The sequence below is a fragment of the Canis lupus genome, chromosome 10, assembly GCF_011100685.1.
Source record: "Canis lupus familiaris isolate Mischka breed German Shepherd chromosome 10, alternate assembly UU_Cfam_GSD_1.0, whole genome shotgun sequence".
NCBI classification, from domain to species: Eukaryota; Metazoa; Chordata; class Mammalia; order Carnivora; family Canidae; genus Canis; species Canis lupus.
Genome location: NC_049231.1, coordinates 51,194,713 through 51,483,070, shown reverse-complemented (window position 1 = coordinate 51,483,070; position 288,358 = coordinate 51,194,713). Strand labels below are relative to the sequence as shown.

Sequence of the window (288,358 nt, the reverse complement as noted above, 5' to 3'; positions counted from 1 at the left end):
AATAACTTTTTTTTTTTAAAGATTTTTTATTTATTAGAGACACAGAGAGAGAAGGAGGGAAAGAGAGAGAAAAACAGGCAGAGGGAGAGGCAGGCCCCATGCAGGGAGCCCGACACGGGACTCCATCCAGGGTCTCCAGGATCACACCCTGAGCGGAAGGCGGCACTAAACCGCTGAGCCACCAGGGCTGCCCCAGAATAACTTTTTAAGGCAAGTCCTGTTATCACTGTTTTGTAGAGAAGGAAACTTAGCCTCAGATATGTTAAGGAACTTGCCTGAGGCTACTGCTATTGGTCTGAAAGTTTATGTCCCCCACAAAATTCATATGTTGAAATCCTGGCCACCAAGGTGATGGTATCTGGAGATGGAACCTTTGAGAGGTAACTGGGTCATGAAGGTGGAATTTTCTTGAATGGATTCAGTGCCTTAAAAATAAAGGCTCCCTCACCCCTCTTACCATGTGAGGACATAGTAAGAAGATAGCTGTCTGCACCCCATGGTTCACCAGAACCATGCTGGCCCCTTCACCTTGGACTGCTAATCTTCAGAATCGTGCGAAATTGACTTTTGTTGTTTATAAGTCACCTTGCCTACAGAACTTGGTTAAAGCAGCCCAAACACACTAAGATAGCCATGCAGCTAGTTAGTGGCAAAGCTTAAACTCAAACCCAGATCTGCCTGACTCCAAAGTCTATTTCTTCTCCATTATCACATAGGGCTGATGTGGGAACCAGATAAGTCCAAAAATGTTTGCTGATTTGTTTCCTTAAATGAATAGGCTTTGTTGGGAGGGTATGGGGAAGATATGCTTATATAGATCTTTCCTTAATATTTCCTTTAAATAGGCTCTGCTGATATCAAACAACATTCCCGGAGATGCTGCCAGCCACACATAAAGAATCAACCCTTCAGTAGAAATCTGTCTGCACTGTGAGAGACACAAATAAATCCACATGTCCAGGAGAGGAAGAATATCATCTCGATGACCAAAAAGAACAGGAACCTCTCCACAAAGCCTCTTCTTTCACATGAATGTGAGTTAGGATGCTGGTTGGTCAGCTATCAATGTTACTACTATTGAACATTGTACTAGAAGGTCTACCCAATGCAATAAGACAAGAAAAAGATCATAAGGAGTCATAAGAAATTGAAAGGAAAAGACAAATTTGTATTGTTTTGTGGTTGTCTACCTTGAAAACTCAAATATATCTATATGTAAGAGTCTTCTTAGAACTAATAAAAGAAGTCAGCTGGGATGCTAGATACAAGATCAAAATCCCAAAATAAGAAATGTTTCCATGGGCAAGCAAATGGCCAACTTGAAAATAAGAAAAAGGTATCATAAAAAAAAAAAAGAAAAGAAAAAGATATCATCTAAAATATCAACAAAACCCATTGAAAAAGTTGTGTAAGCCATTTATAGGGAAAAATTACCAGTCACCATCCACCTGAATAAAAGGAGATGGGAAGACCTAATATTGTAAAGGTATCAGTTCCTTGGGATATAATGTGAATGCAATTTCAATTAAAAAAAAAAAATCCCAACATGATTTTGTCTTTACGTGCAACTAGACAAACTAACATTTTTATGAACTAGGAAAATCCAAGGAAGCCAAGAAATTATGAAAAAAATATAAAAGCAATTGTAAGAGCTAGCAATTAACGGGTGCTTCCTTGTATGGCAGGCACTTTTCTAACATTTTGTATACATTATCTTTTCACAATTATCCTTGAAGTGGATATCATTATCTATTTTTTAGACAAGGAGACTGAGAGAAATCAGGTAACTTGCCCAAGGTTACTTGGTACCCTTAGGAATAGCAACAGATGCAAGACAATGGAGTAATATCTTCCAAGTACTCAGGGGAAATCATTGTAAGTCTAAAAAATTCTACACTCAAACTCTCCTTTGTAAGAGCAAAATAAAGACATTTTCAGGAATATCAATACTTTCAAGTTTACCAAAGCCCTTTTATGAAAGAACTAAATTCACATGAGAAAAATGAACTCGGAAGAAATGGGACATCAAAGTAGCAGTCTCCAAAATGCATTGAATAAATAAAACAAAACAGTGTACAGGCAAACCTGTTTTAATTGCACTTTGCAGATAACTGCATTCTTTACAAATTGAAGGCTTGCAGCAATCCTGCATAAAACAAGTCTATCGGCACCATTTTTGCAACAACATTTGCTTATATGTCCTTGTGTCACATTTTGGTAATTCTCACAATATTTCAAACTTTTTCATTATTATTTTTTTAAAGATTTATACATTTATTTGAGAGAGTGAGGGGAGGGGCAGAGGGAGAGAATTTTCAAGCAGACTCCCTGCTGAGCAGAGAGACAGATTTGGGGCTCAATCCCACAACCCATGAGATCATGACCTGACCCGAAACTAAGAGTTGGATGTTAAACTGACTGAGTCACCCAGGCACCCCTCAAATTTTTTCATAATTATTATATTTGTTATGGTGATCTGTGATTAGTGATTACTACTCACTGAAAGCTCAAATGATAGCATTTTTTAGCAATAAAGTATTTTCTTAATTTAAGGTATGTACATTTTTTTTAGACATAATCGTATTGCATACTTAATATAATGTAAACACAACTTTTTTATGCACTGGAAAGCCAAAAAATTCATCTGGATCCCTTTATTGTAATATTCACTTTTTTAAAAAATATTTTATTTATTTATTTTGAGAGAGAGAGAGGAGATTGACCATGGGGATTAGGGCAGAGAGAGAAGAGAATCTTAAGGAGATTCCACACTGAGCGTAGAGCCCAGAATCCCGAGATCAGAAACTGAGCCAAAGCCACATGTCAGACCCTTAACCAACTGAGCCAACCAGGCGCCCCTCCAATACTCCCTTTACTGCAAGTGGTCCAGAACCAAATCTACAATATCTCTGAGGGGTGCTATAAAGTAGTTAAGAAAAGTGGGACTGAAGGAAAAATATAGGCAGAAAATACAAGGTATCTAATAACACCTTATATACATGCTAAAGCATGTATATAAGCCACTAAGTTGGCTTTGTGCTTCCTGTGGGCCAAATAAGAAACAGGAAATGTCAATGAAAGTACTCACAGCATCCACAAAACAAAACAGCCAAATTGCTCACAAGAACCATTCCTGACCCTGAGACCTTAAAGACCTTTCCCACATAATTAAGTGGATACAAACAAGATCTAAGACATTGGTCCAAGTAAAATAATTTGAGAAAGAAGTCCCTGACTCTTACAATTGTTTTTTTCAACAACATGATTTAGAAGCATCAGCCTTCCAGAATCTCTTCCTTGAAGAATATAAGAGATAAAGTCTCCTACTTAAGGTGTATTATTTGAATGTGTTTAAAAAAAAAAAAAAAAAAAAAAAAAGGCCCAGGCTTCTGGGGATCTTTAGGTATTTTCCAGGAGGAGAATGGATAAGGTGACCTCTGGCTGCCCGTGAGGATACCTGGTGGTTTAGGATGTGGGCCTTTTTTCCCAGACTGCCCCAGCCAGAATCCCTCACACTAAATATTGCCACCTCCACTAAATCAATTCATTTTGCCAATGCATGGGATCACTCACATAGCCAGGCTTCCAAAAAATAATTTATGATTGTGTTTTCAAAGTAATAAGCATCAAGAGGGAATAAGCTGTTCTCTCCCTTTCCTGTTCCATGGTAAATCTCTGACCTACCCACCCTGAGATTCCATGTAATACAGAGGTCGATGGGAGCCTGGAAGATTTCCCTGGGTCTTCTTATGCCTCACACTTCCCAGACAATGCCAAGAGCAATGAAAGCCCATACTGGCAGGGCTCTGAAGACATAAATTGCTTTAACTACTTTAAAAATCCTGCCTTCTACCAGGACTGCCCTAGGATCCCATGGAGTTCCTGAACTCTAGGCTGCCTGGGAAGCTTCTGATGAATTCAGGAGACCTTTTGTGGGTACAGCGGGCTCCCAAGGGAAGATGAGCTACCTCTGGCTAAGTCTAGAGCAATTTCCAAGGACTTCCGAAGAGAAGTGACAATGAGAGACAGAAGAGATGGAAGACAGACATTTTATAATTAACTAAAATATCAGTTCTTAGTAAAAGTACAAAATACTTTGCCTTCCCTTTTCTATATATTTTTTCCTTATAATTAAAATAATATGAAGAATATATTGCTGGACGATGGTACACAGTAGTGATTAAGATGTACAGACTTTGGGCACTGACCTGAATCCAAGATCTGATTCTAGCACATCGTGGCTATGCAATGCTGACAAGTTACCCCTCTGATTTTAGTCACATGAGAATAATAGTTTCATGAGAATAATAACAGTACTTACCTCACAGAGTTTTGAAATGAAACACCATATGCAAGTGCTTTGTACTCAATAAATGTTTCCTATTACCACTGAAAAAAAAATTTTTTGACAAATACTGCCAAGCACAAAAAAACTCAAAAACACCTATAATCCCACCATCCACTTAGATGTATATAATCCCAATATTTTCTGGATATATTTTCAAAGAGTGAGAGTACAGTGCTTTCTATTCCATAACTTGCTTTTAAAACTTCACAACACACCCTAAGGATGTTCTGTGTAATTCTGTATTCTTATACGGTATGATTTTGAAAGGCCACATCGTTTGGGTTATTTTACTTCTTAACAATCCCTGCCCTCCTTCTGCTCTGCAGACCCCACACTTCATGTACTTCCAACCCATCCGACCCTCCAGCTGATAACTGGCTGCTTTCTATTGGCTAATTGGGGATGCAGTTTCTTCTTGCCATCCAGACTAACTGCTTCTTAGCCTCCACTGGACTGGCCTTCACTATGTCCCCATCATGCAGGACAGCCTGTCCGGCTGCACAGCCAACACTTGTGACAGATGACGAACCACCCAGTTCAGGATTGCATGAAGTGGCACGAAAGCTTAATAAGGCAGAAAGGCAATTTCTCTCCCAACAGCATAAGGCTGACTTCTAAAGCAGTAAACACACTATTAAAAATTCTCAGGAAGAGGAAGAAACAAAAGATTTTTATCTGAGTGCATTGTTTTTCTAACTAACAGGGACAAACAAGTTCAAGACTTACAGGCTTTCTACTTGAATGGGAGTTAACAACACTTCTTATCAGTGACATTTTGAGACCACAGTAAAACCTTACTGATTCAAACTAATGGGGAACTGTCAAGCTGAATTAGTGGAGAAAATGAATTACATCCTTTTTAAAGTAAATTCCTGTATTTCCAATGAATTCTTTTTTTTTTTTTTTTAAGAAATCTATTTCCAGAGCACATGGGTGACTCCCTTGGTTAAGCTGCTGACTGCAGTTCAGGTCAGGATCTTGGGTCCTGGGATGGATCATCCCCCCCCCCCCCCAAGTCAAGTCCGGCTACTCAGTGAGGAGTCTGTTTGTCCCTCTCAGTGGGGAGTCTCTTTGTCCCTCTCTTCTCTCTGTTCCTTCCGCACCTTCCAGGCCCGTGCTTGCATTCTCTCTCTCTTTCAAATAAATTAATAAAAATCTTAAAACAAACAAACAAACAAAAAAAACAACTCTATTTCCAAATGGTTCAATCCCTTGACCTGTTTTGACAGGTTGCTCAGCACCTGACCTTAATACATTTGTTACAACCATATGTAGTGTTCACACAGTAAAGGGGAATGCCTCCAGTTCTTGAAAAGAGCTTTCTCCCTGAAAACAATAAAAGTTCAACACCCCCTGTGGTTCTGCTCACACAGCTCACTCCTCAGGAAAGATTGTTCTTCCTCCAAGTCCTGTGGACACAAACCCCAGCCGGGCTCCCTCCCACCTCCCTCCAGTTCTGAGTGGGCAGAGGCTGGCCTTACCAACCCAGATCGGTCCCTAAAACCAAACCCAACCAAACCCCTCCAGATGCCAGGCTTGATGGGTCCAGACCCATCCGAGAATTAACGAGCTCCTCCCTCCTCAGCACCCAGAGGACGAAGCCTGCCACGGAAACACTGATTCAACCCGAAAGAGACCAGACCTAAAACCGCACAAATGAACTAAACATTCGCCACCCAGTCGGAGGCAAGCTAGAGCAGCAGCCTCCAAGCGAGGCTGTTTTCCCCTCTGTGGTCCTGCTCATTTCAGCTCTTGCGCAGCCTGGGGGGGGGGGGGGGGGGGGGGGGGGGGCTGGGGAGCCCGCGGGGGCGCCGGGAGGGCGGGTCACACCTGGGGCTGGGGGAGGCCCCGCGGCGGGGCGGGGGCAGCCTGACCGGGAGCCCTCGGACCCCCACCTCCCGACGACAGCTGAGCGGGGAACGAAGCACTTCTGCAGAGATCAGGTTCTGCTCCGGATTTTTCGCAAGCATCTTTTTTTTTACCTCCTTTCTTTTCTATTGTTTTTTCCCGGCTTTTAATTTTTTTCGGAATTAAAAAGACTAATTACATGAAGTCACATTATTCAGGAAGGAGAGTTGGAAAAGCAAAAAAAAAGGGGGGGGGGAGGGGAGGCAAACCTGTCCAACCAACCGAATAGTAAAATCCTAAGGAGGGAACGTACGTTCGTCTCCCCCGGGACCCCCAGGACGCGCGTGAGCCCGTGAGCCCGGGGCACCCAGCAGCACACCCGGGGACGGAGCGAGGCCCCTGCGGCCCCGCGACCCGGGTCCCGGCCGCCGGCGCTGGAGGGGGCCCCACAGCCCCGAGGGAGGGGCCTCTGGGGTCGGGGAGTGCTACGAGCCCCGGCCCCCGCCTCGGAAGGGCGCTGGGTTCTTTTCTCTGCTGTTGGAGTTTTGCGCGTCTTTAGGGCCGGCCCGGGTCCCGGCGCCCCCAGGGACCGGGCGCAGGGCGAAGGCCGGTGGGGCCCGCCCGGGGCACCCCGGGGCGGCGGGGGCGGGGGACGGCGGTGGGGACCCGCGCGGGGCGCCGGCGAGCCCGGAGATGCCCGCGAGCCGGGGGCGCCCGAGTTCCCCGCCGCAAACTTTCCCAGCCGAGGGGGTGGCCCGCCCCGGACAGGGGGATCCCCAAGCCTCCCCGACCGTCCCCTGGGGCCAGCCACTCACCGGCAGCGCTGCTGGGGCTCCGACTCCGGCCGCCGCCATCCACGCCGGAGGAGGAGCAGGGGGAGGGGAGGGGAGGGAGGGAGGGGGAGGGGAGGGCCCGGAGCCGCCGCAGCCGCGGGGCGGGGAGGGGGCGGCCACTCCGCGGAGACTCCGGGCCCCGCCCCGCCCCGCCCCCCGCCGGCCCCCCTTCTCTCCTCACTCCCTCTTTCCCCGCCCGGGATCCCCCCAAAGTCCTTCTGGTGTCCGATTCTCCATTCTCTTCCCTCCGGGGCATCTTCCTTCCCCTGAGTCTCTGGCCTCCAAGGGGGCAAGAGCATGCTCCCTCCAACAGAAGTTGGAGACGGAGTAGGTCAGCGGCAGCAGAGGAGTGTAGGACGCCCCCCTGAAGCAGAAGGCTGGGACCCTAGGCAGCCAACCTGCACTTTCTGGGCCTTTGTCACCATCTCTGAGTGGTGGGATGATGGAGGCAGGGTGTCTTTGTGGTCATGCTTTCCACGTTGCTTCATCAAGGCTTTGTTTGGTTTTTCTCTTGTGATTTGGAAACTAAAGAATCATTTTTGAACCCCCTATTGAGTGCCTCCTCTTTTCCCTTCAGGTGAGGACCAGCCCTTGTCAGGGTAAGTGAAAGGTCCTGAGACAGGACCTCGGCTTGCTGGGTGAGTCAGTACCTAGGAGGAGGACACTGCACGGCTTGTGAGGGGTCAAGCTGTGTGGATGGGGCAGGAGGTAAATATTTACAGATGCCTCCTAGGAGCTGCCTGCAGAGTACAGAAGAGAAGGGGAGCTGTCCTCCCAAGGCCGGTTTGAGGGTGGCTTCTAGTCCCTATTCCATCACCTGCTAAGAGTTGACTCCAAGCAAGTCATTTGGCATCTCAGCCTCTTACACAAGTGAGGCTGCTTCACTGGGAATCAGTCAGAATGAAAGGAGTGCCTGTGCCTTTTATCCTGGAGGGACATCCAACCCCAGGATGGGAGGCCTGGACTGGGTTTGAACAGACTCAGTACGGGGAGGAAGGAGGACATTCCAGACCGTGGGCCTGGTGCTTTGGAGGCTGGAAAGACTGGAAAGCTTAGAGGAGGTGGGAAATGTTTGGATGGAAAGGTGAAACTGGCAGAAAAGAGGAAACCCTGAACATTTTTAACCAAAGGACTATTTTGATCCAGGTGGTGTCCTGTTCACTTTTGTATTCCCAGAGCCTGGCATACAATAGGTACCAGTAAATTCTGTGAACTCAAAATGGCCACTGAAGAATATTGACTCAACAGTCTGAAAGACAAACTATCTGGAAAGAAAGAGCTGAAGTCCAAGGACAGGACTTAGAAGGCACTAATGAACATGTATGTCAACCTGAAATGCTATGCCTGGATGGTAGAAAGGAAATGAGGGAATTCCGTTGACACTTCCTTGCCTTTGCATAGCAATGTGATTCTCTTTTAAATGCTTTCAGGTGTAGGCTTGTTTCTGACCTTGGATGGAGTTCCTTGGTGAAACAGAAAAGATATTCAGTATATTATTCAACCACCAGCCTGAAACTACATTCAGAGAGGGCACAGGCATGCCTGAAGTCATCACCAGGATGTATTTAGGATACTTGTATTCTCAGATAAAATTTCTAGTTTGTTTATGCTTAAAACACCCTCAGGGAACAGAAAAAGGGCCTGGGTCCTCCTCTTTTATTTCCTCCAGCTTCCATCTCACTGACCGTCAAGGGTTGAAGAAGGGCAAGAGAGAGAACAGTAAGTCAACTGACAGGTAGCTTCTCAGAGACTATTATGTGGAACCAGACAGGTAATGGCCCCAAGTCAGCCTTCTGGTGAGGAGCCGAGAGAGGTGCAGAGTAAGCACTAACGAAGAAAGAAGCAGAGGAAGGGAGGAAAAAGGTGCCTTGACCCTGGGCATTCTGGCTGAAGCTCCAAACAACCTCCTCTGTACTGTGAGCGAGCCAGGAGGCCTTCTGGGGAGGCCGGCCCATCTCAGAAAATGCTCAGGTAACAACCTGAGAAAGGACTCCTACAGGAAACGATACCACACTTGACAAATGACAATCATCACTGCATTTAAATAGAATTATGAGGGCACCTTTTTAATTCTACCATCTTTGAGTAAGTAATACGGCTTTGAATAATAGTAGGTTGCCCACCTGGTGGAAAAAATCTCTTTGGAAACTTTGACACTCGATAGGACCTTCATTTTCTAAAGACCAAATATAGTTGGTAGAAAACCACTTATCTTCACAAGGGACTGTCCCTCCCTGTTCTGTGTGACTCAACGTTGCCCCAAAGATGGCCACTTTCACACATAGACTTCTTTCTTGTAACTCCACCACATCTTTCCAAAGACTCCCTTCTGGAAATGCCTCATTGTATCCAAATCTGGTGGTAAATAGCTCAGCCTGGCCTCAAGAGCTAAACTACCACAGCCTTCTATCACCAGCAGGGAGCCCATTTTACTCCACTTCCTGTTCTTTCCCTTGCTCTGCAGTAAGTAGACTCTCAGACTAACTCATTCTCCTTTTTATTAACAATTTTTCTTTTCCTGGCAGCCTTTTCACAGAAATCATTTAAAACTTCCATGCTGTTTAACAAAAGGTCCCCAAAGTGTCTGTAGATATGACCTGGTAGATTAAACTTGGAATTCTACAAAACTCAAATCAGCTGAAACAGTCAGGATCAATTAATATAAATTCAAACCGGTTTGCAGAAATGCCTGCAGGGGACATGGTTGGAAAAAGTGAGTACTTCAGATTTAGGACAAGCTTAGCCCTAAATGCTTGATAAAAACATTCCTCTCTAAAAACCATACAAATCTCTATTTATATTACAACATGCATTCAAGATAGAGGGAAGGCTTTTGGAAAACTATATTCAAAAAAATATTACCAAGTGGATGGCTTCAACAAAAGTGAAAATGAAACAGGGGAAAAAATATCACCATTCTACATACATGATGCATTCTGACCTGATGTCTGAACAACACACTATTTTTAAACAACTTTTTCCATGAGGAGACCTGAATACTCTTTGGATAATTTCTAGAGATAAATCTTCATTGTCAATCAAAATCAATGATAATCACAGGGTTGGTCACTTACTTCAGAATGGCCCAAGGTTGGCTCTCCTTTGTTCTGGATATGGGACACTCTTAGCTGCAACTTGAGCTACAGGTGGCCAGTGCCTGCTTCCTCAAATGTTTCCAATTATTATTTACTGGCTGCCTGCTACAAAACCTTCTGCTGGGCACAGTGGGAAAGCATGGATAAAAGCATGGTCAGGAGACAGCACACATCATGATGACTGCATGAGCTATGTTGATAGTTTAACAGAAAAGGTGTCCTGAAGAAATAAAAGAAAGCTGAAGAAGAGGGTGAATATTCCTTAGCATCTGAGCAAGCCATGAGTGACATTTTGTTCTTTGTTAGTTAACTGAACTGTGTGGTTTCTATTCTTGGACCTATGGTATGTCACTACTCAGCTATTCCACTGGTGTTTAGGGAGCAGGGAGGTTGAGTTCAGATTAAAGCTCCTGGTAAAACAAACAAAAAGGTTGGAAGTGGGGGAGGTGCCTTCGAGACCCTAGGCCCACAGACAAGACAGTAGCCCCCAGCCTGTTTCCACTCAGAGTCAAATCTTCTAATCCCCTCCTTATGAAAACAGTTATTTTGACGCTCAATAGCCTTTTCTTTCAAAGATTTGGAAGAGCTATAATGGGTTTTCCTGCCCTAATGCTCTGATTGCCAGTTAATTTCCTAATTTGGAGCTAATTACTAAACTGCTTAAAAATTTAAGGCACAGGCAACCATCTACTGACAAGCTTTCCATTTATCACCATGGTGTCTGAGGACATGGCCCTTAGCCGAGAACAGAAGCTTCCTCCTCTATCACAGAACAGACTCCTCCTTGTCAGGGTGGCTCTGCCAGATGGTTTCTTAGCCATCACCAACCAAGTTGCTCTCTTCATATGTTAAAGTTACAGAGGAGTCTGAAGCCTTTCAAGAGCTGGAAGCAGCTTCCAGGTTTAATGCTGCATAAAACAAAACTATAAACCGCACATTTTTCTGTCTGGGGATTTTTATTATAAAGAAGGCTTTAATTCATAGTCCTGTGGAAAGAGGGGTTTTTTTTTCCCTCTGTTTTGCTGGCTCTCTTAGCTAACTGGCTCCTCATTCTACTTATTTTTTTCCTCACATTTTTATTCAGAAATAGTGTAGCTGAGTTTTTGTTTTGACGGATAATGAATTTGGAAAGTGGTCATGTTATTAAAAGTATGTTAGTTTAGGGGCACCCGGGTGGCTCAGCAGTTGAGAGTCTGCCTTCAGCTCAGGGCTTGATCCTGGAGTCCTGGGATCGAGTCCTGCATCAGGCTTCTTGTGGGGAGCCTGCTTCTCCTTCTGCTTATGTCTCTGCCTCTCTCTGTGTGTCTCAAGAATAAATAAAAAAAATCTTAAAAAAAATAACAAAAAATAACAAAAGGGCAAAACAAGACACAGGCTATTCATCAGTTTCTCAAGCTGTGCCCGGAGGATCTTAACCTGGCCCAGGCTGCACATGAGAACAGTGCCCCCTCAAGTTGTGTAGCCGGCTAGCCAACCACTACCCTTTCCTATTAAAGAGCTTTTTTTTAATTTGGAATTTCATATAATCTCAATTTTAATGAAAACTATACATCTTTATGTATGCATGAAAAAAGAGCAAGAATAAATAATGTCAATAGCTGAATCTCTACTGAGAGATATACACTCCTCTTGATACTTTTCCTCATTTTCCAAATTCTCAACAAGCCTTTTTTCCTTTTTAGTTTCAATCCTACATGGACTTCAGGCAACCAAGTCTCGATTCTGTGCCTAGACTAGAATTGCCTCTCACTCTGCACTCCCCAGGTCCTGAGAGTCCTTGACAAGGAGAGGCACGTCTCTTGAGAGGTGGGCTATGGTGGTAAGGAGAGGGATAAGGCAGTCATGGGAAGGACTTCTCTGTCCCAAACCCTCCAAAAGAGGCCTAAAAACAGACCAGAAATGCCACGAGGACTGGCACTGTAACACTAAAGGCCTGGCAGGACCTGGAAAGCCTAGGTTTAGAAGGGAGCTCATCAGAATGGTTCTTCGGTCTTTTCCCACAGGGACTGGGGGCCTAGGCTCAGCTGCAGTGAAAAACAGCTGGTTCAGCTGTAAGAGAAGGGGAGATGACTAAATCACGAAAACAGAAAGGCTAAGGAGCCAAGCCTGGACAGGCTGAGCAGAATGGGACTGAGTTGATTCACTCAGAGGTCCCCAAACCAGGATCCCAACATTGTCCTCACTGTGAGGACCAGGCCTCTCTCTATAGCAGACAGCAGAGGCTATACAGGCTGAGGCCATAGAACTGGCCTTTGTGCTGAGCACAGAGGGAGCTGATGATGAGCTCTCAGGAAACCAGAATAAAGCACCTTGGAGGGGGACTAGCAACTGGCTAGATAGAGAGGAGGCTCAAAGCAGGTGGGGAGGTGGGGTTTTAGGAACACCTGAGCAAATCTGGGGACTTGCACATGGGGTGAAATGGGCTGGTACAAGCAGCTGAGAAGAGTGATATATTTAGGGAATGCTGGAGAAACAGCCCTGAGGTTTACACTGAAATGATACAATGTTGATGAACTAAACCAACAGGAGCCTGAGGTATGGTCCGCAGGTGCCTGTTGAGGCAAAACTCAAAAGCTGTAATAAAGGATTAACCAGACAATTGTGACAATCTAGGGAATTAGAAAGGTTATATCTAAGCCAACTGGGATTTTGTAAATTTTGTAAAACATAGTTTAATAGGTTTCAGTTTCCCTTATCAAATTTTCATAGCCTGAAAGTTTGATGTAAGTACGAATTTATTGACATCAATTTCCTTAAGCTATTATTCCAACACAGAGAAGGTACTGAAGAGCTGAAGACAATGATAAACCCACAAGATCTGAAGTTAAGTTTGCAAGACCCACCCCCTCTGGAGAGAGAGAGAGAGACAGACTATGAATAAGTCTTCAAAAAGAATCTGGAGACTGCTTTCAATTATAGCAAGAAGTCATGACAGTTGGACAATTTAAGCATTTTATCCAGAAACATAGATCTATTCCATAGATACCAAATCGATTACCATATAATTGAGTTTGAAAATATACAAAATATTTGTTGTTCTTACATACTGAAATTAAAACCTAATTTTAAAAAGTGCACAGTAAAAACAGCATTAAGGAAACCTACAATATCCATGGTACATGTATTGTTCTCCATTTTACTGTCAACATTAAATTCTGTATTTGCCTTACTGATTACAAATATATTTTAAATGTTTCAAGGCCATTTACAACACTGACTAGTTTACTAGGTCCAACAACACCCCAGCTTCCTGAAGGCGGCCAGCACTGGACACTGGACAAGGGGTCTGGGTCCTGTAGCTCCGTGCAACAGTAGCAGCTTTGGAAAGAAGTCGCCAACCATCTATGTGTAAACTATCGACTCTTGTTCTTTTTAGAATTTCCCTGTGCAAAGAAAAATATCAACAATAAGAACACAAACTTCTAGAAAAATAACTCCCTAGTTTATAGGCCAAGCTGTCTGGAAGGCCATACTTCACTTTGGAAAACTTTAGCTTCCAAGAGGGAGAACAGCTGATAACCTTGCATTGCTTTCATTCAGTAATCAAAAAGCAGTTACTTTTAACTCCCGGACTCTCTATTTCCTGGGACCCTATCCCACCCCCGTACCGCCCCCTCTACACCCCAGGGCTGAGGATCGGCAACAAAGGAAGAAAACAAAGCTATCCTGGATTTATTCAAGCCTCAAATATTCGTTTTGTTCCAAAGACAGGGAGTTTATTGATTTCAGACACTGAATAAAAACTTTTAGCCTGAACATGTTTCTTTGTTGCTTAATAGATACCTTCTAAAGGTCTTAATAGATACTAATTTTGAATATGTGCCAACTAACACAGGGGTAATGATCTGAAAAAGGAAGCTCAGACTGGCTGGAAATGAGCTAGGTGCAGACGTCATAACTCATCTCCAATCCCCCCACATATGGAGATCTGGACTTTCCAGTTTTAGGTAACTTCTTTCTGGAGAAGTTCACTTTTTAGAAAAACATAGTAACTAAATTCCTTACTTAGCTGTTAGGTACAAATACATTCCTGTCATGTGTATGGTTAATGCTTGCAGAACACAAGCATTAATAACAAGATGATAGCCAATGAATGGTTCCAAGATGTTTACTTGGCATCCAATGGAGATCATGTCAAGTTGGCCATAAGATGATGCTCTAGCAATCTATATTACTAACAAACCGGGTAGGGAAGAGCGCAAAATACAGGGATCATAGAATGATCATATCAAGGTTAACAAAATAAATGAGCTCTGTGTTTTATTAATAATAGATATTTTAGGAATTAGATTAAAAAGTTCTGAGAGGACTTGAAAGTTTCCTAACTGCTAAAGTAGCTACAATATAGCTTCCTTTGGGACAATGAACCTTGCTAAACTCAACATTAACCCTTCTCAATTCCGAACCAAATGCCTCCTGCAATTCTGGAGTCTGAAAAGACCCCTATATCCCCTGATACTTCTTTCCAAATGTTAGGTGCTAAAACAGGATTTCTCCTAATATTCACAGTAATGTCGTGCTGTCTACAAGGACTAGGAATATAACCTATGAACTAGCTGTTGTCCCGCTGGAACATCAAGAAAGAGGCCAAGGGAGTTGCAGGAGGCAAGATTCAAGAGGACTGACTCAACACCTCCAAGCTCGTTCCTGAAGCACAAGTAACTGGAGAATCATAATCAAAACCACACTGTCTGGCTACAATAACCACAAGATGCCCCAGGAAAGTATCAGACACTCTCTTGCTCTCTCCAAAGTAGCCAGAGGCCAATCAATATCAAAACAATATTACATAATGCAGATTCCAACACACTCACGTGACGTATCTCCAAGGAGACACCAACTGAGCAGAACACTGCCCTCACCACCCTAGCTAATGCTAAAATAAAGCTATAGTGTGTTCATCTCTATTTCTTCTGCAGTGCCAGCACATAGAAGGACCTCAATAGGTGGATACTAGGTCAATAAGAGGCAACAGTAGATTTCAAAGAGCACAGGTTAGAGACAATAAACCCCTGCTGGCAGTAGTACATACTGTCTGAGTTACAAAATGTGCTAAACATCTGAGATGATGCATGAAACCAAGTTCCTGACTTCCTGAAGCCTAACTTTCACGGTAAAAAAGCATATATGTTACAACAGATATAGGATATGTAGATATGCACTTCAACATACACGTACTACTAGTATCTATTGACCCCAGCCTTGACAAGCAGCGGCTTCATGGGAAATGAAATCTAAAGAATTTCTGGAAAGGGACAAGACATTCCTAGGTTATATGGATGTGTATGAAAATAAATCTGCTAAAGAAGGTTATTTACTCTTCAATAGCACCATTTTAGACTCATATAAAGAAAAAAAATAATAATCCCCATCATAGCCTCCCTAAAAGTCCCCCTAAATGATAAAATAGTAGCAGAAATGCCAAAAGTGCCCCCAAAAAAGGACATAGTATTAGGCCTTCTAGAGGTGAAACCTCCCCTTAACTTATAACTCAAAGAAACTCAATTTTACTTTTGGATAAGAGGACAAATGATATGAAGAAAAAGCATTTAAAACCCCTTTAAACTTCTTAAACTTTGCCCCTGAAATGCACAGCAATGAAATGCCTTATATTAAATATATTACATATTAAATATTATTTTGCAGACAGACTCCTTTCCTCTCCTCTCCTACCTTACTGGACATCTTCAGTGTGTCAATCTCTTCTCTCTGTTTAGATAATGTCTCATTCATGCTGCACAGGTGGTCACTCATCATACTTAATTGATCCTCATAACTCCTCTTGGTCGTTGTCAGCTCATCCTAAATGGCAAAAGAACAGAGGGGGCAAAAAGAAAAATCAAAACCCCACAGTCACACCACTCCAGAGTTTTTTTAATTTACAGAAGGAATCTGAGAAAAGCAACCCATCAAGATGGCCTATCTGATCAATTTACATGAAGGACAAGCCACAGACCTAACAAGAGAACAAAATTAAAACATATGGGGGGAGGGGGGAGTTTTTCTTCTATTCAGCCTTCAAAATATGTTCTGAATTTCTTTCCAAAAAGACTGTCCTTCTATGTCAGGTATAAAACTGTCACAGAAAAACAAGAGGGCTCCATTATCTTTCCTAATTCCTTCAGGTTTTTCAGAGCCTTTGGTAGGGTGGGCCAGTCTGTCTCCGGCACGTTCCCACCAGCCCTGCACCTGATGGCTCATGGCTCTCAGCAATCAGGCCAGGACTCCCTGAGGAGAAGCACCTTTGTCTATCTTCCCATCTCTCTGCTCTCTCCAGCCCCTTAAAATCTAATCCTGTGCTCCAAGCTAATCTGATAAACTAATCTGAAACTAGGAGGAAGCAGGTGTTACTGTGCTAATGTGTTTTTTTCTCTGCCTGTATCACATTTATATTTAATAGATGCTCTCTGGAGACAAAGCTTTAAAACAAAGCAGTGAGTAGGAGGAATATTTTGCAGCCCTACCTTTCACTTTAGGTCAGTTTTATGAAACAGTAAAAATAAGAAATAGAGTCATGTGTCCAGCCTGCTATGACAGGGATTAGCAGGGGGGACAGGGGGAGGGAGGACTGTGGGTACATAAGTATCATTACAGAAGTGCTGACTACAAAGCTATTTAAAATAAAATCAAGTCAGAGAAACAAGCAATATACAACTTTTTGCCTGACAGAAGTAAGATGTTACTTTAAAATGAGGTAGAAATAAAGTGGTTAGAAATATGTATGTCTAGAGGTCGAACACCACTACTTTAAAAAGGAAATGCTGACTTTGCTGCCCAAGAACTTCCAGTGAAAACCATATTAACACCATGTAGGTACCACTTCTGAACTCACCTGAAGTCTACTGATGTTCTGACCGGCTACTTTCATCTCTTCTGTCAGTGCCTCTTTAGACTTTTCAGCCAAGGCCAGTCTCTTAGAGAGTGCTCGGCACTGTTAAATCAGAAAACATTCCATTATCTCAGGAGTCATTTCCCCAAACCAAATTCACTTCAGGCCTATACCACACACTGAAGTACACATGAGATGTGGTCTCCCCTTTACCACTTTAATAAGGAAAAAAAAAAAATCTACCAACCCAAGGTCATCATGGTTTTTCATCAAATCACTCATGACCAGAGGTTATAAAAAAAACTTAATTTTTTTTAAAGATTTAATTTTTTTTAAAGATTTTATTTACTTATTCATGAGAGACACACAGAGAGGCAGAGACATAGACAGAGGGAGAAGCAGGCTCTCTGTGGGGAGCCTGATGTGGGACTCGATACCAGACCCCAGGATCACTACCTGAGCCAAAGGCAGATGCTCACTCAACCACTGAGAGCCACCCAGGCATCCCTAAAGATCTAATTTTTAAGTAAACTCTACATCCAACATGGGGCTCAAACTCACAACCCCAAGATCAAGAGTCACACATTCTACTGACTGAGCCAGCCAGGTGCCCCTTAAGAAGTTTTTTACATTTACCCAGGATTCATTTGTATTCACACTGGATGAATACAGAAGTGGTTATCTCAAAAGTTATCAATGGCATCTAACCATGCAATATGAATCCCAAGGCACTTTTCTTGTGCTTTTAAGTCCTCTATTAGAGACAACATTACAGGAACAATAAAAGCTTTATAGTCCCAGGCTACAGATTAGACTCGATCTATGGGGAAAATGAAGTGAATGCAGGAATGCAAAGATCCCAGCGGCTTCCCTTGGGGTTCTATCAAAGAGACAGAGCTGATCAGGAAGAAAAAAAGGAAAATTCTGTTTCTTGCTATTGTTTAAAGATGGTGTGCCATTAAGAGGGTCACTAAATTTTCTGATCCGGCCATGAGACTGACCAGGAGAATCTGTTGAGACACATCTCAATGCTGTGTCGACATCAGCCACCCAGACTAACCATTCCAGTAAAGTCTGGAGGGGTCACCACTTCCTGTTTATAAACAAGGAAAAACTAGGACACTGTAACAATTCTTGTAGCACATTGTGCTGAAGACATTTACCAAGATACCCAAATCTCTTGGAAGTAAAACAGCCTCAAATATTTCCCAGCTATTCATTTCATTCCTCACAAGAGAATTTTAGGAAAGTTCAGCCAGTCAAATCAACCACCATAAATTAACCAAACTTCTACTATGTACTCAGCACCAAACCTGGAAAAGAGAGAGAGTTTTGCAAGCTATGGGTCTTCATGAAGATGGCGATCAAGGCTCTGACACTAACTCAGAAGGAAGCTCAGGACCCCAAAAGCGATGGCTCAGAAGTTCAGCATCCCTAGCAGCTCCACTGTAGGTCAGCCAGTTTGCTGCATTCCCCATTTTCTACAGCCCAACAAGCTGTTATCCAACAAACAGGTACATAATGGTGGCTTATGGACAACATGGAGCTAGACACATTATTTATTTATTTCAGCAAGAAAAAAAGAAGCAAAGCCCCTCCCCACTTCCAGCACCTGGCCTCCTATCAACCATTCCCTGTCCACAGTACAGGAGAAAAATCACAAAGTCAATCCCAATAAAAGGTGTTGTCTTTTCTTTCTCAATTTCTTTAACAATTTAAAGCATTATAATTCCTCGTCTGCCATCTATAACTGACCTTTTAACATAAAGTTTTATTTCATTTATTTATTTATTTATTTTTAAAGATTTTATTTATTTATTCATGAGAGACAGAGAGAGAAAGAGAGAAAGAGAGAAGCAGAGACACAGACAGGGGGAGAAGCAGGCTCTATGCAGGGAGCTAAATGTGGGACTTGATCCCGAGACTCCAGGATCAACACCCTGGGCCAAAGGCAGGCACCAAACCACTGAGCCACCCAGGGATCCCCCAACGTAAAGTTTTAAATCAGATACCTTACAGGTATTTTTGTATGTTGAGTGACAGCCATTCTGTATCATTTGTCTCTTATTCTGATTTCTATACTCTCTTCCTTCATTTTCTCCCTTGCAATTAATGAACTGTATATTATTTTATGGAGTATCTTACATAGTGTTTTTCTAACTCTCCTAAGAAAATGAATTATTTGGTTAGGTAAGAAGAAAATGTAACAAAAAGTAAGATTATATATCAAAGGTTTAAAAAGGTTACAATTTTCATTTCCTCATTTAGAAGAACTCATTTCTACAACTTGTCACTTAGAAATTAAAGAGTATTAAAAAAAGAAGAAGAGGAACCAGGCATATTTTGCTTTTTAATTTCTTTGCATGAAAACTCCTTGACTTGTGAATGTCTACCTGCCTCTAATTCCCTAAAACAAGTAATCTCTAATAATAATACTACAAACATATGTGACCAGAGGAAGGGAGACCTAGAAGTCTCTCAATTATCCTTCAGTAACTTGGAAATGACAAATCAGTCCTGTATTTATGGAAATAAAGATTTTTGGTTGAATATGGACCAATCAATGTGAACTCCAACCAAATTCACATGGATACAAAGACACAGACATCTCCCTTCCAGAGAACAGCAGGAGACATGGACAGTGACCTAATTCGTGCCGGGATTGGGAAAAGCCACCAAATAGAATTAACTCTCCACTCACCTCTGCATAAAAGTGCACTGACTTACTGTCAGCCAGCTGCAGTTGAGATGTCAATTCCATGATCCTTGCCATGTAGTGATTTTTAATTAAGTCTTCACGAGATTCCACATCTGGAACCTAAACAGAGCACACATAACTAAGTAAATAAATGCCTGTGAAATGAAGCAGTTCTAGAATAGATGACCATTACCCTAGAAGAAGAAGAAGAAGAAAAGACATTTTGTACATTTTCATTTAAAATCTGATGGGGAATCAGTTTCCCAACCCCTTAAAGAAACTTGGAACAAACCAGGTAAATGTATATTCCAACTTTCTCTTATTCAGCATCCTGTCCATGTCAGAATTAGGTTGTGCCTTCAAAAGAAGAGAGCAGCAGCGAAGCACCGAGAGGCCCACTACCTCTGGGGCCATGTCCCTCTATCTGGCTTTGATAAGCCACAAACCCGGCTTTCAAAATCTCCATCCATCTGATGCCCCAGTCTTCCTCTAAGTGGAAAAAAGCAGGGGGCAAGGGAGCATTTACTGGAACCCCTAAAATCCAAGCATTCTTTTCCTCCCAAATTATCTTAAGACAGCTCTAATTCTCTTAAACACACTAACCAATTAAACTCTTTCTATAATAAACAGTTTATGGCCCTTGTCCCAAGCCAATGTTTCTTCTAGTCACTCTAGCAATGGTACACTACTGAATTTAGTTTAGAAATAGATACAGAAGTTTGAGATTACCTCAAGTAAAAGGCCAATAAGGAAATCAAGAGAATTTACCAACTTACTTGAACTATATTTACCAGCTTGCCACACTGAGTGGAAAGTTGAGTACCTTCAGTGTTCCTTCTATAGTTATTTATAAAGTTACATCTTATAATATTTCAAAATATTCAGGATTCACACACTTGAGGGCCAGAAAGAAGTAGCAAGCACAATGTCAGTCAAGGCCCGAGAAGTCCTGCTCCCCAGCCTGCCCACTGGGAGGGTTAACGCCTCCAGCCTCATGTGGAATGCCAGCAAGCTGATGGCCAAGCTCCCACCACACCTTGTCAAACTGCCAAGCCAAGCCAAGCCGTTCAACAAGGCAATTACAAAAACAGGCTATAATTTGTTGGTGACGGTTAAAATAGAACCAGAAAGAAAAGCAACATGGATCCATGGATGGAGAAGAAAAACACTGGCTGCACATTTGCAAGAAGTGTCAGAAAATAATTGGACAAAGCTGACTTTTGCAGGTCTTTGTGAACAAACACACAGCCAAATATTTACAAACAAATGTGACGCCAAATACACATTACATTACCTCATTGTCAGATGTCCTGGTTAAAATCCCAATCTAGAACAGAAGAGGAAAAAAAATCTTTGGAACAGACTGTTTTCACTTCAAATACAACAGCTGCAACCCTTGTAATGTTTTCTCTTTTCAGTTCACATCGTTTTTAAGTGCACTGGAAGAGCAGTTCTAGATCACCTGTATCATCTTTTTTTAAAAAATATTTTATTTATTTATTTATTCATGAGAGAGAGAGAGAGAGAGAGAGAAGCAGAGACACAGGCAGAGGGAGAAGCAGGCTCCATGCTGGGAGCCCGACGTGGACCTCGATCCCGGGACTCCAAGATTGCGCCCTGGGCCAAAGGCAGGCGCTAAACCGCTGAGCCACCCAGGGATCCTCTGTATCATCTTTTACTACAAGGAAGCAGTACCTACAGACAGCTAACTGTATTCACTATTTCCATCATGAGGCAGTAACGGATAATGATCACTATTTCCTCTATCAAAATGCTGTAGTCCTTTTCACTGAAACTCAACAAATTAATTGCCTGGGAGGGAGAGAACAGCTTTGACTCATCTTGTCATTTCTATGCCTATTTCCAAAGCAGTAGCCAAGGAGAGGTAAAGACAGTTTTATGGTGACCATAACAACTGAACATTACAAACAGAAAACACAAATAACACCCTGCCGAAAGTCTGAAAGGAGAAAGAAGAAATACACTTTTGATATAATGTTATGACCTTAGTAAGAATTAATTTCAGATTTAAATTAATGAAAAAGAAAATATAATTTCAGACACATTGAAGTACTGCCAAGTTTTTTAAAGCTTGCTTTTGTGGAGTAAGATTTCAAAACCAGATAGGCATGAATACTGATTTCAGGTTATTGTCCAAAGTGGAAAGGCACGTGCTTGGGCACCATAACTTCAGGACACTCAGAAACTCAGTTTCAGTGGATTTTGATACTCTCACAGATGACATCCAATAAACAGTTTTCACGGATCCTACATCATCTCAAGAGTTATTACTCTGAACAGTGCTCGGTGTATCAACTGAGTGAATGCTAATGAATGTCATGCCCACCTAACTGTAAAAGGATCGTTTATAAGACTTTTTTTTTTTAATAGAACCATAATTTTCTATTCACTGAAGCAGAAGTAGCAATTAGTCTTTCTCTTTTAGTTAAAAACTGTTTATGGTAACACACCAATCATTTAATTTTATATATTCAAATATGACTACATTTGGCAAAAGAAATTCCGAGTGTGCATCTACTCTCATCCCAGGTTATGGTTTAAGAATGTGTGACAGCACAAGACCCACAAAGGAATGGTATTATATAAATGGAAGGAAAACTTAACGTACATAATTTCAACATTTTCTTCATATGATGCTAATGGGAGTGTAAACTGATACGCCCTTTTAGAAAACTTAGCAATAAAAGGCCAAGAAACCCAAAAACATATATGCCTTTTGACCTAGTAAGTTCTAACCCTGAAAATACATCCCAAAGTCATCATCTGAGATGCAGAAAAAGCCTTATGCATAAAAGATGCTATTTAATATAGTAAAAATTACAACCAATGTCCACCTATAGGTAAACTAAGGCATATTTTATGTAGAATACTATGCAATCAACAGCTAAGTTTATACAGATTTCTAATAATAAGATAAATGTTTGTGTATCCACATTACTCTAAAAGATTTGAAATTTTATATAGCACAGTATCAACCACGCATGAAATTTTGCAGGAAAAATGTTAACGGTAGTTGCTTGGATATTCAAGGAGCATGTCAACTTTTCTCTTCCTTTACCCTTCTGTAGTTTTTAATTATCTACAAGGTACGTGTACTCCGTTTATACATAAAACATATATTTAAAATTCTATGAATGCTTTTTAATTCTAGCAAGAAGCAGAAATTTGAATTATTCTGTGGCTTTTTCTTTCTTGAGGTTACTGCCATCTTTTATTACAATAAATCAGCAGGTGGCTGAAAGCTCAAATTACACTATTAGGTACTTTAATGACAAATACTATGCATTCAATTACTGAAGTGCCATAGGGTTAGAAATAATCAGTTTCTATCTGATGTAACTTTTTCAGCCCCAAGGTGCTTGAATCAAACTAATCTTCTGGGGGATTGTAGGATGAGCTTCCTTAGCCAGTCAGTTAACTTTAAAATGGGCACAGATTTGGGGCACCTGGGTGGCTCAGTGGTTGAGAGTCTGCCTTCGGCTCAGCGCATGATCACATAGTCCTGGGGTCGAGTCCGGCATCGGGCTCCTGCAGGGAGCCTGCTTGTCACTCTACCAATGTCTCTGCCTCTCTCTCTCTGTCTCTCATGAATAAATAAAATCTTAAAAAAAAAAAAAAGGCACGGATTTGCTCCCAATACCCAAAGGAAGATGAGAGAAATGGAAGGTCACATAGCTGCATACTTAGTTCAGTGAAGTTCACTAGGGGTGGGGAAAAGGGGATAAAAGGCTAAAAAAGAGAAACATCAAGAAAGGCAGAAAACATCACTTTTTTTTTAAAGATTTTATTTATTTATTCATGAGAGACACAGAGAGAGAGAGAGAGAGGCAGAGACACAGGCAGAGGGAGAAGCAGGCTCCACAGAGGGAGCCGACGTGGGACTTTGATCCTTGGTCTCCAGGATCACGTCCTGGTCGGAAGGTGGCGCTAAATCGCTGAGCCACCCGGGCTGCCCCACCATCACTTTTTTATCCCAATGTTCTCTGAGGTTGTTTTTGCTAGGAATCCTCCATGTACAAGAGGGAAGGAGGGTTAACGTAGTTAAGATCCTTCTCCTGGCCTGAAATACTCTTCTCCTGCCTTGGACTCCTGTTCACTTTTGAAACCCATTCATTTTACCTCTCCTGTGTCATCCTCCCTGAGCCCTCCAGCAGCCTGCTCTGTGACCCCACAGCACGCCATATATGTCAACCCATGCTCGTGCTTCTTTAGATTGAAAGCAACAAAGACCAACTGTGAAAAATGAGGAGGCCAATCATGTCTTGGTTCTCTAATCCTGACCATGAGAGACAATGCCCAGGGGTTCACAGAGAATGTGGCACCTCAACTGTACCTGAAATCATAGGCAGAATTCTGAATTCAGCGAAGTCAAGGAGAAGGAAAAAGGAGCTGGAAGGCAAAAGCACATGAGTATATAGGTGATAGGGGTTATGGATGAACAGATAGGAAAAGAAACAGCTTAAACAAAGACAGGGAAGGATAAATCCAAAGAATGTTACCAGGGAAGAGCTCAGTGTGGCTTTGTACAAGGAAATGTGGAAGAGTGGGGACGGGGCGCGTGAGGTTTGTTTTTTTTTGTTGTTGTTGTTTTTAATTAAAAAAAAATTAAAAAAAAAAAAAAGGAAATGTGGAAGACAGGACTAGAAAGGTAATCTAGAAAAGGTATCCACATACCTTAAATGCCAAACAAATGAATGGATTATATTCTACAGATAACTAGAAACAAGGGAGTTCATAATCAGTTATATACTCTAGGAAAAGCACTTCGATAGCACCTTAGATGGTTGGTGGAGGGAAAGAGGCCCTTAAAAGATGCAAACAGATCAAGGCCATGTACACAGATGCAAACTGGACACACTGGACACACTGCTTAAAGTAACGGCAACTTCCAAACTGACCAAACACAAATATCATCATCATCACTCATGGCCCAACAGTGCTCAGCACTAACAGTTTCCCCTGTCCCTGGAAATCCCTCTCACTGACATACCTAAGAACCATGCTTGCCATTGAAGATGTTCAAAGACAGTTCTGAACTTTCAGCAATGGACATTACTGACTCAAATACACCAAGGCTGCCAACTCTCAGCACTTCAAGAAAGGCAAGCAGTAAACAAATGAGTTTATGTCAGCTGATCTGTTTTCTGACACTGATCAGAGCATGAGGCTTTGGTGGTTAAGGAGGGTATACCTTGGATTCCAGCCTAGTTCTGTCACTTACTAATAAGCATGTGACTTCAGCTGAGTTATCTCACCTCTCTGAACCCCAGTCTCATCTACAAAATAGAAATACGACAGTACCTACAAACTTAGAAGACTGCCTGAGTTAACATACTCGAGTCCTCAACATCAAGGCTGGCTCACGATCACTACAATCATTACTGTTGTAGGAGCACTCTTCCTGGTCTAGTCTGGTTCAACAGTTACTCCCTGGCCACCAGTGACTCTACTGCTAGCGCAAATGAAAGCCAAGGGAAGTAACAGATGTAGGGAAGCAGAGAGAGAGAGGGGAGAAAGAAATCAGACCAGACCAGAGCGAGAAAAGTCTGACCTGATCAATGAAACAGACTCTGAAGGGAAATCCAAAGATGGGTGGTGGCGGGCTTGTACTTTCCCCAATGGTACCTGAAGAGACGTCAAAATTCTGCTAGGTGTGTTGAATGTGCCTCTAGGCAGTTAGTCAGCTTCCCCTAGCCAGAGGCAATATACAGGACTGGGACTCAGACCTGTGATCAAGGGGTCACTATAGGATCATCCTGTGAGCATGGTGCCCACACAAGTCAAAACCCTGAGAAATTCTACTTTTTTTTTTTTTTGCTTTTCTAAAAATTTAACTCTTTTTTTCTCCCCATATTTTATTAAGAAAAGTTTCAAACACACAGAAAGCTGGGGAAATGGTATATCCACCATCTACACTTAATAATTAACAGTTTATTTATCTGTACATGTATATTTTTTCTGAACAACCTGAAAGTAAATTGCATATACTATGATACCATACCTAAGTACTTTGACATTTATCTCCCCAAATTAAGATACTCTCCTAAATAATCATAATACCAGTATCACATCTAGGAAAACTAATAATAAACTGAGTTCCTGACACTGTTAAGATGCAATAGGGTCTACATACATCTCGAAAATAAAAGCTGGTTTGTATGTTTCACTATCAGGGATGCCCTGAATGAGAAGGACCATGACTTGCTCTTCCACTGTATCAACAAGCTATGAGGAGGATAAAGTCAAGTGCCTTAGGACCTGTCCTAAGGTGCTTTCAATAAGCACCATGGCTCCCCTCAAGATCTTCAAGAAAGGCTTGTAAAATGTACCTAACAATGCATATTTCTGATTATAAGGGTTTTTTTTCCTTCTGATTTCTTCTTTCTTGGATTTTCTTTTCCTTTTTTTTATTTTTTTCACTGTGGGTAGAATATTATAATCAGGAAACTTTTCTTAAAGTAACTTTGAAGTTACTTGAAGTAATTAACAGCTCCAGTATTGATGTTTCTTCACCTTCTAAATCACTGCAGTTAGGGGCACCTGGGTAGCTCAGTTGGTTAAGCATCTGCCTTCGGCTTGGGTCATGATCCCAGGGTCCTGGGATCGAGCCCCACATTGGGCTCCCTGCTCTGTGGGGAGCCTGCTACTCCCTCTCTCTCTGTTGTTCCCCCTGCTTGTGTGCTCTCTCACACATACACTCTCTCCAATAAATAAATAAAAATCTTCTTTAAAAAATCGCTGCAGTTAGATATAAGGCAAGAAACAGAAGGTTCTAAGATAACCTACCAACATGACTATCTTATGGAATGTAACTAAACTGATAGGTTTCTGTATTATATATATGTTGTAAAGCTTTATACTGTCTAGGAACCATATTTAACTGTTTTTTTTTAAAGATTTTATTTATTTATTCATAGAGATGCAGAGAGAGAGAGGCAGAGACACAGGCAGAGGGAGAAGCAGGCTCCATGCAGAGAGCCTGACGTGGGACTCGATCCAGGGTCTCCAGGATCACGCCCCGGGCTGTAGGAGGCGCTAAACCGCTGCGCCACCGGGGCTGCCCTTTAACTGGTTTAAAATGGTATTTGTGGCCATTCTATGAAAAGGCAGACATTCAAGCCCTTGGTCAGAAATATAATCCCATATTACAAATGTTTCTATGGAAAAACAGGATCATCTTCATTTTAACTTCCTAGATCTTTTCCAGGGATACAGTCCTCACCATGGGAAAGTCTCATGCAAAATCAAAGGAAATATAATGGAATAGCTCTTTGAAGGAGGCATCCTACTTACCACTTGCTTTTTCTAGAACATGTGGATTATACCTGTTTTATTCTGACACTTACTTGTTTATTTATTTAAGGGTTGGATGGTGAAGGGCAAAGGGAGAGAGAGAGAATTGTAAGCAGGCTCCATGTTCAGCACAGAACCCGCCTGGGGCTTGATCTCATATCCCTGAGATCATGACCTGAGCAGAAATCAAAAGTTGGATGCTTAACTGATTGAGCCACCCAGGGACCCCCACTGACATGTAACTTAGATGGTAACACCAAACACTAGGTTAAGTCCTTACCAATTAGCATTTTAAAAAAAGAAGAAGAAAACACTTACCAGACTGGTGCTATGAGCAGGCTCCAGTGCAGCCCTAGCCGAGGTTTCTTCCTGGCCCGTCGCATTCGCCCCAGTGGGATTTTCCTGGGCCAGCCCGAGACCCTGCCCACTGCTCGTACTCCTCAGCTTATCTGCGAATCGCTGGTTTTCTTTCTCTAGCTTGATTTTGGCTAACTGTGCTTCCAACATCCAATGTTCTTTCTCTTGCTCCAGTTTAGAGATCTTTTCCAAACTCTGCTGAACCTTGAAAAGCAACAAGAGTTCTACACTTTAGATGATGATGCAGAAAAAAACCTAGTGGCTCAAGAAAGGCTTCACAGAACATCAACCCCAACTACTTCCCAGAGGTGAAAACAAAAAGCCTGATTGTTAAACAGGGCAAAGGAAATACTGAACAAAACACAAGAGGCACAACTGGAAACTGAGGAAGTGAAGAATAAAATTAAAAATCTCTATTCATCCAAAGATATCAAGAGAGTGGAAAGGAAAGCCACAAAATGGAAGGCATCTGCAAAGCATGTATCCAACAGAGGACTCATATCTCAAATATATCAAAAACTCCTACAAATTAGTAAGAAAAAGACAGCCCAAAAGAAAAATAGAGGGGGGAGGGGATCCCTGGGTGGCACAGCGGTTTACGCCTGCCTTTGGCCTAGGGCGCGATCCTGGAGACCCGGGATCGAATCCCACATCGGGCTCCCGGTGCATGGAGCCTGCTTCTCCCTCTGCCTGTGTCTCTGCCTCTCTCTCTCTCTCTCTCTGTGTGACTATCATAAATGAATGAATGAATGAATGAATGAATGAATGAATGAATGAAAAAGAAAGAAAGAAAGAAAGAAAGAAAGAAAGAAAGAAAGAAAGAAAGAAAGAAAGAAAGAAAGAAAGAAAGAAAGAAAAAAATAGAGGGGGGGAAAACACAAGGACACCGAACAAGACTAAAAACATAAAAAAGAAGGTATTCAAGGTCACTATCAAGAAAAGGCAATTTAAAACCACCCACATGACTAAAATTAAAAAGGCAGAAAATACAAAGGTGAGCATGCTTGTGGAGCAACTGGAACTACCATATAGTGCTAGGAGGACTGGAATTTGGGACAAACACTTCGAAAAACTATTAGGCTAGATTTTTAAAGCTGACAACATCATATCCTATGACCCAGCAATTCTGCTTCCAGGTGTACACTCAACAGAGGATGCACGTTTACCAGAAGACATGGGTAAGGACACTCACAGTAGCATTATGATAGCCAAACACCTGAAACCACTCAAATACAGTCAGTAAAAGAGAATAATGCATATTCACACAGTAGAATACTAAACAACAATGAAAATGGACAGACTACATTCACATATAACAGATGAATATCACAAATATGTTAAACGAAAGAAACCAGACCTGAATATATATATTATTATATATAATAATATATAACCAGGTTATATATTATTATAACCTCATTTAATGAAAATTCTGTTTACTGAACTTTTCACTAATCTACTATATTAGAACACAGGATGATAGCTCTCTTTGGGGGCAAGGAGAGTAATACCTGGAAAAAGGCATGAGGAAGGCTTCCAGTAATTTTTTTAAAGGTATACCTTACAAAAAGAAATGTTCTTTTTTAAAAATTTTATCTAGGTGCTCATTACATCAGTATGTTTATTTGTGAAAATTCATTGGGATATACAGTTGACCCTTGAACAACCCAGGTCTGAACTACATGGATCCACTTACACAAGGCTTTTTTTCAATAAACACAGTACACTACTACAAATGTATTTTCTCTTTCTGACGATTTTCTTAGTAACATCTTTTCTCTAGCTTACTTTATTGTAAGAATGCAGTATATAATACACATAATATACAAAATATGTGTTAATCAGCTGTTTATGTTATTAGTAAAGCTTCCAGTCAACAGAAGGCTATTAGTAGTTAAGTTTTGGAGGAGTCAAAAGTTAGGGGGGGTGGTCAATGCCCCTAACCCTCATGTTGTTCAAGAGTCAACCATACATTAATTATTTGTACACTTTTCTTAAGTACGTTACATTCCCTTCAGTAAGAAGTTTAAAAAACTAATTCTCAGGACAAATAAAAGCTTGAAATTACATGAAAATTAAAGTAATCTTATAGTAAATTCCAATGCTCTACCAACTATCATGGTTGAGCAATTACTATGCAGCAGATGCTGTTCATGGTACTTTCCTGCCATTATCCCACTGAAGCCTCACAATCCTTCAATTCTCATTTCTCAAAGAGCAGAACTAAAGCCCCCAGCAGCTGAACCACCTGCTAAGCTAGCAAATGGCAGAGCAAGGATTTGGGACCCCATCTGTCTGGCTCACAACTCTGATTCTTTTCACTGTATCACACTGCCTCCCATTGGCTCAATTAATCCCTACACGACCCTGAAAGGCAGATATTATTCTCACTTCAGAGAGGCAGGAAGTAACACCTAGAGTGCTTCTCAGACTAGCCTGCAGCTGGTCAATGGCAGAGTGGGAAAAGCAACAGCTCTGCAGCCACAGTTCTCCCACTTCCCAGCTACTCTGGGTAAAAGCTGCTTACTTTCTTTGAGTCTTACTTTCCTTACATAAAATAAGAAGATTGAAAATCAATTTTTAAAGTATTCTACATTTTATCGTTTATCGCAGGATTTTTGTTTCTCAGGAATTACTCTCTGAATTAAATTTTTAGTTCCAACTTCATAGCATATTAATGTTGAAAAGATAAGTGATATAGGCCAGCACAGACAAAATAAAAGTCTTGGGTGAACTTATTTGCACTCTCTTTGAAGATAAATACTTCAAAAACTTAAGAGCAAGCCTGCTGTTGAAGTAAGTCTCTGATAAAAGCTAAACCAGGTCCAGAGTGCACCAACTTCTGGAAAAGTTAATCCCCCTCACCTCCACCTAGCCCCCAAATTCAATTGACCAACTAAGTGAATATTGGAAATTTTTCATTATTGCTCATTTAAAAAATTAAGATAACTCATTGAGTCTCTAACTCCTATTTTTTTTTTTTTTGCCTTATTTCCATTTAAATCTAATGCGTAGCAAAAAAAAAAAGAACTACTGCATCTCAGGTGTGTTAATATCACTTTGGTGGCAATTACAATACCAACTGAATCAAAATGACTTATTTAGAGTATCAACAAATGTTCTTGAATGAATTATGCTCATGGTGCTTTTCACTACGTGTTAAACAATTAATTTTACATGTTTACTTATATTGCCTTTTAAATGGTTCTATCTGTGTTAAAAGGCTTCTCCAGGGGATTTAACATCTATGCTCAATTAACAAGTGGCATGATTTATCAGGTGCCATACCTGTTGTGCAAGGCCTTCTCGACTTTCAGTAGAGCTAAGAAGGACCCGGCGGTTTGCCAGTGCTTCTTCGTAAGGCACAGACTCCAAGAGCGGCTATGGAAAAAGCATCATAAGAGTTAAAGAGAGCATAGCATTCCCTGATCTTATCTACATGAATAAGAATGCTAAATGGGGTTCAATCATAAACTCAGATACACGCCAACATATACTGCTTCCTTTACTAATGTGACAAGGAACTTTTTTTTAAAGAAAAATAATAAAGAGGGACTTGTCATTCCACTTATAATCTACACTAACTAAAACCATATGCACTTGAACCGAATACCAGATGATTTCACTTCTACGTGAAATCTAAAACACAAAACAAATTTAAAAAAAAAATAGAAACAGACTCAGATACAGAGAACAATCAGATGGTTGTCAGGTGGGAGGGGAGTGGGAACATGGGCAAAACAGGGAAAGGGGATTAAAAGGTACAAACTTCCTGTTATAAAATAAATAAGACATGGGATACAAATGTACAGCATAAAGGATATAAGTAGTAACTTTGTTTTTTTTTTAATTTTTATTTTTATTTATTTATGATAGTCAGAGAGAGAGAGAGAGAGAGAGAGAGAGAGAGGCAGAAACATAGGCAGAGGGAGAAGCAGGCTCCATGCAACGGGAGCCCGACGTGGGATTCAATCCCGGGTCTCCAGGATCGCGCCCTGGGCCAAAGGCAGGCGCTAAACCGCTGCGCCACCCAGGGATCCCGAGTAACTTTGTATGGTAACAAATGGTTGCTAGACTTATCTTAGTGATCACTTTGTGATATATATAAATGTTGAGTCATTATGTGGTACACCTTAAACTATATGATACTGTATGTCACTTATATCTCAATTTAAAAAATAAAAAAGCAGATTACCAAGAGATGGGGCAGAGAAGCAGGAGTAAAGATTACTATGAGGCATTGTCTTGTCCATGATTTCAAAGGTGTAGACAATGTCAAAACCTATCAAATTGTAAGCTTCAAATATATGCAATTTTGGGGCACCTGGGTGACTCAGAGATGAGTGTCTGCCTTCGGCTCAGGGTATGATCCCGGGGTCCTGGGATGGAGTCCCGTATCAGGCTCCCCACAGGGAGCCTGCTTCTCTCTCTATGTCTCTGCCTCTCTCTGTGTGTCTCTCATGAATAAATAAATAAAATCTTTAAAAATACACATATATGCAGTTTTTGTATGCCAATTAAATCCCCAATAAAACTTTCCAAAACAAACAAAAATAGATAAAAGAGGAGGACAGAAAATCTAGAAACACACAAAAGCACAGACAAAAAGATGTTACGTGATAAATGGTGCATTTTTTTAATCAGTGGAGAAAGAACAGACTGGATAAACACTGTAAGGACAACCAGTTAATAATTTAGAAAAATATCTACTTAGATCCCCTTTTCACACCCATATCAGAATGAATCTAAGATGGATTAAAGACTTGAACTTAAAAATTTAGACCATGAAAATAATGGAAGAAAATGTAGGTGAGGGCAGCGCGGGTGGCTCAGTGGTTTGGCGCTGCCTTTGGCCCGGGGCATGACCCTGGGGTCTGGGATCGAGTCCCACATGGGGCTCCCTCCATGGAGCCTGCTTCTCCCTCTGCCTGTGTCTCTGCCTCTCTCTCTCTCTCTCTCAAGAATAAATAAATAAAATCTTAAAAAAAAAAAAAGAAAATGTAGGTGAACATTTCTAGAGTCTTGAAAAGTATCCCTGGCTGAGAATCACCACCATAAAGAAAAAGACTGTAATGATATAAGAATTAAAACTTAATATTTTGAAAAAATACTACAGCAAACTAGGGGAAATACTTGACATAGTACATAGTACACAGACACAGTACTGACATCTTTTACTATAAAAAATTAAAAATTAAATAAAATTCTTAGTATACTAGGGAGCTCTTTCAACCCTAATTAGGAACATTTTTCTAAAAATAGGTTAACAATGAACAGAGAACTGACAGAATGAATATAAACAATAACTTTACAAAAGGACATTCCACTTCAATAAGCAAAGAAATGCAAATTAAAATAACAATAAAAAACCTCTTGTCTCTGAGATAGATAATTATTAAGTTCATGGGTTAAATGTATACTTCTACTGCTGATAAACTACAAATAGGTAACCTTCTGAAGTGTAGTCTGGGAAAAATGTGCCAAAATTTGGAAGATTTACAGACTTTGAAGCAATTCCATTTTGGGAAATTAATCTTAAAGACATAATTAATTAGACAAATATAGGGATATGGGTAGCCCTATACATTGTTAAGAGTATAAAACTGTACAGCTACTCTTAAGGACAATTTACAATAAACATGAAAGTTTTAAATGTGCAAACCACACAATCCATAATATTCTACTGCTCAATATTCCATACAAGTGCCTGAGGTATTTATAAAGTTATTCACTGCAGTATTATCATAATAGTAAAAAACTGCAATGAACTAAATGCCCACCAATAGGGGATACCTAAATGAGCCACAGAACATCCATATTATAGAATAGCCACCATAGGTTAATGACACAGATCTCTAAAACATTTTTTCTGTTTTTAAAAAAATATATTTGACAATGTTACTTTAGTTTCAGGTGTACAACATAGTGATTCTGCAATTCTATACATCTAAAACATTTTAAGTTTTTTTAAGTTGTTTTTTTTTTTTTAGTTCTCTCTACACACAAAGTAGGGCTCAAACTCAGGACCCTGAGATCAAGAGTTAAATGTTCTCACTGAGCCAGCCAAGCATCCCTAAAACGTTTTAAATGAAAAAAATCAAGTTGCACAATGAAACGTAGATTTTAGGTTAAAAAAAGAAAGAAAGAAAACTCTATTTATTGTATATTGTCTGGAAGTTTAGATAAATGCTCCAAGAGTTTGGAGGATTATATGCCAAATTGAGTACTATAGTCACCTCTGAAGAGAAAGTGGAATTAGGGACTGAATTTTAGTTGTAATGCTCTAATGTAATGTAAGAAGGGGTTTGTGCATTATATATAACTAACTGTTTTAAAAAATTAGGGAAAAAGGTAATAACAAAGGCACAAAAAGTTGCATGTGCAAGAATATCTTCTGTAGTGCTGCATATAATAGTGAAAAACAGAAAACAACCTAAATATCCACAAGCAATGGATTGGTTAATTAAATTATCACACAATTTACAGAATGAAATACTGTAACAATTATTTATAGACCTATATTATTTGATACATAAAAATCACAATTTTTATATCCATGATTCACTAAGAGGAAAAAACCAGATTCTGAAATAGTATACATATTCAGATACACCGCTTTTCATGGCAAATACATGTGTGTATTTCCTTGTGTGTGCAAACATGCACCAAAAGGTTTTTGGATATAGATATACTCTAATAAAGTAGCTACCTCTGGATGGTGGGGATCTGGTGCAACTATAATTTTCGTCTTCACATACTGCTGTATCTTCTGACTTCTTTTTGCAATGACCTTGTATTCTGATATTTAGGAAAAAATTATAAATATATTTCTATTTTTTTGTTTCTACAAGTTTGAGATTTCTGAAGTTTGATACTTACTGGCTGCCTGGCTGCCTCATTCTAGACACTCCTACCGGGAACTTGGGGACATGAGTTCAACATGGCCTATGCATAGATCACACATTCATTAAGATGTAGGTCTCTGTCACCTCCTCCTTCCCAAAGACCTCCCCCAGTACCCACCGACCAGCTGTGCCCCCAGTTGTGTAAAATCTAAACAATATGAACTTGGAAAGACTCTTGCAATTCTCTGGAATGATTCCTGATTTTTCCTCTGATATGAATTCAACGGCAGCGCACAAACCTTTCTCAGAGCCTTCATGTAGGCAGCAGCTTTTTTCTTGTACTGCAGCATGCATTCAGCTGAAAGAGGACTAATGAAGCCACTCGCTGTCTTAGGCCCGTAGCTCAGAGAAGCAATGAAGTAGTCCACATTGTTACTGAAGAAAGATGCGATCTAAACCAAGTGTGACAAGAAGATAGATTTTGTTTTCCAGTAATATATCTAACATATATATCTAATAGTTTTTGGAGCAGTTAAAGTTGCTGAGAATGGAAATGAAATTTCAACACCTGCCCTAAAGCCCATACTTACTTATTTAAGGAGAATACCTAGGGCGATGATTTGTAATAAAAAGACAATACCAGTATAAAGGTTGAGTCCAGACTTCTGACAGGTCTTAATCTAGACAAATTTCTATTCTTCCTGAAAACCAAGACTAATTCTGGTTTATTCTGTAGATGATGTTCATGAGCTATCTGCCTCAGTGATTTCTGCCACTACTCTCAAAATATCCATGTTTGGATTTATACATTCTATTCGTATTTTAACTTTGAATGCTTCAAATTCCAACATGAGACATGACATGGCATCTTAAGTAATGTCCAGGAAGGTTAGTAGCCAGAAAAACTAAAGTGTTATTAGATACATTGAAGAATATCCTATTTTGATAAATAAGAACATGGAGAACAAAATATCCTACACCTTGGCAGAAATTGTTCAAAAAGGAAGCAACAAATCGCTAATGGTCTGAAAGTTTAAATTTCTTCATCAATTATTCTACTACGTCAAATGAAATTCTACATGAGGTAGTATTCGAAAAAATAAAGGATTCTAAGCCTTATATTCCTTCTAATGACATAGAGAATCACATACCGAGGGTTTGCATTTTAGGTCACAACAGTATACGGTGAGGTTTATCCCTTTTCCTCCTTTTAATATTTGTACACTTCCTAAATGTTCTTCAATGTGCATATATGACATTTTCTTACTGGGCTTTTAAAAATATACACTATAAAATTTTGCTTAATCAAATCATATTAGCTAAGAATTAAACTGCTACCGACTAATGTTAGTTCAGATACTTATTTCAGTTAAAAACCACTTATAAAAATTCAGAATGAAGATCATAGACCTATCCTTGAGACATTTTAAGGTTTCAGGTAAAACAATTCTAAAATTAGCTGTGAGGATCTAGGTATTTAATATTTCAGAGTTTTCATAAAAGGTGAAAAATGCAGAGATTCCTTTAAAATGTCAATGTTCCCTTTATCTAGAATTTTTCTTAATGGAATCTAAGTTAGAATTATCTTCAGAAAGCTTCAGCAGCCTATAGATGTAAGCGTTCAAGAGGGAGCAGCAGGGATGCTCTTCTGGCGGAGGAACCCTGTAGGCACAGATCTGTGAACTGACAGGACCTTTAATGATGGCCCCAAACTCTAGCAACATGTCACAAAGACCAGTCTGAGTCTGGGAAAGATGACACTGAATATATTATATGATCTGTGATCACTTCTGATTAACTTAATTACCCGAAAAAAAAAAAAAAAGTGCTTCTATTATAGACAACCTGTCAGAAAAATAATGGTATATAAATACGGATAGAGAAATTTCCTTGAGAAATTAGGTTGCATCTGCTGAAATAAATGAACTAAGATAGCTCTGAATACAGTCCTTCAGGTTACACACATAAGGGTTATTCTCAGAGAAATCTGAATCACTAAAGGCACATGAACACATACTGAGAACGGGACAAGTGCTGAAACCAGAATATCCAAGATAGAATTTTTAGAGAAAATGCATTTTGGTCAGTTTATAATAATTAAGTGCTTAATGATCCAAATGATCATATCTAGTATTAATGGCTCAATGAAAAGACACATGTTGAAATCACCTTAAAAGCACTTAAGAAATAAAATCACACTCTGTGTCTCTCATGAATAAATAAATAAAATCTTAAAAAAAAAAAAAAAAAAAAAGAGGGGGATCCCTGGGTGGCTCAGCAATCTGGTGCCTGCCTTTGGCCCAGGGTGCAATCCTGGAGTCCAGGGATCAAGTCCCGGGTCGGACTCCCGGCATGGAGCCTGCTTCTTCCTCCGCCTGTGTCTCTGCCTCTCTCTCTCTCTCTCTGTGTCTATCATAAATAAATAAATAAATCTTAAAAAAAAAAAAGAAAGAAAGAAAACCACAGACGTAGCACTGTAACAAATGTTACCAAAAACAACAAAAAATACTAAAAGGGAAAAAAACAAAATATTAATGAAGGTTTTATTGGTTCTTTTTTCTTTTTATATATGTTCCCAATTTCTATAAAGCAGACATTTGATATACACAAAGATGTGTACTGATCATCAAGTATCTTCCTAAAAAAGAAACTGTGAGTGATCTACTTACTCATCACATATGCTAATCAGTCACAGTCACTCCCATATTGCTTTATTTATTTATTTTTTTTAAGATTTTATTTATTTATTCATGATAGTCACACAGAGAGAGACAGAGAGGCAGAGACACAGGCAGAGGGAGAAGCAGGCTCCATGCAGGGAGCCCGACGTGGGATTTGATCCCGGGTCTCTAGGATCGCGCCCCAGGCCAAAGGCAGGCACCAAACCGCTGCGCCACCCAGGGATCCCCCCATATTGATTTAAATATTGGGTAGGGAGAAGGAAAAAGGAGACAACTTTATTTTACAAAAAAGTCGGATATTCCAAAGTCCTTTTACAGATTAGTTTCCCTGTGTCATTCAAGGGGAAAAAAGGAGCTTACTTAAAAATTAAATTTAATGTCAATATAAACCAGAGAAAACTTACCTTTCCTGCTCCATTTGTTAATGCCACTACTGATGACAGGATACAGTCATTCGTTGTAATGAGCTTCTGTGTTGCTGTTGGAAGTTCATGCTCTATTGCAGCTTTCTGACTGTAATGTTTAGAAATATCTATAAAAGCAATCAAATGGAAATTATTATTATCCATATACAAATTGCATATCTACTCTTAGAGACATACACAGTAATATTTGAACAGCAACAACAAAAATGGTCCCAACTCTAACAGGATCACCCTGAGTAGGTCACAAATCCATGTGGAAAGAATAGAGACAAATGAGGGTCTCTCTTTTTTTTTTTTAATTCATTCATTCATTCATTCATTCATTCATTCATTCATGATAGACATAGAGAGAGAGAGAGAGGCAGAGACACAGGCAGAGGGAGAAGCAGGCTCCATGCCGGGAGCCCGATGCAGGACTTGATCCTAGGACTCCAGGATCGCGCCCTGGGCCAAAGGCAGACGCTAAACCGCTGAGCCACCCAGGGATCCCCAAATAAGGGTCTCTTAACACCATCTCGGTGTCTCCATTACAGCCACCAGCTTGTGGATCTGATTATCCCTCATTTGAGTGTTTACCCTTATTCTAGTGCTGGGTAAATGACCCTGACCAGTATTTACCAGTTAAAAACGCTGTTTGGATAGTCTGGGCAGGCACAAATGAAAATTTATCTTGTACTCATATAAGCGAACCACGGGGCTGGAACAGAACAACTAACACAGGTACAATGTCCCGCAACCCTCACTGGACCTTAGCTAGTTTGCTAGCACACACCCTAACACTGGCAAGGGTCTGCAGAGCCAAACCGGGAGTTAACACTCCCCTGCCTGGCTTCACAGGCTACATCCTCCAATCCCCAAATATTCCAACAAAGCCTGTGGTTAGAAAAGCACAGGAGAGGGACACCTAGTGGTTCAGCAGTGGAGTCTCTGCCTTCGGCTCATAGCATGGTCCTGGTCCGGGGATCAAGGCCTGAATTGGCCTCCCTGTGGGGAGCCTGCTTCTCCCTCTGTGTCTCTGCCTCTCTCACAGATAAATAAAATCTTTAAAAAAATGTAAAAAGCACATGAGAGAGAGACTTAGATAAAAGTGTTAAGAGAAATTGCAGTGATGAAACTGGCCAAACAACTAAACTTGGGGGTTTTCTGGGTCTCTGAGAAAGAATGATTTTGTCCTGTAAATAAGGGATAGTGGGAGAATTCTTAAGACAACACTGATTTACAAGGAAGGGTAATTATATTTTTAAATAACAAAGTGTTCACAATTCATTCCCCTCTGAATGGTTTTAGAATATTTCATTCACAACAGCATTATCATTACCAGCAAGGTGAAAAATAAATCACAAAATATGAAAATTAATTTTTATAACAGATGTGTATGCAGAGAATTGCATTTACTCAGAATCAAGGAATCTAGTTGATTTTAGATTATGGAGAATTAAAAAGAAATAAGACTAGTTAGAAAGAAATGGTATTTGAGGTTTAACCTGATATGATCATGCTATTTTAACACAAAATCATTATTTTATGGATAGAATTATTTTTACTAAAATTTTAAAACTGGAGAATTGTTTTATTTATATATTTAGTATACATATATACGTATATATATAAACTATAATTTAAGATAGTTTTACATTCACAGAAAAGTTACAGAGATTTTCTGTATACTCTTTAGCCAGTTTCCCCTATTGTTAACATCTTACATTACTATGGTACAACTGTCACAGCAAAGGAACCAACTAATTGGTATATTACTCTTATGTTTATATTTTTACAAATAAGTGATTATCCTCTATATATTCATAAGATATCCAAGTGAATAAAAATTCAACTGGAATACTGAACATTTCTTTTTAAGATTTATTTATTTGAGAGAGAGCATGCATATGTGCACACACGAGCTGGGGAGATGGGCAAAGGGAGAGGGAGAGAAAGAATACTCAAGCAGACTCCCCACTGAGCAAGGAGCACAATGAGGGGCTTGATCCCAGGACCCTGACATTATAACCTGAGCCAAAATCAAGGGTCATTCGCTTAACTGAATGAGTCACCGAGGCAACCCACTGAACATTTTTATATACTGAACTTGCTAGTCCCTAACACAGACATTTTCTTTCTACACATCACAGAAAGTTGTAGTTGCTATTTTACTGCAAGTACACAAAGGTATAATACAACTTGGTTGGCAAGTAATCTTAAGTGATTGGTATATGACTGAGATACTTATGAAAGTTATACAATACTATGAATACTGACACGGTTTCAACTGAACAGTGCCACTGTAGTTTGACAGTAATAATCCTCTTGATTCAATTGTTTACTCTTTATTGAGTCCAAATATTTCAATTATTTAGGATGCTCCTTGACATTAAATTTTAAATCCAAAAAGAACAAAGAAACCATGTGACCTACGCCAGAGATTTATTTTTCTGTTTCCTATGAATCTACTTGCTTTAGACCTGAGCCTAAAAATCAACAATTCTCACTTAGAATTCCCTTGTTAAATGATTAATTAATTCCTATTTTGAATCCATGTAGGATAGATATGTTTATAAAACTCTAGCTCTCTTTTTACACTGACACCTGCCTGCCTGCCTGCTGACTTCGATCAAGCAATTACTCAGGGCAAAGCAGGAAAGGAAGAGGTTGAGAGTTCTCTGAAACGCAAAGCTTCTTCTGTTAATACCAGCTGATGTTTCATTCTGAGTCCCTGAGAGATAAACAGTAGTCTTCCATGCTCGGTAAAAAGACCAATTTGAATCGTATATCTAACAACAGGACCCCATAATCTTGCCAACTGCCCTTCCTGTTTCCCAATATTCTCTTTATATTATGTTTGCAAGGACAGAAACAAATGGAGGCACTAAGGGGGTTGGGGGGCTGGGGCTCTGATCCTCCCATAAGTTCCATCGACTTATGCCTCAACTGACAACAGTAACATTCTTCAATTTGGGCCACTTGGTGGATTCTTAATCTTATGTATGTATGAATAAAAGCATCTATATAGGGAGGGTCCAGCTGGCTCAGTTGGTGGAGCATGTGACTCTTGATCTAAGGATTGTAGGTATGAGCCCCACAGTGTAGATAGAGATTACTTTTTTAAAAATCTTTAAAAAAAAATCTGTAAAAATCATAGATTAATTAAAATAGAAATAAAACCAAGATTTTTTTTAATGTAAGTGAAGCTTTAAAACCCTTCTTATTGGACAGCTACCCTCCACTTTCTAGCCCCTTCTTTATAGGAATGCAAGAGAAACCACTAGCACAAACAAATCATAATATGGGCATAGCAAACTTTAGAAAATAGAACCCAAAAATGTAGCAACAGAACTACCTGTGGTTTCAATGGCCTATTTCTCAGTTAACTAAAGTTCTGGAAGAGAGGATCACAGCTAAGTCTGAATTCCTCAAACCCAAAGCTGCATAGGAAAAAGGCACCAACCAGGCTCTTAGTTTCTCTGCACACCAGACTACTTCTGCTGAGTTGGGGCTGATTATGGTCACTGGCCACCAAGAGTATCTATTTAAGCTGTGATTCCCACAGCCAGGGATAGCTCCACAAGTATAATGATTTTTAAAATTCCTCATAATTAGAGACAAGCCACAGAAAGGCTCATTCTCCATACTGAAGGGTAAGATGGGGCTAGCTAATACTGCTGGCACTAAGAAGGGTTCCCTGCCAATCTACATAGGGGCCTGAATATACCTGTCTTGTACATGCTTTCCAACACTTCTAGGCTTTTAAAATTATTTTCTGTGAAACTCGTAATGGGTTCCTAATTGTTACTTCAACACCACAAAGAATATCTAGCATATTATTAATCTGGGCTATTTCTGGCAACTGCTTCTGCCCTTTCCTCCATCTCCTGCCCCAACTGTCTTCAAAAGGAAAAGAAAGGAAGGAAAAACCCTAGAAGCCATGCAGACCTATAGATTAAAAAGTCGACTAAGAATCACAGTTGGCTAAGAATAATATGAAATGTCCTTCAGCCTACTATATTCTTAGTACATAGCAATTAAAAACTGACCAAAGCTTAAAACCAGACCTTCACTTCTTAAGGTTCCCCTGAACAAAACAGGACTTAAAATGGGCACTTTATTTTTATTTTTTATTTTTTTGAAGACTTATTTATTTATTCAGAGAGAGAGAGAGAGAGAGAGAGAGAGAGAGGCAGAGACACAGGCAGAGGGAGAAGCAGGCCCCCTGCAGGAAGCCCGACGTGGGATTCGATCCCGGGTCTCCAGGATCACACCCCGGGCTGCAGGCGGTGCCAAACTGCTGCGCCACCAGGGCTGCCCAAAATGGGCACTTTAGATGTAAAAATGCACAGGATGGTGGAAAGCTCTCTTGGAACCTTAAACCCTGGTTTCCTCAATTCCTAAACGCGTGGGCTCTAACGAGTTCGAAATGTTTTGCTAAATGCCTCTGAATGGCATGTCTAGCTTGATAAAATTCACACACCTGCCTTAAATCAGTGCAATGTATTTTTGGCTAAAGTACTGTGCACAAGGGTTTCTCTTCAGCACTTTGTTTACCTTCAGAAATGAAGCAGATGGAAAAAGCAGACGGCGGTGAGCTGTGCACTCCAACATAAGCCAAATGCTACTAAGCCTTTTTCTGGGGTCTATTAGCCTTGGCAGTATTTGTTTAAATCTCATTCAGGCAGATCTGAGAAAGTAAGATGAAGGTTTTCAGCTTATTTATGTTCTTTTCAAGCCTCACCTTTCATGACATCATGAAATCCATGCAGAGCAGCACCAACGTTTGTTAAGACAGAACTGTAGTTTGTCCGAAGGAGTCCATCTGGCTCTGTACCTAGGAAACCAAAATCACAAGTCTAAGCATTTTCCCAGGAGACTTCTGAAAAACTGACAGCCCACCCTCTTCCTCTACTTTTTAAAGATTGCTTGTGATGTTTTGAAAATAATGGCCCTTGAAATCTTTGTAGACACATTCAGATATAATGGTGATAGACACATACAACTGATTTGCATCATCCATATCCACAAATATTTTTAATGGTTAAGAATCAAAATTAAATTGTTACGTAGGATAACATATTTTATGATTCTTTTTGAAATGAAAGTTTGTGAGTTTTCACCTTGTTACTACAAAATGCATTTCTCAATTTTTTCTTTCCCTATACATTATTATTTGTTGAACATAACTAAAAACACCATTATTCAGAGTCCCACTTCTGGCATGACAGCATGAGTAGCTTCACAGATTCACTCCCCCAAAAAACTGGCAAAAATTATTTTATTTTTTAATATTTATTTATTAGGGAAAGAGAGAGCACGAGCACATGAGGCGAGGAGAGGAGGGGGGGAGAGAGGCGAAGGAGTAAGTGATTAGAGACAAGCACACTCCTCCTGAGTGCAGAGCCTGACGCTGCTCCTTCCTAGGACTCTGAGATCGTGACCTGAGCCAAAGTCAGATGCTTAACTGACTAAGCCACTGGGTGCCCCTGAAAATTGTTTTAAAATAAACAGACTTTGAAAATGGTCCTAAGTGCATACTTCAAATGAAGAAACATTTATTCAAGGAAATCTTTTTAAAATGGGGGGGGGGGGGAGAATAAAATCTTTAACAACTCAGTAAAAACAGCCAGAATCTGCAGTATTTGAACAAAGACCCATTTTCATCCTCCTCTCACCAGCTCAGTGAGCTAGAAATTGCACTCCAGACTGGTGAGGCCAAGAATACAACTCTCCCCTAACTTCCAGCTGGAGGGCTGCATCTTTCCCCTCGACCCAAAACTAAGTTCTGGGTGAGTATGACAGGGGTGGGAATTTTTCCGCCCAGCCCCAACTCTTGGGATGGAGGCTCTACCCTGAGCACAGTACTGCTGAGAATACTGGGGTTCTCTAGCCCCTTGCCCCAGCTCATTTTATCCACATTGAAAAAGGCAAGCCACGGAGACCATAGGCTGTGGCCTACCCCTTCCACCAGTGCTCAGCTACTAAAGCAAGACTGTTATTCTGAGGAAAGGGCATCATTGTCCCCACCTCCAGCACCAGAAACATGGCTCGGAGATTTGGCACAAGGGAGGTACAAGCCTTAAAACAGAAAACTCTGAATCTGTTCCCAAAGGAATTGATTTCATTCTCAACAGAGCATGGAGAAATTCAATTCTAAAGGTGCTCTCAGGAATAATAGAGCTTGTGATGAAAGCAGTTAACAGGAAGTTGGTAGATTCAGTAAAGATGTAAGTTAAACTAGATTCATTACCTAAATGGTAAGTTAAACGATAGATTCATTAAAGATGTAAATTACACTGGCTAGCTGGTTTACTAGAGAAAAAAACAGCTAAGAAGAGCCCTCTGGGGTCATAGCAAACCTTAAACCCTAATCTCAAAAACTATACCTATAAAGAAGCTTAAATTCAACTGGATCAGCTGTAGAGCACTTTATGCCCCCAAGGCATTGCTGAAACCGAGACAGCAGTCTGTCAGCCATGAGTAGAGCTTATCCTTAGTAAGATTAAGAAACAAAACAGGGAAAGGGACTGACAAAACCACTGTTACCCCAAGGCTAGTGTGTGCATGCCCAAGGCTGAACCTCCTGAGAACAACATCAGGTGCTTACTCTGAAAAACTACGAAATCAAATTAAAGATGGCCTACCTAGATGGAAAAATGCACCATGATCATGAACCAGAAAACTTATCATCAAGATGGCAATACTCTCATAGTGGTTTTCCAGGGCTGCTGTATCAAAAGTACCACAAAGGAGATGATTTAAAACAACAGAAAAGAGTTCTCTCACAGTTCTGGAAGCCACAAGTCTAAATCAAAGTGCTACCCAGACCACACTTCCTCCAAATCCTCCAGAGGAGAATAGTTCCTTGCCTCTCCCAGCTTCCGTCAGCCCTACAGGTGCCTTGGCTTGTGGCAGGATTAACTCCAATCCTTGCCTCTATCTTCCTATGGCCTCCCTGAGTCTCTCCTGTGTCTCTGTCTCCACATCTCTCCTTATAAGGATGGCAGTCATCAGACTGACAAGAGCTCTCTTTAAACTAGTAGAACCCCATCTTACTTTGATTACATCTGCAGAGATGCTATTTCCAAATAAAGTTACATACATAAGTACTAGGGTAGAATTTCACATATCTTTTAGGGAGACATAATTCAGCCAACAAGACTCCCCCAAACTAATCTACAGATTCAATGTAATCCCTATCAGAATCCCACCTAACTTCTTTGCAGAAACTAACCAGCTGATTCTAAAATTCACACAGAATTTCAAGGGAACAAGGATAGCCAAACAATCTTGAAAATGAAGAACAAAGTAGGAGAACTCTCACTTCGTCTCAAAACTAACTACAAAGCAACAGCCAGTATAGTATTGGCACAGGATAGATAAATAGATCAATAGAATAAATCTGAGAGTCTAGAAATAAACCCATATATCTATGATCAACTGATTCTTAACAAGTGAGCCAAGGTAATTAACTAGGGAAAGAACAAGTCTTTTTGATAAATAATGCTGAGACGGGCAGCCCGGGTGGCTCAGCAGTTTAGCGCCGCCTTCAGCCCAGGGAGTGATCCTGGAGACCTAGATAGAGTCCTACGTTGGGCTCCCTGCATGGAGCCTGCTTCTCCCTCTGCCTGTGTCTTTGCCTCTCTCTCTCTCTCTCTCTCTCTGTTTCTCTCATGAATAAATAAATAAAATCTTTAAAAATAATAATAATAATGCTGAGACACCTGGATAAACACATCCAAAAGAGGAAGTTGGACCTTCACCCCATCCCAGATACAAAAATTAACTCAGAATGGATCAAAGACCTAAACATAAGAGCTAAAGCTATTAAACCCTTAGAAGAAAACACAGGGGATAATTTTTATGACCTCATATTGACAACTGATTCTTAGATATGACAGCAAAAGCATGAGCAATAAAATAAAAATAGGGAGGCCTGGGTGGCTCAGCAGTTGAGTGTATGCCTTAGGCTCAGGGTGTGATCCTGGAGTCCTGGGATCGAGTCCCACATTGGGCTCCCTGCACGGAGCCTGCTTCACCCTCCGCCTGTGTTTCTGCCTCTCTCTGTCTCTCATAAATAAATAAAATCTTTAAAAATTAATTAATTAATTAAAATTAAATTGGATTTCATCAAAATAAAAAACTTTCATGCTTCAATGGACACCATCAAAAAAGTGAAAAGACAACCCACAAAATAGAAGAAAATATTGTCAATCATATAACCAAAAAGGGATTTGATCTAGAATGTATAAAGAACACTTAAAATTCAATAATAAAAAGACAACTCAATTAAAAAATAGAGAAAGGATCTGAGTAAACCTATTTCCCAAAGAGACATACAAATGGCCAATAAAACATGAAAAAATGCTTGACATCATTAGATGACAGGGAAATACAAATCAAAACTGCAATGAGATACCACTGCAGAAAGTTAGACAACAAAACTTAGATGGCTAAAATCAAAAAGTCAGATAATAACAAGTGCTGGTGAGGATGTGGAAAAATCAGAACCCTCATACTCTGCTGGTGGGAAGCCACCTTGGAAAACAGTATGGCAGTTCTGCTAATAGTTAAACATGGTTAACATATGACCCAGAAATTCGCCCTCCCACCACCATCCACCCCATCCCCCGGTATATACCCAAGAGAAATGAAGGCTATGCCTACTCAAACACTTCACAAATATCTAAAGCATCATTATTCATAATAGCCAAAAGGTAGAAACAATACAAACTGTCCATCAACTGATGGGTAAATAAAATGTGGTGGGATATATAATGGGTATTATTCTGCAATAAAACAGAATGGATGAATTTTTTTTTAGATTTTTTATTTATTTATTCACAAGAGACACACAGAGAGAGAAGCAGAGATACAGGCAGAGGGAGAAGCAGGCTCCATGCAGAGAGCCCGATGTGGGACTCGATCCCAGGTCTCCAGGATCAGGCCCTGGGCTGAAGGCAGAGCTAAACCACTGAGCCACCCAGGCTGCCCAGAATGGATGAATCTTGAGAACATTATGCTGAATGAAAAAAGCAGTCACAAAAGACTATGTTTCCTTTTTTTTTTTTTTATGTTTCCATTTTTATGGAATAATTAAATATCATTCCATTTATACAAAATGTTCAGAATAGGCAAATCTATAGACATAAAATACATTAGAAGTCACTTAGTGTCAGAGCGGTATGGAATGGGGGATAAGGTAATAGCTAAAGTATACAAGATTTCTTCTTGAGGTGATGAAAATATTTTTAAATTAACTTTGATATGTGATGATGCATATATCTGTAAATATACTAATAACCACTGAATATTATACTTTAAACGGGTAGATTATATGGTATATAAATTATCTCACATTAAAGCTATTACAAAAAAATAAATCAGAGTATGAAAAATTACGGCATTCTTAAAATATCATTTAAACTGAGATCCATTCAATTACCGAAAATACTCTCTTCAAACTAGAACAAAGGGAAACAAATGACATTTTTACTTCTAAACCTCTCTCCTATGCTACTTGTTGGAAAGTTGCTACCAATTCTTATGCTTTGCCCCTCTCGATTTAAAAAAAAGGATGGAGAGAAAAGGAATTAATATTTAATGCATGTCTTTAATGCCTAATATTGTACATCTTTAATTTAATAATCACTTTACCTCGATTTCATCAATGGAAAAACAGGTACAGAGTAGTAAAGTGATTTGGCCAAGGCCATAAATGTGTAAGGGGCTAGAAGATTTGAATTCAAGTTTTTCTGACTCCAGGTCCTATACTCTTCCTATTCAAACAAGCTAAACAGCTCCCTTCTCCAGGTTCTTGTACTCTAAGTTGAACTACGAGCAACCAACAAACTTACTTGGCAAAGCAAGAAGACCGATGTAAGTCTGCAGCTTCTCAAACACAGCTGTCATCTTTTTCATGTCCTGAGACAGCTCAAGATTCCTGGCTCTCAATGCAGACGTGCAAAGAGACGATTCACATTCTTCTTCTAAACTAGGAATGAGCAGATATTTCAAAAGTGAGCATCGTAACAATTTTCAAACAGCTATAATAAATCATCTGATTTTTCAAACTATGCCCAAAAGAGAAACTTTCCAAAAAAAAAAAAATTATCTCATGTATAGGTTCCATTTTTTTTAGACCTCAATACATACACCTATTTGCTGCAGATATTAGTGCTAACAGATGACCAGATGGAAGTAAAAGGCAAAGGCAGGTGCTCATTGGCTTTCCATCCTAGGAGCAACACAAAATTATTTCCTTTAAAAATATTTTGAGGAGCAGTGCTTTGCTAGCTCAGTCAGTAGAGCATATGATTCTTGATCTCAGAGTCATAAGTTCAAGCCCCACAGCGGGCATAGAGCTTACTTTAAAAAAAAAGAGAGAGAGAAGAAGAAGAAGAAAGAAGGAAGAAAGAAGAAAAGAAGAAGAAGAAAAGAAGAAGAAAAGAAGAAGAAGAAGAAGAAGAAGAAGAAGAAGAAGAAGAAGAAGAAGAAGAAGAAGAAGAAGAAGAAGAAAAAAAAAAAAAAAACAACACAAAAAACCTAATTTGGGCAGCCCAGGTGGCTCAGCGGTTTAGCGCCACCTTCGGCCCAGGGCCTGATCCTGGAGATCTGGGATGGAGTCCCACGTAGGGCTTCCCGCATGGAGCCTGCTTTTCCCTCTGCCTGTGTCTCTGCCTCTCTCTCTCTCTCTCTCTCTCTCTGTCTCAAATAAATAAATAAATAAATAAATAAATAAATAAATAAAATCTTTTTTAAAAGTTAAAAAATTTGTTTAAAAAACCTAATCCTGAGGAGAAAAATATTGCACATACTGAATTCCTAAAGAAAATTAAATAGGAACTAACGAACAAAATCATTTAGAAACCTTTTTAGTAAAAAGGTTAGTAAAAGCCAAAGAGATTGAAAAACCAATCTATACACCCAAATCTAAAATTAAATGACTAACAATCATATAATACATTGTATCATTTTCAATTTTAAGTGGTTACTTGGGAAAACAATTATAAGGTGAGAAAACAATTATGAGAAAAAAACACATGGACTCTTAACAGTGTTTCTTAAAAATGTGCAGGTAAAGCAAGGAAAGTTATTAACACAGGAATGATAATCATATCCCTTTCCTTCTCTTCCTCTACTTTATAACAGACAGCTTCATTCAATACAAAGCCCATATACTACCAAAAAAAAAAGTCATCTTGTCAATTAATGTGGTTTTTAAAACAATGATAAAAAGTTGTCTTAAAATATAAATATGGGGCACCCTGGTGACTCGTGTGGTTAATTAAGCATCTGCCTTCAGCTCAGGTCATGATCCCAGAGTCCTAGGATTGAGTCCACATTGGGCTTCCTGCTCTGCAGGGAACCTGCTTCTCCCTCTCCCTCTGCTTCTCTCTGTCTCTCATGACTAAATAAATAAAATCTTAAAAAAAAAAACATAAATATGGGATGAAGATAGGGGATAAAACATTCCAAGAATAGGAATCTAAGATCAAAAAAGGACTTATTCAGTATTTCTAAAAAATGTAACCGTGAAAAAATAAATTAAGGTAAAATAAAAATGCACAATTGTTTCAAGTAGTAAATACCACTTTTGCAATGGTTCTCAAATAGGTTCCTCTTAAACATAAGCCAAATCAATAAGGTATATTCAATTTAGTGTTGTTTAAACTTCTAGAGTCTTTTCAAAAAACTTTAACTTCATTGAAGCATAAGATTAAGAATCTGAATGAAACTATAATTCATAATTATTAGTTTAAGTCCTAATTCCGATTCCTAAAATTCTGTTATACCCGCAAACCGTAAAATTTGGTTACTGAAATGCCTGGTCAGGTTACAATCAGGTAATAAAATGGCTTTTAACACATATTAAATTTTTTAAGTAGTGGAAGTTTACATTTCTGAGAAAGTAAACCTACTATTTTAGTTTTATAAGGATTTATGAACCATAATTACTGTATATTTTCAATATCTCTAAGTTATTCATCTACATATTTTCTAACCCTTATTGTGCAATATATTATAATACATATATGTTCTTATTTTTCTTATGTTCCAGTTGTATTATTCTTTGACTTTTTTTTTTTTTAAGGTTAAATCTTTGGATGAAAAGACTTAGATGAATTAGGGGTCTTGGCAGTTTTAGAACAAAAGTATCAAAACATACAAGCAATATTATCAAATTTCCAGTTACATGGATTATTTTCCCTTTCCCTTCCAGAAATACTTAACGAGGAATATGTAAGGTTACTAAATGGTATCTTCCGTGAGGGCTGGAGGAGATAAAGTTTTTAGTTTATAACTTAAACAAATCACCAATAATAAAAACAAGAAGACACCACTTCAGAGAAACCTAATGATTACAGATCCAACCAATTGTGGAAGCTAATTATTATAACCCCCACCTAAACGTTTACAGCAAAAGGATAAAACTGAAATATTTCTTTCAAGAACTGTGTGATTCACAATCACTGAAAATACGGGTTCACAGCATTACACGGTTATAGCGGTAGCCACACTACAGAACTACTCAAAAACCCCTGACTGATGCACTACAATTCAATTTTCTTAAATATAGGTTTGTGCTGCTCAAGCCATTATTCTCCTTGTTCACAGACATGCCAACTGGCTGTGGTGCAGAGCGAGCCGGTAGTTGCCAAGGGGCACGCGTCACTATTTTAACTTGGGCACAGGTCAGGTGACCCCCCACGAGTCCCCAAGCTCCTTGGCCTCAAGGCTAAGTACCTTTTTAACTGATAAGGAAGAATCTTCCTAAGAAAACATATGTAAGAGGTCAAATGCTCTGAAAAAGTTTTCAATTTCACAGTTGTCTCCTGGAAAAGAAAAATAATTCCAAGGTTAATAGTGTCATTTGACATAAAGGAGCTTCCACTTGCAGAAGTAAAACACAGAAGGAAATTACCAGGACAGTCACAGTATCCTCAGTAATACTTTCAAATAAATGAAGCATTCCTTCCTCAAGAGGGCGGACGTAGGACGCATTTTCATGAAGGTATTGTGAGAACTACGGAAAAGGGGAAGAACCGTCAGTTACGTCACTAGAAAATAACAAATACCTAGAGATTTGTGAATGGACTCGCTGAGTTATAAACCTAAGTTCTTTTGGAAACTTTTTGAGAAAAAGTTTGGCTTTTACAAAAAAGGGATGCTCACCCTCTAACAGTCCCAAATACAGTCCCCAAGTCCCCATCTCATTCCAAATGGAGGAACCTGAAGAGAGGTGACATCATTTAACCAGGCATGGGAGGAAACACAGAGGGGACACTGCCTTACAACCCACCACAGGCATTCCCCAAGCACCTGCTTCTCTAAAGAGGGCTCAGGAAAGAAAAAGAAAGAAAAGAAAAGAAACCTGTATGAAAGATTTTTATGTTATGTTCCTCATTTTTTAAAAAACAAGCCTATTAAGGACAGCTCCTTATTTTTACTGTGTATGATGTTCAGGGTTAACAAATTCCAGGAATATATAATTATCACCAGAATGAGGATGTAAAAACTTTTATAACTGTCACTGATACCTTAGTATTTATAAAGAATTAATTCAGTATGAAGAATAAATTCAGAAAAAAAATCCTACAGGCATTTAGACAATTTAGTAGCAAAAAGTTAATTTTCACTTATGAAGTTTCTCAATTATCCAAATATTGTATAATGGCTCAAATTCTGATTTCTCAGTACAGAAATGTAAAATCTCATTATGCAGAAATGTGATTCAACTGGCCATACTGCAAACTATAGATATCTGGCCCTGGGCAACTCATTTGATCTCTCTGAGCTTCAATCATAAATGTCTACTTTATGATTTTATGGACAAGTCTAAACCACTCTGGTCATCTTTTAACAAGTGGTTTCTGAATCTCCTTCAATAATACAGATTTATTAGGGGTGCCTGGATGGCTCAGTCAGTTAAGCGTCTGCCTTTGGCTCAGGTCATGATCCTAGAGTCCTGGGATCGAGTCCCATGTAGGGCTCCCTGCTCAGTGGGGAACCTGCTTCTCCCTCTCTCACTTATTGCTTTTCCTGCCTGCATTCTCTCTCAAATAAATAAATAAAATAATACACACTTACTAGAAAAACCACATAGAACCTTTCATATGCCAAAGCACCAAAGATAAAATATTGAGAAATAAATGAATTCTTCAGAGTGATAAAGTGTTTCAGATAAGATTAACATATTTGATTCTCACTGTATAACCATTATGTAGCAACAAGCTAAAAAAAATTCCAAAAAAGGGACAAATATATTTTTTGATATTACAGGAAGTATAAAATAAAATATAACTTTTACATTAAAATGCTGCAATACTGTTTCCCAACCCAAATCATCTGAAAGCTTTTTCCCACAGTGAAATTAAAGGCCCAAAGTTTAACTGTTTATGAACGTCAATAGATTCATGAAGTCAGATCAAAACTGATGAAAATCAAGCCCCTCCCAAGGGCCTCCTATGTGTAAGGTATAACAATTATCGGAATTAACCTTTACTGAGTGCTTACTACGTGCCAGGCACTATTCTCAGTACTTCACATATATTATCTACTTAATCCTCAAACTTAAACATATATACCTGTGAAGTATGTACCCTATCCTCCATTTTAAATATTAGGACACTGAAGCACAGAGAGGCTAAATAAATTGCCCCAAGGGGACACAGAAAGTGCCTGGGACCCCCTTAGTTTGACTCCAGAGTCCAGCTTGGGCTATACTAATTGGTACTTACAGGATACATGGACATAAACACTATTCAAACCCTGGAAACAGGGCAGCCCCGGTGGCTCAGCGGTTTAGTGCCGCCTTCGGCCCAGGGTATGATCCTGGAAACCCAGGATTGAGTCCCACGTTGGGCTCCCTGCATGGAGTCTGCTTCTCCCTCTGCTTGTGTCTCTGCCTTTCTGTGTGTCTCTCACGAATAAATAAATAAAATCTTAAAAAAAAAAAACCCCTGGAAACACTGCATGATACACAGAAAGCAAGCTGGAAAGAAGAATCAGCTAAGTAGGAAGAGTGGCAGATTCATTTCAGAAAGCCACATTATGATGCACTTCGAGTACATATCTATAGCAAGATCCCTCAATTTCCTCCCTGTGGGGGCCAGCCTTTGAGATAGCCCCAATGATCCCTGTCTCAGCTTTTATGGCTTTCTGTAGTACTCTTGCATACTGTTTCAAGGCTGGTCTGTGTGACCAATACAATATGGTAGTAGTGATGGTACTCAGTACCCGGGATAAGTTATAACAGGCACTGCGGCTTCTACTCTGCCCTCTCTTGGACCACTCATTCTAGGGGAGGTTAATTGCTATGTCTTGAGGACACTCAAGCAGCCCTATGGAGAGGTGAGAAACCTCCATGAGAAACCAAGGCTTCCAGCCAACAACCAGCACTAACTCACCAGCCACGTGAATGCACCCCCTGGGAAGCAGATGCTCCACCCTAGTCAAGTCTTTAGATGAATTCGGCCTCAGCTGACTCTTGACTGAAACTTTATGAGAGATCATGAAGCAGAAGCCCCCCAGCTACTTTTCTCCTGAATTCTTGACCCACAGAAATGGTCTGAGATAATAAATGTTTGCTGTTTTAAACTACTAAATTTTGGTGTAATTTATTACACAGTAATACAGAATTAATACACTATTTATTTTTTCCTTTTCAGTTAAATGTGGTCTTGCAAGCTACTTTAAATCCTTTTTTAGAACTAGCTAGGGAGAAAAAAGGAAAGAAAGGAGAGAAATTTGCCAGGCCCCAAAAAAGCACATGGACTGAAGGGAATGACAGTCAACCCTCTCCTTATTCCTTATTTAAACGTCACACACCCTGAAAATGCTCCAAAGCTCAACCAGAGAAGCAGTTTCACTCCCACTCCATACCCCAGCAGGAAAGGTCAACTATACCCACATACACTTTTTTGCTTTTAAACATACCCAGTGATGAAAGTTACACAGTAAGTACAAATAGGGAGAGAGAAAAAGGCCGGCAAACTGATTTTTCCAAAAATAAAATGGCACTTTTCATTATATCACAGCCAAGTCAAAAAACTACAAAAGGCCCCAATCCTACATACAAAGCGTAAGTCTGGGCCTTAGCCTGACCCCAGGGACCTTCCAGAGTCTGGAGCCATGTTTTTGTCTTTGCAACCTGACCTCTCATTCCTCTACTTCGAGAAGACTTCACACTCTTGCCAAAACAGTTTGCATCCTGCTCCCTCCCCACCCCCCACACACATTCCCTTATGCTTTCCTACTCCGGGACTTTGCTCCTGTCTTGCTCTCTTCTGGAGGAAAACACACCTGTTCTATTTCTCTCCTCTTACTCAAATCTTGCTCGTGTTTTGAAGCCTGTTCAAATCCCTAGACAACCTTTCCCAGACACTTCCACCAATAGCAATCTTCCCTCCTTGATGACCTTACAACACTTACTGGCCTTATCACCCACACTTCCCCAATATTTAATTTCTTAAGAATCTCCATGTTTGCCACATTTTATCTTAAGGTTAAAGACTGTGAATTATAGTTTTCTTCCATTACTCCACAGCCCTTTGGCTGATGCGCAGTGGTCTGAAAAGAAATAACATGTCTTCCTACTTTTTCAGGGCAAAGAAAAGGTATCCTGAGTTAAATTTACCTTCTGATTCAACGGAGATATAGTGTCAATGGCAGAATCAATAGGAAAAATCTGAATCCTCTGTTCTGTATAGGTGTGAAAATTCAGAAGAGCAGTCACAAGATCTTGAACAAAAGCCAGGGCCTGCCCGGCAATGTCCCGCATCTTCAGCTTTTAAATGAAAAGTACATAAAGTTAACTATCTAATTACTATTCTCAAGCAACTTTATTTAGTATAAGTCTGCTTTTAGAGAAAACATTTAAATTCCAGTATAATTAATCTCGAATTTAAATTCATTTGCTTCCACTTGGATTTTAATATTCCCATCTAAGTAAATTAGAAAGCCACCAGTTTTGGCAACTAGACCTCCTCTATTCAATCTAGACTGTGTAAGTGCAAGGTCCACCAATCTAGCAGAAAAGGAATGGCTCATAAAATAAGTGCATCCTGTAATTCAGTTCCAATGTTATCAGATGAGAGCAAAAATCTATATTACTTTTAAATTCAGAAAGTAGCAACTTACACAATTTTTTTAAAATGTATGAGAAAGTAAAGCAAAAGTTAAACACAATGGGTTAGTGTACTAAACAGAGGCCCAAACAATAAATTCTTGTTTCTTAAAAGTTTGACATACATATCACTGAAAATCAAAACATTATCATTACCTGATGTCTCCTATTGTGAAGTGGAACGTTCAAAGCGTTATACTGACTATATTCTATAAAACAAAAATAGATGCACAATAAGTCATTTTACGTTTATGGAAAAACAGCATACCTAAAATACAATGAATTCTCTGTGGCAAAATCAGCTTTAACTAAGAATTTTAAATGATCAAAGCCACAATCACAGTATAATAATGGAATTTATATAGAATCAGTTGTTTCTCAGATAAAGTAATACTTTTTTTTCTTTTTTTAAGTAGGCTCCATGCCCAACGTGGGGCTTGAACTCACAGCCCAGAGAGCAAGAGTCGCTTGCTCTACCCACTGAGCCGGCCAGGAGCCCCTCACTTTTTTTAACTTTAGGATAAACAAACCCTGAGCTTCTGTTTCGAAGAAATCATTTCAAAAACCTGAGGCCTTTCAAGATAACCTAGAAAGGCCCATGACGTTTTGCTACGTTCAGTCATGCTCCATTCTAAAATACCCATGCACACAGCTGCCACACCAGTCATCCAGAAATACCACCGTGTTCACAACACTACACTACTTGACAGTCTACCACTGCCTGTTACTGCTGATCCCAACAACTCAATCCTAACTCTTCTGGGTTGGCTTCCTCATTTTCCCACCGTCCTTCTCTCTAACCTAGACTTTGTCCCCAACCTCGGATAGCTTCCCAACACCCAGGCTCAGGCTTCAGTCCCCTCCTTCATCTCTGCTCCTCTCTGCATACCACTCCAGCCACTCAAACTGTCCCTCCTCCACCTAGTCCTCAGTCAGAAAGACCTGGTGCCAAAATCTGACTCAGAAAGTCCCCATGCTTCTCTCAGCCAGTTCTCTCTTATAACCACATTTCTACCAAGGGCCTGGTCTCCCATCCACAGTTCATCTACTTTCCTCTCGGTCCTCTGTGGGCCTTGCTTGTTTGCCTTCCCAGCCTGGTCCATTGTTTCCAACAATGCTCTTGCTGCACAAAAAGAGATCAGGGTCCATGACAACCTAATTTACCAAACTTAAGGGGCCTTCACGGCTTCCACAATCCATAACTTCATTGCTATACCCCTTCCCAAGGCATCTGCTCCACACCTTTTCCATTTTAAGCCCCAGACACCTTTCTTCCTCTCCTCCCCTGCCCTGGGATGGGGTGGCCTCCCACTACAATGGCAGGAAGACAAAGGCCAAAGCCCAAGGGGTTCTTATGTTTCCTACCGTCCACCTCATAGTCCCTGGCTTCACATATCTGGTCCTTAGCTAATCTTCCCGCTGGGTCCCCAGCAGTAGCTCCTTCTGGCCGGTCAGGGCCTAATCCATCAACCACACCCTCCTCCCCACTACATCTTCACAGGTACCTTCAAAAAAAGCATTTATTGTAGCTTTTAAAAGTCTGTCTCCACAGTGACTTCCTCCCCTTTACTTTTATCATACTGAATCCTCTGCCCTCACCCATCTCCTGCACAACACCACCATTTTTTTTTTATTCTGCTAGAATGCTGAGCTCCTAACCTTCCCCATCTTCATTCCAGCTACTCAAAGAACAGCATGTCTATGACTGTTGCTCAGCACCCATTCACCTCTAACCCTCCTGCTAGCCATCTACCAACCACCTCCACCCCACATGGAAACACTCCTCTCAAAGTCACCAAAGCAGCTGCCTTTACTGTCACATCACCCTTTCTGAGCTCCCCATAGCAATGCTAGAACTGCCCAGCACCACCAGGCTGAACACTCCTGTCCCCCGCTTTCATGTCATCTCATTTCCCCAGCTCCTCACCACCTCCACCACCTCAGCCCTTCTTCTTCCTGACCACTGTGAGGGAAAACTCTCCAAGGACATTGTGTGGGCCTCTCTGCATTTAGTGTGGGACTCTCCCCACATTTCCACCACTCTCAATGCCCATTCATCCCAACAGAGTCAACTCCAGTCTCTCTCCAGGCTTTTACTTAGAAATGCATATACCAAGGGGTACCTGGGGGGCTCAGTCAATTGGGCATCTGCCTTAGCTCAGGTCATAATCTCAGGGTCCTGGGATCAGCTCCACATCAGGCTCCCTTCTCAAGGACAGTCTGCTTCTCCCTCTGCCCTTCCCCTCACTTGTGCACTTCTGTGCACAAATAAATAAAATCTTAAAATAAATAAAATCTTAAACACACACACACACACACACACACACACACACACCCCAATAGATAAATTTATACTGATCCATCAGTCAGAATATTAAACAACAAAGTTAACCTCATCATCTTTTCTATAAACCTGCCCGTTGTGTGCCTCTTTGATTTCTGTCAACGGCACCACATCTTTCCCCCACACTGCCTCCTCCAGTTCCCTTCCGGCCTGCATTCATCTCCCTGACAACTCAGGCTCCAGCCTCCAGAAGTACACACCACGACTAGCATCACAACAGTCTTGGCCCCCTTTCCCCATTCAGTCTACACCCTTGCCAGACTAGCTCTGTGAGTGCACAGATCTCATCGTGACATTACCTGGACCAAAGGCTTCAACATGCCTATCACCTTGTGAATTGAGTCCCAACTCCCTGGCCCACAACTCTAGGGTCTAGCCCCATCTACCCTTTCAGAACTTGCCTACCCCACCCACTCTAGCCTCCTGTCACACTTTAACTCATTACTGCTCATCAGACCATGACAGCACCTTTTGTCCCACGTACCACACTCCACTTAATTCCCTGGTTTGTTCTCCTGCATCTCTGCCCAATAAAACCAACTCACATATCCAAGCCCAGCTCAAAGCACGCTTCTTCCAAAAGACTTCCCCAAACAACCCTGCCAGCAGTAATCTGTCCTTCCTCTGAAACCCCAACAGTCTCTTTATTGAACAGGTTAGCTTATATTTTAGACATTTCTATACATTATCTCTCCCCTTCTGGAGAGGGCATTTCTATACATTCCCTCTCTGCTTCTTTTAAGGCAGAGATTTTTGTCTTAGAAATTTTTTTTTAAGATTTTATTTATTTATTAGAGACACACAGAGAGAAAGAGAAAGAGAGAGAGATTGAGAGAAAGAGAGAGGCAGAACACAGGCAGAGGAAGAAGCAGGCTCCATGCAGAGAGAGCCTGATGTGGGACTCGATCCTGGGTCTCCAGGATCACACCCTGGGCTGAAGACGGCGCTAAACTGCTGAGCCACCAGGGCTGCCCAAGTCTTAGAAATGTTTATGCCCCTTGTACTCCCTATCCATCTGAGCACTCAACAATGATCTCCTAAATATTGCGGAACTAAAAGTAACCTACATTGACATGATAAGGATCTAAAGCACGGTGACAACTAGTACTGGAAGAGGAGAGAGAAATCCAAAAGAGATCCAGAAGGAAATTATTAGGACCTGATGACTAATTGATACAAAGATTAAAGGGAAAATGAAATGCCAAGATTTCAAGTCTAGCAGATCAAAGTACGCTAGTGCTATTTACATTAATGTAGAAACTAGAAACAGGTGTTATTTTCAGAGGAACTTAGGCTTTGATATAATAATGACATATGCTGATTTCAGTGTTAGATCAAACTGTTTTTCTCTGGTGTCTTTTCTTTCCTCTTTTCTTAGGTCTTCGGGGAGAAAAATTTAGGGGAAGTAAAAAATTTTAATCATGTGACTATAAAAAAGGGAATCTGTACTTATTTGAATATAAGCTTCAAAATTTCAAGCAATTAAATAAAATATATTCTTTTTCAAGGTTATGATTTAATTTTTCCTTAAACATTACAAAATTGGCACCTATTACACATGTAAGTTGATTTCTTTTAAGTTTGTTTTCTTGCTCTTGGTTATATAAATTGCCAGACCATTCCTATTCAAGATGAATAGGAAGCAGGATTTACTCAAGTCAGCTCCGTAACTATCAGTGAGGATCACCAAAAGTGCTAGAGATACCAGAATGAGAAGATCCACTCCCACTACCCTTCCCTCACTCCTCCCACCATGAACAGCTTCTCTTACACAAATTTTCAAGTACTTTATGTTCAGGTTGGTTTTCACCCAGGGATATGCTAAATACATGCAATAAAAAAAATTAAAAAATTAAAAAAACATGGATTTGAACTTTTTTCAAGAAGGCTGAGTTAGGAGTCAGTCTCCCTATGAAATATGAAGACCACAGCTGATCAAAAAATAAAAAGAAAGCTACCCTCTGTTGAGCCAATGAAGTTTTTTGCCAAATATATTAAAAATTTTTAAAACTAGTTTGTGACCACAGAGAGAGGTTCAAAGGTGCAAATAATGGAAAAGTGTACGTAATACCTACTTGTATCATTAAAAGGTACTTTTTCCGTGATGATTGATAAGGATTCCTCTAATCTACCTGACAAATCTTCATGAAGATTCTTTAACTGTAATTGACTGAAAGGAAAAAAAAAACACAAAACCACATGATCATCAATCAGACAGCGGATCCTCACTTCCTTGCTACCATAACACCTGGTATCAAGCTTTCAGAGAATCATGCCTGACACCAGGATACTCGTGGTGGTAGATAATTATTCAATGATGAAGAAAAATACTAATCCTTGATTCCAAAGCCCCTGAGACTTCTATTGAATGATGTTAAGACTGTCAGAATTTATCACAGTCCCAGTATCTAATACAATCTTATCAGTTTATTTCCCCAAGTGCAAAGTAACCTTAGAGCAGTTTCAAAACCACAAATTTTCTCTTTCCGGCACATAAATGTTAGTTCAAGTATTACAATGAAGTTTTTTTTAAAGTACTGTATCAGATTTTTCCCCCCTTGAGCTCAAAATCTGATAGTTTTTCTATTTTTGATTCAATTATGAGCATGAGCATACATCTAAACCACACATGTAATTTGACCAATGCAACTAAACTGAAGAAATTCACGTGACTGATTCTATTGAAATCTAAAGTGTTATGTCATTTATCAAATAAATGCTGGAGTTACTACCCATCAATTCATCATATTTGAATTTTAAGATTTAGGTATCTCCAAATTAGATCCCACTGTCTCCATTTTATTCAAAATGTACCATTAAAACATTGGCACAGTGAAAAAGAGTCAGTTTTCCTGCCTGGAACTCTCAGAAAACTCTCTCTTCAGGGTAGCCTGAATCAGAAAGCGACCAGTTCTCAGTACAGGAGCCCCAGACCGCCAGCTGCCACAGCCACAAGCATCTGCAGGCTGATGACTAATGCATAAGCCACTTGACAAAGAGTGTTATCCTCAGAGATAACAGAACTGAGATGGCCTGCTCCTTGCTCACTTCAAATGTGAAAAGATTAAGAGATAGAAGTTGCTAAACCAAAACTCAGGTCTTCTGATTCTTACTTCAGGGCCCCTTGGAATTCACGTTTCCACATACCATTCTTCTGTTCGAAGCCGACATTCCTTGGCCTCCTTTTCTAGAGTCTGAGATTTTACCTGAATATTAGAAGGAAAAAAAAGCAGATGGCTCAAGCTATAATGAGGGCACACTTAGGAGATACTGCAGGCAACAGCCTCCCCTTGAATGACTAACTTTGCATTCCACAAAGTGCACAGAAGATTTACAAGAGCCTTGACCATCTCTCAACATGCTCTCGCCATCAGTGGGGCTTACTTCTAGTTTGGCCTTGTCATTCTGCAGTTTCTCGATAGTTTCCATGTACTTCCGCGTCAAGCCATCGACCACGGCTTGGTGCTGGGCCGCCTCCATCTCCAGGGTGGCCAGCCGACTCCTCAGCTCCGCTTCCACATGCTTGTGCTGCTCATCAGCTTCAAAAAACTGCAGAGAAAAGATTATTTTTCTCTCCTCACAATATCTAAATATATACAAATGGAAAGAAAAACAACAGCCGTGACTATTCATTGAGCAATTTCCACATGGTTCCATGTGCTCACTAGGCAAAATCTGCATGGGCATATCTCACCAAATCCTCCCAGTATGTCAGAGGTAGTGCTACTGCCATCCCTCCTTTACACATGGGGAAACCAAAGCTTCAACTTGCCAAATGCAGAAATGAGATATGAACACAGGAGATCAATGTCCAAGTCGATAACTCCTTCCTCTCCATCTCAAGGATTTCTTTAAAACAACTTCCGGCACACAGGGGATTCAACTGACCAGGGTATAACTTTTTTGCTACACTAACTTCCACAATTAAAAAAATCAAAATTCAAATAGAAGTTATCCCTAAAACAGGTAAAGCTCTTTTCCTTAGTAAGAATCCATTGCTAATTAAGAATTATGAATGCTTAATACAAAATGCACTGAGGTCAAAAGCTTATTTTTTTAACATTTGCAAAAAGACAGTATTAGTGCATATTTAGTTTCCATCATTTGGCTATGCTCACCATTTCACAAAAAATTCAGGAAGCACAGCTGGAGACATAACACTATGACTCTTAACTATGCTGAATGTTTGAAGGCAAACACGTATTATTCAACATTCCATAAATATTTGAGCTCCTGCCATGAGTGAGACTCTGCCCTGAGGGAAGGCATACAAACCGACATTGTGTATACCCAAACAGACCTTATAGACTAACTGGTGAACAAATACAAACCAACTAAACAGCAATAATTTAAAAAACAAACACTACTTAATGATAAGCCCCCAACTAAATGGTCCATCTAATCATTTTCTAGATAAAATGAACAGTGCCTAGTATATTTCTGTACTGTTTTCAAAGTTATACTGCCGTCCTCTAAATAAATGTAATACTTCAAAACACACATCCAAATTAAGATATGAATGAGATTTAAGTAATGAGCCAGTGACAGTGACATATATACCTAACAACCACAGAAGACATAAAAACACTCTATTCTGCATTGGTTTTTCCACATTCCAGATCATATGACCCATTTTTAATTCATTGGAAAAACAGAAAGTTTTCTCACTTGTATATGCAACCGTTCATTTTCTTCTATCTTCTTTTGCAGATCTTCATCAAAGACACTCTTCTGCTCTTGACTCAACTGAGAAGAAGATTCTCCACTTTTCTGATGGAAAGAATAAGTTATGTCCACATAACTTTCATCCTTTAGAGAAACATCCTAAGGTACACAGATTCTCTATCACCTTAGTAGCTTGTCTCTTCTAGTGTGCACCGTTCTCAATCCTGTAAGAAGTATATAATCCATCATTTACCTTTTCCTATTTGACATAAGTAGGAACTGCAAATATTGGAATGAGCAGGAAAGCTTAACAGGGAGAGAGAGTGAATAAACAACAGATAAGGCTCACTATTTTTTGCGGATAAATTTAGGAGTAGTACTACTGGAAAACACAGCAGGCACAGAACACGGGCCATGAAAATATGCTAAAAAATATCATTTCCATCAGAGAGGAAGACAAACCATAAGAGACTCACTCTTAATCATAGGAAACAAATTGAGGGTTACTAGAAGGGAGGAAGGTGGGGGGTTGGGGTAACTGGGTGATGGACATTAAGTAGGGCACATAATGTCATGAGCATTGCATATTACAGAAGACTCATGAATCACTGACCTCTACTTCTGAAACCAATAATACATTATATGTTAATTAATTGAATTTAAATTCTTTTTTTTTTTTTAAGATTTATTTATTTATTTATTAGAGACACAGCGAATGAGAGAGAGAAAGAGAGAGAGACAGAGATACAGGCAGAGGGAGAAGCAGGCTCCATGCACGGAGCCTGACGCCGGACTCGATCCCGGGTCTCCAGGATCACACCCCGGGCTGAAGGCGGCACTAAACCGCTAAGCCACCGGGGCTGCCCTGAATTTAAATTCTTAAAAAAAAAACTTTTTTTAATTTACATTGATCTTTTGGTTTGGGAAATGACAGTTTGACTCTGAGTTACTAAACTCCTTTAAGAATTTGTAATAACTAGCATTCACAACAATAAATTCTTACAAAAGTTTACATAAATCTCTAATGTTTAAAAACATATATAACCATTAAAATAAGGCTACTGTAAATAAACAGAAGGAAAAAGCTCACAATCATGAGAAATACTTTCCTTTTCTTTTTTTTTTTACCAATATTAACTTTTTCTGCATAGAAGAATAGCACAATTTAAGCAAGCAATAATGACCATTTGTTTTCGTGGACTACAACAGCTGAGACTATTCCAGAGAGGGCCTAACAATGAAACTGTGTACAGACATCACTCACCAGCCTTCTCTGCCTTTCCTGTGCCCTCACTCTTCACTTAAAATGAAATTACTTACTGATCCAATGTGAACCAATGAGTAGAAAGCCCTTTGAAAATGGAATAGCTACGTTAAAAACAAAACAAACAGAGGCACCTGAGGGTCTCAATCGGTTAAGCAGTCAACTCTTGATTTCAGTTCAGGTCATGATCTTTGTTCATGAGATCGAGCCCCAGGTCAGGCACCAGCATGGAGTCTGCTCAAAATTCTCTCTCTCCCCCTCTCTCTGCCCCTTCCCTGCTTGCATGTTCTCTCCCTCAAATAAACAAATCTTTAAAAATAATAAACAAACAAACAAATAAATAAAATTAAATATCCATCATGTTTGGGATACAACAGCTGCACAAGGAATACTACCGAATGACATATTCTGGGCATTCTGGGTCATTGGCGCTTCCAAATTTGGAAAACTTTAATTAACATTAACTCAGAAGTTTTATACCCAAGCCTCTGCAGAAACAGCATTGGGGGAGGATCTCATTAACCTGGGGAGTCTGTTTGAAGTACATATGGCTATTCGTTCCTCAAAGGTCTCTCAGAATTTCAAGAGCACATGTATTTTGACAAAATTTCTCAAGTGCTTCTAATACATACCTGTTTTTGCCCTCTCTGTTACCACTCTAGAGTACTCTTTCATGTAGGGAACATGTATATGGAAAGGTACTAACATACGATTATGTCAGCTGCCCAACATATGGCACATACAGTCCTAGCCACCTTTACAGGATCCCATTTAATACTCAACAAACTCAGAGAATCATCCCCATGTTGCTGATGAAGAAACTGATGTTGCAAAGCTAAAATGGCAAAGAATTCAAGCCTGGGCTTAACTCCAAAGCCTTCACTCTTCCCTCCACACCATGCTACTTCAGAGTTATTATATGCCTTCTTCCTCCTACCCTTCTACTTTGATTGCCTCAGTCCACACATTTGTTGGTTGCTGCTCTATATACATACAAGATATAAGGATTCAATCACTAGCCCCTACCCTTAAAAAAAAATGCAACTTCTTAATCACAGAATTTTCAAAAGTACCAGATCATCCATCTTAGGGAATGAGAATCATGTCTCACTACAAAAACTATGATGGAAAAAGTTTATTTTTACATGACCAGACAAGAATAGTAAATGGGGCTCATAAAAATAAAAACTAAGAAATACTTGCAGCAAACTTACAACAACTCTAAGGAATGAGTATTTCAATTGCTACTTCACATGAGCTGTTATGCTTCAACACTGTTTCTCATTTTATTTGCCCTACCTTGAGTTAATGGCAACTTAGGATAATTGAAAGATACCAGTAATTTCAACCAGTATGAGATATTCCTTTCACTTTTCTAAGACACTAAATCCAATATGTGCACATTTGCTCCTAACAAATTATTTAAAACTCATTTTCAGGGCACCTGGGTGGCTCAGTGGTTGAGGCCCTGCCTTGGGCTCAGGTTGTGATCCCAGGGTCCTGGGATTGAGTCCCACATCAGGCTCCCCACAGGGAGCCTGCTTTTCCCTCTGCCTATGTCTCTGCCCCTCTGTGTGTGTGTGTGTCTCTCATTAATAAATAAATAAAATCTTTTTTAAAAAAATAAAGCTCACTTTTGTATAAAAATGTCTCTACTTGGATCCCTGGGTGGCTCAGCAGTTTAGCACCTGCCTTTGGCCCAGAGCATGACCCTGGAGTCCTGGGATCAAGTCCCACATCAGGCTCCCTGCATGGAGCCTGCTTCTCCCTCTGCCTGTCTGTCTCTCATGAATAAATAAATAAAATCTTAAAAAAAAAGATGCCTCTATTACGGCCCCTGGGTGGCTCAGTTGGTTGGGCATCTGCCTTTGGCTCAGGTCATGAACACAAGGTCCTGGGATCGAGCCTGTGTCTGGGGCTCCCCACTCAGCTTCTCTCTCTCCTCCCTGCTTGCTATCTCTGTCTCTGTCTCTATCTCTCTCTCTCAAATAAATTTTTAAAAATCTTTTTTAAAAAAAAGTCTCTAATATCACTACATATATTAATAGTAAGTGTCTGCTTCCTTGACCCAATATCCAGGCATAATAACAGAACATTAGGGAATCTGGAGGGGAGGTGTTCTGTTAAAACCCAGATGGCCTGTAGATGTCTGTACCTAGCAGAGAAGGCCTCATTAACTTGCTTTTATTTTGACCTACCTTGTTTTTCTTGCCTCGGGGTTCACTTAGAGCCAATTCATCTTGAAGTAGTTCTACCCTCTTGGCAAGCTGCAGATTTCGAAATGTCAAACTGTCCATTTCCTGTTGGAGCTTTCTCAATGACTGATCCTTCATTTTCAGTTGTTCCTACATCAAAGTGGAAACAGATCATTCCTTATAATTTAGCCTTCAGGTTTCAAATAGTGAAAAGAAATTATTTCTGTTTCACTAAAATATTATCAAACTTCTTGCTTTAGGAAATTCACATTGTATGTTTATCATGCCAGTTCCCATGTTTTTAGCTCTGTTTTGTGACAAAATCATTTTGGGGGGCCAAACCAGTACATTTAAAAATAAAATTTAAAAAGGAAATATACTGAAGTAACAGTCAGTCATCAACTTAAAGTATCTACAACTCTATACATAATGTTGTTATGTATAGGGGTCTGGCAGTGAGGAGGCACAATGCCCGAGGCCACAATTTTATAAACCTGAACTGGGAAAGAGAACCTCCTACTCACTGCTGATGCTCTTCAGCAAGAATGGGAAGCAATTTATTTGCGCTCATTTTTTTTCAATAAATCCTCCCTGTATCTTAGTCAAAATGAAATCCTTCCTCTACACTTAATTTTACTTTAAACTATCCTGATTTGGGGAACCTGGGTGGCTCGTGGCGTCTGTCTGCCTTTGGCTCAGGTCATGATCTCCAGGGTGCTGGGATCGAGTCCCACATCAGGTTCCCTGCAGGGAACCTGCTTCTCTCTCTCTCTGCCTGTGTCTCTGCCTCTCTGTGTGTGTCTCCGATGAATAAATAAATAAAATCTTTAAAAAATAAATAAATAAAATAAACTATCCTGATTTGTCAAAGATAAAAAGCAATAGTATCCTAACACAGTGATGTCTACAATCTACTGACATTACCAGCATGTTGAGAGCAACCAGAAGGATAGAATAATGTTCCCATTAAGTAGAGAAACATTTTTCTTTTCTATTGTTTTTTAGTAATAATACTTGGGAGTCTGATGGTAAATACAGACCCAGCCCACATCCAAATTATCATGTATTTCAAATTAAAGAAATCCAAATCAACGAATGCTGTCTCCAACAACTCATTGAAGAGGCAAGACCAATATATGAAAGGTCTGTTCTACCAGAAGACATCCCAATCTTCCCATCAAGTAAACCAGCCAATTACCATTCTTACTAGAATTGTAATGACCACTGCAATGAATGGTAAAACAAAGAGTAATTTCTTTACATCCTTAGAATTAATCACCAGCTGACTAATGCTCCAACTCCATTAACCAATCATTAATTTCAGAAGACTGCTATCTCAATCTCTCTGTAAACTCTAGTTCCTGCTATGGAGAGGATGATAATGTTATCTGCTCTCACAGACTTGTGTGAAGACAACTGACAGAGTGGACGTAACGTGCTTGGCACAGTGTCTGACACACAGTAAGAGCTCAATAACTAGAACCTGCCGTCACCATCAACAATGTCCCCACCATCACCAAGGCCACCATCGTAGAGTTAGTCAAATGCAACCAGCCACAGAACACTGTAATATGCCAGAGTGGGCGACTAAGACACACTAGGAAATACCTTTTCCACTAATAGCTTTTAAATATCATTAAGAGAGATAATGATGATTTCTTCAATGATTTAGGCAAGATAATAACTTGACTAACAAATCCTGACTATAAGTAAGCTTATTTTTCATACTTGGGCGCAGAAAGCTTCGAACGTATGGGAACAGTGTTTTGAGCCACCTCAGCCCTGAGTCCATACTACAGCACCTGCTTTGGGGGCACTCTCAAGTCAGAGTTCTCTAGGTAAAGGTCCAACACTAGCTAAATGAAAGGACGTATTTCTGGGTTACCTGAGTGGAATCACCCTAGAAAGATCACTGGTTAGGGACTATTCCAGAAAGAGATAAGAGTAAAGGGAATCCTAATCCCTTTTGTCTAAACAGGGAGCAAGGGAAAGAGTGAGGAATGACAGATGGTATATTTAACGGAAACAGGCCAAGAAGAAATCTATATCCTAGAATTACTTTAGCCAAGTAAAAATATCACTAAGCAGTACTTATGACATGCCTACCAGAATGAGGTAGAAACAAATTTCTTCATCTCCTGTCGTATTTCTCCCTCTGTTAACAAAGATGCTGATGGTAAGATGCATCATTCAAATAGAGTAACCTGATTTACACAGGTTATTACTATTAAATAGCTCAACCCAAAAGTAATCTTAATGACTAAATGATTCACCCTTTCAAATCCATTCATTAGGGGACAACCATCTGCTGAATGCTGGACATATGAACATGACATAGACTCCCTCAGAGTGCTGTCTAGTGATGAAGACAGGGAAGTAGCTCCATTAATCCAGATGAATTTCGCTAAAGAGAGTCTGTGAGATCTAAGAGAAACAGGAGATAGAGTCAAATAATTCCTTTTTGTAATTTTTAGCTAAGGAAATCAAGGTGCATCACATTCATACCTAAGCAAGAAACAAAGTTAAACACAAAAGACTATACTACCTTCTCCTATCCCTAGTGATTCAGTGTCATAGTTGGGACTTTAAAACAGAAAGCCAGCTGAATTCCTTGCTTTGAGTATCACCAAACACTAACTTAATTATCACAATACAAATACATTGTTTCATACCTTTAAAGCAGCAGAATTCGCCTGTTCATCCACAACACCTTTTTTCAGGACCTGATTCTGGGCTCGAAGCTGAAAACAGAGGAAGCAATAATTAATTTTTAATATAAAGCAATCATTGTAGCAAGGAAATCACTTACCATTATTTCACAGGAATGATTACACTGAGGAACTACCTTCTCACATATATACGAGAATAAAAATATTAGCATGGAAAAGGATAGAGATATCATCATTCTGCCATTTTTCAGATTAGCACAGAGGCTGAGCTGCCCAATGACATAATAATAATCAGCAGCAAAACTGACACTATAGTCCAGGTCTCTTGACTTCCATATGGTACATGGTTCTTTCTATAAAACCAAGTCTCCCCTTTAAACAAAAACTAATACAATATACTAATACTAAATACAATAAAGTAATGTTAAAATGAATAGAAAACTAATATAATAAATAATAGGGTATCGTGTATGCCATTTTCCTTGAAACTCTGGCACACATCCATTTGTAAAGTACATATATAATTGGACTAATTATGAAAGAAGAACTCTACAAAGAATCAAAGTGTAGGGCATTGAACATACCCAGCAGGACACTGTCATCCCCCACAATAGCCTCAGGAATGATAGACTTGCAATAAGGCATCAGCTAAGGCAGTGTGCTCAAGTAACTAAGAAACAGACTAAATCCAGAAGCTGGCAATAGCAGCTAACATTTGAAGGCTCATCCTATACCAGGCACTGTCCTAGGTGCTTTCCTTGTACTGCCTCATTAATCTTCACAACCCTACGAAGTAGGTACTGAAATTGTGTCCATTTTACAGATGAGGAAACGGAGTGAGGTATAGGAAAGTTAAGTGGCAATCCTGAGATTCAGACCTCAACAGATTTGACGGAGTCATAATGCCATTAGACAACATTGGTTACTATTTTCTAAAGCTATGTATAAATGAGAAAAGACATAGGCTGGGGAGGTTGGGGAAGTCTTTGAAGAGGTAGGACACGGGCTTATTTCTTTTTAATTGAGATATAACCTTATTTTAAATAAGGCATACAAATCAAGAATTATACAGCTAAATGAATTTTACATATGTATATATATATTCATCTATCACTTGCAAGGGTTTCAAAAGATAAAATCCACTTCTGTAGGGAGAGGAAAGTTCTCAGCAAGGTTAACACAGACCATGTAAGTATAAACACACAAATCCTATGAAGCCAAAGTGAAAGATGTACAGACTCATATCCTGAAGATTTAGTACAAAGACCATGAAACACCAGGTTCTTCTCTTAGAAACTGAACAAATGGAATGTTTTTATCGGTGAGCTTAAAAGAATCTACTTCTAACTCTGCATAACTCCGATCTGTCTCCCAAGAACAGAAATGACCCTCCCTCTGTGCCAAAAGAATAGGAATACTTAAATACTAACCTTAAATTAAGTATGTGAAATTCAATAGAAAATTTAGCTAAAAATCTAAGAAGAAAAGCAGGAATACTGCAGGATATTCAACAGTCTGATCAAAAGACAGATTAAAAAGATGAGCTTTTTCTATTTTTAGAAAGTTAAAGATACAGCTCACTACCACAACAGAAGGAAGACCCAAATCTTGCTCTGCCATTTAGTAGACAATTTAAACTTGAAAAATTCACTTAACTGTTCTGAGCCTCAGTTATAAGGTCTATATGTATTCACCCATGTACCCTATCTTCCTTCTTCTGACATTGTTGTGAGAACCAGATAAGAAACCTATGTCAAAGCACTTTCTAAATCTTAAAATGCCTCAAGAATGGTAACAGTTCTCTTAGACTAGAATCAAAGGGATAACAGATAACATTATAGCTTGCCTGGTATAAGGCATTGTGCTAAATCATATAAAGGAGAAGGAGAAGTGAAGGAAGTGGTTTGACAAAGAGCTTACAATTTAAAAGGGACAATACAAGATAACTAGAAGTACTTACTACTATTTAAATTCCCTGCAGCAAGGGTTGCAAACTAAGGTCCATGGGCCATACTGGCCTGCTACCTAATTTTTAAAAAAATTGCTTAAAGATTTATTTACTTGAGGGAGTGTGTGCAAGGAGGGGAGGGGCAGAGGGAGAGGAATAGTCTCAAGCAGACACTATGCTGAGCATGGAGCCCTCATGGGGCTTGATCTCACAACCCTGGGATCACAACCTGACCTGAGCAAAAACCAAGTCAGTACCACCTAGGCACCCCCAGTAATTTAAAGTTGTACTAGAACAGAACCACACTCCTTTCCGCATTGTCTACGGTTGCTTTTGAGCTACAATTATAGAGACAAGTAGTTGCAAGAGAAAACGTACAGTCCTAAGCCTGAAATATTTACTCATAGTCTCTTTCCAGAAAAAGTTTGAACACCTCTGCTCTACAAGTTCAGAAAAAAGAAGTACCACTTTTTAATACTGATTTCCATCACGTGGTATTTTCTTTTGGAGCAGGATCAACATACTCATGGATAATGTGCTACATTAGGTAACAGAATTCAATAAATATTTTCAAACCCACATAGCCAGAAGACAGCAATATGACGTCGGGCTTTAGGTTTCATTTCATGCCCCTGCCCTAACTTTCACCTATGGTCTCTTACACATATTCTTTCTGGGATATTTAGAAGATCCTAATGACTGTTTCCAGACCTAGGGATGAAGCCTGAAATTTGCTGAACTGATGGTCTTCTATAGGACCAGAACCGTGACAATTTAAAAAAAAGAACCTCGACTTTCATTTCTAAGAAACATTTAAAAGCTACTTAAAGCAAACTGAACAGTATACTTTGTTAAAAAGCAAAACAGAGGCAGCCCGGGTGGCTCAGTCGTTTAGCACCACCTTCAGCCCAGGGTGTGATCCTGGGGACCTGGGATCGAGTACCATGTCGGGCTCCCTGCATGGAGCCTGCTTCTCCCTCTGCCTGTGTCTCTGCCTCTCTCTCTCATGAATAAATAATAAAAAATAAAATAAATTAAAAAAAAATAAATAAATAAAATAAAATAAAATAAATTAAAATTTAAAAAAGCAAAACAAAACTTTCTTAAAGATTTTATTTTTAAGTAATCTCTATACCCGACATGGGGCTCAAACTCACAACCCCAAGCCAAGATCAAGAGTTCCACGGTTCACTGACCGATCCAGCCAGGCAGCTCACAAGACAAAATTCTGAAATTACTGCGGAATAGATTTTAATCTGATTACAACAGAAAATGATTTGGATATTCCTTTGGAAAATATTGTTGTCTAAACAACAATATGGTTTCAATAAAACTGCTTGGCAGAAAATGATCTGGATATTCCTTTGGATAATACTGTTTTCTAAGCAAAAACATGGTTTCAATAAAACTGCTTGGCAGAAAATGCAGCCCCTTTAGAAAGACCTACCTAACTACCTACTATTTATTAAGGTAGAAAAGGATGACAGGGGATCCCTGGGTGGCTCAGCGGTTTGGCGCCTGCCTTTGGCCCAGGGCACAATCCTGGAGTCCCAGGATCGAGTCCCAGGATCGAGTCCTGCGTGGAGCTCCCGGCATGGAGCCTGCTTCTCCCTCTGCCTGTGTCTCTGCCTCTCTGCCTCTCTCTCTCTCTCTCTCTCTCTCTCTCTCTCTCTCTCATAAATAAATAAATAAATCTTTTTAAAAAAAGGATGACAATCATAAGCTCAGCACATACCACTGCCCTGTTAATTACACTTCACAGCATCTGGAGTTTTCCTGCATTTCAACATCACTACGGACACAGTTGTGCATTAGTGAACCAAAAGCTTGTCAAATGGTCAGTCTGGTCTTTTAGAATCCATCTTTCTCCTCACCAGCATTTCACCACAGTGGGGAAGCAAATGGGACACTGTCTTACTCTTTTAGAAATAGGTACAAGATCACCAGATGCTCACTAATGCCTCCAGGAGATACAAACAGAGGCTCCAATGAATGCATGTGGGCGTAACCAGGAAACACCTGCCCTGAAGTCTCCAATGGGTCAAACTCTCCCGAAAATGATAGCCTACTTTCAAGCAGCTGTCCACCAAGCTCTTCTGTTCCATCCAGCAGAGGAACAGCACCTCTGCATCCCAACTCCGAAACCCTTACCTTTTTAAACGTCCTTTTTCATAGTCTAGTAATCTTCTGATCGGCATTACCTTTCTTTCAAAAGCACAGGCCTTTCTCATTTTGACCAGCCAATCCCAGATGTTCTTCAAGGAACTTACTTCCTACACCTGGACCTATTTTGTCAATAAGTGTTTCCTAACCACCCAGTATGGTCCGCAGGGGGCTTGCCCCTCTGTTCTTAGCTGGTAAAAAGACATCTCTTATTAAACCATTCTGCTTTAACTTTACTTTTTAGAGTAGTAGATTTTACATTTACTAATTTAGGTTTGACTTCTGTACTCACCTCCCATCTGCCAATTAAACTGCAGCTCATGGTAAAGACTACAGCCTACTTCCCTGTATCTCCTGCCTATAGTGAAAGATCAAAGCCATGGATAGAGAAGGCACTCAATAAATTTTTAGTTAACCAAATTAAATACTGTATATAAGAGGCGTTTGAAGGTAATGTATTATACAACTATAAAGCTTCATCACTCTAACAGTTCCTCTCTGACCTCTTCCCGATGTTTCCTACCTCAGTAACAGAATAACTCCAGCCACCACCACCTGGCACTAGAGAGGGTACAGGTAATTTATCGCCTCCCAGGGGGAGGAACAAGCAAGTAGGTAGAGAGAAAGACCAAGTGGTTTTCCCAGGAAGGAATTTTAGAGATCATCCAGGCCAGAGATTCTGAAGCTGGGGTCTGAAGATGACTTCAGTATTTTAAAGCTTCAAATCAGGGTTTGGGTGAGGCTTAGGGATGGGCTTGGGGTTGTATGTTGCACACACTACTTTGTAATGAAGACAAGCTTATATGTTTAATAGTTTGTTTTTTGGGGTCGTAAAATTTATAAAATGCCAAAATGTCCATTATAGGAAATAGGTAAGAGTGGTTCTAACATAGAAAATCGTTGGGGATTAGGTGAGGAAATGTGTATATGTGATTCATCTCTCTTTCCTCACAGTTTGTGACTGAAGGTAGTAAATCCCTAATCTTGGGCCAGTTATCCTATCATGGATTGTCAAAGTGGCTGGAGAAATCATAGTTGACTTACCACCACTCTCTCTCTGTCCCTAGAGAAAGAGCTGTGTGATAAGCCTGACTATTTCAGAATCAGAGTTATGTAGAGCAGTCTGCAGAGTGGTCTTTATTTAGCAATTTAGGCTCAGGGCTTTGGGGATTCTTCGTGTCCAATAGGACCACATTGTTCAAACCATTTGGAGAAATACCTATAGGCTCTGCAGTACCAGGTAGTAGTGGCTGGAGTTACTCTGTCTCTGAGGCAGGAAAAAAACCTTCTTCTCTCAGACCTCAAATGGAAGCCCTTTCTCCTGCTCCAGCTCCTAAGCAGGGAAACTCATTAGGACAACACCCTACCTCCAACCCCTGCAATCTAGCTGCCTCACTAGTGACTGGATGAGTAGAGTAGCTGGATTAAAGAGGAAGAGTAGGACACCCTTGGCTTTTCTAAGGCCTAACTATTCAAAGTGTAGTCTGTGTACAGCTGCAACAGCATCACGTGGGAGCAGACTCTCAGGCCCCACCTCAGACCTACTGAACCAGAATCTATGTTCAATCAAGTTTCAGGGGAGTCAAAGGGACATTTTGTGTCTGTGATGCACTGGTCTAGGGACTAAGCTAGCACTTTCTAACAAGGTAGCCAAAAGCTATCATGTGCCTATTTAAATTTATATTAAATCTAACATTCTGTTCCCTAGTTGCCCTGGCCATATTGGAAGTGCTCAATAGTATCACACAGCTAGTGGTTACCCTACCGGACAGCATAGATACAGAACATTTTCATTCTCATGGAAAGTTTCATTGGATAACACTGAACACAATGCTGTTTTCCAATCAAACTTTAGTAACAAACCCTATGCATTTGAGGGAAAAAAAAAAGGCTGATACTAGATTTTAATCCAAATGATACTCATTTTTAATTCAGCTTCTAAGTCAATTTCTCATACAGGAAGGGGCAATTAACCAGGTTCCACCAAGCTCCACTATCTAAAAAGCAAACATAGCATATCTAAACTGCCCCTTCACCAATATGAATAGCTATCTCCTAAGAGCATAAATCTGAAAAGCTCCCAAAGGCAACCTCCTTCATAACTATAAGAAGCATCAATTGCAAAGTAACTGTTAAGAGAAACACTGGATGTCTGACTTTCCCACTAGCTTTTACTGCCTGAAAAAGAGCTTTAAAAAGATTACCTGAGCCAAAGTTAATATGCTGATACCAGACCTTGAGCAATGGTTCTCAAATTTTGGTGTGCATCTAAATCATTACAGAGGTGTGTTACACAACAGATCGCTGGGTCTGAACACCAGTTTCAGATTCAGTAAGTCCCAGGTGGACTAAGAATTTATATTTCTAACTCATTCCCAGATGCTGATGATGCTGACCCAGGGGCCACACTTTGAGAACCATTGACCCAGAGTAACACAAACATTGAGAAAACAGTTAGAACTTGAAACATGCTTACACACATAACATGATGCCAGGCAGGGGTGCAGTAACTCATGCAAAGAAACCAAGCTAGGAAACCAAATAGGGCCAGGACTCAGTGCCCTCAGCCTCTCCTCCCTATGAGATATACCAGACCATAAGAACCAGACCAGGCTGTTGAAGAGACACCATATAAGAAACAATCTTTTGATTCTTAATCTATGGTGCAGTAACTGAAGTCTCGACTGGTTTCCCTCACATCTCAAAGAAGTAGTATGCACCGCTTATCAATTAACTTCATAAACTTCTGAAAACCAACTGCATACACTTTTCTCCTCCCTGAGAACTTGATTAAACCTGAAGTTTCAAAAGCCTCCAATGATCTCCTAATTGCCCAAACTACTAAGGTCTTAACCTCTCCTTTTACTGGCCTTTCCAAAACATTTTACATTTTAGCAGTATGTATGCCTCAGAAATTGTCATCTGCTTTGACCTCTCATGGTCCATCTTTCATCTAACTAAACTTTCAGTCTCTTAAATTAAATGGGAGCTCCTCAGACCTTTTTTTTTTCCTTCTTGGGAAGAAAGAATATTATGACCACAGTTCTTAAGCAAAAAATGGGCTCCCTGGAAAACAGGCTGAGCTCTGCATTATATCAGAACAAGGAAATCCTGCAAATGTCTTTGGTTTAGAGATCATGCTTGTTGCTGTCTTTATATGCAGCCTCCTTCTACTGTTGATGAGGAAATCTTGGGTCTTTGTATGCTAAATAAGGAAAAACGCCTAGCTGGATTTCAACATTAGTCCATAATTTCTGCACCAGGGAAGGTAATGCAAAGGTACAGTGCCCCTTCCTCAAGGCTCAAGGCTAAAGGTAGCATAGATCTTATCTACAAATTGCTTGGCACTAGAATTGACAGAGAAGAAAAAGCACACGAAATCTTTTGACCAATCTCTGTTCTCTTATGTTCTGAAATTTCCATCCAATTGTAATTAAAAGGATGAAAAATGATCTAGCCCAATCTCAGAGATAAATAACCTCCAGTCTGGCAGACCGCCTACAATCTACTTAGCATCTCCTCCTTTCTTCATACCCTTCCCACAGGTGTTCCCCAAAGAGTCTACCTAAAGTGTTCCACCCTGATTAACTCTTGAAGTTCAACTACTTGTCTTTACAGGCATTCTTCCAAAAGCTCTAGCCTTTGTCCTGACTTTTAGCCAGTCCATCTCCACTAGAAATTTTTAGTAGTTACCCCAACAACACCTCAAGCTACTATGTGAACAAGATAATTTTAATGTGCCTCCCAACCTTAAAATTCTATAATTGCATCTAACCTTTACTATACCCCTTTGCTCTAAATTGGCTCACCTTCCTGACAGTGGGATCTATCAGTGGCAGTATGTCTCTTCATCTCAGAACTGCAGGGTCAACTCTTCAGTCTCCCCTCACTCACCTCATCCCACAGGATGAGTAAGACACAAGGATGAGTGCCTCATATACCATATATTTCATAAGTTTACTGCTACATACAAAGCGGGCACTCAAAAAAGAGGTAACCAGGGCCAGGGCGCCTGGGTGGCTCAGTTGGTTAAGTATCTGCCTTCAGTTCTGGTCATGATCCTGCGGTCCTGGGATCAAGCCCCACATTGGGCTCCCTTTCAGTAGGGAGTCTGCTTCTCCCTCTCCCTCTCCCTCCTCCCTGCCGCCCAGCTCTTGCTCTCTCACTCTCTCCCATAAATGAAATCTTTAAAAATAAATTGAAAAATAAGAGGTAAGTAAAAATGTACTTTAACCATAAGTCCTAAATCTAGGCCCTCCTCTCCATCTTAACAGTCACTAATCTGATTTAGCCCTGTATTACACTCCCCAAAACTATTCCAACAGCCCACAGTCTGGTCTTCTTTTCACCAGTCTTTCCCTATTTCAATCCATCCTCCACATAGTTACCAGTTCCCCTCCTAAAAGTAATGTCATTATCCTGCTTAAAAACCTTTGACATCTATTATTCAAAACAGAAAGTTGAGACTTATTTGACATCCACAACCCTTTGTGATGATCAGGTCCAAACCAGATTTCACCACTCTCACCTTAACGTGCTTTTCACGTCTGCAAACAAGACCTGTTCTCTTTGCCCGGGATGCTACCAACCCTCCCACTTCCCTATTTCCCAGACTGAGTAACTTCTCTACTCTTACCCTCCACCTCTTCCGGGCTCTCACTGACCTAACACTTGTCATACTGTATCATGATTATGTACAATGTCTGAACATTCTATTAAAAGATTCTCCTTAAAATGGAACTCCGCCTCACTCCATCGACCCTGGCACCGTTCACAGGAGGCACGTCATAAAGGTCTGTTGAAAGAAAAAGCATATATACCCCAAAAATAAAACCTTTCAAGGTTTTTAATACTTTTGGAAGGCAATATAATTATTTCAGCAATGCAGTCCACCGGTTAAAACATTTTTAGAGCTCTCTTTGGCCATCCAGATTGCCTTCTGAGATTGTTTACACTCTGAAGAAGAAAATCAGTCCCCTTACTTTATACCATACAACATTTTCACCGAAAATAGTAGAGCCGACTCTGGGTATTGCCATTCTCCACCAACCCTCCTCCATCATATGGATTTGTTCCAAACAAATTCTGACCCTTCAAGCCAGAAAATATTTGTTCAAAGGCTGAAAACTTGCCATCACTGACGGTTGTGCTACAGGCACAATTTGAAATGTAAATGCAAAAAGTTTTGCCAATAGCAGCACCGGGGGAGTAAGTATAGTATCTCAAAAGGCTCCCTTTTGATGGTGAAAGGACCTCTTAGGTGTGTATGTTTAGGCAAAGGTTTTATGTTTCAAACAACAGTTCATTTCACCTTGCTGAATGTGTGTTAAGTGAAACCCGGGGGCGGGGGGGATGTGCGTCTGTTTCTCCAAATTGTAAAAAGGGGGGAGGGGGGCTAAGTCTTCGCAAGGCCCCCGTGAGGATTGCTGAACCAATTCCTGAAGATGCGAGATTCTTTTAGAACTTCATTAGAATATTCTTAAGGCAGCAACCCCTCAGAAGCAGCACCGCCCTTTTCCAAGGGAAGGGTTCCATCATTTAAAGGCGGATGCCACAAATACGGCAAAGGGGCAGGTCCCTATTTTGCCTAATTCACCATGTACTGAACACCTGGGTGTTCTGCCCCAATCCAGGTGGCCGAGGAAGAAGAGCGAGAAAAGGACACAGCCCTAGCACTCAGCCTTCCAGGAGCATCTCCAGACGAGCCCCTGCCAGCGCACTGAGCGCACCCGAGACCACCCAGCCCCAGCGAAACCGTGCACACGAATGGCTCTCCCTGCCCTCCCAAATAGACTGGGGACACGTAAGCCTCTTTATCTCATCTCATCCAGGGAGAAGGAAGAAAGCTCGGTCTTTCTCATCACTGGGTTAGGAATACTGAGGAAGCAGCAGGGGAGGGGCTGGTCCTCACCCTTCCCTTCCCCTCCCGACCAGCACCAGAGGCAGGATCCAGGGCTCGGACACCCCCGTCCCGAGCCCGCTACTTGAGCGAGAGGGAGGAACCGAACTCCTGCTCCTTCCCGCAGAAACGCACAGGGACCCAGACGCGGCCCGGCCCCATCTCCTGGGAGCTGCAGGTGGAGGCACGGTAATGGTGGACGGAGAAGGCAGAGAGGAGCGGCACGCTCGCGGACCCCCATCGCCGTTCCCCTGCGTCCCGACGAGCAGCTTGCACGGCACCCCGAGGCCGCAGGGCCGGGGACCCCCTACTCCCCGCCCACGATGGGTACCTTCGAGTACTCCTGAGCCAGCTTCTGGTACTTCCCCTGCAACTCTGCCGAGGCCATGGCCTCCCCCGCCCCGTCCGGGCCCGGCTGCCCGGGCCGCCGAGCCCCGCCCCCCGCCCCCAGCCCCAGACACGCGCCCGGGTTGGGCTCCGCCAGCGCCTGCCCGCTCGGCCACCACCGCCGCGCCTCCTCCTCCTCCACTTCCGGGTTCGCCCGGCGGGAGGAAGGCGGAGTGGGGCCGGGGGCGGAGCCACCGCCGGGGGCGGGGCTGCGTCTGGACGTCACCGCCCCGCCCCCGGCGCCGGCGCCGCAGCACGTGCGTGCGCAGCCTCGCTGGAGCGCCGCGGCTCTGCCGCTGCCGCCGGGGGCGCCATCTTGACGCATGGCCCAAGATGGCGACGTAGGATGGGGAAGGAGGGAGTCAAGAAAGGGAGAGCGTGATGAGAGCCCACAGGAGGGGCGGGGGGTGGGGGAACCGAGGAGAGGGGCGGTGGTTGCGAAGAGCCGAGGACCGGAAGGAGAAACCTTCGGAGCGCAGCAGGAATTCTGGCGGCTCGTCTCTCCGCCTCCCCCTGCTGGTTCCCATGGCAACCGTGTGGCGTTGGATGGTTAGAGCTTCAGAACGTTCACGGGGAGAGAGACCATTATCTTCCTCTGTCTCGTTATCGCGATGTGGGAGCACCAGACAGGCCCTGCATTGTAAACTCGGACCTCCCCCAGGTTTATAACGCTCGCTGCTGCCACCGTCCCCTGCGCCAGACCCTGCAAACCGTTGCCTTAGGTTTTGACATTCAAGCTCCTTTGTGTCCATCTCCGCCCGCTCCATCCACACCCCCTGCCCCCAGACACACACCACAGCGGGGCCTTCTTCAGTGGATTGAGTCAAAAGCCGTTAGGAAAGGACTAAATAAATAAATAAATAAATTTAAAAATTTTTTTAAAATTTAAAAAAAAAGGAAATGACTCCTGCCACGCATGCAGATAGGGTGGATGAGAACAAATAACTGGAGGATTGAAGCAACACAATGGTCTGCCTGAGATATTCTATGGCATTTCTCTTGAATTAAAAGCTTGCCTCCATTCAACAAATATTTGTGGCCGATCTACTGTATATTCGATATTGTTCTAGGCATTGCCTTTATTGCAACATTAAAAATGTTCATTGATAGAGGAATGGAGACATGAAATTAGACTATGTTTGCCATAAATTACAACACAGCAGTTGAAACTAATAACCAGGATCTGTATTTGTCTGTGTGTGTCTGTATGTATCAACATGACAAAATACTATGTTAGCAAACTGCGGTACACTATAGGATGAAAAGATACACTTAAAAATAGGAAACAGGGAGGCTTGGGTGGCTCAGCGGTTTAGCGCCGCCTTCAGCCCAGGGTGTGATCCTGGAGACCCGGGATCGAGCCCCACGTCGGGCTCCCGGTGCATGGAGCCTGCTTCTCCCTCTGCCTGTGTCTCTGCGCCTCTCTCTCTCTCTCTCTGAATAAATAAATAAAAATGGGAAACAATATTTGCATTGTTCATGAACATGTGAACATGTCAGAAAAGTAGAAAAATGAAGACTGGACAGATACACATCAAATTCTGAATAGTGGTCACCTCCAGTGGGGAAAAAGAAAGGGAAATGAAACGGCAAAACGAAGGACCGTAAACTTTGGTTAATTAAAAAAAAAAAAAATACAACAGGATGTTAACATTATCTGTCTAGTAGGTACAGGAATCTTAGTTATATTGGCATTTGAGGATGCTCGAAACTTTCTATGATTAAAAAACTGTGCCATCCTAGTTTCCTGTTTGGCTATGAGTAAGCCTGGGATTTTATAGTGAAAAGCTGAGCCTATATGCATTCTTCAGCGATTGTAAATGTATAAGAGATTTATAAACTTTTAAAAAATGTTTATTTTTTTTAATTTTCTAATAGCCAAGTCCTACTGTCCAGCAAACATTCAGAACAATCCTTTTAAATTATTATTATTAGTTTTCCATAACACCACGAAGCGGCAGAATTAAATATTGTAAGTGCATTTTTCTGGTTTGTAACATAATGGAATTTTCAGTCATTTAAAAATAAAATGTCATCTCAGAAACAACATTCCAAAGGAAGAATGTGCAACTTTGGCTAGAGAGCCTTTGTGAGTTCATTTTACTGAGTTGAAAAATTTACTTTCCACTGCTTTATCTAGTTACTCTGTCAGATACACTGTTTTCAAATCCCCGTTGATAAGTCTGAATATATTAAAGATTCTCTCCCTCAAAAAAATACCATTAGGTGAGTGAAAAGGCAAGCCACAGAGTGGAAGAAGATGCTTACAACATATATATTCAATAAAGTCCTCTTAGTCTCTTATTCAATATATAAAGAGCTCTTACAAATCAATAAAGAGCGAGGCAATCAAAAAGAAAGATAGGCAAGAGACTTCGACAGGCATTTCACTAAAAAAGACATACAAACATCCATTAAATTTGAAAAGGGTGTTCAGTTTCATTAGCAATCAGGAGGAAGTGAAATTAAAACCACAGTGAGATACTATGCACACTCCCACAAACAGCTAAATTTAAAAGATTGAGAAGTGTTAGGATATGAAACAGGAGAAACTCTCATAAAATGCTAGTAGGGATATAAACTGGAAAAATCATTTAGGGTAAGATTTTGGTATTATTTATTCATCTGGAAAGATACATATTTATGATCTACCAATTTTACTCCTAGGTAGACTCTCAAAAAAAAAAAAAGTGCACATGTATTCACCAAGAATATTCACGCCAGTTATTATTCATAAGAGCCAAAAAATATCTATCAACAGAATAGATAAGTGATTGTACATTCATATCATATTATGGGGTACTAAGCAGCAATTTAAAAAAACTGAACTATAGCTATAGCTAACTACTGGTGAATATCAAAATATAATCCAGAACAAAAGCCAGATCCTCCCCCCCAAAAATTGCATTGTATGACTTCAATTATACAATGTTCAAAAAATGGCAGAATTGAATTATAAGGTTCAAGGATATACGCTTGGATAATATAACTAGAAAGAAAAATAAGGAAGTGATAACCACAAAAATGAGAAACCTGCTTGGAAAGGGACATGAGATGGACTTTGGGGGTATTGGCACTGTTGTTTCCGTTAACTTTGTGATAACTCCTCATACGGTATATTTTTGTATATTTTTGTTTTGTGTACTTTTTGCTATGAGTGTTACATTTCACAATAGCAAATGTTTTTGTTTTTTTTTTAATCTCAATTATCTCATGTGCTTGCCAGCAATAGTTCCCAATCTGTAAACAGTATACTTATGGGGAATCTTGTGAGTGAAGGTTACTTGCCTGGAATTATTGTAAATCTGCAAGTGCTATGATGATCATTAAATCATTTAAAAACTTAGTTGTTTTAGGACTTTCTTTTCAGTTGCAAGTATGACAAATCCAATTAAAACTAGCTTAGACCAGGGATTCCTGGGTGGCTCAGCGGTTTCTAGCCTGTCTTTGGCCCAGGGCGCGATCCTGGAGTCCCGGGATGGAGTCCCGGGTCGGACTCCCGGCATGGAGTCTGCTTCTCCCTCTGCCTGTGTCTCTGCCTCTCTCTCTCTCTCTCTCTCTCTCTCTCTGTGTGTGTGTGTGTGTGTGTGTGTGTGTGTGTGTGTGTCTATCATAAGTAAATAAAAATAAATCTTAAAAAAAAAAAAAAAAAAAAAAAACTAGCTTAGACCCCGGGGGTAGAGGGGGAGTGGATTTATTAGAAAGGTAAGTAAATTGCTCACAGAACAACAGGAAAAAAAGAGGAGCACAGGATCTCAAGTACAACTTAGACCAGGAATCTGTTTTTGCAACTCTTACACTCAATATGTGCTCCTTCCTGCAGAGCTTCCTTTACTTCTTCGAGGTAGCAAAACAAAACAGCCCACTGGTCGGAGCCTCCCAACTCACAACTCTGCCTCCCAAGAGAAACTAGGTTTGCTTAGTTCCAGTTTGAAAAATCCTAGGGAAGGTCTCTGACAGCTTGGGTGAGATGCCCATCCTTGGATCCATAAGCTCTGACCTGAATTCTCAGTCACACAGGACAGATAGGTCAGCTGGGAAACCCCCTAGGCCCTGACCAAGGCTGGAGACTAGAGCATTCTTTTCCCAAATGAAGACTTCTATGGCAGATGCCACCAGGGTAGGCAAGGGGCACACCACTACAGAGGACAGTAAGGGCCAGAAAGCAACACTGGGACCCTCTGATGCAGACCGAAGGCACCCTGCCCCACTCTCAAGGGCATAGTGTACTCTCCATACACCCAGAAGACATCCTGGGAGGTGAGAGAGAGGGGCCAAAACTCAGAATAAATGAGCTTTTCCTGAAAGAAGGGACTATCGTAAACCTAAATAAAGAAAATAACAAAGCAACAGTCTTGACTGAAGAGACTGGGAAATTACTGACAAATTAGGCTAATTAGGCTTTTACCCTCCAATGGAGAGAAGATTGTGAGAAGACCAGATCTGCCATAGAGAAAGAAAAGGCTCCATTTTCTCTGCACATCTAAGCATATCTTGAGTCAATTATGGTCACATAACATGGGCAAAAAAAAGTTTTGGTTTGTGCAATTCATACTCCATCCTGAACAATAAAAGATCTGGCATAAAGCAAGACTTGGGGACTTTCTTATACATCATGAAAGGATAATGATGAAGAACAGAGCTGTTGGCCCTTATTTCAATGTTGATGAATAAACAATCATATATTAAATAAGGTGTCTTTAAAGAAAAACACCTCAAATAAAGTTATTGATTCATTGATGAAAATGTTGTGACCAGAGGCTTGTAGGAAGCTAGCCCTTTATTTTCTAACCCCATTAATTGCTAATTCAGTGTTTGTGGCAATTTTAGAACCTAACTATTGCCAAGTAATGGGAATCAAATGTAATGTATATAGATTGGGATCAATGTGGAACTTCCCTTGATCATACAGTAACCAGTTATGCCATGGGGTTGCTTAGGAGATATTGTCGATCTCTAGGTGCACATTACTTCGTGGTACAATAGAGTCATATGTTTTCCATCTTAGCATACACCTGAAAATCAAGAACACCTTTCAAGCTTCAAAGCTCTATGTTTTGAAATCATACATTCTACTTCACAATAACCTGCTGTATGTAGCGGCTCCTATAGTGACATTGGAAGACCTGCTAGGCCCACCTGCACCTCCCCATACAGGCCTTAAGATAACTAAGCAACAATTTTCTCTGGTCTAGTTTTACAATCCCCATAGCTGGTGACCACACCTGACTACTGAGATAATGGACAACAGAGTCTGCATGAATGGATATAAGGAAAGCACTAAAGAAGTCAACCTTTGGGTCTTTTGTTATAGCATATTGTCCTTATGTGATTTATATTTTTAATCCAGTGGGAAAATTCATTATCACTCTACAGGTACAATTAAAGAAGGGTTTGGGGGACGGGGAAGGAAAAAAAAAGAATTTTCCTCCACTTGATTTTTCTCTTGAACAGTTAGCTCCAAAGTTCAGGTTTTGTAATGAATGCTCAGTGAGGCAAAATCTGAACAGAATCTGATGATTTGCAACTTTGAGGAGCTCAGCTCTACTAAAAATAGGAATTCTGGACTTTGAAGTTTTGCAACTCCTTCCTTTGGCTGTGCCCTAAAGCTTTGCCTCCCTCAGTCACAGAGCAAGAAAGAAAAATGACAGATTAAGCACAGAACCCTGACGCAGCGTGTCCAAAGTCACATGGCAGACACTAGCAGAATCATAACTAGAGCCCAGGTCCTTTGCTCCTGCTGCAGGTTGTATTTTCTGTAAGTATGTGCCCATATGCAAAAAACCTTTGCTATTTAGCTTGAAGATCAGAAGGTGAATGAGTCCTAGATTAGGGGTGAGGATGCCAAAGGGTGTGTTATACACCTTGGCATTTGTTTTAACTTGTATCTTCCTGAAATTAAAGGTACTGCATTGGAGCTATTTAAAGGGAAGGGGCGGGGTTGGTCTAAGATTTCAGGGGTTTCTCATATAATCCAAGGGCAAAGTCTGGGGGCAAGGAGGTACAGGTAGGAAGCAGAAACAGAAACATGTTACTGCTTATGCCTTACCTTAACCCTGCTCCCCTGGCTCTTCACTTTATTGTTTTTCCCCCCTTAAGACTGGTTTTCTCTGTCTCTCTGTTTTATGCGAGGAAATGGTCACGAACAGCACCCAGATTTCTATAAATTAACCTATCACATCTTTTTTAAGTGTGTAACTTGTTGTTGTGGACAGTTTTGAAAACACACACAAAGAGAGAATAATCTAATGAGCTCCCATGTACCATCTAGCTTTGACAATGATCGACTCTGCCCTACAACTCCATCCATGTTGTCCCACCCCAGTTGATTAAGTTGAAACAAATCCCATACATCATAATATTTTTTAAAGATTTATTATTTATTTATTTATTTATTTATTTATTTATTTATTTATTTATTTGAGAGAGAGAAAGAGAGAGCATGAGCAGGAGGGGCAGAGGGAAGGAGAGAGAGACTCTCACGCAGAGCTGAACACAGGGCTTGATCTCAAGATGCTGAGATCAGGAGCTGAGCCAAAATCAAGAGGGAGAGGAGGAGGCAGGGAGCCCAGCAGGGAGCTGGATCCCTCAATCCTGGGACCCTAAGATCTTGACCTGAGCTGAAGGCAGACGCTTAACAGACTGAGACAGCCAGGTGCCCCTCATATTATAACTTTGTATTTACTCTTCTAGCAAGAGAATTTTCAAATTCAAATACATATCTTTTTAAAATTGAAGTATAGTTGACACAATGTTACATTAGTTTCAGGTGTACAACATCAGGATGCAGCAAGCCTATCCACCATGCTGTGCTTCCCACAAGTGCAGCTACCATCTCCTGATGTCCCTTTTCTGGTCCTCTTGGCTGTAACAGTTTCTCAGACTTTCCTTGTTTTTGGTGACCCTTTTGAGGAGTACCAGTCAAGTATTTTGTAGAGTGTGCCTCAGTTGGGATTTGTCTAATGTTTTCTCATGTTTAGACTGGGGTTAGATTTTTGGAAAAAAGGGGATCCCTGGGTGGCGCAGCGGTTTGGCGCCTGCCTTTGGCTCAGGGCGCGATCCTGGAGACCCGGGATTGAATCCCACATCGGGCTCCCGGTGCATGGAGCCTGCTTCTCCCTCTGCCTATGTCTCTGCCTCTCTCTCTCTCTCTCTCTCTCTCTGTGACTATCATGAATAAATAAATAAAATCTTTAAAAAAAAAAAAAGATTTTTGGAGAAAAGATCAAAGAGGTAAAGTGCCATTCTTAACATGTCATGTATCATAACAAGAGCAATACAAGCAACATGTCAATCTTGATCATCTTGATAATCTACTAGATGTTAATCTTGATAATATTGGACTGTGGTTTTAAAGAGTTTCATTTGCTTAAGCATGGAGTCTTTTCTTTCTCCATTCTTCTGCCTTTAAATTCTAATTTTGCTCTTTCTCTGGAGTGTTGGCCTATACAATGGCTATAAAAACAAAGGATGTATATTGAGGGACAATGGGTAATAAGACCAGAAATGGGAGGACATGTTACAGTGGTTTGTTTCTTTATTTTAAGTAAAATCTATGCCCAACATGGAGCTTGAACTCTTGACCTGAGATCAAGAGTCTCATGCTCCACCAATTGAGCCAGCCAGGTGCTCCATGTACTAACTTTTAAGTTTGGCCTTTTGGCAAGGGATGAGGGGAGATAGAGAGGTGGAGAGTAAAGACTTAATTCACATTTAAAAAATTTTTTTTAAAAATTTTTTTACTTATTTATTTGACAAAGAGAGAGAGCACAAGCAGGGGGAGTGGTAGGCAGAGGCAGAGAGACACATAGGCTCCCCATGAAGCAGGGAGCCTGATGTGGGACTTGATCCTGGGACCCTGGGATCATGACCTGAGCCAAAGGCAGATGCTCAACCAACTGAAGTACCCCTACTCTCACATTTTTGAAAGTCCACTCCTCAATTCTGCAGTATGGGCATCCTCAGTGTGTGTGTGTGTGTGTGTGTGTGTGTGTAGTAGAACATGCATAACAAAAAAATTACCATTTTAACTATTTTTTAGGCATACATTCAGTGGCAATAAGTACACTCATATTTTTGTGCAACCCTCATCACCACCCATCTCCAGAACTTTTTCATCTTTCCAAACTGAAACTCCATATTGTTAAGCCTTAACTCCATATTCCCCTGTCCCCCCAACCCTTGACAGCCACCAGCCTATTTTCTTTTTCTATGAATTTGACTAATCTAGTATCTCATACAAATGGAATTCTACAATCTTTGTCCTTTTGTGTCTGGCTTATTTTACTTAGCATATGATCTTCACATTTCAACCATGTGGTAGCATGTGTCAGAATCACATTCCATTTCGAGGCTGAATAATACAACCACATCTTACTTATCCATTCATGCATAAATAAACATTTTTAAAATAATAGCCACCCTAATGGGTATGAAGTAGTATCTCGTGTGGTTCTGATTTGCATTTTCCTAATGCCTATGATGTTGAACATCCTTTCATGTACTTATTGATATCCTCAATTTTTCAAGATGCTTTACCCTTCCCCATTGTTTATTTGCATACTGTACTGCAAATTTCACCATCTTATTCCTTGCCAGTGTCACACAGAGGATCAGAGTAAAGACGCAAGCCCTTGGACTCTGTAAGTGGCTGGTTAGGGACAGGTTTGTATTGCCTTTCTCTGCAGCTCTACAAATGGTTCCTATCAGCAGGCCACAGCTGAGGCAACCAATCTACCTAAAAATGGCCTCCAAACTGTCCTCCCTGACTCTAGGCTACTCTCCTTGTTGCCACAGATTGCTAGTTTCATACATTAGGAACAGTTTCCTATTTCCATAGGAAAACACCTGAATCCTTGGGCTTCATCCATCTTTCCCACATTCTACTTCACTGCTTGTGATTTTCAATCACTATCCCCAACACCCTTCCACCTGTGAGGGCACCCCTTCTGTTACTCTAAATGGCTTCTCTGTTCCCCACCATCTGGACACGTGCTTTGCAACATTAACTCCTTCCCTCTTTCTCAGTTACCTTTTTAAATCCTTCAGCATTTTTAAAAGCTGGACCATTATTGGCACTTCTTTTCTTTTTTTTTTTTTTTTGAATAGGTATTTTATTTATTTGTACTTAAACCTATAAACCAACCAGACAAACTGGTACTATTATCATGATAAACTAAAATACAAAACATCTTCCTACAAATACCAGAATACCGAACAAATTAGGAGTTGTAGCAAAACAGCAGAGGGCAGAGGAAATCAATGAGGCACATTACAGTTTAACCCTTCACCATAACGAGGCTATTAACAAGTAAAGCCTGACAATCTCAGAAAATGAAAATAATCCTTCAGCACATCTTTGTATTTTTACTTCCTATTCTTGAGGGTTAGATTCTAGAGCCTAAAGATATCCAAATTAATATTATATCCAGTTATCTACAGCCAGAAACATCTTTCATCATGTTGCCCATAGCAGCCAATGTTACTAAAACCTCTTTGATTAGACTCCAATCACCCCCCCTCAATTGACCCAATAAGCATAATGAGATACAGAATGTCAAAATAGAGATACAGGACCCTAAAATACAAATCCTAGAAGAAGTAATACAGCCACTGCCCAAACTGAGATTGAATAATATACTCATGGTCACATATCTTCCAGGCTGTATGTTCACAGAGTAATTTGGGAATAAATCTATTATTTGCTGGGTACTGAAATACTTAGCGGTTTGCAGCCTTACACTATGGCTTTCCCCAGCAGTTTCTAAGATGAACTCCAAATAGCCAATAGAATTTTGCTGGAACTGGATCTGGAGCTACAGGAATTCCTCTTTACAATTGTGGAGCTGACTGCTCTAGGTGTGGAGGTCCCAGGTCTGATTGTTCCAGGAATGGTTCTCCAAGACTGGCTGTTCCAGATCTGGTTGCTCCATATTCGATGGTTTCCAGAAGTGTCCATCAGGTATCTCTGGTGATAGGAACAGAAGCCTGGCATTCTGTAGTTGCTGAGTTGTTTTGAGTCACACTATTGCTATTCTCTGGCCAGTTGTTGTTTGGCCACCTCTTACATTTCATTCCCTGGTTCTGGAACCAGGTCTTAACCTGCTCATAACTACGGTTCTGAATATTGGAATGTTCTTGCACCTATTGGAGACTGAGGTATTTCTGTCTCTGGAATCTATCATCGAGCGCATGTAGCTGGGTCTGAGAGAACACAGTTCTGATCTTCTGTTTCTTGCCCTGGGCTGCATCTTCCTTCTTCACTGCTTTCCTCTACAGAAGTGGGTAGTAGTTTTACTCTGGGACTGGTGGAAGAATTGGTGCTGTCCCGAATAAGCAGATCCATTGAGGAAGGAAGAGGAGGGATGGTCTCCATCACGTGGGGTGTCTCAGCAGATGACATTTGCAAGGATACATAATTTTCTTCAGGCCCATAAATCTCAGGCATTGGAGAAGAGTCCCTAGGACTGGATGCTTCAGGGCCAGGAGGGCATTGGGGGTGAGTGGGATCCATACTCATAATGCTAAGTTGAAAGTAGAGGGGGAAAAAAAGAGTGAGATTGTAAGAAAGGCCCAGGTTTATGTATCATGTATCTAAGTGGAAGAGCTTAGAGAACATGAAGATCTCCAGATGTAAGAGTATCAGAAAGATGAGGGGGGAAGGTGCCTGGGTAGTTCAGTCAGTTAAGTGTCTGACTGTTGATGTCAGTTCAGGTGTTGATCTTGAGGTTGTAGTTCAAGCTCCATGTTTGGCTCTGTGCTGAGTCTGGAGCTGGACTTAAAAAAAAAAAAAAAAAAAAAGAGTATCAGAAAGATAGGCTGAAGTGGGTCACCACTGCAATACCAAAAGCCAACCAGCCCAATCCAGCCATAGGTCAACATTTGTTTTCTTTATATTGTTACTACACCATGTATTAAGACATGTTCCCTCAAGTAAACTGCAAAACTCTAGGACGAGAACCAGATTTTATTTAACCTTTTACACTGAGTGATGCCTGGGAATACACACACATCCAGGTCAGCCCCAGATGGGCTTGCAGCACCTGGAATGGCCTGGGGGACAGTCCATCCCCAGAAGGAAAACAGTCTCATCACACTCCCACAAACACAGAGCATTTCTTTACTTTCTCCATTGCGTTTCTCGCAGTTAGACTTTGTCCCGGATGGGTTTCCAGTTTTGCCCTCCCTCTCTGGGATGTCTTCCTCTCTTCTCCTTCCTCCAGTGTCCCTCTTCTATGTTTCCACACTTTCTCCTCTGCACCGCACTTGGTTCCATTACAGAAGCCCATCCTCCCAGGGCAGCACTCCATTCCATGAGCTCAGTGGAGTCTTTTGGCCTGTCAGAGTCTTCAGAGCAGAGCACATGTAAGGCCCCCTATTTTTTATTTTATTTAAGAAAAAAATTGCTAATGTTGACTGCATCCCAAAACATAACTTCAGTGCTTGTCAGGCTACCAAGTCTCTGTCTCTTTACTTTTGCTTGCCAAGAACTCCCCCTCTCCACCGATGGCACAGAAAAAATCCTGACTTGCCACATACATAGTACATATATTTATATAGCCCTGCATTTCAGGAAAAAAAGATTCTTTCCAAGCCAATCCATTAGCAGGACCCAAACCTCTCCAATATTTCCCATCTCCATCGCTGTCATCTCTTGTCTGGATGCCTGAAAAAGCCTCCCAGCTGGTCTCCCTGCTTCCATTCTTGCCCAATTACAATCTTTCCTCCACATAGCATCCAGAGTGATCTTTTTTCATGGGGCTTGAACCCCCGCTCCTGAGATCACGACCCAAGTTGAGATCAAGAGTCAGACACTGGGCAGCCTGGGTGGCTCAGCGGGTTAGAGTCCCGTGTCGGGCTCCCTGCTTGGAGCCTGCTTCTCCCTCTGCCTGTGTCTCTGTCTCTCTGTCTCTCTCTCTCTCTCTCAAATAAATAAATAAAATCTTTAAAAAAAATTCACTTAACTAAGTCATCCAGGCGCCCCCAAGAGTGATCTTTTAAAACATACCACTCTTCTTAAAATCCTCACAATTCCCAAGAACACATAGAACAAAATTAAGATTCTTTACCATGCTAATAACCCTTTATGTGATCTTGTCCCTGTGATCTCCTCACTTCATGTAGCAGTTATCCATTGCTGCATAACAAGATACCTCAAAACTTGGTGACCTAAAATAGTAACACTTTATTATTTCTCATGATTCTGTGGGGTTTTCTGCTGGTCTCTCTTAAGACCACTCACACAGCTGCAGTCATCTTGATGGTGCAGCAGCAGACAGAGGGTCCAAATGCTTCATTTACCTATCAGGCAGTTGGTGTTGGCTCTTGGCTGGGCTCCTCAGTGCTTCTCCTTGTGGCCTCTTAGTAAGCTTAGTGAGCTTCTCTGCAGCACAGAGAGGTTCCGAGAAAGTGATGGCAAAATCTAAAGGTTCCTTAAGGTCTGGGCTCTGGAATGTGTGCATTACTTCTGCCATATTCTATCGATCAAAACAAATCAGGATAACTGGGGGGCTCAGTTGGTTGAGTGTTCGACTTGTGATTTCAGCCCAGGTCATGATCTAATGGGTTGTGGGATTGAGCACCACATCAAGCCCCAGGGAGTCTACTTGAGATTCTTGTCCTCTCCCTCTACCCCTCCCCACTGCATTCTCTCTCTCTCTCTCTCTCTCTCTCTCTCAAATAAACAAATATTAAAAAAAAAAAAAAAGCAAGTTACAAAACAAGAGCAAATTCATGGAGTGAAGAAAGACACATCACCTTTTGAGGGAAGGAGCAGGACCATTCATTACAAAAGGATGTGGACAAAGGGAAGCCTGATCCACTGGGGGCCAATATTAGAACAATCTCCTCATCTCCTATACTGCTCTCCTTTCTGTTTCTCAAACATACTAATCTTCAGAAACTTGGTACTTGTTTTTCTCTAGTGGCATGTCAGAATTTCTCTGTAGGAAGAATGTAAGAGGACAGATGTGGTTGAGAGCGGGAACTGGATAGGAGACTTACCTAAAGTTGAGTTTGGACAGGGAACCCACTGTACTTATTTAGGATGGTTTGAATGTCCTAGATCCCAACCACACCACCTCCTCCTTGGTGCCACCGCTCATTATACTTGGCCAGCCTCTCTCAGATCTGGGAATGGCAGCCTCCTTCTCATCATTCAGGTCTTAGCCCACACATCACCACTTCAGAGATCTCTCTGACCATCTATTAAAATACCTCCTCTCACCTCTCTCTGCTCTATTGTTGCATTTTCTTTGTAACACTTACTGCTACCTGAAATTACTAGAGGCAAATCAGCAGCTTTTATGAAATCCACCTTGCATCTCACCTTGTAGGACTCCAAATACCTTCTCCAGCAGGCCTCCAGGAATGCGGTCTGCGGAGAACTAGCTGCAAATATCTCTCCACATCCCTGCATGAGGCAGAATAACACCTCCCAGTGATGTCCACATTCTAGTCTGTGGCACTTATGTATACATCAGGTCACATGGCAAAGGAGAATTAAGGCTGCTAATCAGCTAGCCAAAGAGAGAACCAGAGAGGTGGCAGTGTGACAAGGCATCGGCCCAATGCTACTGGCTTTGCAGATGGAGGAGGGAGGCCACAAACCAGGGAAAGCTGGTGGCCCCTAGAAGCTGGAGAAAGGAAAAAAAGGATTCTTCCTGGGGCCTCCACAAGGAACACAGCCCTGCCAACACATTGATTTTAGTTCAGTGAGACCTCTTCCTGACTTCTGACCTCCAGAACTGTGACATAATAAATTTGTGTTATTTTAAACCACTAAGTTTGGAGTAATTTGTTACACCAGTAAAAGGAGATGACAACCTCCATTGCCGAGATAAGGACGTAACTCATAATGCTACTCCTAGCTCCTTTCTTCTACTGAGTCCTGAGGCCATTGACCATCCTAGGCTCAGAGCATCATCCCAGTCACATTTTTCCAAGTCCCCAGGCATATATTTTATACTACAATGGCTACACTGCAGTATTGCAATGGGTAAAACAGTGGTTGGCTGGAGCAAACTCACACTAACTTGTCAGGGCCAACTTAAATTTTTAGAAATTGTGCAAGCCAGTTATTCAATACAGCCATTATTAAAAATTAAATTATAGGTCAGCCTGGGTGGCTCAGCAGTTTAGCGTCACCGTTAGCCCAGGGTATGGTCCTGGAGACCCGGGATCCAGTCCCACATCAGGCTCCCTGCATGGAGCCTGCTTCTCTCTCTGCCTGTGTCTGTGCCTCATTCTCTCTCTCTGTGTGTGTCTCTCATGAATAAATAAAATCTTTAAAAAAATTAAATTATATAAACGTATAATTAAATAAGTTATATTATAAACATAAATACTTAAAACTCATCATTTTTTTATTTTGCTATATAAAAGTTAACCATTATCTGTGCTCTAAAGGCATTTACTTTTAGTGTATCTCTGTGATGCAGTTACTATATAATGGTGTGTTATGCATAGGTTTATAATTCTGCATTTAGTGGCATGATGTTGGTAGCTGTACCTGGCCATGATGAGAGTATTTACAGTTTATGATGGGGAAAAAAGCAAATACTACTTAATCTGGGCTTTCCCCCAGTGCTACGTTGGCCACCTGTGTATAGGGGCAGGTGACATCTGATTGTGGAGTGCTGCCTGTTACTGCAGTGTGTTCTTATGTGTCTCGTAACAAAGGCCATGAACACCTGTACAAGGCAAGTCCCAGGAACCGCTGATGCAAAATTCATCTGCGAGACCCCTTGAGGCCTCACAGGGTCTGAGTCTAATTCATCTTTGCTTTCCTGAAGGAGTGAGTGTTCAATAATTGTCAACTGAACAAAGAGATGAATCCGTGGTTTTTTTCAGAGTTAAAAAGTGATACATAGGGCACCTGGGTGCCTCATCTGGTTAAGCATCGGACTCTTGTTTTTGCCTCAGATCATGATCTCAGGGTCCTGCAGTCAGCCCTACATAGGGCTGGGTACTCCATGCTCTGCGGGAAGTCTGCTGGACATTCTCCCTCTCCCTCTGCCCCTCCCTTGCTCACACTCTTTCTCTCTCAAATAAATAAGTCTTAAAAAACAAAAAAGTGAAACCTAACCTGAATAGAGCCCGTGGGTTGCACAATGACTAGTACTCTTTACTCTGTAACTATTTAATTATTATGAAATTAATTAAATGTCATTATTAGTTCATTAACTTAATTCAATAGGAAATGTTCCATCAATGTTAGTAACTATTATCATTACAATTATTATTCTTTTTAAAGATTTATTTATTTTAGAGAGACAGAGTGTGTACGCACATGAGTGGGGGGAGGGACGGGGGAGGGAGGAGAGAGAGAATCCTTCAGCAGAGTGTGGCTCGATTCCAGAACCCTGAGATCATGACCTGAGCAGAAATTCAGAGTCCACAGCTTAAGTGACTGAGCTGCCCACAGGCCCCAACAATTGTTACTCTTTAGCTCACAGTCTCTCCAGGTCCATTGCCAGGTCAGTGTTCTTCTATCTCATGCACGGTTTTCTTCAAGCGAAGCAAGGGAATTCTTATGCTTTGAGGAACACTTGATTAGGAGAGCTTTTCTTGTCAGAACCTTTTTAAGTTTCTAACAATCAATAAGCCAAACTAAAAATTTTCACTAGCACATTATAGACAAATAGTGAAGTATTTTTCTTTCCTGTCCTACACAACAGTGAAGGAAAATTGTTAAGGAAAGTTACCTTTTTACAGAAGAATCCCATGTGATAAATGTGGAGGGTTGATAGAATTTTTAAACACATTAACATTTTGCAATCCCTAACAAAAATTCAAGGCAAAGATGATTCAAAACAATTAGATACGGGATTGATGGGGGACGTTTACACTGGGGGGGATCAGGCTGCCCCCCGCTGGATCTACTGATCAGTCTTAGTGTCTTAATTGGGAGTGACATAATCGTGTCACTTATGTACCTTCCAATGAGTTGTAGGATGGAGTACACGACATCACTTCTGAAGCATTCTTGCTGAAGGATTTAAACTGAATCCCATCCAGGTTTTTTTTTAAAGACTTTATTTATTTATTTATTCATTCATTCATTCATTCATTCGAGACACACAGAGAGAGGCAGAGACACAGGCAGAGGGAGAAGCAGGCTCCATGCAGGGAGCCCGACGTGGAACTCGATCCCAGGCCTCCAGGATCAGGCCCTGGGCTGATCAGGCAGCGCTAAACTGCTGAGCCACTGGGGCTGCCCTCATCCAGATTTTTAGATCAAACTTCTAGTTTATAGGCAACCCAGGGGTAGAGGGACAAGGTACGGAACACCTCAGGGAAGCTGCTGGACGTAGGCAGGATGCAGAACAGTCAGACGACCAGAAAGTGGTAAAGCAGGGTGTGCTCAGGAGAAGAGACTCGGGATTTCCTTACTAAGTGAAACATACACATTCACTGTGGCAAGTTATTCTACTCCGGGGTACTTCCCCAGGAGAAATGAAAACATATGCCCACAAAAAGATCAATACAAAAATATCCATAGCAAGGGCAGCCCGGGTGGCTCAGTGGTTTAGTGCTGCCTTCAGCCCAGGGCCTGATCCTGGAGACCTGAGATCGAGTCCCACGTCAGGCTCCCTGTGAGGAGCCTGCTTCTCCCTCTGCCTGGGTCTCTGCCTCTCTCTCTCTCTCTCTCTCTCTCTCTCTCTCTGTCTCTCATGAATAAATAAATAAAATCTTTAAAAAAAAATATCCATAGCAGCTTTTTTCACAGTAGCCCACACTGGAAAGTACTCCAATGTCCAGCGGCAGGACTGTGCACAAGCAAACTGTGGTACACGTGTAAGATAGAATGTAACTCACAATAACAGAGACCTTTAACAACAGGGACGAACGTTGAAAATATTATGCTGAGCGCAAGTAGCTACATAAAACAAGAAAGAGGCAAAACTCACCCATGCTGAGAGAGGTCAGAGCAGTGGTTGGGGGCGAAGGGAGAGTTGTCTGTGAAAGCATAGGGGGAAACTTTCTGGGGTGATGGAAACATTATCTATCTTGATAAGGATATGGGCTACCAGGTGTATGCATTTATCCAAACTCTCCGACCTATATGCTTAATACCAGTGCATTTCTCTCTGTGTAAAGATAAGTTAATTAAGACGGAAGGAGGGAGGGAGCTTGAGAGAAGGAGAGAAAGTAAGAGAGAGGGAGAACCAAACAACCAAATGTGGTGCGTGGACTTCTTGGATTCACAAACTGTTGCAAAAAGAGAGTTTTATATTCGAGGAGACTTAAATGTGGACTGTATGGGCGTGTAGATGACTCCAAGGGATTATGAATTTTTAGATGTGAAAATGGCATGTGTTTATGTAAGAAAATGCCCAGTTTTTAGAAATGCATCCTGAAATATTTAGGGTACAGTAACATGATGTCTAGGCTATAATATTTAAGGGGGGAAAGCAACTAAAAAACCTTAATGGGATATAAAAAGGGACCGTGCCAAAATCCTGATAGCTCTGGAACCTAGGCAGTGAGTATATGTGGATTCACTGTACTATTTTTGTACATATTTGAAATTTCTTGTAGTAAAAAAAAAAAGGTAAAAAAAAGAACTGTTCTAATTAAACAGAGAATATAATACCCACAGTGTGAAAGAGAGTATATGAAATCTCTCAAGTTATGTTCTCTTTTCTTATCAAACCAGAGATCAATTTTCCTTCTTTTCTGTCTTGGCAGATTTTTTGCTTTGATTAAAATTCACATTTTCCAAAGATCACAACTATAAAAGGATTATATTAATCACACTTATTTCATATTTGAACCAATCAATAGTTATTGAGAAATAATAGTAATATGACCTCCAGAGAACGTTCCAAAAGCAGCACCTACGCCCACTTAACTTTCCTACCCGGGGAAGGAAGGAGTCACTTGGCTCACGATTCTTCCTGCCTAGTATGATCGCATATCACCACCAGGAGGCGCGTCCTCACCGAATTTAGGAAAGATAAAATCAGTCCAACAGTCTGAGTAGCTGGTAACCAGTCCTCTGGCGCGCCCATAACCAGAGTTTCTAATTGTTTAGGCACGTCTCTGGTGACCTCATCCCACTACACTTGAGTCTTTTTGAGGAAACAATTAGCCTGTTTGAACAGAACAGGTAAGGCAAATTAGTAACTGGAAAATTACTAAGTCCTTCTACAGGACGTGTTGGGACATCCTGTGGTCCCTTGAGGCTTCCAGTTAGGGTGTGGACCTTTCTTCTTCACTTGATGTTTGGGAGAGGAGAGAATCATGCCTCTCAGCTCGGTGCAGCCCCTTTGTTGACCTGGGGAGACTAGGCAGCCAGAGCAGAAATGGAGCTGGCCTTCATGGACAAGGCTTCGCTGGCACAGACAAGCCTTCCTCCTCACCCCTCCCTGGTTCTCAGCACCCTGGGAGGCCACTGACAGGCAGCTTTCAGAAGCCTCTGTGTGGGGAAGATCCCAGGCTGGGACCTGCTTTAAACTGCCTTGTGCTCTACAAACCCAGGGAGCTGATTGTCCTGGGCCCTCAGCTCTGTCTGGCCATTTGCTGAAAGACCAGTGGGTTCTAGGCCACTTTGCTACAATTTGGAATCTAAAAAGTAAAAGAAAGCCCCAAACTCATAGAAAAAGAGATCAGACTTATGGTTAACTGGTGGGGGTGGGGAGACAGGTATTTGGAGAAGGTGGTTAAAAGGCACAAACTTATAGTTATAAGATAAATAAGTACCAAGGATATAATGTATGACACAATGATTATGGCTAACACTGTTACATATGTTTGGAAGTAGTTAAAAGAGTAAATCCTAAGAGTTCTCATCACAAGAAAAAACATACAAACATCTAAAACTTTTTTTTATCTATGAGATGATAAATTTTAACTAATTGGGTGATCATTTCATAAGATGTGTAAGTCAAGTCATTATGCTGTACATCTTAAACTTATTCACTGCTGTATGTCAAGTATATCTCAATAAAACGGAAAGAAAAAGAAGAAAAGGACCCAAGGAAAGTGGCACCAGAGTGAAGAATGTGTGTGGGGACAAGGAACTATCCTGAAGCCCCCGGATCACACCACTGAGGCAGCTGTCTTCTTTCCCTGTACTTAAAGCTGACCCTACTTAGCCTGGGATCAAAAATCAGAGGTTTGTTTATTTTTTATTTTTTATTTATGATAGGCACACAGTGAGAGAGAGAGAGAGAGGCAGAGACACAGGCAGAGGGAGAAGCAGGCTCCATGCACCGGGAGCCTGACATGGGATTCGATCCCAGGTCTCCAGGATCGCACCCTGGGCCAAAGGCAGGCGCTAAACCGCTGTGCCACCCAGGGATCCCAAAAATCAGAGGTTTGAAAGGTGAGAGAAACAGCCGGGGAGAGGGAGAGTGTGAAGAGCAGAATAGAAAGAAATCATAACCCCGTCTACTCAGAGCTCAGAGCACAGAAGACTCCCTTCTGACCCCGCACTCAGTGCTGCTCCATGATCGCTCCCCATCCATCCTTCCCTGCCTCAGGCCTTCCCAGCAGCACCATCACGGGGGAGGGGGGCCTCCAGATGAGAAGATGAATCTGTGTGAGGATCGTGTTCTGCCTACCATTCATGTGTACACGCATGTGCTCAGTTAACAGCTTGCAGTGGGGGTCGCGTGTAGGCAGAGGTGCTGGAGGTGCCATCCAGTGGGGGAGGCAGTCCTAAGAGAATCATCATGATATCGCAGAAGCACTTCAGAGCTGCAGGTATAATGTGGAGGAAAAGAATCAGGACAAATTATGGATGGAGAGAAGGAGAGCACAAAGCTTAGGGAAGGTTTATTAGAGAGGAGGTAGGCGTTTGGAGATTCGGTCAGTCAGTCAGCCAAGAGATGCTTACTGAGGGCCTTCTGGGAGCCGGGCACTGGATCACATCCATGGAGAAAAGAGTCCAATGCCTGCCCTCGTGGAGAGGGCATTCGGAGTGGGGAGGGGGGCCCAGACTATAAATAATAAACAGAAGCAATAAGTAAATTCTATAGTAGTTAGAATGCTGTGGGGGGAAGTAGAACAGCTAAGGTCGGGGTTGGCATTTATGGTGAAGAAGTCAGGTAAGCCTCATTGAGGAGGTGACATTTGAGCAAGGACTTCCAGGAAGAGAAGGAATACGCAGGCCCTGGGGTGCTGGCATGTGTGAGGAAGGGGAGGGAGGCCAGTGTGGCTGGAGCGAAGGAGTAGGAGACAAGGTCAGACCTCAGAGGCCTTGCAGGCCATCATGACAACTTTAGCTCTTACCCTGAGGAAAAGAAAAAAAAAAGAAGCAGCAGCAGCAGCAGCCCTGTTTTTTTGTTTGTTTTGTTTTGTTTTGCTTTTTTAGCATTTGCCAATTTCTGTGGTGTAAATACACCACGCCAATTCTAAGCTACTGACGTGACACCACCAAACACAGAGAGCATGCGCAGGAGTGCCTCTCAGCCCACTCTTGCTTTGGATGGTTTTGTGCAGGGTATGACATGATCTGACTTCCGTGTTAAGAAGGTCACTCTAGCTGCTGTGTTGAGAGCGGGCTATGAGTGGGTGGGAGGGCAAGGACAGGAGTCAGGGGGCCATTTAGGAAGTTAGCGTCATGATCGATGTGAGGGACAGTCTCAGAGATTAGCCATAGTGGAGACAGTAAGTCCTAGGCAGATTCTGGGAGTATTCTTTTTTTTGGGGGGGGGGGGGGCGGTGGTATTCTGAAGTAGATATACCAAAATTTACCTGGATTCCTTGGCAGACTGGATATGGGGTGTGAGAAAAAGAAAGCAATACATGATGCTCTGAGGTTTAGTGGAAGATTTGGGGGGCGATGCAAGGAAAGCCATTCCAGGCATAGGGAACAGCACCTGAAAGCCATGTATTTGAGAATAAGAAACAAGGTCATGTGGCAGTGAGCCAGTTATGAGTCAGTTATGACCTTCTGGCCAGGTGCATGGTGGAGAGGAGACAGGATCCAGGCTGTGGCAGTGGAGACCCACTAATGGGGCTTTAGCAGAGAAGTATGTGAGTAGGTTCATGGTATTAAAAAATAGCTGGAGAAGCTGGAGGCAGTGAGACCAGTTAGGAAGCTGTATCACTGGTCCAGGAGACACCGTGGGAGTCTCATCAGAACAGTGGTGGTGAAACTAAAGGGAAGACAAAGAGGTGAGTCTGAGGGTCATGACACCAGTTCCAAGGCTAACCTTGAACACACGTGAATCATGATTACAGTGGGCACTCCGTACATGTTCACTTAATAATAATCAGCTAATTGGTATGTCTTATCCATACAGAGCTTCTCCCATCCTCCCACTTATTTCCCAAGTTAATGTCTTTTCCAGAGGACAAATACATTTTATTATATAAAAATATGGTTTGGGCACCTAGATAGCCCAGTGGTTGAGCGTCTACCTCTGGCTCAGGTTGTGATCCTGGCATCCTGGGATCGAGTCCCACATCAGGCTCCCCGCTGGGAGCCTGCTTCTCCCTCAGCCTGTGTCTCTGCCTCTCTCTCTATATATATATCTCTCATGAATAAGTAAATAAAATCTTTAAAAAATATATGGTTCAAATGCTCATGTGCTTGTGAAGGATCTGAAAGTGTTCTCACTCTTAGTCTAGGGGGTGTTTGCACAGGTGTACTCATTGAAAGGTTCTTCAAGCTGTACAATGCACATTTGTGCACCTCACTGGATATATGTATATACCTATTGATTGGCCATCTTGACTCGCTTTACCATGTCAATGACAGAACACAGACCCCCTTCCTTAGACCGAGCCCTCATTTCCAGGTGGGAGAAGAAGCCATTAGTTTTGGGCTAGAACAGACAGAGGGAAGGGTAGTAGACAGAACATGAACAACCTGTCAACTTTACCCACTAGTTTGCTATTGAAAATTCACGTGGCTGGGGTTATCTGTAACATCCAAACCTTTCAACTTAAGTAACACCTTAAAGTGTATGTGATGTGAGGAACCCTGTGTTGGTGGCTGGCCTACAACACAAGATTCAGGGAACCCAAATTTATCTCTTATCAAAGTGATGCGGGACCATCCCAAGACACCATTTTTTATAACACCATAAGCCTCTGTCATCAGCCTCGTGGTCCACCTGTCCCAGAGAAAATGGACTTTTTTGGTCCTTCACATTGCCTCCCACCCCACCGGGTGGCTTCACTTCTCCTCCAAGGCAGAGCACATGTGCACCTCTTCCACAGAGATTTCAGCACAGCATTTGTAGCCACAGACCCATAAACTGCTCCAGATGGATCATGAAGTCCAAACCCCACCTACACCGCAAAATCCAGCTGTTACTTACTCAAGTGCAGTCTTGGATTGTTCCTTACACTTACTAGGTTTGTGTTCCCAGTTATCCTGGAAGTGTGAGTTCAGGAGCTGACCTAGCCAGGGCTGGATTCCTGGGGGCATGAAGGGATAGTTTCTCATCTTAGATACTGATCCCCACCCCAAAAAGCAAAGAATAGATGACTGCCTTTCATGCTCTCATTCTGAGGAGAGTATTCATTCATCTCCACCAGTTGGTCTGTCTGTAAAAGAACCAGAAGAGAGAATGTGTGTGCATGCACACGCACATATGTGCCTGTGTGTAGCTGTGTCGGTTTTGAGGCTATAAACATATTAATAACTATAATTTACTAGATGCCCATTGGGCACCAATAACTTGATACTCTCATTGAATCCTCACAACAGCTCAGTGAGGAAAATGTTGTTATGGATTTGCTGATTAAAAAATCTGTTACAGGCTAGTTGTGGGAATGACATATGAGACTTCATTTTCTCTTTGGAGATGTTTGACGATTTTTATAGCTAGGCCATATTTTTTTTACACTTAATTACTTTTTTAAAAGTTCTATTTATTTAACTAATCTCTATACCCAACATGGGGCTGGAACTCACAATCCCAAGATCAAGAGTCGCTCCTCTACTTTATCACTTTCATGAGATTACACTGGCTGTAATTCAGACTAAGTTATTTGTGATGATCAAGCTTAATAAGACAAATACTAATGCATTTCTGCATTTAAACATTTTTAATGAATGGTGATATTATTCGTGAATAACTCTACACCAAATGATTTTACTAAAATTTTATAATTTCATAAAATTATTTGGTCTCATGTGTAATTGCTAGATCATGAAAAAGAAGTTTTGAGCAAAAGACAAAATAATGAAAGTAATAATGTCTGTTACGAATGGGTATTCAGGGTGCTTTGGCAACTGGTCCTCAACTTTCCCTCAACAATAGAGATCATCAAATGCCTCAGTTGCTATCCCAGTACTCAGGGAAGTAGAGAATCACCCAGGGTCACAAGAGTTCAGTCTCTTGATTCTCTTTGTCTACCACTTGTGGGAATAAATGCAGCTGTCTCTGTCCTCAGTGTGGGCGTGAGCTGGGGCCTGGGCTCCTTGCTGTTCAGGTTGGAAATCCCCAGGAAACAGTCATCACAGAAGCAGCACTAAGCCAGGAGCAAAACGAGGATGAATCTTTCTAAAGAAATGCTATTCCAGAGTTCACACTGGGAGTATTGCTGACTGGCCCTCACTTGCTTTCTGGACCTGAGCACATTTCACAACAAAGGGTTTTCTGGGGATGAAGATTCCAAAAAGTAACTCGAAAAGAAGCCTGACAGTCACGGGATGGTCATCAGGTGAATGCCTCACTTAACCACATCCTCAGAAATAATGACACCTTCGCCCCTGTTTGGTTTCTGTCGTCCTGGCAACAGCCCTCTCTAACCAGTGCCTATCCCGGCACCTCTGAGAGAAGACCAGCCAAGGGCTGGCTCGGGAAGTTGGACCAAGGTATCTCCCAGTCTGAAGTGCCTTGAGATTTATCTGGGGAGAAGGTAAAGATTTAACCCCCTGCCCAACAAGGATTGTCCTTATTTGTTTCACACCCCTCTGGGCGGGGGCGGGGGGGTACTGGGGTGTCAAGGAAGTAGGCCATGCCCCTGCCACCCCCTGCCCAGGAAAGGAGTGACGGAATTTTAAGGGGGATTTGTAGTTCCTCAGTTGTTTCACAGATGAGGAAACACACACAGAGCGGTTAAGTTACCTGCCCAAAGTCACAGAGCTGCTGGCTGTCGTCTGCTCCAGCGACCTGCCCCGGAAGATCCGCCACCCGCCGGTTTGCACAGGGCCCCCCGTCCCCCTGATCTGCCCGCGCCAAGCTCATAGGAGACACTGCCGCTTTGTGTCGCCCTCCTTGGCACAAGATGAAATCAGGTGGTCCCCATTCTTCCTGTTCCACTCCGCCAAATCTCACTGCACACACTTCCTGTGCACAAAGCCAGCTCCCCAATTATCTGCTCCAATTAAGGAGTGTGAGATGTGGTTAATTCCGTCGCTCCGGAGGGGTGACCAAGGCGATCGGCGGGCTGGCCATGCTGGCTGCAGGTGCCCTCAGTGCCCTGGCACTCCTCCCCTACCCCCAGATGGCCACTGTGGTTTCCTCACCTCCCCGCTCTCTCCTTCCTCAGTCCCTGGAGTTCCAGAACTGTGCCTTGCTCTCCCTCCCCCTCTGTCAACACAGAGTTCTGGCCTAATTCTGTGTCCTCTGAAAAACTAATGTGTACGGAGTTGTCGGTGGCGGATCACGGATTAACACTCAACTCTCTCAGAGATAATTAGCTCTCAAATGGCAGTGCACATGATGCATCTTCTGCACTTATGCCTAAAGCCTGGCTTGCCACAGATAAATGTAAAAAAAAAAAAAAAAAAGGCCTCTTTTGCTTGACGCATAGACCCCAAACACTCAGCTCTCTACTGCCAGTCCTTTCTGCCTTTTCACACGAAGGCAAAGAAAGCAGATGGAGGCTGAGTGTGTATGAGTTAGGACGACAGACACTGGCAAGACCAATGTCCTCCTCCCCACTTCATGGAACACACTTTATGATCCTGACATGAAATACATAGATAATATGACCTACCTACCACACACCTTCTCAAAAATAAAATCAGCATAATGTCTTGACTGGAAAGATTCAAAGAAGAAATAAAAGGGTGGTAATTTGTAATAAAGCAATATGGATTTCAACATGGAAATGCTTAGGCTCAACTATAATAGAAGATAAAACAAAGGAGTCAGTGTTGTAATTATTGATACACTCACCACGGATGGGACTATAAACTTAGACCAATATAGTGTGTTACACTGCATACAACTAGCTGCCATTGGTGATATAATTTTGCAAATAGTGAACAAATCTTTGTAATGTTCCAAAAAACAGTATAAAAATTTTTTTTTAAAGATTTTACCTATCCAGGGGCACCTGGGTGGCTCAGTTGGTTGAGCGTCTGCCTTCAGCTCAGGTCATGATCCCAGGACCCTGGGATCAAGCCCCTCTAGGATCAAGCCCCACATCAGGCTCCCTGCTCAGCAGAGACCCTGCGTCTCCCTCTCCCTCTGCCTGCCGCTTCCCTTGTCTGTGCTCTCTCTCCCTCTCTCTCACCCTCTCTCTCTCAAATAAATAAATAAAAATCTTTTTAAAAGAAAGATTTTACCTATCCATTTGAGGAGAGATACTGAGCCACCCAGGTACCCTCCAAATTTTCGTTTTACAAGGCAGTCACATTCCTGGAAAAAGTAGGTATATCTGAAACCATGTAAAAAATACATTTATTTGTAAAATGCAATTATGTTTAAGACACAGGTAATCATAAACATTTTGTTGCTGTTGTTTTAAATCTCTATGAATATCTGGGACAAGACATCTCAGGCTCTTGGTAACTAAATACAAGTAGTGCCGTATATTGTGACAATAAAAACACATCTCCCCCCCAAAAAATTTACAAAGTGATCCTAGGGGTACTACTGTGTCCTTCACCCCATAGAAAGTCATTCCATTAGCAATTACCTTTAGCCTTTACTAAGAGAATCCTCAAGTGACAGTAGTTAAACAAATAGGGGTTTGCTTCTCTCTCAAGTAAAACAAAGCTTGGAAGCAGGTAGTGTTGGGCTGGTCTGTTCAAGTCTCCTATCCTTTCTGCTTTAATATCCCTAGTATTGATTTTTCGACCTCAAGTTTGTGGCTGCAGAATGGCTGCTGGAGCTCCAGCTATTGTGTCTGTGATCTGGGTACGAAGAAGAAAGAAGCAAGGAAGTCAGGAAGATGGATAAGGATCCTTTAGGAATGGTTCTGGAAGACCCACCCAGCAGCTCCCTTTCTATCTGTCCTCAAAGCAGGTCTGGAAATAAAATTTTTTAGTTAGAGGCTTTACTGTCTCTAATAATAATATTGGTTCTATAGTAAAGAAGCAGGAGTGAATAGACATTGGGTAGGCAGACAGCCATTCCTGCCATATTGTTTCTTTCACCCACTGACAATATCCGGGGAACCTGCCAAAGCCCCAAATGCAGATTCAGCCCACAGATCCGAAGAGAGGTATTCAACCTTTTGAGTTCTTTGGCTCAGGGTCTCAAGCTTCTAATGGCTTCAATTTTTGCCTGCTATTTCACCCAACGGAACACAGCGGCCTCATTACAATGATCAGTTCTTACTGGACCCTGGTACTGAATGAATCCGGGGACAGTAGATCTAAGCAGGGGCTCAATACCCAAAATCTGCCTGAACTTCTAGTGTGAGAGCATAAGATGACAGTGGTTGTTTCTCACTTTTGATTTTAGTCATTCGAGTATATGTATGTGTGTTTGCTTTACAGAGTTGGTGCCAACCCCTCTAGAATTTTCCTAGAAGAGTTTTGTTCAGTCTTACAAACATGTATTCCATCGACTGCCTTTCTCCTGCTGCGTGCCAGGGATGCAAGATGAAGCCAACAAAGCTCTCCCCTGGAGAGCTCTCAGCCTGGGCGCAGAGTGGGGGGGTGCGGTGTGGTGAGGAATGGCAGAGACAGGCCACTGCACTCCAAAGTGGTCAGTGCAGTGCACACTTAGTAGGTGCTCAATAAATAGTTGTATTTTGACCTATAATCTTCATTGAGATGCTTGGAGATAAATCCGTGCTCTTCGAGGCTGAGACTTCCTGGGACGAGGAGTTACTCACATTGCTTCTGTTGCCAAATGCTCTGTTTTTCCTTCCATTTCACTCAGTCAACTCTACCCTAGAATAAGTTCCTGAAATATGCTTTTATGATCAACCTTGCAGAAACCCTTCTTGTGTTGAAGCTGTGCCAAAACTCTTGGAACTGGGAAATATCCAGAGATATGCAAAGATAAAAAAAAATAATAATCTCGGGAAATTCCTAGTTCTTTCTTAGTCTCAAAATCCCTCCAGAGGGCAATTTGGCAAGAATTTTCAAAGTTTTAATGAAATGTTTATACCTTTTGACCTGCAGTTCCTCTTCTAAGAATTTATACCAAGAAAATAATTAAGGATCTACACAAAGATACAAAACTAAGGATATTTGTTAGAGACTGGTTTATAACCATGAAAGACTGAAAAGCACCTAGATGTGGTTGTTTGCAATGTTTTCTAACCAAAAATAGAAGATCAATGACTATAGTACAATCCATACAACAACACTGCATCTACTTGAAATAATTCATTGAACAATTTTATATTGATTACTTGCAATATGCCAGGCACTGTTATAAATAGAAGGATACATTACTAAATAAACAGATAATGTGGATCTCACATTCTGGCTATGGGCCATAATTGTATTTATTGGCATGAAAATATATATTTAGGATATATCATTAAATGAAAAAAGGCAAGTTACAAAATCATTAAGAATGATGATGATAATGATAATAGATAATACACTAGCGCATTTATTATGTGCCAAACATCAAGTTAGGAGCTTTACATACACTTGTCATTTTATCTATCTAGGAACCCAATATGATCCATTGCTTGTTTAAAAATAATTTTTATGGGGCACCTGGGGGGCTCAGGGCTTGAGGGTCTGCCTTCAGCTCGGGATGTGATCCCAGGGTCTGGGGATCAAGTCTCACATCAGGCTCTCCCAGGGAGCCTGATTCCCCTTCTGTCTATGTCTCTGCCTCTCTGTGTGTCTAGTGAATAAACAAATAAAATCTATAAATAATAAATAAATAAATAAATAAATAAAATAATTTTGATATTCATTCTGTTTTGTTGAATAAGACAGGCACAAGGGCAATACTAAAGCAGCTGTTTCCTTTCTCCCACATTTACTTTGGACCTGGTCTCTGGATTTGTCCTTTTGCAGCCCGTGGGTGGAATCTCAGGCAGGTCTCAAAGCATTTCTGGTCCCTTTCAGTCAGTTGGGCAGTCTTACTCTGAGAATTAAAACGTCCTGGGGGAGGGGGGGTGCGGCATCTTCAGCAGCAGGCACAGTCCTGGACCACGTTGGCTCCTGCGGGTGTCCCACGTGCACCTCTGCAGCCTCTTTCTCTGGCAGGTGCTTCTGCAGGCTGCTCCCAAGATTCCTCGTGGAGGACTGTGTCTCTCACAGCCGAAAGCTTCCTGTTCTCTTAGCCCATGCAGTCTCTGGCAGTCCCCCTTCCACTTTCTCCTTTGGGCCCTTTGCCCTACTGCTCAGGAGTTTTGTGGGGTGGTTCCCTTTTAAAACTACCCCGGCCAGCTCCCTCCTCAGGTTCCCAGGGTCCCAGTGAAGCTGATGCATCTCTGCCTGCCACCGAGGAAGGCCAATCCTTTCCCCTGCTGTTGTGCAGACTTAGGCACAGCTACAATCTCTCACCTGTGAGCATCTCTTGGCAAAAGGCAGACACCAGTCCCCAAGCTCTAGGAAGCACACATCTAGCTCTCTGGGTCTCCTCAATAGTCTCCCACTTGGCTTGGGATGAGAGGCTGCACTCTTCTCCCCCTTGGAGGTGGCAGGCTCTCAATAGAATTTTCTTTCACTGCTCTTCAGCCCTCACTGTTATAGGCTAGAAGGGTGATTGCTCAAAGCTGGCAGAGCTTGTTTCATGATCTCTCAGTTTACCTGTGTCAGTTGAACAGAAGTCATACCACCTTAATTAAGATATTTGGGATATAGGGTCCTTGGGTACCTATTGTATTGTTATCAACCTTCAGGGCTTCAACCTAAAGTAAGCACAAAGTCTCATTTTAAATCCTGTTACAAGGACGCCTGAGTGGCTCAGTGGTTGAAGGTCTGCCTTTGGCTCAGGTCGTAATCCCAGGATCCTGTGATCGAGTCCCACATCGGGCTCCCTGCATGGAGCCTTCCTCTCCCTGTGCCTGTGTCTCTGCCCCTCTCTCTGTGTCTCTCATGAATGAATAAATAAAAATCTTAAAAAAAAATAAATCCTGTTACATTCCTGCATTATGTGCATGTGTCTAAAGGTTTCACTGCAAAATGGTACCAGTTATCTTCAGATCATGGAGTTGTTTTCCTCTTTTGTGCTTATCGGCTCTTCACTTGTACCTGCATTGAATATACATTAAAAGAAAAACTATTCTTAAAAGGAAAATATTCTTCCATGTGCAAAACAACAAATCAAAACAAAAACCCTAGACACAGATATCATACCTTTCACAGAAATTATCACAGACCTAAATGTAAAATGCAAAATTGTAAAATTCCCAGAAGAAAACACAGGAGAAAACCTGGGTAACCTTAGGAACTGTGGTGACTTTTAGATACAACCCCAAAGGCACAATCCATGAAAAAAACCATCAACAAGCTGGACTTCATTAAAATGAACACCTTTCTCTCTGCAAAACCCAACATCAAGAGAATGAGAAGACAGGCCATAGAGAGGGAGAAAATATTAGCAAAAGACACCTCTGATAAAAGACAGGTATCCAAAATATACAGAAAATTCTTAAAACTCAATAAGAAAACAACTGATTAAAAGAATGGACCAAAGGCCTTAACAGACACCTCATCTAAGAAGATAGCAAATAAGCATATGAAAAGATATTCAACATCATATGTCATTAGGAAATGCAAATTAAATCAAGGTAATACTAGCAGCCTTGAACAGATTCCAGTGCTGCCACCCTTGTCCCTGGTAGAGGTAGTTGCTGTGGTAGCTGTGGCCACCCCGGCTGGCCTGACCCACATGGCCGTGTGGTGTCTGCTGGCTTATGTCAGGGTGCCACTCTTGTAAGCACCACTGCCTGATTTTTGGGCAGCCACTCCCACCAGCGCTGGCCTACAGATGTTATTCCTGGTGCCAACTTTTGAGGATGTTTCCATTCCTGAAAGGCCTATGCTTGGATTTGTTGAAAGGGCACCACTGTGCCAAAAGGAAGAAGAGAACCTCAAGACTTGAGTGACATATGAGGACCTTCTATTGAAGCTACTGAGTTCCCAGAAGGCAGTTTTGGAATCTTGGCACTGGGTGGTAGTTACCTCCATTGGGGACATTTTGAATGATGTGCCTGACAATCTACTGCTCTATGAACCCCAAGAACATGTTTGCCTCATAGAGAGTCAGCCCCTTTCAAGTCCATCACTTGCATGTGGTGGAGGAGGCAAAGGTGCCATTGATCATTATGTGACTCCCGTAGAGGAAGGCTGGTCGTCTCATAGTAGACATGGGTGTGGGTTGTGAATTCAAAGAGATACAGCGTTTCCTTGACCAGGTTGACCACAAGTTGCCCTTCCTAGCAAAGGCAGTGAACCATGAGACTCTAGGAAAGATGAAGAAAGATCAAGAAGAATGAAAACAGAATAACCAAACCCTCTGGACCTTTGAGCTCATAGCCACAGTCAGCATGCTGGGGATACAGAAAGTCCTGAGCCCGTATGACTTGACCTAGAAGAGGCAGTACTGGGGCAAGCTCCGTATGTCTAAACATGTGTAGTGAGAATATGAGAAATAAATCTAAAAAGGCTACTTGAGAAAGAATCTACATGGTTCTTCCCCTTGGCCTACCCTTAAAGTCTTTGGGTAGCTCTAAAAATCTAACAAAGGAGCAGCATATGAGTAAAAGATTTCTGAAAAATTGTGAATATTTGTTGGTTTTTTAAAAGTATGTTATATTTACATTAAAGGACGTTTGAGTATCACCTCAAAATAACCCAACCAACCAAACCAAAAAGAGTGAGATACCATTACATTCCTTTTAGAATGACCAAAATCTGGAATACTGACAATATCAAGTGCTGGTGAGGATATGGAGAAACAGGAACTTTCATAATTGCTGGTAGGAATGCAAAAATGGTACAGCAACTTTAGAAGACAGTCTTTTTTTTTTTTTTTTTTTTAGAAGACAGTCTTATGAAACTAAACATACTTGTACTATATGATCTAGCACTTGAGCCCCTTGGTATTTACTCATAGGAGACAGAAACTTTATCCACACAAAAAACCTGCGTATGGATGTTTATAGCAGCTTTATTCATAATTGCCAAAACTTGGAAGCAACCAGGATGTCCTTCAATAGGTGAATGGATAAGTAAACCTGGTACATCCTGGCAATGGAATATTATTCAATGCTAAAAATAAATAATCTGTCAACCCATGAAAAGACATGGAAGAAGCTTAAATATATATTACCAAAGGAAAGAAATCAACAGAAAAAGCTATATACTCTACCATTTCAACTAAAACACATTCTGGAAAAGGTAAAATTATGGAGACAATAAAAAGATCAAGGCGGGGGTGTGCCTGGGTGGCTCAGTCAGTCAAGTGTCTGACTCTTGATTTCAACTCACATATTGATCTCAGGGTCCTAGAATCAAGTCCTGCATCAGGTTCCACACTCAGCATATAGTCTGCTTGAGGATTCTCTCTCTCTCTCCCCCCCCCCCCCTCAAATAAATAAATCTTTAAAAAGATCAATGGTGGAAGAAAGGGATTAATAAGCAGAGCACAGAGGATTTGGGGGCAGTGAAGATACTCTGCATGATACCATAATGATAGATGCATGTCATTATAAATTGTCCAAACCTATAGAATGTACAACTCCAAGAGTAATGATGTAAACTATGGACTTTGGGAGATTATGACATGTTAATGTAAGTTCATCAGTTGTCACAAATGTCCCACTCTGGGGGACTATCGATAATGGGGGATACATGTGTGGGACAGAGGATATGTGGGAAATCTCTGGCGCTTCCTCTCAATTTTGCTGTGAATGTAAAACTTCTCTGAAAAAAAATTCTTCCAGAAAAAGTGCTTATATACACATATTTATTTTCTATTTTCTTCTTGAGTCAGTTTCAGTAATTCATTTCTTTCTAGGGAAGTTTCCATTTCATAAGTTAACTAATTTATTGGCAAACCATTGTTCATGATTTCATTAGAATTCTTTTCATTGCTGTAAAGTTGGTAACAATGTTCTTATTTCATTCCTGATATCTGTAATTTGTTTCTTTTATCTTTTTTCGCTCTTGGTCAGTCAAGCTAAAAGTTCGTCTATATTCTTTTCAAAGAGACATTTTTTCATTTTGTTACAGTTTTCCGTTGGGTTTCTACTTTATTTCCACACTTACCTTTATCATTCCATTTCTTCCACTTCCTTTGGGTTTAGTTCATTTTTCCTTTACTAGTCTCTAAAGCTGAAAGTTTAAGTAATTGATAGGAGATCTTCCATCTCTTCTAAAATAGCATTTAGCTATAAATTTCCCCTTTGGCAGTCCAACCGTACCATGATATTTTGGCTGTCTGGGCTCTCCTTGGTTTCAACAATGGGTGTTGTTTCACACCATACAAGTTAGACAATTATCAGCTATTTTCCAACAAACACTTTATTTTGGCTATACAAGGGTGAAAAGTTTCATTTAGACATTTCATAAGTAATCTCGGCATTATACAGCTATACAAAAAACATCACATTCAGACCCATTGGGTACACTGATTTACAAAAGTTAAATGCAAACAGTGGGGCATATGGACCAGAAAATGGGCTACTTTGTCAGTGTGATAGTGCCACGTCAGGATGCTAAGGGAGCACACGTAGGTAGAGGTCTGGGATCAGGGAGGAAATGACATCTACTGAGACCTAAATCTCAGTAAATCTAAATCTCAGATCTAAAAAAATCTAAATCTAAATCATTAGATCTCAGTAAATCTAAATTAAATGTTGCTTGGAAGTCAACCCTTGGAAGAGGCCAGGGGTGTGCAGCATCCTCCCATGTGCCACAAAACATGTCACTTGGAGACAGAGCTCAGTTCAGCAACTAGATTTGCCTAAGAAATATACAGGCCATTTGAGAAGCTCATATAGTTTGATACATTGAAATCCCTCATCTTGCAATACTTCTATCCTTACCCTAAAACCTCTGGAACTCCTACCTACAGGCTCCTCTTCACCACGCACTCCAGAGCCTACCATCCAAGGCCAAGACATGGAGAAACAGGAGCCCTGGGTCTGAGGCTGACTGATTCAGTATGGAGTAGGCCTAGAAGCTTTCTTTTCTTTCATTCTATACTCCATGTTTCCTCGTGACCCAGTCTTTGCCTGATAAATGCAGTACTGTATGGCTCTTCATCCTCAGCATGCAATAATCCCTTGCAAATCGAGTTCCTGATTCATGCTGTCGGGTTCTTCCTCATACTTTTAGTAGCCAGATCTTGGCTAATTGTTCACCTGTTGGTCCTCTAACAAACACCACTGATCCTGACTCAGCTAAGCCAGACTGTCGGTTCCCACCTGGACCCGCATCTTTGTGGGGGGATGAACATAGGAGGAGCCATGGCCCTCAGCAAAGGAAAGTCCTCAGAGGATAATTTGGATGATCCATTCACCTTATTAATTCTACCTATAAGTAAACTTATTATCAATCTCATTTGGGTGAATTGGCAGATACATTGCCATACGTCTGTCCATCTCTCAACTTACTATCCCTGTGTGTCTATCTAGATTCCAAGGCTTCCCCTTGCCTGATCTGACCTACTCTCCCAAACCCTCTCCCTGGTTCTGACATGTCCTGGGCCATCCCACAAACAACCCATTTCTCCACAGGTTAAAGTACTTAACTCAAGTATCAATAGTGTGGGTTTATGTTCCAGGACCCTGACAACAGACCTGGTTGCAGGGTTAGCCAAAGCAGGACACGTTTTAAAAATAGGCAAACTGTCATTGTATCTTTTTGGTCATCCTCTTAGCATCTATATCTCACCCCTAACTGCCTTGCCCCCAAAGCGCTGGGAACACAGGGCACCCCTATGCCATGTTCCCAGGCTTGCCCAAATCAAGTCATTCACCCTTGCTACCACCTCTCACACCTCCTCCTCCTCAGCAAAGCCCCCAATTCCTCCAGTGCACAGAATCCCTGCCCAGTTGCAGGAAGACACCCGTCTGTCTGCCTTGGAGCCTCTCAACCTTCCTAAGGTCTGCTATGTGCTTTTGTTGTTAGCCACAGGAGACACAGCAGCTAACTCGATGGTATCTGCCCAGCAGGAGCTTTTATGGTGGACAGTGAGTCGATTCCGCTCAGCAGAACTGCTTGGACTTCCAACAGACTGAATCTGACCACTTTTGCAGGAGGTCAAGGAGCCTCCCTCCACCTAGTGGCCTAGTGGCCAGTCCTCTCTGGAGATAGTTGGTTCAGCTGGCCATCTCTGCACAGCTCTCTTCTTTGCCTTCCAAAAGCACAGATTTTCTAAAAGCTCCAAGTTCTTTCCCTGCTGCTGAGTGACAGAGGGCCCAGGACCAAGAATGCCTTGCATATGATTAAGTTGTTCATTGGTTAATTGCTTGTAAAGACAAGCCTCCTCATGGAGCAAATTAAAGATGCCATTCAACTAATCTGGAGAATTGAACACCATTCTAGAGATGTCTTACTCGAGAAAAAAAAGAGAAAAAAAAAAAAAAAAAAAACCAACCTCTAAAAACAAAACCAAAGCTGGACTAGTCTTCAAACAATATCTCCTTTTCCTTACCAAGTGGCAACTACTCTCATGCAAGTGCCTGATAAACATGTGTGTTTTTGGATTATAACAAGGACAAGGTCTGGAAACAGCACTTCTCAAAAACTGGAAAAAGGCTTTTGTGAGGCAATTGGGACAGTTGAACACTGTCTAGACATTTGTCCTTATCTTTCAGATATACATAATGAAGTTATTTATGGATAGAATATGATGTATGCAATTTATTTTAAAATAATCCACTGTAGGGCAGCCTGGGTGGCTCAGTGGTTTAGTGCCACCTTCAGCCCAGGGCCTGGTCCTGGAGACCCAGGATCGAGTCCCACATCAGGCTCCCTGCATGGAGCCTGCTTCTCCCTCTGCCTGTGTCTCTGCCTCGCTCTCTCTCTCTCTCTCTCTCTCTCTGTGTCTCTCATGAATACATAAATATTTTAAAAAATAAACAAAATAAAATAAGCCAGTGTAGGAGAGGGTGGTATATCTGAGAATGAGGGGGCGTATATCTGAGACAAGACTGGCCATATGTTGAGGGGCACGTGGGTGGCTCAGTCAGTTAAACATCTGACTTTGGCTTAGGTCATGATCTTAGGGTCCTGGAATTGAGCCCCACATTATCAGGATCCCTGCTCAGCAGGGAGTCTTCTCCCTCTCCCTCTGTCCCTCCCCCTGCTTGTGCTCTATCTCTTTAAAAAAATAAATAAATAAAATCTTAAAGAAAAAAAAGATTGGCCGTATGCTAATAATTGTTGAAACTAGGTTACAAATACATGAAAATTCATTATCCTATTTTTTGTGCCTTTTGTGTTTGCTTGAAAACTTTCATTACAAAAAGAAAAGAAAACTTTCATTACGAAAAAGTGAAATAGAAACAGACCAGGGCTTCTTAAGCTTCCATTTATGTAACTCTGAATGCAAAGGAAAGCAAACGCACCCATGCCCCAATTGGGGGCTATAGTGTTAAGCAGCCCCAATACAATTAAGATATTTGATATTTTCCTGTTTTACTCCAAAAACTCAGATGGATTTTATATTCTGCTAAATTGACGTTTATCTTAAATGTAAAAAGCTTTAAATTACTTGAGTAGAGGGAGAAAACAATTGTTGCAGCAAACTGACAAAAGAATTACTTTCAGTAAGAAATCTGTCTTGTCTTAGGACCCCCCACCCCCTTGGTCCAGTTTTGTTAAAAAGACAAGGCTCCTGTAGGGTAGCTGGATGGACCAATGGGGACAGAGACATAGGTAAACTGTTCTCCCTAAGAAATGAGCAGTAGTTAATGATTTTGGGAGCTTTGAACTGAGGAGGAAAAAGAGGGGTGCCTGGGTGGTTCAGTTGGTTGAATGTCTGATTCTTGATTTCAGCTCATGCCGTGATCTAGGGGTCATGAGATCAAGCCCTGCATTAAATTCCATGCTGCTTAAGATTCTTTCTCTCCCTCAGCCCCACCTGCTCATGGTCTCTCTCTCTCTTTAAAATCTTTAAAAATAAATAAATCTTTAAAAATGAATAAAGAGGAAAAAGAGGATCAAGGAAGAAGAGAGGAAACCCAAAATTACAGCAGGAAGACAAGCAAAAGTGACAAGGTGCTCCCCAGTCTTGAAATGGCCAATGTGCATTTAAAGATAAGAAATTATATTATTCAGCATTAAGTGGTTGTCTGTGTTTTATTCAGTGCAAACCCTTCTTTGCTCCAAACTATTAATAAAGCCTGCTATGGTCATTGCCTTGAGTCACGATGGTATTTGGGAGAGTGAAGAGATTGGAAAGCAAAATATCTAGTTGGGTCATACAGCATATAAAATAGGGAACAGGTGTGGGAGGCAAAATGCAAAGTGGAGATCAAGAAAAGTCAGTAGAATTTGGAGATGGGATATTTCTGGCAAAAACAAAAGCATTCCTACACAACCTATTGTGGGCTCAGAATCTCCGGAAATCTTTACTAGGATGTTGACTTCCCATCAGATATTTCAGTAGGCCAATTCTACTTCAGTATTAACAATTTTATTTAAGTAAGATAATCTCAGAAAAACTGGAGGACTTAAGGGCATCTAGGCAGCCAGCATGGGGTTCTAATCACCACCTGCCAAGGCAGGATGGTCTGCAACCTACATCATTGATTAATGGGCAAGATGCTGATACATGAAGGTTATTAATTTTGAATATTAGGGAAACGTTGAAGACGTTCAGCATGCAATAATTTCTCTTGATGCCATAATATATTTTAAGGCCCAGACTCACAGAATAGATTATTACAGATGAGGATGCATTTAGTCTTCGCATTATTATTACTGCTAGAGAAATGCTTAGAGTATCACTAACGAAGTGATCCTGTCCCATACTTTCAGGCTATTCTTGATGTATAGCTCAGAAAATGCATTTTTTTACTGATAGATCACATAATCTATTGTTATTCATTTCCCTTGCTGTTACAACAAATTACCACAAACTTAATGACTTCACACTAATTTATTATCTGGAGATCATAAGTTTGAAAGAGGCTTCCCAGGGCTAAAATCAAAGTAGCCACACACAGGGCTGTGTACCTGCTAGAGGTTCTAGGGGAGTCGCTCACCTTATCCTTTCCAGCTTGGACAGGCTGCTGCATTCCTTGGCTCCCAGGTCCCCATCCTTCTGCAAAGCCAACAATGACCGGTAAGCCTTCCTCCCATCATGCCATTCCAACACTGATTCTTCCGCCTTCCTCTTCCACGTAAGGACCCACTAATTACATTGAGCCCACCTGGATAATCCAGGAGACCCCTAGTTTGAAGTCATCTGATTAGCAAACTTAATTCTATGTGCAACCTTCATTCTCCTTTCTCATCTAAAGGTAACATAGTCACACGTTTCAGGGATTAGGAAAGAAAAGTCTTTGGGGAGGCATTATTTTTGCCTCTCACACTTAGGTTTCATGAGTTTCTGAGTCCCTGGTTGGGCCCTTTCACTGTGTGTAGGAAAAACTAACTGATTAACAAACTTTCACAACAAGGAAAGAATGTTGGCATTATTTTGTAACTACCGTTTTCATCATTTCAATGAATACTCATACTCCTGGAATCTCATAACTCACAATCCCAACAAACAACCATTTTCATCCAGCTCTGAAACTTCATTTGTAGTTTAGCAAAGTTCATGTAAAGTAAGTCAGTTTTGTTTTCCAGCTATTGATTGTGATGATGCAACCTTAAATGTATCTGCCAGGTAAGTCCAATTTGTGAACCTTTATTTTTGTTGTGTGTGTTAATAGCTCTCAATGCTGTTCAGGGTTTTGTTGTAAGAAGTGGAATCTATTCTAACTGGCTGAAACAAAGAGAATGCCTTACCGGGTATTAAATGACTTTAAAATAATTGGAAACCTGAAGAAAGAGAAAGAAATTTCAGGAAGAACTTTGAGGATCACGTCTCATAAGTGGCCATCAAATGAACTATTTCTTTTTCCTCTGTCTCTAAGAAGAACTAACAAAAGGAAGAGAAAAAGCAAGCATATTGGTATAATGATGGTAGTGGAAATTAGTAGAGTCAAAAGTTACGTTTGATCTCATGGGGTAATAGCAAGAGAGATAGAAACACTTTTATTTATCTATTTATGTATTCATGTGTTTATTTTTTATCTACCTGCCTACCTACCTATCCATTTATCTATTTACATAAGTGCTAATCTTATGTTTACCTCTTTATACTCAGGGTAAAATTCAAACAACACAGAACTACATAAAGTAGCTTCCTATCACACCTAAGAAGAGATAACCTCTCGCACATATTTAGGAATCCTTTAGACTTCTCTGAAAGTATATGCAAACACATCTATAAACATAGTGGTTTAATTTATGTTAAATAAAGTGCAACACATTCTGTTCTATAATCTCTTTTTTGCACTTAACAATAGACCATGGATGTTTTTCCATGTCAATACATATATTCAATTCCTATTGAAAATTTTGTAGTATTTGTTGTAATCAATATAATTGATCTTTTTTTTTTAATTTATTTATGATAGTCACACAGAGAGAGAGAGGCAGAGACACAGGCAGAGGGAGAAGCAGGCTCCATGCACCGGGAGCCCGACGTGGCATTCGATCCCGGGTCTCCAGGATCGCGCCCTGGGCCAAAGGCAGGCGCCAAACTGCTGCGCCACCCAGGGATCCCCAATATAATTGATCTTAACATTCCCAGTTGATGGCCATTAGAGTTATTTCCAAATTTCCTCAATTGTAAACTATGCCATATGAGCTTTTAAAAACACGTATACATTTTTGCATGTTTATTCTATTATTTTCTTTGGATGAGTTCCTTAAAATTGAATTTCTAGGTTAAATGGGAACATTAAAAAGTTGTAATGAGAGCTTTCCCGTGAGATTATACCAATGTATATACCTATCAACACCAAGCCAACATTGAGTTACATTAGCCTTGAAAATCTTTACCAGTTTTACATTTTGTTGGAGATTGATAGCATTTTTGTGATATTTTTCTGGTTTTGGTATCAGGGATTTATAACTTTGTAAAATAAACTATGACACTTTCCTCCTTTCCCTATTGTTTGGAACAGTTGAAATAAGAGAGAAATTATCTGCTCCTTGATAAACTGGTAGAATTTATCTGTTAAATCATCAGACTGGTACTCCTTTGGGGAATGGATGTAGGATGTAGGGAAGTGTTTGAGAAACTTTTCCATTAATTTCTAGTAATTGGTCTTTTTGGATTTTCCATTTTTCTTTTACATTATTAATTTTATCTAAATGTTTAGTTTTTTGTTTCTGGAAGCAGAATTCCACGTCCAACATGGAGCTTGAACTCACAACCCTGAGATCAAGAGTCACATGCTCTACTGACTGAGCCAGCCTGGTGCCTCTCTAAATGTTCAGAGGAACTGTATAAAATTGCACGTATTCTTATAAAAATTTGTTGTGCCTTTTGTTGCCTCTCTTCTACACCTCGAATGTTGTGTATCTGTGGTTTTGCTTATTTCCATAATCAGACTCACAAGAAGTTTCTCTATTTCATTGACCTTCAAAGTAATAACTCTGGGTTTTATATAGTAAGCCTATATTTTTTCCCCAATAAATTAGATTCTGCTTTTATCTTTTTATTAATTCTTACTTTTGCCTTCATATTATTTTGTTGTTCTTTCTACCTTCTTTATTTCAACATTTCATGTTTATTAATAAAAGCATTTAATTTTATGTATTTCCCCTGAATACATCTTTTACTGTGTATTTTCGCATGTGAATGTCTAAATTATCTATAATTCCAGTTTTGATTTCCTCTTTGATTTTAATTTGTATGAATAATTTCTGAGTAATTTAATTTGATGGGAGGAAAGTTTTTTCTTATTAATTTCTTGTTTTATTTCACTATGGTCAGAAACTGACAGTGTAATTTTTACCTTTCAAATATCTACTTGACAAGGATAGACTTTTGTTGCATACGAAGTCCTACACGTATCTATTAATTCAAGCTTTCTAACTATATGTAATCCAAACTTTATCTCATTTTGTTCTTTGTGTTGTATAAATCCAGAGGAATATTTATTTATTTTAAATATTTTATGTATTTATTCATGAGTGACACACAGAGAGAGAGGCAGAGAAACAGGCAGAAGGAGAAGCAGGCTCCATGCAGGGAGCCTGACGTGGGACCTGATCCTGGGACTACAGGACCACGCCCTGGGCCGAAGGCAGGCACCAAACCGCTGAGCCATACAGGGATCCCCAGAGGAATATTTATTAAAATTTCCATTATCACTGTGATTTTACCAAATTATATATTTCTACGAATTTTTGCTTTATTTATTTTGTCCACAAATATTTACAACATATTATAACATCTTGGCGAACTATACATCTGTAAAAATAAAATATTCCTCTTTAGGGCAGCCCAGGGGGCTCAGCGGTTTAGCGCCGCCTTCAGCCCAGGGGCCTGATCCTGGAGTCCCGGGATGGAATCCCATGTCTGGCTCCCTGCATGGAGCCTGCTTCTCTCTCTCTCTCTCTGTCTCTTTCTCTCTCTCTCTCTCTATCTCTGTGTGTGTGTATCTCATGAATAAATAAAATCTTTTAAAAAATTCCTCTTTATCCTATCTCTTTGCCTCAAATTCTATCTTGTCTCATATTAATTTTACCACTTTTTTTTACTTATTTGATATGTTTGTCCAGCTCTTTATTTTTAGTGTGTGTGTTGTTTGTTTTTCTAGGATGGAGCCCAACCCAGAGCTTGAACTCAAAACCCTGAGATCAAGACCTGAGCTGAAATCAAGATTCGCTCACTCAACCAATTGAGCCACCCAGACATCCCAGTGTAAGAATGGTTTGTTGGGGCACCTGATTGACTCAGTGAGTAGAACAAACTCAGGGTTGTGAGTTCAAGCCCCACATTGGTCATGGAGCCTATTAAAAAAAATTGTTTTTAAATTAAGGATGTTTTGTCAACATACATAATTTTGTTTCTTAAAGAAATCATTTGAAAGTCTTCAGTAGGGAATTTAGGGAATAGGGAATTTAATATGTTCACATATACATTTTTGCATGTTTATTCTATTATTTTCTTTGGATAATTTTCTTTGAATCACCATGTGATTCACATATATGTGGTCACTGTTCCCACTATATTATATGGATCTCCCTGGACACAAGGATCTTCTGTCTAACTGGAGGGATTAATAAAGAATACAGATGATTTTAGCTCTTAGAATGTTGGCCTTCAGAGTTCATCTAATCCAACCTGCTGTAAGACAGATGAGGAAATAGACTGATGCAAAGTACAGTACCGTTTAGGAACAAAGTGCAAGCCAGTAGTAAATTTGAACATAAGACTGTAATATCTAATATAACTTCATGAAGAGTTTGTTAGAATTACATGAAATCATCTGTTGTCAGCATGGACTTTTCCTCTTTTAGACGATGTAATATTTTCCAAAGAGTGGTACTATTATCACTGAAGCCTTGATATAATTTTAGGTGGCACACAGACCAACATCTTTTTATTTTAATAGTTACATATCTATTTTAATGTAAATTAGAAAATAATATATATCTAGCATACTTTTTAATCTCCTGGGTATTACAATTTAGAATAATACTCAAATAAAAAAGTAGGGTTAGGATGCGTGGCTGGCTGTCAGAAGAGCATGTGACTCAATCTTCAGGTGGCAAGTTCAAGCCCCACACTGGATGTAGAGATTACTAAAACAAACAAAACAAAATGAAACAAACTTTTTTAAAAAGTGGGTGGGGGCAATTTGAAGAAAAATGTCAAAGAAATAATAGTACAGGTGACATTCAGATATGAAAAAATATGAATGACTAATGGCTGGAAAATAATGATTTTAGGATAAGGAAAGTTTTGGTAGTCAAATGTCTGTGGGTACATCCTGGATTCATCCTCTGTGAAGATTAAATAAGATTTATAAAACACTTGGCTTAGTAAATCTTTGGCCGTGTTATTTCTCTAATTTATCTTGTTTTAGTCCTGTCTCCTTATTGTAAAAAACTTCAATGATGAAAACAAAACAAAACCAAACACTTTGCAAAGTTAAAAAGCTGATACTAGATAAGGCATATAGCAAGGTCAATGAAAATGTTATCTGTCCTCTGCGTACTTATAACCTAAGTTCATCTCCACACTGACCTAATCATAGGGAAACCTGGTTATGCTTTTAACTAGGTATATTAATTGGTTAGTTATTTGGGTCTCAGTTTACTCAACTGCAAAATGAGTGTTATACTAGATAACATGAAAGGTGTCTGACAGGGGATCCCTGGGTGGCTCAGCGGCTTAGCATCTGCCTTTGGCCCAGGGCGAGATCCTGGAGTCCGGAGTCGGGCTCCCTGCATGGAGCCTGCTTCTCCCTCTGCCTGTGTCTCTGCCTTTCTCACTCTCTGTGTCTGTCATGGATAAATAAACAAAATATTAAAATAAAAATAAAAACATTTATAAAAAAAGGTGTCTGACAGTTTTAACATATATAACTCTCTCCTGTTGGATCCCCCATTAACTAATACCATTAACTAATTAATCAATTAAATAATTAACTTATTAATGAAAAGATATATGTGCACTTACTATGTGCCAGGTACTGTTAGAGAAAACATGGTAACCGCTATCCTCAAGAAGCTCACTTAAAAGTGTATGCTGGGGACGCCTGGGTGGCTTAGCGGTTGAGCGTCTGACTTTGACTCAGGGCGTGATCCCGGGGTCTGGGATCGAGTCCTACATCAGGCTCCCTGCAGAGGGTCTGCTTCTCCCTCTGCCTGTATCTCTGCCTCTCTCTCTCTCTCTCTCTGTCTCTCATGAATAAAGAATAAAATCTTAAAAAAAAAAAGTATAGCATGCACTTTTTTAAAAAAAATATTTTATTCGTTTATTCATGAGAGATACAGAGAGAGAGAGAGGCAGAGACAGAAGCAGGCTCTATACAGGGAGCCAGATGTGGGACTTGATCCCGGGTCTCCAGGATCAGGCCCTGGGCTGAAGGTGTTGCTAAACCTCTGAGCCACCCAGACTGCCTGTACGCTATATACCTTTTATTCTGGTGACTTCATTCCATAACTGAAAGCCTGTATATTCCACTTCCCTTCACCCATTTGGCCCATCCGTTCACCCCTGCTCCTATGGCACAGGAATAAAAGGCACAGCATAGGGAATATAGTCAATGGTATTATAACAGCATTGCATGGTGACAGATGGTAGCCATACTTGTGATGAGCAGAGCATAATGTATAGAGTTGGTGAATCACCATGTTGTACACCAGAAACTAATGTAACATTGTGCGTCAACTGTGTTCAAAGAAAACAAAAAACAAAACACAAAAAGTGAAATAATAAACTATATCCCCAACCTCCCTCCAGAAAACCAACCCTAAAACTGTCTGGTAATTGATTTATTTTTCTGGCTAAAGAAAAAAAAAAGATTTCTTGAGGAAATCATTACATCACGTAATTGTTGAGGTACAGAAAAAATGTTAAACTATTATATCTTTCAAATCCATAAAAAATTAGATTTATGAGAGAAAAAATCTAAATTTTTCTCAAAACAAGCCAAAACAATCATCTGAAGGAGATGATGATGGAAATCCAGTATGGAAACAATACCACCAGGCCACACCTGGGTCTGTCCAGACCGGTGCTAAGTTTTCTAACAGAGTCAAGTGAAAGAGGAGGGACAATCTTGAACTTTCTGATTAGTTGGAAAAAATAAGATGTACTTTTACCCCCCTGACCCCCTACACACACAAGAGCTCATATAACAATTTTGTGTAAATTGGGAAAAGCAACCCCTCCAGGCCGACAAATGAAAACTTGGTGCCTCATCAAGGCAATGAAATTGATAAAGGACCTTTCTGAAGAGGGGGGCATCTTGGCAAATGGAGCTCAGGCTGATTTCAGTGCCACTCACCCCCCTGTGGTGTGATTTTGTGCAGGGCACAGACTACACACCTGTATGTATGTTGTATGTGGGGAACAATCATCGACTAGCAGGTCCAAACATGCTGATAATCATGAGGCTTAAACTGTTAACCATTATGAAAAGGAGGTTGTAAAGATTTCTAACTTTACCAATCTTTTCAAACTGAATAATGTCCCAAGCCTAAACAGGAAGTGTCTTTGTGTTGCCTTTAGGAACACAGCTTGAGAAAAAAATCTGTAGTGTTCGTATTAGGCCTTTTGTCCACAGATTACTGCCACACCAGCAACAAACAGCCCTGACAGCGTGAGGGTTAAATGTTTTAAAATTCTCTTCCACTGAAGGCTGGATCTTGTTGCCTAGTGACTGCTGCGTTGCTTGCTGCTGTCACTCACCTTGTCTCCAGAGAGTAGCCCCCACTCTCATAAGGAAGGTTATGATTGGACAAAGGTGACATCATAGCACATAGAGGAACGGCATCTCTTTGTCAAGACAGCACCAATAAGATGACTCAAGAGTTGGTAGCAAAGTGTTGTGGTTCCTTTGTTTTGTTTCTTTAATATAGAGCTATTGCATTTAATCAAATGTTGTCTTCATTTCTTGCAGAGCCCATCTTGCAAGGGTTAGTAGCGGATTTTTGCCCAGAAAAATATTCCTTGATAATACGGATTATCTTCAAGCCCATTTAATCAATGCCAGCCCAGCCAAAGCCTTTTCCCTTCTAGCACTTGGTCAGCACTTGAGAAGCCGAATAGATTACGGGCAGAAAATGACTATCCCGCAGCTCATTATCACACCACTGGTTGCAGAGTGGAATTTCACAAAAGGCAGAATTTTCTCGGACTTACCTGAGAAGGACCTAAAGTGGTTCCAAAGCATTAGTTTCAAGGACAGCCCTATAATAAGACTTCAGGGCACATACATAAGGCGTCAAAAGAGTTTAAAAAAATGATTAAAGTTGAAAGCACTTCTACTTTTAAAATCAAGCAGTTGGAGAAATCTCACGCATTGTAGATAATAAACATAAGTTCTTTGATTACTTTTGAAATTCACATCACACATGTTTGCACTGTTTTGAAAATCAAGGCTGAGAGTCTATTTTATTTTTTGCACTGACTCGAGCTACTTGTATAGTCTTGACTATTTCAGCCACTGAAGACATTAGCTATGTGATTGAAGTGTCGGTTGCAGATTATTACGCCAGGCTGCTATATTAAATCATCTGTTAAATGCGTTCCTTTCTTGGTAAATATTCAGTATACAGCATAGTCACAGCTGGTATAATTGGATAATTGTTTTCAATTAATGCTCTATTTTGAGAGCTACAACTCCATATAAAGCTTATAGTTGAGCTGTAACAAAGGCAATCTCCCCTGGGAAACAGGAGAGCGCAGATTCCTTCCTGCAATCCTACTAGAAAGCAATTAGGAGAGAGAGAGTACTAATAAATTATATATGGCCCTGCTTTTACCTCCACTGATAAAGAACCTGTAGTATGTCAGTTGAAATGTGCAAGTACACCACCACCTCTCCCAAAGAGCTGGCTATAAGTATTTGCATATTGCAATTTCTCATTTGAATAATCAACACTGTTCTTAAAGTGAATTAAAGCTGACTGTACATTTCCTGGGAAAAATTCATCTAAAAGAAGGGAAAGATAGTATTTACACAGAATTAAGTTATAAGGAAACATTGATTCTCTGAATCATCGTCAAATACATTCAGGAAAAAACAATTTCATAAATAATTGCCTTTAAGAATTGAGATCGGAAAAAAAAAAAAAAGAATTGAGATCGGTGTGTAAATGAAGCAGAAAGTGGGTGTGAGTTCTTTTAAATGAAATCTTGATACGAAAAAAAAATCTTGATACGCACGAGGGGAAAGTTCTGCTGTTGGCGTGGTTTTTGCTCATTTGATAGGAAAGAGAGCAAATGTCTGTGTTCTTAAAGTGTCTGCTTGGTAGCTGTAAATTATGGTACTATAGAACTGATAGCACCAGGATTTGATCAAGATTCAGTTTTATATTTTCTTTTACTCTACCTATCATGAGATTTAATACTATAAACAAGATCTTAAGGGAATGCTTAAGTTACTTAATGAAACCTGTCAGAGGGCTAATTATAAAATTATTCTTCTCTATTCCCTGAATGCCCTAAAAAACTTGGATGGCTTAGGTCCAATTACACTTAAAAGAGTAATAAATATGTATTTTAATATGCTTTCCAATAATGTAGGCTGACCTTTACATTAGTAAGAAGTGGTAAGATTTTTATCCTAGAAAACACCTTGCTCATATATGTACCAGTTTAGAGAAACAACCTTTTCTTTCTTAACTTCCTGGATTATCTATTTCTTGGGTTTGAGAGATTTTGGCTTGAAGGATTACAGTGTGCAGGATGTAGTATTTTGTCAGAAGGTATTTGATTAAGAATGTATATTTAAGATCTGCAATGAACGATCTCCAGATCTCCAGTGTAATGGTGATCCTTTGAAAATGCACGTGTGGTTCCATTACCGCCCCCCGCCCCCGTCTTAGATACTCATTTCTTACCGTGGCACTTGCAGAGCTCTGCCTGGCATGGCCTCTGTACCTGAACACTCCTCAGGTCATCTCCTCCAGCCTTTCCTCTGCACACGATGCTCCAGGCACAATAGCCATTCCTCTTGGGGATGCTGTAAAAGCATCACAGGCTCCCTCTGCACTGTAGCCCTCTCTGTTCCCTACCTGGAAGGGCCTTCCTCTGGGTATTTGTAGGTCTCACTCTGGATCATCATTCTAATGCCTGCTCAAGGTCACCTAGGTGAGCAGTCCTCCCTGTCCAACCTTTCTAAAATAGCAACTGTCACCCCCGCCCTCCCCTTCCTTACCTTAGTTCTCTTCATGGCCCTTACCACTTCTGAAGTTTAATTTTGAATTTTTATTTTGTCAGTCTCCTCCCAGAAGAATGTAAGATCCACGAGGGTGGAGACTGTTGTCTGTTTTGTCCACCACCAAACCACCAGGGCCGAGCTTGGTGATGTGATGGGCATCTCACGAGCGCTCAGTGGAGATTTGTGGGATAAAGGAATAACAGGTGAAGAGTTTCAGTTTTTGTTTTTTTGGGGGGAGGGGGGATAAAGGAATAAAAGGTCAAGCATTCCTCTTGTGCCTGGATATTCCTATAAATTAGAGGCAGTAACATCCAGGAGTACCGGCACACATTTAGGAATCAGACTTGGTTTTTTCACCATTTACTAGCATGTGTAAACACGGGTGATCTAAGCTCCTTGAGTGTGGATTTCTTCATCTATAAATGATAACATTTACCTCATTAACCTCAGAGAGCTGATGTCAAGATTAAATGAGATAACAAGAAATATCCAAATATTTGGCTTGGTGCTCACTGAGTTGCTGAGTTAGGAAACATTCAACAAGTAGTTGTTAGAACATTCCAGATCAGACCCATCACAGATTACTAAATCAGCTTCAGGAAGCTCTTCATTTAATTTTTTAAAAAAGAGCCATTGAACTTCTAGCAACTGGTCCCCCACGCCCACCCAACCCTGGCCAGAAGCCGTTTAAGATTTCTCCCTCCCCAGTGCATCTCAGAGTCTATGTGGCAGGCATCTGTCTGATTCCAAGGTTTTTGTTTGTTTAAGATTTGTTTACTTTGAAAGAGAGTGAGAGAGAGAGAGAGAGAGAGAGAGAGAGAGAATGAGTAGGAGGGCCAGAGGGAGAATCCCAAGGAGAATACACCCTGAGAATGGAGCCCTCACATAACCTTAGATCATGACCTGTGCTGAAACCAAAGTTTTTTTATTCATCTCTCTCAGCTCTGAAAGTAACAGAGCTGTTGAACGCATTTCAACGACTCATCTGTTGCTTACTAACACATTTTTATTATCTTCTTTATTCTTCAGTTCAAACAGGACACATTATTATTTTTGTTTCATTAAAAAAAAAAAAAAGAGAATCCCAAGGAGCTTTCCTCTGCTGGGTTTTTAGCCCTTACCCTTCTACACACACACACACACACACACACACACACACACACACACACACATCCGCCCTGGGCAGTCAATTGATCCACTTTCTGTCCCTATAGATTTCATTTGTCTTTTCTAAAGTTCCATGTAAATGGAATCACATGGTGTGTATTCTTCTAAGACCAGTTTCATTTACATTATTACTAGCATCAGCAGTTTGTTTCTTTTTACTTCTGAGTAGTGCTCTCTTCCAGGAATCCATCCTAATGTTTTTATCCACCTGATGAGAGCAGTTATTTCCATTTTTTAGCCATTTAAAAAATATTTTATTTAAATTCAATTTGCCAACATATAGCATAACACCCAGTGCTCATCCCATGAAATGCCCTCCTCAGGGCCCATCACCCAGTCACCCCCTCCTACCCACCTCCCCTTCTGCCACCCTTTGTTTCCCAGAGTTAGGAGTCTCTCATGGTTTGTCTTCCTCCCTAGTTATTCCCCACTCAGTTCCCCCCCTTTTCCTTATGGTCCCTTTCACTATTTCTTATATTCCCATATGAGTGAAACCATACGATGATTGTCTTTCTATGACTGACTTATTTCACTCAACATAATACCCTCCAGTTCTATCCACATTGATGTAAATGGTAGGTGTTCATCCTTTCTGATGGTGGAGTAATATTCCATTGTATGTGTATATATATCCCACATCATCTTTATCATTTTGGAACCATCTTGAGTATGATGGCTATCAACATTCAGACACACACCTTTCATTTCTTCTGGGTAGATACCCGTGAGTGGAATTGCTGGGTGTTCTGAGCTGAGCCCCTCCCCCAAATTCGTATCTTGAAGGTGTAAGTCCCACAATCTCAAAGTGTGACTGTATTTGGAGATAGGGACTTTAAAGAGGAAATTAAGTTAAAATGAGGCCATTTAGAGTGGGTCCTAATCCAGTCTGACTGTTGTCCTCATTAGAAGAGAGAACATGGACAAAAAAGAGGCACAAAAGAGATGCCAGGGGTACATATACACAAAGGAAAGGCCCTGTGAGGGCGCAGCTGGACAGCCTTCTGCCAGCCAAGGTCAGAAGTCTCAGGAGAAACCAAAGCCTGCCGAGGACCTTGATCTTGGGCTTCTAGCCTCCAGAACTGTGAGAAAATAAATTTTTGGCTTTTAAGCCATCCATCCAGTGGCATTTTACCTTAGCAGCCCTAGCAAACTAATACACTGTGCTATAATGTCATCCTGTAAGTTCACGTTTCGCTTTATAAGAAACTGCCAAACTCTTTTCCAAAGTGGTTGTGCCATTTTCTATTCTCACCAGCAACATATGAGATTCTCAATTGCTCCACATTTTAAAAACACTTGGTATTGACTTTTAATTGTCTTAACACTTTTAAATTTCAGACTTTCTCTTGGATGTGTAGAAGCACCTCATTTGTACTTCCTTGATGACTAAAGATGTTGAACATATTTCCATGCTCTTATTAGCTATTTGTAGATCTTCTTTGGTTAATGGTCTGGTCTAATCTTTTACTGTTTCTTTCTTTTTTGTTTTTTTAAAGATTTTATTTATTTATTCATAGAGACACAGAGAGAGAATGAGAGGCAGAGACACAGGCAGAGGGAGAAGCAGGCTCCATGCAGAGAGCCTGACGTGGGACTCGATCCACGGTCCTCAGGCTCAGGCCCCAGGCTGCAGGCGGCACTAAACCGCTGCGCCACCAAGGCTGCCCTCTTTTACTGTTTCTTTACTGGCTTTGTGTCTCCTTGATATTGTGTTGTGGAAGCTCTTTTTATATTCTGAATACAAACATTTGTCAGACACATGTTGTGAAGATTTTTTCTCAATAGGTTGTTTGCCTTTTCATTTTCTGAAAGGCATCTTTTAGAGAGTAGGAGTTTTTAATTTTGATGAAGATCAGTTTATAATTTTTTTCTCTTATGGATTATGTTTTGTGTGTCCTAAGAAATCTTTGGCTGCTCTGAGGTCAAAAAGATTTTCTCCTATGTCTTTTTCTAAAAGTCTTCCAGTGTTAGTTTTAATATTTAAGTCTATAATTGATTTCCAACACATTTTTATGTATGCTGAAAGGTAAGAGTTGAGGCCCGTCATTTCCCACATGTATACCCAATGGTTCCAATAGCATTTGTTTAAAAAAAAAATCATCCTAATCCTTTAATTTAATTTGGGACCTTTGTCAAAAATCAATTGCTCAAGGGCACCTGTGTGGCTCAGCTGGTTACGTGTCTGCCTTCGGCTCAGGTCATGATCCCAGGGTCCTTGTGTTGGGCTCCCTGCTCAGCGGGGAGTCTGCTTCTCCCTCTCCTCCTCCTCCCCACTCATGCTCTCTCTCTCTCTTTCTCAAATAAATAAATAAAATCTTTTTAAAAATCAATTGCTCATATACACGTAGATTTTATTTCTGAACTATGCTATTCCATTGATCTCTACATTTAAATTTATATCAAATACCATACTGTTTAATGACTATAGCTGTACAATAAATTTTGAAATCAAGTAGTATAAGATATCAATTTCTTTCTTTTTTTTTCTTTCTTTCTTTTTTTTTTGGCAATATTCAGGCTATTCTAAACCATTTGCATTTCCATACAAATTTTAGAATCAGCTTGCCAATTTCCTGAAAGAAGTCTTTTACACTTTGGTTGGGATTGAATTGAATGTATGGATCAATCTGGAGAGAAGTGACATCTTAACAGCATTTAAGTCTTTGAATCCACAAACACAGTAAATATCTGTTCATTTATTTAGACCTTCTTATGCTCTGTTAGCAATGTTTTATAGTTTTCATTGCACAGGTCTTGCACATATTTTGCAACAATTGGATATTTAAATTTGCTCCTTTGTATTTCATTTTTTGTATACTACTGTAAATAGTATAATATTTCTTTTAAGATTTCATTTTCCAAGTTTGTTGGTAATATACTGAAGTACAATTGATTTTGAGAATATTGACCTAGTACCCCCATGGTCTTGATACATTTATTTATTAGTTCTAGTAGCCTTTTGTTGATTCCTTAGAATTTTTTACCTACACAATCATGTTGTCTGTAAATAAAGGTGGTTTCTTTTTTCCCAAGAAGTATGCCCTTTAGTTATTCCCCTTCTTTTCCTTGTCCTCCTTCTATTTTATTTTTTTGGCCTTACTGAACTGGGTAGGATGCCCACACTAATATTGAATAAAAGTGGTGAGAGAGGGGACAGCCCGGGTGGCTCAGCAGTTTAGTGCTGCCTTCAGCCCAGGGCCTGATCCTGGAGACCCGGGATCGAGTCCCATGTCGGGCTCCCTGCATGGAGCCTGCTTCTCCCTCTGCCTGTGTCTCTGCCTCTGTGTGTGTGTGTGTGATGAATAAATAAAGTCTTTAAAAAAAAAAAGAAGTGGTGAGAGGGGACACCATTAGCTTATTCATAATGGGGTGGGGGGAAGCAGTCAGCCCCTCACCATACAATATGATGTTAGCTGTAGGTTTTTTCATAGATGGCTTTTATCAGACAGAAGAATGTCAAGAACTGTGAAGGATGTGAGCTTTTATAGTACTTTCAGGCTAATAAGCTAGCTTGCTACAGCTTCATGGATGCTTGCAAAAAACAAGACTCTTGGGTCAGAGACAAAGGAATTTATTGCTTATAGCACAGCAAGCAATAAGAGCTTCTCGGTCGCATTGGTTCTTATTAAGCCCATGGCCTATGCTGAGCAGCACAGGTGAGATCCAAATATTTTATAAAGGGTGTAAGCAAATGTGTCTGACCTTTGCCCCAAGGTGAGCCATTTTCTTTATTGTATTGGACAGCCACCAAACCAGTTCTCTGCTCTGGAGGGAGATGCTATCAGTTTATCCATGGCTGTTCACTATACAAACATCCCTAAAAATATAATCTAGAAGAAAAGACCGTCAGTGTCTGTTTGCAAGACATGAAAATGTGAGACACCCTCTTCAACTGCATTAGGATTATTATTTTTAAAAAAAGGAAAGAAAAGAATAAGTGTTGGAGAGGATGTGGAAAAATTGGAACATTTGTGCATTGCTGGTGGGAATGTAAAATGTGTAGCCACTGTAGAAAACAGTATGTTGGTTCCTCAAAAAAATTAAATTAAAGCTGTAGTTACCATCTGATTGAGCAATTCTACTTCTACATATATACCCCAAAGAACTGATGGCAGGGATTTAAACAGATAATTGTACACCAATGTTCATAACAGTATTATTCACAAGAGCCAAAAGGTGGAAAAACCCAAAAACTCATCAACAGATGAACGAGTAAACAAAATATGGTATGTAAATCATTGCATGTATATATACATATATATACAATACATATTATTCAAACTTAAAAAAAACAAAAAAGAAATTCTGATACATGCTACCACATGGGAGAACCTTGAAAACATTTCTCTAGGGCAGCCCAGGTGGCTCAGCGGTTTAGTGCTGCCTTCAGCTCAGGGTGTGATCCTGGAGACCTGGGATTGAGTCCCATGTCGGGCTCCCTGCATGGAGCCTGCTTCTCCCTCTGCCTGTGTCTCTGCCTCTCTCTGTGTGTCTCTCATGAATAAATAAAATCTTTTTAAAAAGAAAAGAAAACATTTCTCTAAGTTAAAATAAGCCAGATACAAGAAGACAAGTATTGTATGATTCCACTTTTATGAGGCACCTAGAGGAAGCAAACTCTTGGAGACTGATTTATGACTGTCAATGTTGACCAAGGTCACTGGGCTAAAGCAGCATTTGTCAGTCTTCTCCACCTCCTTCCCCACCCCCAGTCCATACTCTGCTCTTTGGAAGGAAGTCATTATGTGCAGCCCCAGTTTAGGAAAAGGAAAGTTAAGCTCCTCTTCCTTTAGGGTTGGAGTATCTGCACCATTTATTGGGAATTTTTCTGTATGGGAGATTTGTCTCTTTTCCCTCACTTATTAATTTAGTCGGTCATAATTGGTAACAATGTGTACTCATGGATATTTATTTTATACTTTGGGTTACAAGCCAATACTCTTGTTTATTTTGTTGCTTAAATGGTTCCAGCTTTGGCCATTGGGAGCTCTTGCAGTTGGCAGTTGACAGGGGTTTTTTGGTTTTGTTTTTAATTCATAGACTTAACCTTTTAGAGCAGTTTTAAGTTACAGAGAAATCGAGCAGAAAGCAGAGTTCTGCTATACCTGCCTTCAGCCCTCTTTTCCCTACACTAAGTCTTTCTTTTATGAACCTCTAACATTAGTGTGGTATACTTGTGACAAATGTCAATTTTAATGTTGTTATTAACTAAAATCCATAATTCACATGGGGGCCACTTTTTTTTTTAATTATTTATTTATTTGACAGGGAGAGAGCACAAGCAGGGGGGACAGCAGAGGGAGAGGGAGAAGCAGGCTCCCTGTTGAGCAGGGCTCCATCCCAGGGCTTTGAGATTATGACTTGAGCTGAAGACAGACACTTAACCAACTGAGCCACCGAGGCGCCCCTAGGGGGTCACTCTTTATCTCGTACCTTCTATGGGTTTTGCCACATGTAAAATGACATGGATCCACCATTACAGTAACACGCAGAGTAGTTTCACTACCCTAAAAATCCTCTGTGCTACTCCTATTCCTCTCCCCCTCCCTCTGAAATCCCTGGCAACCACTGATCTTTTTCCTGTCTCCATAATTTTGCTTTTTACAGAATGTCGTATAGTTGGAATCACAGGATGTAGCTTTTTCAGATTGGTGTCTTTTACTCCGCAATATGCATTTACTATTCTTTCATGTCTTTTTGTGGCTCGGTAGCTCATTTTTTTTCTTTTTTGTTTCTAGTTAAGCACAACCAATTGTGCAACTCATCTCTAGAAGTCTTTTCATCTTGCAAAACTCAAGCTCCATGCTCATTAAAAAACAAGTCCCCGTTTCCCTCTTTCCACAGCAATCACCCTTTCACTTTGTATCAACTGAATGTCACCAGGTACCTGACCAGAGTGGAATCATACAATGTGTATCTTTTTTTGACTTGCTTATTTCATTTCACATAATACCCTCAAGGTTCTTCTGTGTTATGTGTCAAAATCTTCTTCCTTTTTAAGGCTGAATAATATTTCATCGTGTGTATAATACCACATTTTGGTTATCCATTCATCTGTCAGTGGACACCTGAGTTGCTTCCCTTTTTGCTTTTGTGAATAATGCTGTGATGGACACGTACAAATACTTCTTTGAGACCTTGCTTGTACTTCTTTTGGGTATATGCCCAGAAGTATGATTTCTGGATCATATGGTAATCATATTATTAATTTCTTTAGAAACTCCCATATACTTTCCATAGGAGCTGTACCCTTTCACATTTCCTCCACCAGGGTACAAGCGTTCTGATTCTTTCACATCCTTGCCCACACTTGTTACTCTGTTTTTACTGTTTTATTTATTTATTTTAAAGATTTTATTCATTTATTCATGAGAAACACAGAGACAGAGACAGAGACAGAGACAGAGACAGAGAGGCAGAGACACAGGCAGAGGGAGAAGCAGGCTCCATTCCATGCAGGGAGCCTGATGTGGGACTCGATCCCAGGTCTCCAGGACCACACCCGGGACTGAAGGTGACGGTAAGCCACTGAGCCACCCGGGCTGCCCTGTTTGTATTGTTTTAAATAGAACCAACCTAACGAGCCTGAGGTGGTATCTCGTGGCTTTGATTTGCATTTACCTAATAATTAGAGATGTTTAGAATCTTTTCCTGTGCTTATTGATCATTTGTATATCTTCCTTGGAGAGATGTTATCTCTTTGGAGAATGTCATTTCTTTTTACGGCTGAATAATATTTCCATTGTATTGGATATTACCATAGTTTATGTAGATATGTGGATATATACAACAGTTTGGGTATCCATTCACATATTGAAGGACATCTTGGTTGCTTCTAAGTTTTGATAACTATGAATAAAGCTTCTTTAAAAAAAAAAAAAAGATTTACTGGGAAACCTGGGTGGCTCAGTGGTTGAGCATATGCCTTCAGCCCAGGAAATGATTCTGGAGTCCCGGGATCAAGTCCCGCTCAGAAGCTGCTTTTCCCCCTGCCTATGTCTCTGCCTCTCTCTGTGTCTCTCATGAATAAATAAAGTCTTAAAAAATTTTTAAAAAGATTTACTTATTTTAGAGAGAGAGAACACATGTGAGTTGGGGGAGGGGCAGAAGGAGAAAGGGAGAGAAGCAAGACTCCCCACAGAGAATGGAGCCTGATGTGGGGCTCAATCTCATGACCCTGAGATCATGATCTGAGCAGAAATCAAGAGTTGGATGTTTATTTTTTTTTTAATTTTATTTATTTATGATAGTCACATAGAGAGAGAGAGAGAGAGAGAGAGAGAGGCAGAGACACAGGCAGAGGGAGAAGCAGGCTCCATGCACCGGGAGCCCGACGTGGGATTCGATCCCGGGTCTCCAGGATTGTGCCCTGGGCCAAAGGCAGGCGCCAAACCGCTGCGCCACCCAGGGATCCCAAGAGTTGGATGTTTAACCAACTAAGCCACTCAGGTGCCCCCAAAGCTTCTGTAAGAATGGCGTGCAGGTTTCTGCATGGACACGTTTTTCAATTCATTTGGGTAAATGCCAAAGAGCACGATTGCTGGATCATATAATATGTTTAATTTGTAGGAAACCATGACTTTTTCCAAAGTGGCAGTACCTTGCATTCCCAGAAGCAGTGAATAAGAGTTCCTGTTGCTCCACATTTTTGTCAGCATTTGGTGTTGTCAGTTTTACATTTTAGCTATTTAATCGGTGTGTAGTGATATCTTAATAGTTTTAATTTCATTTCCCTAATGACACAATGTTGAACCATCATTGAATGTGTTTGCCATTGTTTATCTTCTTTGATGAAGATATTTTGTTCATTTTTAAATTGTCCAAATATTTTGCTCATTTTTAAATTGTCTTTCTTATCATTGATTTTTAAGAGCTTTTTGTGGTTTTTTGATACCCGTTCTTTATTATATATGTTTTGCAGACATTTTCTCCCAGGCTGTGGCTTGTCTTTCCATTTTCTTAACAATAACTTTCACAGAGCTTAAGTTTTTAATTTTAGTGAAGTCCAAACTTACCATTTTTTCTTTCATGAGTTGTGTTTTGGGGTGTTGCATCTTGTAAGATCTTAATTACTAAGTATTAATTCAATTACAATAGGTACAAGATTATTCAGATTTCTATTTCTTCTTAAGTTTGGTAATTTACATCTTTTATGAAACTTGTTAATTTCCTCTAAGTTGTTGAATTTATTGGCATAAAGTTCCTAATCATGTTCCTTTGTGGTCCTTTTAATATCTATAGGATCTGTCCTTATGTCTCATTTCATTTCTGATTTTGTTATTTTGGGCCATCATTTTTTCCCATTAATCAATGTGGCTAGAGGGACATCACCCTTACTGATCTTGTCAAAAAATGTTTCATATGTTTTTTTTCATATATTGTCCAGTTTTCTCGTTGTTTAGAGAGAAGCTTAAGTCTGGTCCTGTCACTTAATCATGGCTGCAAGTCAAAGTATCAGGGTAATTTCCTAAACTGTCTATACCCTCAATGGCTTCTCTAAGGTATTTAAAAGCCCAAATTTTTGACTCACATGGCTTTGCAAAACCTGGAGCCAGCTCTTTTGCTTTGTACCCAAACTACTAGCCTTTTAGTTCACCAAAAATCTGTTTTCTCCTATCCCAGGATCTTAGTAATTGCTGTTGCCCCTGCCCAGAACAATATGTTATGCTTTCCGTTCCAATACCTGTTTCTTTCATCTCAGCTTAAATCACATTCTTCATGGTAGCCTCCCCTAAAACCCTAGATTTATATTTTCAGAGCTCCCTATTCTTTCTTTCAATGGCAATCATCACAATTCACAATTGTATTTACATTTTTTGGAGAGGGATTATCTATTTTTACTTCTTAGTGCATATTATATATCCAACACTTAAGCTCAATGCTTGGCATTAGGCACTGAAATACCTGATTGAAAAAATGCTCAGTTCACCAAGGGTGTGGCATTTTTTTCTCAATTCCTTTTCTGATATACAAGATTATCATATAAATTTAGTTACACTGGCTGTAGTCTCCACTTAAGAATTATCAATCATTGGGGCGCCTGGGGGGCTTAGTTGCTTAAGCGTTGGACTCTTGGTTTTGGCTCAGGTCATGATTTCAGGGTCCTGGGATGGAGCCTTGCAGTGGGTTCCATTCTCAGTGCGGAGTCTGCTTGAGATTCACTCCCTCTGCCTGTCTGCCCACCTCCAACCCTCATTTGCACTCTCTAATAAATAAAACCTTAAAAAAGAAAAAAGAAAAAAACCTTAAAAGAATTCTCAACCATTAGGAGCACCTGGGTGGCTCAATTGGTTGAGCCTACCGAGCCTTGTTTTTGGCCCAGGTCCATGGTCTTGGGGTCATGGGATCAAGCCCTGCCTGAGCTTCCTGCCCCTTCTCCTTTCTAAAATAAATAAAATCTTAAAAAAGAAAGAATTCTCAATGATTAGACAGCAATTTTGTTTCAGGTTCTAAAATCTCCCCTAAGTTAATATTCTGTACATTGTCTCCTTGTGGTCCAATTCCTAGTTTCCACTTCTATTAAATTTTCCCTACACTGACTTTTAAGTGTTTACTTGAACCAAAATCTCAAGGTTGAGGAAAATCTATAATGGAAGTAAATCCACCTATACAAAAATTTCGTGTAAGAATCACTTTTAGTTTAAACTTTATCTACTATATTATGAAGTAAATAAGGTTTCATAACTTGCCTGAAGTTCACCGAAAAATGCCTCCTCCAGGAACATATTTGTAAACAAACTTTTGGAACACAAACTATCAAACATATGCACGTTTGGTACCAGTACCAGTAGCACATGGCTATTTCAATTTTCAGTTGCCAGCTTCTAACAGTTCTCTATTTAAAATTTCATGAAACATAATAACAGTTACTAAGATTAATAATTGCTTTCTTAAAGATTTTCAAGTTTCACATCTAAGTTTCTGCACAATTTTTGCAAGCTTATTTCCAGTTTAAAAAATTATCAAATTAGTATGTTCTGAAATTCTAAGTGTTTTAACCCATATTTTAATGTTATTTTTCTAAAATGGTATATATTTCTTCCCCCTTCAGAACTAACATGAGCTAGATGAATGCAATAGTTAAGAATAAAACTCCTAAGGAACAAACACGACTCTCACAAATGGTTGTTTGGTAAATGACTTTGTATATCAAGAAGATGCTTTGGAAGGAAGGAGGGCTTAGAGACCATCGTAGTTTAAAATCAATATGGCTGTCTCACTTGACTCATTTTAAAGAACTCTACATAGCTACACATGGTATTATTGGGTAGTGCTGAAGTAACACTACTACATTTAGAAATAATCTTAATTTCATATTCTATTCAATTTTTCTTATATTTCAAAATATCTTATATATACCTATGCATGGGAAAAGAAGTTCAACTTCAGGAAGTGAATAATTTAGTTAACACTATTTCAGTTTTCAAAATTATTTAGGTTGGCCTGTAAAAACCAGGAAAAATAATACTTAAAAGACTTAAAATTCTGAAATTGAAACTTTTTCATTTGTATGACTTCAATTTTGTAACACCCAAGTGGAAAGGGTGTATGTAGAAGTATGAGCCACTCAAATCTACACTACCCAACCCAAAATAATAGAGAAAATACAACAATGTTATAAAACAAGGTTTATTCTGCAATACTTTATCATAATGAATTGCATCTCTTTGGTAAAAATAAACTTTATAAACATTTTAATAATCAGAGATTAGATACAAAAACTAAACATCTGTTAAGTTGCTTTTAATATGAGCAAAGACTGGCAACTGAGAAGTGGTTCACTTGTGACTGGTCATCTACTGGCAGTTATAACTCAAACTCAGGGCAATTTTTATGCTACATTAGAAAAGAGGATAAGGAAACCAGTTTAATAACTCAAATTTCTTGAATCAGAAAGCATTCTTATACTTTCATTTAAAAAATAAATAATAGTTACAGTGAATTGGCAATTATACATTTTATACACTATATGATGGCAACATAATACTTTAAAATTAAGCACTTAGTTTAATAAGAAATGTACAACAATTTTAAAAACAAGTTTTGACAATGGCACTGGCAGTTAGACGCAAAAAAAATGTGCTTTAAGAAAAAATGGCAGGTATAACATTAAAATACTCTACTTTGTCTTTCAATAAATATTTTGAGTACATCATTAACATAGTGAAGTAAACTTTGTTTCAATCAAAGCTTACACATTTCAAACTAACAACAACAAAAAACCTGTAAAGTACATGTAAACCAGAAGGCCTCAAAGTTTAATCAAATGCTACGGTCTTCACAAATGGTTGTTAAGTTACTGTAGTATTTAAGACAAAAGTCTTTACAGCTTTGTGAAGTATTCACATCTGTTGATTAAATTGCTAGAAAAGGCCTCCTGGTCTACGAAGACACACACATTCCCTCAACACTTTCTCTACCTTGAATTCGTGCTTAACATATATTTAACTGACCACCTAGTATGAACCCTTTACATAATGCCTCAGAAAAGTAGCAAAAGAAAAAATATATATTCTAAGCCTTACTATATACAAGGGAATCTAAGTTAAGAGAAGTCATGCTGGCTATAGGGAGGAAAGGAAAGGCTTGAAGGTGGAAAAAAGGAGGCAATCCACCAATAATTAGCCTTTCCATGAATACAAGTAATGTTTTTTTCTCTGAATTTGAAACGTAAAATTATTAATGAATTTAGTAATATATTGCACAAACAAATTTCAAAGATCTATATTCAAGAAACACTGATTCTTCTGGGATGTGAAAGATGAAGATTAACTGTGCTGACTCAAAACTTTTACTAGAAATCTATTATAAACTGGAATCAGTTATAACAATTTATATAGATGTAAGGCAAATTATGTTAGCTTAAATCACAGTCTTAAAATATGCTGAACATATAAACTCTCTGGGATTGCCAAACTGTTCCTATTACAGTATAATTTCTTATTACTATATTATTAGAAATACAATTTCCAGTCCATAGGACTTGAAATGACTTTCCTTAATTGGGTAGTTATTAGCCATGTTTTTATCTCAACACACCTGAGGAATGGGATTATAATACCTATGAAAGTAACGATGGGGGAATCATAATTAAAAAAGGTACTTCCTCTCAAAAATAACTGCCTTGGTAAATCAGCAAATGGAAAGTGATGCACTGAATTCTGTATAGGAATTAAGTGTAAAATATCCTGTGACTTTTTCTCGTTAATCTTTAGTATGAAAGTGTTCATTGTCCTTGCTAGTGAAGTATACAAATTTTTAAATTTGTGGGAAGAGTACATGAAGAGGGAGAGAATATCAAGTTAAAGAATTATTGTTATTTATATTAAGCTAAAATAATTTTGAAGATCCCTCTCAAAGGAGAACAACTCTCCCCCTCCGTACCCAAGATCATTTCCCTCTGCTTATGAAGAGCAATTATCTAATGGACAGGAACCAGAAAGAACATGTGTGGTACAGAATTTCAGTAGAACAAAATAACTGGAACCAGATCACTGAAACATTGTTACTAAGGTCTATCCACAGTGGGCCACAGTAAATAGCTTTAAGATACTGTTATTAAAATGATTTTTATCATCTGTGTACTATTTATACTGTGATAAAAGCATTTTTTTTTATTATAGTCACTGTCTTCAGTAAAATGTATTGACTTGGATTAGCCATTTTCTGTAGATGAGATGTATATGAAGGAAAAACCCCCAAATACCTCATCCTGCATAGTTAACTATTTTTCATTATCAACAAATTTAAAAATTACTGTATATCAACAGCACCGATTCTTTTGATGTGGCCGCCCAAGTTCAATCACAATTAACATGGAAATGGGACAGATAATATTGTTTTTATCCCTGGCTTAAAGTTTGGCCAATTGAAAACGATGTTTTCGTTATGCCTCTCAATTGACAGTTTTGCCCAAATAAGATTTACAAGTTAAAACAAAAATATTTGTCTCTTTAAGAGAAAAAAAAAGCCAAGAAAATGCTTTAGTCATAGGAATAGCTGAAAGTAACCAATCAAAATCATAAGCCTACGAGTGTATGTATGTATGTATATATGAAATTATCAGAAAAATGATAACAAGGTCATTGTTATAAAACAGAATGTACCATGAGATAAGACTGAACTTTAGGGAAGTTGCTTCCACCAACTGTAAAAAAATATACATAATGAGTAATTTTAGTATTATTAGTATCCTGTGTCCTTAATATAGTCAAACTATAAAAATGATATGGAAAAATGTCTCATTGAAGCAGATTTGTTCCAATACTTAAAATGCCTTAGTCAATGCATGTTTAGAACAGCAATATAAAATCTTTTAGCATGGAATAAATGGCACATATTATGTATTATACTGCCTCCCCTGAAGGGTGTACTGTAGAAGATTTAATTTTATATGAATTTTAAACCCTTGACAGGTACTTTGTCTCTACAGTTTTGTTAAATCCTTTTAAATTTAATTAGGAATACACACAAATTTAATTCATATAAACCTTAGAAGTTTTTTCCTAAATGATCTACCTAAATAATTATGAGGACATAATTATTAATTATTCAAAATGTTTATTTTAGATTACACTCCATTCCTACTACAAAATTCCCAGAATGCAGTCCACTTAACAAGCAAACGGAATTCTCTTATTGCAAAAAGTGTGTCAAAATGAGTGTTAACCCCATAACACACTCTATGGCTATATCCTCTCATTAGATTGTTTCTACTCAACAAAGACAACCAGTGGCTAAAATTCAAACAATGGCTGCAAAGCACTTTGGGAACAAACAAAAAGCCTCCGATAAATTTTATGTAACATCTGGGAAGTAAAAAACATTCAAAGATAAAATTGTAATAGGAATTGGGAGTGTTCTTAGATGAAACTATACCACAAAACTGCCTTTTCTAAATCTCAGAACTCTTTGCTGTACTTTCTGCCTATGCAACCAAAAGGAGCTTCCTAGACCACTAGGACCTTTTCCAATTTATATTCAACTTTGTCCATGGTTCAACAAAAAAATAATTAAAAACAAAAATTAAGACAAAATTAAAAACCCAAATCTCATTCTACTGGATTGTATGTGTCCAGAGAGAAGTATATGAGAAAGACATCAGCAAAGTTTTTAGCTGGATCACCAACTATAGTTAACACAGATTGGAAAAGAAAATGAAAAAAAAGCTATAGTTGCCAATCCTTACACTTTAACATAAACAAATTAAAAGATTTTTCCTACAAGTTTTAAGACAGAGGCTGTGAATTTTCTTATATAAAAATTTCCAAATCTGAGAGACATTTATCACAAAAATTATGTTTTTAGGACTTGGCATCATATCTATGGTTGGGCATGATCCTAACAGCAATTACTTAATAAAAATTAAAACAAATATTCTGTAATAAACAAGTAATTAGCACCCTCCCCCACCCAAAAACCAAAGAAGTCCATTATGGCTTTGATATCCCTTGTAAAGAATTAAGTAGAATAGTATTGCCACACTTTAAAATAATTTCACACAAATAAGTATTTCTATTTTTTCCGCTGCTTTTGATTTTGAGTCTTTGCAGTACTTATTAGGGAACCCAAACATGTACGGATTCCAGCAAGGTGGAGCAGAGATCCAGCTGCCTCTTTGAGCTCCTCATCAATTTCTTGACATAACTGTTTGCGCATCTTTTTGCCTGGCTGCCCTTTTTCAGAGGTATCTGCACAAGCCTGTGATGCATAGCCACTGTCTCCAAGAGGATCATCTTCGTAATCAACATCTGTGTCTTCTTCACTGTGAAATCCTTCACTGCCATCACTTCCCACATGGCTACTCTTTGGGATAAATTCATATGCCTCATCGACAGAGGACAGAGAAGACACACTAGACCTGGACGCGCAGCGCTGTGCTGCCATGCTACTTGCACTGTAATTATGGTCTTCTTTTGGATCAATGCTCGTGGCCAAAGAATCACTCTCTTGCAATCGCATAGTACTGGGATGATTAAACGCATTGCCATAACTCCTCTTTTTCTGCATTGCTGTTTTAAGAGGAAGAGGCTTCTCACCTGTAGAAAAGAAAACTTCCATCAATAGGTCAAAGGCATGTGATTGCAAGAACAGGCCACTGAAACTACTATATCAATACAGAGTAGTGCTTTCATTTAGTAATGTTCTATAGGTTTTTGTTCACTTTTTTTTTTTTTTACTTAGACCATATCCTGTAGGTATTAATTTGAAACATTTTAAAATCACTTAATCTTATGTCTTGATTTTTCCATGAAAAACATAATTATTTTGAGCGGCTTGTACAGAATGCCTCAGTAAAAATGTACCACTGTTTAGCCAACCATTTCCTTGTTGATATTTAGGTTTTCCCAATTTTTCACTACTAAGAATAATACTGTAATGAGGGACGCCTCAGCACATAAATATGAAAGCAAGAACAATAAAAGTTTGAGGAGATGATATAGGTAGTATGCCTTCATGAACTTAGGCAAGGGAAGATATCTTGTTTGTTTGTTGCCTTCTTGTTTTTAATCCTCTAACATGTCATTAGTGTTATTTTATGCAGTTAACGCTTGTTTATCTCTACCTGCATGTTTATTGCTTGCATTGGTTTTCATTCTTCTTGCATTTCATGCCCACTTCAGGCATCTCTATTTGGGGTCTCTCTCTCTACATGGAAGAAAGGATCTCTTTCCTTCCCTCTGAAATATGCCCCTTAGACTTTACTAAAAGACCCTTCTGATGATTTCACTTTTTAATAATTTCATCTGTCCTTTCTTTCACTGTTTGTCTGAAAATATTTCTATTTATTTCTTCATTATTCTTTTTTAATTTTTAAGATTTAAAAAAAAATTTTTTTAAGATTTTATTTATTTATTCATGAGAAACAGAGAGAGAGCGTGCAAGCGCACCACCCAGGCGTCCCATTATTTCTTCATTATTCTTAAACAGTATCTTTTCAGGGCCTAGAGTCCCTTGGGTGCAGCTATTTCCTTTCAGGAATGAAGATATCATTCCATTATCTTCTGGCTTTCGGGGACACGTGGCTCAGTGGTTGAGCGTCTGCCTTCGGCTCGGGGTGTGATTCTGGAGTTCTGGGATCAAGTCCCACATTAGGCTCCCTGCATGGAACCTGCTTCTTCCTCTGCCTAGGTCTCTGCCTCTCTCTATTGTGAATAAATACAATCTTAAAAAAAAAAAAAAATACTGCAATGAAAATCCTTCTAGATGCCTTTTCTTACACATATGTAAATATTTTTCTAGAATACCAAGAAATAGAATTATTAAGTAAAAGAATATACACATTTCAAATTATAATTGTTTTTTTTTTTTTAAACCTAAATAGAGTTGACATACAATCTTATGTTAGTTTTAGGAGTACAACATAGTGATTTGACAATTCTATACATTACAAAATGCTCACCCTAAGTTGTAGTCACCATATAAAGTTATTACAATATTATTGACTATATTCCTTATCTGTACTTTTCATCCCCCTGTGATTTATTTATTTTATAATTGGAAATTTGTAATCTCCTAATTGCCTTCACTTATTTCACCCATCTACCCATTCTCCTCCCCCCAGGCAACCATCAGTTTTTTCTCTATAGTTTGTTTCTGTTTTTTGTGGGGTTTTGTCTTTTTGAAGATTTTATTTATTTATTTATTTATTTATTTATTTATTTATTTATTTATTTATTTATTTGAGAGAGAGAATGAGTGAGGAGAGGGACAGAGTATGAGTAAGAGGGACAAGCAAACTCTACACTGAGCATGGAGCCCCATGCGGGGCCTAATCTCATGACCCTGAGATCATTACCTGACCCCAAACCAGGAGTCAGATGCTTAATGGACTGAGCCATCCAGGCGCCTGAGTTTGTTTTTTGTTTGTTCATTTGATTTTTAGATTCCACATAAAAGTGAAACCATATGGAATTTGTCTTTCTCTGGCTTATTTCACTTAGCATAAAACTCTCTAGGTCCATTTATATTGTCAAGAATGGCAAGATTTCATTCTTTTTTATGGTGGAGTAATATTCCATTGTGTGTGTGTGTGTGTGTGTGTGTGTGTGTATCTCCTCTTTATCCATTCATCTACTGATGGATACAGGCTGTTTGCTTCCATATGTTAGCTATGTAATAAACACAGGGGTACACATATCTTTTCAAATTAAGTGGTTTTTTTTTTCCCTTTGGGTAAATACCCAGAAGGGATATTTAGAAGACAGTATGGTTCTTCTATTTTTAATTTTTGAGGAACTCCAATACTGTTTTTCGTAGTGGCTGGACCAATTTGTATTTCTACCAATAAGAAGTTCCTTATTCTCTACATTCTCATCGACACTTGTTATTTCTTGTCTTTTTGATACTAGGCATTCTGACTAATATGGGATCTTACTGTGGTTTTGATTTGTATTTGTAGTTGGTATTTTCAAATTGTCCTCCAATTGAGCAAAATGGTTGTACTAATTTACATCCTACAGTGTATGACAACATCCAGTTCCCACAATTAACACCTAATATTATTATTCATTTTAATTCTTCATAATCTCATGGACAAAAAAAGCAGTATCTCAATATTATTTCATTTTGCATTTCCCTGTCTTCTGGAGAAGGTGCACATCTTTTCAAATGTGTATCAAACACTTTTATTTCCTTCTCTGAGACCAATCTAATATATATTCTCTTGGCTTCTCTGTTGAACATTTTCCTTCTTACTTGTAGAATCCTTTTATATACATATACTCAGTATTAACCATTTGTTATACACATAGTAAAAAAAAATGTTCTTTTAGGGTTTGTCTTGTGTGACTTTCCTTACAGATATCTTTTGTTGTCAGAACTCCAACATTCTGATGTTTAATTTAATTAAATTTACCCATGTTTTCTTTTATGGATTTTGCATTTTGTATCTGAAGGGTTTTCTTATTCCAAGGTTTTAATATACTTTCCTATATTTTCTTATTTATGGTTTTTATTTTATTTTTATTTTTTAATTTTTATTTATTTATGATAGTCACACAGAGAGAGGGAGAGAGAGGCAGAGACACAGGCAGAGGGAGAAGCAGGCTCCATGCACCGGGAGCCCGACGTGGGATTCGATCCTGGGTCTCCAGGATCGTGCCCTGGGCCAAAGGCAGGCGCCAAACCGCTGCGCCACCCAGGGATCCCATGGTTTTTATTTTTACTTTTAAATCTTTAACCTTAATTTATTTGTTTCTTGGTCTACATAAAAATATCTATCACAGTATTAACTTCAATTTCATAATTGCTCACATATATTAATGGAAATAGAATAAAATAGAAACTAAGTAATTCCAATGAAAACACAAATTTAGTTGGAAAAAAACAATTTTGCTTATAACATTTAAATATTTTGCATTCTAAATTACATTTAAAAAAGCACTCGCAAAAATCTGTTATAGGAAGAAAGGCATGATTGCTTACATTCTAAAATTCCTTGTTCTATAGAAGTATTTAAGAGCATCATTGCAGTGGCAGCATCAATATCAGATTCTGAAAAAGGAAAAGAATAACAGTATTAATTAATTATAAAAGAGGCTATTATAAGTATTTGCAAAGGTAACTAACATTAAGATTTGGTGTATATTCTTTTACTTAAAAACACAAAGGCACCCACACATTAAACAAAATGAGACACATATTATTCTGCAATCTATTTTTGTTCACTTAAAATTATGAACAGTTTTGTGAACAGTATTGAGTAAAGGGGAATTGAGTATTTCTGGAGATAATAAAATTTCTTACTATTTTCTTAATAACATTTTTTTTTTCTCTAGCTTACTTTACTGTAAGAAGACAGTATGTTATTCACAAAACATACAAAATATGTGTTCATCAACTTTATATCATCAGTAAGGCTCTAAGTAGATAAGTTTTTGGGGAATCAAGTTATACATGGATTTTCAACTGCATTGGGGAAGGGAGCACGGATCAGCATCTCTAATCCCTATATTATACAAGGGCCAACTGTAACTAAAAATGTATATTGAGGCATTCTTCTTTTTTTTTTTTTTTTAAGATTTATTTACTTTGGTGGAGGGAGAGGGGGAGAGTGTGAGCTGGGGGAGGGCCAGAGGGAAAGAATATCCAAGCATACTCCCACTGGTGCAGAGCCCAGTGCAGGGCTCAATCCTACCATCCATGAGATCAGGACCTGAGCCAAAATCAAGAGTCAGATGTCCAACTGACAGAGTCATCCAGGCGCCCCTACCTTTTTAGCATTTAAAAAATATCTTTACTTGGGCATATCTAGAGTTATGAAGTACTGCATTAATTACATACTAGTTACAGGAGTTACTAAAAACACTAAATGAATAACTACTGCTGGCATAAAAGTATTAGTAATGTTTTTAATCATAATTTTATATGAGGCTATAAGTACTATAAACTTCATAAGAGGTCAAATATAATTATGGATATTCCATAAGGAAAATGAGTTTCAAAAGGCCGGTAAAATCAGCAGGTTTTACTCCAGATAAAGTCATTATGTTCTCATATCTACTTTTCTGCCAAAAGTTCTCCATCTTGGCGATTCATTATCCTGAATAACTGTAATTACATAAAAATGAAATGGTATAATCTAACATGAAGGAAAAGCTAGAAAATATTTAGAAATTTTATTTTTTATTATTTTATTATTTTTAAAGAGTTTATTTATCTATTCATGAGAGAGAGAGAGAGAGAGGCAGAGACATTGGTAGAGGGAGAGGTAGGCTCCCTACCAGGAGCCCAATGCAGGATCCAATCCCAGGGCCCTGGGATCACGACTTGAGACAATGGCAGATGTTCAACCACTGGGCCACCCAGGCACCCCAATATTAAAAAATTTAAATTATAAAGGATGTTTAAAATAAGATTTGGATATGAAACTTCCCATTTATATCTCAATGCTAAAAATCTTTATTACCCCAAAGTTTTCCATTTTATTTGTAATCCCTAATTGTAAAGTTATTTTAGATAACAAAGCCATAAAGATATGGACTTATTTTTGTTATTGGCTTTACCAAACAGACTTAAGTAAATCAGAAGATGGTTGTTACAAAGGAGCACATAAAACTACAGCTCTTTCCCTTTCAATAAACTGTGACCTTGTGAAATAAGAGTCTCTATGAATGCCTCCCCAATTAAGGTAGGAACCTGTCTTATCCACTATTTCTACAATGCCTAGAACAGTAGTAGGTCCTTGATAAATGTTCAAATAATGAAGTATAGAACTTCTTTGCCTTCCTTTCCTTAGATTAAGCTGATCATCACCAAATTACTAACTAATGCTGCATATCAATGGGCTTGGCATGTTCTGAGTATTATTAACTCATCTAATCCTCACAACTTTATAATGTGGATACTAATAGTGTTTCCATCTTAAAAATGAAAAACAGGTCTCTAGAAATAATGAAGATTGAACCTTTCAACAGTCTACTTCCAGAACCTAGGCCTTCAATTTGTACTCTATCAATTATCACTCATTAATACCTACTAAGTATCCATGAATAGAGTAGGAAATTCTGCAGAAATTTACAGAGTATACCGGAAATTCTCTATTCTATTATTCACTTAACAAACTGAGTGTCCTCTTATGAGCCAGACATCTTTCCAGGCTATGGAAATATAGCAAAAAACAAAACAGGAAAATCCCTACCCTCTCATAACACAAAGGAATAATTAAAACATAGTATGTCAGAGGTTGACAAACACAAGGGAGAAAAGATAAATGGAAGGGGGATACAGAGTGTTGGGAAGGGTGGTTATACTTTAAACACAGAGGTTAGAGAAGCCTTCAAGAAGAGGCAATGAATGGTTGAGCAAAGATTCAGGGAGATGAGAAAAAGAAGCCATGTAGGTATCTGAAGGAAAAGAATTTCAAGGCAGAAAGAACAGTAAGTAAAAAGAATTTGAATCAGTGATTCCCATGATAGCCAAGGAAGATCTCTCCAATTCTGGTCTTTTAGAATGAGGCCAGACTACAATTTGATAGAGTTCAGTATTCTAACATGTCTTTGATGAAAAAAGGGTAGACTCCAGCCCATATTGTATCTCTGTGTGAACTGGGGAAAAAGCAAGACTGTCTCCAGGTGAATGCTTCGCTGTATGAAGGCACACAGCTTGAAGAGTGTGGGCTGAATTTCAAACCTCACTCATTGCCTCAGCCAAGTGTCCTTGTGCGGGGCACATCTTGCATGGCATTATGCAAAAGCCCTAACAGAGTTTTCTGCTCCATGAAACAATTTTTCTTTTAATATAAAAAAGGTCTATCTTGTTGTTTCCAATTTCATTTAAAAAAAGGGGGGGGGGGAGGCAGTTGTGAGGCAGAATCTAACAATGGAAAGTACTATAATGAGGAAACAATTTCAGAAAATTTATAGTCTTATAAATGAAGTACCCATAAAGTCTTATCAAAAAAATTAATATACCTCTAGCTTAACTTCCTATAGTAAACTTCTATGAGAATTCAAGGAGTCATATTTCTGAAATACCTAAAACTAAAGAACATTGGTGAGGCTTATCGTGACAACCTAAGAAAGCTGCATGAACACCACTTCTTTTCCTAGTTTCTACATACTCAAAATGATAACAAAATTAGGTGCTATTTCTGTAATAGTAGAAGGACAGGAAAAGTGTTCCTTAAACACATTTGTTTCTTATATAGATTTATTATAGCCAAGTTAATTGAACTCTCCCACATGAAAGTAACTTTATGAAACCAAAAACTTCCCTGAAAAAGGATTTTATCTATATGTGATTTGTTTGGTTGAACATTTATAAGTATGCTTCTCTTAATGTCTTGCCAGTTAACTCTAGAAAAATGACTAACAGCAAGATAAATGACCCCAACCTCTGAGCAATCAAGAATACCTGATTACCAATGATTTGTCCAAGGTACTATCTTGAACTTCTTAGAACAAATACAACAAAAACTCTGTGTAGACTTTACAAACAATTTTTATTTAGAATACCCAATCCTGTTTTGGTATTAAATTTAAACTGAAGATTTAATTGTTTACTGTCACAGTTGAAAATACTGGAGTTCAAAACATGCTATTGATTTAATAATTAAGTCAAATAAATTTCTGTCATAAGTGTTAATTTGTATGTCCTGGTTTATATTTTCTTAGCCTTGATGCTGGGAAATTACTAACAATAACTGAGAAAAAAATTCAAAGACACTTGGTTCAGCCATGTGAAAGTGAGGGCTATAACATAAAATTACACATTTCTGTTATCTGATTCTCAATCCATTAAGCTTAAGAAATGATATGAGAGCCATATAGGCAGAATTTAAATGGTTATAAGCTCAGTAATAACTGTAAGGACTTACTATTATCTATCAAAGCTAACATATACATTTACAGAGCATCCAAACAGTAAAGCGAGTATCTCTTGTGATACTTTAATAGAGGAGAACAATTTTGATAAATTGCCAATACTTTACGGTGCTTGGACCACTGATTTAGTTTCATTTCTATTAAGATACAAATTATGCTAATTTGGAACCTTAAATCTGAACTTAAATTTGCACTTAGCCCCTAACATCATCCTTAACTGTCTAAAGTTTGTATTTGGTTGTAGTATATTAGCACTTAAGTATAAATACTACAATTTATTAATTAGAATGTCAGTTCCATTTTTGTCATCTTTGTTCAATGATGTATCCTTGGTGCCTAACACAAAAGTGTGCTCAATAGATATTTCTTAAGTAGATCAATTTATTCTAAATCCACACCAAACCAAAATATAGACAGAAAAGGTTTTGTTTTGGTATCTCAGGGGGAGTGAGATTCCTGTGCCTCTTGCCCCCTGTTAAATAATACTATAACATATATATTGGAAAATAGAATTAGTCATTGTAAGGTAAGGTAAGAGAGACAACTATACTTTAAACAAACTGCTGCACCTACTCTGGGTGATAGTGACTATTTCTGGAGTTTCTATGCCTAAACAAGTTTTCCCATTGCTTGTGTGTGTGTGGTTTAAGATTTTATTTATTTGACAGAAGTGGGGGGGAGAGAGAAAACGAATAAGCAGGGGAACAGCTGAGGGAGAGGGGGAAGCAGACTCCCTGGTGAACAGGAAGCCTGATGTGGGGCTGGATCCCAGGACCCCACATAACCTGAGATCATAACCTGAGATGAAGGTAGATGTTTAACCAACTGAGCCACCCAGGTGGCCCTGCTCTTAGGTGTTTAAAGGTAGCTCTAATATAATGATTAGTAAAGATGATTCTATGAAGTGACAGATGAATCTAATGCTGGATTCTAATACTGGAACTTAATGACACATAAGTGACCTTCAGAAAACACAAAACTGACAGACAGTATGGCCTTATTCTTTAAAGCCCTTCAGCACCTCCCCCAATGCCTCATACCTGGTAGAGTGCAGGTTTTAAATCAAGAGTTTCTGAGTTTCTTGTATGCCATTTACTAGTGGTGTGGCCTTAAGAAAATTACTTAATCTCTCCACACTTAAGTTTCCTTATTTGTAAAAGGAGGTAACAATACCTCAAAGAGTAGTAAGAATGAAATGAGATGATGCACTCAGAGCACCATAGTAAGGAACTCAATGCAAAAAAAAAAGAAGAAGAACTCAGTGCTAACTAATGTTGTAATTATAGAAAGGTGTTAAAAATCATTACGCTAAGTAAGTTCTCTTTGAATGGGCTAATGCATGCTTAAACTCTTCATTTGCCTTGCCCCTGCTAAATGATCATATCTATAGCTACTGGACCAAGGCTACTGAATCCTCTTCTATATACTCCTAGGCTTCAGCCATACTCAGTGGCATGCAGTTCCCAGCAGATACCCTTCAACAAGGTCAAGTATTTCCCCAATTTTTGAGGTTCAGCTCAAGCACCACACTTTTTTTTTCTAAGAGGCCTTTCCTGATCTACCTACCTCTAAGCTTACTTTGCCACTTACTTCCTTTCACCCCATCATACTCTGTATAAACTTGTCAACTTTCTTCAATTAAACTGTACAGTTTTTGAGAGCAGGGCTTGGGTCTCTTTCATCTCTGCATATGCCAAAGCACCCATATATTACTTGGCACTATGTGGGAATTCAACAATTACTTGTAGAATAAACAGTTGAATGTTTAGTCCATTCAGTGTTGCGTTTTTTCAAACTTTTCCTGAAAATAATATTAGAGAGAAGCAAATTTCCTTATTAAGTCTATCAATACTCCCTAAAGCAACCAGATGTAAATATAAATTTTCTCAAGTTTTTATGTGGTCTTATGCTTTCCTCTTAGAACTCATGAGAACTGTATATCTATACCAAGACAGGCCTGCATTTGTTTTAACGTGGAATGCCAAGTACCCTCGCCACCTAGTTAATTACAACTAGGCCTAAGACCCACGAGTACAGAGATGGAGTGAAGCAGTTAGCAACACTGGAGGGACAATGCACCATATATGTAAGTCATTAGATGAAGGAAAAGTGCCTATGCTCTAGTTATGAAAAACTGTGGCTAAACTAGCAAGAGGAAATGGTGGAAGTGTTGGTTCCCCAAAGGAAGAAGAATTAGGATAGAATGGACTAAAAGAAGAGATTCTATATAAACTCAGAATTCACAAAGAAAATGTTCTCAAAATCTGTATACGAACTGAGTTTGAAAGACTAAAGGTCAGACTTACTGAGATAATAAAAATATGCAGTTTCCATAATGCCAAAATGTAAAAAGAAACCACATCTACCCATGCAGGAACGAGAAAATGTATACTTGTCTTATGTTAAGTCAGAACATTAGCTCAACATACTCTCAATCCACTTAACTTCTTTGCAGAATTCTCTTCAGCTTTTTCCTACCCTTTCCCTCCCTCATTTTTACAGATCATCATCATACTGTTTCCTAGGCTTTGCATAGTGTAGTTCCAAAGAGTCAGAATGTATCTGATACACAGAAAGATTTTTGGTCTGAGGATTTCTGTTTCTAAAGGTCACAGAAATGTGTCTAGGCTGAAAAGCAACAATTTTAGAAGACCTTATGTTAACACATCACCCATTTGTAATATTAACTATGAGTAGGGGGCAAACACTACTAATGAATTTTGAAATACTTTAGAAAAGTCATTTATAAAATTCTAAAAGTTAACTTGTTGCTTTCTTAAAGTTCTTTACACTTAATCTATAAAAGAAATGTTCTAAACTGTATTCTAATCTGGGGTTGACAAATTTCTGTAAAGGATAAGTATGTGTTTTAGGTTTTGCCAGCAGAGAGGCAAAAACAAGGACACAATACAGAGATCTCTGTTTTAACTACTTAACTCTGCTCTTGTAATGAATTTTCACATGCCTTGAAATATTATTTTCAAACTATTTACAAATATACACTCATAGGGCATACAAAAACAGGTGGTGAGCCAAATATGGCCTAACGCTATAGTTTACAAACTGCTATTCTAGTATCAGACCTGAAAAGAGAACTCTATACTGATAGTATTACTAAGAAATATTTTCCTACTTTCAAGGAAAAATACACAGAAAAGGAGAAGAAAAAAAGGGATATAAAAAAAAGAAAAAAAGGAGATATATAACAATATACATGGTATGAGCCTAGCATTTGAAGAAAAAGTGTGCGTGTGCATATGCATGTATGCAGACACATCTACTCATGTATAAGATATAAGAAGAACCAAAGTAATTAAAACAAAATGTTGGTGATAAAATAAAGGGTTTAGTGTCTTTCTCTTTTGTATGTATGTATGTATGTATGTATGTATGTATTTATTTATTTATTTATTTATGATTTATTTATTCATTCATTCAGAGAGAGCGAAGAGAGAGGCAGAGACACAGGCAGAGGGAGAAGCAGGCTCCATGCAGGGAGCCCGATGCGGAACTCGATCCTGGGTCTCCAGGATCACACCCCGGGCTGCAGGCAGCGCTAAACCACTGCGCCACCGGGGCTGCCCTCTTTTGGTTTTATTTAAATTCAAGTTAGTGAACATATAGTATATTATTAATTTCAAGGTAGAATTTAGTGATTCATCACTTACATAAAACACCAAGTGCTTATCACATCAAGTGCCCCCCTAATCACCCCATTACTCCATCCCCCAGCCTAACCTCCCCTCCAGCCAACCCTCAGTTTGTTCTCTATAGTTAAGAGTCTCCTTTAAAAATAGACCTGCTCTATGAGCCAGCAATTGCACTGTTGGGGATTTACCCCAAAGATACAGATGCAATGAAACACAGGAACACCTGCACCCCGATGTTTATAGCAGCAATGGCCACAATAGCCAAGCTGTGGAAGGAGCCTCGGTGTCCATCGAAAGATGAATGGATAAAGAAGATGTGGTTTATGTATACAATGGAATATTACTCAACTATTAGAAATGACAAATACCCACCATTTGCTTCAATGTGGATGGAACTGGAGGGTATTATGCTGAGTGAAGTAAGTCAATCGGAGAAGGACAAACATTATATGTTCTCATTCATTTGGGGAATATAAATAATAGTGAAAGGGAATATAAGGGAAGGGAGAAGAAATGTGTGGGAAATATCAGAAAGGGAGACAGAATGTAAAGACTGCTAACTCTGGGAAACGATCTAGGGGTGGTAGAAGGGGAGGAGGGCGGGGGGTGGGAGTGAATGGGTGACGGGCACTGGGGGTTATTCTGTATGTTGGTAAATTGAACACCAATAAAAAATAAGTTAAAAAAAGAGTCTCTTAAGGTTTGTCTCTCTGTTTTTATCCCATTTTATTTTTCCTTCCTTTCCCCTGTGTTCATCAGTTTTGTTTCTTAAAATTTAGTTTTTTTATAAATGTTTTTATTTTCCAAATCTTTTACAATGAACATGTAATCCTTTTATAATTAGAAAAAAATTAAATAAAAAAATCCTGATTTTTGACCTGAGTTGTTATGATTCAAAATAATGTTTTTACACATACCTTTGAGGGTTCGCACCTGGTTCTGCTTGAGTACAGAGCTTAAGAAATGAGGTGATAAAGAGCCACTGAAAAATAAAGATAAGGCAAATATGCTTATAAAAATCTTTTTTCACTTTTTATAGAACTTAGTCACAAATACAACTAATTTATACAATAAAAAAACACAAGCTATTTTTACCTTGTTTTCTTTGCTAATACTATTCAGTTTAGGAAGAGTCTGCCAAAGCAGAAAGAGTATTAGATCCAAGATTAAATCACAACTATTTGGACGTTCTTAGGCAAAATAATTAATTTCTTAGTTTCTTCATCTGTAAAATAGGAATAATTAAACCTCCCACATAGGGTTGCTGTGATGAATAATAATAATGCATTTAAAATGCCTGTAACAATAGACAATACATAATAGTTACTATTTGGTTTTGTATTGGATGCCAAGTTTGATATGATATTCATATAGGTGTTACCAAAGAAATGAAAGCATTTATCTACACAAATGTGTGAAGAGAAATGTATGGTAATGATGCAAAACAGATAGGTTCCTGGTTTTATTAATAAATATCAATAAATATCAATATTAATTAAATCTGCTATAGTCCTAAAGAGACCAGCAGTTTTGGATTTTTTTTTTTTTTTTTTAAGATTTTATTTTTAAGCAATCTCTACACCCAGCATGGGGCTTGAACTTACAACCCTGAGATCAAGAGTCACATGCTCTTCTCACTAAGCCAGCCAGGTGCCCCAGTTTTGGCTTTTTTTTTTTTTTTTTTTTAATTCCAAAAATAAAAACGTTTTTGGGACACACTACTTTTGTTCTTTGGAATTTGTGATAGTGTAAAAAATCTGTTTTGCTAACTAAATTATAAGTCTATTTCCTATTCATGGTTTTACATATATTATATTTCATTCTATTTATCGACATAATTATGACATAATAGGGCTACACAAAGGCCTATTAGATGGAACCATCATTTTGCCATACAATGAAAAAGAGAAAATGTTTCTAAAAATATTAAGATAATGTTTTAAAGTAAAAAATTAAAATCTTTATGCTGTCATTTATCTACCTGCTTTTAAACCACAAAATCATTTTTATTTAACATCTAAACATATGATAAAGCTAAAAGATATAAACATGAAAGGCACAGTGAAGTGCATATTTGATGATATACAAGTCAATTTTCTCATTTAAACTTTAATTTAAAAAAAGCATAGCCAAATAAAACACATAAGCAGAACTTACCATTAGTTTCTAAATTATTTTTTTAAGTAGGCTACCTTATAAGCACCAATATTAATAAAGAAGATACCAAGTTTCAAACAATGAAGATATAAATTCTAATAACTTCTCTAGTTTCTTTACATGAAGATCAACCACTCAATTGTTCTTGTGACAATAGTCTTTCCAATCTACTAGTAAAGAAGCTTAAAATCTCGATGAGTAGATATATATTACAAATTTCAACTTTAGCCTTACTAATTTTTTACTGTATTTCAGCTACAACCACTCCACTTGAAGTTATTTAAAGAAATTAAATGCTGTATGAAATACTGATAATTGTTGCAGCTGAAGAGTTCATTATAGCTTTCTTCCTCCTTTCGTGTATGTTTGAAATTCTCCATCTAGTATTTTATTAAAAACTTTAAAAATTTTCCAATAAACAACTATTATAAGGCCACCCTCAAAAGTATCTCAACAAAATCTGGGATTTTTGAATTCAAATGAATGTATATAATAGATTTAAAAAAAAAAAGATTCTGAAGACTTTTTTAGGAAAAGGAAACAAAATTGGATTTGAAGTATCATTTTCAGTTTTGACTTAAAATGGGAAAGCTGTAAGATCAATAGGAGTCACTGAGTTTGAAAACAAAAGCCAAAATAAAATGCATTAAAATTATATTCACCAGCAGAAACAAAACAAAAAGCCTCAAAGCATTATTTTACTTGTCAGACATTTTAAAATGAAACTGTGAACATAATTTTTAAGTATTAAGCGTGCTGTGAAAGAAAGCCAAACTCAAAATAGAAAAACACACATAAACATGTTACAATGACAAAATGTTAATCATCTTATTTTTAAAAGTTTAATTATACTTTTAATTTCCCATGTCTTTAGCCTGCATTAGTATTTTCAGGCAATCAAAATAATTTAAACCTTTTGTACCTGAAATCAGTATTATAACTTTCTTTTGGGTTTACTTATAATATACTCAGGACTGACTATATTTTCCAGAATTTATGTTCTCATCTATCAAATATCCTGTTTCCTAATAACACAAATTAGACTATAAGTGCCTTAGGCTAATGTCTTATCCATAAAGTATTCTCTACACAATAAAAAAAACCAAAAAACTTTACAACATTGTTAAGGTTCTCCATCTCATACAATGAAATCTTTTAAGTCATCACTGACACTTAAATGGAAGATCCTGTACCTTTGTGGAGATGCAGGAGGGGTGTAAAATGTTAATGTTGAGGAAAAAGGCTGCTTCTTCAGTGCCTGCATAAGGTTGGGTTTATATTCTGGATCAACACACCATAAGGAACCTTTTCCATTAACCTAAAATAAAATACACAAGAATTATTAAAATACAACTTTGAGACAAACGCAATCAGTACCTGAATGTTTTAACTAAATGTGTGTATGGGGAAAAAAACAACCCTAACAGCAACTTTTAAGGACAATGCAAAGGCTGATGTTAGCTTGCTATAAATGCACCATGCGGTCAAAAGCCTGGGAGGCAGACTGCCTGGGTTCTTATCTCCAGCTCTGTCACTTACCTACTGTGTGACCTTAGGAAAGTTAACCAACCTCTATCTATCTTTTCAGGCCATTAATTCCTTCATTTGGAATAGGTAGGGATGATGATGCTACCAATTTCCTAGGGCTGTTATGTGGATTAAATTATGCCTAAAGTACACTGCACGGTGCCTGGCACATAGGGCCACAGGACATGCCAATAGTTTGTGAGAACGGTACAACCCCAAGATATGCCGTGAACAGCATGAAGGCTGTATAATGTGGTCCTCCACATACTAAGATGTAATAAATATAAACCATTATTGTTATTGTTATAGAAAAACCAAAAAGAAAAGGAAAAATTAAGCTTTCTATGCAGCATTGCTTCTCCAAAAGTGATAAACAGTATGAGATCAGGTGATCCATAAAAAAAATAATTATTGTGTGACTATCATAAATAAATATTTAAAAAAATAATAATTATTATTTTTTAATGGCATTAACAGTAATGTTTAAGTTCTCATCTAAAGTAAGTTTACATTTAAAAAGCAAATTATTTCAGGGGCTCCTGAGTGGCTCAGTCGGTTAAGCAACCAATTTGATTTCAGCTTGGGTTATGATCTCAGGGTCGTGAGATCAAGTCCAACGTTGGGGATGCACTAGGCTCCAGTCTGCCTGAGAGTCTCTCTCTTTCCCTCTGCCCCTCCTCATGCTCATGTGCACACTCTCTCTAAATGAATAAAATCTTAAAAATAAAAAAAAAAGCAAATGATTTCATGAAAAGTATAGCAAAAGTCTCAAAGAGTGGTAAACTAATAACTGAGGTATAGAAAAGACTTCTGTAAAAGATAACAAACAGGAAGGATGCATCAGCCCTTCCCTCAAGATAATTAAGTTATAACATTTGAGGGATTTTTAGATAATATGGCAATAAGCACACAAACCCAGATTCCACTGAAATAACAGAATCTAAAAATTATGGAATTTTCATGATTAGTAGAAACTAACTAAAGTGCCTGCTGGACTTCAAATGGAAGGTGCCTGAAAGAAGAGCTTGTGTGATCCAGTTCCCCCAATATGAAGGAAAAGCTTACAGGAAGCTAAGTGGACAAGATACCTGTAAAACTTCACTAATATTATCTAACATGCAGGGAAAAGGCCAGGCTATGAGGTAATTCCTTCAAATAGGTTTGAAAAATGCTATGTCGGGCAGCCCAGGTGGCTCAGCGGTTTAGCGGCGCCTTCAGCCCGGGGCATGATCCTGGAGACCTGGGATCGAGTCCCACATCCGGCTCCCTGCATGGAGCCTGCTTCTCCCTCTGCCTGTGTCTCTGCCTCTCTCTCTCTCTCTGTATCTCTCATGAATAAAACAAAAACAAAAACAAAACAACAACAACAAAAAAACAATCCCCAAAACAAAATTCTCTGACCACTGGGAAATTTATAATAGATTAAAAAGATATCCAAACTATAATTACAGATTATCTAATAAATAAAGAGTATAAACATAGTTATATAAAAACTCAGAGTATATGGCCAAAAGCAAATTTATATCCACTTTCACTTTTGGGGGGAAGACTTATTTATTTATTTTGGGGGGAGAAGGCATGAGGAGGAAGGGCAGAGGGAGAGGGAGAGAGAATCTCAAGCGGACTCCATTGCTGGTTATGGAGCCCTACACGGGGCTGATTTTATGACTCTGAGACCATAATGTGAGCCAAAACCAAGAGACATTTAATCAACTGAGCCGCCCAGATGCCCCTATGCACTTTCATTTAAAATATATATATATGGTACTTTAAGATTTTATTTATTTATTCATGAGAGACACAGAAAGAACATAGGCAGAGGGAGAAGCAGGCTCCCTGCAAGGAGCCCGATGTGGGACTGGATTCCTAGGACCCTGGGATCATGACCTGAGCCAAAGGCAGACACTCAACCAACTGAGCCACCCAGGTATCCCATTCATTTTCATTCTTAAACAACAACTGAAATATTTGAAATAAGCTTTTATCTTATCTGGGGGATGGGGAGAAAAAATTATATAATGTTATATAATGTAAATGTATGAAAATTGATAAATTATTAAACTAGAAGTTAGGAAAAATAATGAGACTGATAAATCAAGAGAGTATTCTAAAAAACTGTCAATATGCTACACACCCTAGTTGAGTATTCTAAAAAACTGTCAATATGCTACACACCTAGTTTGACCCTTGTCAAAGGAAATAACAAGGACTTTAGGAATTGTGATCTCTATCATCTGTTAACTCTTCCTTCAGGATAAATCTTTCCTACTACCTTATCTGACCATCCCCAATTGCACATTCTGAACAGAAACTGGACCATAAGCACATCCTTATACATGTACCAGATCCAAGCATAGCCTACACACAGAACTCCACAGCCGTGCAAGAAGAAGATCCATGTTCAATCTCATCCCACTTCCCCAGGGCTGAACACTACTTGTACAGTGGTTAAGAGTGTTGAACCTTGGAGCCATTCTTCCTCCCTGGGAATCCTGGCTGTCATTTAAGAGCTGAGTAATCTTCAGAAAAATGTCTGTTTTCTGTGTATTAGTATACTCAAAATCAACTATATAAAAAATAATTATCTACTTCACTTTAAGAATTACTGTATTAAAAGAGTTAATTCGCATAAAGTGCTTAGAACTCTGCCAGACGGGATCCCTGGGTGGCGCAGCAGTTTAGTGTCTGCCTTTGGCCCAGGGCGCGATCCTGGAGACCCGGGATCGAATCCCACGTTGGGCTCCCGGTGCATGGAGCCTGCTTCTCCCTCTTCCTATGTCTCTGCCTCTCTCTCTCTATCATAAATTAAAAAAAAAAAAAAAAAAAAAAGATCTCTGCCAGACAGTAAGTACTCAGTAAACATTGGCTACTGCTATTGATGTATGTTCGTTTTCTTGGTAGTTTCAAAAATTGTTCCTGTTTCCTCCAGTCTAATAGTATGCAAATTTTTTTGTTTTTATTCCACCAAATATTGGCATTACATTTTAACAAATACTTTTGAAGTTTTTTTTTAAATTTTTCTCTACAAATGTTGAAAATCAACTGTAAGATATAACCTCCCCCCCACACCATGTGATATACAAAACTTCCTCAGAACTCTTAAGATTAGCAAGATTCAAATTGTTAATTTTTGTTTTTATATCACAACTTTTCTATTTCAAAAAGCCTTTCTTAAAATTTGAATTACACTTCACAAGTACATTAAGAATTACTTGAACAACAATAAAATTTATGTGTTGTTCTATTCCTCTGGTCCTTTGTTTATATAAAATCCTATATGATATAAGCAATTATGATTGCTGAAGATCTAACATGATGAATTCCAGAATGCTTCCATTTCCCAAACTCTTTTTCTTTTTTTTTTTTCCAAACTCTTTTTCAAGTTAACATTATTCTATTACTGAGGCTCTTTTATCTTCTGAACATCATGTCATAATTATTATAAGCAGAATGGCATAATATAAGAACACTTCTGCAGGTATAAAAACTAAAGACCTAATCATTGCTTACTGATTGGCTATGTGACACTGGACATTTTAATCTGTCAGTCAGTGTTATAATTCATCTTTTATTCCTAAAATATAAAAACAGTCCACTTCACTAAATTGTGATGAGATTCAAATAAGGTAATTTGTGTGGAAGTGACATAGAGCTGCAAAATAAATGAATACTTATTTCTGGGGGTTATTCTGAAATTGGCATAAAGTTAGAGTTCATATGGTATTTTTTTTTTTTAAGATTTATTAGAGAGACAGTGTGCGTGCAAGTTGGGATAGGGGGAAAGGGGGAGAGAGAGAGAGAATCCTGAAGCAGACTGCCTACTGAGTGTGGAGCCTCTTGGATGTGGGATTCAATCCCAGGACCCTGATATCATGACCTGGCCAAAATCAAGAGTTGGCTACTTAACTGACTAAGCCACCCAAGTGCCTTAACTTTATATGGTTAAATAGTATATTCCTACTCCTTTGTCTCTAAGAGGAAGTTGTGAAAAAATCAACAACAACAAAATCAATTAATTCTGAATAAAAGATAGTAAAGAACAAGGAATAAACTAAATTTAGAAGGAAAAATAGCACCTGTCTTAGAAAAAGTATACTATCAGTGTAAGGCAGTTTTTAACATCCTAGCAACCTAAATATATAGAAAGAGAAATATCATGGCTGTCATATCATACTGTCATATAGAAAGAAACATACCATACTATTAGGTGAAACTTTGTTCTGGCCTTCAGCAGCAAAATAGCACATGAACTCTAATTAAGTGTTTGAAATTTTGATTTGTTTTTCAAAGGAAGTCAAATTTTATAAATGTACTTTTGGATGAAATTACTTAAATTAGATATATTTTCAGTCAGTTGGCTCAAAGGATACATGTGTTTTTTAATGATAGGGAAATAAAACTTTAAAACATTAGCACTCACAACATCCTTTGCCCCAACCTACTTCAGTTTCATATAGAAGATACATATGAATTATTTTTCATATACTAAGACAATTATTTTAACTTTTCTAGCCATGTTCTATCTTCATATTCCTGAGATTACACTTCTAGAAACTATTTAGTTCAACAGTCTACTTTTCAAACGCTATTGTGAGAATTACAAATTGTTTTGACCATAGTAGAATTGCTATTTCCTTGAAAAAGTAAATTGGAAGAAGTGGTACTGAAAACCTGCTGTTCAGGGCAGTTAAGTATCTTGAGTAAGGTCTCCAAATAACAGTCTGGTTTATGTTACCATGGCAGCATTTCCTTTCACTGGGTCTGTTCACGAACTATCAGTAACAAGAGATAAAATTATCTATTTGCTAACATTATGTTTTACAGTCTTCAGCAAAGATGAGTTTATTTTAAACTAACTCACTTAAAAACCTTGCCCTTTTATTACTGTGCTTAGATGACAGAACACAAATAATAAAGAGTTTTTGACGTTAAGTACTATTTTAAACTAAATTTGCCTATAACAAAATAAATCCTCTGTGCAATGGAAACAGGAAATGTGCATTCTCTCATTTACTATTTTGCATTTTGGAACTATAAGGCTTCTGGACTTATTTGGTAGAGAACCACTGAAGGTTTTGAAGAAATAAGGAATATTCTAAGAAATAACTTTAAAAAGATCTTAATGTTAGTTGTAAAGAACTGTTTGGGAGAAAAAGCAAAGTTCACTATTCCTGAAAAGTTTTTATGTACTTGCCCTGTACATTTTAATAGTTTTCCCCTGACTACCTTTTCTGTGGTTTTTCGAATGACTGAATTAAAAATAATTAACTAGTTAAAAAGGGCATTCATAAGTCCTGCTTATAGCTTAAAGCATGAACTTTTATAGTGGTTGGCATGACTTCTTTTCCTGGGATTCAGCTATTGAAGCAAGTCATCACTATGCAAATGTACAGACTAAAACTGTACTAAACTGGGCAAAATTTCTAACTTTGTGTTTCCCAGCTAAAGTTTCACAGTTAAAGTATTTTAGTTTGGCTTTATACAAATTTAGAAAAGTAGAGATAAGACCTGGATGTTTAAATATTTAAAACATGAAACCCAAACCAAAACAAACAAAAAAAGACCAGATCTAACTTTTATAATTTTAAAATATTGAGGCAGATAAATATCATGCCAAGATTTTCAGACCTGTCTAATTGAGAGTTTTAACAATGGTATGGATGATAGGAAGGAAGATCTAATCAGTAGCTATCCAGCTAGTTGGGTACCATTATCACTTTGTAGTTTGACCCAGACCTTGCCATCTTGCCATTTTTTTTTTAGATTATCATGTATAGATAAGAGCTACTCATCAGAAAAGTCCTGGCAAGGTTGCCAAATTCAATTCCAACATTTATTGGAGGTTAAGTAGAACTTACTTGCCTTCTGCAGATTACAAGAGAAGTACTGTTATTTTGAAACATTGACTCTAGAAGTATTTCATAAATTTAAAAAAAAAAAAATCCACAAGCAACTTCCATCCTTCCTGAATGTATCACTTTCTGTCCAAGCTACAGACATTTAAGCAGAGTGGCTATTGATTTTTATGAAGACCATCGCCTGACAGTTCCTTTCCTCTCACCTGACCTGTTGTAATAGCTTACTAATTTTTATCCCAATATATTATAATTTCTATATTGATCCTCACATTTATTATCTCACAAGATGATTTCTTTCTCTTTATCTCACTCTCCCCATACTCTGGACTATATGCTTTCTTGTTCACTATCATTCCCTTAACTTTTTTCTTTCTCTGAGCATTCAAAAATTGCTCTGGTTAATTATGTAAATAACGCACGCTTTTAAATATTATGACAAGAAGAGTCCTTTTGATCACTACCATAAATCAAACCACATTGGACATATTATTCTGCAATTTTTATTACAAACAATACCACAGTGGATATATACCTCCTCAAATGCAAGTATGAATATTACTCTGGGGGAAAAATCAGAATCTAATCCACTAGATCAAAAGATGTGCACATTTCTAATTTTAATAATTGTAGCCAAGTTGCCCTCAAAAATGGTCATACTAATTTACACTCCTATCAGTAGTATGAAAATATTCATATTATTTCCCCATCCTCTTTTAATTTGATATTATCAAAATTTTAAAATTTTTGCATTCCAATGGCTAAAACTATTTTCTGGGGTTCTTTTAGTTTGTATATCCCTGATTACTAGTGAGGATGAACATCTCGGCCATTTGTATTTCCACCTCTGTTAACTGACTGTTCGTATTCTTATCAAATTTTCAATTAGTTTTCTTTTATTGAATTAGAGGAATTCTTTACATACAGTGGAGTACTGCTCATTGTAAACATCTCCTATCAACTTCATTTTTAATGACATGATGTTGGTAGCTTGAAACTGGCCATGATGGAAATATTTATACTGTGAAAATTTACAAAAGCTATATACCCCCACCCCTACTCAATCCTTCAACATATATCAGCACACCAAATTTGGAATCCTAACCTACTGACTGCTGGTTGTCTCAATCACTTCTTCTTAACCAATCATTTTCAAGATTTCTGCAACATTTGATACTGTTGCTCATTCACACTTGAACTTACCCTCCGTGGCTTCCATTTTAACATAGTTTTTCTAGATTTTTCTACTGAAAATCAATGCTGATGACTCCCAAACTTAGAGCTTTGATCCCAATTACCACTATTCCTGTACCATATGTCTAATTACCTAGTAGATAGTTCCCATCTTATGTCCCACCATAAATATAAACACAATAGGTCTAAAACTAGAAGATAATTAAGTGATAACAATTCAAAATAAAATCTAATAATACACATTGGAAAGAACATATCCAACATTCCTAAAATTTTTAGCCATCTGAAATGAAAGTTTGACTGAGGCTGGGTGAATCTGCTTCTAAGATGGCCCCTCACATGACTATTGGCAAAAGGCCTCATTTCCTTGACACATAGGCCTCTCCATAAGGCTGCTTAAATGTCCTTATGATACGGCAGCTGGCTTCCCCTAAAGCTAGTTATCCATGAGCCCAAGATGGAAGTTACATTGCCTTTTATGACCTAGCATCAAAAGGCATGATCCATCATTTCCCCAAATTCTCTGGGTTACATTGGTCAGCCCTATTCATTACTGGAGGGAACTCTATCTATAAGGGCAAGAGTACTAGAAGGGCTCATTTGGGGGCCTCTTCAAGGCTGTCTATGACAGAGATTGATTCTCTGAAATTATTGAGGCTTTTTTTTTTTTTAAAGATTTTATTTATTTATTCATGAGACACAGAGAGAGAGACAGAGACAGGCAGAGGGAGAAGCAGGCTCCATGCAGGGAGCCCGATGTGGGACTCGATCCCAGGATCCCGGGGTCACAACCTGAGCCAAAGGCAGACGCTCAACCACTGAGCCACCCAGGCATCCCGATGCTTCTTTTTTTAAAAAAAGATTTTATTTATTTATTCATGAGAGACACACAGAGAGAGAAGCAGAGACAAAGGCAGAGGGAGAAGCAGGCTCCATGCAGGGAGCCCAATGCGGGACTCAATCCCAGGACTGCAGGATCACATCCTGAGCCAAAGGAAGACGCTCAACCAGTCACCCAGGCATCCCTATTGAGGCTTTTTAAATGGCCTAACACATAGCTGGTCTTCATAAATATTCCATGTGTAGTAGACAATGTGTTAGATAGCAATGTATTACAAAAGATAACTACTATAATCTCCTTTAAGTTAGCTGTAAGATGATAATACATCTTAATGTCTTGTTACTCATGGACTAATGGCACAAGGATCAAAAGGGAGCCTGTCAGAAAAGAAAGCCTCAATCTTCACCCTAGATTTGCTTAATCAGAATCTGCATTTTAACCAGAACCCCAGATATCAGTGTATATATTTAAATTTGAGCAGCACTATCCTAGAAAAATCATTCACTTAACAACATAATTACTTGCTCTTAATTTTTATTCAAAACAAGAATAGGGGCAGCCCAGGTGACTCAGCGGTTTAGCGCCACCTTCAGCCCAGGGCATGAGCCTGGAGACCTGGGATGGAGTCCTGCGTTGGGCTTCCTGCATGGAGCCTGTTTCTCCCTCTGCCTGTGCCTCTGCCTCTCTGTTTCTCGAATAAATAAATAAATAATTTTTAAAAATCTTAAAAAAAAAAATAGAGGAGAGTTCTGTTACCACTTAGGGCTATAGGAAGCCATAAGAAAACATTGTTCCCAGCCTAACAAGAAAAAAAACAAAATAATCCGTGAAATCATACTTTCTTATGAGTCCATCCAAGAACAAAGGCCACAAGACAACTGAAAGAACTGAATTCTAAAGTGTGACAGGACCTTGTGAGGAGAAATGGAACATATGAACTGTTTTAGCTTTGGGAGAGTACAGAAAAAGTGGCAGTCAAAAACTAAGGTATAAAAAAAAAAAGAGAGAGAAAGACACTCAAATTTTAACAAATTCTTAAAAGCCAAGTGTGAACTAGCAAGATAATTTAGCATCCTTGGCATTCTCAGACAGAAGAATCTGCATCGATTAGCCAGCATTTTTCTGCAGGCATTCATCCAGTGCTCCATAAGAAGACTACAGGGCAGGAGACCTAAGAGAGACACCCTTGGAGATGGTGAAGGATGTGTGAAACATACTAAGGTTTAAGGCTGGCTCAAGGATATCAGGCAAAGCTCATCCATATTCCAGACTTTAAATGAGCGTGAGATCAGATGTCACTGTGGGACAGGCACACAACTTGCTTACATATTGGACAAAGCTCCAATATGTAAAAGCCTTCTGCCGCTGAAAGGCAAAATACCCTCCTCATCCCAGTCCTGGATAAAGGATGGCTGCTACTGGGAGAAAAATATAACCCTCAGCTATCCTCTCACTTTTCTGACACTAGGCAATAGTCTAGTGTCATTAGGTAATGGGTAGGAAATCTGCTCATGCCCAGATGATACAAAGCAGAGATCTGTTGCCACTGAGATAGGAATTGGTAAGTCACTTATACCCAGACCTCCCAACGATCCTAGGCCAAGGTTTATCTACCATTATGGGAATGAGCAGGAAACTGGCCTGAGCTATGGAGCAGTGCTGTCCAATAGGACTTTCTACAATGACAGAAATACCAAATATCTGTACTGTCCAATGTGCCAACCACCAGCCACATGTAGAGATAGCTACTGATGACTGCAGCTCTGGACTCTACTTTGAGTAGATGGGAGAGATTGTCTGCTCCAAGAGGAGGCAAGGCAAGTCCTACTTTTGAGACTACACATAAAAAGCCCATTTAATACTAAAACTAGAGCAGAAAAATCAAGAAACTCATGCTTCCATCCCAAGAGCCTCATACCAAGTAACAAGCAGTTGCTATGTGAGGGACAAGAGCACAGAGAGAAATATCTAACTCCCTTCCTGTCCCCAAATATATTACAACCTGAAAGATGAAGGAAGAGTATAAATGCTAAAAAAAAAGTCATCTTGCCACTCCAGGACACATATTAAGCATAAAGTATTAGCAGTCCATCTCTATATGAATTTGAAGCCTGTGGTTCTCAGAAGGTAACTATGACAACCACAAAACCGAAACCCAGCCCAATTACCTAGATTGACCAATATGTGTTTCACGCTAACAATCTGACAAAAGTTGAGGCATGTCTACCTCAGTCTCTACTATTCTTTTACAAATAATGTTTGGCATTTAATCCAAAATTATGAAACATATACAAAAACAGGAAATAAAACAGTCAACAAAACCAGACCCAGCAATGGACCAGATATTGAAATTATTAGACAGACATCCTATCTATAATTAATATGTTTATGGATCTGGTAGGAAATTTTAGCCAAAAGATGGAGACTACTTTTATTTATTTATTTATTTATTTATTTATTTATTTATTTATTTATTTAAGATTTTTATTTATTTATTCATGAGTGACAGCGAGAGAGAGAGAGAGAGAGAGAGAGAGAGAGAGAGAGAGAGAGAGAGAGGCAGAGATACAGGCAGAGGGAGAAGCAGGCTCCATGCAGGGAGCCTGAGGCGGGACTTGATCTCCGGATCACACCCTTGGCTGCAGGCGGTGCCAAACCGCTGCACCACTGGGGCTGCCCGAGACTACTTTTAAAATGGCAAATGAAAATGCTAGAAATGAAAAATATGCAGTAGTCCTTTATGAGGGTTATTGACAGAATGAACATAAAAGAGGGAAGACTTAACCTATAAAAGTTGAAAAGAAATGATCCAAACTGAAACAGAGAGAAAAGAGTAGGAACTTGGGCAGAGCAACCAAGAGGTGAGACACAGCAAATGGTCTAACATTTTTACTTGGAATCCTAGAATAGGGAAGTAAGGAAATATTTGAAGAGATAATGAGCAAAATTTTTCTTAAATTTAATAAATGACAACAAATCACAGATCCAAGAATCTCTGAGAAACCAAAGGAGGATAAAAATAAAGACAAACACACCCAGGTGCATCATAGTCAAACTGCTGAAAAGTAGTGATATAAAGTAAAAAGTCATGGAAGTCAGACAGCAAGAGAGGAAAGAAAAGAAAAGAAAGAAAAGAAAAGAGAAGAAAAAAAAAGAAAAGAGAAGAAAAAAAAGAAAAGAAAAGATTGATTACAGAGAACACAAGACAGTAACATCTTTAAAATACTTAAAGGAAAAAAATCTCTTAACCTCCACAAAAAAGATTTTTATAAATTCATTGCTAGAAGATTTGAACTATAAGAAATGTTAAATAGGGACACCTGGGTAGCTCAGTGGTTTAGCACCTGCCTTTGGCCCAGGGCAAGATCCTGAAGTCCCAGGATCGAGTCCCACATCGGGCTCCCTGCATGGAGCCTGCCTCTCCCTCTGCCTGTGTCTCTGCCTCTCTCTCTCTGTCATGGATAAATAAATAAAAAATATTTAAAAAAAGAAATGTTAAATAAACTTATCCAAGAAGAAGGAATTGATCCAGATAAAGCATCAGAATTAGTTAACTTTTTCTGTAAAATGCCAGATAGTAAGTGGTATAAGAGTAGAATGGTAGTATTATTTGAAAGTAAACTGTTTAAAAATATATACTGAAAAGCGTATAGTAAACATCATCCCCAAAAAAGAGAATAGCTGATAAACCAGTAGCAGACATAAAACTTAATCATAAAAAACCTCACTTCTTAAAAAGACAGGAAAAGTGGGGGGAAAGAATAAACAGAAAATAACATGATATATTTAAATCCAACCATATCAATTACATTAATGTAAATGGCCTACATTCCAATTATAAGGAAGAGACTGCAACATATTAATACAGTGACAGGAACACTACAGAAACTTAGAAAATTGGAACATCAGAAAACTAATTTATGTATTTATAGTAGACTGAAATTCTGCTAGATTTGTATCAATATTTAAGAAATTTTAAAACATTTCAAATGAAGGGAAATGATGAATATAATTAAGCTCAAACTGAAGTAATGATGAGTTGACTGTTTTTTGTCTTCCTTTAGTTTCCCCATATTTTAAGGTCTCGATGTTAATTCTCCCCCACCTCCCCAAATATAGCAATGTTCATAAACACTGACCTTGCCATGGCTTCTTTCCACTTTCTGAAAACATTTATTCAGGGACAGATTATGTCGAACAGAATTCTTCCAGCCTGTTGGTGCAGTAGCAAAATATGGGAAGCGGTCCAAAATCCAGCTATAAATTTCTTTGACAGGCAAACATTTATTTGGAGAGTGTTCGATAGCCATGTAAATGAGAAGACTAAAGGAGTATGGGGGCTTTGCAGTTGCTGATTTTTTTTCTGGGTTCTGATAACAAGATGGTCCTAAGGATGGCACATCATCTCCCTCTATGTCATACAATGGACTAACAATTGGAAGACCCTCACTTCCAAAGCTGAAGTTTGTTAGGAGATTAGTACTTTCATGAAGCCAGTTCAAGTTTGTGAGTTCATCATCTGCTGACTCACTGTCCACTAGTGTGGCCTTTGGCCTGGCAGCATCAACAGCTTCAGGCAAGCTTCCCATTTTGTAAATCTGGCTTAATCCTGCAACCTTTTCAGCTCCTGGAGTTTCAGCTCTCTTTTCTGGAGTCATTCCAATTACTGGACCCATTTACTCCTACAGTTCTGCAATAAAGGAAACAATTGTCAATCAATATAATACTTAAGATTCTTAAGCTCATGGAAAAAGGAAATATATATTTAAATATCATCAAATCAGAAATTTCGCAATTATCCTATATAATATTTAAGCACAATATTTGTACAACAAAGACATTAATGGTTATCATATGAGGAAGAGAATTTATTTCCTATTATTTGAAATGGCTATAAATAAAATATAGCATTATAACACCATATGTATGAGTGATATTAATAAAAGTAAATAATGTATTTTATTTAATACTTACTAAAGTCCCCAGCCCACAGTAACAGCCTAATAAGTAATGGCTATTATTATTAAAAATGAGCAGACTTTCTTTGAATTATAAGACCTTATAATCTACGCATTTTCAGGATCTATGACCTTACTCAATATAGAAAATAACCAAATTTAAATTCAATAAATTTAAATGCAAATATATATTTATAAATATAATAAGTTGAAGATTTAAATTCAATTTTAAGTCAAATTAAAAATGTTGCTTAAACAATAATTTCAAACAAACTCTTCCCTCAGATTTGAAATATTTACTATAAAGAGATAAACATTTCTAATATTTGTATAGGTCATATTAAAAAGATAACATTTCTTATTCACTAAATTCATTATCAGCCAAATAATTATTTACTGTGAATTTATTATTTCTTTAGTATACTTAATATTCTTAACTAAATTCTATATCATCTCATCAAGTACTGACACTAAAAGGTTGGCATTCTCTAAGTAAAATTTTAATTGTCACTGTATTTTCAAGGAGGGGGGAAAAGCTATTTCTACACTACCTTTTTAAATTTCTATTTTCTCATATGTCTTTTTGTTTTGCTTTTGAAACATACTTCAATGCAAAAAACTTATCATGGGGAAATAACTGACCAAAGAGAAAAGTAATAGAAGTAAAGTGCTATTAAATTCATTTTCAATGGTTCATGAAGGTACTTCATTTATGAACAGTGAAAAACTTTCTAGGTCTTCCATTACCCTATTCTATCTACTTATGCTTATACAACTGAAATTACAGAAGGACCCCCACAGTTTTATTTTACTTAGAACAAAGCTGGCAGGTTACTCCAAGAGTTATGAAAAATGGTCAATTTTACATGTAGAACAGTCTATATGGATTCTGGTAGCAGTAATAGATGTAGTCTCAAAGCACTTAGTAATCAATAGCATCAGCTAATATTTTTGGGACCAGACATTGTGCTAGCTAAACACCATAAACTACATCTCAATTAATCATCAATTAAATCCTATAAAGTAGGCACTATTATTAACCCAATTTTATAAATGAAGAAAATGACTCAAAGGTTAATAAGCATTCTGTTTTAGCTTACCCGCTTAGTAATTGGAAACAACAGAATTTAAATCTGGGCAGACTGACTTCAGAACCACAACTCTTAACTACTATATTATCCTGGTAAGAATGCAAACTCATCACTTGTGAGTACCAATGACCCAATCCTATCCATGTTAAATCTTATTACTGTTCTCTCCATATCCAGTTCCTATCTTTCTTTCTTACACCTGTATCTATAACTTGACATATCAAGACATTTTAAAAAGGAAAAGATCAAACTGTAAAAATTTGGTTTCTATTTCAAAATCAATTATGAAAAAATAAAAAATAAATAAAAAATAAAAAAAAACAAAATCAATTATGAAAACCACATATTCATAAACATGCATGTGTGTATATGTGCACGTTTCAGAGATGACATTCTGTCCTATGTAGCTAACCAATTATTAACTTTACCAAAGTCTTTCTACCTATAGAGAATTTCAAAAATGTGATCAATGAGAATTCATTGAAGAATTATCTTCCTTTCTTTAAAAACAAAACAAAACACTCTTAGCACTCAGTGTTCAAAGGGAATGACTAATTTCCAATGTTCTACTTTTGCTACCTATATCTTTATTTATCTTCAATCACATATAGAAATCAGAGAGTACCAAATATGAGTAGCTAACATTTACTGAGACATTACTATATTTTAGATAGTATCTATGGGCTTTAAAATCTCTACTTATTCTGCATTGCTACTTAGTTCTGCGTATGGTCCTTACTTCAAAGCCATGAATTCCATAATGTGTAAGTTTTTTACTTTTGTATTCCTAATGAATCTTAACAAAATGTTGGGCATGAGTAGACATTCAAATTATAATTATTTCAAACTGAAATGAATTTATAATCAACATATATGATTACTCTGTACTAAGTACTGTACCACCTGCCTTTAAGAATTATTTTAAAAGAAAATCCTTAATACTAGAAAACATCATAACTGGTAATAATCAGAAAATTGAAATTCACTGCTATTATAATGAAATGGAAGTGAAGTAAGCCATTTGCCTAAGGTTCTAAAACTAATAAACAGTAGAGGCAAAATTATAAACCGGACTGAGTTCAGTATTCAAGTTTTTTGTTCACTAGAGTACATTCAATCTCTTAAGGAACTTATATTTTTAGCAATCCTAATTAAAACATACTGTTGACAGATATGAGAATAACATATATTCTCCTCAGAAATTAATTCAGATGGCTGTGAATGTTATTCCTCTGAATTACAGGTTTAGAATAAAATCCCATTACCTTAAGACATAAAGCAGTATTATGGCAGCATATATGCCAAAGATTATACAACTTGTACAGCCAACCAAAGTTAAAAAGTCAAGTACTGACACAAAAAGGCTGACATTCTCTTAGTAAGGTTTGAACTGTGACTGTATTTTTAAGGAGAGAAAAAGAGCTTTTTCTAAATTATACTTTAGAGCACCATCCACTTAGAATACTAACTCCACCACAATAATTAGGCAAATGATCTTTTCTCACAAATGATGTAAATAACAAGCATATTAGAAAATACCCAATTTACTGATAATCAAAGAAACACAAAGCAAAACACAAATGTTAAGTATGACAATGTATTTGAACAGTGCCTAGTATGCAGTAAGCACAAATATTAGTAATAAAAATAATAATACTTACTTTTGCCCAAAGTAGCAATGGTTTAAAAAATACTTAATACATGACTTGGGGCAAGGAGCTAGTGCCATTTTGGAATGCTAACTGGGAATATGTACCAAGAATCTTTAAAAATGTCATAATCTTTGACCCAGTAATTCATAGATCAATGAAACAGAACTGAAAACCCAGAAATAAACCCACACATATATGGTCAATTAATCTACAACAAAGGAGACAAGACTACACAATGGGGAAAAGAGAGCCTCTTCTTCAATAAATGGTGTTGGGAAAACTGGACAGCTACATGGATTAAGAATGAAATGTGTGGACTACTTTCTTAAACCATACATAAAAATAAACTAAATATAGATTAAGGACCTAAATGCTAAGACCTGAAATCAGAAAATTCCTAAAAGAAAATAGTAATCTCTTAGACATCAACTATAATAGTATTTTTCTGGATCTGTCTCTTCAAGCAAGGGAAACAAAAGCAAAAATAAACAATTGGGACTACATCAAACAATAAGTTTTTGCAGAGCAAAGGAAACCATAAACCTGATAAAAGGCTACCCACTGAATGGGAGAAAATATTTGCAAATGATATATATGTTAAGGGTTTAAATATCCAAAATATATAAAGAACTCATTTAGCACCACCAAAAAATCCCCAAATAATCCAAATAAAAATGGGCAGAGGACCTGAATAGACATTTTCCCAAAGACATACGGATGGACAAGAGACATATGAAAAGATGCCCAAGGGAAATGCAAATCAGAACCAGAGGGAAATGCAAATCAGAACCAGAATGAGGTATCACCTTAGGCCAGTCAGAATGGCTAGTATCCGAAAGACAAGAAATAACAAGTATTGGTGAGGAAATGGAGAAAAGGGAACTCTCATATACTACTGGTAACATACAAATTGGTCCAGCCACTGTGGAAAACAGTTTGGAAGTTCCTTGAAATATTAAAAATAGAAGTACCAAAGGATCCTATAATTCTTTCTGGGTATTTACCCAAATAAAACAAAAACACTAATTCAGAAAGATATATGCACCCCTATGTTTAATGTGACATTATTTACAATAGCCAAGGTATAGAAGCAACTTAAATGTCCACTGTTAGGGATCCCTGGGTGGCGCAGCAGTTTAGCGCCTGCCTTTGGCCCAGGGCGCAATCCTGGAGACCCGGGATCGAATTCCACGTCGGGCTCCCAGTGCATGGGGCCTGCTTCTCTGCCTATGTCTCTGCCTCTCTCTCTCTCTCTCTCTCTGTGACTACCATAAATAAATAAAAATTTTAAAAAAGTCCACTGTTAGATGAATGGATAAATAAGATATGGTATATATAAGCAATGGAATATTTAATACTCAGCTATAAAAAGGCATGAAATCTTGCCACTGTGACAACATGGATGGACCTTGGAGATATTATACTAAGTGAAATGAGCCAGACATGGAAAGACAAATACCCTATGATTTCACTTACATATGAAATCTAAAAAACAAAACAAAACAAATAACACATCAATAAAAAGAGAAATACGCTCATAAAGAACTGGGGGTTACTAAGAGGAAGTGTATAGAGAGATGGGTGAAATGAGTGAAAGGGATTAAGAAATACAAACTTCCAGTTATAAAATTTATCATAGAGATGAAAAGTATAGCACAGGGAATCTAGTCAATAATATTGTAACGTACTGAGGGGCACCTGAGTGGATCAGTTGGTTCAATGTCCACCTTTGGCTCAGGTCATGATCCCAGAGCCTGGATTCAGGCCCTGTGTGAGGCTCTAAGCTCAGCAGGGAGTCTGCTTCTTCCTTCCTCACTGCCCCTCCCCGTTTGTGTTCTCTCAAATAAATAAATTTTTTCTAAAAAAAAGTTTTATATTGTAATACACTGGGGGGCACTTGGCTTGCTCAGTCAATTAAGCATCTGACTCTTGATTTTAGTTCAGGTCATGATCTCGGAGTCCATGCTCAGTGGAGAGTCTGCATGAGGATTTATTTCTTCTCCCTCTGCCTCTGCCCCTTCCTCTAAAATAAATAAAATAAATCTTAAAAAAATAGTAACATTGTAATATACTTATTGTGATGAGCATTTTGTAATGTATATAATTGTTGAATCACTGTTTGTACACCTGAAACTAATATTCTGTCGACTGTATTTCAAATAAAAAGTCATATTCTTTGACCTAATAATTCTACTTATAAGTCACTTCAGTGAAATAATCCTACAGAGGAAAAATAGATTCTCTTTCCTCCTCCTCTGTTAGAAAAGTACAATTTACACATTTTATTACTAAACTGAAGTGCATCTATTCAATCTAATAGTCATTAAAAATGGTCTTCTTGAAGACTGTAAAGTAAACAAAAAAAGCTTATTAAGAATTGGTGAAAAAGTAAAAATACATAAAACACTAACAGTGGTTTATATTAGCAACTTGGTAATTTTTTCTTCTTTACCAGTTTTTCCTTAAAGTGTTTATTATTTTTATAGTAAAAAATTAAAATATACTCAAGGGGGAAAAGGTTGTGTTAAGATTATTTTTAGTTATAGTATTTCCACTTCACAAAGAATCAAATCACAAAAAGGTCATGGACTTATCAAAAGCTAAGCCAAAAACAGAAGCCACAAAAAAAAAAAGGCAGCACAAAAAACCAGAACAACACACAAAACACAAAACCAACCAAAAAAACCCCAAAGAGAAGCCACCTCTTAAATTCAGTACAGCCTATTCTGCCACCAAGCTTTTCTGTAACACAAATTAGCTCACTAGTAAATAGGGGAAAGATTTTAGTACAATGTGAAAATCACATTGGTTTCTAAGTGATTTTTACCAGCCTATGTTTTTGCAATACTAAATAATAACAGCTGAACCCAAAATAGGCTAACATAGTGGAAAGCTGCAAGCTGCTGAAAATACAGTATTGTACACAATTCTCATTCAACCCATGTTCTTCCTCTTGGCACAGCTTGGCCACATGCATTTTCTTGGAAGTGTTAATGAGCTCTTCTCTCCAAATCTTAATGCATTTTACCCTGGCCTCCATAACCAGTAGCATCAACCTTTCCCTGCAAATCCATCAGTCTATTTTCATCTTTAAAAAAAAAACAAACAAACTAAATTGTAGTATTTTAAAATTTGCAATAAATGTAATATATCTTTAAATATATTCTAATATTCTTTTAAAAAATATTTATCCATCACACACACACACACACACACACACACACACACACACAGGCAGAGACAGGCAGAGGGAGAAGCAGGCTCCATGCAGGAAGACCGACATGGGACTCGATCCCAGGACTTGGGGATTACACCCTGAGCAAAGGCTGATGCTCAACTGCGGAGCCACCCAGGCGTTCCAATATTCTAATATTCCTATTAAAATTTATTTGTTAGTGTTCTAGTTACAAAGCTTCATGCTTTTAGGTGAGTTGACCCATCAGCTGGCACAATATTTTACTGTTTTCAGAAATATATAATATGTAATATTACAACAGAAAGACCTGTATATTTCACAATATTAAAAAACAAACTTTTACTTTTGTTTTTTTTTTTTTTCAAACTTTTACTTTTGTTTGTAAAATCCTAACTTCATGAGAAACTGCTTCTTAAAATGAACTGAAACCACTCAGTAGCAGGTCATTAATAATGTGTGTGGAAGTTTGTTTCATAAAGCAGAACAAGTAAAGAAATAAAAGGAAATCTGGCTAGTGATGTAACATTTCCTTTTATTAATCTTTTAAAAACAATACTTCAACAAACCACACATAATTGTTACACATAATAAATATCACTCAACATAAGCATTAGGGTCAAGAGACTAGATGTGGGGTTTGAAAACAATACTCGAATTTCTTAGGAATATAATTAGCATAACCCGAGTAATGAATACATCCACTAATAAACCAATTCCTAAAAACCAAGACAATGCTACAAAAAAGTAGGTAAATGTACAAGACAATTTTGCAAAGTACACATTAGTGTTAGGCCTCCAAATATTCTACATTTCAGGAAAAAAACTGAATTTCTTTAGACAAGAATAATTTAAAAGCTGAGAGTTCAGGGATCCCTGGGTGGCGCAGCGGTTTGGCGCCTGCCTTTGGCCCAGGGCGCGATCCTGGAGACCCGGGATCGAATCCCACGTCGGGCTCCCGGTGCATGGAGCCTGCTTCTCCCTCTGCCTGTGTCTCTGTGCCTCTCTCTCTCTCTGTGACTATCATAAATAAATAAAAATTTTAAAAAAAAGAACTTAATATAAAAAGCTGAGAGTTCAAACAAGCCCAGTAAAATCACTCTGCAAACCTCTGCCTACATCTTCATTGTGCAAGGCCATGGCAGTATCTTGAGAAGAGGGTTCAGAATTAAAATGTATCATTTTTTCACATCTGTGTAGCACATGCATCTCTCAAATGTATCTACTAGAGATTTGTGTATTTCCATCCTAATTTCAATATTACAATGATACTAGATATTCAATATTACAGTGATATTCTACTCTAGGACAAGAAAAATAAAATTCCATATTGGAATTCTTGGATCATTTCCCAAAAGGTTAGAGGAATGCACTTTTGCTTAGGTCAGTATTAACAATGTTCTGAGAGGCAATGCTTGACTGAGCTTAGAGAAGGGAAACTAAGGTACAGAATTTTCAAAATTACCCTGGTATTACAGGTATTATAAAAGCTATTATTGATAACTCTTTTGCCCAAAATAACTAAGAAATTTTCTAAATACAAAATGCTAATTATTACCACACACATTTTTTTTTACTTATTTTATTTGTCCATGTTTTTATTTTTTTAAAGATTTTATTTATTTATTCATGAGAGACCTAGGGAGAGAGGCAGAGACATAGGCAGAGGGAGAAGCAGGTTCCATGCAGGGAGCCCGACACAGGACTCGATCCCAGGTCTCCAGGATCAGGCCCTGGGCTGAAGGCCCAGGATCACTAAAACCGCTGAGCCACCCAGGCTGCCCAATGTCCATGTTTTTAATTGACTGTATCAAAGACTAGGCAACAAAAACATTTTTTCTTTATAGTTTTACCATGTTAGGATCCCTAAACATTATTTTAGCCCTTTATATTTTTAACCATCATATAAAATTGAATTGTACTGAAACTTGTTCCCCCCACCACCAAACTCATTAACATTATAGCAGCAATAATTCACTTTTACAGAGGACTAGTATTCTACTTTACAAATATACTAAATTTATTATACTCTTGAAGACAATGATTTATGTCTGAGGGTATTACAAGTAGCATTTGTTCATAATTCCTGGAATACACCTGCTAAGAACTTTTGAGGTACACAACTAAAAGCAGAACATACTGGGTGGAATTACTGGGTCACAGTATTTTCTCTCATGACAAATTACTACCAGGAATGTATGGGCATTCTGTTTACTCCATGTACTCATCAAACTTTTTTTTTGCCAACCTAATGACTATGAAATTTCATCTCCTTATGTTTTAATTTGCATTTCCCAGATTAGTAATGGGAGTTGAATACGTAGGTATCTCCCGCTTTTCAAAGCTTTTATTACACCACTTTGCTTCTACTAAAGACCTATATTAGTACTTGTAGAAGAGGATTTTCGCTGTTAGAAAAAGGCAAGAAGTAGACAGAGTCTGTTTTGAAGTGTCCATTACAGAGACATGCATACCTTGAGCAAGGAGGGTGGCATGCCAAGCTCCTTTGCCAGGGGATCTATACTCAGCACCTCAGCACCAACCTGCCATAGCTCTGAACTGTACCTATGGGCTTCTGTGGTTTTCTTGATTTATTTTGTGCATCCCTTGGCAAGATGCATCCTGAGGTATCAGAAAAGCCTATGAGAATGTTGCCTTTGGGAATGTTCAAAAAATTTTCCATATAAATTAATGGTAATTGCTTCTTCACTTCCATTTTGGCTTCCTAAGGTTTTGTAGGAAAAGGGGAAACCTGCATATAAGAAATCTCTTCTACTAATTGTCTATTGCAGTCATTTGTTTTGTTTGTATACTAATCCTTACATGTGATTCAAATATCTTTCTGTAGTAGATGGTTTGTCTTTTTAGCCTATTAGTTGCCTATGAATGAAAAAGTTATTGGGACGCCTGGGTGGCTCAGTGGTTGAGTAAACTGCTTTTTGGCTCAGGGCATGATCCCAGGGCCCAGGGTCAAGTCCTGCATTGGGCTCTTTGTAGGGAGCCTGCTTCTCCCTCTGTGTTTCTGCCTCCCTGTCTCTCATGAATAAATAAATAAAATCGTTAAAAAAAAAAAAAAGTTCTTAACTTTAATATGATGGAATTTATTAACCCTTTATTTCCTTTATGGTTAATGTCTCATTTACTAATTCCTTCCTAGAAAAAAATAAATAAATAAAAATAAAAATAAAATAAATTTTTTAAAAAAGAATTCCTTCCCAGGGTGACTTAGTGGCTCAGTTGGTTAAGCATCTGACTCTTGATTTCAACTCAGGTCATGCATGATTTCGGGGTCTTGGGATCCAGCCCCACGTGGGGCTCTGCAATCAGTGAGGAGTCTGCTCAGGGATTCTCTCTCTCCCTCTCCTTCTGCCCCTCCTCCAGCTCATGCTCTCTTTCTCTAAAATAAATTAAATCTTAAAAAAAAACCCAAAAAATTAAATCTTAAAAAAAAAAATATCCTTCCTGTTATGGGAACCAATCGCCATTAGACATGCCAAGAATGAAAGGCCTTTACTTGGACCATTTCTCAGGGTTGTGTTTGCTGCAAGCAAACCTGAAAGATGACCTAACATTTCCTCCCAGACAAAAAGCAGTTTGAGCTCCATTAACATTTCTTCTTTCATTCATGAGTTATTTAGAAGAATGCTTATTAATTGCCATGTGATTTTTTTTCTTACTAATTTCTAACTTAAATGGTCCATAGGATACTAATCCTTTGAAATGTGTTAAAACTTGTTTGGTCCCACCCAGTATGTGGTTGATTTTCATGAGTCAGCTGATGTTTGCACTGACTGGATGAAACAGATGTCCACTGAATTAAGCTTGTTAATTACATTGTTCAATTTTTCTATATTCTCACCAATTTGGGGGGGGGGGGTGGCACTGTTTTCTTTATTAAATACTGAGGAAGATATATTTCAATCTCCCATTATGCTGGTGAAGTTAGTCTATTTTTCCTGGTAGTTCTGTTAATTTTTGCTTTTTTTTTTTGTGGTTATGGTTGTAAGTGCATACAAATTTAAAGCTATTATTCCTGGCAAAACTGAAACATTTACCATTAATAGATCAATTCTTTTCCTCTAGTAATTCTACTAGTTTTAACATCTACTTCAAATGATATGCCAGCTTTCTTTCTACTAATTGCCTGGTATATTTTTTTCCATCATTTTACTTTCAACATTTTTTTCCTTTTGTTTCCTTTCAGTCTCTGCTTTAAACCTCATAAAGCTCAGGCAGGGTGACTTCACTTATAAAAGTAGTTATTTCTATCTATACTCTCCCATGTAAATTCATTTATCACTTAATAAATTCAACAAACACTACAAAAAAATAAACCCCACAGAGCTGAACATTTTAAATATAAGGTATAAATATATTTACTTCTAATGCCTCATTTGGTGCTCTACTCTACATTTCTTTCCTTCTTTTTTTGCCTTCTTTAAGATTTTTTTACCCTGTTTTTTTTTTTATAATCTATTAGTTTGGAAATTATATTTTTATTTCTATTACTAAAGTGTTAACTTACAATTTTTACCATGCATTCTTATCAAAATCCAAAATTACCTTTAATCTGAGTAATAAAAAGATCTTTTGAATACTACATTCGATCACCTTCTCCTGGTTTATAAGAACAGGTATTTTGTAAATAAAATAACTGGCATTTTGGTTCTAACTTTTATTATTTATAGTTAATAATAAGTAATATTATTACAGTTAATTTTTATTAATTTATCTATATACTGGGATCCCTGGGTGGCGCAGCGGTTTAGCGCCTGCCTTTGGCCCAGGGCGCGATCCTGGAGACCCGGGATCGAATCCCACGTCGGGCTCCCAGGGCATGGAGCCTGCTTCTCCCTCTGCCTGTGTCTCTGCCTCTCTCTCTCTCTCTGTGTGTGACTATCATAAAAAAAAATTTTTTTTTAATTTATCTATATACTTACAACTTTCTTTGATTATTCATTCTTGAATCTCATTCTTGTTATGACCATTTTCCCTCTACATAAAACATGGTTTGCTATTAAACTTTCAGACTTTATTTACCTGAGCATGTCTTTATTTTACCCTCTGTTTAGGAGACATTTTTGCTAGCTATGGAATTCTAGGTTGAACTAGAATAGGTTATAGTTGTTAGATTTATTTCCACGGAGTATTATATCATTTCATGGTCTTCTACTTTCACTATCATTATTAAAACCTGATAGTCCTCTAAAAGTGTTCTGTTTTCTCTTAAAATTTTCTCCTTTATTTACTTCTTTTATGTTTTCCATTTTCTTTTCTGTGTTGCATTCTGGATTTCTTCAGATGTTCATCTCTCGTACCAATTTTTCCTTCGGTGGAGCCTATTTACTTTGATCTTTTTTTTTTTTTAAGATTTTATTTATTTATTCATGAGACACAGAGAGTGAGAGGCAGAGACACAGGCAGAGGGAGAAGCAGGCTCCATGCAGGGAGCCTGATACGGGACCCGATCCAGGTTTCCAGGATCATGCCCTGGGCCGAAGGCGCTGCTAAACCGCTGAGCCACACAGGCTGCCCTGATCTATCTTTTGAATTTTAATTTCAATTACTATACGTTTTTATTTCTAGAACCCCTGATTCTTTATGAAATATCTGCTCTTTTCCTCATTTCAAGTTGTCACTGAACATATTAAATGTACTAATTTTATATTTTATATCTGATACTTCCAAGATATGAACTACTGGCAAGTCTGATTCTGCTGATTCTCTTATATTATGCCTTGTTTCCTTGGATAGTTTGTAAATTTTTATTATAAGCTACTCATTTTTATAAAAGATTTTATTTACTTATTTGAGAGACAGAGAGCATACACATGAGCACAAGTATTGTGTGTGAGTGTGTTGGGAGGTGGGAAGAGTCAGAGCAGAGGGAGAAGCAGATTCTCTGCTGACTAGGGAGCCTGATGTGGGGTTTGAAAGGAACTCCGCGATCACGACTTGAGCCGAAGGCACTTAACCAATTGAGCCATCTAGGCGCCCCTAAGTTACTCATTTTTTAAAAAGATTTTATTTATTCATGTGAGACAGGGAGAGAAAGAGAGGCAGAGACACAGGCAGAGGGAGAAGCAGGCTCCAAGCAGAGAGCCCGATGTGGGACTCGATCCCGGGTCCCCAGGATCACGCCCCAGGATCCCGGGTCCCCAGGATCACGCCCCAGGCTGAAGGCAGTGCTAAACCGCTGAGCCACTGGGGCTGCCCCTAAGCTACTAATTTCCAATAGAACTTTACTAAAAGCAATTCTTTGATCATGATGACTTGCGTGCTTCTGTCAGGTCCCTGGGAATAGTAACAATGCAGGATCATTTTAAATTCTTAGTTTGAGGTTAGTGTGAATTTAGGCAACCTGTGTGAGGGCTAGTTTGTGGTTAACAAATCTTCAGTAGGGATTTTATTTTTCCTGTTAAGAGCAATATTCTGGAAAGATAATTTTGTCATCTCTAAGGACATGAAGGGAAAGAATATCTAGATCACTCTTATGTCTAGAAGTTATAGTCCTGTGGGGCTCCACTGTAATGGGGAAGACTATTTCCTGCTACAGTGTTTTATCTGGGCTGGGTCTGGGCTTGCTTCCTGATACTGACTTCCATAAGGCTAAGAAAACAGAAAATCCCTTGATTGGGTAAATACCCTCAAGGCAATAGCCAGCTTCAGTACTCAGCTTACTGAGCTGGGTTCTCGCGGGGTTTCCAATTAGTGTTCGGTCTAAATATTCTTTACTTTTGTGCCAGGGCACTGATGCATTTTATCGAGCATTTTAGGTTGTTTTCAGCAGAAAAGCTGGTCCAGGTATTTAGTTTTCCATGTTGCTGGAAACAGATGTTTATATTAGTTCCTGATGGCAGTACCACTAATCTGTTATCCTGTATCTTAGAGCACGGTTTCTTAAATTTCTTCAGCCTCAACACACTTAAGGAATTTGACTCACTCCTCTATCAGTCTAAGAGTTGCTCATTATGACAGTAATTCCCAACTGGAAGTAGGTAGAGGACATTTTCCTGGAGGTGGAAGGTAGTTAATCAAAACTTGTGTACTTTTTTTGTTTTAAGGAGGATGTTTCATCCCTTTTAAAAATCATAATCATTAAAGACAGGAAAGATATCTTAACCCCTTAACTATGATTCAGGCTTGTCATTATAAACAAACTTGGTAAAGAAAAGTTATAGGAGGGCAGCCCTGGTGGCACAGCGGTTTGGCGCCGCCTGCAGCCCAGGGTGTGATCTCGGGGTCCTGGGATCGAGTCCCAAGTCGGGCTCTCTGCATGGACCCTGCTTCTTCCTCTGCCTGTGTCTCTGCCTCTCTCTCTGAATAAATAATTAATTAAAGCTTAAAAAAAAGTTATAGGAGCTATTCTAGTATATAGGACTATTTGCCACTTTATTAGTTATTTCTCAAATTCTCAAATCAAGGTGTCCCATGGATATACACTGGGGGCCAAGAGTTTTTTGCAAATTTTCATTTTGTGCTTTTATTTTAGTAACAGTATAAAAATGTATTTTACTATTTTCAAAGAGAAAGACTTATTTAAAAAAGCTACTTCAGGAACTAAAGTCAGTGATTCTTAAAATGGGATCTATAATTCTTTTCTTTAAAAGAGATCCATGTATTATTCAAGGTGAGAAATACTGCTCCACGCTAAAAGGCTTCACCTTGCTATGCTTGAGTTACTGGATTAATCTTCTTAAGTTCATTATATCCTAGTTTTCATTTGTACTGCACTCACTGTACCTGATTATGCAGGTGTGGGATCCCTTATCTAAAATCCTTGAGGGCAAATATATTTGAGAATTTAGAATATTATGGAGTTTAGAAAGGAACTACAATGCAAATATGTTATGTCAGTGAGATGTGAGGCAGAACTCCATAATGAACATTTTAATATTTCCGTAGCAAAATGCAGATTTGCTAAGAAAAGGGTAAATAAAGACCATCAATAGTTTTACATCAGTTCAGATCATATTTTGCTACTAAATAACACTATGAAAAAACTTTGGTATTCAGAGCATTTTGGATTTCTCCATCATTAACATGGAATTATATACTACCATTATCTGTTACAGACTAGAAAGCAAAAAAAATTTTATTAGAATTTCATATAAGATCACAGTAAGATCAAGAAGTGCAAAGAGCTCACCTTAGGGTGCATGAATTTAATGCATAAGCTTTGATAATTTTTCTCCCAACTATTTAGGGATCTCTTTTTGTCCATTTGTGGTTTAATAGTTGAGGATACAGAATAAGTAACTTCCTGATAAACAGAAAATACATATTATGAATTCTAAAATGTCAGAAATACCTAAATGTATACAGATATTTAAACTATCTTGCAATGTGGAGAAAAGGTAGAGAAAGAGAAGTATAACATATATACTCTTCAGAATAACCTCTCTTAGTCCTCCTTCAAAGAAGATTAAAACAAAAACAAAAACAAAAACACCACAATCCTTTTACTCCTACTACATTCATGCCTCTGTGGCCATATTTTACCACGGAACCTAACAACTATGGCACGACTGTAAAATCAAAGGCTTCCTCTTTGAGAAAGGAATTAATACATGTAATACCAGGAGATATTTAACAGAAACTTGAAGAGACAGTATAGCTGAAGTTAAAATTGTGAAGGATAAGCAATTTCATATTATAAAAAACAGTAAAATCTAAATCACTATTCTTGATATTATAATCACATCTGGTGGCAGTAAAGCAGAGAGTTGAGAACATGAGCTGTGAAGAGATACTGCCTGGGTTCAAATCCCAGCTCTGTCACTCAATAGGCTATAAGACCTATCAATTTAGAATTGTAATAGTACTGACTTTCCTAAGACTGTTAATACAAATTACATGAGCATATAAAGCACTTTGAAAAGTGCTAGAGAGTAAGTGCACGATGAATACGAGGTACAGAGATGATAATTATTATTACTGTTATTAATTTTTAAAATCATTATTAGTTTCCTTCCTAAGGTAGATTTATAAATGGTACATCTTATAAATACAAAAATTAAAATACAAAATCAGTAACAATACTTTATGCTTTGAAATTAAAAAAAAAAATCAAACCCTAACTTTAAGAATGGGTTTCCCTTATGACCAATGACATTGGCAAAGCAGCCACCTGAAATAAGGACTTCTCAGAAGAGTGCTGCAATAACAGTTTCATCATTCTCTTTGTGATTCGACTTTCACTTCCTTATTCTATTGGTTTCCATGCAACTTTATGTTATATCAATATTTTACCAATCTTGCTCCATGAGAGAACTCTTCTTCAAATCTTTCTAGTTTAAATAAACTAAAAGAAACTAAATCATATAAACTTTTAGAACTTTTTTAGTATTTTGTATTAATGGCCTCCAAAAACTCTAAGTTCATGTATTAACAGCTCTGCTTGATGCTAACATTCTCATACACAAAAAGATAATTTATAAAAAATAAAGAAAATGCACTACCTCTAAAGTTAAAAAAAATATTGAATTTTCACTAGTAATGACATTCTCAGTAACAAAAAGAAAAAATATAGTGGCAAATATAATGTTATAGCCAAAACTGAACAGAAATTTAAAGATCTACATATACAGTACATTCTTTTGTATCCAAAGAATTCAGAATCTACTAGCCTTTTACAGGATTCTTATCAGGTTAGAATATCCAAGATAATAATCTCTTCTTTGAAGATATTATAGTATTGTGATTCCAGAATAGCTATAGTACTTGAAAAATATGGGTTCAAAAAAAAGGAGAAAAATATGGGTTCATAAAAAAATGGGTTAATGAATATAAAATTTACTTAAAAACGTGCCAAATCAGGCTCTCGGTCCAGCAATTCTCATGAATATGAAACTTTTTAAGTGCATGCTTTAGTAATACAGATCCATAGCTATAAATAAGGAATAACTGCAATTAACTCAATTCTATTAATGATGTGTTTAATACTTCTAAAAAGTGCTTTTCAATACTATTGAGTCTCCTGATGTTATATTTTTCAACTTTAATTTTTTATCTTACCTATATTACAGTTCTTCAAGTCCTAAATCTAAGACACTATTTGTGAAATAATTTTTTAATTGTTAAAAATTTATTTTGGGGGCACCTGGGTGGCTCAGTGGTTGAGCATCTGCCTTCAGCACAGCACGTGATCCCTGGGTCCTGGGATCAAGTCCTGAGTAGGGCTCCCTGCAGGGAGCCTGTTTCTCCCTCTGCCTGTGTCTCTGCCTCTCTCTCTGTGTTTCTCATGAACAAATAAATAAAATCTTTTTAAAAAACTAACAAAAATTTATTTTTAATTCGTTATATTACCTAGGAATTCTCATTAGGAAATTTTTAAAAAGCACCAAGAAATACTCAGATCAAAATAAAATATTAGTCAATTCTTGATATCCCAAAGCAAATTTATTCCAATTTTTTTCCTTGCATGCCCCCCAGCAAATCATTGAATATTTCTTTTCTTAGCGTATTTCCTAGATTTACTCAACAGCATAAGATCATAATAAGCTCAACATAAAATATTTTATCAGTTTACAAATACTAGTTATTTTGTAAATCTTAAGAGTTCCTCATTTTCTTAAAAAAAGGAAAACCCGAAAAGGGTAATGAGGAAAATCAATTTTGCTGTTAAAAGTTTTTACTACACTAGAATGAAAAGGCACTATGCCATCTGTTATGTTTTACTAGAACTGGGAAGAAGATGAAACCAACACTTGAGCAATTGCACAGAGAAACCCTGCAGAAGACTTGCTGTCAGTCCTAGGCTAAAAGCAAGGGATGATTAACCTTGAACAATATGGCAGCATCTGACCTACAGCATCTCAGAAAGTTATTTCTCATCATTTTCACTATTCTAGTCTAGCTTTCTACTTAAAATCAGTCTCATTATAAATACTTTAAACATGTGAATTCATCAAGCATGTGACAAATGAGTATTATTTTTTGGTTATATTTAATTATATGCATTTACAATTTCTAATTTTATCTTTTTACATGGCCTTAAGAATTTGGAAACTTTATTTTTATTGACTTGCCTTCTTTCCTCCTACCAATAACTTAATGTCATAAGTAAATCAAACAATCCTGCAAATGTCAAAAGAGCCACCAAAGAGTAGGCCCCATCTTAGATTTGTGGCTTTCCTATCCTACTTTAAAGTAACCAATATAAAAAACTATTTGACTTGGGGTAAGACAACTCTAGCAAAGGGAAATAGTCATTCAATTTAGTCAGATCACTAAACACTGTTTTCCAAAGAAAAAAGCAAATCTACCACAGAGACATGGCACAGTACAGAATTCCAAAATGTTTGTGATTTTATTAGCAGGGCCTGGCTATTATCTCAGTTCTTTACCATAATTTAAGCTTTCTCTGATAAAGATAAACACATAAAAGAAATTTCCATTCAGTTTCTCTCTCCTTTCCTTACCTCCAATCTCCTTGAGAATAAACGATTTTCATCAATTAATTAACATAAAATACCTTTTCTCAACCCTGGAAGCCACAGAATTATATTTCCTGGATTTATCCAATAGTATAAGTTTATTATATTAAGCATAACATAAAATATTTTAGCAGTTTACAGATAATTATTTTCTAAATCCTAAGAGCTCATTTTTAAAAAAGGAAAATTTTACTCCTGTTAATTTACCACACTGAGAGTAAAAACAAAATGTAACATTTATTGAGCACATACTATTCGCAAGGCACTGTGTAACAAACCTAACACACACTAGAACTTTAATGATATTCCATTAACTCAAAATATCTGATAATGTTGGTAACCCCCAGGAAAGAAAAAAAATTAGATGTATAAAAAGAAGGAACTCAATCTTTCCCTTTGAGTAACAATAACATCTTTGTTTTGATTAAGATTCCCTATTATAAATACTGTCATCCCATAAAATCCAATACTGAGAATTGGAGGGTCGATTCAAATACCAAATGTACTGCAAAAAAAGACGTGTGTTTGACTATAATGCTACATGATGTCATGTATCCAGGACAACTGAAGCATTATGGTCTCTTAGGGATAAAACTGCCTCTTGGTCATAGATTTAGGTGACACAGCATGTGATCCATTGTCTCTACACAAAAAATGTGTGCAGCTGCATTTTCCAGTCAAGAAAGGGCGGGAAAGGGGAGGGGGGATGCAGAATACAAAAGGGTCAAAGATTTGTTTCATAGGGAAACTGTTTTTTCAAAAAGGGATTAAAAAAAAAAAAAAAGAAATAAAATTGAGTGAAGGAAACGACCTTTCTTGAACTAATGCTAAAAGCAGAAAACACTAAATCTGAGGGAACAAATTCTGTTGTAATCTCCCACCGAATCCATTTTTCTCCTCCTCCTAACTTGCCCAGGTACACGGTATAAACCATGATTTAAATCCATCTCTATCTAAATAATTTTGTGCTATTGTACACAGTACATGGACTTCCCCTACACATTGTTGCAGTATTTGTCTCTTTAAAAAAGTGTCTCAGTTGTTCATCAGTTTCTTGGGGAAGTTAAAATGAAGCAATAGCTTTATAAAAAAATAAAAAATGAAATACACTGCTTCTAATCAGTAAACAAACCAGGTATTTTCTGTATAAAGACCAAACACGTTTCCTTAAAACGAATGGTGGCATGTAACCTTGCCTTTCACACACAGAAATACTGATTTAAAAAAGCAGTACCACAAAGATCTGATAAGGAAAATGGTTAGTTCTAATATCAAATGTTTTAAAAAAACTGATTGACAAAATAACTTAAAAACTTCTAATACTATCTAAAACAGCACTAATTTACTTTACATGTTATTAAATATGATAGGGGAAAAAAGCACTACTAGCTCTCAGAGTAAATCCAGCCTAGAAAATCCATCTTTTCTCAACCATTGGAACTGCCATCAATGTGACATCCAAAGGAAAACACATTAAAGGCTGGAAAACACTGACAAAACAGAAATAAAAAAATAAAAAATAATCACTAGTGGAGGAAAACATACATGCCATCTAGAAGTCACCTATGCTACAAACTATACAGTAATCAGTTCACTAACCAACCAGCCCTTTGGTCCTCTGACAGTTCTATACCAGCCACATTGGAAAAGTAGTGTTTGTTGCAAGGAACAAAGTTACAGAAACCTGAAAGTCAACAGATCTAATGTCCTAAAGTACACAAGTAAATTTGGTTGGCATCTGAATACAAACAGTAAGTATTCTGTGTCATCAAAATTTATTTATATAGAAATTACTTTTAATGCTTTGAAATAAGCCATAATTAGTCAGTCATGCAGTAAATCTCCCACAGTCAATTAAACTGTTCCACTGAAAAAAGGCATCTTTTAAAGGAACATTCAAAATTTGAAATAAATTTAATAAATGCAGAAAATGATATCTTATCTTACTAACAGCCTTCTATATCAAATTTGGAGAGCAAACGTAAAACTTAGGACTCTGACAGTTGATTTAATATATGGATTTTATATGTAATTCTAAGAACAGCACAAGTGTGATTAATTAAAAGTATGATATGAAATAAGTACATTTTATTTTTTTTAAGTACTTAAGACTCAACTGACCCTCTATCTGTAATTACTGAAGTAAAATATATTTATGCTAAAAATTATTAAAGATCTTATTAAATACACTATCTCCAAGGCATTGTAAAAAGTAACACTTAACCTAATAAACTTTCAAATTTCTAAATAAACTTATTCAGAACATAACTAAATTCTAAATAGCCAATCAACTGTAGCCCTATGTAGTAAAGAGGTCTAGCTGTCACTACTAGTAGATAGGATCAGCTACTGAATGGATGTTAGTTCTATTTGATATTAGAGAATACTGACAGCAAAATGGCTGCTTTTTTTCTTGGAGGTAGATCAATGTTTGTGGTGGTAGTGATGGAGTGTGTATGTGTGTATTTGTGTTCTGTTTTGATCTCTTGAGTTCGACTTGTGAGATATTCAAATATAGTTGTCATTTGGGATAGATGTGATTTAAAGTTCAGAAGACAGGGCAGCCCGGGTGGCTCAGTGGTTTAGCGCTGCCTTCGGCTCAGGGCCGGATTCTGGAGACCCAGGATGGAGCCCCACGTCAGGATCCCTGCATGGAGCCTGTGTCTCTGCCTCTCTCTCTCTCTCTCTGTTTCTCATGAATAAAAAAAATAAAAATAAAATAAAAAAGATTTAAAAAAATAAAGTTCAGAAGACAGGTGTGGTCTGGGGATAGATTTTGGAGAAACAGTAAAATCTGAAACCTGCCAATTTTTCTCCATTTTCACAGTCACAACAATAGTCCAGATCAATACATTTCTGATCCAGACTGCTATAATAGTAGTCTACATGAATGGTACCCCTTATAATCGTGTTCTGCACAAACATACACAGTTTCTCTGACAGTATTTTTTATATCAGTCTCCTTGTATCTAGGCCTCATCTTCTATTTATCTATTCTCTAGAATATAATCTCATAAAATGCAAATCTGACATGGTCCCTTTCTTCCTTAATCCATCAAGGGGACCCTTAGGTCCAAACACAGTATATGAGATCTGGCATAATGCAGCCCCTGTGTAACCTCTCTGGCCACACCTTTTGTCATTCTTTCCCAGATTCTCCTCATGTTAGAAGTCTGAATAGGCCCATGCTTTCCCCTCCCCCAGGGCCTTTAGAAATGTTATCCTTTGCCTGACACACTCTTCATTTCACCTAGTCCTGACTGCTATTTATCATTCACATCACAGCTTACAAATCTTAAGTGAAACCTTCTCAACATCCCAGACTAGACAGGGTCCTAAATTCTGCCTTTCCATAATATCCTATACTTTTTGATAACATTTATCACCCGAGATGGCTTACTATGTATCTTTCCAAACCGAATGAAAGCTACATAATGGCAGAGATGATTGTTCTGTTTACTGCTCAAGTATTTGTTGTCTGTCAGATCTTGGTTCTAGCTCTACTACCACATAACTTGGACATCTATAAAATGAGATGGTTGGATTTTCATTCTATACTAACCTAACTACCATCAAAAACTGAAATTTGAATATTACCAGCTTTCCTGCAGATATATATATACAGTAAAACCTTTATATCCTACCCATATGTACATTTGCTATGTGTATATATAAATCATGTACACATGAGTTATGTAAATGAGAGAGCTAGTACTTATATAAAAAAAGTTCACTGAATGCTCATTGATAGGAACTGTTTTAAATGCCTTACCAGTATTAACTCTTAAAATCTTCGTAACAACTCTACCAAGCAGTAGCCATTATTAGTACCCATTTTATATGTGGAAACAGATACAGAGAGATTAAATGGTACGTTCATTATCACAAACTCTAACATAAAACAAATGGGATATAGGCTCAGGGAATATGGCTCCAGAACTCACATTCTTCACACTACTACACTAGCTGCCACCCTGCCTATTATTCCATAAGTACACGAATGAAAAAAAGTACATACTATCATAAATACATCTTACTCAGCATCTGTATCCTCAAGCTAATCCTCTACTTAAAGTTAGTTCAAACTAGACTACCTCTGTCCGAATACTTCCTGTGCATTTCTCTATTTATATCCTTGCTCCTGCTAGTCCAACATCTGCATTGTCTACCTTCCCTACAACCATTCAGCCAAATCCTAATGACAAATCCTCCATGCAATTACTACCAGAACTTTTTAGAGATGTTTATTTCTCCTACTATGTTCCAATTGCATTTATATGTCCTTAAAACACACACACACACACACACACACACACACACAAAATGGTGGTTATTTGTGTCAATAGCTCAAAGCAAAATGAAATTACTTTATAAACACTAAAGCTCTATGCCTTAAAAAAGAATTACTCCAGAATGAAAAGAGAGAGAAGAGAAGAGAAGAGAAGAGAAGAGAAGAGAAGAGAAGAGAAGAGAAGAGAAGAGAAGAGAAGAGAAGAGAAGAGAAGGGAAGAGAAGAGAAGAATGGATACAACAACCCTAAGTAGAGTACTGTGAAAAAGTATACTTTGGCTCTCAGTTGCTACCAAGTAGATTAGACATGCAAAGCCCAAATTATACCATATTCTTAATTTTTTTCAACTCAATAAAGGAGATTTTCCCCCCAAAGAACAAAAATTTGAAAGGTAATATTATATTCATTAAAAAATATTTACTGAGCAATTAACATTCAAGTACAGAACACTAGGCTAGATAACATTTTTCCATTCTGCTCTGTGAGCCTTTCACTTCTTAAATTTTAGTTCTCCACTTAAGCATTTGGAAAATAGTATCAGAAAACTTTTTAAGCATTAATCATTTTAATTCCATTTGAGCAATATGCTAATTGGAAGTAGTAATTAAAGGAAGTCTAGAGTAAAACCATTTGTATGAAGCACTACTAATGGAAAAGTCTACAAAAACAAAGAAATAATGAGTTTATTAAAGGTAATGATAAACCATTTGTAAACCTCTATTATAACTAAAAAATTCACCTTACCTAAACCCATTCCTTGGGGAAAGCTGGTTCCTACATTCTGTGTTCCCATACTAGTCTTGAATCTATGTCTAGAACGGTATGCCTCACACTACAATTATTTATTTACATGTATCTGATTCCTAACATAAAGTATTTGCTATTTGTTAAATAAGTATCTTTACCTTGAACTTTTTGTTCTTCTAAACATCAATCAAGAGACTGACTATCCCATTAAGCTTTCTGATTATTTCATACTTCTGAATTACTATCTTACGGAAAGGAAAAATCAACAAGTTCTCAAAACCCTAACCAATTCTTCCTCCATAATTTAAGAATAGCCCTAGGTGTAAATGATGTAGATTAGCTTCTAAATACTGGAAAGAGCTAACGCATTAAATGTCAAAGCACTAACACTTGTGTATTTACAACTGTAAAATAATCCCATGACCCCTTCAAATTTCCCAAAGGATCTTTAACAGACTTTTAAATGCTCTCAACTAAGAAGAAATAATTAGGGCAGAACAACAGGTTCAGAGTGCTGTGACATATAAAATTAATGGACAGCATTAAGTGGCAATAATTTTAGAAGTAGTAAGTTTTTTTTGCCAAGATTTTTTGGGGAAAAAAAAAAAAGATATAACCACTCCTTTAAAAATTTCAGGAAGATTACAGAAAACATCAGCTGTGGTGGCAGCAAATTTTTGATTCCTCGTGAATCTTAACATAAAACAAAGAGCAACTAGAGAGCAAACCCAAAAACCTATGGGTAACTTTTATGACACTATTTGACAGTCTCACCACAAACCCCGTAATACAAAGGACGAAACAAACCACCAACAGCCCCAACCTTTTTTCCCCCAACTCTGCCCCCAAATTGTTTTCTATTGGTGTCTAAGTGAGAGAAAGCAAGGGGAAGCAACAATGTGTATGAAGAACTTGAGAACAGAAGCACAAAATAGCCAAAAGGTATTCAGTGGAAAGCAGTGAGAGACAATTTGTGAGAAGCTAAGGGGTTCACAATAAGGCCTATAAGCCTGAAGCAGTCTGGTCCCCTTAGGATGCTTGAAACTGGAACGTGGGGCTATCTTCCAAGACAGAGCCTACACTTAAGAGAAAGTGTTGGGGCTGAAAATAAAATTGAGCAGGTTATGGACAAACAAGATAAAGGAAACAAGATAAAGGAAACAAGAAGGTCCAAATAGAAGTGTCAGAGTAGAACAGAGCCAGGAAATCTGAGAAATCTATCATTTTTTAAATGATGCACAAAAACAACAGAAATCTGTGAAGTTGGAAGAGCTATCTGAACTAAGCCTCCTCCCAGAAGTTCAAGAAACTATTTTGATATAAAGAAACCAAAGTATTGAGGTTGAATATCATACAAAATTACAATAAGAAAAAAGAAACAGGAAAATAGTCAAACTCATAGAAGCAAGGCAGAGGGGGAAACGAGTTGTTCAATAGGTATTAAGTTTCCATTATGCAAGATTGAGTAAGTTCTAGAGATCTGCTGTAAAACATAGTGCCTACAGTTAACAATACCGTATTGTGTTTAAACATTTTGAACAGGGTAGGTCTCATATTATACATCCTTACTCACCCCTCTGCACAAAGTAATAAATTATTTATTTTATTTATTTTTTTTTAGTAATAAATTTTTTTAAAAGGGAGAATAAAATAACATTCTACAATGAAAGCATGCCAGAAAGGGATGCTCACAGGAAAGATAAAAATGAGTTTATATTTCAAAATGAACTTAAAGGGATCCCTGGGTGGCGCAGCGGTTTAGCGCCTGCCTTTGGCCCAGGGCGTGATCCTGGAGACCTGGGATCGAATCCCACGTCGGGCTCCCGGTGCATGGAGCCTGCTTCTCCCTCTGCCTGTGTCTCTGCCTCTCTCTCTCTCTCTCTGTGTGTGACTATCATAAATAAATAAAAAAAAAATTTAAAAAAAAAACAAAAAAAAAAAAAAAAAACAAAATGAACTTAAAAATATTATACAAGACATTAAAGAAAAACCTGTATCAAAAGCTCAGAAATGAAGTGACAGCATTCAGGAAAGAGTCTGAAATAAAAGGGAAAGAATAATTTCAGAAAAAATATATAAAAGGTATTTAAAAGTTGATTTAAAAATAAACCTATAAGATAAAGCCTTAAGAAAAACAGAAGGTGAAAAGAAAACAATCAAAAAGAAATGAAGAAGATGGGTGCAAGCTTAATTATAGTGTCTAGGTATATATACTTGATAATAAAACAAAAAAGAAAATTAAGAGAAAGTGCTGGGGCTGAAAATAAAAGTCAGGAGAAGCAATTATTTTTTGAAGTTAAGTGAGTTATGTTTGGGAAGAGGCATATATAGAAGTGCTTCTAAGGTGGCTGGCAAAATTCTATCCCTTAACCTGGAAGATGGTTACAAGGGTCTTACAATAATTCAATAAGCTACACATATGCTTTCTGCATTTACATTTTATTTTATAGTAAAAAGGATAAAAAAGGAATTTAGGAAAATCAAAAGCTACTTTTAGGTATCAGTAGACAACCGTAACAAAAAACTTGGGAGTAATCTTCAAACCAACTTCATAAAATGACATGGTAAACCAAGAGACAAATATTCCCACAATGTTTTGTCCTTATGTTTGGCAAACAGGATGATGAATCAAAAGTCTATTGTCTTACTATATAGTACCTACTTGTTCTGTTTCGCACATGTAACACATACTTTAAAAAGTATCTCACATTGATTCTTAGAACAAACTGCAACTAATAGTTAAAATGTATAAAAGATTTTTTTCAGTTAAGAGATACTCTAAAACTCCTAAGAAACCTCACCTTTGTGATAAATATGGTAGTCTTTAAAATAAATATAATTCAACAAACATTTATCCAGAATATATTATCTCTGAGGTATTTACACTCTAGTTGAAGAGATAAGTAACACCTACAATAGAAAGCTATATATAGTATGCACTGTGAGAAAGTTACAGGGTACTGTGGGTTCAGAAGAAAAAAAGGCATTTTACCTGCCGTACTGCATTAAAAATTTTTTTTTTTTTTGCATTAAAATTCTAACCAGACCTTTCTCATATTCCTCCAGTCTACCCGCCCCAGTAATGGCAGAATGATCTTCCAAATACCAAATGTCCTTTTAAAAACTCTTCACAGAAAAAAAAAAAAAAAAAAAAAAAAACTTCACAATAAATAACAAAATAAATAATATAAAATAAAATAAAATAAAATAAAATAAAATAAAATAAATAAAAAACTCTTCACAAAGTACAATATACAGGCAATTCAAAAGCTTTACAAGGACAAAATAGGCAACAAATGAGTGAAATTGGTCCAGTGTAAGACAAAAAAGAATGATGGAAACTGCCAAAAAGAAGATAGCTCCTTATAAATTTTAGCCAATTACCACTGTTTAGGAACATGAAAAACCAATGTTGCTACAAGGTTCAATTTTCCAGAAGATGACAGAACTCTAGTCACTTAATGTGAAACATACCAATATTTAAATATTGGCAAAAAATGCAAAATTGGGAGAAAAAAATACAACCCAAACAAAACACTGCTGCAGGCAAAGTCTGCGAACTCTGCCTTCAGAAATGGGTCTGACATTAATATTCCAATAGCTGGCTCCCGAATGTCTTCAAAACTGCAAAAATGATTGTCTTCCAATTTCAAAGGAAAAGTAAACAACTCTCTTAAAAAGTTTCTCTCTTAAAACATTAGCACCTGCTACCATTAGTTTGCTAGCAAGAGCTAGCAGATGACAAAACATAAGAAAAAGGAGAAAAGGAACATTTATTTGATAGCCACCTCAAAATTACTTAACCAGTTTTTGGCTGTTATTGTTTTATCAACAGTCATGTTTATGGGCACCATTTTATACTGCATACATGTTATATGGTCAAATTTTCTATTGCTAAAGATGTTTCTAAATCATATGATACAATCAAAAATATATACGTATTTGTTCTTTAACAAAGGGATACCATGAAACTCCAGAAAACCATGAGCCTAATAAAATCTAAAATCTTTGGTACAGTAGCCTATAAGCTCCCAGGAAAAATCTGGCTCCTGTTTGCCACTATTTCACACCACTTCAAATTTCCTGCATATAGTATGCTCTTTCATTTCGTCAGGTTTTTTTTTTTTTTTTTAAGACTTTATTTACTCATATGAGAGAGAGAGAGAGAGAGGCAGAGGGAAAAGCAGGCTCCATTACAGGGAGCCTGATGTGGGACTCGATCCCGGGACTCCAGGATCATGCCCTGGGCCAAACAAAGGCAGGCGTCCACTGAGCCACCCAGGCTTCCCCTCTTCAGGATTTTAGATGTATTTAAGGCTCTCACTATTCCCATTTGCTAAAATTGCTTAACATCATCTCTCCAGTCTTCCTTGAATTATCTTTTTCCATCATGCTTCCTTAGCACCCTATATAGAACCCTATTATAGGGGCCCCTGGGTGCCTCAGTCAGCTAAGTGTCTGCCTTCGGCTCAGGCCCTGATCCCAGGGTCCTGGGATGGAGCCCTCTCGGGCTCCCTGCTCAGCCAGAGTCTGCTTCCCCCTCTGTTCCTCCTTCTATGTGTGCTCTCTTCTGCTCTCTCTCAAATTAAAAGAAAGAAAGAAAGAAAGAAAAAGAACCCTATTATAGAACTTACTTCCTATTTATGACATTTTTACACTTGATCCTAGCCAAAAGGCTGAGGAGCAATTACATTTTTATAAAGATCCATGATATACACATATAACTGAAACAAAATGAAATTACACTTTCACTTACCACATACAATACACTGAAATTTTCTATTCCTTTTTAATAGAAATGCTGATTACAGTTTACTACATTGGTTCTATCATCCACATAGGAAATATTGCACTACAAATCCTTGCAGGCAGAACTCAATATACTTATTTTTATGCTCTAGTATAGACCATTTAGTAAGCAAATGTTTAAATAAATAAATAAATAAATATAGCAGCATCCTATACTAGAAAAGTCAGAGCAAGGCTTTGAGATCAAGCAGACCCATCAGCCAGCAATCTTATAGAATCTCTGAGAAATGACTTAACCTCCTTGAGTCTCAAGGAGTTAATACCACTTACTTAACTCATTACAACAATAAAGTAGTAGCAATGCTAGAATAGGCAGTCTATAAATTAGGCATCAAATGAGAGAAAATGGCCTGTAAATACTAGTTTCCGGTCCCTATCTTCTATTTTTCCCTACTCCTTCCGGGAGGCAGATCAAGATGCAAGTGTCTCATCCTGGCAAATACCCATTTTTTAAAAACTTCAGGTCACAGTACATACAATATGAATTTTTTTCAAAGATTTATTTATTTTAGACAGAGACAGAGAGAGAAGGCTGAGGGAAGAGGCAGGAGAGCATCTTTAACCAGACTCCCCACGGAGCATGGATCCCATGCCGCTAGATCTCAGGGCTTATAAGATCATGACCTGAGTCAAAATCAGGAGCCTGAAGCTCAACGAACTGAGCCACCCAGGTGCCCTGGAATATGCATTTTTTTTTTTTAAGTCTAACAAACCTGGGTTCAAAGACGCGGCACTACATTCACATACTTCTCATTATCTTTCTTTATCAATAAAAAAAAATACTTCCTGTAGGGTTGTTATGAGGAAAACATACTCTACATATTATATACTATGTGTCTAGTATAATTCCATGTCAGAATACAGTAGGTACTCAATAAAAGGTATTGATTGCTATGATTATTAATAAATCTTCAATAAGCATAGAAGAGGTAGCATTCAAACTGAACTTTTAAGGATGGAGAAGCTAGACAAAGGCATGGGGCAAACAAAAGGAACAGGAAAACCTTAATGTACAAGAAATCATTTCTTTTTCTGTATTTCCTCTTTTAAGATAAACCACAAGAATAAGTTCATCAATTTTCTCAATTCTCTACCTCCACGGTTATGAATAAAACTCTGAAGTACTATATTAGCTCTGTGTCAAAATCATAACTTAAATATTAAATTATGCTCAGTGGGCTGTACCATAGCGTAAAAGGTATAATGTATTAAGAACATTTTAGAATTTCAGTAAGAGTTCCAAACTCAAGAGTTCTAGTAACCCAGTTAACTAGAAAAAAATTAACTGAAATCCTCATTCAACAAGTCTTTCATCAAATTTTGTTGTTCAATAAAACTGGCACTATTTTATTGATAATATTCTCAATAACATTCCCAGTATTAGAATGGCATTACTCTTCTCTTAATTATACAGTGACTTCCCTTCAAAAATGTCTATTATCACTCTCGAAACTTTATTTTCTTTTCCATAAATAAAAATTACATCCTCTCATAAAGAAGAGAATAGAGCTATCCTTTTCCCAATGTGTTTTCCCCAACACATATTTCAAACCATTTCTAAGTGGCAACAGAACCAAATACTTAAAAAAATACAATCCAGAAGCCAAAAGTTTTCTTATACAACTTGCAAACTTTATAGATTATGAGGCTAATTAATGGTAATTAAACTCTCTTGGTAATTCCACAGGAATACGTGTATTGGGGAGAATCAAAGTAATTTTTCTTTATCTGTGTTGGTACAAAAAGGCAGTTATTCTTATGGTACATATATTTAACCTTTTGATTTATTTTGCCTTTTAGGTCTATCATAATACTATGTTCATAACAACATCAACATCTATGTAAGTGAGGGGATAAATTTTATATCAAGCCAACTCCAGAAGAGTAGAAATTACATCTCTTGTTCACCACTATATTCTTAGCACCAAAATACAGCAGATGCTCTAAAATATCTATCCAAGTTTAAATGTTTACTTATCGAAAAGAAAATTAGCTTGAGGGCAATAAAAAAATATATGAATCAAAATTAGATTAAGGCCTTAAGTATGGGATATGCTTAGCAACTCGTTTCTAAAAGAGTAGGGAAGGGATGGGGGTCAAATCTGGCAAACAAAGACCTCAAAGAGTGATTGTGAATATCCTCAATTTTATCATATTGTTATTATATACCCTTGGAGTAATGTGATAAGAATGGCACTTCACCTCTATTGTCTTCCTCCCTAAAACGCATGACCCTAGTCTACTCATGAAGAAAATATTAGACAACTCTCAACTGAGGGACATTCTCTAACATTTCTGACTAGTGAAATCTGAATAGAGTGTGTAGTTTACTTATTAGAAATGTAGCAATTTTGTTCCCTTAGTTATGACAAATGTACCGTAGTAAAATAAGAAGTTAACAACGAAAATGAAATGAAAACTGAGTAAGGTATACTATCTTGCAACTTTTCTGTAAATGTAAAACTAATCTAAAAAACTTATTTAAATAAAAAAACAGAGTAAGGAAAATAAGGAATGATCAAAATCCTCTGGAAGCAAATGTTGATAAACATTCTTTTGGTCTATGTTTGGTGATTAAGACAAAGATAGCATACTTCTATAGTGGATAGTGGAAATAAAATTATTAATAAAAACAATACTGTAGGCATGTATTAGTCTATAGTATTAATTATGAAATTATATATGACCAAAGCAAACGCCCTCTCAATTTTAGTTTCTCTAAAGTATCGTTCTTAGTCCTCAATATTTCATTTCACGCTACAACATAAATTCGCAACGTTAGCTGTCACTTCTATATTGAATGGACCATCCCACATTTCTAATCTTTAGTCACTTAAAAGCTATATTCCCCTTACTACCTCTAGTTCACTTTACACTCAACTAAATTCACCATCTTCTTGATGATGTTCCTCCTCCAAACCTCCCTTTCATAGTTACTAATTTTTTCTTCAATAGATTTCTCCCCTTCCCATGTCTCTCCATCCCCACAGTTAATAACTAGTACTACATACTGCTATCAAAGAACCTTCTTCAAATAAGGATTTTCATATTCCAAGGCTCAAATGACATCTTTTTTTGGGTGCTAAACCATATTTAAATTCAGAAGTGATACTTTCAAGACCATCCATAATTGGTTATGCTTTTGTACTCTTCACTTGTAAAGATCCTTCCACCCATCTTTCTGCCTCGTAAGTCCTGCCTTTCTTTTATTCAGAAAAAAATTAAATACTCACTAAGCACATCACATATACACAAGAAAATAAGATTCTTCTGGGTGGTCAAATACTTTACAATCTTCTTGGGGTGATCAAACCTAAAAAGATGACTAATGAAGAACACAGGCATTTGTTTCATTCAAAGCTGTATTCTCAGTTCCTGTAACAGTGCCTGCCTCATAGAAGTGCTCAGAAAGTATTTATTAAGTGAAAACATGGCGGTACAGAATGCTACAGCCAAAAGAATTACATGATATTTGAGAAGGTAAAGAATTTTCAGTTGGACAGGTGAGGGCAGGTCTAAAACTCTATGATTCTAAGGCTCTCAGGGCAGCCAAGACTCAAGCCCGAGTATTTCTTCAGGGGTTAAGAGGACGTGAGCAGGTGCATTTCCAACAGAAAAATACTACACCAGCAAAGGCAAGAAGTAAATAGTTATACAACATCGAAGTAGTAAATAAAGAACAGTTCCTGAAGGTTAGTGGATGGTAAAACGGGAGAAGACAGGGACCAAAGTTTGAAAAGTCCTGAGAAGAAATTTGGTATTCATGCTTGACATAAAGGATGATACAATTCATGCTTGACATAAGAGTGATATAATGTTCAGGAAGATTAATCTAATAGGAGTAACATGGTTAGACTTGAGAAAGAATGAAGCCTCCCCTATCTAATCAAAACTCTAGGTTCCTTCTTTTAAGCCTTACAGCACCCCCCTGAATTATACAATTTAACTCCTAACTATATCCTCTCACAGTATAAATTCTTATTTTCATGGATGTTAATCTAGTCTTTTCAATCAAAGAATAGGGATTCAAATCGTAGACCTCTGTTTCTTCCCTAAGAAATCAGCAAAGATTGGACCCTCAAAACTTTTTTGGAGGACTTCTTGCATTTGCGCAAAACCCAGTTACCAAAATGACAACAATCTAAAACAGCAACACACAATACATCCTCTGAGTAGCTAAACTACCATAAAAACAAGAGTAAGTCCTGTTTGGATGGCACTTTTTAAAGTTTCATTTGATAGTTGGATCCCGTAACTAATAATGCTGTTATCTTACAGCATATGTTTTCAGTGCTTCCTGCTTTATATAAGTATTTCATCACCTTATTTACTTTTCTTTCTCAACTAAGCATTGCTCTTAGTGGCCAGCACATACACTCATTTCTCAATCCCATTATCTTTTCTGTACTGAATCCTCTCCAAATCTTTTTATCTATTAACTTCATTGATTGAGAACTGTTGTTATGGCATAACTAAATTCTCATAAACGGTGCTGCTATAACTTCTCTACATAATTGTTTCAAACCTTCTAAATGTTTCCTGTGGTTTAGCACCCTCCAAGTAAAACTGATTTAAAAAAAAACATGTTACAGAAATAATTCAAATCCACCAAAGCATTTACAAAACGAAACATGCCTTAGTATGCAGAGATTACACCTAAATTCTAAAATTTTCCAAACTCTCCAAAAGCTTGGATTTTTAAAAAAATCTTCAACCCTTTGACTCTTTGCTTTCATGTATTCTCAAAATTAAATTTCGTTCCTTAAAAGAAAATCTGTTCATGTTAACAGTCACATTAAACATGAATACTTTTCCAAAAATGAGTTTAAGAAAGTGCACACAAACCAAACTTTTTTTTTTTTTTTTTTTTTTTTAACCAAACAAGTATTTATTTCATCCCTAAACAAGTATTTTCAGTCATATCTTCTCAGGTCACAATTTTTATGGAAGAAGAAAAAAAATAAGACTTCTATAAAACTCAAAAAAAGAAATACTCCAGAACGTGATGATTTCTTCTTGCGTTAGAACCTCTCACTGATGCTTCTGAAATACAAACGGCTTTTTTTTTTTTTTTCCCAGAGTTGAGGAACTTCATAATGTACTACTCTCTTCCCCCACCACTCTTTAATGATACCTAACACTGCTGAGATTTTAGGGATGAATCATCAAAACAGCGGAGGAAGGCAAAAAACGTCCATATATACACGGACGGCAAGGAAACAAAGTCTTAAAATGCGGAACAGAGACAGACATGAACAAGTTCAGTTCTTTCCACTTCCTCATCTCAGAAAACGCCAAAGTAAGTGTGGATGCAAGGCTACAGCACGATCACAAAGCCCCTGGTACCCAGGAAGCCTCAGACCGAGCGGCGCTAGGGCAACTCTCACACTCGGGCGGCCACGTGGCTGTCACAATCAGAAGGCAGGCAGGAGAGACCGCACTAACTAACCTGGAAACAAATAACTGCCCCCCTCCCTCCACCCCGGAGTCGCGGCAGAAGAGGCGCTGTGCCGTTTCTCTGCACGCCAAGACTTTTTTCCCCCCCTTTCCTGTAAGGTAAAGTACAGAGGCTGCCTTAAAGAGACTTTCAAGCAGAAATCGGGTCCACGAAGAGCCCGAGAGTGCACCCCCACTGAAGTCGCTACGCCCACTCCAGCGACCGGAGGTGGGAACGGAGGCATTTCGCAAAGGTGGAGCTGCAGGAGCGTGGAGGGTGGAGGGTGGAGGGTAGAGGGTGGAGGGTGGAGGGTGGAGGGTGGAGGGTGGAGGGTGCAGGGGCGCGCACACGGGCGGCTTTCCCCTGCCTCCCACCGGCCGCCGGGGTTTCAGACTCGCGGCTGCGGCTGCGGCGAGGCCAACCCCGCGGGCGGAGGGCCTCGCACACGCCCCCACGGCCCGCCCCCCGCCCCAGGCAGAAGACCGAGGGGCAGAGGTACCCACGGGCCCCAGCGGCGGCGAACAGGAAGTGGCCGTACAGCGGCGCAGAAAAACCCTAACTCCCCCCGCCCCCCGACGGGCGCCCGCGGGGGAGGGGCCAGGGGCCGGGGCGCCCCCCACATCCGGGACCCGCCCCTGTGCCCCGAGCCCCGCCGCCCGGGGGGCTGCAAGTGGCCTGCGCGCAGCGTCCGTCCGGCGCCTCCCCGGGCGCGCCTCGGCGGGGCCCAGCCGGGCCGCCCTCCACGCCCGGCACGTCGCGCTCCACTCGGCGGGGGCGGGGGCGGGGGCGGGGGCGCTGCACACGCTCCCGAGGGGCTCGGGGCACTTCCTCCGACAGCAGCCTGGCCCCGAGCGGAGCCTCGCCGGGCCGCCGGCACCCGCCCCCGGGCAGTCCCTGCCGCTCGCCAACAACTCCGAACTCCTCACGGGGCCGCCCCCACGCCCCGGAGCCCACACGGGACCCACGCCGCGCGCCGGGGACAGCGCGCCCCCCTCCCCGCCCCGTGCCGGCGCCAATTCCTCACAGGACAAAAATGTCCGGGCGCGTCACGGGACGGCCGCCTCCGCGCCCCACGCCGGCCGCCGGCCGCCGGCCGCCGCCGCACGCGCTGCCTCCGCCCCGGGAGCCGCGGCGCGGGCCGGGGCGGGGAGCGCGGACGCCCGGCGGCGCCGGCCCCGCAGGGCGCCACTCCGCGCGGGACTCACCGTCTGCTCGGCCGCCGCGGCGGGGAGGCGAGGGGCGGGCAGGGGAGGACACAATATGGCAGAGCCCCGCAGCTGCTCCCGGCGGCTTCCAGCAGCCGCCTCCGGGAAGACGCGGCAAAGAGCAGGCAGCGGCAGCTGCGGTGGCGGCCGCGGCAGCACCACATCCCCCTCCCGCTCGCTTCCTCCCCCTCCCGGCACCCTCCCCCGCTGCCATGGCAACGCGGCGCCGAGGCGATTAGCCCCGCCCCCCGCGGTCCCCGCCCCCCCCGCGGCCCCTCGGGAGGGGCTCGGTCCGCCCCTCGGTGCCCCGCCCACCTCCTACCTAAGGGCCGGCGCGGGGCCTCGCAGGCGGCTCGGGACGGCTGGCGAGGAAGGAAGGGAGATGCGGTGTCCGGAAGGGCGGGGTTCGCACGGAAGGCAGGGCGGAGGCGCTGTGTGGGCCCGGGCCGGGTTCGGGCTGAGGAGAGGCTGGGAAGGCGGGAAAAATGGAAAGGCCTCGCCTGTCCCGGAAGGGCCTATCGGAGCGCGGCGGGGCGCGGCGCGGCCGCTGAGTGGCCGGGGAGGCCCGGGGGCGGGGCTAGGGCGGCCTCCCCGGCGGCGCGGCCGGCGCGTCCTGGCGCGGGGACTGCGGCGGGGCCCCTCGACAGCCCGGGCTCCTGTGGGGGCCCCCGGGAGCCTTCCGCCATTGCCCGGGCTTTGAAAGCGCTGTCGAAACGGTAAAGCGTGAGTGTGAACTTCATATTGCACTCGCTTGACTGGAATTTTAAGAAGAAACTGAGCTTAGCGTGTTTGTGGTAAAGAAAAAAAAAAAGACTCTGGAATCAGACCCAAAATTTAATAAGCATCGCATTTCCTGAGGCCTCACTAAGTGCTAGGGACCGAGCTAAATTCTTTACGTGCATTGTGATAACCATGATGCTAAGATAGCGTTGCCAGATAAAACACAGGAGTGTCCAATTATATCAGAATTTCAGGTAAAAAAATTTTTTTTCAGGTAAATGTAGAATATTTTTTTAATATAAGAATGTTCCATTTGGAGATACACTTCCTGTTTTTTTTTTTTTTTTCTTTTTTGCTAAATCTGCAAACCCTACCCTAACTCTTACAAATTCCCACTTTACAGATAAGGAAACCGAGGCTTAGGAAATTAACCTGACAAATACAAGGTAAGTGGCAGAACTAAGGCTCTATTTTACAAAAATTATGATTCTGATCACTAAATTTCTGAGTATCTATATTATCCACATCTTCAAAAACTAGAGTAATGATCCCTGTCACTAATGTGCTGAATGGATGGAGAGAAAAGGTATGTGAAAGAGACATGCATAGTGGCTGGTGTCATAGGAGGCTCACTTTCTTCCAGAACAATGAATGTTAGCTGAATATTTACTATGTGCCAGGCCATGAGTATAAAGTGAGCTGATTATGAAACGAGCTGCCTACTGACAATAAAACAAGTCAAGCTGTGGAGATGACAGAGACATAGAAGAATTCTAGGCATCAGAATGTATAAAAACAAAAATGGAAGTGTTCAACCCTCATTCCACAGAGGAAAATGTTGTGTCTATAGGATTTGTCCAAAATCAGCTACTAGTTCCATTTATTTCTCATTACACCGTCCTGAAGGTCCTCATGACTGCATTTGGAGTAAGAGGCCACCCGGCAAAGATACAGTAAGCTTCAATTAAAACAAGAGTTGCTTCATTTTCTCCCTTCAGAGCAATCACTGTTACCCCCTCATGTGGACAAGTTGAAGGACGTTCCTAGAGGAAGAATATAGTAGAATTACTAGTTTTCAGAACTACTAGAATATAGTACTAGAATATAGTAGTTTTTTTTTTGTTTTTTTTTTTTTTTTTTTACCACAAACACGCTAGGGAGAAAGGAAGACTGACAGGAGGTGGCTTGTGAAGAGCCACAGCCTCTTCCTACCTTAGTTTTGCTTTATCTCTAGTGGCCATGGTGATCACTAGTATAATATAGGTCTTCCTCTCCCTACAGGTTATTGTAATAGTATCTTATTTGATATATTGAACTTTAGTTTCTATTTTTCCTTCTAATCAGTTTTAAACTCAGGTGACCAAACAGTCCTCCTCAACTCTAGAAGAATCCCAGAATTTGAAATCTGGAATGAATATATACTTTAAAGATAGGTCATCTAGGAGCCCAGTTTATCATGGATGCAAAAACAAATCCAGAACAGTCATGTAACTTGTCCAAGGTCAAGTAATGAATGTACTGCATTAGCATCCACTAAGATCTCTCTGCTGGGCCTCTCTACTGAGTAGAGAGGCTGGGAACATTTAAATAATCGCTGTGGATAAGGCTGAGGTCTCTTGGGAAATCTGTCACACTTAGTTTAGAGTCCAGGGACACTTGTATACTTAAAGGCTATTTTAGAGGACTTTGAACGCCTATCAAGGAAAAGCTCTGATTAAAACTAATGATGATTCAGAGTGAGTAGCTTTCCCCAGGAGTTTACAAGAGTAAAAAGGCTATGAAAACAAAGCTGAACTCTTTAGGAAAAAGAGGATCCTGGCATTTAAGATCTCTTGTGAAGTGTGTATTCTTCATTCTCCAAAATACTTTAAAGGAACATATTCACTAATAAACTTTACTGGAAGACAAATGCATTAGAAAATATATTGTTTGAAATGCCTTTGTATTTAGGCTGAAAAGTGATAGGAATGCAAATATACATGTTTTCAGTTCAATGTATTTAACACTCTATTGCATATATTTAACAAAGACTCTTTGATCATAGCTTGGTGATTCTAAAAACAACCAGTTTGCCAATACGGAAATGTAGGCTTCAAGCCCCTTGAGGTCAATGACCATATCTTTTTCATCCTTACAGTTTAATTTCTTGGAACAGTTTTCAGGACAAAGGTGATGGTGAATAATATACGCTGATAAAAGAAGTAACTTTTCTCAAATTACAAGATACCAGGACTAAGATATAACGATCCTAAGTACTGGTATGCCAGTTGGGCTAAAAAGTTAGAATTGTGAATGAGAGTCTAAATTTTTTTTCCTTTGAGGATCTTTTTCAGTGTCTTTCCTAAGAGTAACTAACTGTATTTCATAATACCTATATTTCCATAGGCCCTGTTATTGGCAGTAATTTAGACCAATTCTCCTACTAAGGATACAAAAAAACCTTAAAAAAATATTTTAAAAATCAGGTATTAGAGAGCTAACAAGATAGAAATTACAGTCCATAATCTGAGAGTTGATGGAAACCCAGGGAATTCACTTATCCATTCCATAGAAGGTTGCTGAACAGGAATAGGGGCTAGTGATTAGAGCGCAGGATGTGCAAAGGGAGAAGGAGGATGACTTGGTTGAAGCCCCCTTGCTTTGGACAAGAAATCCGAATGGTTATATCCTAGAAGTAAAGGAGGGACATCTTAGTTTCATATCATCTCAACCCTGAGATTGGATTAGGGGAATTCCTTTAGCCTAATGCCCCCAAGCCCTTGGCAGAAGCAAAGGGAAATTTTCTCTGAAGTAAAGTAATATTCTCGGCCTCAAATCATTTGTACAGTTTTGCAAAAACTATGTCTAGTACACAGTGAAAAATAATGTCACCCAAAGAAACAAGCAAAAGAACCAACTGAAACTACAAAGAACAAAAACAGAGCAAAAGGGATTCAGATTGTGAAATTATCAGACACAGATTTGAAAATAACAATGCTTTCCATGTATAAATAAAGAAAACATGAGGTTAAAAATTTAGGCAGATAACTAGAAATTTGAAAAAAAGAACCAGATGAAAATTTTAGGACCAAAGAATTCACTAATGAAAATGACTCAGTGTTGGGTGTAACAGCATATTAGACACAGATGAAGATAGAATTTGTGAACTAGAGGATAAGTGAGAAGAAACTGTCCAGAATGAAGCATAGGAAAAAGGGTGGAAAATACAGAGCACAGGGAAAGCGCATAAAGATATAGTGATAAAGTTTAATATGCACATAGTTGGAATTCTGGAAACATTGGACAGAAATGATATTTGAGTTAATAAATCCCCAGCAGGTTATATACATACATATCTTTTTAATCCATACAGTTGACACATAGCTAGATCATGAAAAAAATGCTAAAACCCAAAGACAAAGAGAAAAATAGTAGTAGAAGAGTTAGAAAAAAATAGAATTTGATCTTTAAAGAAACAATAGTTCGACTTAGAACTGACTTTTTAATAGAATAGTCTGAAGCCAGAAAATGATGGCATAATAACTTTAAAAGACTGAAAGCAAATGTTTAAGAATGAAAGAGAAATTAAGAAATTTTCAAAAAAATTAAATACAATGTTTGTTACCAGCAGATTCACACTAGCATTCTTTAGGCAGAAGGAAAATGATCCCAGCTGTAATAATGTCAAAGAAACTTGAGGCAATTAAGATCAGTTAAAATGATAAAATTGTGGGTAAATATAAATGAATATTGGTAGTGAGTATATAACCCAATAATAGCAATGTCTTTCATATTTAAAAATATACAACAATGGTATATAAGTTAGGAGAAAGTAAATGGAATCAAGTGTTCTAAAATCTATTTATTGTCTAAGAGGATGGAAGAAAGTTACAATTAATAGTATACTCTGATAAGTCAAGAATGCATCTTATAATCTCTAAAATAATCACTAAGAGAGGTGTGCCTGGGTGGCTCAGTCAGTTTAGCATCTGCCTTCAGCTCAGGTCATGATCCTGTGGTCCTGGGATCCAGCCCAGCATCCAGTTCCCTGCTGGGAAGTCAGTGGGGAGTCTGCTTCTCCCTCTCCCTCTGCCTCTGCCTCTCCTCCTGCTCATGCTTTCTCTCATTCACTCTCTCAGATAAATAAAATCTTAAAAAAAAAAATCACTATGAGAATAGTAAAAGACTATGGTTTTGTTTTTTGTTTTTTTGTTTTTTGTTTTTTTTTCTGAGAGAGAGAGAGAGAGCGCAAGTGGAGGAAGAGGCAGCAGGAGAGGGAGAGAATCTCAAGCAGATTCTGAGCTGAGCAGGGAGCCAGACACAGGGCTTGTTCTCACAACCCTGAGATCATGACCCTGAGCTGAAACTGCTAGTCAGATGCTTAACTGACTGAGCCACCCAGTTGCCCCAAGGCTATGGTTATTAGTTAAGGTTTTCCAGAGGAAAAGAACTAACAGGGATACACACACACACACACACACACACACACACACACTTTTTTTTAAGGAATTGGCTCAAGTGATTGTGAAGGTGTGGTAAGTTCAAAATCTGTAGGATAGGCTGGCAGGTTTACCCAGGGAAGAGTTGTAATTCAAGATCAAAGGCTGTCTGCTGGTAGAATTATTTCTTGCTCAGGAAGTCTTTCTTCTATTAAGACCTTCAACTGATTGAATTAGGCCCACTCACATTATGGAGGGTCATCTGCTTTACACAAAGTCCACCAATTAAACTATAGATTTCATCCAAAAGCACCTCCACAGAAATGTCTAGAATAGTGTTTGAACAAATATCTGGACACTGTGGTATAGCCAAGTGGACACATAAAATTAACCATCACACTATGCAATTTCCAATCTATAAGGGGGAAAAAAGGAATGGAGTAATCAAAAGTAATCAATCTAGAGGTGCCTGGGTGGCTCAGTTGGTTAAGTATCCAACTTGATTTTGGCTCAGATCATGATCTCAGATTCCTGAGATGGAACCCTGTGTCAGTTTCCATGCTTCGCACAGAATTTGCTTGAGATTCTCTCCCCTTGCCCTTCTCCCCACATAAGCTCACTCTTCCTCTCACTCTCCCTCAAATAATAAAATCTTAAAAAAAAAAAAAGTAATCAGTCTAAATGCAAAGTAGGAAAAATATGAGGACATACAACAGGTAAGACAAATAGAAAGTACTTCATCAAATGATAGATTTAAACCCAAATATATCACTAATTACATTAAGTGAAAACAGATCCTAATTTAATGAAAAAGATTGTTTTGGTTATCTATTGCTATTTAACAGTCTACCCTCATTAGTAACTTTAAACTACAACCATTTTATTGTATTTCATGATTCTATGGGTCAGGAATTTGGATAGGACACAAAATTGGATAGATGAACCATTCATCTCATCTCTGGGTGATGCCTGCTAGGGCTGAAACATCCCAGATAGCTGCTTCACTTCTCATGTCTGGCACCTCAGCTATAGGATAGCTCCAATGGCTAGAGGTTAGCTGGACCAGCTTCACTGAGATCATATGTATGTGGCCTTGGTTCTCACTGTTGATTGAGTTCTTTGGTTTTTTTGTAAATAGTTCCATGACTTCTTCCTCGCCACTTGACCCCTCCACATAATCTCTAGGGGAATAGGCAGACGTCTTACACACAAGTTCAAGGCTTTCAGAAGGATTATGGTCACTTCTGCTACATTCTGTTGGATAAAACAAATTACAGGCCCATTCCGGAGTCAAGGGGAGGGAAATACAGAAAGGTGTAAATATTAGTAGGTATGATAAATCTGGGACCACCAATTCATATAACCAGCTAGCATAGATTGTCATACTGGACAAAAAAATCCAAACCCAACTACATGCTGTTTACAAGGGATATATCTAGGACATTAAAATGCAGGAAGGTTGAAATAAAAGAGATGGAAAAAACTAAACCATGCAATATATTAATATTGGAGTAAGTAAATTCTAACACAAAAAGCACTACTAGAGACGAAGAGAAACTCTTTATAATGATAAAGATTTAGTTTGCCAGAATTTTTTTTAAAGATTTTATTTATTTATTCATGAGAGACCCAGAGAGGCAGAGACACAGGCAGAGGGAGAAGCAGGCTTCTCGCGGGGAACCCAATGTGGAACTTGATTCCAGGACCCCGGGATCACAACCTGAGCCAAGGGCAGATGCTCAACCACTGAGCCACCCAGGTGTCCCTACTTTGCCAGATTAAAAAAAAAAATCTAAGTTGTATTCCCCTAATAACATAACCTCATAGCACATAGGGCAAAAATTACAGAAATGTGAGGAGGAATAGAAAGATCAACAATTTTAGCGGGAGATGTTAACATATTCTGCTACTGATAAAATAGGCAGACAAAATATTCAGTGAGAACATAGGTTTGAACAACACTATTAGCAAAGTTGATTATAAAGGCATATTGAGTACATTTCTATAGTCTTTTACATAGGAATAAATTTATCAATTAGTATTATTTCTGTTTTGGCTCATGAAGCTGGAAGGGACATCTGAGGATCCTGAGCCTTCAAGGTGGTTAGAACCTATCCTATGTTACAGATATATTTACCACTGTGTAACTTTACCTCTATGTTAAGTTCTTACCATATACCAAACCCTGTACATAGCACAGAGAAAAAAGTTACAGTTATAACTACAGACAAGCAAATCAGAAAGTATAATGTGGCATTATAAGTGCAATGATAGAGCTTTACATAAGGCGTAGTGGGAACCAAGTCCTAATTCAGCCACAGGAGATAATGTCTGAGCAAAGTTTGCAGAAAGAAAAGAATATGGAGTAGAAGTGGCAATGTGGGGGTGGGGAATGGAACCATACCTAGCAAAGCCTCAGCTAGGTGAGAGCATGACTGTTCAAGTCAGAGTACTATCAGTCATTTGGAATGTCTGGAGTATAAAAGGTTGCTCGAGTTAGGGGTTATCTGGTTGCAAGAAACAGAAACTCATGCCAGCTGGCTAAAGTAAAGGAGGAACGAATATAAAAATAGGCAAGGATTATGTGAGACAGAACTGTGGGAAGCATAGCCAGCATTACAAGAGCCCTCCTTCTCCGCTTTCCCTCCCTCATCTTCTGATCTCTGATCTGAGCTTTTCTTTGTATGTCTGCTTCCTTTCCTCTGCAAACGGGCTTCTCTGCTTACTTGTCTGCCTGCGTGATACTATGGCAGTCCCACATAGTGGCCCCCACACTGCGCCTCTGGCCTCCACCCAGTTTGCCCAACTTTCTTGCTTAGCAACCCACAGTTATTACTTAACTCAGTTTCCCAGTCCCAACTCCAAATTCCCAGGAGCCGTAATCTGACTGGTCCAGTTTCAACATGCATGTAGATCAGGGGTCAGCAAACTTATGGCCTTGGGAGTCGGACGGAGGTTGGCAAATCTGGCCTGCCTTCTGCTTTTGTAAATAAAGTTTTAATGGAACACAGCCACACACATTCATTTACATGTTGTCTTTGGCTGCTTTGATGTCACAAGCAAGAGTTGAGTAGTTGCAACAGAGAACCTATGGACCACAGAGCTGAAAATATTTACTCTCTAGACCTTCACAGAAAAGGACTGCTGATCCATGTGTTGGGTAGTTGGATGTGGAGACATAGGGCTGTGTAGAGGCTCAGAGAGAGACAGCTCCAGTAATTGAAGCTTTGAAAAGTGGATAACCCCTTCCTCCTCTTTGCAGAAAAAGGATAATGTGGGGAAAAAGCAGCTGAGGAAGTATTTTGAGAATGGAAATGTTTGAAGGCTCTAACACAGGAAAGAAAATAATCAGTCTCAAGTATGTGCTAAGTTTTTCACACAAAGGGTGGAAGAGTGCAAGACAGTTACTCCTTAATCTGGAGAAGTTCATTAAGATGCTAAATTTAGAAGAGAGTGTCACCTAACTACCTTTAAATAACTCACTTGTGGCAAATTTCCCAGACCCTCCATAGTTAGCTCTTGCTGAGATGAACTGGCTGAGGCACAATATTTACTGTGTGTAGATTGTTAAATGCATGTCCGAAAGGTTCAGTGTTTACCTTTCAAAAGACAAAGAGAAGAGAGGCATTGAGAGAATGAAACACAGTTGAACTTGAAAAGACAAAGGCAGACAGACTAAGACCTGGGGAATAGATGGAGATGAAATCTAGAACTTATCATTTTGGTAAACTTAAGATCATTCTTAGGAAAATACACAATCTTTTGGGTTGAGTAGAAAAACTAACATTAGAGTTTTTAAAGCTCTAGAGATCATTCTTCTTTGTTTTTAAAGATTTTATTTACTTATTCATGAGAGACACAAAGAGAGAGAGAGGCAGAAACATAGGCAGAGGGAGAAGCAGGCTCCCTGTGGGGATCCTGGTGTGAGACTTGATCCCAGGACTCTGGGATCACGACTTGAGCCGAAGGTACACGCTCAACCACTGAGCCACACAGGTGCCCCTCTAGAGATCATTCTAATCCTTGCTATATTCAAAGTATAGTCAAGCACTCAGCAGCATTAGTATCAGCAGGAGTTTATTAGAAATGCGGAAGCCCAGGCCCTACTCCAAACTCACTAAATAAGAGTCTGCATTTTTAACTCTAACAAGTGATTCATACACACATTAAAGTATAAGGAGCACTTAATTGGAATGGCAGTTTTCAGACTACTCAAAGTAGAAATCCATGAAAGATTTCCATGAAATCTTATATAGAACCCAACTCTATAAAACAGATCACAGTGGACCTGCTGTGGTTGAAAATGGGCTGATGCTAAAAGGCAGCTAAAGGCTGGGAACACCCAGGCATTTTCATACAGTGTTCCTCCAGGAACACAGTTTGAAAACCACTGATCTAATGGCTTGAGAGAAGTACAATCAGAATCTTTAGGGCCAGGCTCTGTCAAATTCCTAAGCTCTCTCTCTCTTTTTTAAAGATTTATTTATTTGAGAGAGAGAGAGTGAGTGAGTGTAGGAGGTGAGAGGAGGGAAATAGAATCTTGAGAATCTCAGGCAGACTCCTGGCTAGGTGCAGAGCTCATCGCTGGGCTCCATTTCATGGCCTTGAGATCATGACCTGAGCTGGAACCAACCGTCAGACACTTAACCAACCAAGCCACCCAAGCACCCCTCCCAGGCTCTTTTTTACTTCTACCTCACTGAGAACTTCTACAATGAATCCCTAATAGTGATAGGATTTGTTCTGCCTTGTGAGAGTTGAAATTTTTAAAGACCTAGAAATCACTGATCTAGGTGACTTTTCTCAAAGATGGGGAAACTAAGGCTTTAGAATGTGACCAATGAAACTCAGTAAAAACATAGGTACAGGAACACCTGGGTGGCTCAGTGGTTGAGCATCTATCTGCCTTTGGCTCAGGGCGTGATCCCAGAGTCCTGGGATTGAGTCCCATATTGGGCTCCCTGCAGGGAGCCTGCTTCTCCCTCTGCCTATGTCTCTTTCTCTCTCTCTCTGTATCTCTCATGATTATGTAAATAAATTTTAAAAAATTTTTTTAAACCCCACATATGTACATTTAAAATTATACTAATCACTCACAAAAGAGGCTACTAGGGCAGCCTGGGTGGCTCAGCAGTTTAGCGCCACCTTCAGCCCAGGGCATGATCCTGGAGACCCGGGATTGAGTCCCATGTCGGGCTCCCTGCATGGAGCCTGCTTCTCCCTCTGTCTGTGTCTCTGCCTCTCTCAATCTGTGTGTCTCTCATGAATAAATAAATAAAATTTAAAAAAAAAGACTAAAAAAAAAAAACACACAAAAGAGGCTGCTATAGATTGAATGTTGTATCTGCCCCCACAACCACTGCCACCCAAGTTCATATGTGATTAGGTGATGAGAGGGGAGTTGTACAGAATGGGATGAGTGCCTTCATGGAAGAGACCCCACAGAACTTATATGCCCCTTCCATCATGGGAGGTTACAGTGAGAAGATGACCAGCCATGAACTGGGAATTGGGTTCTCACCAGACACCAAATGGTGGGACTTCCCAGCATCTAGAATTGTGAGAATGAGATACTTGTTTTTTGTAAGCCACCCAGTCTTCGGTATGGTGTTATGTCAGCCCGAATATACCAACACAGAGGGAAGCCTAAAGCTTCAATAATTCTTAGGGATAGAATAAATTCCATATCCCTTCTAGTCCCTCCCTCCTTAGCAGTCGAGTAGAGAGACAGTTTGTACAGTTTTTAAAAGCTGTAAGCTTAGACTTGGGTTAGAATTCTGGCTCTGCTACTTACTAGCCCAGGCAAAATTTTTCCACATTTTCTCAGCGTCTTCATGTCTAAAATGAAGACATGTGGAATGGTACAATTCCAGCCTCAGAAGGGTGCTATGAGGCCAATGTATGTGAAACAATTGAACACATGGCCTGGTGAATAATAAGTGCTCAGTAAATGCTAGCTTCTATTGTTATTTTTAAATGAACAACAACTAAAAAGTCAACCTAGTTCAATTTTAGGAATTGCCCAAAAGGATTGTGCAAGAAAAGCTAGAGAAGTGTGTTTCCTTCTCCGCTGCTAGAAGAATAAAACAAATTATATCTATAGCAGTTGGGTATCCAGTAAATAGAGTTTATTTAAAATTAAATACTGCAGTTGTGAAACTGACTTTTGATAAATTAGGTAATTGCTCAGGGAAAGCAGCATTAAAGAGATTCCAAGTTATATTATAGCAAATATAAATTTTTGTTCCACAGTAGTTTGCATTTAGACTTAGGCATTTTTAGTTAACTATGGTCAGTTGCTGCTTCACTCTGTCTCTTTGATTGTGCAACCCCAAACCTTGAAGTCACCTTTGACTCCTTTCTTTCTCTTATACCTTTAAAATGTGTCTAGAATCTGACCTCATCAGATGCCTGGGTGGCTCAGGGTGTGATCCCAGATGTGGGGATCGAGTCCTACATCAGGCTCCCCGCAGGAGCCTGCTTCTGCCTCTGCCTATGTCTCTGCCTCTCTCTCTCTCTCTCTCTGTGTCTCTCATGAATAAATAAATAAATAAATCTTAAAAAAAAAAAAAAAGAATCTGATCTCTTCTCCTCACCTTTACCACTACCACCCTGCTCAAAGCTACAGTCCTCTCTCACCTGAATGGCTTTAATTCTTCCTAATATCCCACACACACACACATTTCTCTTCTTGCCCCTAAGCAGTATTTCCTTAGCACAGCAGCCAGAATGATCCTCTTAAAATCTGTCCGTTCAAAATCTGCCCGTTTGGGTAACCTCATCTCAAAACTACTGTGTGGCTTCCTCATTTCACTCAAAATAATGCCAAAGTCCTTATAATATCCTACCACATTTTACATGATCTAACCCTGTGTAGCACTGCCACCATTGGCCTCCCTGCTCTTTCTTGACAGTGCCAGGCACACCCAGCCCTGTGACCTTTGCTTTCTGCCTGGATTCTTCTTCCAGATATCTGCTTAGCTAACTCTCTCACTTCCTTTAAGTCCGTGCTGAAATTTTACTTTCACAATGAGGCTTGCCTTGACCTCCGAATTTGATACTGCAATTACCCCCAACCATGTCTCAAGAATCTTAATACCCTTTCCCTCCCTATTATACTTTATCTTTCCCAGAGCAACATTATCTTCTCACACACTTAGATAGCCTATTTATTATGTTTTGGTTAAGTCTGGCTCCCTGACAACAATGTAGGTTTCACAGGGACAGCAGTCTTTCTTTTGATCTCTGACATATACTTTTTTTTAAAAGACTTTATTTATTTGTGTGTGTGTGTGTGTGTGTGTGAGAGAGAGAGAGAGAGAGAGAGAGAGAGAGAGAGAGAGAGAGAGAAACACAACAAGGGGGGAAGAAAGAAGCAGCCTCCCCACCGAGCAGGGAGCCCAACATGGAATTCGATCCCAGGACCCTGAGATCATGACCCAAGCTAAAGGCAGACACTCAACCGACTGAGCCACCCAGGTGGCTCTCTGACATATCCTAGTTATGTAGAACACTGCTTGGCAAGTAGTACATGCTCAAAAAATATTTGTTGAATTAACTGATAAATTTTGTGGTTATTAGTTGGTGTGTGTGTTTGTTGTACTGTCTTATTTGGACAAAAATGAAGCAAATGGACAGTAATTTAACAAAGCCAATGATTACATGAGTTGGAGTTTTCCATTTTCTTTCAACTTCTCTTTGTTTTCAGTTTCTCCTCCGTGCTACACTGAAACCCTCAAGTGTCCTAAATACAGCTCTAAGCTGATGTCCGTGTTTCCTCATCTAAGAACCAGTCGTGCCCATGTTGCCCTCCCCTGTTCCCCTTCTAGACCTCAGCCATACTCCATCTGTTCACAGAACACAATTTTCATGTCTAAATAGCCATTATTTCTGGGACTGCCTGGTCTTACATATTGGCTAAGAGGCACTCATTCTCAGGCCGATAGTTCAGATTGGTTCTAATGCAGTAATAAAGGGAGAGAATAGTAGTGGTGCACAGAGGAAGATTTAGAAGTTGGTTCATTTAGGGGAAAATGAATCTTTTATTACACACACACACACACACACACACACACGCACATCCTCATGAGACTAGAAAAAGAAGACAAATTGGAAGAGGGCATTGATAAAGTTGTATGCTATTCACTCTGGTTTATGAAACCCTCCAGTGGCTCCTTTACAAACTCTTCAGCAGAATCTACATTGCCTATAAATATTTGATGGATGGATTTTCTTTTGAAGGGATTCCTGAATATGTTCTGGTTCCTACTTCAAGATTGACACAGGACAAAAAGTGGAAGCTTTCCATGGGAGGGCTACACAAGAAAAATTTTAGGTATGGAGATTGCAGCCTTCTGGGAGTTGCCTGTCTGCCATGGGTTAGGGTGATGGGCCATGCAAAGGGAGGTTGATTTGCTGCCCCTACCAGGGCACAGCGTGTATGTCCTGCAGCTAGAGAGATGTGAACCTGGCAGCTGGTGGATGTTGAGTGCATAGTCATGGAATGGGACCTAAGGTGCCTATGAGCAGCTGCCATCATCCTGAAAGTATCCCTGTGCAAGTAAACAAATTAAAACATCAAGAAGAAATGAGAGAGAAGAAAGAAAAGTGTTTTGTGTTTTAGTATCTTTAGCATTGCAGTGTATTGGCACTTTTTCTGCTTTTTGAACAAGGTGCCATGTTTTCATATTTCACTGGGTCCTACAAATAATGTGGTCAGTCCGACCTAGGCATTCTACTTCTTTTTCCTTTCCAAGTAACAGACTATAACATCTGAGTGGTGATGTGTCTTCCATTAGTGAAAATAAGCCAATTTTTACAACACATAGTATTATTAATCTTCGATTACCTTTGATGGGCTTAGCAAAGGGGAAGCAATTTTTTCCTGTACCCATAAGAATCACTCTATCATTAAATTCACTTTATTATATGATTTAAAATGAATAAGCAGGAAAGAAAATTTAGTACTTGTCAGTAAAATTCCATTTTAAATTGCAGTAATTTCTTTTCTGAATGTTCTTGATATCCAGCAATCATGATATAAAACGTTGCTTATGTATAGATATTATATTACATAGGAGAATTTATTTTCAGCTCTGAGGCAGTCAAGTCTTCTAAGAATAAAATAAGCATTAAAAATAATTGAAACTTTGAAATATGCATTTCTTACTGATACGATTGCTATCTCTTCTCATATTAGGAAAGTGGTATTGCTTGGTAGAAAGACCCAGAATTCTGGATTAAAAGAAGAAAATGTACAAATTATTTAATCTTTCTAGCTCCCAATTTTATCTTTATTAAATAAAGACCTTCAAATAAGTAGAAAATCTCTGTTTCTTCCAACCCTGGAGTTTAGTGATATTTGAATCATGCTTTAAACACATATACCCATATTCTGTTTTTTAAATGAATACTACTATTCTTAAACTGTCTTTAATAACTATGGGTCTTAGGACATGTTTGCATGGAAGTAGTAGAAACCTACTGAATTTTCTCAGATAAAAATTATTTTTCCTTTTGAGAAATTGTATCATGTCGAGCAAGAATGTATAAAATACATATATGTGAATATGAACTATAAAGTAACCACCAGCCAGTTTAAGAAAGAGAATACTGCCATTCAGTAGAAGACCATTGTTTTCCCTTCTCTGAAAATATGTCCCTCATTCACCTTCAGAGGTAACTGTTACACCGCTTTTTTGAAATATCATTTTCTTGGGCAGCCCCAGTGGCTCAGCGGTTAGTGCCGCCTTCAGCCTGGGGTGTGATCCTGGAGACCTGGGATCGAGTCCCACATCAGGCTCCCCGCATGGAGCCTGCTTCTCCCTCTGCCTGTGTCTCTGTCTCTCTCTCTCTCTCTGTGTGTCTGTCATGAATAAATAAATAAAATCTTAAAAAAATATCATTTTCTTGTTATTCTTTATAGATTTTGCCATCTATATGGGTATCATTAAATAATATTTTATTTTTTAAGAAGATTTTATTTACTTGTTTATTTATTGAAAGGGAGAGAGCACACATATGTGAGGAGGGAGAAGGGTAGAGGGAGAGAAAGAATCTCAAGCAGATACCAAGCTGATCATGGAGCTGGATGCAAGGCTTGATCTCACCACCCTGAATTTGTGACCTGAGCTGAAATCAAGAGTAGGATGCTTTACTGACTGAGCCACCCAGGTTCCCCTAATATATTATTTTAAAAGGAGTTGCATTATAAAAATACTTTTGTAGTCCACAAAAGAACAAAGAAATGACTAAGGAAAAACAGGAAATCAATACATTTCAGGACTCTCAGTATCAAGATTTTATTGATCTTTGCTCTGCTCCTCCACCATTAATGTGCCTCAGCTATCGGGAGTGTTGAGATAGAAAACCTATTTCGCTAAAATGGCTTGTTTTTCCTTGGTCAGATGTCTACCTTTGATCCAATCAACTGCGCCTCAGGAGAATACTTATATGATAGAAACAAGGTAGCCAGACTACCGCTCAGAATTTGTTCAAAGGTTACAGGCTGTTCAGGTAATAGCTAGATACAATGTATAATTCAGCTAATGGTAGTGTCATTTTGAACAAGTCTGAACTACCATTGGACTTAATTTCTCATAAGCAGATACTGCATTTCATATTCTTTTGAAAAATATCTTCAGATCTTTATGAGGAAAAAAATGCCAGCCTTACTTCAGTTAATCTAGCAAATGAATTTTCCCTTTTTATTTACTTCAGTATCTGTGTTGCTACTTGACAGAGAAGTGTATTGAACCTCACTCGTTGCAGCTCTGCACTGGGCTTCTCCACTAGCCAGGTCCATAGAATCTTTTCCCAAACCAGTTAAGGAGCTCAAATGCCACATGTTCAATATCAAATATGATAGAACAAATGCATTCTTTTTATGCTTACCACATTATTTTTTTAAAGATTTTATTTATTCATGAGAATACACAGGAGAGAGAGAGAGAGAGAGAGGCAGAGACACAGGCAGAGGGAGAAGCAGGCTCCATGCAGGGAGCCTGACGTATGTTTACCACATTATTTTAAACATAAAGTGTGTATCAGAGATGCAGATCATCGATTCCATCCATCCTCACCTCTAAAAGACTCTGACTTGCTGCCATCACAACAGAGCCCTTCTGGCCTATTTGTACTATGTGACCTCATCCTTCTCCTAGACTCAGGCAAGTAAGCCGTGGGTACTTGACTGGCTCAAGAGGATGCCCCCCATCACACAGCTAAATCAATCAGATTTTCCTTTTCGAACATTTGAAAGAGGAGACAGAAAACAAGGGAGTAGCTACATCACTTTTATAGGGGAGCCAGAAAGAGTGATTGCCCTATTCTCACCCTTGCCTGTTCCTTGAATTCTGTAAGATCATTCATTCTTATAATATAGATCAAGAGTATAATAAACACAGGGACTAACTTGAGTAGATTACTTGAAATAAAACTTACCCTAAAGCAAATAGCAAAAGAAATCTAAATACCATTAAGTATTCCTTTTTTTTTTTTTTTGAAACTTATATTTCCTTAAACTTAGTAGTTCTCAAAGTTGAGCGTGCATCAGAATCAACTAGAGTCTTGTAAAGTGCAGATTGCTGGGTCCCATCCCAGACTTTCTGATTCGGTATATCTGGGATGGGACTAGGGCATTACATTTCACGTTTCTAACAAGCTTGCTGGTGAATGCTGATCTTTCTGGTCTGGGATCATTCCTTGAGAAACAATGCCCTAGAAATAATTATCTACGATGACCATATCAAAAAATAAAAGTAAAATGGCCATATCTAACATGACTTTTTTTTAAACTTCAAATTAGGATTCTTCAGAAGAATACAGTGTCTAAGAGTTCATGCCCTGGTTGAAGCTAGATAGCCTAGTTACAGATCCTAGCTCAGCCACTTACAAAGTAGGTGAGCTTGAACAAGATTCTTAACATTTCTGTGCATCTTCATCTGTTGAGTAGAAAATGTAATAGACAATAGCAACAAGCAGCCTAGCACTATATAATTGCAGGCATTCATATAAACTACAACATGAATGGCATCTCCTAGAATTGTGTGAAGAGACCATCCTGTTATGAGTACCTACCTGAGGGAGTTGTGACAGTTAAGATCATTGTAAGAATTAAATTAAGTGTAATGCATATGAAGAGTATAGAATAATACCTGGCACATACTAAGGGTTCATTAGACACTAACTATTAGAAATTGGTCCATATATTGGCTATGCAAAGAAAATCTTGAAAACATGGTCATGGTGACTTTATTCTTAGTTCAGATTAAAGGAATGCAGTAACCACTGTGCAAGCATAGTAGATTTAAATTTTGTTTTGTTTTTTTCTAAGAGATACATGCTTTGGAGAGCAGGGAGGTGGAAAAAGAGTATATGGCCTTAATTCTCCTAGGGCACAAAACTACCCTTTACACTATACACATATCTAGCAAAAATTAAACAAATAATCACTGCTGTCCCCAAATTGGCTTTTAATATCCTGAAATATTAATATTCTATCAAGAAGTAGTTGATGCTCTGTATAGTTTGGAACCTATTGATTTTTTAAATTAAGTCTATTTACTTCTTTAACATATTGTGTCCTGATTTAAAATATTACTGTAGGGTCTAGTTGGTAGAGTGCACAATTTTATTTGTTAAGATAAGAAAGTACTTTAAGCAGGGAAACAGTTAAAAAACCAAGGTGGCAATTGGAACTATAGGAATAGTACAAGTCAAGTGAGCTTGGTGCCATAAGAAAAGTCCTTTAAACATGAATGTGAATATTTATAGCAATATTATATATAAGAGTCCAAACCCAGAAACAACCCAAATGTTCATCAGCTAGTAAATGAATAAACAAAATATAGTATATTAGTTATCTGTTGTTATGCCCAGATCACCCCTCCAAAATGTAGTAACTTAAAACAATAAGTGTTTATTTTCTCACTGTTCCTATGGGTCAGGAATCTGGACCTTGCTTAGTGGGATATCTCTTAGGAGCAAGTCGCTAAGTCCACCCCATTCTCAATAGGAAGCAACCACACAAGGCCATGAATACCAGAAGGCAGGGGTCGTTGAAGGCTATCTTAGAAGCTGCCCACCAATGTGGTATATCCATACAACAGTACTATTCAGCATTAAAACCGGAAAAGAAAAAACTGGAAAACTACTGAGATATGCTGCAAATGGGTGAATCTCAGTAACATTGGACTAAGTCAAAGAAGTCAGATATAAAAAACCAGATACAATACTGTATAATTCTATCGCTTGACATTCTGGAGAGTCCAAACTATCAAGAAAATCAGTTGTTACTAGGGCTGGGAGTTTGAGTGGGAAAGCAGAATTTGGGGAGGATGATGAACATGTTCTAAAACTGGATTATAGTGATAGCCGCACAACTCTATATATTTACCAGAAATCATTAAACTGTACACTTACAAAAAAGATGGCATGGGATACAAAACAACTGGCTTGGGATCCCTGGGTGGCGCAGCGGTTTGGCGCCTGCCTTTGGCCCAGGGCGCGATCCTGGAGACCCGGGATCGAATCCCACGTCGGGCTCCCTGCATGGAGCCTGCTTCTCCCTCTGCCTGTGTCTCTGCCTCTCTCTCTCTCTGTGACTATCATGAATAAATAAATAAAATATTTAAAAAAAAAAAAAAACAACTGGCTTGTATTTTTCAAAAACTTTCAGTGTCATGAAAGACAGCAGAATTATGTCAGATTAAAAGAAATGAAAAAGGCATGACACCACCTGCAGTGCACCATCCTGCATTGGATCCTGAATGTTGGGACGAGGGCATGGTGGGATGCCTTAAGGATATTATTGGGAAATTGGAGAAATTACATATGGACTGTAGTTTAGATAATAGTATTGTACAATATTAAATTTCCCAAATAATTGTCCTGTAGGTATGTAGGAGAAAGTCTTTGTTCTTTATAAATACATGCTCTTTAATGGTAAAGTTGCATGTTTTCTGCAACTACCTTTCAAGTAGTTCAGGAAAAAAATTATATTAATTATATGTGTATAGAGAATAAGGAGGAGTGATAGAGTGAATGTAGTTCATTGTTAACAATTGATGAATCTGGGTGAAGGGTGTATAGGCATTCTTTGTATTGCTCTCACAACTCTTAAGTTTAAAATTATTTCAATGAACACCAATAAAAAATAAATTTATTATAAAAATTTTTTTAATTATTTCAAAATAAAAAAGTATAAAAAAATAAAACAAATCTTTGAATGAATTCTCTCTCATAGCTTCCAGCTAAGATCACACATGACTATGAACACAAAGAGAAAAACCAACTGTAGAAAAAAGGAAATAAATAATTTTTGACCTACTACTTGTCAAGTACGTACTGTTTAGCTTTGTTTAACTAATTTTCGGAACACCCTTAGAGCACTGGTTCTTCACTTCATCTGCCCATTACAATCACTTAGGGAGTTTTAAAATTCCCTATGCCATTGCAACAGCCACACAGATAAATTTAGAAACTCTGGGAGTGGGACCCAGTCAGCAGTGTATCTAAAGTTCTTCAGGTGATTCGACTGTGCAGCCAAGGTTGGGACCACTGCCTTGGACCTAAAGCTTTATTATGTCCCTTTTATAATTGTCAAAGTTGAGGCCTAGGGAAATGGGATAACTTGCCTGTGGCTTCACAGCCTGTGGAAGTGGCAGAGGATAGAGTTGAATGTGGATGCACAGAAAATGGATCCACATCCATTTTCAGGTTCTCTCTACCACATTTCCTGGCCATCTGGGGTCCTGCCTCTGCCTTCCCCAGCCTGCTCCACAGGCAAGAAGCTGATCTGGATGCTGCAAAATACAGTCAGACTTGCTTTGGGTTTTAAGGAATGAATAAAATGAACACGTACGTATAAAGGATAATGGATATTTGTAGAAAAACTGTATAAAAGCACATACATGTTTTGTGACCTGGTGAAATCAGGTCCTGAGAGTAGTTTCAATTAAGAAAGTCGTCTTTGATAGGTGGTCAGGAAAGAGAAATTGACATCTGTAAACTTTTTTCTCATGAAAACGTTATCTCCTTTCAACTTTTCTTTCTCCACTATTTTCTTCCTTGGCTTCCCTTAAATTTCCTTGACTAGACAAAGCAGACCTAATTTTTAAAAATTGTAAAATTAGGATTTTTGAAAAGACTTCACTCCAGATTTTGAATAATTCAGTATGTTTCCTTGAAGCCGTGTTTCCCATTAACTTGAAAATCATTAGGAAGAATCCTGTTTTATTTTAGTTTAGTCTAACTAAATTTTCATATTGCTGAACAGATAACGTTCATGTTATAAATCTTAATTGTTGCTGCTTCTAGGTTTCCCAGACATTTAGAAATAAGCCTTTTCAAGTGCTCTTTAAGCTGAAGAAGGGGAAATTTGACCCACAGTTTATCACTTAGCTCATTAGCATACTAATATGACTACAATTTGCCTTTGACTAGGGGGTTGTGCTTTCACCCCTGTAATCTTGTTGGTGGAATATCACAGTTTTGGGTTGATTTTTAAGACAAATTGTATATCTACACTAGGGAAATAAGGTGGTGTTAATACAAGAAACTTGGAAGTGAATTAATTGCTTTGAAACAATCCCATGTTGGTTTAGCCCCTTAGGTGGTGTTATTTGCACAGCTCTCGCAAATGCTAATGATCAATTCACATTGGCATTTAAACAAAATCAACCCTAAGACATTTCTCACACTTCCTAATGAATGATTCTTTTTTTTTCTTCATCTCGAGTTACCTAGGTCCTGTGGTGATCTAGAGTAGCTCTATTTTGAAAAGAGAAAGTGTGGCTGAGACTTACTAATAGCTTTTTCAGATAACTAGTTCAGAATGACACAGCTCTTTGCTAGCCACCAATGCAAAACTTTTTGATGTGGGTACCCATGGGAAGGAAATTAATACGAGGCTGTATTGATGGAAATCTTACTGGTAATTGAGATTTTTATTATTAAAAAATGCAACCAAATATTTTAAATAATAACATGTTATTCTAAAATATTCTGAAAATATTTGAGAAAGCCTGTAGTAAAAAGCACACTCACTGTAGAGAGGCAAGATGTTTCTGTTACAATAACGCCATTGTTTTCTGAATGTGCTATAGACTGTGTTCCCTCCAAATTCATATGCTGAAACCTAATCCCCAACGGGATAGTATTTTATAGGTGGAGCCTTGGGAAGGGTTTGGGTCACAAGGGTTCATGGGATTAATGATTTTATAAAAGAAATCCCAAGGGTGCCTGGGTGGCACTGTCTGTTAAGCCTCTGACTCTTGGTTTTTGGCTCAGGTTGTGGTCTTGGGGTTGTGGGATGAAGCACTCTGTTGGGCTCTACACTGGGCAGGGTCTGCTTGTCCCTCTCCCTCTTTCCTCTCTGCCATGTGTGTGCGCTCGCTCTCTCTCAAAATAAATTAATCTTTTTTAAAAATTAAAAAGCAGAGTACATTACAGAGACATGCTATATTGTGAGGGCCTAGAACAGTAACTGGCATATATTAAAATCTCAATAAATGTTTACTGAATGGATGGATGGATGAATAAATGAGACCTTGGGCATACAAACCCAAGAGAAGAAAGCTAGGATTGATACAGACAGGCTAGTGCCTGAGGCAGATAATCCAATATGGTACAGTATACAGTGACCACATTCCTATTTCTAAGGAGTAGGACAACTCAAGTATAATCAGATTCATTTTGGCAGGTAGGGTTGGGCAGAGGCAGAAATGTTAACCTGATTACTATTCTCCACCCTCAGCTAATGTATTCCCTTCCTTCTCTTTTCCACCTACATGTGTTGCTAAGATTCCATCATTCCTACCACCTAAGCCTACCTACCCATCACCATCTGTAGGGCATCAGAAATGTATATAGCACTCATGACCTAAAGAGCTAGCCTAAGTAACCTGGGTTATATCTAGACATGGAATAGATAAAAGCTACTTATATGCTCTGGTATTGTGTTAGTTCAGGCTGTTATAACAAAGTACCATAGACCAGATGGCTTATAAACAAAAGAAATTTATTTCTCACAATTCTGGAAGCAGGAACTCTAAAGATCAGGGTTTCTGCATGGTTGGATTCTGGTGAGAGCCCACTTCTGGGTTGCAGACTGCTGACTTCTCCTTGTGTCCTCATATTGCAAAGAGAGGGTGGAAGATCTCTCTGGAGTTCCTTTTATAGTGGCACTAAACCCATTCATAAGGGCACTACCCTTATGACCTAATTATCTCCTGAGGGCCCCACCTCCTAATACCATCACACTAGGGGTTAATATTTCAACATATGAATTTTAGGGAGATACAAGCATTCAGTTCATAATAAGTATCAAACCTAAAAATATCTCAACCATTTCAGAAAGCTAGGGCTCAGGCATCAGGCAACATAGACCAATTAAATAGATTCAGTAATACATTCACTTGCTTTATATGAGTCCATATTTGTATTTGTACCACAGTTTTTATACACCGAAGCAGAATTATATATCATTTCATAAGATTCTACTTATTAAATTGACTAACAAGGTAATTCTTTGGGCCTAGGCGGTTGCGGAAGATACAACAAGAATTTGCACAGAAAATAGCAGTAATCTTCTAAATACAGCCAAGTCAATTGTATCCGTTGTGCACTAACAGAAAGACTCCTGGGCTTTAGTAGATAGCCCACTATGTAATCATCCTGGCTGAATAGCCTTGGATACTTTGTTTTGAAGGGAGTGCAGAAATCCTGCAGGTTTAATTGCCAATAAATCAGCATGACCTCCACTCCCTGGCAGTCCTTTTTTACAATGATCTTTTCAACCAGAAAATGAAGAGATGGATTTTACAGTGTGTGCGTACTGCCTAGGGTGAGATAACAGAATTACACTTGCCGTGTTCTCCATTACAGCCCATGCTAGATAATGAAGGACTCTATTAATGACATGTTCTGTTTGCTTTTAGGTTATTTTCATCTTGTATTATAGTTATTTCTTTTTGTTATTATAGATAGCTGTCTTTCCTTTTTAAAAAAATCCTTCTATCATTTGTTAATTCAATATTTTATCATCACCAGAGATTTTATTCCCTAGTTAATTCACAAGAATTTGCATTAAAATATTCTGACTCACTCAAAAAGCTATTCACAACTGATTGAATTGGATGTTACTCTTAGCTGATTTTCAGATTTGTCTTAAAAAGTAGCTACTTTCAGTTAATATTTCTTTCATGACTGTAACTAATACAGAAATTTTAACTATTACCCATACGCAGATGTTACATAACCTGTCGTTTGTACTTCTGAACTGTTTGAATATTCAAGTTTATTTTAACTTGAGTGAGCAATATTTTGTGGTATGTATTTATATATTTAGGTTCTATTGTATGAACACTATAAGAAAACCACAAAATGTAAAATGACTAAATAATAGGTTCCACATCCTACTTAATTCTGAAGTGCCACTGCTATGTCTTCTGAATTTAGGATGATGCTTTTCTTGCCTGAAAACATGAACTGGTCCAGATGATTTCTTGAAGCTCTATCTAGCTTTAAGATCCCTGATGCAACCTGCCTGGTCAGGAAGCCATCTTTCTGTGGGCTGTGTGCTGGGCAATATTGTTGTGTTGACAATATACATTTAAAAAAAATGTTTTAGGATTGAAAAGATTCTGGAATGATGGCCGCAGCCACATAGTTTTTTAATCTCTCAACATCCCTGCATAACAAAACATGGAACCACTAGATAGCAAGACCAAAAACATTTACGATAAAATTAGGTGAAGGAGTAACTCTAGAAAACCCAAAACACAAGCAAATGAAAACAAGGTACCAAAATCCGCAAGTCCTGCCATTTGTATGGTAGAAAGCAGAGGAAAATAATACAGCCTCTAAGTAAACCTGAAAACAGAGCAGAGAAAAATGGCCAACAGATACGTACTGGAGAGGCAGAAGACTTATTTGAGAATAGCAGCTGAAATTGGGAAGTAGGTACCCCACTCAAATGGCAGATGAGTGCAAGAGGTCTCCAGTAAGGATGGAAGGCACTAGAACAGTTTGGTGCTGAATTCATGCAACTGCAAGCCAGGTTTTATTTGAGAGCAAGGAACGGGGAGAGGGACAGGGAAAAGGAGAGAGAGAATCCCAAAAAGACTCCCTGCTGAGTGTGGAGCCTGATGCAGGGCTCATTCTCATGACCCCGAGATGATGATGACCTAAACTAAAACCAAGAGTCGGATGCTTAACTGAGCCACCCAGGTGCCCCAAATCGTTAGACTTTAGAGAAAAAGGGATAAGTCTTTTAGGCATCTAGGGAAAAGGGAATGTGTGCTTTATATGACAAAAACAATTATATTATCATCAGTCTTGTCAACACTTTAATGCTAGACATAAATGGAGTAACATAGTTAAGTACTCAAACCAAATGTGAAGCAGAGGTATATTAGCAAAACTGACCCATCAGGTGTCAAAAGCACAAAAAAAAATATTTATCAACATGCAAGAACTCAGGGAATAGCACTCTCATTTTTCTCTCTGTGGAGTCAACTAGAGGTCAGGCTTTAGATAACCAAAATGACTAGGGAGACATTGAAGAAGAAACCTATACATTAAGAGACTTACTGTAGACAACACTAAGCTGTAGTCTAGAGTTGCACACTTGATGTCTTACCACACATGTGTAATACAAACATAAAGCAAGGTTTGCTTTAATCCTCAGCATAGTGGTTACTTTTATCAAGATAAGAAGCTATGGTTGGACTGGGGATATGGAGGGGCTCCTGGATGGGGCCTGGGGTGGTAAAGTTCTGTTTCCTGGCCTGGATTGTGGTTATAAAGGTGTTGACCTTATAATGACTCATTAAGCTCTATGTTTGTTTTGTATGTTTTTCTGTACCTGTTTTGTTTCTCCGTAAAAAGTTTGTCTTTGTGTCTTTTGTTTTGTTTGTTTTGTTTCAAGAGCTCTGCAAAACAAAGAACTTTAGAAGAGATTCATGCCATATGCTGCTTGCATTCCAGGATACTTGTCAGTGTCTTCCAAAAGTGCTACTGGGAGACCATTTCCCATTAAATTCAGCAAAGCTTGTTCTTGGGATAATAGGCAAACTCATTTCTCTCTACAAACTGACTAAAGGACAGGGTAGGTAGAGAGCAAGTGAGAGACCAGCATAGTAGAAAAGAAAAACATTTTGTCATCCAAGCATAATGCTGCAAAAAAAAATATTAGGCAAAACTGGGAAATCATAGGTATAGGTGCAGCAGCATTAGTACAGTAGTATTGTAAAATCTCTCTGAGAAGCTGCAGAATCCCTCCCTGTCTGTTGAGGTTTATAGCTTTCACTTCATTCAAATTAGATAAAGTGGCTTTCATCCATTTTATCCATTCATCTTTTTTTTTAAGCTGCAAAGGGCTACCTGGAGATCAGTTTTCAACCCAAATCAATCTTTAGGTTATCAGCAGGCTTTCTCTGAAAGCTGACTTTCCTGAAGTATTCATTAAAGGAAAGAACTATAGAGTCCACTGTATGAGCAATAACACATTCCCTGCAATGAGTGAAGAGAGGGCCAGGAGATCTGGATCAGACGATCTGCAAGTATTTATTGAGCACGGATTTTTCTTTCCTTTTTTTTTTTTTTTTAAGATTTTATTTATTTGTTCGAGAGAGAGAGAGAGAGAGAGAGAGAGAGGCAGAGACACAGGCAGAGGGAGAAGCAGGCTCCATGCAGGGATCCCGACATGGGACTTGATCCCGGGTCTCCAGGATCACGCCCTGGACTGAAGGTGGCACTAAACCAACCGCTGAGCCACCCAGGCTGCCTGAGCATGGATTTTTCTATAAAGTCTCAATTTCAAATATGTAGTTGGATCCCCAAATATATGGTCACCAAACCTATTTTATAAAATCATTCATGGGGCGCCTGGATGGCTTAGTCCATTAAGTGTCTGCCTTTGGCTTATGTCATGATCCCAGGGTTCTGGGATCAAGCCCTGTATCAGGCTCCCTGCTCAGCGGAGAGTCTACTTCTCCCTTCTTCTCTCACTCTGCCTCTTCCTCTGCTCATGCTCTCTCTCTCTGTGTCTCTCAAATAAATAAATAAAATCTTAAATAAAATAGGGATGCCTGGGTGCCTCAGTGGTTGAGTGTCTGCCTTCAGCTTGGGGCATGATCCCGGGAGTCCCGGGATCTAGTGCCACATTGGGCTTCCTGCATGGAGCCTGCTTCTCCCTCTGCCTATGTCTCTGCCTCTCTCTGTGTCTTTCATGAATAAATAAAATCTTTAAAAAACAAAAGTAAAATAATTCCTTCTCTGTTTCTTCCTCTCTTAATGAAAACAGTGCTGCACTTGTGGGTAGATGACAGATGGATTTAACTTATTCTTAAAATTTTAAATTATTAGAACTGGCCCAGGAGGTTATAAGGATATGGCCAGAACCACCAAGATGCCACTTGGAGAAGTGGATTAGTAAGCAGGCAGTTATTTAAATCTGGTCAGTTATTTAAGGCAAACTCAGTATCATCTTTTTTTGTTCTCCAAGCCCTTTTGAAAGCTTTGTAGAGTGAACCACATAACGTAGCTTTTATTATTGCTATTATGTGTCTATTGTTCTCCAACTACTTTATGATTATTAACTTTCTGTTCTTATCTGGCTACAAAGCTTCTGGAAGGTAGCAGTTATGTCTTAGACTTCCTTGCATTCTCCATTGCATATAGCAAACAATCCATACTCACTGATCTCATTGATTAATCCTTTAATCTGGGGCAGCCCTGGTGGCGCAGCGGTTTAGCGCCTGCCTTTGGCCCAGGGCGCGATCCTGGAGTCCCGGGATCGAGTCCCATGTTGGGCTCCTGGCATGGAGCCTGCTTCTCCCTCCTCCTGTGTCTCTGCCTCTCTCTCTCTATGCCTATCATAAATAAATAAATAAATCTTTAAAAAAATCCTTTAATCTGTCCATATATTCAATCAACAATATTTACTGAGGGCGAATTATATGCTGGGGTTATACAGCTATAAGCGAGTGTGTGCTCTTGTGAAACTTCCATTTTAATTGTTGGAATAAGTTGGAATAACTTTTCTTTTCTTCTAAAACTATGGACTCTAAAATGACTAAGTTCCCCATAATAGCAGGTCCTAAACCACCCTCTGTCCAAAAAGAATTCCCAACCAGTTCTGCTGCTTAGTTGCAGGCAAATTAAAAGAAAAGAAAAAACAAAACGGGTTCAGCAGGTATGAATTCTTTCTGATTGCTCTCTCCCTTTCAGTGGGGTGCATTCTTCAAAAAGTCAAGCAAAACCTTTCAAAATCCTGGGGGCGGGAGGATCCATACAGTTTCCCTTTGACTCCTGTACTTCTCTCCATTACTTTCTCTCAGAAATATACTATTGTATATGTGTATATCTGTATCTGTCTATATGTAGACATACACATGTATATGTATGTGTACATAAATTGACCTATGTGTATATTTGCACATGTGTGTATAAATAATGTTTGACTCTCCTCTCTTCACCCCTTTATATAAAGTGTTTTTAGGGGAGATTTTTATTTTTAAATCAGTGGTCACCTTAGTGCCCTTTGCCTTCTAAAGAGATTTCTCAAAGGCAGGGTGGTGCCAAAGCTGTAAACCTCTGCCTTTGTGATTCTCTTTTTGATGTTGGAGCTCTCTCACCACCTGCTCTTTTTATCTAAGCAATTCCCAAGCTTCCACAAGCCTGGGAATTTGGCTACTTCTTAATCACTGTTATTTATTTCATCAATAGTGTCGAAGTGGCAAATTTTATGGTACCATGACAACATTGGCTCTCAAAGTAAGTGTTTTCCTGATTTTGTTTGTTTTGACAAAATAATCTTTCTAATTTAGGTAAACTAAATACTTTTGCCCTCTGTCAAACTGCCCCAGATTTATAATACATATAGTATAAAAATGATAAAACTCTGTTCTTAAAAAATTACAGTGCAATTTGGTGCAATGCTGCAGATAATATTAAAAATCAATTAGAGATGCCAGTAGAGTATGTGACTCTTGATTTTAGGGTTGTGGATCGAGCTCTATGTTGGGTGTAGAGATTATTTAAAAATAGAATTTAAAAAAAATCAATTAATTGATATATATATATATATATAGCTATAGTGATCTTCTGAATGAGGAAAAGAGTGAAAAAGCCACAGGGTCTGCTCTCAGTAAACATAGTATCACTCTTGCATCCCACTGCTGCTACCAGGCCAATAACATCTAGTAAGCACAATACTTGCTGAATGAATAAATTAAATTCTTCTTTTATCCACTGCTCCCAGATCCCTAATACCTAAAGAGTGGGTTATCTATGAAGATAAGGAAATGTGTGATTAATATAAATAAAGGATTATAATAAATCATGCATCATTTAAAAATAGTATCACCATGGTCAGAATTTAGTGCTTTAAGTGAGGGTTTATAAAAAATTGTTCACCTGCTTTTTGTACATCATTTGACTAATCTGATTATAGACAGGTAGGAAGATAAATGTTTCCCAGAAAGGAATAAGGAATCTTTTTTCTTGTGGAAATATACATTCCAAGTACTTCCAAGGTTTATTCTAGATGATCCATTCTTAATATCCAAAGAGTTGCTGTTGAGATATTACTGCTCTGAGGTGGGGCTGAGTGTCTTTGAGGTAATATGAATTTATGGGTTTTCATGTGGGGTGATCGTTTTTATTTGTCCAAGTAGAAAGGGCACGTGGAAAGCAGATGGCCGTCATTTGGCACAGAATGGCTCCAGATGATTGTACTGTTCCCAAGTTAAGCTCTGAGGAAGTTCACAGTAAGCTGTCTGTAGATAGACTATTGGTGAAACTCGTAGGTAACTCTGGAGTGATTCCTGTGTGTGATTCCTATGCCCTCCTACTCTCATCCTTTATGCTATAGGATCTCCTTATATAGATTTGTTTACCTTACAGGAGACTTTTGAAATGATACGTAGTCCTATAGGACTAAAGGGTTCTAGTCAAACAAATACAGTTCATGTCTCTTTTCCATACCAGAAATGACAGAGAAAATACTGAAATTCCTTAGATTTCCTCTTTATTCATACAAAGAGAACAACAGTAATGCAGTACCCTTGTAGAGTCTACATTGAATTAAGCAGCTGGTCTTACTTATCAAAGCAGTTTCTCTAATAGTGGATCATTTGGGTGGGAGGGCTGGGGACTTAGGGCATATGTTAGACAAGCAGTTGAGTATTTCTAACCCTTAAAGATATGATAGTTACAACCCTCAAAGGAAGTATAGGAAAATTAATTCTTTGCTAATGTGTTACTACTGACCCGTGAATTCAAGCTATAATTTTCTCATATAACATATTTGAAACAGCTAGCTTGCCTATTTCCACTATCCACAAAGCAAAGCTATAGTCTTCTTTCTAACTTGTCTAACAAGTGAGTAGAGGACATGGGGAATTTGAAACCTGACCAAGTCTCCAGATGGGATACATACTACACATTGACTACTGAAATATATTGGAGATCAGTAAAAAAAACACCAGTGTGAATCAAAAGTGTATAACTTAAGAAATAAGTCTATATGTATCTTTAAATAATAGATCTCTATGTACCCCTACTTCTTGATCTATGTTGAGTCACATCTTCATTCATTTAACAAATATTTATGAAGTTCCTACTATGTGCTAGGCTCTGAGAGGCAATGGAGACATGATAGTGATTGAAACTGATAAAAAAATTGTGAGGCTTACACCCCAGTGTATTTAAGAATAGTGATTCAGTGTATGAGCCACATTCACCAAATTAATTCCAAGATTGCTCTAACTGACCCATTTTATTTTAGCCTGTCTCTGACCACTCTTGGCTCTTAAATGTTCTTCACTTTCTTTTCTGAAGAACACTTTAGTTTGGCACATTGCTGGACAATATTTCACTTTATTCTTCACATTCTTCACTTTGTTCTTAGTATTCCAAAACCTTCTTTCCCTTCTTTCCCTTCTTTCCCTTAGTGTGTGTCTCCCCTGAGAAAAAAACGACTTGAGGACTAGCCTGTTGACTTGCAGCTCCCAGAACCTACCACATTTCTATATAACTCATATCAGAGATGGCCTGGATCGGGAACAGATAACAAACAATAGACCCGTGCTTTGTTATAAGCTGCAGAGTGTATGATTGTGTACCATAAGGAGTATTTGGAGGATAGCTTCTGCTTGGCCCAGTGGAAGTTAAAAATAAACACAATAGTACCAAAGCAAAAGTAAGAAGCAGTTCAAGATGACTTCTGCCACTCTTATCTCTTGTTTTCTTTCCCTCTTTGCATTTAGTAAATGTTTTCTACCTTTTTACATATTGCTTTAGTCATTTTAGAGGCCACTAAAAAGCTATGTCTCTCCTCTGACCTATCCCTCCTACTCTCATGGAAGGGAATGCTGGCTGCAGCACCACATTAGGCCTGATCCCTAAGAACTACTAGGAGTGGAAGGAAGTACCTTAGGATTTCCTTCCCTACCCCCTCAACTCTGAATCTTCATTCACTATGCTATGCCCTAAGCCTGCCTCCCAGGTTCCAAGATCTAGAGCAACTACCCACAGACCTGTGTTTCTGTATGATTGTGGTAACTAGCATTGGTTGAGTGCTTACTGTGAGCTAGACTCACGTTAAGTACTTTATATGCATTATCATGCTCAATCTTCCCAACCCAATGAGATAGGCACTGTTATTACCACACAGTAAGCTCTGAATGAACACTTATTTTAGTACTGGGCAGGAATGCAACACAGAGTTTTGGTTCTGGGGGTTGAGATTCAAGAGAGAGAAAACATTTTATATTGGTTATGTATTGCTATGTACTCCCAAAAGTTACCAAATTTAACAGCTTAAAACAACAAACTGCTACTATCTCATAGTTTCTGAGGGCCAGGAACCTGGGAGCAACTTAGCTGAATGGTTCTGGCTCAGGGTCTCATGAGTTTGCAGTCCAGGTGTCAGCCAGGGATGTAGTCATCTGAAGGCCTGACTGGGACTATTGGATCTGCTTCCAAGACAGCTGACATACGTGGCTCTTGACAGAGGCCTCAGTTCCTTACTGACTGTTGGCAGAAGACCTCAATTCCTTGCATCATCAGTCTTCTCACATGGCTGCCTCAGCCTGGCCATGTCAAGGTTTTTTGATTCTTATTTTATAGCTGTTGGGAACTTAGACATTTGATCTTAGTAGAGGAGAGAGGATTCTGATGCATGCTGTCAGATTGCAGAGATCATTCTTACAACCAGAACTCTATAGGGCCCTACCCTCAAAGGGCTGGCCATGCTCTCATAGTTCCTTCCAGCCACCAGTCCAAAACCAAGAAAAAAGGGGAGGGGTACTAGGGCAGGAAATGGGATATAGCCTGAGTGTTACTCAAGATTCCCTTGAGGATATATATGGTAGGGCATCCTAGAAAACTGGGAGGTAAATAAATGGTTAGATCAGAAGAACACCAGGACCAGAGATAGAATGAGACAGTTAAAGAAGGGGATCTCCTGCTTCAGATGGGCTGATTGAGGGTCTTCATTTCCTGGTATGTATAAAAGTGACATAAGAAATCTGATATTGAGGGCAGCCTGGGTGGCTCAGCGGTTTAGCGCTGCCTTCAGCCCAGGGCATGATCCTGGAGACCCAGGATCGAGTCCCATGTCAGGCTCCCTGCATGGAGCCTGCTTCTCCCTCTGACTGTCTCTGCCTCTGTGTGTGTGTGTGTGTGTGTGTGTGTGTGTGTGTGTGTGTCATGAATAAATAAATAAAATTTAAAAAAAAGAAAAGAAATCTGATATTGGTACAAAGTATTCAAGGATGTTTTTCATTAATGCTGAAAAATTAACCCAATAAAAGGAAAGGATAGAGACACTTGCCTTGGCAAGGTAAAAGGAACACGAATTACAGCCATTAATATGAACTGTTGGCCATTTTTGCCTGGCTAATATAATCACATTCAGGAATAAATGCAAGGAAATCAAGGGCTCTGAAGTATAGGTAGGAGACTCTGAGAAATTCCTTTACTGAATATTTCTCATAGGACTGGCTCTGCCCTACTACCCTCTCCTTACAAAAAACTAAATAGAAAGTAGCTATTCCTCTTGAAAAATGGTTTTTGCCCTAGAGATCTCTGGGGTGCTGACCCAGAAGAATACAGTCATACAAGAATTCTGTTAGAGGTGATACCAAATTAAGAAGTTCATATGTGGGCAGCCCCGGTGGCGCAGGGGCTTAGCGCCGCCTGCAGCCCAGGGCGTGATCTGGAGACCCTGGATCGAGTCCCACGTCAGGCTCTCTGCATGGAGCCTGCTTCTCCCTCTGCCTGTGTCTCTGCCTCTCTCTCTCTCTGCATCTCTATGAATAAATAAATAAAATCTTAAAAAAAAAAAAAAAGAAGTTCATATGTGTCTTCTTCTTCTGTGAAGCCTTTTAGTTTTGCCATGGGGTTCCTGGTACTCCCTATACCTCTCTTGCCTATATGAGAGTTTGGATTAAGTGTGAAGAAGGAAGAGTTAGTCATTTGAAAACATGGAACACTGGGGAGGACAGATACAAGGCGAAGGAAGGTTGTATTGCCCTAGGGATTGTTAGGGAACTCTTCCCAGTTAGATTCTCTGTGACCTGACTCCTTGAACCTCTTTTCTCCTTTCCACAGTTCTGAAAAATTTAGCTTTTTTTCTTTTCCTTTTTGATCTCTTAGTACCAACTATACTTCTTGATTCTCATTTTCCTCTAAGAGAAGTTATGGATTGGGATGTATCCCTGTCTTACTGTGCACCAGAATCAGTACATAGGCTCTTTCAATTTTAAGAGCTTTGTTGGGAGCACCATGGGAAAACAGAAGGGGATTAAAAAAAATTAAAACATGAAGAAGTTATGAAGTCTCCAAACACCCTACACAACATTTAACTTTATCCTTATCTGGTACCCAGACGGGTAGATGGCTCTTTTTCTGCCCCTGAGGGTGGAACTCTCATCAGAGCTCCTCCTTTCTGCACCTCTTCCCTCCCTTATCTTGTTCCCACAGAGCCCTTCCTCCTTCCCTGGTGGCCTCTCTTTCAAGATGTATAAGTACAGTTTAGGTGTAGACATGTACTCCCAGACCCAGAGAATAATTTACTGTCAGAGTCCCTCCAAGACATTTCTTTCAATGCCTTCCTCATACTACCTCAGGAGCTAAAAGCATAAAAATTGCAGTTGAAAAGAAAAGACACGGGGAGTGGTAAAGCTATAGATTTGGGGAAGGCACTGAAGATATATCATACTTTGTCATTTTGCTGAGGCCCTTGATAGCTGGTCCGAGTGCTTCTGGCCATCATCTCTAGGTAAAGCATTTAATAGACTGCTCTAGATGGATGTTCTCTATAACTGAATGTAGACACTGCAAATTTTAAACAGTATGAATCAGAGGAACCCAACCTGGTATAACCAGTTTATGGGATAAAACAGTTACCCACCACAGCTTGATAATATCATACACAAGAACAAAACTTGGTAGCCTTAGTTTACTAAATGGGCATCAAAAATACTAGTCATTTTTTATAGTGGAAGGGAGAGTACATCCAAAGTCAACATTTAAAAATGTCCCCAACTCTTGGTGTACTTAATGCATTCAACAACGAAAAGTTCAACAAAGATTAGAAATTGGAAGCTGAATATTGATGTCATTTCAAAGCACTCAGAAGTAGTTAGGTAACTCACTTAGGTATAGCTTGTTAGTAGTTAAGTCTTTAGTGATACGAAGTACACTTAATGTGACAAACCTCTTAAAGGTCACTCCATAGCTTAATTTCTCACTTATGTTTAAATAACATGGTCCTAGTGCTGAGTGTCTCTTGGCATCATCAATGATAACTGAGGCTGGTCTCCTTACTTTCCTTGATTTCTTGCCCCTCTCCATGATCCTGAGGTCCTGAGGTGGAGCTCCACATCCAGCCTAAGGAGAGGAAACAAAGGCAGGCTATTATCTATAATAATAAATAAACTAATTGGAAGCATTATACATAAGTAATTATGTATCCTTAAAATTTTATTTTATGAATAAAATTTCTATATCTATGTATGCTTAAAAATTGATCTTAAATTTGAGAAATAAAAAAACTCTACATTGGTGAAGGCAGCTAATGACACAATGGTTTGGAGAAGTTGGAAAAAAAGAAAAACAGGTCAAGAAAAGAAAACCCAGAGGTGCCTGGCTGGCTTGGTAGAGCGTGCAGTTGTTGATCTTGAGGCTGTGGGTTCAAGCCCTGTTTTGATTGTAGAGATTACTTAAAAATAAGATCTTGAAAAAAACCCACTGAAGAATTTTGAGAAATTCCAGATAGATTTGGACTTATTGACGGAGGCAGGAAGTGATATGACCGATCAGGTCTGACTTGAGTATCCATAATTTTCAAGAGGAATTTTGAAATTCTCAGCTAAGCTAAATTTGCTGAAAAAAAGGAAAAGACTCTAGAATTTATGATTCTCTGCCCATGGGTTTTGAAGAACTGTTTACAAGTGTGGAACAGCCCTAAGGTTAAAAATGGGGGCAACAAGTTTGTTGCCCTGTCCAAGACAGCTGGACCTCCTGTTCTTTTTTTTTTTTTTTTTTTTTTTTTATGATAGTCACACAGAGAGAGAGAGAGAGAGAGAGGCAGAGACATAGGCAGAGGGAGAAGCAGGCTCCATGCACCGGTAGCCCGACGTGGGACTCGATCCCGGGTCTCCAGGATCGCGCCCTGGGCCAAAGGCAGGTGCCAAACTGCTGCGCCACCCAGGGATCCCTGGACCTCCTGTTCTTATCCAGCAACATGGAAATGGTTGTGGTTCCCTGGATACTCCATGTTGTGGACTGCCCCACCCACCCACATCACCATCCACTGTTATCAGCCCTATTGCTTTCTCATAGTGTTGTGTACTTCGCTTCTGTGGCAGTTAACACAGTTTGTAATTAATTTATTTTTTTGAAAATTTGATTGTCTGACTTCATCATACTGCAAATTTCAAGAACGGGGACTATGACTATTTTTTTTAGAATTGTATCTCAATGCTTACCTAGTACAAGGTATCTTAGTAGCAATGAGTAAATATTTTTGAACCAATAAGCCTTAGCATATGTTTTTTTTTTCTTTTCTTTTCTGCTTGGAATGTCTTCCCAGTTCCAATTCACCGACGCTTTCATATTTATGTTTTCCAAAACCCAGCTTATATCACCACTATAAAATACTGCTCCTTTAAAGGAAATTATGGCCTCCTTTCTCTGTATATCTTCTAGACCTCTGGATTGCTCTACTCACAATACTGTTCTGTAATTATTTCTTTACATAACTCTCTTGGCAATCAGACTGTGAGGTCCTTAAGTCCAGTGACTGGGCCTTATTATTATTTTTATTCTCAGTATCCAGTGGCATTAGTAGATGCTTATAGATATTTGGGAACTGAGGTAATAAGTGAAGCCTATGTTTTCTGGCCACCTCAACAAAGGAGAAATCTTTTGAAGGGCAGTGGTGAACTGTAGGTTCACAGTTCAGTGAAGGTGCAGAACATCAGTGATGCCCCCAGGTAACATAGGTGTTGTTTCCCTGTACTTTAGAAACCCACTACTTTTCTCCCTCATTCTCATGGCCCAAATGGAGCTTCCCAGACCACTGTCTATGATATAGCTCAAGACAAAGAATCTTTCTAGGGAGGTGCCTGAATGGCTTAGTCAGTTAAGCATCTGACTTGATTTTGGCTCAGATCATGATCTCAAGGTTCTGGGACAGAACCCTGTGTTGGGCTTCACACTCAGAGTCTGCTTGGGATTCTCTCTCTCTCCCTCTCCCTACCCCTCCCCTCTTTCTAACTCTCTATCTCTCTCTAAGATAAATAAATAAAATCCAGGGTGCCTGGGTGGTCAGTTGATTAAGTCTGTGCCTTCAGCTTGGGTCATGATCCTGAGGTCCTGAGGTGGAGCTCCACATCAGACTCCCTACTCAGAGGAGAGTCTGCTTCTCCCTCTACCCCACCCCCCTGCTTGTGCTCTCTTTCTCACATTCGCCTTCTCTCTGTCTCTCTCAAATAAATTTTTAAGAAAATATTTAAATATATAAAATCCTTAAAATTCTATGTTTTTTTACTCTGATAGCTGAGCGATAGGAAGCAGTTCTTTCCTCTCTGCTGTTACTAATGTCAAGGTATGAGCACAAGTTATTCCTTACTACTGGAGAATGTAGCCATCTCTAGAGAGTCCTAAGAGGATCAAGTGTCTAGTTCTAGTAAGATCTAGCCATACCTGCCTTTCCGGTATTTGGTTTTGTAAGCAAATACATTCCCTTTTGGACTAGACCAGTAAAGTTGTAAAGACTTACTAGTAAAAAATAAAAAAGACTTACTAGTAGGCAGAGCTCAGCTCTCCACCACTGTTGGTCTTCTTTTCCCATTCTTCCCCCAGCCTCTCCTCTAAAAACTTATTGAACAAATAATAAAGAATGTCTTGGAGATAATAGAAAAAATATATATTGCTCACTGCCCCCAGTTCCCAGCACAGAATTCCTAAAACCTTTGTAATTTACTAAGTGATAAGAATAGCAGGAGCACTGTTTGTTCTAATATTTGGTCTTTGACCCCCATTCTTGACAAAGAGTTCCTAAATCCCTTGGAATTTCCTGGGTGACAGCAGTAACTCTTGGTGGGCTTCTGGATAGGGGCTGGCCACCAAAAAGACCAAGCTGTGATTAGAAGCTTGGAGTCTTCAGTCCCACCTCCCATTCTCTAGAGAAGGGAGAGGCCCTGGAAAGGAGTTAATAATTGATAATGCCTACGTGATAAAGCCTCTGTAAAAATCCCAGAAGTATGAGATTCTGAAAGCTTCCAGGTCAGTGGACACATCCACGTATTGGGAGGGTGACACGGCCTGATTCCATGGGGATGGCAGCTCCTGCTCTGAGGAATCTCCTGAACCTTGCCCTATGTGTCTTGTCATCTGGCTATTCATCTGTATTCTTTATTATATCTTTTAATAAACAGGTAAACCTAAGTAAGTGTTTTCCTGAGTTCTGTGAGCCACTCTAGCAAATAATTGAATCCAAAGAGAGGAGGCCATGGGATTCTCCAATTTGTAGCCAAGTCAGACAGAAGTTGTGGCCAGGCTATGTACCTACTACTTGTGATTGGCACCTGAAGGGGAGGACAGTCTTGTGGGACTCATCCCCTCACCTGTGGGATCTGAGGCTATCTCCTGGTAGATAGTGTGAGAACTAAGTTAAATTGTAGGGCACCCAGCTTGTGTCACAGAATTGCTTGCTGAGGGAAAACAAACCCTACACATCTGGCATCAGAAGTATGGGGGTGCCTCACTGGCTCAGTCAGTAAAGTGTGTATCTCTTGATTTCAGGGTTGTAGTTTTGAGCCCAACATTGGGTGTAGAGATTATTTACAAATAAAATCTTAAAAAAAAAAAAAAAGTGTTGTGAGTGTGATAGTGGTGTGAGAGTAAAGGAGAAACACAGGAGGAAAGACTGGGGTTGGGTTTTTTTCTTAATGCAATATCATTTGGAAGACTTCTAGTTTTCAGATGACCAAATAAAAATGGTCCTGCCCCCCCCCCCCCCCACTCCCTTTTCTCTGAAAAGTTGCCTTTAAACAACGAGAAAAACAAAAATAAGGAACACAGAGTTTATCTTTAGTAAAACTAGGAGACAATTGTGACTCTGGACCAAAGTGGAAGAAGATCAAAGCAAAGTCCCTGTATGGGGCCATGTTAATCAGGAGGAGCTGATTCATTCCGCCCAACTGCAGAAAGGCTCAGGGATTAGTGGCACCACCTACCTGAAAGACAGAGGTGAGGCAAGGGAGTGGATTGGGGACTGCTTAAGAGTGTGTAAGGAACAGCTAGACCTGTAGGTTCCCATCTACTCTACAAAGGGCTAACTTTCCCCCACCCTCAGAGATGAGAGTAGAGCCTCTGGAGAAGCAAACTAGAAAGTCTCAGAAAATCAGGCACTGAGGAGAGCTGGCAGTGAGGTACTAGAGTGTGAAAAAAGGGAAGTAAGGACTTCAGTGACAAGTTCTAATGGCACTTCCTCCCCGCTCCTCCCATAGGAGAAACCCACACTGCTAGGGAACAGATCTACCTATGCTAAAATTTAGGGATACCAAATGAAAAACTCAGCTAGCCACCTGCATATATTACATTTCAGTAGAAGATAAACACCCTCAAATAAACAGCTTCCAAACAGCTATTAGGTAATTTATTTTAAGATATAAATGGAAAGACAAAGATCACTGGAGATCTGAGGACAACTTCCGGTATGGAAGTTAGAAACCAGAACAATAACAACAGCAACAATTCAGAGGGGAAAAAACCTTTCAGAGAGAAAAAAAATTATTCAATAGGATTGGGAAAAAGGCCTAACACCAGCCTTCTCAACAGCATTTACAACTAGAAGCTCAGGGATTAATGCCATTAAAAGCCTAAGTAAAAGTTGTGGGGCACTTGGCTGGCTCATTAGGTGGTGCTTGTGACTCTTGATCTTGGGGTTGTGAGTTCAAGCCCCATGTTAGGTATAGAGGTTACTTAAAAATAAACTCTTAAAAAAAAAAAAAAAAGAGCCTGAGTAATAGTTATTTTCAACTTAGAATTCTATACCCACCCACCCAAACCAACCATTGATTATGTAAGAGGATAGGGTAGACACATTTTCATACATGCAAAATCTCAAAAAGATATTCCTGTCACATATCCTTTCTCAAAAAGTCACTAGATGATATGTTCCACCAAATGAAGAAATAAACCAAGAAAGAACACAGTGGATTCAGGGAAGAGGGGATCCAACACAGGAGTAAGGCATAGAACCTCTCCAGGATGATGCCAAAATGAAGTCCCAGAAGAACTCAGAGTAGGTGATGTGGTAGGCCCAGAAGTAACCATGTTAATTTAAGTGGGATGGAAGGTTCCAGGAAAGATGCTGTCAGGGGAAACAAAATGGAGCTACTTGATTATCCAACAGGCTGGTCATATGAGAATTTTTAGTGAGAAGCATTTTATAGAACTGTTAGTGGGTGTGGAAACACAGTTTGTTCAATGAAATCTGGACAAATGACAAAACAGAGGCAGATATCAACTTCAGGACAAACTAAAAGATAGCCAAGAAAGAAAATGCAATCACCATTCTTGAGTCCTCAGCAAACAGTACTTACAGTCCTATTAATTAACACTGAATATGGATTTAGCCAAAAAGTGTGATGCTGGGGGATGAGGGATGGGGCAGAGAAGAGGAAGAGTGCTAATTGCCTTGCCTGCAATGAAAGAAAATCAACAGATAATATCTAACTTGACCAAAAAGGATCATATGCCAAGAAACTTGAAGGCAAATAAGAAACAACTGTAAGAGCTGGAAGTGATTGAGTCTGTAAAATAGGATGGTAACGGTGTGACAGAGCTGTGTGAAAATGCTGTTGATTTTTTCTTAAAGGCTTTTGGGCACTACTGACCTTTTAAATTATGTACATATAGTGCTTTGATAAGTAAAAATTAGTTTAAAAATGTCAAGGGGCATCAAATTACTAGATAGCTCAGTTGCCCGCATGTGGCAATTCAGCTCTGCTCTTATGCTTGAAGGATTGAAGATGTGATCAGAGAGCGGGTCAGAGGACGGGTTATGAAGGGCGATGTGTGCCAACTCAAAGAGCTTGAATTTTATTGTACAGAGAATGGAGAGGCTTCAGGGATCTTAAACAATGGAATAATAGGATTAGACACACTCTCTGAGCATTAGCTTCCTAGACTAGATTGGCCTAGGAAGGACTATAAGGCCACGTTTTCCCCATCAATGTTTTATTATGAAAAATTTCAAATGTTTTAGTTACTAGCTTTAAATTTCTTTTTTTTTTTTTTTAATTTTTTTTTTTTTTTTTTTTTTATGATAGTCACAGAGAGAGAGAGAGGGAGGCAGAGACACAGGCAGAGGGAGAAGCAGGCTCCATGCACCGGGAGCCTGATGTGGGATTCGATCCTGGGTCTCCAGGATCGCGCCCTGGGCCAAAGGCAGGCGCCAAACCGCTGCGCCACCCAGGGATCCCTAAATTTCTATTTATTTATTTTGCTATTTTTATTATACATTATTAAATAATTATAAATGATTTAAATTTGCTATGAAAATTATTCAGAAAAATTGGCTTATGCAGTGAACATCTATATGACTGTCTAGATTCTACAATTAACATTTTTCCATATTTGCCTTCTCACATAATGATCCATCTATCTATCCCTCTGTCCACCTATCAATCCATCTGATATTTTTGATACATTGAGAGACATCAGTATATTTCATCTCAACACTTCAGCATGTATATCATATCTGAGAGTTCTTTTTATAGAAGGGGAAAGCATAGACTGTGGAATCAGACAGATTCCAATCAGAATCTCAGATTTCTGTTTTAATCCCAGATTATAATTTTGCTGTTAGATTATTCAACATAACTGCAGATTTGGGGAGTCTTCATTAAAAAAAAAAAGAATAAAATTATTAGGTGTTTATTCCGTGAATTTCACTAACATTAAATTGTATCTGCATTGGTACAACCTTTTTTAGTATGTTCTTTAGTAACTTAAACATATATTTTTCTAGTTAAATAATTACCCCGTAGTAATTACCAGTTTCTAATTTTAGTTCTAGATTGTTAGCTGTGGGGCAGCCCTGGTGACTCAGCGGTTTAGTGCCGCCTTCAGCCCAGGGTGTGATCCTGGAGACCCTGGATCAAATCCCATGTCAGGCTCCCTGCATGGAGCCTGCTTCTCCCTCTGCCTATGTCTGTTCCTCCTCTGTTCCTGTGTCTGTCTCTCTCTCTGTGTCTTTCATGAGTAAATAAAAATCTTAAAAAAAAAAAAAAGATTGTTAGCTGTATATGTCAACCTCAGAGATCCTATAATCTTGACCATTTTGTCTACCAAAGAGAAGGAATATGATCCTCTTAATGAGACTCAACACCACTGTCTGACACACTGTCAGAGAGAATCTGCCTCATTTTCCTGTGAAATAAGGCTTAGATCTTAGAAGATGATAGGTTTACTCAGAACAGGAAATGAGCTCTTAGATGCCTTTGGGAACACTAATTGCAATGGGTTAATAATTTATCTTTAATAGTTTTCAACAAATATTCATTGAGGGAAATCTTATCAAATACTACAAACTCTTGCTTCTGGTTAATCCTGTCTGCCACATATTTAATAAATGGATTCAGCTTTAGTAACTTCAGCAAATGGAAGCTTATTTATTCAAACACTATCTCTTGATTCTAGGATGCAGAGATGCAGGGATCTTGCCCTCAAGGTACACTCTGTCTAGTGGGGAGTAATATAAGCAAGAAAACTCAAGAAATCATATAGTAGAGAGTAATAAATAGCATAACAGATGCTCAAGATGTAATAGGGTCAAAGCACAGGAGTGGAACCAGCCTCTGTGGAGAAGAGGTTGCTGTCAGGGATCAAGGAAGCCTTTCAGAGAATGCCATACTTGCTTTGTAAAGGAAAGGCCTTGAAAAACCTTACCTGACATAACTTGCATTTTCAAACTGTTTTATTTAATGTCTTTTTATAACTTCTGTTCATTTATTCAACATCTACTGGGGACTGCTCTGTCCCAGGCACTGGCCATGGTTTTGAGAATACAGCAGTGAACTGGGCAGATCTTTCTCACAGTCTGAGGAAGTAAGCATAAGTGTGAAGAACATTGTGATAGAGATGTAACAGGGTCTGTAGCAGAGTGGGCCAGCCCTGGCCCAGGGGGGAGGCATGAGCACACAGCTGAACACTTAGATGTTTGCCTGGTCAATGCGAGTTCTGTTCTGTCTTCTCATTGAAAGTGCAGTCATCGGATGCTCAATGGTTGAGCATCTCCTTTTGGCTCGGGGTGTGATCCCAGTTCAGGGATTGAGTCCTGCTTCTCTCTTGCCTGTGTCTCTGCCTCTCTCTCTCTGTGCCTCTCATGAATATATAAATAAAATCTTAAAAAAAAAAAATGTAATCATCCTCACAGTTATTCTGAATCCTATACAGGGCCCACACCAGGGACTGGGGTTATACTTAGCAGCTCAGAACCCACTGCCTGTTTGGATCTTTTATGCTGGGAAAGCACTCCTGAATCTTCACCATTATGAAAATAACCTATAGTTTCATAGAGTGCCAGAGAGAGTTCTAATTACATTCTTCCAAAGAGTTTTTACTGAGTGTTTATTAAAATCTTGCCTGGTTAAGAAGGACATGAGACTGTAGGTCCTGAAATCACTTAATTTCACAAGGCAGAAGTTCTCTGCTTGAAACTCTAACTCTAGCCAGCAATCTTACAAATGTCCATGATTGGACATGGTGATATAGTGACCTATAGTGATAGGTCACTGTAATTTTCATGGAAGGTGAGTAAGAGGTGCCATCACCAGCTGTCAAAGATGATATATTATAGAAGTTCTTCAGTTTACCAATTTCCACCTTACAAAATCAGACAGATATAACCAAAGCCTGTGCCAGAGCAAAAGCCAGTTAACTCTGCCCATCAACGGATGGCATCAGTAGGAACCAGTATACTATGAGCCTTTCCTGTTACACTTGTACACTTAATAAGTGCTTGTGAAATTCATTGAAAACAAAGTCAGCTTTCCAAAATCCCAGAAACAAAGATGTGGCATCAGAGCTGGAAAGCCACTAAGATAGTGGTCATCTAGTGTAGGCTTTGCCAACCAGTAGATTTTAAAGCTTTATCTGGTACCTGTAACCAAGATTCTAACCAAGATGAATCTCTTAGGCTCTCATCAATGTCTCTGATTTTCCTGGAACCCCCGTTAAGGAATATAGTTGTGTTAATAGTCCCATGGCCATATTCCAACTTCACTTCTCCCCACATTCATTCAGTGGCTCCAGTGTCAGCACCTAACCCAAACCTGCTCTTCCTACAAGTGCTCCATCCTAGTCAATGCAGCTTGATGCCTCTGGTTACTCAGGCCAGCAGTTTGGATGTCATTCATGACTATTTTACTTTCTTCCACAACTGATGGCCAGTCTATCAGACAGTCTTGTTGATTCCACCTTCAACATATATCTAGAATATGATTTCAGCAGCTGCCATCCTAATCCAAGTTACCATCACTTTCTCCTGAATAAGTGTAGTAGTCCCTTACTTGGAGACAGCATTTCTACCTTTGCCCCTTCTTGTCTTCTCAATAGAAGATAAAATGATCACTTTAAGACCCAGGTCAAGTCATGTCATTCCTCTAATCAAAGCCCTCTAGTGATTTCCATCTCACAGTGTATATGCTGACGTCCTTACCACAGCCTCAAATGCCCTGAATGATGGGAGCTCTTCCCCTCCCTCCTGCTCCAACCACATTGTCCTTCTAATGCATATGGCACTTTCCCATCTCAAGAACTTTTCTTTCTGTTCCCTTGGCCTCCCCTTCTTTCTGCAGGGCTCCTTCACTGTCTTCAGTTCTCTGCTCAAATGCTGCTGTATTGGTGAGGCCTTTCCTAGCCACCGTGTAAAAATTAGTAACATCCTTTCCCTTATCTCAAACCTTTCTTTTTCCCCCTACTCTGTTGTTCTCCAGAGCACTTATCATAATCTGATAGACTATGCTTTGCTTGTCTACGTATTTATTGAATATCTCCACCTAAGCTTCATGACAGAGGGACTTTATCTTCTTCCCCTCCATATTTCTAGCACATAGGACTCTGCTCATTTTCTAGTATTTAACAAGCATTTGTTGGATAAACAATACATAAGTCATAGCTTTATTGCTAAAAATGTTATTACTAATATTGTTATGATAATTCAGATTTTTCTTTTGTTAGCAGGCTGACTTCTATTCCTCTAAGACTCTACTTAGGAATTCCAAATTCCAAAAATTTTTAATTTTATCTTCCAGACTGGCTTAGAAGTCTCTTCCCTGAGCTTCCATAACAACCTGAGCAGGTCTCCATCAGAGCCCTTGCCACATGACAATGTCTGTTTTACCTGGGGCACTTCCCCACCATTGACCTGTGAGTGGATCACGGTATCTTTCAACTGAGCTTCACAGGGCTTCACACAATGTTTGGCACATGTTAGGTAAGTCTATAGATATTCAAAGGAAGAAAAGAGGAATCAAGGGATAAAGAAAAGAAGGAAGGAATAAAAGAATGGATGCAAAGCAGGCTGTAATTTTCATTTCTATTAAAAAAAAAAAAAAAAGAACCCTTTACAAAGTCAGTTAACACACTTCAGGGCAGCCTGGGTGGCTCAACGGTTTAGTGTTGTCTTCAGCCCAAGGTGTGATCCTGGAGACCCGGGATCGAGTCCCACATCGGGCTCCCTGCATGGAGCCTGCTTCTCCCTCTGCCTATGTCTCTGCCTCTCTGTCTGTCTCTCTCTCTCTGTCTCTCATGAATAAATAAATAAAATCTTAAAAAAAAAAGGAATTAAGTTCTGACACATGGTAGATCATGGACATTATGAGAACATCATGCTAAGTGAAATAAGCCAGTCATAAAAGAACAAACACTGTGTGATTCCACTTACATGGGTACCTAGAGTAGTTACATTCTTAGAGACGGAGAGTAGAATGGTGATTGTCAAGGGCTAGAGGAAGGGGGAAATGAAGAGCTGGCATTTAACAGGTACAGAGATTCAGTTTCACAGGATGAAAGCATCCTGGAGATGGATGGTGGAATGGTAGTACAAAAATATGAATGTACTAATGCCACTGAATGGTTAAGATGGTAAAGTACGCTGAACCAATGAACCACCCAGGCATCCCCAGAACTTAACTCCTTTTTAAGGCAGAATAATATTCTATTGAATATATACCACATTTGTTTATCCATTCATCGGTCCATGGGCACTTCAGTTGTTTCCACATTTTGGCTACTGTGAATAATGTTGCTATGAACATGGGTGTATGAATATCTATTTCAAGTTCTTGCTTCACTTCTCTTGCGTATATATCCAGAAGTGGAATTGCTGAATCATATGGTAATTCTATTTTTAAATTTTTGGGGGAACTGCCATACATTCTCAATAGTAGCTGTACCTGTTTACATTCCCACAATGGGCACAAGAACTCTTGTGCCTCACTATTATTTTTTCTTTCCTTTCCTTCTCTTCTCTTTTCTTTTCTTTTCTTTTTTCTTTCTCCTTCCTTCCTTCCTTCCTTCCTTCCTTCCTTCCTTCCTTCCTTCCTTCCTTCCTTCCTCCCTCCCTCCCTCCCTCCCTCCCTCCCTTCCTTCCTTCCTTCCTTCCTCCTTCCTTCCTTCCTTCCTTCCTTCTCTCTTTCTCATAGAAGCCATCCTAATGGGTGAAGTGCTGCAGAGTTCTTAAAATCTGAGTACATCTGCAAATACATTTAAGCTCCCAGTAGTGAGTCTTTAGCCTGAAAGGCAGCCAGTGGTACTGAGGTGAACTTCTGGAATTTGTTCAGCTGCATAGGCACTTATTCCTCTCTCCCCATCTGCTTACGCCTGGCAAAGCCCCACCAGCCACTTTTGAGTGGATTCAGTGGTATAAATTCTCATGATTCCTAGAGCCTAGCTGCTCAGCAGCATTCAATATATACTTCGAACCTTACTCTCCTCTTCACAAAAGGCAATTGAAGAGGAACTATATGTGGTTTACTTGCAGGAAAGAGGTAGCATAAAGGCAATAAGCAGGCTGAGTGAGTTATAAAGTAAGAAAGGGAGGCAGATTCTATAGACTTCTTATGTGTCAGTGGCAAAGCTGAGTGAAGGAATACCTGAAAGGCCCTTTTCCCCAGCCACATCCCACATCACCCCCATCAGCCCCTCACCCCTGGAGTCTAGATCTGTTCTTAAGAAGCTTTGGTGTTAGATCATTTCTCCCTTATTGCAGACAATTCTAAACATATTTCCAAAAACTTATGTGCAGGCTAATGGGAGGGGAGCTATGAATTAAACATTTTAATTTCACGATTAACTGTTACTCTGGGCAAGTCAATAAACCTCTCTACACCTGTTTTCTCAGCTATGAAATCAAACTATTGGACAAGAAGTCTTTAAGGACCTTGCCAGCTCAAAATAATCTTAATTCTAAAACTTTCAATGATCCAAAAAACGTTTCCTTTTATTTTAGAAATGTTTCATATATATCAAAGCAATTCTGTCTTATTCTGCCCTCAGTGGCAACCTCATTTAAATTGAGTAACTCTAAAAACTTAGAATCAGATGCTTGTTGCTATTTATTCTCTGCCAGAATATTGTAAATGTGTGTGTCTGCATTTGCAGAGAGTTGTGACTTCTCAGTCATTTGCCCTCTTATCTGCCACCACTTCCCAATGTTTCTTTTCTGAAAGCACACGCAAAAATGTTACTAGATTAGATGTAATTATAAAATGCTACCTAGAAGCAAACATTATATCAAGCATGTGCTCAGTGGTACTCAAAAGCTGTAACTGTTCATGTATCACTCTCTTTTACTCACTCACTGTCAAATTCACTTTGCAAACAATGTAAAAAAAAACAAAATTCAGAAATGTCACTCTCTCCCACAATATCACCATGATTGAAAGGAATTGAGCCTGTTACTGTTATGGGCCAGATGTTTTAATGGGTTTTCCAGCCTGTTGAAAACCATTTCAGGATGCTGAGTCGAGGAGTGTGAAACCTGGAATCACCCAATTGTTTCTGACACACCTTTCAATTGATGCCATCAGGCATTTCTTAGAGTAAGCCACTGCTCACCTGTTAGTCATGTTCTATTTCATCAATTTTTAAAAATAAAAATTATTTATTAAAAACAATTCTTTATACCTATTCATTCACTCATTCTGTGTTCTGAATAAACTTTTAGAAAAAGGTTATGGGGCACCTGGGTGGCTCAGTTTAGCATCTGACTTTTAGTTTTGGTTAGTCATGATCTCGTGGGTTGTGAGATGGAGCCCCACATTGGGTTGGGTTCTGCCTAAGTGGGGAGTCAGCTTAAAAGATTCTCTCCCTCTGTCCCTTCCCCTACTCACTCTCTCACATGCACACTCTCTCAAGTAAATAAATCTTTAAAAAAAGGTTAAACATGCTGCCCCAGAGTTGTTGTGTATGCTCTGATTTATCAATAGTTGTTACCACATGTAGAAGAGAATCTCATAGATAATTCTTAATTTTTAAACCTCTTTTACACTTACTTTGGCAGCATATAGTATAGTATACAGGATAGATACAAATCAAATAACTTACTTTAATGATTCTAAAATAAGGTTTGCAGTTTCTCTATGTTAAAAATCTATATTATAAATTATTTCATTTGAATATCAATTGCAAGAAACAAATCACCTCCTGTTTTAAGCAAAAGAGCCTTCAGTTCAGAGAGTTAGGGAATGGTTAGGGAGGCTAATAGGAGTGGGATAAGTTAGGTTCTTTCTAATGACTCCCTGAACATCCCCACTGAACTGTCCTGCCAGAGGAGTATCATAGTCAAGAAAGTGAGTAATCAGAGCCTACTCTGGAAAGTTTAAGAATGTATAAGTAGGGGCTCCTGGGTGGCTCAGTTGGTTAAGCAGCTGACTTGATTTCCACTTATGGCATGATCTCTGGGTTCTGGATCAAGCCTGAGTTGGGCTCCATGCTCAGTGGGGAGTCTACTTCAGGATTCTGTCTCTCCCTCCACCCCTACCCCTATTCTCTCTCTTTAAAAATAAATAAATCTTTTTTCTTCTTCTTTTTTTTAAATAAATAAATATTAAAAAAAAAAAAAAGAATAAGAATACACCACTAACTATGATCCAGGCAAGACTCAGAAGCCTTCACTGCAACTGCCTTTTGACATTTATGAGGCTAGTCTCTGGACACCAGGCTACTGTTGCAGAAAAGCCCAATAATTCCATGACCATCGCTGTCAGCAGCAACACCTAAGAACTCAAGAAGATGGCACTGACCCCTTCTGCTTTCCAAATCTTACATAATGCACTGAATTGGTACGATCTGTTTCATACCTAGAACCAACTGCAAGGGAGTATGAGAAGTGTGAGGTTTTTTTAAACACAGATAATCATTAACTAATTGTCATAAGTATTACAAAGGCAAAACACAGAATATACTAAGAACACATAACAGGGTTATCTGACTTTGTCTGCAAAGGTCAGAGACATTTTTCCCCCTTGTATTTTTTTTTTAAGATTTTATTTATTCATTCATGAGAGACAGAGAGAGACAGAGAGAGAGAGACAGAGAGAGAGAGAGGCAGAGGGAGAAGCAGGCTCCACGCAGGGAGTCCAACACTGGATTCAATCCTGGGTCTCCAGGATCACGCCCTGGGTTGAAGGCGGCGCTAAACCACTGAGCCACCCGGGCTGCCCTCCCCCTTGTATTTTTATAACAAATTACACAGTCTCTTCTATACATTGCCTTTTTCATTTAATAGAATATCTTGGATATTACCATGTATCAACATATAATGAGCTTTTACATTCTTCTTCTTCTTTTTTTTTTTTTTTTTATGACTGCAAAGCATTCTACAGTATAAATGTATGTAATTAGTCTTACCATTCCCCTCTCAGCAGACGTTTGGGCAGTACCCAGTCCTTTGCTATCACAAATATTGCTGCTGTAGTGAATGGCCTTGTATTTACATAATTTCCCATGTGTACAAGAGTATTCATGGGATGATTCCTAAAAGTAGAACTGCTCAATCAGTGGGCATATTGTTTATAATTTTGTTGTTCATGTTGTTGTTATTTGTAATTTTTTAAAGAAAAATATTTAATCCATTGTTCATTTTTTTGAATAATAATACACAGAGTAAAAAAAGAAATAAAATGGAACAAAAAGATAGATAGAAGGAAAGCAGATTTCAGGCCACCTGGGTGGCTCAGTGGTTGAGCGTCTGCCTTTAGTTCAAGTAGTGATCCCAGGGTCCTGGGACAGAGTCCTGCATCAGGCTTCCCACGGGGAACCTGCTCCTCCCTCTGCCTGTGTCTCTGCCTCTCTGTGTCTCTCATGAATAAATAAATAAAAATCTTTTTTAAAAAAAGAAGAAAAGTAGATTTCCTTCATAATTCATACAGAAATACTCTATGTATATATAAGCACATAGATACACACGTATCCACATAAACCCATATACAACATACGAACATATAAATTAATATGCAGAATTTCTCTTCTTTGGAATTTTTTTTTCGATTTTTCTGATTTTTCTGATTTTTTTTTTCTGCATATAGTCTATGGACATTTTGCTAAGACATAGAAACCCCAGGCTAAGTGTAACATTAGGTTAGAAACATCCTTCATTACTGTCTCATCATTTCCTCTTTAGTGTACATGCATGGGCTTTCCCTGTGCCTGTGTGATCACTCTGCAGATAAGGATGGTTATGGATGTGGGCTCTCCACAGCACGTGGCCTCAGATTTTCTGACAAAATCTTCTGTGCTTTGTGCGGAGTAGTCATTGTGGGGACCTCCTCCATAATCTGACAGATTCCCTCTGCCCTTCTCCTGGTTGAATCTTCTGTTTCATCTGGCCCACATATTTTTTCATGCTTTCCTTCCTTCATTTGATGGAACATGTTTTGCAACAGTTTTCTGGGAAAGGTCCATGGAAGGTAAACTTTTTGAGATCTGGGTGTCTGAAAATCTTTTTATTCTATCTTCCCACTTGATTGGTAAGTGACTGGATATAGAATTCTGAATTAGGAGTATTTTTCCTTCAGCTTTGAAGGCATTGCTCCATGGAATTCTGGTTTTAAGTGCTTGCTGTTTACAAGTCTGAAGCTCCTCCATGTGATGGAAGGATTTCCTTCCTCTTTGTTCCCAGTGAAATTTCATGATGACGCGCCTCTGCGTGAGTTCATCTGTTCTCTTAGGCATCCAACGGGTCCTTTCTTTCTGGAAACCCTGAGTATTCTCTTGAATTATTCATTGCTGCTTTCTTCTCCTCTGTTATTTAGATGTTGGATTTCCTGACTGTTTCACTCCTGTTTTCTTTCTTGTGGTCTTTTTGCTCTATTTTCTGGGAAATTTCCCCAACTTCATCTTCCAAATTTTCTTTTGAGTTTTTTTCATTTATGTTTTCAGTTTTAAAGAGCTCTTTTGTTTGTTGTTTGAATTTTTTCATAGCATTCATTGTGCAGACTCTTCTCATTTCCCTAAGGATATTGATATAGTATTTTTAAAATATATTTTGTTTTTCCTAAAAGGATTCTTTCTTTCAAGTTGCTTTTTTCCCCTATTTGTTTGCTTTGGTCTTTATCTTCTATCTTAGAGTCTGTCCTTAGATGTCTGGTAATTAGTTATCTGTACATGATTTAAAGTGAGGGACTAGGGGGTGCCTGCGTGGCTCACTTAGTAGAGCATGCAACTCTTGATCTTGGAGTTGTGAGTTCAAGCCATCATGTTTGATGTAGAGTTTATTAAAAAAAATTTTTTTTTTAATGGGCGCCTGGGTGGCTCAGTCAGTTAAGTGTCTGCCTTCAGCTCAGGTCATGATCCCAGGGTCCCTGGATTAATCCCAGGTGGGGCTCCCTGTTCAGTGGGGAGCCTGCTTCTCCCTCTCTCTCTGCCCCTCCCCCTGCTTGTGTTTTCTCTCTCTCCCTCTCTCAAATAAAATCTTTTTTTTTTTAAGATTTTATTTTATTTATTCATTCATGATAGACATAGAGAGAGAGAGAGAGGCTGAGACACAGGCAGAGGGAGAAGCAGGCTCCATGCCGGGAGCCCAATGCGGGACTTGATCCCGGAACTCCAGGATCATGCCCTGGGCGAAAGGCAGGCGCTGAACCACTGAGCCACCCAGGGATCCCCTCAAATAAAATCTTTTAAAAAAAATTTTAGTAAGTTAAAAAATAAAATAAAATGAAGGACTAATGTTCTGGGGCATTGGACTTGTCTCATGTGGTATTAGGGGTGTGACTTACACAGATGTGTGCATTTCAATACTGTATATAAATTATACCCCTAAAAATACCTATTAGAAAAAAAACAAAAACAAGTGAGGAATGAAAATACTGGAAGCATACTAGAAGCTCTGAGCAAGTGGATGGAAATTACCAAGCTACAGTTCTACCTTGGGGACATCTGAGTGGACATTCATCTGCATAGGACTCAAGGACTCAGCCCTCAGTGGAAGCCTTGCATTTCTCTCTGACACTCTTACCTCCATAGGAAATAAAGCCTTAGGCTCTGCTGTGATAAAGGCAGGCCATTATGACCCAGCAGTGTGGAATGGGGAACAGTTCTCAAGATCTAACTGCTTCTTAAACATCTTTTACCCAGACCTCCTTATTTCAGCATGATGTCCCCTCACTTCAACTCCTGTGTTACTACTACAGAGTTCTTGAACCTTTTGAGAATCCTACAACGTAAATTGGGTTTTTCCCTGGCTTCTTCACTACCGCTCTCTATCTTCCAAAATATTAATGTTCTTGCCTCTTGTTTTCCCAGCCCCAGAAAGTTTGTATCTTTTTTAGAAAAATAAATCTCTTTATTGTATTTTTGTAGGCTTTCAAGAGGAAGCCTTGAAAGATGTGTGTATTAAAGTTAGTTGTGTGTATTAAATCAGCTATTTGAACTCAGGGGTCAGGAAATCAGAAATGTATTTTTTTAACTCTCCAGCTTCTACAGGACAGGAAAGGCCTCAATAAGGAGTTTGGAGTAGATGCTAAAAGCAACTCACCAAAGCCACTCACCAATAGTCCACCCCTTTGACCACACAACGTTTACACATACTTTTCTATTCCTACTTTAATTTCTAAACAATAATGGCAAGCCAAACATGGTTTCACTGAACAAAATGGAAAGATCCTTTGTGCAAAGAAAAACTTGCTAGTGAATTGTCTGCATATGAACACTAAATAGTATAGGTAAAGATTAGAAATAGTCTTGCTTCAGTTCATATCAGGTTTTCAGGATGAATGGATTCGTGTTAGTTCATTTTCCAATAACTAAGTTATGAAATGCTCCTGTTCTTCGAAATATTTAATATTAGAATTTCAGAGAAGTGATTCTGGTTGTGCATCTGTCTGAAGGGAAGATTATAAAGTCTCCTTCCTTGAGATTCCCCCTCTTCTCTCTGAGTAATGTTCATTAGCCAGTTCAGGAACAATCTCTCCTGGATGTCCTGTAACCTAAGAACTAAATTATCTCTAATTATGTGTTTGTTAGGAAAATATGGGTGCCAGCTATAGTCTTACTCTATGCATCGAGTCATGAGGCCGCAATGGGTATTTATTTATTTATTTATTTATGTATTTATTTATTTATTTTAAAGATTTTATTTATTTATTCATGAGATACACACACACAGAGAGGCAGAGACACAGGCAGAGGGAGAAGCAGGCTCCATGCAGGGAGCCTGATGTGGGACTTGATCCCGGGACTCCAAGATCACGCCCTGGGGCCAAAGGCACGGGCTAAACCACTGAGCCACCGAGGGATCCCTTCACAGTGGGTATTTATAATTTCCTTCCTTTGTACCAGCAGTTCAGCTGTTTGGAGTTCATTTTGTCTGTTAATTCAGTTAGTGGTAGGGCTAGACATTTCAGACTGCCAACAAAAAATTTTTAAATGGGTCCTCCCTTATCCTTTGTTATTTTCAAAATGCAAATCTCCAGCCTCTGGCTTTGCAGGAATAGTGTTAATATTATTGATTCCTGTGAAGAGAGAAAAACAAACAGGTCATGTGTTGTATTTTATTGTGTAGATGAGAGCCCTGGGTGAAAATCACAGCTTGACAGCCTGAGCATCTTTAAAAAGTTAGGCAAAATGGATTCAGTTGCCAATGGAAGGAAGATGGACATGTCTTGGACTAAAGACTAGATAATGGTAAGGTTGCTGCTATTTGTCATCCAAATTGTGAAGCTTGACCTTGTGTTCAGGGAAATCACCAGCTTCAATCCAGAGATGGTCAGCAGGGATAATGACAAGCAGAATTAAGGTGGTCCTCAAAAAGCACTTTGGAAAGGGTAATAAAATTTGTTTTGGCGTCTTTCTACCTCTCTCATCAGCCTCAGCCTTCCCTGCTCTCCCTGGCCTGTATTGAATTTGTAACCAATCTCTGCTAAAACATTAACTGTTTATAACGTGTCTTCTGTTAAAAGATTGCTATAACCCCTTCAAGACATATTTGCATTTCAACAGAGTATTCCTCAAAATGGAAAACATTTCAGAATTAAAAAGAACTTTACAGATAGAATAGTAGATGATGGGATTAATCTATACCACACCCATTTGATTTTTTTTTTTCCCCAGAGAGAACCCAGGAGATGGGAGTGGGGTGGGGGTGGGAGGGGAAGAAAGAAAGAGAATATTTATTTATTTGTTTGTTTGTTTATTTATTCATGAGAGAGAGAGAGAGGCAGAGATACAGGCAGAGGGAGAAGCAGCCTCCATGCACGGAGCCCGATGTGGGACTCGATCCCGGGACTCGATCCCGGGACTCGATCCCGGGACTCGATCCCGGGACTCCAGGATCACGCCCTAGGCCAAAGGCAGGCGCTAAACCGCTGAGCCACCCAGGGATCCCCAAGAATCTTAAAAAAAAAAAAAAAAAAGAGTTATTGATTGATTTGGAGGGAGGGTAGGAAGAGGGGCAGAGGAAGAGGGAGAGAGAAACTAAGCAGATTCTGTGCTCCGTTTAGAGCCTGGAGCGGGGCTCAATTTCATGGTCCCGAGATATCAACCTGAGCTGAAACCAAGAGTCAGCCGCCCAACCAACTGTGCCACCAAGTTGCCCAGGGGGAGAGAATCTTAAGCAGGCCCCATGCCAGGCATGAAGCTCGATGTGGGGCTCAATCTCACAACCTTGAGATTATGACCTGAGCTGAAATCAAGAGTCGGAGGCTTAATCAGCTGAGCCACCCAGATGCCCCATATCAACTTGATTTTGACGAGTAGTTTCCACTAGCTTATACAACCATTCCACTGAATTGATCTGTACTATAGATTATAATTAGTGATGGGGAAAGATTATATGCACATCTCCTGACATCTGGCCCACATTCAGACTCTGTTGTCATTGAGCTGAAAGGTGGCTTTATTAATTTATAGTTCTATTATTATCAAGCCCAGAATATGAGGGTAGTAGTTAACTTGGATGTTTAAAACATAGTGCTCTAGTATGTCAGTGGTGGACAGTTGGAATAAAGGCAGGCAAGGCAAGGGGGCCCCTGCCCTAAGAGGAAACCACCCTTAAAAGGATTTTATACCACCCTGGAAGAAGTTCTCTACCCTTTCCCACATGATAGATGACAAAAACCTGATTGGATGACAGGTGCAAGGAGGGTTAATCAGATTCAAACAGCCCTCCAACAAGCTCATAAAAACTCCTAGACTTAAAACCTCCAGTAACAACCCTCTCAGGTCTCCTCCCTCTGCAGGAGCTTTGGACTATCACTTTGCTATCGCTCAATAAACCTTGCTTTGCTGTACACCACTCTGCATTTGAAATGGCATAGCCAGGAGCTATGGGTGCTTAGGGGAGAAGAAATCCTGTAACATCAACACAGGTTATATATCTCAGACCATCCAACCATTCTCCAAATTCATATCTGGTCACTAGGAAAATTGGCTCAGGAACGAATGGTAGTGTTCCCTGGTTCCTTTTACCTAGCAATTTAAAAACACTTTTTGGTGCTGTTTTCACATTGGGAGACTCTTCAGCAAGGTTGAGTTGAGAAACCAGTGTATTTTAGGTGTTATCAGGAGAGCAGGAATTCCTGTCCCCTTCAGGGTCCTTCTATCTGGACCAAGATTCAAACTGACATGAGATAGATTAACAGGAGAAAATAAAATTTAGCAGTGTACGTACAGGGAATCCACACAGAGGTGGATATTCTAAAGACAGGCATGCAAAGTGAGGTATGCATGTCATCCTGAACTGAGGAGGAGTAGGGATCTATGACTCAGAGGAAAGGAATGCAATTAACAGGAGGATGAAAAAGAGTAAATGTTTGGTAAACAAATGTTTGCTGGGCCATCCAGAAACAATAGGACTTAGAGAGAACTTGGATCAAATAGGCCTTGCTAGATTCCTCCCTGTATACCACACCTACTTCATATCATAATGTAGTTACTTATGGTGATAACTTTCTTCCTGGAGCAAGTCCTCTATCTAAATTCTTTTTAGGCAGTTGATGGGGAGATAAAGAGCTTTTACTAAAATCTGCTAAGTTTTTATTGCTTTTTAACTCAAAGTAGTCTTCAGGCCAAAGTGGCCCACCTTGGGGCAGCTTGCCATTGGCCCCAACAGTACAAAGTGGACTACATTAACATTGTGAATTTTCCAGGGAAAAATAGGCAAATATTGAGTAATGTCCTAGACTCCAGGGCCCTGAAAAAGGAATGGTAAAGTATTGGATTACTTTAGATTTGCTTGGGAAGGAGATGGGCAAAACCTTTGGTGCTCCTTGGGAAAACTAAAATACACACAGACGTTGGTCAAATCAAAGGATACCTCACAGACAGAGCAGGGACTGGGCTCAGGTCCCCTCAATCCTGACCCTAACATCCAGCATTATTGGGCTGCCTCCATAAAGAAAAAAGAAAAAGCTCAAACTCTCTGCCTTTTAAGTAGCATACCTTGTAGGAATGCGAAGGAGGATGCTTACTGAAAAGAAGATGCTTACTACACAGACTGGTGAAGACTGGACCAAACCAGTCTGTGCCAAGATGGACCCCAGGGCTTACCTTTCCAGGTTCCCCCCTCATTATAAAATTAAAAATTACACCCAAGGGTGGAGATTTAACATGTTAATTAGACATGTGACACATGAAGAAGCATGAACTTTAAGTATGCAGGTGCTAATAAATTCCTGCCTTTCCAGGCTTAGACTTGCCCTTTTCCAACTAAGTTTCTTTTAAAAACTCTCTCCCACCTCTAGACCTCTACTTGGGGAGTCAGCCTGAGGATGCTTTCCTTTGTGCTGTCTTCCTTGTGCTGAGTATAAGCCCTGATAAAGTCTTGCCCAGAATGCCCACTGGGCCTCTTGTCAATTGCTATTGATTGGAGAGCCCAAGGACCCAGTTGAGTAACACCTCAGCCCTTAGATCAGTATCTACTAATTTGGAATTTGTGATTTTTTTACTTTTCCTTTGTGCTATCCATGATAATAATTATTAAACAATTGAAAGGAGAAGTTTTCAGAAGGAAATAATGAAACTGTTTTAGAGAATGAACTTTCTTCATAGAAACAATTGATATGCTAATTGAAACGAATGCCACTTACCTGTTTAACAGTCCTCCAAGGTCCTTCCCTTGAAATGTTTTATTAGCCTTAAATATTGTTATTCTAAGTGCCCAGAATTAATTATGTCACACTGCTATGGCTGTGTTTATTTTTATTTTATTTTTTTAAAGATTTTATTTATGTATTTATTCATGAGAGACACCGAGAGAGGCAGAGACACAGGAAGAAGAAGAAGCAGGCTCCTTGCAGGAAGCCCGATGTGGGAATCTATCCCAGGTCTCCAGGATCACACCCTGAGCCAAAGGCAAACGCTCAACCAATGAGCCACCCAGGCATCCCTAGGGCTGTGTTTATAATTCATACCTGCCCACTGTCCCCCCCCACAACCAGTTCAAAAAGCGAGATTATACTAAGAGCTAAGGAATGGACCATGTGCTACAGAGCCCATACTGCAGAAAACCTTGATCCTTTCCCAGGAAGAAAGGGGCTGGTGGCAAGCACTAAAAAGCTATCAGTAGGAAGGAAGCAAATGACTTGGGTAAAGTATTTAGATAGTCTGTCAAATAACAAACCAGAGGAAATTGTGGGGTGGGTCAGGAAAAAGGTTAGTTGAAAGACCTTCAAAGTAGATGTAAACAGCCTAATAGGAATGAGTATGCTTGTGGGTTTGGGTTGCAGGAGCTAGATGTCCATTGAATGTGATAAAATGGACAGTTTAAGAATTTTAAAGACCAGGGAAATCCATGCTTTTGAAAGCATTTGGCCATTTTATAATCTTTAAACCTTGCAGAGAAGGTTGTACCTAGAGAAACAGAACACAGGAATGTGGAGCAAGTTTACTCTGAAACTGACCATTAGAATGGAGGCATATTAACATGAGCCTCGTGCAACATGGGATGGGAACGCTGCTTTACTGATGGAGATCCTGTCTATTATCTTGATTTAAAAAAGTATTGACTTGCAATTTTTTAAAAAAGTATTTGCTTTGTTCAACTTGAAAGTATACCTTTCAAAGTATAACCTTTAAATAGAGGTTTCATTAAAAGAGGTAAAGTCTAGAGTCTGAGGGCCCAGGGCCACTTCAGGGGGATCAGGGAGCCTTCCTTGGCTGGGCAGGCAGACGCTCAGGCTGAGGAATTTTAAAAATTAGGGATTACGTTTACAGGATTACGTTATTTAAAATATAAATAGCTCAATATACGAAAATAAAGTTTCAAAATTAAAAAAAAGAGGTAAAGTCAAAACAAAAACCATTGTAATTGCTGTATCTCGGTGCATGCTTTGCTCGAAGCAAATGTGCAAGTTGGTATTTGGTATCAGGCCCTGTGCCAAAGAGGTGAGGCAGAGGAGAGACTGAGGGAAACCAGGACACTTGATTGTTAAAATGTTTACTCAAGAAATAAATTTAATAAATAAATCAGGGGAAAGAGAGACAGAAAAGGGTTCCTTCTGTTTTTCCTCACTGTCCAGGTCCAGGAGTCACCACTCATTTCTGTTATGGAAACAGTTATTGGTAATACTAGAAATTAACTAAGTTATGTTCATGACATTTAAAACATATTTAAAATGTCTGATTTTCCATTTGGGATGCTTTCTTTTGGCCCTGACATTTTATTAATACCAATCTGTTTGCTTGTTCATAAATGTCTCTCCCTTACTGTACTGGAAAATCCTGAGGGGATAAATTTGTATCCTCACAACCCTCAAGATGCTTTGCTTCCCCCTACCCCCCAATTTTTTTGTAAATCAGCCACAGATATCTCTGAACAGTGCTCTGATTTTGCCAGTCCTGGAGGCATTGTTTTAGCATTAGAAATTGCTGGAAAGTAGCCAATGTCCCAATGAACAAAAATAAGTCAGCATCTGAAATGACCACTTAGACATTATTCTTGATACTCTTGAACTTTTGAACCATTTGCAAGGAATGATAATGAAAATGCAAAGGGAACCAAGTTTTCAGGGGAGTGTGCCACAGTGAAGATGGAAAGAAGGCCTTCTTTGTTTATTGCCCCATCACCCTTGCTTATGACATCTGCTAACAGTTGCCAGAAACCTGGAAATCAGCAACCCCATGCTTTTGGAAAGCAGTCTATTAACACCACTGTCTCTAGAACATCAAGGAAATAATTGCATTTCAAAAACAACCCAGGAATAAATACAATCATGTACTCTTTCACTGCTTGAATCATTTTCAACTTGGAAATAGAGATAATGAATGCTCATAGAGGAATTACACCCAGTGTTCTGAAATGGTGTAAATCAGATGAGGCACAAATCTGAAGGGTTTGAATGGGTTTCAGAACCTCCAGCCAATGATCCTGGAGGAAGCCAGGGCCATATGGAAGCCCAAAGACAATTTTATCAGGTAAATAGAATTGGTAGAGGAGTTAATTATAGCAGTAAATATTGCTCAAAGCACTGACTCATAGGAACCAAGCTGGATGGTACTTCATGTCTCTCACCCATCCAGCAAACATGGCTGTGTGACTCTTTCATTAAGAATGATAATAATTTGATTTCCTCCTTCTGTAGCTAGAGTGACTATTGAAACTGCAATATTTGGAGGAGAACTGATAAAGTAAACAAGCCTTTTCAATATTTCCTTTTTAATTTCCCTTGGCTGCAAAGCTCCTTGCTCCCAAATACCATCACCTAATTATTTTAGTAAGAGCCTCACAGTTACTTCAAGTTTGATCCCTTCAGCCTTGCTGTTCCTTTGATGCCTTATGAGTCATCTGAGAGCACTATTCTCATGTCACTCCCCCAACAAGAAACTATAGAACCACTGCCTGTTGCAGTGGTTTTCAAAGTATGGTCCCTGAACCAGCAGTATCTATATCACCTGGACCTCCCTAGAAATGCAAATTCGTTGTCTTCATCTTAGACTTACTGAATGAGGAATTCTGAAGATGAAAAAGGTGGGCCCCAGCATTCTGTGGTGTAATAAGCCCTTTAAGTAATTCTGATTCGCACTAAGGGTTGAGAACCAGTGGCCTGTTGGATCAAGTGGAATCTTATTTTCTATCTGTTCCAGTCATCTATTCTGGCTTATTAATTCAGTTCTCCTTCTATTTAGTAAGCACCTATTCTGCATTAGAGATTTACATTTGCTCTCTGCCTAACTTGAAGCCTAACTTCTAAAACTTAGTGTTACACAGCAGAGGGGTTCAGAACAGATCTCCCCAAAATGTGCCACTTTGGCAAGTGGACTGTTGTGGGTTGTTTTTTTTTTTAATTTTTATTTATTTATTCATGAGAGATACAGAGAGAGGCAAAGACATAGCAGAGGGAGAAGCAGGCTCCTCACAGGGATCCCAATGTGGGACTCGATCCCTGAACTAGGATCTTGCTCTGAGCCAAAGGCAGACACTCAACCACTGAGCCACCTAGGTATCCCTTGGTAGGTGGACTGTTTTGAACTGAAGGCAATCAAGACACTGCAGGCTCAAGAGAAATTTTGCTCCTCTCTTAATTACCTGAAAGAACCTAAATTGGGTGTCTTTTCCAGAATCAGAGCTATTACCAGAAATAAATTTTATCTGATTGACCCATTTGTATGGCAGGACAAATATCTAATTACCAAACATCTGCTATTTTTTTATTGCCTGTGTGTGAATAGCCCTCCTACCCTTTGAAGCCCCAGGCCCCTATCCTGTTCCTTAGGTCATCATGGCATATATACCTCATTTTGCCATTGTTTTTGAACCTCTCTTGCATGTGTCGTTTCCATATATGTGAAATTAAGTTAGTTTTTCTGTTGATCTTCCTCATGTCAATTTAATCCTTAGACCAGCCAGAAGAATCTTTGAAGGCTAGAAGAAAAAGTTTCCTCCCAAGAAGTCTGTTTTTATTTGCAGTATCAAGGAATAAGGTGTTTCATGTATATGAAAGAAAATCCCATATGACCAAGACATATTCTTTTATATGCCAAAATGTTAAAAACTGATAAATATTTTTACATGAAATACTCCTGTATGAATTAACTTTTGCTGGGTAATAAATTATCCCCTCCTCTAGAGGCTTAAAACAACAAACATTTATGATCTTATAGATTCCTGTAAATCAGGAATCTGGGTGGAGCTTAGCTGAATGCCTTGATCTCAAAGTCTCTCATAAGGTTTCATTTAAGGTGTCAGTAGGGCTGTTGACTTCCATGTTCACTCACAGGTTATTGGCAGGACTCAGTTCCTTGTTGGTCTGAGGGTCTCAGTTCCTTACTGGATGTTGGCCAGAGGCCTCCCTCAGTTCCTTACTCCTTGCTACAAGTAGCTCACAACATGACAACAAGCTTCTCTCAGAACAAACAAGGGAGAACAAGAGTGAGCAAGCAAGAAGCCACAGTTCTTCTGTAACCTAATTTTGGATATGATATCCCATCATCTTTGCTGTATTCCATTAATTAGAAGCAAGACACTAGGTCCATCTGGCTCATTCTTAAAGTACCTGGATTCTTCCCTAAGTGTCTATACCAAATCCTGCGCTTCTAAGTTTTTTTACTAGAAAATATGATTTTGAATTCTCTGCCATCAATTCCTTATTTTTTAAAACTCCCAAAGGGACTATATTGTAGCAGGTCTGTGGACTAGCATTTGAGAAACACCAATCTAGAGCTATGGTTCTTTAAACTTTAGTGTCTATAAGAATTACCTAGGAATCTGTTAAAAATGCATATTCCCAGCCTTCCACCCAAGAAAATCTGGTTCAGAAGGACTGGGTGGTGAACTGATGGCTTCTTGAGCACCACTTCACATCTTCACATTTTCCTCCAGCCACTGCCATGGAGACCAGCTCTGTGACTTCCAGTTTCATGCAGGTGTGACATTTATGGCACCGCACACTAGGCCTGGGTATCTGTACCTCTCACTTTCTATCCCAGAGTTTCTCTAAATGCCAGGGTGAGGGATACCCAGAGGAACCACTCATCATTTACCCACACCATTTTACTTGATGTACCCTCATATATTCATCATAGCTGATTTTTCATTTGGACAATGAATTTTTTTTTGAATTTTTATAAACATTTTAGCAGATTTTATACACATACTTAGATTGCTAAAATTCAGATGGTAAGGGACACTCACAATTGTGGAACCCTCTGATAATCCCAGGGACTTCTGCATACTTGTATCCCCTTAGATTTTGTTTTCTTGCTCTTCTCCTCAAACATGATCCCTTAGCTATTATTTTAATCATTGGTTTTATTTTATTTTTTTTTATTTTTTTTTTTTAAGGTTTTATTTATTCATTCATGAGAGATACACAGAGAGAGGAAGAGACACAGGCAGAGAGAGAAGCAGGCTCCATGCAGGGAACCGACGTGGGACTCAATCCCGGGTCTCCAGGATCACACCCTGGGTTGAAGGTGGCGCTAAACCGCTGAGCCACCCGGGCTGCCCTAATCATTGGTTTTATTTGTTTATAAGTCTTCCTAAACCTGGTGTGGAAGGAAGGAAATAGAAAATCACTTCAGATACATGGAGTGCTTGCATATTTATTCAAACCAAGCCCTGGAGTTGATATTACAGGTGGACTTAACTAGAGCAAATAATAAAAGTAGAACCTAATCAAACACATTCCTGAGAGGTAGAGTTTGGAGAAGGGAATTGGAGATCATTGTATGCCAAAGAGTTTTTGCTATCTAAGAATATTTGTGTGAAAATTTTCTTTTAGTAATGATTTTCCCTGGTAAATGTTTGTTTCACAGATATTCAGAATCATATTTCTGAATGAAGGTTGGTATATCCCTCTGATAGAGACACCTCGTTCTTTAACCAATATTTCTCTGAACTCTGCTCTTTTATTAACATAATCCTAATTTCATATAGGGTAGCCATGTGCTCCACTGAAAAATTTAGGGGTGGTCCAGTTTCTGCTAATAAGTGAGATTTGCTAGCTGAAGCTTTTGGGAAAACTTTAAAAGGAGGCAAAGTAAGTTGGCAGTTACATTTTATCCTTTGACCTGAAACATTGTATGGTGTTGCAGGAGCGGTTTCCATCTGCCAACTTGTAACTGTGAAACAGCCAGCATGAGGAAGAAAGTCTATGATGGGGGTGCCTGGGTGGCTCAGTTGGTTAAGTGTCTGCCTTTGGCTAGGGGCATGGTCCCTGCATTGAGCCTGCATTGGGCTTTCTGCTCAGTGGAGTCTGCTTCTTCTTCTGCCCCTTCCTTTTGCCCCTCCCCTTGCTCATGCTCTCTCATTTTCTCTCAAATAAATAAAATCTTGAAAAAGAAAAAAAAAAAAAAAAAGAAGAAAGAAAGAAAGCCTATGGTGAAGATGGCTGAGAGTGGCCTGGCCTGAAAGCACTATGGTGCCATACTAGCTTTGGAGCAGCTGGATTTGGACTTCCTGATTCATGAGAAAAGTAAACTACTATTTGGTTGTTCTGTTACATGGAGCCAAAACTATTTCCTAATATAATCCCCTAAATCCTTTTGAGATTTTCTGAAGATTCTCTTTCAGATTTCCTACAGTGAAAGTACTTCTTTCTATTTTTAAAGAGTATAAATTTATCTTCAAATATATCTTAAATTATTTCAGTAAGAAAATAATTTATTATAAAAATGACTTCATATTTTATAATTTTCAAGCAGAATCAAACCTTAGAGATCACCTAGTTACTGAATATTCTATCACTACCTGAAAAAAGTGTATTGTTTGTAAGCTTATTTGCTTGTTTATTACATGTCTGCCTTATTGAATAGAGCACCACAAGGAAAAGGACATTGTTGTGTTCTTCACTGTATCATCGTCACATGAAACAATGCCTGCCACACAATATGTATATGATAAATGTTTAATCAGTGAATAAATGTAGTTATTTAAATTCATGTAATGAGGAAATGGAATCTCAGAGAGAACATTGTTTTTCCAGTACCACAAATCTATTCAACCATTTGTGACCTATAAAAATAGTTATTTCATATGGTTCAATCTAAAAAGGGCAGAATGGAGATAAGAACTGAGGTCTTCTAATTGTAGACCCAGGGCTCTTTTCTTTGCAATATACTGATTACTGGTTATGATGCAGGTTGCAAAATTATTCTTTATTCAAAAAATAGCTTGCCATGTATTATTGCTTATACTCTTCTATATTTAAAATAGTCTAATAAAAGCATCATTATACTCAACGTGCCAGGAAAACAGAGGAAAGGAAACTAAAATTACTTGAGAAAGAGTTAAGTACTTAATATGTGTCATTACACTTAATTCTCACAGAAGTCCCATTTCACAGATGATAAAACTGAGTGTCAGTTAAGCTAAGTTGGTTTGCCTGGAGTTTCCCAGTTACTAGATGTTGAAGTGGATCTGAGGCTGGGCCTGTGCCCTTCCTACCAGACCAAATGCTGTTTTACTGATTATAATCTATAAAGCCCTTGATAAATGTAAAGTATTAAATTACCTCCATCTTCCATTTAATTGACCTCATCAACCTCAGAGACATAGTGATATTTCTATCTAATAAAGAACATTTCTATTATTACCTTTAAAATGGATCCACATTTTTAATTGCAGACAGATGCTTTTAGTTAGACAATTCTCAATTAGAACATGAAACACTATAAGGCAGGACATTTGACATTTTTTCCTCTTATTCTTGTTCATGCATCTAATCTACAATTTCTTGACCACATAAAATTTGTACAGTCTATATACTTGGGTTAGTTATCTAGCGGTTTAGAAAAAAAGAGAAGTGTGAATTCAGAAAAACAGCTGCTCCTAAATGGAATGATATCAGACAGTCTCAAAATAAGCTTGGCCCAAGATTGCTTATTCTCCTATGAATTGGTTGGTACTTCTTGAAACTTCCTCACTTTGCAATGATTATATTAAATCACCTCTCTATTTCTGTAAGATTAGGCTATCAGTGGTTTTAAATCTATTTGTAGAAATCATGCCTCTTCTTCAAATGGAATCTTATGTGGAACATTAATATGTAAATCAGGTAAGAAAAAAAAAAACTGGTGAGGACTGAAATGAGAGCCTAGAGGCACAGGAGCTGGGCGCCAGTTTGGGCCTGGAGAGGAGGCTGCTGATGCCCTCTGCAGACTCCTCACATCAGACCATCTCTAAGGTCCCTTGCAAGTTGAAAATTCTATGAACCAATGGCTCCATTGGGTATGTGTTGGTTATCTTATTGCCATGAAAACCAGTTGTATTCAACAAGGGGAAAATAACAGTAACTGTCTTTCTCTGGGAACATCTGGTCTGGAAATTAGAACATTTTAGTTCTAATCCCAACTCTGCCACTATTTAGGTCTGTTACCTTGGATGCAATGAAATGCAGGAAAAAATTAAATGAGGATAAAACATTCCCTATCTACTTTATTTTTAAATATATTTTCTTGGGTTGAGAATTCCCTTTGACAAAAATAAAATTAGAACGATTGTAAAGTATTATCTTCAAGAAGATGTATGACAAAAGGTGTGGTTGACTTTTCAAAGTCACAAACAGAGACTACCCCTGTTAGTAATTTTAATAAAATTAAAAGCTTTAAATAGAAGCTTTTCTATTTTCTGTTTCTATTTTCTACTTTCTGTCTGGGTATAGGGGCAGGTATTCATTTTCATTTTTGCATAGTTATAAAATTTTTTCCAGGAGAAAGTGGGAAAATTCCTTTGTTAAAAAAAAAAAACCCATTTGGAGCTATTAAAAATAAAACTATTATGAGAAAAAAAACCCTAGTTTTTACGGGGTTGATATGTTTTATCAAACTAATACATGATGCTTATTAAAATATATAAACAAAGAATAAATTCCACCATTTGAACCTATCACAAATGACATTTGTTGAAGATTTTTTTTTTTTAAGGTGTTATTTATTTATTCAGGAGAGACACACAGAGAGAGGTAGAGACATAAGTAGAGGGAGAAACAGGATCCCTGCAGTGAGCCTGATGTGTGGCTTGATCCCAGGATACTGGGATCATGACTCGAGCCAAAGGCAGACACTCAACCACTGAGCCACCCAGGTGCCCCTGTTGAAGGTCTTTCAAGACATTCAATATGCAACTAAGATATAGACAAGAAAATAGTAGGTAGGTAGATAAATAAATATTAGGTTGAATGACAAGGAGATCAGCAAACAAAAATGGGAATCATACTCTACATGCTAGTTTAAAACAAAAAATAGTAACTTTATACTTTCATTTAGTGAAGGTAAAGGAAATTGAAGTGAAACTGCACAAATTGCTGAACTTTAGATAAATGTTTCTTCACTATGAAAGTTATTAGTTCCTAATTTTTTAAGATTTATTTTATTTATTTGAGAGAGAGAGAGATATCATGGACTGGGGGAGAGGAGAGGAGGGAAAGAGAGAAACTTAAGCAGACACATCCCAATTGAGCATGGAGCTCGATGCACGGGTTGATCTCAGGACCCTGAAATCATGACCTGAACTAAAATCAAGAGTCAGACACTTCAACTAATCCACCCAGGCACAACCCCCCAACCCCGAGTTCTTTTAAAAAAATTATGAAAATCACTAAGAGGTCAAAATCATTATGTAAAAGATTTTTTTAAAAATTCAACTTTAGGGCAGCCTGGGTGGCTCAGTGGTTTAGCGCTGTCTTCAGCCTAGGGTGTGATCCTGGAGACCCAGGATCGAGTCCCATGTCAGGCTCCCTGCATGGAGCCTGCTTTCTCCCTCTGCCTATATTTGTCCCCCTCCCCTTTGTGTCTCATGAATAAATAAATAAAATCTTAAAATAAAATATTCAACTTTAGATTATATCTATAGATCCCGTGTGATGCAAGAGGAGAAAATCAGCACATTTTCTTTAATTTTATTATAATTATTAACAGAGGTAGTTACTGTTTGTGACTTTGAAAAGTCAACAACCACACCTTTTGTCATACATCTTCTTGAAGACAATACTTTACAATCATTCTAATTTTATTTTTGTTAAAGGGAATTTTCAACCCCACAAGAAAATGTCTTCAAAAATAAAGTAGGTAGGGAATGTTTTAACTTCATTTCATTTCACTTCAATCTTCTACCATACTTTTGTTTTTTGTGTTATCATTTGCTTTCTATCTGGTAGCCATTATTCCCATAGTTATTTCTTTATTTCTTTATTTCTTTAAGATTTTATTTATTTATTCATGAGAGACACACACAGAGATAGAGGCAGAGACACAGGCAGAGGGAGAAGCAGGCTCCATGCAGGGAGCCTGATGTGGGACTTAATCCCGGGACTCCAGGATCATGCCCTGGGCCAAAGGCAGGTGCTAAACTGCTGAGCCACCCAGGGATCCCCTCCCATAGTTATTTAATCTTATTTTTGTATTTAAGTGAATTAAATTTTCATCATTAATTCTTTTACAGTGTCTTCCATATTCCCTATTTGTATATTATTTTGATTTAACTTTTGTTTGCTGAGTTTCATCATTTAATTTTCTTCCCAAAGTTGAGAAGTCCTGTTTCTTAACTTTATATCTGAAGACAGCTGCCTGGCATAATCATTTAGTGTTAAGTTTGGCTTAATATAAAGAATCTTTCTCCCCCAACATACATACACATGAGAGATTTTAACATGGAAGTTTATTACTTTTTCACATAATAGAAGTCCAGAGCAGGCATGATGTCTACATGAATTCATCAGGGACCCACACTCTTTCCAGCTCACTGTTGTACCATTTCTTAAAGAATGGTCCTGCCCTCATGGTCCAAAAAGGCTGCTTCCGTGTCAGCCATCATATCCATATTTCAGACAGCAAAGTGAAGGAATGAATCAAGAAGAATAGAGCTGGGCAGCCCCAGTGGTGCAGGGGTTTAGTGCCGCCTACAGCCCAGGGTGTCATCCTGGAGACCCTGGATAGAGTCTCACGTCAGGCTCCCTGCATGGAGCCTGTTCTTCCCCTGCCTGTGTCTCTGCCTCATTCTCTCTCTCTCTCTCTCATGAATAAATAAATAAAATCTTAAAAAAAAAAAAAAAAAAAAAAAAAGGATAGAGCCCTACCCTCAAAGAGACTTCATTGAAGTGACACACAACATTTCTGTTTATATTTCATTAGAAAAACATCAGTTACATGGCCATGGGATATATAGCCATTTAGGTGATTGTAATTGTCTGGCTCAAAATCAGGGTTCTTTGTGTTAAGAAGGAAGAAAATAAATGTGGAGAAATAACCAGCAGCTTTTACCTGCTGCACCTGGATGTGTAGTTTGGGGTCACACTTTCATTTTCTCATAACTGTGTAGTCAGTCATACACTGTATTCAAGCATTTGAATATCACTGCAGAGATTTCTGAAGTCGACCTAATTCTTTCTTCCTTTTAAGTTGCCTGCCTTTTCTCTTCGGATTCTCATATAATTAGTTCTATATACTTGAACATTAGTCTCTACAGGTATATATATCTTGGGTTCATCTTACTATAACATTTTTCTCCAAATATTGATGTATCTTTTTGATCTGCAGATTAAATATTTATTGAGGAAACATGTCTTCCATTATATCTTTAAATATCATTTCATGACAAATACCCACCATTTGCTTCAACGTGGATGGAACTGGAGGGTATTATGCTGAGTGAAGTAAGTCAGTCGGAGAAGGACAAACATTATATGTTCTCATTCATTTGGGGAATATAAATAATAGTGAAAGGGAATATAAGGGAAGGGAGAAGAAATGTGTGGGAAATATCAGAAAGGGAGACAGAACGTAAAGACTGCTAACTCTGGGAAACGAACTAGGGGTGGTGGAAGGGGAGGAGGGCGGGGGGTGGGAGTGAATGGGTGACGGGCACTGGGGGTTATTCTGTATGTTAGTAAATTGAACACCAATAAAAAATTTAAAAAAATAAATAAATAAATATCATTTCAATCACATCCAAGAGTTGAATCTTCTTTGTATACCTTCTCTGTATCATTTTTATATTTGTGTTCTTTTATTCTCTCTATCCTGTTCCTCATGTTTTGACATGCCTTAATCATACTTTATCCCTACTTTTCATTGTTTCTAATGTAGCATTCACTTCAGAGATGTTTTTATTTTCTCTTTACTTTGTCTACCAATCTGCTTTATCTTCTAATGTATCTTTTTCAACCATAGTAGTGTTCTTTGAGATCTATATTTAGTTATGCTTAATACATTTTGTTCTTATGATAATTTATGTGTTTATTTGATCAGTTACTTTCTATGGGTTTTTTAAGAGATTTATTTATTTGAGAGAGAGTGAGAATGAGTGGGGGAGGGAGGGCAGAAGGTGAGGGAGAGAAGCTTAATGTGGGGTTCTGTCTCACAAACCTGAGATCATGACCTGAGCAGAAATCAAGAATCAGATGCTTAACCACCTGAGCCACCCAGGTGCCCCTGAGTAGTTATTTTTAAATAACATAATAAACCCCTGAAAATCCAACATGAAAACTAGTTCCTTGACAATAATCTATATCTGTTTTCCTCACTGCATCCCAATGCCTTCTGCATCCAAAGTAAGCATCTTGTATCCTATTTTTATCATTCCTTTAATTTCTATTTATATTCTGTTACTGTATCAATACATATTACTTAAAACCATCAACAAAACAAAAGGCTACCTATTGAATGGAAGGAAATGTTTGCAAATGATATCACCGATAAAGGGATAATATACAAAATATATAAAGAATTCACACAGCTCAATATAAAAAAAAAACAACAACAAATAATCCTATTAAAAAGGGGGCAGTGGGGGATCCCTGGGTGGCTCAGAGGTTTGGCGCTTGCCTTTAACCCAGGGTGTGATCCTGGAGACCCAGGATTGAGTCCCACGTCGGGCTCCCTGCATGGAGCCTGCTTCTCCCTCTGCCTGTGTCTCTGCCTCTCTCTCTCTGTGTCTCTCATGAATAAATAAATAAATAATTTTTAAAAATAAAAAAGTGGGCAGTGAAACTGAGTAGACATTTCACCAAAAAGACATCCAGATGGCCAACAGACACATGAAAAGATGCTCAACATCACTCGTCATCAGGAAACTGCAAATCCAAACCACAGTGAGATATCTCACACCTGTCAAAATGGCCAGGAAGAAAAAGATAAGAAATAACAAGTGTCAGTGAAGATATGGAGGAAAAAGGAACCCTGTGCACTGTTGGTGGGAATGCAAACAGATAAACAGTATGGAAAAATAAAAAATAGAAACTACCATTCAATCCAGCAATTCCACTTATGGGTAATTCCACTTCTGGGTATTCATATAAAGGGAACAAAAACACTAATTTGAAAAGACATATGAACCTGTATGTTCAATGTAGCATTATTTACAATAGTCAACATGTAGAAGCAACCTAAGTGTTTATCCATAGATGAGTGGATAAAGATGTGGTGTATACACACACACACACACAATGGAATATTACTTAGCCATAAGTAAAAATGAAATCTTGCCATTTGCAACAACCTTGCCATTTGCAAGGTCCTCAGGATGGACCTAGAGAATATTAGGCTAAGTGAAATAAGTTGGACAGAGAAGGACAAATACTGTACGATTTCATTTATATGTGGTATCTAAAAAAACAAAACAGAAACAGACTCTTAGATACAGAGAACAATCTGGTGGTTGCCAGAGGGGGAAGAATGGACGAAATAGGAAGAGGATATTAAAAGGTGCGAATTTCCAGTCCTAAAATAAGTAAGACAAGTGGATGCAATGCACAGCATAGGGAATATAGTTAATAATATTGTAACAACTTTGTATGGTGACAGATGGTAGCTAGATTTATTGTGGTGATCACTTTGTAATATATATAAATGTTGAATCACTGTGTTGTACACCTGAAACAATAATATTTTCTGTTGACTAGATTTTTTTTTCTTTTTTTTTTTATGATAGTCAGAGAGAGAGGCAGAGACACAGGCAGAGGGAGAAGCAGGCTCCATGCACCGGGAGCCCAACGTGGGATTTGACCCAGGGTCTCCCAGATCGCGCCCTGGGCCAAAGGCAGGCGCCAAACCGCTGTGCCACCCAGGGATCCCTGTTGACTAGATTTCAATTGAAAAACAAAAACAAGGCAGCCCCGGTGGCTCAGTGGTTTAGCGCCACCTTCGGTCCAGGGCATGATCCTGGAAACCCGGGGTCGAGTCCCATGTTGGGCTCCCTGCATGGAGCCTGCTTCTCCCTCTGCCTGTGTCTCTGCCTCTCTCTGTGTCCCTCATGAATAAATAAATAAAAATCTTTAAAACAAAAACAAGACCAGCACACATACCAAATATGTGTTCTTTAAAAGGATTATATATGTGATTATATGTATGATTACACATGTAATTACATTTATTCTTTATGTTGATTGTTTTTTACTTTATTTTATTTTAAGATTTTATTTATTTATTCATGAGAGACACACAGAGAGAGAGGCAGGCTCCATGCAGAGAGCCCAATGTGGGACTCGATCCCAGGACTCCAGGATCATGCCCTGGGCCAAAGGCAGATGCTCAACCACTGAGCCACCCAGGCATCCCTGTTTTTTACTTTATTAATGATATTATGCTGAATGTAAGAGATTAACTTTTAAATTTATATTATATTGCTATTTTTTATCTATATTATAGTGTGTTCATCTGTTTTGGCTACCATATAATATTCCACGGCATGACTATATTACAATTTATCTGCTTTCCTGTTTATGGACATTTTAATTATTTCTAGGTTATTGTTTTATGAACAATATTCCTTTTTTAAAAGATTTTATTTATATATTCATGACAGAGAGGCAGAGACACAGGCAAAGAGAGAAGCAGGCTCCACACAGGGAGCCCGATGTGGGACTTGATCCTGGGTCCCCAGGATCATATTCCGGGCCGAAGCCGGCACCAAACCACTGGGCCATCGGGGCTGCCTTGTGAACAATATTCCAATAAACATTCTTCCACATGTATTTTGTTATATGGGTCCATGAGTTTCTTGAGATTAATGTGTAGGAGTGAAATTGAGTTATAGAGTATGTACAAAATAGAATTCATTATGTTACCCTCTAAAGCAGACTCCTCTCTACCTCCCTATTTCTGTTTAGTAACATCCCAATCACCAGCAATTTTGACTCCCCAGGCCTCCTTTGTTCTCTGTATCTAGTTAGTTGCCACACCTAGAAAACTCTTGTCTGCTCATGATATTTCCCATCTCTCCTATTCAGATCTCTTTACTTCTCCCCTTTACTCCCTATTCCTAAACGTCATGGTCAGTCAATTCCAATCATATCACTTCCCTATTCACCATCCTTCAGTGTGTCCCTATTGTCTATATAATTAAGTGGACCCATAATTCAGCAAAGTCCTCCACAATAAGACTACAGTCTGCCTTTTCAGATTTAATGTTGCTCTCTTTTGGTAACAGAGAATGTTAGAGTTGCAAGGGACCTTAGAGATGATCTGGTCCAACCCACTTACCTATAGATGAGGAAACAGAGGCCCAGAGAGGAAAAAGGATTTTTATTAAGGTCACATACATGCTCCAATTGAACAATCTTATGGCTATTGTAGGCACTCCAGGAAGAAGACAAAGAGAGCCTTGTGATCGTCTATCTTGAGTTAAGAACAATGGAGTGGAATAGTTGTAGATAGGGAGAAAGCATGATTATACCATGTCAAGAAAAATATTGAGGCTCTTGGGCTGGTAGAATAGAACCAGAAGGAATAGACCCTTGTGTTACTATGTTGACCACAACAATTGTCGCACTATGTTAAAATACAATTATTGTTTGAGACTGAAAAGGTGAAGCTGTGCTCTTGAAGGTAGTCCATCAATAGTGTCTCCACTCTATTCCCAAGTAAGGACAGCAAAAATTTTTAGGCATAAGTACTTGGGTTCTTGCTTCCTATTCCTCAAATGTCTAAAGCTGAAGAGTGACATTTCACAGCCCACTTACTCACTCATTGATTATATGTCCTATATCCTCTCTTTGCCGAGGGTAATAATAGTACCTACCTCATAAAGTTAATGTGAGGACTGAATGAGATAATCTAGGGAAAGCAGTTAGCAAATGGAAAGCACTCAGCAAATACTATTTATTATTTCACAAGCAAGACTGACAGATGTGGGTAGGAGGCTGTTTGCGAGAGAAAAAGAGAGAATGAGATTTCAAGTTCAATCCTACTACTCAAACCTCCTATCCAGGGTCCCCCCATCTCCTCTTTGTGATTTCCTTTCTGAAACATATGCTTGTCAGGCCCAATTCCTACTGATGCCTTGTGGAATAGAACAGGTCTTGAGCACTTTGGGATTGAGCTAATGTTAGAATGATTCAAAATTTAGAATGAATATAAATAAATATACATAAAATCTATGTCTTTTAAATAAATATCTATATGTATCTATGTCTTTTAATTTTTTGTTTTTGTTTTTGTTTTCCTTTTGGCCTCCCTTAGTAATTAATGAAGCCTGTGCATTTCATGCTAGGGTGACCCAAGAGAAGATCCTTTTTGTTTATTCACCTTGAGTCAGAGTGCTTAAAAGGCAGCAGCAGAGCATGCTAATGGAAGAGAACTCCCTTTACTTTGAAGATAAAGGTGAAAGTCATGGAGAGAGCCATCCTACTACTCCTTGGAGCTTTGCTGTCTCTCTTGGAGAGCATCCTTCCAGTGCAAAAACCTAGATAGAATTCCAGACACGTTCTAACCAGAAAGAAAAGGTTGGCCTTTGGAACTGGAATGATTCATGATAAAAAGCAAGTAGGGAAGGTTACAGAGAAAGATGAAAGCAAGGGTTGTCATCTTTTAACTGTCAATCAGTTAAAATTAGTAAATATTTATTGTGAGTCCACTGTGTGCTAATCTAATGGTAGATATGATCCTTGCCCTCAAAGTCAAACATCCAGTGTGAAAAGGTAAATATGCACATGAGTGGAATGGAAAAACAAGTTAAAAAAACAAGGCTTGTTGTAAAACAACATGCCAAATGAAGGGAACAGAGAGTGAATATAAGTATAATGAGAGAGAGCTCCCTGAGCTAAGGGCACTTCCATTATGAAGAAGGAAGGATTTTAGCTAGTTATTTTTTAAAAATGTAAACATTGGGTAGTAGAAAGGAAGAAGAAAGGGCCAGAGTGGACATGAGGTATCAGGAGTATGTAAGGTATTTAAAAGGGGTAGTGAGAAGATCTTTCTGACTTACATCATGAGTTCCTTTAGGTGACTTGCCTGGATGGAGGACTTTGCCAGGGTGAGGAGCTCGACTTCATCCTGCACAACATGAGATACTCTTTAAAGTGTTTAAGAAAGGAAAAAAAAAATAAAAAGTGTTTAAGATGGGGCGTCTGGGTGGCTTATTCAGTTAAGCATCTGCCTTTGGCTCAGGTCGTGATCCCAGGGTTCTGGGACCGAGCTGAGACCCATGTCAGGCTCCCTGCTCAGTGGGGAACCTGCTTCTCGCTCTCCTGCTGCTGCTCCCCCTGTTTGTACACACACTCTCTCTCTGCCAAATAAATTTTTAAAAATCTTAAAAAAAAAAAAAACAAATAATAAAATCTCTGAGGCAGAGAAATAATGAGTAACTTTTGAGGATAACTAGACAGTAGGAAGACGGGTTAAGACACTTCTGTAGAAAAGCCTCAACATTTCACCGGTGCAGAGAGAAGTCTCTCTTTGGGAGACTTTTAAATGTGTCAAGTGTTTAGGAAATTCAGATTTTTTTTTTATGCTAACTACTGACTTATGTCAAGGAGAAAGGAGAGAAAAGAGCAGGCAAAATTTTATCTAATGCAGAAGACTTATTTTGCTAGCATTTGCTTACATTGCTGACATTTTGGGGCCAACTGTGGCTGAGGCCAATTTCCTGGAGAAAAAGGTACACAGTTCTCAGTCTACAGATTGAATGTGGGAAAATAGACAACCTTCAATATTGGAAACAACTAACGTCCTCAAAGGACTTCGTGATATTTCTTCCTCTTTTAAAATAAGTTTCATTTAAAAACAAAAAATCCCACTTGGCTAAAATCTCTCTTTATACTAATATGACCAGGACATTTCATATATAGAGAACTGGTTCCGTCTTTTTAGTAGCAGTTTCTGTAGGCCAACTTGTGTCAGGATTTTTTCTTTTTTTTTTTTTTAAATTAAGCACTTCATAGACCGTAGGCTCAGCTGATCAGGACACAGGCTGTTCACTCTCAGGGATCATAGTGTTTCCAAAATTGCTAACAGTGAGGGCGTATGCTAAGAATGCTGTTACACCAAACAGACCTAAAGGGCCAAGTATCTGCTCTTGGTCATGAGAGTCAGGTGACAGATGGATGTAGAACAAGTTCCTGGAAATAGGGGTGCTGAATTGAAAGCAAGATGGCTCCATTGAGCAGGATTTGGGATCGAAGTGGAGGTCACTGAAAAGAGAAGCACAGAGAGCAGTACTCAGGTCTATTAGGACCTTGGTCCAGTGGTCTTTCCACCAAGTTTCATATACACCTATTATGATGTTTAGAGCCTTCTGTCACTCTTGCCCCCTCCATGGCCACCTGTGATTGCTTACCTGAGTAAGAAGCTTTGAGCTCACTCCCATACCAAACCCGCCTTGGCAAAGAGTGGTGTGGGGCAGATGTTGCTTCAGGAACAGACCTAAGTCACTGGACTCTGATTGTTTGATGTGGCATATCCTTGATTTGTTCTAACCTCTGCCTGCTGTTATCCATTAACCTACTTGTTCTCCTATTTTTCTGACATCTGATAGCTAAAGTCCTATTCTTATACCAGCTCAAAACTAGCCAAACCTTTGCTCCTTTGGTGTCCATCATCCTGAATTAACCTGCATTAATATGATTATTTACTTTTCATGTGGTTGCAGGTGGTTGTGTTAACAGACCAAGTACTTCCAGACAGAGCTCCCATCTAACTTGTTATATCAATTTCAACCAGCAACCAAGTTATGAGGCCTCATGGGACTTGATTCCCTTTGGGATAATAGTGCAGGCCTGGAGAGTTGAGATGTGGGAATCAGATCAGACCAGCAGAGGGAAAGTGTCAGTGGAGAACAGATGCAGCTACAGATACTAAGAGCAAGTTCAGCCTAGAAAGTGTGTCCTGAGAGATGGGAAGTACTTCACGATTGGTGGGAACAGGAGGCATTCAGAAACTTAGATCGGTGGGCAGGCAGCTCAGGGAAGTCTGGAGCTGGTTAGCAGAGGCCCAGAGTTCAGGGGTGTGTGTTGGTGATGGCAGTCATTGCTTTGAAAGGGAGGGCAGAGCTTTGGTTCTGGAAGAACACGTGGTCTGAACTTGTTCTCTACTGTTTCCCAACCAGAGGATCAGTTATTGGCTCCCTTTCAAAAGCTTCAGTTCTGTCACTTTAGGGGACATCTTCCTTCTCTCAGCCTATTCATCTATCATCTCTGCCCTCTGCTACAACTTTTTTCCCGTTTACTCCTTGAACTGACCATTGAATTTTTCTCTTGTCCCAGATGTCTAAATCAAGAGTAAGGAAGTGGGGGGGGGGGGCACGAGGATAGCTCAGTTGGTTAAGTATCTGCCTTGGGCTGAGGTCACAGTCTTAGGGTTCTAGGACAGAGCCCCATGTTGGGTTCTACTCAATGGGGAGCCTGCTTCTCCCTCTCTCTCTCCCCCTGTGCTCTCTCTCAAATAAATACATAAAATCTTAGGGGAAAAAAAGAGTAAGGAATGAATTGTTGCCAGAACTGTTCATGTTTAGATCATTCCTGGTTCCAGATACCCTGACCCAGTTCAGTAGTCCAGGCCCCTTACACACCAGGAGGAAGAGGTTGGACAGAATGGATCTAAGTAGTTTACTGAGACAGAGGTGAGGTAATAGGGGTGGGGAAGCTAGTTATTAAAGCTGAGGTACTGGGTCAGCTAGATTTGAGAAACAGGGCAAAATTCTACCTGTTGGAACTGGGGCCACAAATCTCAAAGTACTTCTCAGATTTTTCCTCCATAAGATTAGTGCTTATCAAACTTCAGTAAACTTCAGAACCACTGCGTGCACAGATTCTGCCTTAGTAGATCTGGGGAAGGGATTACAGTCTAGGGATCTGCAAGTTTTCTTGTATATCTTTCAAAGAAATATCTGCTTTAATGCATATTAAGCAAAAACAGCATACATATTTTCTTCCCCTTTTCATTCACATGATAGCATACCATGCACAGTGTTTTGAACCTTGGGTTTTTTTTTTGTGTGTGTGTGTGTGTGTGTGTGTTTTCTTTTTCACTTAACAATGTTTCTTTGAGAGTGTACCATACTAGTATATAAAGTTTTCTCATTCTTTTAATGACTACCTAGTTTCCCATGGTGGGAGCGTATCATAATTCATTTAACAATACTCTGCTAATGAACATGCAGGTTGTTTCTGATCCCTTTCAGCTGTAAACAGCATAGCAACAAGTACCATGTACACATGTCATTTCCCACATAAGTGATTATATCTGGATAAATTCTTAGAAGTGGAATTATTGGGCCAAATGGTAAGTGATTTTGTGATTTGGATAGATATTGCCAAATTACCCTTCACAGAAGTTCTATCAATTTATACTCCTACGAGCATGAATACCATTTGTTCATAAACTCTAGCCAACAAACTGTACTATCAAACTTTTTAACTTTGCCAATAGGATAGGTCAAAATAGTATCTCATTGCTGTTTAAATTTATAATTCTTTTACCATGAGAGGAGGATGAGCATATCTGAACATGTTTGAGAGTCATTTGTATTTGTGTGTGTGTGTGTGTAAAGCCTGTTTGTTTCCTTTGACCATTTTTCTGCTGGATCTTTTGATCTTTATTTTACTGGTTTGTAGGGTCTCTTTATCTATAAGAGAAATTAAGCTTCTGGTTGGGATATGAATTGCAGATATTTTCCCCAGCTTGTGTTTTATCTTTTGGCTTCCCTTTTGGTGGCTTCTGCAGTATAGCTTTTAATAAAAATGTAACTGTTATTGAATTCATAAATATTTTATGTTGGGGGCCCAAAGTGATTTCTGGGTTTTATGTTATACTTAGAAAGGCCTTCCGCATTCTGAGATTATGAGAAATTATCCCATAGATTCTCATAGTATCTTTATGGATTTTAAAAAACATATTTAAATCTTTAATCCAGATAGAATTTATTCTAGAAATAAGATGTAGAATTTAGTTGCAAATTTTTTTCAGATGGCTATGCAGTTTCCCCCAGTGCCCTTTATTGAATAATCTATTCCTTACTTTTATCATTGCCCAGATTTAAATTGCTCCTTTTATCCTATTCTAGATTCTGTATGGATTTGGGTTTAACTCCAAACTTTTTTTTTCTGTGACATGACTATATCTGTCTCTTTGTGTACCAATACCACACTGTTTTAATTGTACTAGCTTTATAAGGTAATTCTAATGCAGGTGGTCCTTGGAGTACACTTTGAGAAACATTGTCCTAAGGGCTGGTACAGAGCTAGCTCTCTGTAGAATAGGATTATAAATTGACTTCAACAATGAAGAGAAGAAGGCTACTAAAGTGCATTTGGAAAAGGTGGAGACTTCATAATTCCACCTGTATCCATCTGTTTCACAAATTTGAGTGACTCCTACATATTGATAGCAGCAAGATATATATATATTATATATATGTATTATATATACACATACTATATATATACACACATATTATATATATAATATATATGTATATATACACATACATACAGATAATGGGTCATATCCTTCTTTGTCAATGATATTGACTCTTATACAGATCAGAATCTATAGTTGAGGATTTGACTATGGCAGTGACTATGATATGTTACTGGTATGCCTAACCAATTTTGACAATTTTAGAGAGAATGCAGAGGGGAGAAGACAGATTGATCCTTTTGAAAATTTTCCTATTATTAAAAATGTAATTTCATTTTGACTTTTTAATAGGAATTTTGTCAGTTGTTAGTTTTGTCTATTTGCATGGCTCTTGAATTAATATAAGAGTACCTTTATGTGATAAGTATTATTTATTCAGTCTACATGCATGGATTTATTTTTATAGACTATTGCAAGGGGCTCATAGATCAGAAAGTATACTTCTACATAAGGATTGTGCACATACATAATCAATTTTTTTTCATTCAACATGTGTGACTTGAGCTCCCATTATGTTGCCAAGAACTTTGATAAGTGCTGGGTATGCAGTAAGTAGCCAAACCAGAACAAAAAAGAGGAAAAAAAAAGATGACTGCATATGAAAGAACTTGTATTAGTTTCCTAAGACTGCTATAACAAAGTATCACAAACTGGGTGGCTTTCAAAAACCAAATTTATTCTCTTACAGTTCTGAAGGCCAGTAGTTCAAAACCAACCTGTCAGCAGAGACATGCTCCCTCAGAAGGCTCCAGGAAGATCCTCCCTTGCCTCTTTCTAGCTTCTAATGGTTGTCTGCAATCCTTGGCGCTCCTTGGTTTATAGTTGCATCACTCCAGTTTCTGCCTCCATCTCCACATGGCTGCCTTCTTTCTGAATGCGTCTGTGTCTGTTCACAGCCTTCCTTTAAGGACACCAGTACCAAAAAAAAAAAAAAAAAAAAAGGACACCAGTGCCCACTCTAATCCAGTATGATCTCATCTTTACTTGGTTCTATCTGTAAAGACTCTATATCCAAATAAGGTCACATTCAGGTTTATCAAGAGTTAACCTTGATAACCTTGATAACTAACCTTGAGTTAGTTTATCATATCTTTTTGAGGGACACAATAGCACTTATCAAAATGTAAAGCAGAAATAATGTCTCTCTTAATCATCAAGTTAGCTTTAAAAAAAAGAAAAAGATTTTTGGGCACCTGGGTGGCTCAGTGGTTGAGCATCTACCTTTGGCTCAGGTCATGATTCTGGGGTCCTGGGAACGAGTTCTGCATCGAGTTCCCCATAGGGATCCTGCTTCTCCCTCTGCCTATGTCTCCGCCTCTCTCTGTGTATCTCTCATGAATAAATAAAATTAAAAAAAAAAAGATTCATTTACTTATTTTGCACGAACAAGGTGGAGGGGCAGAAGGAGAGGAAGAGCAGACTCCCTGACTTGGGGCTTGATCCCAGGACCCTGGGACCATGATCTGAGCCAAAGGCAGACACTTAACTGACTGAGCCATCTAGGCACCCCTCAAGTTAACTTTAAAACATAATTTTAAAACAGTTGCCTATTTAACTACTTAATCAATCAAATGGGAATGGAGACAATGAGAATAAGAAATGATGCGGGGTGCCTGTATAGGTCAGTCAGTTAAGTATCTCTCTTCAGTTCAGGTCATGATCCTGGGGTCCTGGGATTGAGCCCCACATTGGGCTCTCTGCTCAGTTGGGAGCCTGCTTTTCCCCCTGCCCCTTTCCCTCTACCTGTGCTCTCTCTCTCAAATGAATAAATACAATCTTTACAAAAAAATAAAAAGGAGTGGTGCCTAGATGGCTCAATCAGTTAAGTGTCTACCCTCTGCTCAGGTCATGAACCCAGGACCTTGGGATCAAGCCCTGCATTGGGCTCCCTGCTCAGTAGAGAGTGTACTTCTTCTCCCTCTCCCTTTGCTCCTCCCCTAGCTTGTGCTCTTGCACACTCTCTCTCTCAAATAAATAAATAAATAAAATCTTCAAAAAAAAAAAAAAGGAATTAATGATGGTGGTATTGTCAAATTCATTGGAACTGCCATTGACCTAAACCATCTTCTACTACACAGAAGCTACAATTGGGTGGTCAGGAGTAGTAGGATTTGGGTCACCTAGGGGAGGGGGAAGCCTTCTGGAAGGGGAACTGGCATGGGTCAACAAGAAACATCCCTACAAATCATGGGGGGTCTGTAGTCTATCCTGGTTAAGGCAAACTACCCCTGCTTTTGTGGAGGAGACACTAACCTAGACTGCTTTTTCTTTTGGAAGAGGTAGTAGACAGCAAAATATGCCCTCCCTGATTGCCCTGTTGCACCAAGACTGCGGAAAAACAAGGTACTCAGCTTCTCTCCCTTTCTGCCCTTGGCAACCTTGGCCTCAGCCAACCTTCGTTAATGTGAGATCTGTTTCAAGCCAGGAACATGATTCTCAAAACATATTTCTGTGTCTTTGGTTTCCTACCAGGCTGTGCCTTTCCCAGAGCCAATATTTTCATAAAGATGGCAAAGTGTCTGTGGTTAGGATTCCATTTTATTTTATCTATTAACATTATTTTTAAAAAGTGTACTAACAGATTCAGAATTAAGAGCTCTAGAAGGAACCCATATTTTCCTATTGGTGACATGAAGAGCTGTAACAGAAGTTCTGTCTGGCAGTAGATGGAAAAACAATTTTAGTCGCTACATAGAGAGCTAACCTTCAGTTAACAAGTAAATTTGTTTTCATTTGCCTTCAGCTGCACACAGCTGGTTTTTTCCCTCACCCCTACTGAGGGGTTCAGTGTCCCCCTCCTGCCCTCCCCCTTCAGGCTGTAAAAACCCACTCTCAAAAAAACATTTGATAATCTCACACAGTTGTGTTAAGGGCTGATAAATGGCAAAAGGAAGTTAGGAGACTGGATGAAAGCACACTTGAGTAGGAATCTAAGGCCTAGCTTGTTTAGAGGCTCTTATACCCTAGTGTTCAGGGGAAATGCTCCCAGACTTTTGGAGGCAGGAATGCCTAAATTTTGCATCCTGGCTCGATCACTTATTTAGCTGCATGATCAAAGACAATTAATGTAGATGCTCCTAAATTTCCTTTTCTTGAAAGTGAATACTGTAAAGCTTACTTTACCAGATTATTTCTCAGGTAACAGAGTACTTGACATACAAAAAGGCTCTGAAAGGATAATCATGGTAATTTGCTAATAGAAGACTGAGGATGTTATACTCTTTAAGAGAGAATTCCTTTGCCTTTTTGCCCAGCCAATTAGTGAGCATTTGCTTCTTCTAACAAACATTAAGCAGCATTGTGGTTCTGATGAGCAGTGACAGCTTTGCATAGAACTAGCTCATAACAAGCTTGCCCGTATTGCAACAGATTTAGGATGGCAGAGATGCCCTGGGAGAACGACAGGATATGCTCCCTCTGGAATACCGTCCCCCAGCCAGAGGGCAGGCTCTTTCTCTTTGACCAATTGCCACACTGCTGCTTCTCTAGGGCCCTCACCTATGTTTCAAGAGCCTTAGGCTTACACAAGAGGCAGAGAGAAACATGGAAACAGAAAAGAGACAAGCAAACCCCCTGGACTGTAATTTTCTTGTTCTTCTCTCTTATTAGGTTCTCTCTTATCTCTGAAAAATCCATGTTTTCAAGGATTAAGTTAGTCCTTGGAAGTTGCTACTCCCCATCTTCCATCCAATCTCTCCCTTGGGTCACTGATATGCAATCATAAATATTTTTCAAGGTTATATGGTCATCCTGCATTAGACTGGAGCCCCCCAAGAAAAAGGACTATGTATCTCATTCATTCATTTGTTCATTCATTTATATATTTATTCATTCATCACTTAAGATTGATAATAATAGTCAGTATTAAGCTTTTCCTATATGCTAGATAACTTGCTAAGATTTTCCCATATTATCTAATTTAATTATCCCAACAACTTTGTGATATAGGTATTATTTATATTTTATTTTTAAAAAAGATGTATTTATCTGAAGGAGAGAGAAAGAGCAGGAGGAGGGGCAGAGAGAAAGGAAGAGAGAATCCTCAGGCAGACTCCTCATTGAGCATGGAGCCCTATACAGGGCTTGATCCCTGAGCTTCATGACCTGAGCTGAAACTGAGCAAGAGTCAGACACTCAGCTGACTGAGCCACTCAGGTGCTCCTATATCTCATTTTTTAAAATGAGGTAACTGAGGGACGCCTGGATGGCTCAGTGGTTAAGCCTTCAGCCCAGGGCGTGATCCTGGAGACCTGGGCTCCCTGCATAGAGCCTGCTTCTCCCTCTTCCTATGTCTCTGCCTCTCTCTCTCTCTCTCTCTCTCTCTGTGTGTGTGTGTGTGTGTCTCTCATGAATAAATAAATAAAATCTTTAAAAACAATAATAAATGAGGAAACTGAGGTACAGATGTTACCTGCCCAGTCACACGTATAGCAAATGGGAGAATCTGGTTTCTATATTTTGCCCAAGTTGGTGCTAAGTAGATACTGAATAGTATAAAAGGCACACAAATGATAGTACTTGTCCTCCAGGAACTTAACTTAGATGGGTACATAAGACAAAACAAAAGCAGCCATGATGATGAAATATTTAAATAAATCTAACTGGAGAAAGGAAATTAGTGTGGGCTAGACCATTAAAATAAGAGCTCCTAAGCTTTAAAAGATGAAATCAGTGCTTCTGCAAAGGTATAGGATTCAGAACTCTTGAGTGGTGAGGCAGGGATAGAAGGAAGGTGGAACATATGTATGGGTGTGACAGGTAGAGAAAAGAGGTAATGATTACACAGCCAGAACAGTGCTAGGAGATAAGGCCCAGGTTGATTGGGTGGGCTGGAGTCTTTGGGAAAGAAGTTTAGAGCATTCTATCAAACAGGCCATGTAAAACTCCTCAACCTGTCTTAAGAAGAGTGTGGTAGAATCAAAACTGTGCCTTAAGAGGATTAAGAAGGGGATGCCTGGGTGACAGCGATTGAACGATTGAACGTCTGCCTTCAGCTCAGAAGGGTCTGGGGATCAAGGGTCTGGGGATCAAGGGTCTGGGGATCAAGGCCAGCATTGAGCCCCCTGAGGGGAGCCTGCCTCTCCCTCTGCCTATGTCTCTGCCTCTCTGTGTCTCTCATGAATAAATAATTTTTTTTAAAAAGGATTAAGAAGTATCAAGGAGCAGAATAGGAATCTAGAAAGCTAGTTAGTACATTTCCTAAGCAGTCTAGGAATGAAATAAGATTCTGAACTAAATTTATGATAGTATAAATGGCCAGGAAGAAAGACAGAGAGAATGGGCTATTTCAAAGGAAGAGCCGACTGAACTTGTGATTGATTAGTTATGAGTGATAAGGAAAACGATGGACTTTAAAAGTGACTTGTAGGTTTTGAACTGATGAGACAGAGAAATGGTAGTAATAAAACATAAAGTTAGAGAAGGAAGATGTATATAGTTGTAGACATTTTAAATTTAAGTGCTGCAGATATCTGGATGAATGTTCAATTGGAGGAAGAAATTTGTGATTAGAGCACGAGAGAGGAATTAGGATTATAAAAGTAAAGTTGCTGTTACCTGAGAAATAAACATGCCAGTGCCAACATGTGGATGGACAGGGGGGCTGCTCGTTAGGTTTCAAGATAATTCCCCATAAGTATCTTGCATTTCTGCACACCTTGTGAGTAAGGTACTTACTACCCTTCATTCAAAATATCTTTTCAAGGATGTTTGTATAACAAATAGCCTTGGAAGGTAGACATGGTGCTTCCATCTAAAGAAAAAGCCATACATGCTTATTGTTTAGTATAATAAAGATACTGTCTCCCTATAGTGCAAAGAGCAGGTATGTTTACTGCCAAGTATAAAAGATTTGGTTTCCCTAAATTCAGAGTTCCTCTATTATAACACAACCCACAGCTTCCACAGGCATCCATTTCGGCCCATCTACATTATTCCCATGTGGCTAGGAAACAATGGAAACCAATGTAAATGTGCTAAAGCTCATGCTACTTGCTGTGCTGTGAATAATAAAGTCCTTTGTCTCCGGCCCAGAGTCTTTGGCCAGTATCTATGAAACTGTGTTAAGATAATTTGTTAGCTTGTAAATTTGGTGAAATCTTAGGCCTCTTCACAGTTCTTGAAATTTAGGTAAGGAAGTATTATAGGGCAACTAGACAGGTTCTGGGTCTCAGGTGACACTGGTCAAAGGTGGAAAAATACTGAGAGCAGATAGATACTGGAGCAATATTCTCAAGAGCTCAGTCATGATGCCTGCCTAGCCCATGCTGCTGAGGGAAGGCTCCTGGAAGTGATCTTCTCCATATGTCTCCTTATATATCACCTTATAGCAATCTTATTGGCCCATAAAATCGCTGCTATAGACTGAATATTTGTGCCCCCCTCAACTTCTATGTTGAAATCCTAGCCCCCAACAGTATTAGGAAGGTGATTAAGGAAGGTAATTAGGCAATGAGGGTAGAGTCCTCATGAATGGGATTAGTGTCCCAGAGACACTCACCCCAGAGAGCTTCCTCAAACCTTCCACCATGTGGGGACACAGTGGTGCCAATGAACCAGGAAGTGGGCTCTCACCAGAACTCATTCATGTTGGTATCCTCATCTTAGACTCCCGGCCTCCAGAACTGTGAGATATAAACTTCTATTGTTTATAACAGCCACCCAGTCTATGGTACTTTATTATAGCAGCCCAAACTGACTAAGACAGCCCCTTTGGTTAAAACTTTTCCCACTGGGCTACCTTATAAGCATAGTCTAGGCCCCTGCTTTCAAACTAAGTATCCCCCTGTTGTCCACACAGCATGGCCAGAGAGGTCACAATGTATCTTGAGCCCTTCACCTTAGGGTCAGGGTAGGAAGAAGGGAGGACTGAGCAAGAATTGGCCAGAGGAAATAGGACTTGGCTATAGCAAGGCCTATGCAGTCTGGGGGAGGGGCGGTCTGATAAACTCAGGCTTGATTCTAGGTAAATGATAGAGACCTTGAAGTAGGAAGTGTAGACAATACACAAGCCATGTGGGCTGAGGCTCTGTGGTCCTCAGTAGGTAGACATAGCTGGATTCTGGCTGCGATATTATTATTATTATGTGGTGTTATCATAAGTGGAGAGGAGTGAATTTAGTTCAAGTCAGTTGATTCAACACTTATTAAACATCTCTAGGGACTGTGTGATGTACTGGGGAAATGACAGTATCTCAAGGATACACAAGTATTATAGAGTGTAATACATGCAATAATAAAGACACATCCCAGGTATAACGGAGAAGAGCGAGTCATTGATTTGGAGGGAACAGAAGGAGGTAGCTGGAGAAGGATCACTGAGGAATGGACCCCTGTGTAGCATTTCAAAAGATAAAGAAAATGAATAGGAGTTTTCCTAGGAGTATGGAGTGTTTGGAATACATGGCTCAGCCCAAAGTTTGGAGGAACAGAAAAGACACAGCAGGAATTAAGCAGATGACAGAGTCATGGCAAAGCATTCCAGGATTCTGGGTTAGACTCTGAACCCAGGAGAGAACTAATCTATTAAAAAGGAAACTCGGGATCCCTGGGTGGCGCAGTGGTTTAGCGCCTGCCTTTGGCCCAGGGCGCGATCCTGGAGACCCGGGATTGAATCCCACGTCAGGCTCCCGGTGCATGGAGCCTGCTTCTCCCTCTGCCTATGTCTCTGCCTCTCTCTCTCTCTGTGTGACTATCATAAATAAATTTTTTTAAAAAATTTAAAAAAAAAGGAAACTGAGGGGTACCTCGGTGGCTCAGTTGGTTAAGTGCTTGCCTTCAGCTCAGGTCATGATCCCAGGGTCCTGGGATCAGGCCCTGCATCAAGCTACCTGCTCAGCAGGGTTCTGCTTCCTCTACTCTCTCTCTCTCTCTCTCTCAAGTAAATATATAAAATCTTTAAAAAAAAGTGTGCGGAAAAAAAAAAAAAAGTGTGTGGCGGGGCGGGACGGGGAGGGGGGGAGGGAATCCCTGGGTGGCTCAGTGGTTTAGTGCCTGCCTTCGGCCCAGGGCATGATTCTGGAGTGGAGTCCCAGGATTGAGTCCCACGTCAGGCTCCCTGCATGGAGCCTGCTTCTCCCTCTGCTTGTCTCTCTCTCTCTCTCTCTCTCTTTCTCTCTCTCTCTCTCTCTCTCTCTCTGTCTCTCATGAATAAATAAATAAAATCTTTTAAAAAAAGTTGAGGG

The 288,358-nt window shown here is 39.1% G+C and overlaps 2 protein-coding genes, 2 long non-coding RNA genes and 2 pseudogenes across 6 annotated transcripts; 2 read left to right on the top strand and 4 right to left on the bottom strand.

Moving 5' to 3' along the window:
- Positions 1 to 12,841: 12,841 nt before the first annotated feature.
- On the bottom strand, positions 12,842 to 77,990 carry PPP1R21 (protein phosphatase 1 regulatory subunit 21). Its single transcript, XM_038551242.1, has 22 exons — positions 77,862 to 77,990; positions 67,524 to 67,592; positions 64,855 to 65,001; positions 61,396 to 61,497; positions 60,112 to 60,276; positions 59,875 to 59,933; positions 58,803 to 58,897; positions 54,540 to 54,592; positions 53,895 to 54,044; positions 50,181 to 50,282; positions 50,003 to 50,091; positions 47,113 to 47,249; positions 41,997 to 42,089; positions 37,253 to 37,380; positions 34,467 to 34,619; positions 30,611 to 30,703; positions 27,284 to 27,526; positions 20,946 to 20,978; positions 19,655 to 19,771; positions 16,957 to 17,055; positions 15,798 to 15,926; positions 12,842 to 13,507 (listed from the first exon to the last, which is right to left on the bottom strand). The coding sequence occupies exons 1-22, from the start codon at positions 77,916 to 77,918 to the stop codon at positions 13,478 to 13,480; spliced, it is 2,343 nt and encodes a 780-aa protein (XP_038407170.1). The 5' UTR covers positions 77,919 to 77,990; the 3' UTR covers positions 12,842 to 13,477.
- A 7,251-nt stretch (positions 77,991 to 85,241) lies between these two features.
- LOC100688183 lies at positions 85,242 to 88,673 on the bottom strand (annotated as a pseudogene).
- Positions 88,674 to 107,871: 19,198 nt separating this feature from the next.
- On the top strand, positions 107,872 to 108,619 carry LOC100856396 (annotated as a pseudogene).
- Positions 108,620 to 136,683: 28,064 nt separating this feature from the next.
- FOXN2 (forkhead box N2) lies at positions 136,684 to 202,909 on the bottom strand. Of its 3 annotated transcripts, none has more exons than XM_038551240.1 (6): positions 202,763 to 202,909; positions 167,759 to 168,309; positions 155,396 to 155,520; positions 152,963 to 153,027; positions 144,497 to 144,565; positions 136,684 to 141,108 (listed from the first exon to the last, which is right to left on the bottom strand). In XM_038551240.1, the coding sequence occupies exons 2-6, from the start codon at positions 168,293 to 168,295 to the stop codon at positions 140,585 to 140,587; spliced, it is 1,320 nt and encodes a 439-aa protein (XP_038407168.1). In that variant the 5' UTR covers positions 168,296 to 168,309; positions 202,763 to 202,909; the 3' UTR covers positions 136,684 to 140,584. The 3 variants fall into 3 exon arrangements, with proteins under 3 accessions (XP_038407168.1, XP_038407166.1, XP_038407169.1); XM_038551238.1 differs by lacking the exon at positions 202,763 to 202,909 and adding an exon at positions 202,441 to 202,639; XM_038551241.1 differs by lacking the exon at positions 202,763 to 202,909 and adding an exon at positions 182,663 to 182,785.
- Positions 202,910 to 203,027: 118 nt separating this feature from the next.
- LOC111097744 lies at positions 203,028 to 255,576 on the top strand. Its single transcript, XR_005365954.1, has 4 exons — positions 203,028 to 203,156; positions 203,564 to 203,606; positions 246,422 to 246,603; positions 255,175 to 255,576. It is a non-coding gene; the product is annotated as an uncharacterized LOC111097744 (long non-coding RNA).
- Positions 254,827 to 277,195, bottom strand: LOC102155692. Its single transcript, XR_005365953.1, has 3 exons — positions 277,096 to 277,195; positions 275,746 to 275,813; positions 254,827 to 255,124 (listed from the first exon to the last, which is right to left on the bottom strand). It is a non-coding gene; the product is annotated as an uncharacterized LOC102155692 (long non-coding RNA).
- Between the last annotated feature and the right edge of the window lie 11,163 nt (positions 277,196 to 288,358).

Coding starts and splice junctions, on each gene's coding strand:
- FOXN2 (XM_038551240.1), bottom strand. CDS start 168,295: ATGGGTCCAGTAATTGGAATGACTCCAGAAAAGAGAGCTGAAACTCCA. Junction 155,521..167,758: donor TGGAAAGAAGCCATGGCAAG/GTCAGTGTTTAT, acceptor ATTTTATTTTAG/GTTAATGGAAAAGGTTCCTT. Junction 153,028..155,395: donor CCTCCTGCATCTCCACAAAG/GTACAGGATCTT, acceptor TTTATTTTTCAG/TGGCTCTTTATCACCTCATT.
- PPP1R21 (XM_038551242.1), bottom strand. CDS start 77,918: ATGGCCTCGGCAGAGTTGCAGGGGAAGTACCAGAAGCTGGCTCAGGAG. Junction 37,381..41,996: donor ATTTCATGATGTCATGAAAG/GTGAGGCTTGAA, acceptor TTGCTTTTATAG/ATATTTCTAAACATTACAGT. Junction 19,772..20,945: donor CCAGGACATCTGACAATGAG/GTAATGTAATGT, acceptor TGCTCTGTTTAG/GTTCCAGATGTGGAATCTCG.